The sequence below is a fragment of the Mustela nigripes genome, chromosome 13 (assembly GCF_022355385.1).
Source record: "Mustela nigripes isolate SB6536 chromosome 13, MUSNIG.SB6536, whole genome shotgun sequence".
In the NCBI taxonomy this organism is placed as follows: Eukaryota; Metazoa; Chordata; class Mammalia; order Carnivora; family Mustelidae; genus Mustela; species Mustela nigripes.
Window position 1 is genome coordinate 131,713,050 of NC_081569.1, and position 241,906 is coordinate 131,954,955.

At 43.1% G+C, this 241,906-nt stretch overlaps 4 protein-coding genes and 1 pseudogene across 15 annotated transcripts in view; 1 reads left to right on the forward strand and 4 right to left on the reverse strand.

The window, feature by feature from the left end:
* The window catches only part of NUMB (NUMB endocytic adaptor protein), a 189,381-nt gene extending 149,566 nt beyond the window's left edge, over positions 1-39,815 (forward strand). For 4 of the 8 annotated variants that reach the window (XM_059373800.1, XM_059373804.1, XM_059373805.1 and 1 more), the window contains 8 exons: positions 1,238-1,270; positions 21,559-21,633; positions 23,517-23,657; positions 28,874-29,078; positions 31,321-31,614; positions 33,584-33,733; positions 36,697-36,843; positions 37,735-39,815. In XM_059373800.1, coding sequence (XP_059229783.1) covers positions 1,238-1,270; positions 21,559-21,633; positions 23,517-23,657; positions 28,874-29,078; positions 31,321-31,614; positions 33,584-33,733; positions 36,697-36,843; positions 37,735-38,450 — 1,761 coding nt within the window. In that variant the 3' untranslated portion in view covers positions 38,451-39,815. The remainder of the gene's footprint in view (positions 1-1,237; positions 1,271-21,558; positions 21,634-23,516; positions 23,658-28,873; positions 29,079-31,320; positions 31,615-33,583; positions 33,734-36,696; positions 36,844-37,734) is intronic. The other 4 variants (XM_059373803.1, XM_059373807.1, XM_059373806.1 and 1 more) reach the window with 4 other exon arrangements.
* LOC131998904 (centrosomal protein 15 kDa-like) lies at positions 16,566-17,317 on the reverse strand (annotated as a pseudogene).
* PAPLN (papilin, proteoglycan like sulfated glycoprotein) lies at positions 39,025-72,626 on the reverse strand. Of its 3 annotated transcripts, XM_059373797.1 has the most exons (28): positions 72,512-72,620; positions 69,365-69,424; positions 67,665-67,780; positions 66,605-66,665; positions 66,185-66,287; positions 64,265-64,395; positions 63,380-63,503; positions 62,928-63,008; positions 62,670-62,842; positions 62,421-62,544; positions 61,895-62,021; positions 61,445-61,510; positions 60,751-60,958; positions 60,014-60,196; positions 59,657-59,798; positions 54,525-54,605; positions 54,123-54,372; positions 53,212-53,332; positions 52,713-52,851; positions 51,244-51,685; positions 50,415-50,555; positions 50,142-50,266; positions 49,779-49,932; positions 49,131-49,268; positions 48,297-48,424; positions 48,074-48,182; positions 45,320-45,486; positions 39,025-42,026 (listed from the first exon to the last, which is right to left on the reverse strand). In XM_059373797.1, exons 2-28 carry the CDS (start codon positions 69,416-69,418, stop codon positions 41,851-41,853), a joined length of 3,864 nt encoding a protein of 1,287 aa, XP_059229780.1. In that variant the 5' UTR covers positions 69,419-69,424; positions 72,512-72,620; the 3' UTR covers positions 39,025-41,850. The 3 variants fall into 3 exon arrangements, with proteins under 3 accessions (XP_059229780.1, XP_059229781.1, XP_059229782.1); XM_059373798.1 differs by lacking the exon at positions 61,445-61,510; XM_059373799.1 differs by lacking the exons at positions 39,025-42,026; positions 45,320-45,486 and adding an exon at positions 46,091-46,180 and having other exon boundaries at positions 72,512-72,626.
* Positions 72,627-84,668: 12,042 nt separating this feature from the next.
* PSEN1 (presenilin 1) lies at positions 84,669-161,108 on the reverse strand. 3 transcript variants are annotated; one of them, XM_059373811.1, is made up of 12 exons: positions 160,971-161,107; positions 150,601-150,679; positions 150,381-150,508; positions 125,291-125,544; positions 122,838-122,979; positions 115,876-115,943; positions 114,862-115,082; positions 110,329-110,427; positions 102,992-103,078; positions 99,484-99,657; positions 90,554-90,672; positions 84,669-88,949 (listed from the first exon to the last, which is right to left on the reverse strand). In XM_059373811.1, exons 3-12 carry the CDS (start codon positions 150,453-150,455, stop codon positions 88,794-88,796), a joined length of 1,395 nt encoding a protein of 464 aa, XP_059229794.1. In that variant the 5' UTR covers positions 150,456-150,508; positions 150,601-150,679; positions 160,971-161,107; the 3' UTR covers positions 84,669-88,793. The 3 variants fall into 3 exon arrangements, with proteins under 3 accessions (XP_059229794.1, XP_059229792.1, XP_059229793.1); XM_059373809.1 differs by having other exon boundaries at positions 150,369-150,508; XM_059373810.1 differs by lacking the exon at positions 150,601-150,679 and having other exon boundaries at positions 150,369-150,508; positions 160,971-161,108.
* Positions 161,109-169,697: 8,589 nt separating this feature from the next.
* RBM25 (RNA binding motif protein 25) lies at positions 169,698-226,897 on the reverse strand. The gene is made up of 19 exons (XM_059373813.1): positions 226,709-226,897; positions 218,619-218,739; positions 213,849-213,898; positions 210,559-210,726; positions 203,413-203,470; positions 198,805-198,965; positions 192,691-192,876; positions 190,639-190,692; positions 190,332-190,415; positions 186,548-186,834; positions 185,060-185,282; positions 184,449-184,538; positions 181,803-181,876; positions 180,405-180,555; positions 177,674-177,998; positions 177,024-177,298; positions 176,594-176,692; positions 175,489-175,536; positions 169,698-171,303 (listed from the first exon to the last, which is right to left on the reverse strand). The coding sequence occupies exons 2-19, from the start codon at positions 218,722-218,724 to the stop codon at positions 171,211-171,213; spliced, it is 2,532 nt and encodes an 843-aa protein (XP_059229796.1). The 5' UTR covers positions 218,725-218,739; positions 226,709-226,897; the 3' UTR covers positions 169,698-171,210.
* Between the last annotated feature and the right edge of the window lie 15,009 nt (positions 226,898-241,906).

Genomic DNA, 241,906 nt, shown 5'->3' on the forward strand with positions numbered 1-241,906 from the left:
CAGCAACTTCCCCAATTTATTGTTTTTCCAGTTTAAGTTCACAACATTTTTTGGAAATATTTGATGCTGTTTCTAACTTAGGTATAGGAAACAAACTCTTCAGTGTTTGAGAGTAGTGAATGAGTTTATAAATTGTCCGAGAGAGTAAAATTTCAGTTCATTTGTCTTTTTCTGGGCATTTATCCAATATTAAAAACTGATTATAAAAACTAAAGGCTTAAATAGTTCAACCAAAGTTAGGAAATATAAAGTTAAGATAGCTTGGTTAGAACCCCTCTACTTCATATAAGTTCTTCTGATCTTACATGATGGCCAGCTTTCAAAATTTCTATAAGCTTAAAAATTGGTACTGGAACCAGAGATGATGTCTCTCTTATCTACATAGTTTCAGAGTTATATACTTATAATTGTCAATGCAAATTTCATTATTCTAAAACAGTATCATTTGAAAAGAAAACAAAAGCCTGTTTTAAAATTTCAGTTGTGATCCACAGATTTTTTTTTCCACCTGTAGTGAAAGCATTAGCTTTGTGTTCTTTAAAGATAATTTATTCTCTGTTTAGAATAGAACATATCTGTTATTTCCTCATGATTGTTGTGGCATTGATCAGCCCACACATATACATACTTACAAATTGATCCCAATGGATGAGTAAAGATTCTCTAAGTGACATCTTGAACTTGGTAAGAAAAAGTCTGACAGAGATTCTTGCTGCACATTCATAATTTAATTTTATGTATTGCAGTTTTATGTGATTATGCTGTTATCCAAATGTAGACTTTTTTTTTAAGTTGATGACTTCCATATAGTAGACCACTGATTTTTTAAATTGAAAAATGGAAATTGAAAAATGTACTACTACTCACTATTAGGAAATTTAAAATACAAATCTCACCAAACCAGTATGTCTTAATCTTTTTCTCTGCTGCCAGATTTGGATAATCTCTGTTTCAGAAGTAAATAGAGAATACTAAACTAACTAGTTGCTCTGCATGGATACAGGTTCTGATTTCTTCTCTTCCTATGGATTCTTAGGCCATACAGTATGTCTCCCTGCATTTTCATGCACCCTTCCTTTTTCCCTGTCACTCCTGGTATGGATAACTCTTTAAAACTCTCACTCCCCTTCTCCTACTTTACCCTTTACCCAACTTCTGTATGTGCTTATTGGTGTGAAACCCTGGGACATTTAGCCCATACAATAATAGCGCTCGACTTGTCCCCCTGTTCCTCCAGGAAAGGAAGTTCTTCAAAGGCTTCTTTGGAAAAGTAAGTTTAATGCCACATTCATGCTTGCTTTATAAGGAGTTACACCCCCAGTATAGCACTGACATTTGTTTCTTTATAATACAGGAATTGATTTGACTATATATGGAAATTAATTGGAAAGTTGCTATCTATGATATTAATTGTGTGTCTGTTTATACTAAAGTCCAGTAAAGAAAGCAAATAGGTTGAAAAAGTATTATTTCCACAAGGCTAGGTGTTTAATTTGATCTTGCAAAGCTGTTCATATTAGCATATTAGCTGGAAGTGGGAATATTTTTTAAGAAGTGGGTTTTACTTAGTGCTCAATATTGACAGAAATGGGAAGATATATTAATAAGTTCAAGTGGAAATTGAATGTACATCAAATTTTACATTCATTGCAAATGCTTTTTTCAGTCTAAATTAAATTTCGAGTGAAGTGAGTGAAAGTACATATATTTATCTTTGGGGATTCTGTCATTTCTAGTCTGGGCTGCTAATCTAAAAAAAACTATCTTAATTAGTTGTCTACCAAATAATCTGTCATCATATGGGATATTCCTTCTGTACATGCTTTTCAAGTATTTGTTATTTAATGTTCCTATTTCCTTAGAATTAAGAATAGATATATAAATAGGTAAACACATTTCTAACATTTTTGTCAGAATTTATCATTGTTTAAGTAAGTGCTAGGAAATAATTCAGATTTAACAGTATAAGAAAACACTATTGTCATTGGGTATAAGTTACTAAGAGTTAATGTGAATATAAAAATGCCATCATTTTTTGTTTTTCTGTTTTTTTTGTTTTCTTACTGGGTGGTTTTGATACTTTGAAATTTTGTTTTAAAGCTCAAATGGGGGCGCCTGGGTGGCTCAGTGGGTTAAGCCTCTGCCTTCGGCTCAGGTCATGGTCCCAGAGTCCTGGGATCGAGCTCCACATCGGGCTCTCTGCTGAGCAGGAGGCCTGCTTCCCCCTCTCTCTCTGCCTGCCTCTCTGCCTACTTGTGATCTCTGTCTGTTAAATAAATAAAATAATTAAAAAAAAATAATAAAGATCAAATGGTTTCCATTTTATTCTCAAGTAAATATTTTAGTTGTGACTGGTTTTTATGTGTTTATATAGCCCACCTGATTTGTTTATGAATAAATTTGAAGAGACTTTAGATTGAGAAGCTTGATTCAGGTACTGCTGTCAATCTGAAATAGAAAGTCATATAATTTACCCACATGTCACAATAAAATTTCTAGTAGACATTTGAGTTTGAGTTAAATTAACAGGTCCATATCTAGAAAAAATTAATCCTATAGACATTTGCATCATTACAGTTAACCCTGAATAGTGCCTGGGGTCAGGGCCTCCAACCCTCTCTGCAGTCAAAAAGTGCTGTATGATTTTTTTTACTCCCTAGGAACTTAACTCTAATAGCCTACTGTTGACCTTACCAATAATGTAAACAGTTGATCAACACATATTTTGTATGTTATATGTTTTACATACTGTATTTTTATCCAGAGAAAGGAAAATGTTATTAAGAAAATCTTAAGAAAAAAATAAATTTACAGTTCCATACTGTAGTTATTAAAAAAATAACATACATGTAGATTTGCACAGGGCAGTGTGTTTAAGGGTCAGTTGTATAAATACTCAAAAGAATTGTTGAGGAAGTTTCTTTGGTAGCTATATATTCTTTCCCAAATAGAATTTCTTTTTTTTTTTTTAAAGATTTATTATTTATTTGACAGATCACAAGTAGGCAGAGAGGCAGGCAGAGAGAGAAGAGGAAGCAGGCTCCCCGCAGAGCAGAGAGCCCGATGCGGGGCTCAATCCCAGGACCCTGGGATCACAACCTGAGCCAAAGGCAGAGGCTTTAACCCACTGAGCCACCCAGGCGCCCCTATTTTTTTTTTTTAAGATTTTTTATAAAAAGTTTTTATTTATTTGTCAGAGAGAGAGAGATCACAAGTAGGCAGAGAGGCAGCCAAAGAGAGAGGGGGAAGCAGGCTCCCCACCAAGCAAAGAGCCCAGTAACGGGGCTCAATCCCAGGACCCTGAGATCATGACTTGAGCCAAAGGCAGAGGCTTAACCCACTGAGCCACCCAGGTGCCCCCCAAATAGAATTTCTCAAAGTGATTTCACATCACTAATTATTATACAGTTTAAAGTAGATTCCAAGTGATCAGTTTTTAACATCTCTACTTTAGTAAAAACAACCTTGTGTAGACCTCGTATAGAAGACTAGATTATAGAAAATATTGATATAATTTATAGAAAAAACATACCAAAAGAAGACTTATTAAGAAGTTATAATATGGTGTTAGGGAACAAAGGTAGCTCTCATTTTGAAATCAACCCCAAAGTGGCAATATTTATTACTATACAGAGTGGAGTCATGGTTCACCTACAGCATGGCCGAACTGGGTCACGCTGTGCTTCTTAGTTGTTTCACTGTATTTTGCAACATAAATTTATGTGGCCTAAGAAAGAAAATCAGGAATCCTCTCACTTAATCCTTAAAATAATGCTGAAATAATTATTCTCCCTGTTTTACAATGAGGAAACTAAAGTTTATGGAAGTGACCTGCCCAAGTTCACAGAGTAAGTTAAGAAGCTAAAATTTCGACCCAGATAATTGGACTCCAGAGCTCACATTCTTAATCACTGTTCTATATAATTACTCTGTTTTCATATTAGTTACAACCGAAGTTTAAAAGATTTAACCTTGGGACGCCTGGGTGGCTCAGTTGGTTAAGCAGCTGCCTTCGGCTCAGGTCATGATCCCAGCGTTCTGGGATCGAGTCCCACATCAGGCTCCTTGCTCGGCAGGGAGCCTGCTTCTCCCTCTGCCTCTGCCTGCCATTCTGTCTGCCTGTGCTTGCTCTCTCGCCCTCTCTCTCTGATAAATAAATAAAATCTAAAAAATAAAATAAAATAAAATAAAAAAAGAAAAGATTTAACCTTGCTTGGGTGCCTGGCTGGTTCTGTCAGTGGAGTATGTGACTCTTGATCTTGGGTTATGGATTAAGCCCGTCACTGGGTATATAGAATACTTGGGGAAAAAAATGTTTTTTTTTTAAATAAAATAAAAGATTTAACCTTAGAAGATGTTAATAAATAACTTCCTATAAACTCATTTTACTTTCTTCTTTGAGGGTAATAATTCAATTTCGGATTTTATCTCTAGTCAACTTACTTCTTTATTAAGGTTTTAAAGAGTCTTTTTCAGTAGTTCAAACTAGCATTTTATTAATTTTCAGATATCTAAATCATACTACTGAGTTTTACTCTCATAAAAGATGCTAAGCGGATGAGCACGGGGTGTCATATGGAGGTGTTGAGTCACTAAATTGTACACCTGAAACTAATATTACACTGTATGTTAACTAACTGGAATTTAAATAAAAACTTTTAAAAAGGTGTGCGGGGAGTGGCGCCTGGGTGGCTCAGTCGATTAAGCGTCTGCCTTTGGCTCAGGTCCGATTCGGTCCTGGAATCAGCGAGCCCTGTGTCAGTCTCCTTGCTTAGCAAGGGACTGCTTCTCCCTCTCCCCTGCCTGCTGCTCCCCCTGCTTGTGTGTGTGTGCGTTCTCTGTCACATAAATAACTAAAATCTTAAAAAAAGACCAAACTTTAAAGAAAGGGGGGAAATGATGCCTAACAATCTCATTATAACATCTATGAGCAAATGTGACTGTCAGAATTCTTTTGTTATTGGGAGGAGAATTCTTTTTATGGCAGGTTTATTCTAACATAAATTTTCTTTTTAAAGATTTTATTTATCTGACAGAGATCACAAGTAGGCAGAGAAGCAGGCAGAAAGAGAGGAAGGGAAACAGGCTCCCTGCCAAGCAGAGAGCCCAATGTGGGGCTTGATCCCAAGTCCCTGGAATCACGACCCAAGCTGAAAGCAGAGGCTTTAACCCACTGAGCCACCCAGGCGCCCCCTAACATAAAATTTTTTTAAATTATAGTAACTCATTTTAAGAGTTTGGAAAACCAGCAGGAAAAGAGCATTACCCATAATCTTACCAGAAATGTGCTTTTATTTTTTTTATTTTTTATTTTTTTATTTATTTGACAGAGATCACAAGTAGGCAGAGAAGCAGGCAGAGAGAGAGGAGGAAGCAGGTTCCCCGCCGAGCAGAGAGCCCGATGCGGGGCTCGATCCCAGGACCCTGAGATCATGACCCGAGCTGAAGGCAGAGGCTTTAACCCACTGAGCCACCTTTATTTATTTTTAAAGCTTTTTAAAATGGAGCCTTTTAAATCTTTCAAGTTGCCATAGTTCAGTTCATTTCCACACTAAGCTACAGGAAATAGGCTGGTCAAAGAGACTTGGTTTGTCAAACTTGCCAGGCCAGTTGTGGTTTAACGAAAGCTGAAAATGAAGAATCTCATAGAACAGTATATGGTAGGAAGTTTTTTTTTTTTTTTTTAATTAAAATACAGTTGACGTGTATTTGTTTCAAAAGTACAAGATAGTGATTTTATAATTAATTACATTATGAGACATTCACTATTGATAAGTGTACTTACCATCTATAACCATACAAAGTTACTACAATATGATTATAGAGAGTTTTTAACCAGTATAGTTTCCCATAAATTTTGAGACTTTCTTAGCCTTCCCCTCATGTATCGTTTAATGGTCCGGGATAAAAAGAATAGCAGTTATCAAGAGGTGTTTCCATTAAACATATTTGTACAAAAGTAGGTAGATGGAAGGATTTTTAGCTCTGAATTTGAATTTATAAATCATGGCTAGGAGGACTGCTTCCTCACTTTCCTACGTTGTTTCCTGAACCCGACCAGCCGGTCACTTCTCTATTTCTGCGTCACCATTTAATGAGAGGAGTGTCTGCACAAGTGTTCACAATAGGGAACGGATAAACCCGAGTCTGTTACAGAACTGTTACTGTTTAGCCCATTGTAAGCTTTTCCCCTTAAAGCAGGGAAAAACCCTGAAAACCTGAAACAACTTTTTCCAAGCTAGCTCCGTTAAATTGCTCACCATTGTTTGGAGAGCCAAGAAGGTACTCAGCTTTTTAGGAAGTACTATATACAGGTTCATTAGTGCATTTGGCCATACCAAACAAATACTTGATTAACCAAGTAATTACACAGCACTTAACACTTGAAAAAGATGTTATAATTTTAATATATTTGAAAACTCCATGAGCTAAGTGATCTGTATTTACATTTTATGAGGAACTGATCGAATACAGAGATACGAAATGTTCTTAGGCTACCCTATTAGGTCTCTTTAAAGCCAACATACTGGAAAAATTCAATTCAGTCTACCTCCTGTAAGTGTTTCTCCTGTGTGTTTACAACTCCTACAAAACACTTCATTTGTGGTCTCCAGATATGTAGAGCTTTTTTTTTTTTTCCTGATACCAAGCAATTTTTTGTGACATCAGCTAGTTTTCCCACAATTTAACTCTGTTCTGACACTGTCTTCCTAGAGAGAGTCTGAGCCCATGGGTTAAAGGCTCAGTCCCATAAGACTGCTCTCACCCTACTTTAGATGCCAGTCAGAAGTTATAGGTCCCCAGGTTACCTACAGCTTCTGTCCAGTTTGGCTACAAATTGGAGGCCCCCACAACCTCTTCTTCAGGTTTAATTTGCTAGAGCAGTTCACAAAACTTAGGGAAATACTTATGTTTACTAGTTTATTTAAAATATGTGATAACAGAAACAGAACAGCCAGAGCAAGAGCTACATAGGGTGAGGTCTGGGAGGATTCCAAGCACAGGAGTTTCTGTCCCTGTGGAGAGGGAGTATGACACTCTCCTGGTACGATGTGTTTGCCAACTTGGAAGCTCTCTGAACCTTGTACTGTTGGGGTTTTGTTGAGGCTTCCTCACATAGGCATGGCCAATTATAAATTCCATTTCTAGCCCCTCTCCCTCTCTGAAGGCTGGAGTATGAGGTGGGGCCAAAAAACCCAAGCCTTTAATCATGGCTTGTTCTGTTCTGATGACCAGTGCTTATCTAGGAGCCTACCCAGAGTGGTCTCATCCAACAAAAGATGTTCCTAGTGCTCTTATCACTTGGGAATTTACAAGGGTTTTAGGAGCTCTGTGTCAGGAATGGAGTCAAAGGCCAAATATTAGAACAAGGGAGGCTCACAGTGCTCTTCTCACTTGGGAAATTAGGAAATTATAAGGTTTTCAGAAGCTTTGTGCCCAGAACCAGGGGCAGAGACCAAGATATATTTCCCACTATCTCACAGCTGTTCGCTTATATGTACACAGAGCTTTATGATATGCTTTGATCTACTTTGTAATCTTGCCACTCATAACCACTCAATGAATTAAACAGGAGAGTTCATGAAACTACATTTTACAAATGAATAAACAGGCTCCGAGAGGTCACCCAGTTAGTAGTAACGGGCAGCGTCTACCCCGAAACCAAGTTTTTGGTTTTTTGGTGCCGTTTTTCACCTACTCCATATTGATGTTCTATCATTCAGAAGTACACCCAGTAGCTCAAGGACCTGAATGCTTCCCACAAACATGTTTTGTATGCCCTGAGCACAGTTTATAAATTTGAATTAGTTGCCAAAATTTCAAATACTAGGTCTGCGTTGGTGGTATAGTGGTGAGCATAGCTGCCTTCCAAAATTTCAAATACTGAAAGTTTTCACATAAAAGTAGAATATCTATCTTAAGAATTAGAAGACCTGGCAAAATGGAATGCTTTCTATGTGGCAACAGTGGCTTCCGCTGAGTAGCCACTGTACCCTTCAGTTGCCTGTTTGCCACAGTCCCTCCAACCCCCTGTTGTCCTTACCTCAGCCTGATTCACTCATTTTGTTACCGGCTCTTAATCCTGTAGGCATTGGAGTTTGTGAATTCTTCTCTGAGCTATTATGTCACGTAGAGGAGGGGGGCACTTTAACTCTAAAAAAATCACTAGGGGCACCTGGGTGGCTCAGTGGGTTGAGGCCTCTGCCTTCCGCTCAGGTCATGATCTCAGGGTCCCGGGATCGAGCCCCACATCGGACTCTCTGCTCAGCAGGGAGCCTGCTTCCCTTCCTCTCTTTCAGCCTGCCTCTCTCCCTGCTTGTGATCTCTCTCTGTCAAATAAATAAATAAAATATTAAAAATAAATAAATAAATAAATAAATAAATAAATCACTAAAAATATATCTGTCCTAGCAGATCCTGTTAATGTACTGCCAAATATATTTTTCTCATGTTCTTACACTTTTTCAGTTGTCAAATGGCATAATTAGAAATGGTTGTGTTTTACAGGATGCATGGTTGAAAAGTAATGTGTGGTTATAGTGTTTTTACCTAATTCTAAAGAGTAAACATTGTGTGATATTTAGGACTGCTCTTAAATACGCGTACTCACATCTACGTTCTGTTTTATATGTCCCAGATTTTCTTCTCTGTAACAAATCATACTTTGTGCTTACCTTCATTCTGGATCCTTTTCTTTAAAGTGAGGGAATGGGGCACCAGGATGGTTCAGTCACTTAAGCATCTGACTCTTGAACTCAGCTCAGATCTTGATCTCAGGATTGTGAGCTTGAGCTCCACATTAGGCTCCTTGTTTAGCACAGAGTCCGCTTGAGATTCTCTCTCTCTTCCCCATACCCTCCCACTCATGTGCTCTCTTGGGCAATCTCTCAAATAAATAAATCTTTTAAAACCTGAAAAATAAAAAACAGTGGTTCTCAAGCTCAAGTCATAGTGTCTCAAGCAAACTAGGGACTGTGCTAGGCTATCCAGATATAAGGAGGAGCAAGGCAATCTTCATTTTTTTTTAAAAAACTCATTTACTGTCCCATTTTTAGATAAACTGTTTGACACTTCCTCCTTTTTCCTTAAGTTTCCAGAATTTTTTTACTCTGTTCTCTCTTTTGGCTGACGACCTTGCTTCCTACTTCACTGAAAAAATAGAATCAATCAGAAGAAAACTCTTGCATGTGCTGCCACCACATCTGTCTATATCCATGCCCGTATGCTCTGTTTTCCCTCGTGTGCAAGGGATGAACTGTCTGTGCTCCCAGCCGAGGCCAACTTCTCCACTAGACTCTTCTTATTCCAGCTCCTCCTCACTCCAGCAATGCCCCGTACACACTTTTTCCATTTCAGTTTTTCTTTTTATGGTGAATCAAAACAGATCCTCTTTAAAAAAAAAAAAAAGTTTCTTGGTGCCTCAGTTTCTGCCCTCCCTTCCCTGTTAAACCTATTTAATCAGGCTTTTACCTGCACCACTCCACCAAAGCTATTCTTACTAAGTTTTCTTCTGTATCATTATTCTAGGGATCCTACTGCCTCCTTACCTGACCTGTTCACAGATTTGTAATAGTCCATTCCTCTCCTGCTATGAAACACTGTTCATTTGGAGTTCAGAGATCATGGTCTTGGTTTTCCCTCATACTGCTGCCTACTTCCCAGTCTGTGGACTCTTCTCTACCTACATGTCTCCCTTGATGATGTCATCCAGTGTCATGGATTTAAATCCCATCGCTATACTGATAACTGAAACTTCATCAGGCATCTTCTCTGACCTCCATCGTGGTATTTCCGTCACAGAAGCAGTATAGCATAGGTGTTAGGGGCTTAGACTCTAGGGAGTCAGGTGCTTGCATTTATTTAATCTTGGCTCAGCTACCTACTTTTCCCCACCTATTAAAAAAAGGATAATAGCTTAAAAAAAGGATAATACTAATACCAACTGCATGTGATTATTGTGAATATTAAATAAGTAAATATAAGCAAAGTGTGCAAAGTAGCCTGTCATAGCGGCTCAGTGTTAGGTATTGTTATCGTCATCATCATTAAACACTTTACATCGGGCAACTCACACTCACATGTCAAAAAACAAATTCCTAATCTGTCCCTTCCAAACTACTCTCCCCAGTCTTCCCCATCTCAGTATAGAGCAACTCTGTACCTGTGCTCTAGCCGAAAATCCTGGATCTAATTTTGACTCCTTTGTGTTATACCCTGTATCCAAATCCCATCAATAGCTCCTGTCTCACTGCTGCCACACTGTTGCCCTGGTCCAAGCCAGCTTCTCCTCTCATCTGAGTCACTGCAGTGGTGTTCTACTTCCCCTGCTTTCATTGTTGTCCCCCTACCATCTGTTCTCAAGATATCAGCCCGAGTGATCTTTTTAAGACAGAGGGCTGATTATATTGCTCCACTGCCCCAGATCCTCCATTAGCTTCCTGCCCTACTCAGAATAAAAGCCAGAGCCGTTGGATCCTATAGACCATTGCACATGAATTCCCTCTGTCTCTTTTCCTAGCTTCTGCTCTCACTTCGTCAGTTGCAGCCACACTAGCCTCCTTGCTATTCCTTGAGCACACTAAGTATGCTTCTGCTCTTTGCACTTGCTGTAACCAGTAGTCTGGAGCACACGTCATCCAGTTACATGCCCAGCTCACTTCATCTCTTTCCATTCTTTGTTCAAAAGCCCCATTCTCAGTGGGGCATTCACTGAGAATGAAACATTCACTGAGAACCCTATTTTAAATTCCAAATACCACCTTCCTCCATATATACACACTCAGTATTCCTCTTCTCTGCCTTATTTTTCTCTGATAGGGCTTATCAATATTTGTCATACCATACAGTTTACTTACTCATCTCTTTCTTTACTGAAACATAGGCTCTCTTAAGATTGAAATCTTCAAAACAAACAAACGAACAAATACATATTTTTTAAAAAAATTGAAATCTTCACCTGTTTTCACTGCTGAATCTTCAGTGCCTAAAATGATATGAGTTTCATAGTAGCTACTCCAAAATATTTGGGTTAGGGGATCAACAAATGAATGAATGACAGATGCACTGCTTTCAAGTTCACCCGGTAGTGGGAGGAACCAGACAGGTAAAGAAATGCTTATCAAATCATGTGACAAGAACAGGTATTACCGAAGCAGCGAAGAATGAATGTGAGAGGTTATGATGAAGGCTTCTAGGAGGAGGTAACACCTAAGGCTGAGACACAAAGCAGTGACTTCTAGTTAAACTAAATTAGAGGAGACCTGCATTTTAGGCAAAGGAACAGCATTCACAGGACCACTGGGATGAGAGAAAAATATGCGCCTACTCATTCATTCATTCAGACTAGGGATACATAGAAAAAAATCAGAAGATATGACCTCTAACTTTTGGGTATGATTGACCAAGAGGTTCGGGGAACCCTTCATTGTGAGGAGGGGTATGACAAATTTGGTTGTGGACAGGTTGAACTTGAGAAACCTGTGGAATTTTCATGTCTACTATTATGTAAATTTGAAATACGAACTTTATATTAGAATAATCCCTGGGTTCCCCTCTCCCCTCAATTAGAAGTGATGCAGCAAATTGGAAGAGCTGGATTACCTCCAGAAATCATTCCTTTGCTGTTTGCTTAATCTTTCATGCCATTTGCTACCATCCTTATTTTCTTCCTGAAAGCCTTTCAAGTCTCCTCTTACTTAGAGTGCAGGAAATATAGTGTATCTTAGTGTCCCAGATTAAAGGGTTACTGTAGTGTTAACGAAGCGGCCGCTAGAGATAATGCCAGTTGCAAATACTGGCGAATTTGTGTTTCTTTCCCTTTGCTGCTTTGTTCTTTAGGGAGTATTCACTGTATCTGGGAATTATAAAACAAAATTTGTTCCTTACACGATTCTGCTCAGAAATTCAAATATCAACTGATAGACTTTAAGGTCCTGTTGAGATTAAAAAAGAAAGGAAGGCAAATTTCCTGTGAAAGAAAAGAAGCTTCTGTTCATTTATTATGGGGCACACCGTCTCATGTTGCCTGTTAGTGTGTTGTTATCTCTTTACTCTGTAGTGACTGGGTTATCTCTGTGTGTGGGTGTGACAGAAAGACCAGTGATTCTTTACACATTGGGTACACTTGAAAATCATTTTGGTTTGTACAGAAAGAACTTTGCACCATAGAATGGCAGATCACTATTGCTCAGAAAGAGCAACTTGCTTGCCTCTCCTGCCCATATTGGTCTGTTTGCTGCAGTTGCTTCTTAACATTTCAGAGTTATGCCATTCTATGCTTCCTATGTGTCTTTATAGCATTTCTTGCTTAGGTTTAAGCATTAGAACAGCTGCTTAACCTTTTGCTCTTATCTATCTTATGCCCAGCAGAATTATCTTGCCCTCAAATATCACTTCTATTTATGTTAATTGCACATTCGTATCTCATTGGTGATCTTGGGACTTACAGAACTTTGGAGTTGAAAAGCACTGAGATCTAGTTGTGGTTTATTTATTTTTTTTATTTATTTTCATAAATTAAAGGAGGGGAGGAGGAGGGGCAAAGGGAGGGAGAGAGAGAAAGAAGCTTAAGCAGACTCCATGCCCAGCACAGAGCTGAGGCAGGGCTCCATCTCACAACCCTGAGATGATGACCTGAGCTGAAATCAAGGAGGCACCTAACCAACTGAGCCACCCAGGAGCCCCCTGAGTTGCAGTTTAAAACATTAGATAGCATATAAGCACATTTGTTTAAAGAAAGGAGGAGGAGAAGGAGAAGGGTAAAGAGGAAGAAAAACACAAGAGACGGAAAGAAGAAGGACCGAGGGAAGGAAGAAAAAGAATAATTCAGGGGCATAATTCCAAATGGGTCTGTTGTTTCAATATAATAAATTGTCTTTCCAAAAAAATTTAATTAATATTCACTTTCCAGGGATTTGAAGATTTACGTCTAAGATTGGCAAACTATGGCCCACTGTTTTTGTAACTAAAGCTTTACTGGAACAAAGCTATTTCCATTTGTTTATATATTGTCTGTCTGCTTTTGTGCTACAATGGCAGAGTTGAGTAGTTGTAACATAGACTTATAACTTGCAAATGTTTGACATCTGGTCCCTCATAGAAAAAGCTCTTCCAATTTCTGATTTAAGCAGGATCTACTTTAAAAAACAAAAACAAAACTCTGGGGATAGGTAGGTAGATTAGATTCTTTATTGTAATTAATTATTTCAATTGCCTTTTATTGTGAATACCTTTTATACTTAAGGGAAAGTGATCTTTCAGTGTACTGAGCTAAAGTTACTGTTCCTGTGTCATTTTTGCAACCATTTTGTGTTCTTCACTGGTGTGTTCATTTGAAGATTAGCTGTGCATTTCTCTTACTTGCAAGTACAAATTTACTAATTCAGCAATTTGTAATAGATCCACTACCTGCTATCATTTTCTCCAGAGTCAGAGCCTGATTGAATTCTATATTAGTTTTTGTCTGCCCAAAATAAAAGATGTTTATGGAAGATGTTAATTTTAAAATTCTAAGTTGGATATATAGAAAGTTGAGTGGTTACTAGCTCAGTTATATTGGACATTTATCCTCTTTCACTCATAGGTTAGCCTGATCCTTTTCAGATTCTACCAGTTTAAATTCGAAGTTACTGAAGTTCTGTCCATGTTAAATCTGTCTTCTTTCCTTGAAGAATAAGTGGTTTCCTTTTTGTTGTAAAACTGTGTTTTTCATAATTAACTAGGACTAGTGTGAATTCTACCTATAACCGAAAAATTACTTTCTTTTTTTAAAGATTTTATTTATTTATTTTACAGTGAGAGAGATCACAAGTAGGCAGAGGCAGGTAGAGATGGGGGGGAAGCAGGCTTCTTGCTGAGCAGAGAGCCCGCTGAGGGGCTCGATCCAAGGACCCTGAGATCATGACCTGAGCAGAAGGCAGAGGCTTAACCTACTGAGCCACCCACACACCCCAACCATGAAATTACTTCTAAAATACAAAGTGTTGGCGCAGCCATTAAGCGTCTGCCTTTGGCTCAGGGGAGGATCCCAGGGTCCTGGGATCAAGCCCCCCATTGGGCTCCCTGCTTCTCTCTCTCACAATCCCCTTGGATGTGTTCCCTCTCTTGCTGTCTCTCTGTCAAATAAATCTTTTTTTTTTTTTAAAGTGTTGGAACAAGTGATGAAATAATTCTTCACGTCTCACATCTACATTACCCTAGCTACTACATTTCATTAGTTTCTGAAGTATTATGTAGTCTTTTTTTGTAAAGAGGTATTTGTGTCACTAATATGTACCTAAATCCTATATTTCATACTTACTCTGGGTTAGCTTTATATTTCAGTCTTTTTGTTAGCTTCAACTTATTTCCTAAGATATTGGCTTAAATAGACAGTTCTAAGGTAAACAAAGGCAAAAACTTTCATCTTCTATGACTTATCATTTTCTGAAAAGTGTTTAAGAACCTCAGTTGATGTGATTGGAATGAAAAACTGTAAAGGGCACAAACAGGAAGGGGCATTGCTACTGTAGAATTTGTATGATGAAGTCTGAATTGAATTTAACTGCAGGTATCTTTGAGTGTTAATATCTCAATACCTGTTGGAAGTAAGTGTATTGTGGCCAACTATTGTGACATCTAAGAATCAGCCCCCAAAGTGGGAACAAAAGCAAGAAGAATTCACATTATCTGTTTTCTTCCCCCAGTTAGAAAATCAAAGGCCATGAAATATGACAAATACAATGCCTCAGTGGTACATTAGTACAACACCATAAAATTTATTATGTAGATATACCTCAAAAAGCAAAGATGTTTTCATAACTATATAATTGGACCAAGAAGATGTCCGTTTGGCTATATATGGTAAGGAGACTGAATGAGGAACACTGCCATTCAGAAATGACCTTTGAAGTGCACTTGGCTGGCTCAGTCAGGTGAGCCTGCAACTCTTGATCTTGGGGTCATGAGTTGAGCCCCACATTAGATGTAGACATTACTAAATAAAAGCTTTTAAAATGAATCAATAATCAAATAACTCCCCCCCCCCAATTTTCATTCTCCCAATCTGGAATTAGTTCTGTCCATTCCCTCAGATGCTGAACTCTGCAGGCAGCAATTGCACAATGAATAGATTGATGAAGTTGCGAATTTCAGTTCCTTACCAGGATTTTCAGTGCTATTTGGCAGTCTTCTGTGTCACTGATCAACTGTCCTGTATCCCCTACAATAGATATTTGGCAAATATATTCCTTCAAGAAATATTTCTTAAACTCCTGTGCTGTGCAGGCATTGTTCTAAGCTCCGAGGATCCAGCAGTGAACAATAAAGGTGGAAAACCCGGCCATCATGGAGGTTCCCTTGTAGCAAAATACTCAGTGCTGCATAGGAGTTGGTTAAATATGGGCAGTTGCTCTTGGCGGTGGGGTAACTACGGCCCCAATTTGTCTGAAACAGTATAACACCTGTTTCTGGGTTTTAATAGTACCCCCTTTCACTTCCAGAGGGTCCAGTTTGGACAGGACATTATATGACACCCCGGTTCTAAACCTTTTACTTGTATCAACTTCTTTTATTCTCATAATAATCCCATGAGGTATGTGAAATTAACATCATTACATAGGTGTTGAAATTGAAGCTTAGAGAAGTAATGTGCCCATGGTCATACTAGTAAGTGGCTGAACCAGAATTCAAACCGAGACAACAGTCTGGTTCCAGAATTGATGCTCTGAGTTACTATGCTCTGCTGCCTCTATACTGCTCTCATAGTGTCGACCATCTCACTGTGCCTGTCGACCGTCCTCTCCCCAGTGGGGTAAAGCAGGTAATCTCTCCTTTGCAGATGAATTTATGTCTCCAGAGTGAACTTCCTCAACTTCCACTCCTGTACAAATCTGTGTCATTTTACTCAGCATCACTCTCTATCACTCCGTTTCACAGAAGGGACGTCCCTCTTCCTGTCTGAAGCGTGGAGTCTAGCCCCATCCCGTCCCGTCCCGCCTCCTAGAGGACTTGCTCCTTCTCAGACCTGCAGTCTCCCTTCTCTACTGGCTTTTCTCACTCATCCTGTAAGCATGAGCTGTTCTTACTCAAAGTGTGTCTTTCAAGAAGCTTCACTTTGTTGGGAGAAGTTTTTAAAAGTTTTTTAAAGTTACTATTGATGATAAATGGCTACCAGTTCCTTATTGCCCTCTTTCAATTTCAAGTACTGAATGTATCTCTGATCCTTTTACCAGTCCTACAGATACTTTACAGATGAAGCAATGGAAGCCCAGAGGGCCCCACAACTTGCTTAGCTTATGAACAGTGGCACCGAATTCAGACTGCTTATCTTACACCAAAGCCCATTCTGTCTCTAGTATATCATGCTAGTTTATCATAATTCTTAAAGATCTCCCTTGATCCTCTGTCTCCCATTGCCCTATGGCTCTTCTTTTTGTAGAAAAACTTATTTTTTATCGTAATTTTTTTCACTTAGTGACTTATTTAATAAATAGTCCACCTTTCAATATTCGCTCTTAACACTTCCATAGGTTTGGAAGAAAGCAAATTCATGCCCGTGAAGTAGTAGTGAGTCTCAAAGTGATAACCTAAGACTTGTCAGTAGCTTCTCCTATCTTCATTGTCCTTGAGGAGGTAATGGGACAATATGAGCCTTTTGATTCTTAAAGTTCCTGAAATGACCTGCATATTCTTTAATATTCAACTGTACTAAATAGGTTTTTTGAAGGAGTGTGTGAAGAAGTTACCGCCGCGCCTCATCTTGAATAGTACTTCCTATGTCATTTTCATTTTCAACACCAGTAGGATATGGTGCTCTTCCTAAAAGAAACTGATCCCATTTGAGAATATACTCTTTTGATGCCCAGTGAAGAGTCTCAAGAGAAACCACCTCTGGTGGTGGAATCGGGTCAGTCTGGGTCTGGAAACACTTCTCTCCTGCTTCTATATCCTTTAAAAGACTAAGGTACCTTTTAATCTAGTCTCAGATGTTTGCATCTGAGATGCCTTTTCCTTGTTTTCATCTACAGATTTATTCTCCGTTTGTCAAAGTAATAATCTTTATGATACTGTTTCTTCATGTCTTTTTGAAAGGAGAATTTCTGAACCAAATAAGGAAGTCATCTTCAGTCAAAGCTGCCTTAAAAGCTTTCTTGACTCAGAACCCTGGACCATTACAGATAAAGATCAAGGGAAATGTGGCACACCTGGCTGGCTCTGTCGGTGGAGGATGCAACTCTTGATCTCGGGGTTGTGGGTTTTGAGCCCCACATTGGGTATAGAGATTACTTAAAAATAAAATCTTAAAAGAAAATCAAGTGAAGTGCTTTGAAGGCTCAGAGTCTGAAGGCAAATCATCTGGTTGGGTGCAAAAGCCAAAGGTGACTGTCCTAGCCCCACTTGGACCTGTTCTGTAAAGGTACCCACTACTATGTGGCTGCTGGGTCCCAGCACCTTTTTATAACTTTTTTTTTCAACTTTTAAATTATGTTTCGTTGAAGTATAGCGGACACACAGTGTTAATGAGTTTCAGGTATGCATCACAGCAGTTCAGCGAATCTCTACGTTAAGCTGCACTCACCACAGGCACAGCTACAGTCTGTTACTGCGCTGTTACAGTACCACTGACTGTATTCCCTGCGCTGCACCTTTTATCCTGTGACTCATTCCATAACCAAAGCCTGTATCTCCCACTTCTGTTTACCCGTTTTGTCCAGGCCCTCCTCCTCTTCCCCTCTGTTGATCATCATTTGTTTTCTGTATTTATGGATCTGTTTCTGCCATTTGTTTTGTTTTTGAAATTCCACATACAAGGAAATCATATAGTATTTGTCTTTATCTGACTTATTTCACTTAGCAGAATACCCTGTAGGTCTATCCATGTTGTCACAAATAACAAGACCTTGTTTTTTGTGGCAAAGTAACATTCCATTGTGTGTGTGTATCTTACCTCTTCTTTATCCATTCATCTGTTGATGGACACGGGCTGCTTCCATGTCATGGCTATTACATATAATGCTGTAATAAACATGGGGGTACATGTATCTTTTCAAATTAGTGTTTTCATTTTCTTTGGGTAAATACCCTGTATGGAATTGCTGGATCTTACAATAGTTCTATTCTTAATTTTTTTAAATTAATTAATTTATTTATTTGACAGAGATCACTAGCAGGCAGAGAGGCAGGCAGAGGGGTGGGAGGGAGGCAGGCAGAGGGGTGGGAGGGAAGCAGGCTCCCTGCCGAGCAGAGAACCCGATGAAGGGCTCGATCCCAGGACCCTGGGATCATGACCTGAGCTGAACACAGGCTTTAACCCACTGAGCCACTCAGGCGGCCCTATTCTTAATTTTTTGAGGAACTGCTGTGCTACTTTTCACAGTGGCTGCACCAGTTTACATTCCCACCAACAGAGCATGAGCGTTCCTTTTTCTCTACCTCCTCTGCAACACTTGTTACTTTTTGTCTTTTTGATTCTAGCCATTTTGACAGGTCTAAGGTGATATCTCATTGTGGTTTTGATTTGCATCTCCCTGATAATTAGTGATGTGGATCATCTTTTTATGTCTTTTGGCCATCTGTACGTCTTCTTTAGAAAAGTGTCTTTTCAAGTCCTCAGCTCATTTCTAATCAGATTATTTGTTTTTTTTCGTGTTGAGTTGTATAAATTCTTTTCATGTATTTTGGATATTAACCCCTTATCAGATATATCATTTGCACATATCTTCTCCCATTCAGTAGGTTGCCCTTTCATTATGTTGATGGTTTCTTTTGCTGCCCAAAAGCTTAGGAAAGCTTTTTTAAAGAGAGTAATATTTACAGACACTTTTTGCCTTTTAGTTTTCAACTTATCCTAGTCTGACTTACACTTCTGTTTTAGTCTGGATCTCCAGAGAAACAGAACCACCGTTTCTCTCTTTGTGCGCGCATGCGTGTATGTGTGTGTGTATACACATACACACATATGTATATGTATACATTTAGGTATCTGTCTATACATATAGAGAGAGGGAGGGACTTAAGAATTGGCTCATGCAATTATTGGGGCTGGCAAGTCTGAAATCTGTAAGGCCAGCCAGCAGTCTAGAAGCTCAGGCAAAATTTCTATGTCAGAGACTTGAGGCAGAATTTCTTCTTAGGAAAACCTGCTTTTAACCCTTAAAGTCTTCAACAGATTGGACAAAGCGCACCCATGATATCATGGGTAATCTCCTTGATCTAAAGTCAACTGATTGTAAATGTTAATCACATCTACAAAATATATTCAAAGCAACAGCTAGACTGCTGTTTGACAAAAATAAGCAAAAACCTGTGCAATCATAGCCTAGCCAATTTGACACATAAAATTAACCATTACAAGCTTTATCACTCTACCACATCTTCATTGTTAAATCCAGTGAGCACATTGTACATCTTTTCTTGCTTGATCGCTTTGAAACATTTGACATTTTGGACCCCCACTACTTCTTGAAACCCTTCTCCCTTAGTTTCAATAACCCTAGTCTCTCCATTCTCCTGTCTTTCTGGTTTTTCCTTTTCTAATATTTCAAAGACTCGTCTTCTTTGTTATTTGTTGATAATCTCTCCTGCCCTTGGTCTTCTTACTACTCCCATGATTGGTGTTTCCCAAAACTAAAATTCCATCTGAGAATTCTCTGCTGAACTTCGGATCTATGTATCCAATTACTTGTTACACATCTCTGCCTGGATATTGCATAGGCATTCCAAACTTTGCTTATCTAAAACCGAACTCTTATTCATCCCCCCTCAAACCTACTTTTGCATTTCTTCTGTTCTCTTAGTTGTAGTGCTTTCTTTACCTAATTACCCAAGCCAGGAATCGGAGAGGCATTTTCTGACTTCTCCCTTGTGTTTTCCATTTAAAACTCTCTCATATCTATCCTTTTCTCAATGAAGAGAGCTTAACCCTCATTTTCTATCATCTCAAACCATATTGTGGGCGTTCTGCCTCCTGTCAGTCTTTTTCCAGTCCATCTACACTGCTGCCACAGTGATATGCATTTAAAAATTCGTTTAGTAGCTCCTAATTGCCAAAAAAATTTAGAATTCTTCAGTAAGCATACATAGCCTCCGTGACTAGCCTTTCCTACTCTTTATCTGCCACTGCTCCTTATTCACCCATCCTACTCTCGAGTCATAGTGAAGTATTATGGGGTGCAGATTTGCCACGTTGCTTGCTTCCATGTCCTATGCTGCTGCCGCTGCTGCTGCCTATCATATCCTCTACCTGTCACTTCCCTACCCCCCCACTCCTACCTTGGGCATCTAGAAAAATTATTTCAGTACTTACTTTGATCTTCTCCTTTGAATAACCTTCCTGATTCCACAGTTAGATTTGACCATGCCTCCTTTCTGACATCATACATTGTTTGCAGCTCTACTATAACACTTACTACTGTATTGTTTATTTTTTGTTTATGAAAGTGTTGCCTTTCAGTGGACAGTTTTCACTGCTTGGCATGTAATAGGCTCTTATCAAATGCCTGGTGATGGTGGAGATGATGAGCCTGGAGGGGAGTACACAGTTCATTTAAACAAATATGGAGGAATGCTGGGCTTGGACACATGCAGAGGAAAGTGGTAGATACTTCTTTATCCCCTTCTGTCCCTTCTACAGGCTGCTGCTGCAGTTTTACTACCAGATTCCTTTTGATTTATATTTTTTATAATCTGATACCTATTCTTAGCCTTTATTTTGCTTTCGTTTTATTTTGCTTGTATCCTTAAAGCAGTTGAAGAGACAGGAAGCTGTTAAATTACTATTACGAAGTCCCACTCTCCCATTTTCATTCCATCACAGGAGAAAGCGTACATCTTACTCTCACATGATTCTTGCGTGCCAAAAGAAGTTTTTTCTCAGCCAGTAAGAATTCATGTAATAATATTAGTATTTTTTAAAGTTTTTTAATCCTTCTATGTCCCCAAAATGTCTCCATGCATTTAATATCAAATTAAAAAGTAAATGAGTTCTGTGTTAATCCTGACGGAAGAAATAATGGTCTTTAAAGATTGTTAAAGGAATAATGAAGACTTCTTGGGTGTTTAACATGAAAATTTCAGATGACCGCGGGTTCTGCTGTATACATTATGAGTCAAAGGATAGGTCAGCATCTCAGTTTAGACCTGTGTATTACTTTTTACAGTAAATACGTTTGTAGAAGCTACTTGTGGTGTAACTCCTTATGTATTTAATATTTATCTGACTCTTGGTTTTCTTGGTTGACTTTTTAAAGGGGTGAAGAATCTACTTATGAATTCTTTGCCCTTTATGGAATGTGATATCTTGGTTTTGAGTCCACCTGTCTTTCCCCTTTACTTAATTTTATCTTATTGTTTTGCTTTGTGTTTCTAAAATAATGGCTTTAGCTTGTTTTTTCCTGAATGTTTCTGCAGTTTGGTTTGAGTATCTGGCTTTGGGCACCCCTCCTGAACTTGGACTCCATCTGTACTTGTGACTTTTGGAAGGCAGAAGTCAATGTTTTCTATGGAAGATGACCTTTTTTTTTTAATGTTACGTATGTTTGTGTCTCCCCCCACCCTTCCTTTTTGCTTTCTCTTTAAAAGACTGGAAAGAAAGCAGTTAAGGCAGTCCTGTGGGTATCAGCAGATGGACTGAGAGTTGTGGATGAGAAAACTAAGGTAAACATTTTATAAGTGTGAATGTTACTGTCCATTTTTTTTAATCCCTAATGATCAAATATAATGCTGTTAAGCTGCTATAGTCACTCTGTATCCTTCCACTTTGTCCAGAGTCTTTGGAGATACTAGTGTTCAGAAAACAAATTCAGTTATTCATTTAACCTTATGAAAAACAGAATTCTCACAACATTTTGCTCTACGTAACAGCATGTTTAGTGTAGTAAACATTTGCATTTAATGTTAGGATTTTGTTCTTATACATTTGAAGAAAATGTTTACTCCCACAAATTTGATGTAAAATATAATGGACCTTTTACCAAAGTTTTAAAAAAAGACCACATCTGAAATTTCTTCTTGTTCCTTAATAGAGGGAACTATATTCTTAGAAAGTGATATTTGAAATGATTAACCTACTGTTTAACTTAAAAAAGCCAATTTAAGCAAAATCTTAAGGACTAGTAAATGGCTCATTTGGTTAACACTTACTTAGAATCTACACAATATCTTATATTAGAGATGGCATTTTGCATTTGAAAGAAAGTGATCTTACATGCCTGAAGAAGAACGGAGACATAGACTCTAACATTAGAGAACATTAAGTCTTATATAAGCACATTTAATCATTAATTTAAATTTCCTAAGAGACCTAAAGTCTGGAGAAATTTTAACAAGAAGGCAGTTTTTCAAAAAACTTCACATGTCACTGAAAGGGAGACAGTCTGGCAGCTAAAGAGCAGTTTTGATGGATAACTTACCTGATACATTTTAGGTATAACTATTAATACAGTTGCAGTAGTTCTTTTGCCCTTCATCTGAGCCCCCCCCCTTTTTAAGTTCAGAAGAAGTGATAGTCTTAAATGTACATTATTACTATTATTAGAAACCATGATCATCTTAATTAGCGTATTGTTAAGAACTTGTATAGTTTTCTTTAGTGTTTTGGATGAAAGGTGTTGTACATGGAGGCAGTTTTTGTTTTATACCAGTTCATAGGTGATATTGCCCCCTGGTGGCTACGTGTAGCACTGGCATTAATTAGTTTGGTTCTTTCCACTTTAGTGATAATAGTAATTGGTGGTTTTTCACCCTTGGACCCATCATGAATGGAAAAGAAGTTTTGCAGTGTGTACAATCTATAAAGGGCTCATACTTAGAATATATAAATAACTCGTACATGTCAATAAGAAAAATGACAGACAATCCAAAAGACTTGAAGAATTACATTGCTAAAGAGGAAATTCATAATAATCAAGGTTATGAAAAATAAAACCATAATGAGCCACCAGAGTTGCAGAATTTTAAAAAATTGGCTGGCAAGTTTGTGGGGCAACATAAATGCTCATAGTGATGCTTTATAAAAGCCATTTTTAAAAAATCATTTGTTTTAGCATTTGTAGCCCCACCTCAGCATCTAGGCATTCTGGGCTATGGGAGTATCACAAAGAAGAGCCTCAAGATTTTAAAAAACATTTTGTGTAATGTTTATACTGTGTAGATACAATGCCATTCAGCAAGTATACAAAGTCATACTCAAAATCAAATGATCACTAAGTTAATATAAACTATATGGGAATTGGATGGAGTTTATTGATTTACATATATTATCAAATTGAACATACAATGTACGTGATAAAACTAAAATCAGCAAGCATCTGTTTTAGAACATAAAGATGAAGTGAGAAAGGCATCTGGGCAGAGTGCCTCTTGGGATCTCTTCTTCATCAAATTCTTAGTATTCAGACTGCTGGCCTCAGAGCACTATTTCATAGTTTTGATACTTTAGTTTTAGAGACTCTGCATTGTGAAATGACCATCCGTGTTTATTCTGAGAACCTTGAATAACCTGGTAAATCCTCTGTTTCTTTGTGTTTCCCTTTTTCCAGGACCTCATAGTTGACCAGACAATAGAAAAAGTTTCTTTCTGTGCCCCAGATAGGAACTTTGATAGAGCATTCTCTTACATATGCCGTGACGGCACCACTCGGCGCTGGATCTGTCATTGCTTCATGGCTGTCAAGGACACGGTGAGTCCAGCAGTGTAGACTTCATCATGACTAGCCTCGGCTAGCCAAACTCACTCTGGGATGGCTCAGCTAAGCAATTCCCACTACGTTTTTTTATAAGTACTTGCTCTTACAGCACTTGGAAGTGCCTAAACGAGCCTGTTTTCATTCAGCTCACAGAGCAAGATGATTAGCTGAGAGCCAAGGTCATTAAAGGAAAGTAAAAGTGCTTCGGTGATGGTGGCTGCTAAACTTTACTTGAAATTTTTAATTATTAGAACTGGGGTGATGGGTATTAAGGTGGGCATGTGTTGTGATGAGCACTGGGTGTTATACGCAACTAATGAATTGTTGAACACTACATCGAAAACTAATGATGTACTATATTCTGGCTAACAATAAAAAAAAGAACTATTTTCAAGATTCTTACATGTTTTTGTTTGCTAATACATCTAGGTAGAAGATATTGGCATTAGGGATGCCTAGGTGGCTCAGTCGGTTCGACATCTGCCTTCGGCTCAGGTCATGATCGCAGAATCCTGAGATTGAGCCCCGCTTTGGGCTTCCTGCTCAGTAGGAAGTCTGCTTCTCCCTCCGTCCCTCGCCCCATTCTCTCTCCTCACTTTCTCTGTCTCTCAAATTTTTTTAATAGTTTGATTTACTTTTGTCAGAGAGAGACAGCACAAGCAGGGGGAGCTGCAGGCAGAGGGAGAAGCAGACTCCCCACTGAGCAAGAAGCCTGATGCCAGATTCGATCCCAGGATTCCAGGATCATGGCCTGAGCTGAAGCAGACACTTAACTGACTGAGCCACCCAGGCATCTCTCGAAAAATTTTTTTCAATCTAACAAAACAAAAACAAACAAGACATTGGCATTAAGGTGCTTATAAATTTGTTCGCAGAGGAATTCTACTAAAATGAATGAACTGAGTTGAGATATATTTTCAGTTAATTAAAAAAGAGAAATACTTGGGTGCCTAGCTGGCTCAGTTTGCAGCATATGTGACTCTTGATCTCAGGGTCATGAGTTCAAGCCCCATGTTGGGTAGAGATTATTTAAAAAAAAAAAAAAAGGATATACTGAAATTACGGTGTGGCGAACTTTGCAGAAATTGTTGCATAGTAGAAACTTTTAGTTTTGATTAAAAATAGGGGGAAATTGAGGGTGCCTAGGTGGCTCAGTTGGTTAAGCATCTGCTTTCACCTCAGGTCATGATAGCCCATCGTCGGGCTCCCTGTTCAGTGGAGAGTCTGCTTCTCTCTCTCTCTCCTTCTGTTGCCCTCCCCCTCAAATAAATAAAGTCTTCTTAAAAAAAGAATAATTAGGGGTGCCTGGGTGGTTCAGATGGTTAAGCATCTGCCTTCGGCTCAGGTCATGATCCGAAGGTCCTGGGATCAAGCCCTGCATTGGTTTCCCTACTCAGTGGGGAGCCTGCTTCTCCCTCTCCTGCTGCTGCTGCCCCTGCTTGTGCCCTCTCACTCTCTCTGTCAAATAAATAAAATCTTAAAAAAAAAAAAAAAAAAAGAATTAACCTATCATCTTTCACATAAAGTACCCAAAAGTCTGACAAAAGACAAATCTCTTAGATAATGATGATCTTAACTAGAGTAGAGCATTGAGTTTATCATTGTAATTACTGAGTTTTTTAAAGTCCAGACAGAATAAGGCAGTATAGCCATTCCTGAAGCATACAGCTCAGTAAATCCTTTCCAGGGTTTATCTGAAAGGAAAGCAGTGGCCATACTGTAAAATTCACCGAGATGTTTTTCTTTTATTTATTTATTTATTTGACAGAGAGAGAGATCACAAACAGGCAAGGGGCGGGGGCAGGGAAGCAGGCTCCCTGCTGAGCAGAGAGCCCAATGCACCCCTCCAAAATGTTTTTCAAAGCTCTTGGAGAGGGCCACCTGATTGACTCAGTTGATTAAGCATCTGATATTCAGCTCAAGTCATGATCTCAGGGTCCTGTGTTGGAGCCCTGCATCAGGCTTCCTGCTCGCCCAGGAGTCTGCTTCTCTCTCTTACTGCCCTTTCCCCTGCTCATGCGGCTTGCTTGCATGTGAACGCTCTCGCTCTCTCTCTCTCTCTCTCAAGTAAATAAAATTAAAAAAAAAAAAAAAAAAGAAAAAGAAAAAGCTCTTGGAGACAGTGATATAAACTATTAAGAGTCCAGGCTCTGACTCAGATCTGGGTTTCAGGTCTAGTTCTGGTTCTTAGTAACTGTGGGATTTGTGGCAAGTCATTTAACATTCTTTAAGCTTTACTTTCCACTTTCATAAAATGGAGATAACAGTTGTGAAGACTAAGTTAATAAAAGTACTTTTAGTATAGAGTTTTTCACAGGGTCACTGCCCTAAAAGTGGTGGCTAAGATTGTCAGATGTTCCTCCTTTGTTTGACACAGTGCTTTGAGAATGAGTTGAAATAAACTACCCTTTTTTCTTCTGTGACTTCAGTAAGTCACATAGCAATGTATTTTGCTATTACTACATAAAATCCAAAGAGTTCCCTTACATTAATTAAAACACTTTTATCATCAAATCCTGGTCCTTCAGGCTGTTTGAATCTCCTTGGCCGGTGGTTATCCTGTATCAGGATCACCTGGAGGGCTTGTTAAAACAGTGTTTTCAGGGCGCCTGGGTGGCTCAGTGGGTTAAAAGCCTCTGCCTTCAGCTCGGGTCATGATCTCAGGGTCCTGGGATCGAGCCCCGCATCGGGCTCTCTGCTCAACAGGGAGTCTGTTTCTCCCTCTTTGTCTCTGCTTGCTCTCTGCCTGCTTGTGATCTCTGTCTAATAAATAAAATCTTAAAAAAATAAAATAAAATAAACAAAAAACAAAAACAACCAGTTTTATTGTCCAATCCTGGTCCTTCAGGCTGTTTGAATCTCCCTTGGCCGGTGGTTATCCTGTATCAGGATCACCTGGAGGGCTTGTTAAAACAGTGTTTTCGGGGCGCCTGGGTGGCTCAGTGGGTTAAAGCCTCTGCCTTTGGCTCAGGTCATGATCCCAGGATCCTGGGATCGAGCCCCGCATTGGGCTCCCTGCTCAGCGGGGAGCCTGCTTCCTCGTGTCTCTCTCTGCCTGCCTCTGCCTACTTGTGATCTCTGTCTGCCAAATAAATAAATAAAATCTTAAACAAAACAAAACAGTCTGTTAGCTGGGATGTCTGGGTGCCTGGTGGTTCAGTCGGTTATACATCTGCCTTCAGCTCGGGTCATGATCCCAGGGCCCTGGGATTGAATCCCACACTGGGCTCCTTGCTCAACTGGGAGCCTGCTTCTCTCTCTGCCCTGCCACTCGCCCTGCTTGTGTGTGCGCTTGCTCTCTGTCTCTCTCTCTCTCTGACAAATAAATAATATCTTCCAAAAAATAGTTTGTTAGGCCCCACCTTCAGAGTTTTTCAAAATTCAGTGGATCACAGATGGAGGGGCTTGGAGAGGGTCTCTGTTCAAGAACTTCTGTCCTAGGCCTAGGAGAAATAAGCTTTGGGCTGTAGCTCTATTCTTTTTTTTTTTTTTTTTAAGATTTTATTTATTTATTTGACAGACAAAGATCACAAGCAGGCAGAGAAGCAGGCAGAGAGAGAGGAGGAAGCAGGCTCCCTGCTGAGCAGAGAGCCCGATGTGGGGCTCGATCCCAGGACTCTGGGATCATGACCTGAGCCGAAGGCAGAGGCTTTAACCCACTGAGCCACCCAGGCGCCCCTGTAGCTCTATTCTTAAAATAGAGCTGTTCAGATGCAGACAGGTTCTGGAATTTTTTCAGTGCTCTCTCCTATTTCATGCTTCAGTGTTGTACTCTTAATATCATCCCCCTAGGGCTTAAGTGGGTAGGAGAAGAATAAATGAAACAAGATGGGATTGGGAGGGAGACAAACCATAAGTGACTCTTAATCTCACAAACAAACTGAGGGTTGCGGGGGGGGGGGGGTGTTGGGAGAAGAGGGGTGGGGTTATGGACGTTGGGGAGGGTATGTGCTTTGGTGAGTGCTGTGAAGTGTGTAAACCTGGCGATTCACAGATCTGTACCCCTGGGGATAAAAATATAAAAAATTTAAAAATATATATATATCATCCCCCTAAGAAGTTAGATGGAAACTCATGTGGATGAATAAAAAGTAACTGTCAGTTCTTAGTCGGCAGTTAAGTGAACTCTTACAGTTTATAATCGTGTGACAAAAGGCATTTCATACATGACTTGTAAAAGTGTTGTATCTGATACTGGCATATAAAATGCAGGAAGTTGCTCAGAACCAAATGTAGGAGAAGCTGCCTATACTGTGTGATTTTGAAAATTCCACAGAGGGTTCCCTGTTCTCAAATACCTTTTTTCACTGTTAGTGATACCAGCAGTTACTGTATCATCTCTATTTTTTTATTCCACAATTAGATATGTGGTTTAAAATACAGATAACCCTGATAAAAATAATCCATTGCACTTATTAAATTTACTCTAGGTTATCCAGTTTATCTTTAAAACAATATTTAGTTTGTATAAGCTCTCCTCTCTTCCCACACACAAATCAATTTTATTTATTTAATTCCTTTATAAGTAGGTAGTGTGGACGAAATCCTCCTTTAACTTCTGCCTGTGTGTGGGTGGGAGGGAGAGTTGAGGTAAGAGAGAGCCGGAAGATAGGGAAGGTAAGGGGGAAAGCATCCAAGTGATAAGGGCCTAGAATGGGGAAGGGTGCTTAGGGAGGGAGCATTTGGAAAGGGAAAACTGAGAAAGCTAAGCTTTCCTTTTCATAATTCCTGAGTCATCTCTGGAGTTGTATTTAGTTAGCCAAAGTTTTAAGTTTCCATCCTGTTGACAGTCTGTTTAGCATCCTGAAACTTACCCTGCCTTTCCAGTAGTTTCTTAGAAATGCTTGGTACCTATTACCACTGTTCCCCTAAATGGCAAATGCAGGATTTGTGTCAGGACTTAGGGCTTTAGACCTTAAGTAGTGTCTCCTAAGCTGATGGCCAGAGCTAACATGAGTGACAGAGGGGGCCTGACTGATAAGGAGGTCCCTGGGGCAACACACAAAAGCACAGTGCCCACCACAGTAAAGTATCATAAACATGACCTGAGATGATTTATTCATTTAATTTGCCATATTGGTATGTTAATAAGCTGGAGTTTCCAATATTTTGCCATGTGTGAAAAGTAGACTTATTTGTGGTCCAGGCTAATTTGTAGTTGTTGGTACTGTAACTCTAAAAAAGTTTTTTAAACCTTCTGTTACGTACAGGGTGAAAGATTGAGTCATGCAGTAGGCTGTGCTTTCGCGGCCTGTTTAGAACGGAAGCAGAAGCGGGAGAAGGAATGTGGAGTGACTGCTACTTTTGATGCCAGTCGGACCACTTTTACAAGAGAAGGATCATTCCGCGTTACAACAGCCACCGAACAAGCAGAAAGAGAGGAGATTATGAAACAAATCCAAGACGCCAAGAAAGGTACAGCCAGTTCTGCTACAATTTGCATTTATACAAGTTAACATTTGGAAGCTCGCAGGGGTAAGCTTTCTCACAGTCAGCGAGAACTCTTAGTAATATATGAAAACCTTCAGAACAAAGCTGAAAACAAAGGCCTTTCCATTAGAGTGGCTTGTTTTGTGGCTTCTGAGGTGTTTACTGTTTCCATTACCGGAAGCTGGGGAGGAGGCTGAGAGGACATTTGAAGAAGCTACATTGAGGGAGCCTGGCCGATAAGGAGGTCTCAGGGGCTGCTCACAGAAGCACAGTGCCCACTACAATGAAGTATCATAAGCATTACTTAGGATGATTATTCATTTAATTTGCCACAGTGATACATTAAATTATATATTAAATTATAATTTTAAGCTGGAGTCCCTAACATTTTGCCTTGTGTACAAACAGACTTATTTGTGGTTCAGGCTAATTTGTAGTTATCAGTACTATAACTCTAAAAAAGTTTTTTAAACCTTCTGTTACCCCCGCTGTTTAAAAACAAAATTGGGGAAATCCACATCCTAGAACAGACTTCTTATTCTGATGCATCTGATCTCTCTGAGAAGCAAATGCTACCAACGACCTACATCTTGAAGGAGGAAGTGCAGTTTCCAGGTTCAGGCTGCAAGAGGCCTGCCGATGGTGATGCTGGGTGCAGGGCGGGCAGAGAGTTCACAGCCGTGCATTTCGTATTAGATGATAGCCATGTTTTAGAACTTTAGTGAAAAAAGTCCATAGATTTTGAGAAGCTAACTTATCTTCTTCCGAAAGCCTCTGTTAACTTTAGTGTGTGATTTTTGCAGAGTTGGTGAATTCTTTTCAGGTACACATGGCAGCATAGCAGAAATGCCTGTGCAAGTTATTCAGGAGTCTGTTGTCCAAAGTCGGGTTTGAGTGTATTGTAGAACTAAATGATAGGGCTTAGGAAAAATGCTGCGCATTCTTGTGTACAGCTAGAGTTGAAACCGACGAGGAATGTTTTGGAATTAAACCATTCAGTTTAAATATTACATTAATATAAACTTGCTCATTTTTTACTCTATCCTTTTAGTTCTAAACCAGCCATTTTAGAGAATATCATTAGTCTACTACTGACTCAAACAACTCTAATTCTTAAGCCAGAAAATATATATATATTTTATTTGAAATTCTTGATTATGATTTTTAAAAATGTCTTATAAACATTACATTTGCACCAGATACCAAAGAATAAAAAACACCATGCTATTCTTAACAGAAAATTTAGTATGTATAGTTATTATTTAGTGGGCTTCAGTGGTTTTTCAGACTGGGAGCATATTCTTTAATAACACCAAATACTCCTCCTCAGTACACGTAGCACCTGCTGAAGTGGTTGAGTCGTAGCATCTAGAGGATTACGGGCAGAGGCGGACAGAGATTTACCACCACCAGAATGGGACTCAGCTGGTGCTCACGTAGAGATGGTTATGTATTTAGGTGTAATCCAGTTTAAAATTTTACTCCTGTATGCTTTTATTCTGATGAGCCACAGATGCACATTATTTATGATTTTAAAAAGACTGCTTTATGACATTCTTTAATATCTAATCTAACTAACACTTGCTTGGACCTTTCTGTCCCTGGCACTCCCAGCGTCCTCTCTCCCCCAAAAAGCAAGTGAACAAGCATTGAAAACTATGAATCATCATTCTTTAAAGGACCTCACATAGGAGTTCACAGGTGTTAGGTTGTTTTGTTTTGTTTTGTTTTAAATCTTGGTCAGTCTTCAAGTCTTTTTTGTTTTTTTTTTTTTTTAAGGTTTTGTTTATTTATTTGACAGAGATCATAAGTAGGCAGAGAGGCAGGCAGAGAGAGAGGAGGAAGCAGGCTCCCCAATGAGCAGAGAGCCCTACGTGGGGCTCGATCCCAGGACCCTGGGATCATGACCTGAGCCGAAGGCAGAGGCCTTAACCCACTGAGCCACCCAGGTGCCCCAGTCTTCAAGTCTTAAGTTATGAATCCCTGCATGAGAATCAAAGATCTAATATTTGTGTCTTAGTAGGTATGCCATGACGTGTAGTAGGATATTAAACCTTTTATTTGTCTGAGCTGTAGGAGATCTGAGCGCTGCTTTTAACCTGTCCTTTAAGAGACACATTGGGAAGGAGTTGGGTAAAAGGACCTAGGAGGGTTTGGAGTTCCTCCACTGTATAAGCTGGAATTATTGGAAGACTGCTAAGGTCCTCTTTCTCTTGACTTTCTTGAGCTGAAACAGATAAGACAGTTGCTGGCTCGTCAGTGGCCCCTGGCAATGCTGCCCCGTCCCCGTCCTCTCCCGCCTCTCCCACTTCAGATGCCACAGCCTCCCTGGAGACGAACAATCCTCATGCCATCCCGCGCCGGCACGCACCCATTGAACAACTTGCTCGCCAAGGCTCTTTCCGAGGATTTCCTGCTCTTAGCCAGAAGATGTCACCCTTTAAACGCCAGCTCTCCCTGCGCATCAACGAGTTGCCTTCCACTATGCAGAGGAAGACTGATTTCCCCATAAAAAATGCAGGTAATGCAGCATCTGCCTGACTCACGGGTGCTCCAGCACAGAAGCGTTCTCATCACTTCCGGCGGAGACACTAATCCTGTCGGGCTAGCCACCCCTCTCACTCTGAGGCTGGTTGCTGGTTATATGTATCTTGTGTCGTTACCCCTAGGAGACTACTAAGGTTCATGCAGGGGAACGTGAATTGTTCATTTCTCTTCAACAAATAGGTGACAGAGCCATGATGGGAGTTCGTGGACCGAGCTGCAAGGCTTGCAGTTTGTCCTGGTGGAAGCACACTGCCTCTCAGCCAGCCTACTTCCAAACATCAAGGGTCTCAAGTTTCCGTTCTTATTCTACCATTTGGGACCCAACAGAGAGTTAATTTAAAAGGCTTTGGAAACACATCTCTTCAAATGGTATTACTGTCAGATGTACCAGGAGAAATGGATAAGTGCTCATTGTCTTTGTGGCTCATTGGCTCCATACAGAAGAAACTCTAAACGGGTTTCCTGTTTAAATCGAAAATCTGTTGTTCATCAGAGACAGTGGGCTTGCTCACACATATCCATTACCTTTCAGAACTGCCACACAGGCCTTTGTGTGGCCCCTGTACAGCTGAGCCAGCCCTGGTAGCTCTATCCTCATCATAAGATCCGGAGCTAAAGTGTCAGATCTGGTCAGTGCTTTTTTGGGCTCTTTCTAACTTTGCTCTGAGACATGTTGAGCCAGTGCCATAACAGGACATAAGGAAGGTGTGTTTCCCTGGGACACTCCCGCTGGTGATATGTAGAAGTTCAGAGAGTTCAGTTTTTTGACTGTTAAAACTAGACCTACCCAGCAGTTGGACTAGATGATTACTGAGGGTCTTTCCAGCTCTCAGCTTCTGTAAACACAGAAACTCCAGATGCTTTCAGGACCTCGTCTTCAGTTCTCCTCTGGAGCAGATGGGAAACAAAAACCATTCTTCTTTTTCATAGCTGAGTGAAAGAAAGGTTCACATACTATCAGCTTCCCCAGTGATGCAGAAGTATCCCAGAGTCATTATTAAGAACAAAGCCTCTGGAGTCCTGGACCCCAGTTTGCTTTTTCATGTTATCACAGCTCATATACTTGCTACTTTGGTGTTTTTTGTTTTTGTTTTTAGAGCAGGGGGTGGGGAGGTGGGAGAAGGGGTTAAAGAGAGAAGGAGAGAGAGAATCTTAAGCAGGTTCCACGCCCAGCATGGAGCCTGATGCAGGGCTCAGTCTCACATCCCTGAGATCATGAGCTGAAACCAAGAGTTGGACATTTAACCGACTGAGCCAGCCAGGTGCCCTTATACTTGCAACTTTGGAGAAAAGTGTGATGACATGGTCGTAGCTTCTTAAAGAGAAAAAGAGCTGCACTGCTGCCCCTGACTTTAACCCATTTCCTGATAAAGTTTCTAAGTGGCTCCAGAACTATACCCAGACTTTGGGAACTAGTTGGGAGACAAACAGGTTAGAGATGTCTTCCAGAAAGATCTAACCGGCAGAAAAAGAGAACACCAAGTTCTAAGTAGTTTCACACGGGAAAGGATATAAAGAAGTCTGGGGATTGGCAGGGAGGGGGGTAGTCCTTAGTACATGAATGGTTGACATTTCAGATCACATTTTTTGAAGATTTTATTTATTTATTTGACAGACAAAGATCACAAGTAGGCAGAGAGGCAGGCAGAGAAGCGGGGGAAGCAGGCTCCCCGCCAAGCAGAGAGCAGAGAGCCCGATGCGGAACTCGATTCCCCGACCCTGAGACCATGACCCGAGCCGAAGGCAGAGGCTTTAACCCACTGAGCCACCCAGGCGCCCCTTGTCATCACTTTTTAAAGCTGTTTTTATAGTCCCACTTGACAGTTGAGATTTTTCTTTCACAAATAAGGGATGCGTTATAAAAATGCCACCTAGTATCATACTGTTTTATTTTAGAATTATTCAGTTTTCCTGTCTGGAGCCATTTTTTGTTTGCCTTGCAGTGCCAGAAGTAGAAGGAGAGGCAGAGAGTATCAGCTCCCTGTGCTCACAGATCACCAATGCCTTCAGCACACCCTCCGAGGATCCCTTCTCATCTGCCCCAATGACCAAACCAGGGACCGGGATAGCACCGCAGTCTCCTGCCTTTCAAGGTTGGTACCCTCTTGGCCCGCTCATTTCTCCTTGAAGCTTGTACTTCTATGGCACAGCTCACTGACTGTTGGTTGGCACCCTGAGCTTCCCAAGAGCTGGTCAGACCCATTAATTTCCCTGTCTGATGATGGCTCAGATGCCTTAATTTCCCTGTTCCACAATGTCTTTGTTCTCTGTCCCAGTCCTGTTTCCTAAAATGTCTGCATTCATCATTCTGCATGTACCTATCATCTTTGATCCCCTTCTGTTACAAGCTTTTGTAGTCCCCCACACCCTGCTTTATTTGCCACTTAACCATTAAGAGAGTTTCCAGCTAGCTCTAGAAGCAGCAGTCATCAGAGTTGGTTCCAGTGTATACCTTTTTTTCAAAAAATTTTTTTTAAGATTTTATTTATTTGTCAGAGAGCACAAGCAGGGGGAGTGGCAGCAGATGGAGAAGCAGGCTCCCTGCTGAGCAAGAAGCCTGATGCGGGGCTCAGTCCCAGAACCCCGGGATCTTGAGCCGAGCAGAAGGCAGACGTTTAACCAACTGAGCCACTCAGGCGCCGCACAGCGAATGTGTTCTTAGCAGAGTAGTTCTCAACCTGGGGCGAACTTACTCCCTTCAGGGAAGATTTGGCATTCACTGGGGACATTTTGGGGTGTGACAGCCTGGAAGGGGTGGTTGCTACTGTCATCTGCACAGAGGCTGAGGATGGTACTAAACATCCTTCAGTGCGCCCGATAGCTGCCCTCGTGACAAGGAATCAGTCATCTGGCCCAAATGGTCAGTGGTGCCAAGGCTGAGAAGCCCTGGACTAACCTCATCTTCCTCCTGTCACAAGAGGCTGTTAAAGAAAAAGGCACTTCTTCTGGCTCTTTAGTTCATCTTCTATAACAAGTGTCCTAAAATTTGCCTTTGTAAAGGCATTGAAGAGTTACTAAAAGTTGTTTTCATAGATGCCGAGTTAATAGCTGGTTTTGACTCTGAAGTCCACAGAGAGTCTATATATAATTTAAATTACAGACTTTTAGAATTTGAGCTCTTATAATCACCATTTCTTTATTTCTTTTGAGAAAGAGCTCAGAAGTTTTTTTTGTTTGTTTGTTTGTTTTAAGATTTCATTTATTTATTTGACAGATCACAAGTAGGCAGAGAGGCAGGCAAAGAGAGAGAGGGAGAAGCAGGCTCCCTGCTGAGCAGAGAACCCTACGCAGGCCTCAATCCCAGGACCCTGAGACCATGACCCTCTGCTGAAGGCAGAGGCTTTAACCCACAGAGCCACCCAGGTGCCCCCAGAAGTTTTGCTGTTGGAGACAGTACCCTGTTCCTACCAGAGGAAGCTACTACATGCTTTCCTTCAGAGTCTCTTTTTAATAACAAAAAGAAAGAAAAAAGTTCATTATAGTCATGCACACCAAATGGCTTTTCATTTCATATAACAAATATTTATAATACCTATAGTAGGCACAATTTGTTGAGCGCTTATTAGCACTGTGGCTGCCACATCTTGGTAAGGACTCATGCATTTTCTCACCTCATTTAATCTCCACAACAACCCTTTGAGGTAAGCATTACAGATAAGGAAAATGAGGCTCAGAGAGATTGTGTAAATTGCCCAGATTGCAAAGCCAGGATTCAAACCAAGGTCTCTGAATATCCTACCTGTTACATTCTGCTGCCTCTGTGCCTGTTTACAGTGGGATATACAGAACTGAATAGAACATAGTCCTTTCCCTTTCAGAAACTACCGGTCTATGTATGGATGAGCTAGTCTTTCAGACAAGCCCTGGGGTAAATAGTACCAGTGCTGTAAGCATGGTTGCCTGGTCTTAAAGAGGAAGTGATTAAAAGCAAAGAGCAGGGAACAGTGCCTGCTTGTCTGCTCTGTACTAAATACGATAGCTGGGTTAAGGAACAGACACTCTTGGAAAAGATATCTGGAGTAAAGGAGCAAAGGTTAAGAGATTTTAATAAAGAGAGAGGAAAGAATAATAGTACTTTGAAAATTATTATATTCAATAAATTGCTGTCATACACACACACAAAAAAAAGAATAATAGTACTTTGAGAAATTATGAACATTACTGAGGGGGAAAATCTTCAAAAAAGAGAGATGAGATTAATTCTGTAGAGAATTACAAATTTATTAACCAAATGAAAACATATACCAAGTTTGATTTCTCGTTTATAGTGTGAGTATACGAGACTTAGGGGGTTTTTGAGAGAATTAGATAGGATGATGCATTCTCAAGTAATGTTAATGAAGTATATTAATGATCATAAGGGATCATTATATTTAACCCATTGTTATTGTTGGCATCATTTGAACTTTTGGAAGAGTGGTAGGAGAAGGAAATGCTTTATCTACATCATTATACCAAAGGCCAAGCTATATCTGGAATAGATTTTTGCTGCTTGTTAGACAAAGCAGCTTTGTTCAGCTTAATTGGAAATTGTTTTTCTAGGTTTCATTTCCTCTCCCCTGTACACATATTTTCCTAGAACGGTCATTTGACTTCTTTTTCTTTTTCTTTCTTTCTTTTTTTTTTTTTAATCAGTGTAGCTATTTTATTTTATTTTTATTTTTTTTAAAGATTTTATTTATTTATTTGACAGAGATCACAAGTAGGCAGAGAGGCAGGCAGAGGGGAGGGGAAGCAGGCCCCCTCCTGAGCAGAGAGCCCAATGCGGGACTCGATCCCAGGACCCTGAGATCATGACCTGAGCGGAAGGCAGAGGCTTAGCCCACTGAGCCACCCAGGTGCTCCCAGTGCAGCTATCTTAATTACAACTTCTAATTCCCTCTTCGCCAAAAGGTTTGTGTATCCATTGCAAGATGGCATGGTTATCGCAACATCAACATTTCTGTCTTGTCTGTTCCATCAGTATTGCACATTGGCCTGACTGACCCAGCTCCCGGGGGTCGCCCATCCACCCTGCATGAATTAACTCCATCGATGTTGTCTGCTCCCATTGTAGCTAATGGCACTGACTCAGCCTTCCATGTGCTTGCTGCTAAGCCAGCCCATACCGCTCTAGCACCCGTAGCAATGCCTGTGCGTGAAACCAACCCTTGGGCCCATGCCCCTGATGCTGCTAACAAGGGAATTGCAGCCACACATTCGGGTAAGGTGGCCATGGGTGGTGGTGAGGATTCTGGGATCAGATGAGTGACGCCTATTCAGGAATCAGCTACTTACCTGAGTGGGAACCAGGGCAGAATCCTTTAAGGAACAGTATGATCCCTCCAGAAATAGATGGCGAAGGAGATAAACTCAAGAGATTAGATTCAGTAGTTCTTAGGGCTACGAAATAGAGCCAACCCCTAGAGCTTTCATAAAATACAGATTCCTGTGCCCTACCCCGAGGCAGCCACTGAATTTGGGTATGTGTGGACATGCTGTAGCAGTTGGGAACCCCACTTCCTAAGGTGGCAGGCCTACAGAAAGGGCTGCCAAAAGTACTTCATTTTTGCTTTTCTGTACTTCCCAGTTTTCCTATAGTGAACATTTGTTAACTGTAAAATCAGAACAATTTTTTTTTTTAAGAACAATTTTTAAATAGTAATGAAGGCAGTTCACCTGAAGGATAACATGTGTCTGGAAGTGAGACAGGGGCCATGAGGCATATGGCCAAGTCCCTGGTTATTTTTATTCTGTTAGAGCAGAAGATGAATCACCTTGGGCCCTGTAGAGCATCTGCAAGCTGGTCTCTGTACCATGCAGTACAGTACAGCAGTAGGAAAGGGTTTCTGATGCCGGCCGGTTGCCTTCGTCGCATGCAGTCGAGCCCCATCTAGACAGCTCCTCCGCATGGCTGAGACAGCAGCATGGTCTGACACGTTCCCTTTGTCCTAAAACAATACCTCCTCAGCTGGTTGAAGAGACTTTTCTCCCGCGGGCCAGAACCACGAAGTGTCCACATGTTAGGATTAGTCAAGTAACCAAGGTTACCAGGTAAGGAAAGAAGCCCCTAAAGATTGATTCTTTTGTCTCTCTCCATCGTGTTTGTTCCCAGGGACCGAGTGGGGTCAATCTTCTGGTGCTGCATCTCCAGGTCTCTTCCAGGCTGGTCACAGACGCACACCCTCTGAAGCTGACCGCTGGCTAGAAGAGGTGTCCAAGAGCGTCCGGGCTCAGCAGCCCCAGGCCTCCGCCGCTGCGCTGCAGCCAGTTCTCCAGCCTCCTCCACCCACTGCCATGACCCAGCCGGCGCCGCCTTTCCAAGGGCATGCATTCCTGGCCTCTCAGCCCGTGCCAGTGGGTGTGGTCCCACCCCTGCAGCCAGCCTTTATCCCTGCCCAGTCCTATCCTGTGGCCAATGGGATGCCCTATCCAGCCCCTAATGTGCCTGTGGTGGGCATCACTCCCTCCCAGATGGTAGCCAACGTGTTTGGCACTGCAGGCCACCCTCAGGCTACCCACCCCCATCAGTCTCCCAGTCTGGTCAAGCAGCAGACATTCCCTCAGTATGAGACGAGCGGTGCTACTGCCAGTCCCTTCTTTAAGCCGCCTGCTCAGCATCTCAACGGTTCTGCAGCTTTCAATGGTGTAGACGATGGCAGGTTGGCCTCGGGAGATAAGCACACAGAGGTTCCTGCGGGCACCTGCCCAGTGGATCCTTTCGAAGCCCAGTGGGCTGCATTAGAAAGCAAGTCCAAGCAGCGTACTAACCCCTCTCCTACCAATCCTTTCTCCAGCGATTTACAGAAGACGTTTGAAATTGAACTTTAAGCTGTCTCTATGGCTTACGTATTTTGTCTGTACTTAGGCAAGGGCAGGGGCAGAGGTCAAAGGAGCAAAGGGAACTTTGTGTTCCCAATCAGTATACTTTTCACTAATCCCAAAGGTCCCAAGGAGCATGTCCAGGCAGAGTGTGCTAGGAAAGGTGATTTTTTTAAAAAATGGAAAAAACATTCCTAGAGAAGAGTTGTCTTGCAGTTAGGCTAAAGAAGTCAAAGAAATGTTGCCCTCTGTCCCCTTCTTTCTCCCTCAGCCCCTTATAAATCTCTGGCAACAGAGAGGCAGAAGTATCTGAACAGGAATTTGTATTCAAAGCACATTTACTGGAATATAAAACACAACGGGAAGCAAAACAGTCTCCCTTTGTTTTTCAGGCCATTCACGTGCCGCCTCTCAGTGCTGGCCTGTCAGGTCAAGAACATGGTGGCCTGTGCTTGGGCTGGGGATGAGAGGCAGGCTGTGCCGCCAGAATTCCCAGGAGGGCACATCAGCAGCTGCCCAACAGAGCTATATTTTAGGGGCAAAGTTGAGCTTCCACTTTGAATAAGAATAAATATTATAAATATATATCAAAAAAAGCCAAAATCTTTATTTTTATGCATTTAGAATATTTTAAATAGTTCTCAATATTAAAAAGTTGTATGAGTTGTAAGTAATCTTGCCAAAGGTAAAAGGGTTAGCTGTAAGAAATTGTACATAAGATTGATTTATCAGTGATGCCTATCGAAGCGGAGAGAGGAAAGGTTGGGAGGTACAGATGGGATCCTAGCTTACTTGGTATCATTCATTGTAAGTAGCACATTGCAGCAACAATCATGCATATGACCAATACAGTCACTAGGTTGTAGTTTTAAAGAAATGAAAGAGCAGTATTGTCCTGGTTTTGAACCTGTGATGAAATTCTAATGTCATTATTTTAATGGACTCAATCTAAGTACACTCTATAGAGAATATGTCTTTTCTTTTCCATACTGCTGCAGTTTATGTTAGTCCTCTACTTAACACTAAGGTGACAATGACATAATCACGTCCATTGACGGGAGCGCAGGTTACTGTGTTCGTTTGTCATGTGGGTCTTGGTGGGTTTTGTTTTGTCCTTTACGTTTTGTCCCCAGGAGTTCCGTGGGGACGGAGATTGTAGTTTCATTAGCCGCGCGTCTGTCCCCCACCCCCCCAAACCTGTGGTGAGCAGAGCATCCGTTGCCAGCTGCGGCCTCTTGACCTCTGGTAACAACATGAGATCCCATCTCATTTTTACTTTTGAACGTTGGCCTTACAATCAAATGTAAGTTATATATATTTGTACTGATGAGAATTTATAATCTGCTTTAACAAAAATAAATGTTCGTGGTAGAAGCTTTTGCCCATGATGGGCTGGTCTTTCCCCTTTTCTTTATCAGCAAATATGTTGCCTTTTATTTCTTTTTGGTCTGTTCTGCTGTTCGGCGGCTGCTACAGAACTCTGGTTTCATAGCTGGAAGATCTTGTATTGGGACTAGTGTACTTGTTTTATTGAAGAGTAATTGGCACACAGTGTTAGTTTCAGGTGTACAACATACCAATCCAACAGTCCGTACATTGCACAGTGCTAAGTGGTCACCATCTGTCACCACACATGCTGTTACAGTATTGACCATATTCCCTGCGCTAGACTTTTCCTCTCCGTGACTCCTAACTGGAAGATTGTACCTCTAGATTAATCCCCTTCATCTGTTTTGCCCATCAGGACTGGAATATTCTTAAAATTCACTTTTGTGTTTATACTTTAGGCTTTGGTTGATCTAAGCATATCTCTGATGTCAGACTCTTGCTGCTCAGATTGTGGTCTGAAACAGGAGCATGGACTGAACCTAGGAGCTGAGTAGAGGTACAGAATCTCAGCCCCACCCTCCCCACCCCCAGCCTAGTCGTCAGAAAATACCCTGGAACAAGGTTCACCTGAAAGGCCCTGCTGGAGTGGTGAACCTTGGATACATACTATAATCACCTGAGGAGCTTTTAAAATCCTCACCCTGGCCCCTACTCCAGGCTAATAAATCAGAGTGGTGGTGGGGGGACCCCCAAGTTCAGTGTTGTTGTTTTTTTTTTAACCAAAAATAAAAGCTCCCAATGTGGAAGAGGGTTGAGAACCACTGGTCCAGCTTGTTAGTGTTACTCTTTGCTATAACCTTAGCCCAGTACTCTGACTAGTTCTGAGAAGAGCTACCCTCGAACTTCCCTTCTGAATGATGTTGCCAGTTGGGGAGAACTGGGGAGTCCAAGAAAGTAGCCCTCAGTTTCCAGTTTGTATAGCAAAACTAGCCATGGTAAATGAAAGGGGATCCTCCTCTGTATTTTTTTAAGTGGGAAGGAAAAAAATGCCTCTGCCCCTAATCCACGTTTCCTGTATTAACTGAGAGGTAGACCAAGAAGTGTCACTCCCCCATAATGCAGTTTCTCTTTTCCAGCCAGTGTGGTGGTAATAAGTCAGCTTTCCCCGTAATGCCTGCCTATCCTATGTCCCAGAATAACCTGTCAGGTTCAGCTGGTCCTCTGGAGGATGTGTAGAATGCAGGCCTCTTGTCTAGCAGCAGCGAGGAACGGGAGGTTCTGAGATGGAGGCGACTTCTGCCCCCTGCAGCCATTTCTGAAACTACTTCATTGTTCATACGTGGCCTTCCCCTTCTTCTCTCCCCTGTCCTGCCGGTGCCAGTTTTGAATGGTCTGATTCTGCCTCACAGATTCCTGCTGCGGGAGGAGAGGCTCCCCGCTGGTCACTGTGCAGAGCGGGTCAGCTCGATGCAGGGTGAGGGGACCCTCACAGCCAGGCTCTGCGCGTCAGCCTCCGGAGGAAAGGAAGGCGCTGCTCCCCCAGTTCGGCCATGCTGACGGCACCAGCTGCTGCTCCTTCACCCCATCCCCGTGCCGTGCTGCACTCGGCAGGAGCGCTCACGGGCGTGCCACTGACTGTCCTCATGGGAGGTTGAAGCTGCCCGCCTGGAAGGGTGAGCGCGACCAGAGCAGTGGACCCGCTGTCTGACCCGACGTGCGAGGGCGTTCTAGCAAAGGGAAATGGCCTGACCCGGCAGGACTTAGTGTGCCCGGGAGATACATGGTAACTTCGAAACCCTTCCACACCTCCCCACCCAGCTTTCAATGAATTGAGAACCCTGGTAACTTGCTTTAGAACCCAGTGAACGGATCCTGCGTAACAGAAATGAGGGAGGAGGCCGGAAAGGGTGGCCTTCTCCAAGCAGATGCCTCTTGACAGCTGCCTGTGGTGGCGGAGGGCGAGGTGGGTGCTAGCCCCGCGGGGCGGCCTGAAAGGGCCCCTTCTCTAAAAGACAGATCCCTTTGCCAGCCGGAGGCCACAGGCCGAGAGTTGCTTCGGGACCGGGCCCGCGGCCAGCCTTCATCCCTGCTGCCAGACAGGCTGAGCGGGAGGCTGGGAGCGGGAGCAGCTGGCGCAGCAGAAGCTGGAGTAATACTCGTTGCCGCAGAGCTGGGCCTTCAGGATCAGATCACAGTTGGCGAGCTCGGGCTGGTCCACACACTCCCTGCCGAGGGCCCCGGACTGGCCGGGCAGCGCTGCGGAAGGAAGCAACGGGGGAGAACGGGGTAAGGAAGCTGTGGAGGCTGAAAGTTCCCACCTGCCCTTTCTTTGCCTTAAAAGGAAAGCAACAGTAGGAGCGCCGGGTTTCCAAAAAGCACAGTGGCTCTGTACTCTTTAACACCTCCGTGCAGCCCCCGGCCGTCGGCCTCACGGGACAGGCCGGGGTCCTGCAGCCTCAGCCCAGGACAGACTCTCAAACCTTGACTCCACGTGATGACTCATCCCTCGAAGTTAACTCCCTGCCCTTGAGCTTGCGACCTGCAGAGCTGGATGACGATTGCCTTCACTCTTGGATTGGCAAGGAAAGGAGGGGCACCCGACCTAAGTAGAACTGAGTTGGACTAGAGCTGTCTCCTTTCTCTCGTTGCTGATTCCTTCTAACCTCAAAAGGGTTTGTGGCTTCTGCAGCCCGTTTATCTCCCCTCGTTCCCCATCTTCCCAGTTCTCCCACTTCCCCCAGAGAGAGCCAGCGAGCTCTTAGGCAAGGTGATGAAGAGAACAGCCTTAGGAGCCTTGGCTCTAACATTGCCGCCCCCTCCGAATGTGCTAGGAGCTTCGGTGTCTTAAAAACCCTCGGGAGAGAGGCACCTGGCAAGCTAGGGCTGTAGAGCAAGGGACTCTTGATCTCAGAGTAAGTGAAAGAAAAAAAAAAAATTCTGAGTTTTATCCCACTGCTTCATCTTGGGACCAAAGTGGCCTCATCTGGTTAATTTCCCTTTTCTTTCTGGAAGGGGCTCTTCTGACTCAGCTGGGTTAGGCCTGAATAGCACCTTCCCTAAAGTCAGACCTCACGGGCTGATCTTCATCTCCTCTCCCCCTCCTTTCTCCCGAAATACAAGAAGATCATGCCTGGGTGGTCTCAGTACCTGATTCTAGACAGATCTGGGCTATCAGTATAATGAGAGCACTAAGCCCGCCTTTAAACAACGGGTTTGAATTGTGCGGATCCATGGTTTTTTTCCCCACTAAATACTGTACAATACTGTAAGTGTATTTTCCTTAGGATTTTCTTAACATTCGTCTAGCTTACTTTGCTGGGGATACAGTATGTAATACAGATACAGTCTGTACTAACTTACCAATAGGGCTTTAGTCAACAGGCTGTTAGTAAAGTTTTGGGGGGTCGAAGTTCTACGTGGATTTGACTGCACAGACGTTCCTCAGGAGTCAGTCGTACCCACGTTAATATAAATATCAAGCCATTTATACATTAAAAAAAAAAAATCAGTAACTTTGGTATCGACTTGCTCTCAGCAGTTGCAGCCCTGGGGCCTGTCAAGGGCCCGAGGGTCGGCGCCCAGCATGGTGAGGAAACACACCAGCTCTGGAGCCAGACCGCTGAGCTCCGTCCTGGCTTTCCTGCTTCCCAGCGGGTGACTTTGGGCTAGTGACTCCAGTTCTCTGCCTGAGTGGAGACGGGAACAGCTCCTTGGGCACACAGTGACTGTGGCTAGAATTTGAGTGCTGAACTGTGCTGTGCTAGCCCCACTCCCTCTCCTTCAGAAAAGGAGGGAGCCTCTACGTTTTATCCCTCTGGTGTTTTCTGTTTCTCACTCCCATCTTTTAGGCAAGAAGGTTGAGAAATCCTCAACAGAAGCGTGTCCCTTAACCAGAGCGTGACTAACGTGACTAACTCAAGGCCCGCTCACACTAATTCCAGAATGCCACCAGACCACGGATCAGGCACAGGGAGGCGGCGTCAAGCAGTGAGACCCTACAGAAAGCATAATCAACAAGATGAATACAGAGAGAGGGGCAAGACAGCTTCTAGTCAAGAAAGGTGCCCGCAAAATAGAGGAGCAACACTCCCCCAGCAGAGGGCAGGAGAACGATGTCGTGTCCAGGAGGCGGCCCAAGCCGGACACTGCGGCGTGTGACCACACATCAGCAGGCGCCCACCAGACTTTGCTGTCAGATGGGTTTCTGATGATAATTTCCCATGTAGACGTGTCTGCAGTGAGTCACAAACACGAACACTTGGGTCCTCGGACAGCTCTTTCTCACACTAGTCTGCATTCCAGCTCGTCTCAGGTCTCGTTAGGTCTGGTTGGTTTGTAGACAAGAGATCAATCTGCTGGGCAGGGAGGAGAGAAAACCGGCCCCGGCGGTCTAGCACTTTAGTGAATGTCAGGCCTTCCTGCGCCCCTGCACTCCGTCACCAAACCTGAGCACCTAGCGCTGTCCCAGGGGCTGTCCTAAGCAGCTCAGACACTGGAAGCCTGCATGTCAGTCTGATTCACTGAGCAACGTTTCTACCGCGGACTTTCAGCCTCTAGCACTGGCCACTCCCCACCTGTAGCACAGCAGCCTCAGAAAGGGGGGGGGGGGGGGGCTCCTGAAAAGTCCGCTTCAGGCCTCATGAGAGCTGGCGGCTCAGCCTGGGGCTCTGCCCTGCTGGTCCGTCCGTGGGTCCAGACCAAGGACCCATGAAGGGCAGGCTAGGCAGAGGGCAGGCCTTCCCCTGGCCCTCTGACTTAACTTTACAGCCCTTGTGAATCCAACATTAAGCCACAGTCTACTGTACTGATTTTGAGATGTGCTGATTTCCCATTTAACACCTCTCAAACTGGACTGCATCTGCATTGATGGTGTCTCAGCACTGTGTGTCATTGTACAGGTGGAGCAGCATTTTTTTCTTAGTGGTGTGATACCACTTTACAACATGGGCCTTAGGTTCACTAATATGCAACTCTGAGCAAGAGCTGGAGAACACAAACTGCTGAATAATGCAAGTAAAATTCTGCCAGTTACTGGTATAATCATTTAAGGAAACGAATATTAAATATGAGGACTAGGGTCTAGTCCCAGCTTAGCCCCTCATAGGCTCTATGGCTTACAGAAACGCCACATACGGTCTCTGGATATCTGCCTCATTTGTAAGATGGGGACACTAATCCCTGCCCTTTCTGGGTTACATGGTCAGAGACCCATAAAGGCACTTTTCAATCTTAGGACCATTTTTTGCCGCGCTGATTAGAATGGACGCATTTAACAGCCTCTCTGCCTTAAGTACTATAATGAAATTCCAGTCAATCCTATGTTCTCGGAATCAGTAAGTCTAAGTGATATTTGACATCACCTGTTGTTACCAGATGCCTCCCTCTGCACTATCTCCTTCCCCCTTGCCACAGGTGACGCTCCCAGGAACTGGCAGAGTGAGCCAGGACCCTTGCTAGGGTCCCCCAGGCCGCAGAGCCTGCCCTCCCCGCCCCGTGCAGCACAAACCCAGCTCTCAGGAACGAGCAAGTCCCTGGGGTAAGCCCCTTACCCGGCGGGACCACCCTCACATCCGTGCTGCGGCTCACTGCCTGGCTTCCGCGGTAGGCGCTGCACGTGTACGAGCCCTCGTCTCTGGCCTGCAGGTTGTGGATCAGCAGGGTCCCATCTGGGGACTGGTAGACGCGATGCCCGTCGGCCCTCACCGGCAGTCCATTCCTGGGGGGGAGAGGACGCGGAAGAGCCGGCCAGGGCCCAGGAGGGGACAAAGGGAGGAGGTAGTCGTTGTGGACAGATGACCCTCACCTCAAGAAACCGATGGGTCAGGGTGCCAAAAAGAACATTCTCAAAGCAAAGTCACTCAAAAGTGAGGTGAACTCACTCTAACGGAGCATGCTGATCTAAGTTACTGTGAACCTGCCTCTTGATCCACAAAGGAACCCTGCTCTCTCTTTTCATCAGCAAAGGTCTTTTAAGGGGCATGTGGGTGGCCCAGTTAGCTTAAGCCTCTGCCTTCGGCTCAGGTCATGGTCTCAGGGTCCTGGGATCGGGCTTTCTGCTCAGCAGGAAACCTGCTTCCTCCTCTCTCCCTGCCTGCCTCTCTGCCTCCTTGTGATCTTTCTCTCTCTCTCAAATAATTTTTTTTTTTTTAAAGTTCTTTTAAGCAGCCATGAGGCCAGGCCCTGTGCTCAGTGAGGGACATAAGCACTCCCTGTCTTGAGGGCACTGCACTAGGGTACAGGTGTTTAGGGGGTCTTCCCTGAGGATGACCCAGCCGAACCCTGACCTGAGGAGGAGGAGGAGCAGCGGGCTGGTGAAAGGGAGAACAAGGGGACTCACGAGCTCAAGGGGCGGCCATGGTCAGAGCAGGGAGGGAGGTGGGCACAGCCTAGACCGGACTTTGGCCTGGACCCTGCGGGGAATGGGTGGGTGTGAGCTAAGCAGGAGGGACCAAGTATCTGTCCTTGGAAAGGCTGCTTCCTGGGTCAAGGACAAACCTGAAAGCAGAGAGCCGGGAAGTGGCCACAGCAGACGTGCACACATGGGGGAGGGTCTGATTTGTGAGGTGGGGGGCAAAGAGATGAAGGAAGACAGATTCGGGGCTTGGGTTACTGGGTATAGCGGCGTCTCTCCACCACGGGGAGATCCGGAGTGGGGAAGAGGGCTGAATGGTGAAGGCTCTTTTCCACTATTTTGCATTTCGGGTGCCTGTGAGATAACCAGGAGGCGATGGATTTGGGGTCTAGACCCAGAAAGCCACGTGCCAAAAAGTTTATCCAAGGTGAAGTTAGATCAAGAACCATGGACAGCCCCTGAGGTGCACCAGCCTCTGAGGGATTGGTGTGAGATGAGCCAGCCAGGAAAATGGAAGCAGCAACCAAAGACAGAGGACGAAGGCCAGAGGACAGGAGTTTCCTGGAGCTGAGGAGAGGGAGCAAGTCGGAAAGTGCACGTGGTCGGCGGAAGAGCAGGTCACGTGGAGGCTGAGATTCGTCCAGAGGATGTAGGGACAGGGCAGTGTCCCTGAAGCCGGGGTGATGTGAGCCGCTGGGAGTCGGGAGGTGAGCAGGTGGAGAGCTGTGCTGTGATGGGGAGACTCCAGAAGAGGCCAGAGTCTGCGGGGACATGGGGGTCAGAGCAGGGTATCTTTCATTTTGCTCTGAAGAGGGGAATCCTGGACATGTTTGCTGCTAGGAAGACCAAACAGAAGCAAAGAAGAAGATACAGGCCTGCTAGAATCAGCGGAGGCCAGACCCGGTCAGGGCAGGCTTGCATGGAGCACAGCTTCTCGAAGCCTACAGAGGCTCCCGGCCGCACAGGCCCCTTCCGAGCCTGACATCATCTCCAACACCCACGTCTGAGGCTTGTTCAGGAACAGCCTTCCCCTCCTCTGCCTTCAGGGCCCAGACAAAGTCACGTGTGTGACCCCCTCTTCCTTGATGGCTCCAGAGAGGAGGCAGCCCCGTCCTCCGGGCACAGATGGCACTGAGGGCCGATCTCTGGAGCTCAGCGGGCCCTGGGCCCTCTCCTTCCTGGGGGTGTCTGGGGGGCTCAGAGCACACCAAGAGCCCCAGAGCCTGGGCGATTCCTGACACATGGCGAGGAGGAGGGGGGCAAAAAAAAGTTTGCTGAGGGAATGAATAAAAGAGAAACTAACGTGGAGTAAAACACCCCTGAAGTCTCCAAAACTGAGTCTAGCCCAGGGTACTCAACCCCAGGGGGAGAGTGCGCCACCCGGAGGACATCAGACGTCTCTAGACCTCGTCCTTTGTCATGACGGGAGGGAGTCCTGCTGGCATCTAGTGGGTAGATGGCCTGGATGGGGCCAAACACCTCACAATCAACACACAGCCCTGACAATCAGGAATTATCCAGTCGGGGCACCGGGGTGCCTCGTGGGTTAAGCAGCCGCCTTTGGCTTAGGTCATGATCCCGGGCTCCTGGGACTGAGCCCCACACCCAGCTTCCTGCTCAGCGGGGAGTCTGCTTCTCCCTCTCCTCCTCCACCCCAAAGACTCAGATACCCGCTCACTCGCTCTCAAATAAAATCTTAGAGAAAAAATCATCCAGCCTGAAATATCAATAGTGCCGAGGTTGAGAAACCCTGGTATAGCCCAACCAAGAGAGACCGGTCCTACGGGGCCTCGCTGTCAGGAAGAGGGTGCTGCGGCCCCCCCCACCGGAGGCAGGAGTTGAAGAATGAGGGTGGGAACCGCACTATCCCTGCAGAAAGCTGGGCCACCTCCCAGGCTGGACAGCCTCGGTGCGGGTCTGAGGGCCAGGCCGGCGTGGACTAGAGCCTTACCTGGACCATCTGATGTTCACACTTTCTCCTGTCACCACACACAGCAGCCTGGCCGTGTCCCCCTCTGGCACCATCATAGTGGAGGGCAGCTCTTCGATGGTCAGCTCCCCTAGGCCCAAGAAGGAAGCATGGTCAGCCACTCGCTAATCCTGGCCCACCTGCGCCGCCTGACCTCAGAGGTCACTAGCCCCACTCACCCTTCCCCCCAGGACTGCCACCTTACCCAGAACTCTGAGCTGGACCCATCTCTGGTCTCGGTCCTGCCCGTTGAAAGCAACACAGGCATAGAAGCCACCATCTTCCATAGCCACGTGGCTGATGACCAGAGAGCCATCAGGCTGTAACTGGTGTCTAGGGACAAAGCATAGTCAGGTGGCTCCATCCCGAGGGGACTGGCAGGGTCTTCCTTTCCCTGCAGAAGGCCGAGTGGACCCTACTATTCTGTGGGGTCTGAGCAAAGGGCCATCTGACCTTGGGCCCTGAGGTCCTCCAGCTGCTGGCACTCTCATGCACTTGGAGGTGCCCGACTTTGAAGCCTGGCAATAGAAAAACCCATTCAAGCTTCTGGATACAAAATAATTCCGGTGTGGGTTTGTGGTTCTCGCTGTACTCATTCCGTAGGCCCAAATCTTGGTTCTGCCCCTTAGAGGAGCTTTGTGGTGGCAAGTGCCCGTGTGTAAAACAGGGACAGGAGTGCACCTACGTCAGGGTGGCTCTTGGGCAGAGGGGACCATGGAGAACAAGCCTCATGCTCATAACAGGTACATGTCAGCTGTTGTGATTACAGCCAGAAATGGGTCTGTCTCCGTTTTGTCCCTCAGCCATCACCCCTCCTTAGCTGGCCCATTACTCCTGCCCACTCACCCCTGGAAAGACCCAGAAACCGAAATGTCAGTTGGCCCCAGGAGCACTGCGGCCCCGCAGCATCTCTCATGAGCCACTGGGTCCTGCTCAGGACTGACAGAGGTGGCGCCTGGCAACTCCGTCCCCCACAGTCTGCACGGGGTCAGGGGCTGGCGGTGGGACAGGAGGACTAAGAGTGGAGCTGAACACAAACCTGGGGGAAGAGAGGGGCTGCCCATCTCTCTGCCACTCAATGGTGGGGGGCGGGAAGCCCTCAGCACGGCAGGTCAGCCGGGCCCGCTGGCCTGGTTGGGCTTCCACCACCCTGGGCTGGTTCCTATCCAGAAGCAGCCTGCAGAACACAGCCCCCCCCCACACAGCCATCAGGGGGACCCCTTGCACAAGCCCGAGGCCCCCTTCTCTCCTTCCAGATTCAGCTTCCTGACAGCTGCCTCATTCGGGTCAGGACGCCACCACAACCGCCTGGGACTCTCCCGCCTTCCCTGCCACCTGCCCCCACCCCTGCCCCAGAATCTTGACTGTCCCCTCCCTGCCCTGCACCTCGGCTACTCAGTCCTTGACTTGGGCCTTCCAGCCCTCTGCAACCCTTCCACAAACGTCCTTCAAGGCCTTGCAGACTCTCTAGTTCCTGGTGCACTTCCCCTCCCTCAGCCCCTGGGTCCTGGGCCTTGGATCCCCCTCACCTGCTTGGGGAGGGGCGGAGGGCTCCCCCTCTTTCTCCCATCCTCACCGAGCAGACCCCGGTGCCCCACCCCGCCCCCTCCTTTCACCACGAAGACCCCCATCACCCCGGGCCTCCAGCTGGGGTATACCCAGAGCAGGACGGCACTGCGGGAGTTACCTGGCCGTGGGCCGAGGCCGCGAGGAGGAGACGGCCCCGGGGCCCCGTCTGTCCCCCACTAGGCTGGAGTCCCAAGGACTGTGGCCCTGAGCTGGGTCCCTGGTCCGAGGGAAGTGCCTCGGCTCAGCCTCAGACAGCACGGCCACATCACCCCCTGTCAGGAGGCCAGAGGAGGTGAGCTACGCGGAGAATGTGGCGGAAGGAAGGGGGAGGGCCATGAAGCTGGCCGGGGACATGTGGAAAAAAGAGCGCCCCGAAGGGCGAGACCTCCACCTGGGCCCAACTGGAGCACAGGGTCCCTCCCGGCCACAGCCTCCCGCCTGGGGCCCATGGAAATCCCCTGCGCAGGGACACAGGACCGACCTATGACACGAAGCTGGATCTTCGGAGAGTCACCATCCTGCCTGCTGCCACCACAGCTGTAGATGCCAGCGTCCTCTGCCCGCAGGGGACGGATGACCAGGGAGCCATCAGGCTGCAGCTTGTGCCTGAGTGAGGAGGCGGGGGTCTGAGCTCTGGCTTCTGACGACAACGAGCCCGGCCTGCCTGAGGCCCCCCGCGCTCCTCCCGGAGGGGACTGGAGCCCTGCTTGCCCCCTCCTGCCCCAGGGGACATCGGGGGCTGCCACACACACACCTGTCGGAGGAGACGGGCTGCCCGTCTTTCTGCCACTGGCCATGGGGCTCCAGGGAGGCGTCGTCATCTTGGCAGACGAGCTGCACCAACTGCCCCGGGGACACCTGTACCAGGGATGGCTCCTGGCCGGCCAAGCTGACCCTGGGGAGGGCGGAGGGGAGGACCCGTGCTGCTGGCCTCAGTGCGGGACCGGGGGCTCCCCTCCATCAGTTCCCACCCCAGAGACTTGGCATCCATCCTGTCTCCAGCACTGTCGGGGTCAGGGGATCTCCCGGGAGGCCAAGCTCCAGAAGCCAGTGGCCTCGGGAATGTCCCCTCTCCATCCCCCCACATGCCCTTGGACGTTGCTACCTCAGCCTGGTCCTGTGACCGCTGCAGGGTGGGCGCAAAGCCCAGGGCATGGAGGAGCCCGGAGAGATCCCTCACGCCAGGTCCGGGTGGGGAACTAAACGACATGCTTGACCCCTTTGGGATGTAAAGTTTTACTTATTTGGTTTTTACTCTCCCCAGAGCTCTCATGACACAGTCCCAAGACTGGAACCCACAGTAAACCTGAGAGAACATCGCCATTTCACACGTCAGGAAGCGGGGGGCTTAGAGAAGTTGGAGGACTCGCTGGAGGTCATGAACCTGCAAGCTTTTCCGACCACACAGGCCTGGGGTGTAGGAGCGAGGTCTGACCGAGATGGCACCACCATCTGCGGGCAGGTCTCCTGTCTCCCAAGGCAGCTTCCCCGTGTGTGCAACGACAGGACCGCAGGGCTGTCTGGAGGACTGGGGGGGGGGGGGGGGCGGCGGACCTCGGGGGGAGGGGGTTGGGGGGGCTCACCTGTAGGAAGAGCTGCGGGAAGGCGGCGCTGGTCGCCCCGCATCTCCGCCCAGGCCAGGGGCGCTGGGCCCCAGCTCCCCGCGCCAGGGCCGCTCTCCAAAGGCCTGCGCGTGGGACTCCTCCCTCGGCCCAGGCTCTCGGTCTCGCCACAAGACGCCACCGGAAGGCAAGGGCTTCGTCTGGACCGTGGCCCCCGTCCTCTGCCATCTGGCTTCGTGCTGGCCCCCGGGACCGCTGCCAGCACCATGTCCGCGGGCCCCGGCGGGAGGCCCCCGGCAGCGGCTCATGCACTCCTCCTCGGAGGCGAAGTTATTGCCGTTGCCGTGGCACCCGCCGTACCAGAACCGGTTACACCGGCCCACAGAGGGGACGAAGTACCAGCGGGCCGCCCAGTCCACGCAGGAGCCGTGCGCGCTGGGCAGCAGGCACCGCACAGGGTAGGCTGAGGGGCCAGAAGGGTGAGCGTCACCAAGCCGCGGACGCGGCCCAGCAGAGCCCCGCCGACAACGGCCCCCCATCCCCTCTGCCTTGGACTTTGGAGCCAGGCCCTTCCCAGCTCATGGAACATGTCTACACCCTCACCTGGCCCTGGGGGCAGAGACTGCTCAAGGCCCAGACCTACTAGGCTCCACCCACAAAACTAGAGCCCTCCAGAAGGTCAGGGCCGTGAACAACCTGGACTGGCCCCCTCGTGCCCCTCACCTCCCCATGCCTGACCCGGGGCACCAGAGCGCAGGCACCGAGCAGCCCAAGGGCTTGGCCTTGACGTGCTGAGCTCACGAGAAGAACCCAGCCCTCAGCTCCCAGGAGCACCTGTGAAGACGCCCAGTGCGGGCGCACCTCTGCTCCTGGACCCCTCACTGGCCTCGAACCCACCGCAGCTGCCCCCACCTGCCTGCTTCACCCGCCCACCTCCCCAGCAGAGCCCGTTCCACTTCTCTGCGTGACCATGGCTGGCTCCTGCTTGAAGCCCACCCAGGGGCCCAGCCTCTTGCAGACCCTGACCACCAGCCCATCTGGCTTTTGAAGTCCCCGTGACAGTCCCTGGCAGTGCCGCCCACATAGTCTGTGGTCCAGCCTCAGTGACCTCCCTCCAGGGCTCATCCCAGGCCGGGTGGGGACACCCCCGTCCCTCCTGGCACTGACCAACATTCCACCTCTGCTTCTAGAGGAGGCAGAGCCCCACGGGGCAGGGGCGGGGAGAGGATGAGCCTCCTTCTCTGTGGGGGCCCTGCCTACAGCTCTCCCCGACTCTCACAAGCCCGCAGGTGGTCTCAAGGGCAAACTGTGGGAAACAGGAACAACGTGGCACTGTTCTCTGACCCGGCACCTAGTAAGTGATCAGCAAATATCTGAAGAAATGAATGAATCACTGAGCTAGGAGGAAGCTCCAGGTGGGGCTCTGCGGAGGTGTGGGGCTGAGGGGGACGGAGCCTATCACCAGGAAGGATGGAGGGACACCCACTCACCGTAGCTGGGCTGGCCCAGGCAACCTTCCCCAAGAGGACCAGCAGCAGAGGCCACGTTGTCATAGCAACAGCCAAACTGGGAGCCCCGGCACTCACTGGGCTCATTCTGCTGAGCCCGGGGCTGGTGGGTCTTGGGGGCCTGGGGAGGAAGCCTAGAGTTGGGATGTTGGGGATAGGTCTGGCTCTTGCTAGGGACTCTAGGCTGCCTGGGGAAGGAGGACAGGAAGAGAGAGGGACAGAATTCTGAGCCCTTGATGCAGAGCCTCAAGGGAGATGAGAGGCCAGGGGAAGGTCAAATAAAGGCACATGCGCACACACATACACACACTCACACACACACACACACTCCAGCCCAGGCCCATCTCAGAGGCCCTGTCGGCCAGCAGCCTTCAGGGACTTCCTTTCTCCAAAGCCCAAGTTACAGAGAGCCTGGATCACAGTGGCCCTGAGCAGACTTGGGGGCTGGATGCCAGCCCCCTTGTGTGAACCAGACACTTACCGAGGAAGCCACAGCTCTTGACCCCGGCCTTCTCCTGGTGTTGTCACTGCTGTAAGACCCTGCGCAGCCCGCGTGCTGGGGCCCCTCGGCCACAGACACCCCATCAGGGCAGCACCCGTACCTAGACGGCATCACACAGTTGTCTCCTCACCACCCACCCCTGGTCCCCAACCCCTCCAGGGCCGTAAGCGACCAGCGTCCCAGGACCCAGGCTCTGGGGCTGAGCAGTCAAGGACCCGAGCGGGAGACAGCGTGTCCCCACACACGGGGCAGACCATTCTGCCTGCCGAGGCTCTGCCACGTCCGCCAACCACCCGGCGGCTGCCTGGGAGGCGGCAGGAACCGAGCAGGCAGAGCCGTCACCCTGATACCTCGACTCCAGCCTTGCCCCCAAACACAGAGGCAGAAACTCGATAAGCCTGCCCACAGAGCAAGTCCCCGAGTGGGAACGGAAGGTGAAGGAAGCACGTATCAGGGCACCTTCCAGGCTCAGGACCCTAGCCGGTGGCTGTCATTGTCCCCACCTCTCAGCAGAGGAAGCCAAGATCAGAGAAGTTAAGGAACTTGCCCCCATCACCAGAACACGGCTGGTAAGGGGCTGAGCCGGGGATCCCACCCTGGCCCCAGGCTGCTGGCCCCAAAGTCTGGGCTCTCAGTACCCCACCCCTCCGAGAGACTGGTAGACTGGTTTGGATCTGAACGCTAGAATTCTATCCCAAGGGTCTCCCCAGAGCTCAGGCCAACTTCTGTAGGGAGAGCAGAGATTTTTACCCCCACTCTGCGCATTAGGAAGATCAGCCACAGAAAGCTGAGTCACCAAGAGGCACAGCAGGGCAGCAGGGAGACACCTGCAGAGTCCCGTTCGGAGCTCTGCAAACCGCCTCCCCAGCCGACTAGGAAGAGGTCCCTACCTGCTCTGCTGACATGAGGCTCCCGGGCAGCCCTGCCACTGTGGCCCAAGAGACGCGGTGTGGCCATCAGGACAGCACCCATAGGGGCTATGTCTGCAGTCCTGGGGTGCCAAGCCAGGCCGCAATGGCTGCTGGTGCGGGGACTGTGGCAGAGAAGGAGCTAGGCCTGGCAGGTGGAGGCCCTGGGCTCCGCTGGGATTACCCGGCACTAAGGTTTGCTCCTGGGGGAGCCACCACTGGCCTCTGGAATCTAGAAGGAAGAAGGAAAAGACCCATGAGGTCTCCACCTGGCTGTTCACTGTCCACACCTGACCTGCCTTCTCCATCCCCCCTAACCACCTGCTCTATCTTCAACCTCCAGCTCCGGGGCTCTGGGCTGGGGGCGTCCACTGAGCGGCTCACCTGGGTTGGCGGCCACCTGAGGGCCCAAAGACATCCGGGGATCCCTGGGGCCAGCGAGCACGTCCTCCACGCTGGGGACTTCTGCAGGGAGCAGGCAATCAGGCCTGAGCAGTGGCCACCTCATCCTCCACGTGCCCCCACCCCACTGCTCAGGCAGGGCCTGGGACCCCAGGACAGCGGAAGTGAGAATGAGCAGACCTGTGAGTCCATAACACACCCTTCCCAAGTTTCAAGAGTCTTTAGTTATTTAAAAAAGCTAAAAGAAAATTCTGCAAAAAGAAAAGCCAGATATAAAATTCGTATCTATGCTTGATCCCAACTACATAAAACAAAAAAATGATATGTATAGATTGAACTGATGAAAAGACAAGCCATCCAATTAAGGAAATGGGCAAAGTGGAGAGCCTGGCTGGCTTAGTCAGGAAAGCACGTGACTCTTGATCTTGGGGTCATGAGTTTGAGCCCCACGCTGGGTGTAGAGATTACTTAAAAATCTTTTAAAAAATAAAATAAAGGGGGGACGCCTGGGTGGCTCAGTTGGTTGGACGACTGCCTTCGGCTCAGGTTATGATCCTGGAGTCCTGGGATCGAGTCCCACATTGGGTTCCCAGCTCCACGGGGAGCCTGCTTCTCTCTCTGACCTTCTCCTCGCTCATGCTCTCTCTCACTGTCTCTCTCAAATAAATAAATAAAATCTAAAAATAAATAAATAAATAAATAAAAATAAAATAAAGGGGCACCTGGGTGGCTCAGTGGGTTAAAGCCTCTGCCTTCGGCTCAGGTCTTGATCCCAGGGTCCTGAGATCAAGCCCCGCATCGGGCTCTCTGCTCAGCAGGCAGCCTGCGTCCCCCTCTCTCTCGTCCTGCCTCTCTGCCTACTTGTGATCTCTCTCTCTCTCTCTCTCTCTGTCAAATAAATAAATAAATAAAAACTTTTAAAAACTACTAACTTTTAAAAAAAAGCACATATAACAAAACAGTCATTGTAGAATTTAGGTGTGGATACGTGGTTGCTTACTACGCAGTTCTTCAACTATTCTGTATGTTCTAGATTTTTCACTATCCTGCCTCAAAATATTAAAAGTAGCATTACCATGTAACACCATGATTCCACTACTATTTACCTGAAGAATACGAAAACACTAATTCAAGAAAATATGTGCACCTCTATGTCCCTAGCAGCTTTATGTACAATAGGCAAGATATGGAAGCAGCCTAAGTGTCTATCTATAGATGAATGGATAAAGTGGTGTGTATACACACACACACACACATACACACACACACACACACACACACACACACACACACACACACCCCACAGAGGAATATTACTCAGCCATGAAAAAGAATGAAATCTTGCCATTTGCAACACAGACAGATCTAGAGGGTTTCATGCCAAGCAAACTGAGTCAAAGACAAACACCGAATGAGTTCAGTCATATGTGGAATATAAGAAACAAACCCGGGGCTCAGGTCATGGTCTCAGGGTCCTGGGATTGAGCCCCACACCAGGCTCTCTGCTCAGCAGGGAGCTTGCCTCCCCCTCTCTCTCTGCCTGCCTCTCTGCCTACTTGTGATCTCTGTCTGTCAAATAAATAAATAAAATCTTTAAAAAAAAAAAAAGAAAGAAAGAAAGAAAAGAAACAAACCCAACAGAGAAAAAACAGAAACAAAAACCAGACTCTCACAGACTCTCAGCTAGAGAGAACACGCTGGTGGTTACCAGAGGGGCGGTGGGTGTGAGGATGCATAAAGGGGATTAAGTTGCGCTTGTCATGATGAGCGCTGAGCATAGCATAGCATCGCTGAGTCACTATAATGTCATCTGCCATTAATGTGACACTCTGTTTAATTCCAGTGCAGTTCACACAAACGAACAGGCCTGTCTTCCCAGTTTGGGGAATCAGATTAGGGGCTGCTCAGAAATGTGGAAAAAAAAAATTTTTTTCGCCATCGTATTGTCCAACTTGGTAAGCTTACTAAAAATCATGAGTTACCATTAGAATAGGTGAATTTTATGGTCTATGGTATTTAACCACTTCAAAGTTACTAAATAGATTCATCATAAAATGGAGAAAAAAACGCAAAAAACTAAATACGGACGACAGGAATTTTTATAATGATGTATAACAGGCCATGCCCCAAAACGCTCATTGTTCCGCACCGGGGGGTGGGGGAGGGGGAGCGATGGGGAAGGCAGCGGGTGGCAGGGGCGTCCCTTCCTTCCATTTGTTAACGCATGTCAAATTTTCCACAGCGAGCACACTGCTACATAACGGAGGAAATTCATGTAAAAGAAGTGAAGGGGCGCCTGGGTGGCTCCGTGGGTTAAGTGTCTGCCTTCGGCTCGGGTCATGATCTCCGGGTCCCGAGATCGAGTCCCGCTTCGGGCTCCTTGCTCAGCGGGGAGCCTGCTTCTCCCTCTGCCTACCCCCCACTGATGTTTTCTCATGCGCTCTCTCAAATAGATTAAAAAATTCCATCCCCCTCTGGACTATATCTTGCCAGTCCCCAGGGAATATTTTTAAAATAATTTAGGGTTGGAAAAGTCTAGTAGATAAACGGTAAAATCTGTTTTCATTTCACTGCCTCTCCGGCCCAGGCCAAACCCTGGGACAAGGCGGAGGCCCCTTCCCTCCCCTGTCCCGCCACCCCCTGCCCCACGGCCCCCATCCAGCGCTGCAGTCCCAGGCCCCAGCAGCCTGGCAATAGGCTCCTAGTGTCCCCTCCTGGGACTCTTCCCTTCCACCTTCTTGGGCTTTCAGTCCTGCTCCGCTTCCCACACACTCTCTGGGCACCAGGGTCTGCTGGGCGAGTGCCTGACCCTTTGTTTTCATGGCTTTTGGGGGCCCTTGGATTTCTGCAGCCCTGCTCCCCAGCAGGCTCCCGCTCCAACTGCTTCCCCTTCAGTCTGGCCCTCAGGCAGGTGCCTGTCTGTCCTCCTCAAGATCTTTTTCACCCTGTCACTGTTGAACTCCAAAGCTTTCAGGGGCTCCCCTGGGCCTATCAGACAATTTGATCTGCAGCCCAGCCTGAGGTCCCCAGCCCTAAGAGCACCAGCCCCTGGACAGAACTCCGGCCACCATCCCTATATCCTGGCTGAGGGCGGGTTCGGGGGTCCCTGCTGGCCTCAGTCAGAGCAACTGAGTACTTGGAATGTGACCAGAGTGACTGAGAAACCACGTTTTACATTTATTCTCATTAGAATTAATTTAATTTTAAACTTAAAAACTGACAATTCATTTACTAGAAAATACTTCAGTTGTTGGGAAGATGTCCTAAGTGGTTGGGAACAACTTGGGTGTGTGAATCTACTTTTCCAACTGTACATCCTATAAAATCTAAATATAGATCAAGTATGCCACTGAAATTCTGCATCTGAATTAAGAAATGCTCTGAACATCGACGTGGATGGAATTAGAGGGTATCATGCCTAGCGAAATAAGTCAAGCAGAGAAAGACAACTATCATATGATCTCCCTGATATGAGGAAGTGGAGATGCAACATAGGGGGTTTGGGGGTAGGAGAAGAATAAATGAAACAAGATGGGAGCGGGGGGGAGACAAGCCAAAGGGGTCTATCAGTCCAAAAAAAAAGCGGGGGGGTGGGGGGGGGGGGGGGGGTGGGGAGAAGCGGGGTGGGGTTATGGACATTGGGGAGGGTATGTGCTTTGGTGAGTGCTGTGAAGTGTGTAGACCTGGCGATTCACAGACCTGTAACCCCTGGGGATAAAAAATATGTTTATTAAAAAAAATAAAAAATTGGGACGCCTGGGTGGCTCAGAGGGTTAAGCCGCTGTCTTCGGCTCGGGTCATGATCCCGGGGTCCTGGGATAGAGCCCCAAATCGGGCTGTCTGCTCAGCAGGGAGCCTGCTTCCTCCTCTCTCTCTGCCTGCCTCTCTGCCTGCTTGTCATCTCTCTCTGTCAAATAAATACATAAAATCTTAAAAAATAAAATAAAATAAAAAATTATAAATAAAAGAAAGAAATGCTCTGAACAATAAATATATTCAATTCAGAAGATCTTTTAATCTTGTGAAAAAAGAATATAAAATAGCCTATTCAATAGTTTTTATACTAATTACATGTTAAAAATATTTAAGGTTAAATAAAACATTATTTAAATTTAAAAAACATTTTTAAGCAATCTCTACACGTGACATGGGGCTCAAACTCACCACCCCAAGTTCAAGAGTTGCACGCTCTTCTGACTGAGCCCCTTAAATGTAATTCTTTTCTTTTTTTCTTTCTTTTTAAAAGTAGGCTCCACACGGAGCTTGAACTCAGGACCCTGAAATCAAGACCCGAGCTAAGATCAAGAGTCAGATGCCTCACCAACTGAGCCACCCAGGAACCCTAGAAACAGCCTTGTCTCTATGCTGCTTTCCTAATTCCTCCAAATTTTCCACAATAAACCTAGACTATTTTATTAAAAATAGCCATTAAGTTTATTTTACAATTCAGTCTGGCCTGAAAAGCACTATTAACCCCATTGTACAGATGGGCAAACCGACAATCAGGGAGGAGAGGCGCTTGCCGCGGGGCCACACCGCGGGGCCACACCGCGGGGCCACACCGCTGGTCAGCGATGGAGCAGAGATTGAAACTTAGGCTCGCTGTCAAGTCCAGGCCCCTGGTTCTTGGCCACCGTGCCCTGTGCTTCCCTTGGAGCGTCACCAGCTCGGCTCACAGGGGGCCCCCAGCAGGAGCACATCCGGGCCAGACACACCTCCCTGTGGTAGCAGGAGGCCACCATCCCCACTCGCTCCCCCAGCTGAGCCGCATCCCATGTTTTTCCTCAATAGCACAACCTCACACCAAGCAAGTACTGGCCTCTGGGCCCTTCCCCTGCAGCTCCCCGGGCCTGGGGCATCTTCCTGCCAGCGGGGATGGGGGTGAGGAGAAGGGGAAGACAAGGGTAGCAGCGGGGCGTACTCACTCACTCAGTCATTTGGTGAACGTTTACTGAATACCCGACTCGTGCTAAGCTCTGGGGCCCGGGGGCGTGTCAATAGCAAGGAGGAAGTCAAGGATCTGAGCCTCCAGGAGCCGCTAGCTAGGAAGCCAGACAAGCCAGGCACGATGATGGCCGGGGCATGGGGAGCCTGGCCGGCGCCCCTGCTCTTACCTGGAGGCAGATGGCAGGGCTGCGTGTTACAGGGCTCGGCCTCCCTGGGCTTGGAGAGCTGCAGGCTCCCACAGAGGCCGGGAGACCCGAGGGCACAGATGACCTGGCGTCTCCGGGTCCCCGCGCCGCAGCTCTTGGAACACTGGGGCCCACGGGGTAGGCGTGGGAAGAAAGGAGAGGCTCAGAAAAGGAGCAAGACCCTGGGGCTGGGGGTCCCCACAAGGAAAAGAGGGAGGGGGAAAATGCCTGGGAGGCAGGCCAGACCCAGGGAAGGTCACGTGTCCAGCGGCCTGTCAGAGACCCAAGGGACCAGGCCTGGGTGGCAGGAAGGAGACGGGGGAAGAGGCAAGCACTCACCAGACCCCAGGCGCCGACACGCCAGGCCTGCTCATGCGTTGGGGGACAGTCTTCACGCACACAGGGCTCCGTGATGGGGGGACGGTCCTCCGCGGGGCAGGCTGCGGCGTGGAGCGGAGACCCCTCATCACTGCGGCAGGTGACGCTCCGCCTCCGGACCCCGGCACCGCAGCTGACAGAGCACTGCAAGGACCAGGCTGTCGGCGGGAGCTTGCTTGTCCTCCCCCGCGCAGAGGGGCCATGCCAGGTCAGACAGCCAGACCCCCACCCACCCACCCCCGGCCCACATCCAGCTCCTAGGCTCAGAGAAGCTGAACCCCTCTTCTGAGGTCACATAGCCTACACCACGCCTGCTGTCACCAAGCTTAGGGACATTTTCCACATTTCCCTGTTCGAGACTTGAACATATGTGGGTGCTGGAAGCAGAGACCAGCAGCACCAGTCAGTGCCAGCTCCTCCTCGCCCCCCCCCCCCCCCGCAAGGTCCCCGGCTGCTTCTTCATGGCAAGACAAAGTCTGTCCCACCCCGCCCGGGATCCTGGAGAAGGAGGGAGAGTCCAAACACCTGCTCCTAGTCCCAGCCCTGGCAACAGCTTCCAAGACCATCTAGCAGGTCACTTTACCTCCCAGGATCTACCTCCCTAGCGGAGGCCAAGCCTCCCTGCCCAGCTCTGCTGCGGCCCCAGCCCATAGACCCGGGGCCCGATTCGGTCCCTACCCCGCCCGGCAGAGGCTCACCTCCCCCCAGGGCTCCGCTCTCCAGGCTGCGCAGCGCTGCAGGTTGCAGGCCCGGGTGGCAGGGGGCTTCCCAGGCTGGCCTGCGCACTCCGCCTCCCCGGTGGCCTCCTGGCTGCCTGCCCCATCGGATGAGACGCAGTAGACAGAGCGGGACTGGGAGCCGCCGCCACAGGAGGCCGAGCAGGGTGACCAGGGCCCCGTCTTCCAGCTGCGGGGAGAGGAATCCAGTAACGCTGGCCCAGCGGCAGGGGCTGGAGTCCAGGCCCAAGGGAGTCCCAGCTGTCACACACAGGAGTGCGCTGGGGATCCCCCAAGCCTGGCCCATGCTAACATCTGGGCCTGCACAGGTGTGGGGGTAGAAAGTTCTGCATAAAAGGCCAAGCGCCCGCTCTGCCTGCCATCTCTCGCCACCGAGCTCTGGTCCCTACAACACAGAGCCTGGCTGCTCCCCTCTTAGCTTTCCTGTCTTCCTCACCAGGGTCCCTGTCATCCCCAGCCAGACTCCACTGCCTCTGTGTCTGCCCTTGTTGGGAGCATCTCCTAGAGCGGCCCTGGGGCACGGGAGGAAAGGGCAGCCCCAGCAGCGCCGTGCGAAGCCAAGCCCACCACCATCCTGCAAGGCCAGCTGCCACCGAAGCCAGGAGGGCAGAAGGACTGCGCCGGCCCCGCAGGGAACCTGCGGCCTGCAGATTACCTGTTCCTGCGTGCACGCTGGGCCCCAGCAAGGGGCCACGCTCTGGGCCGGTGCAGGTAAGAGGTCCTTCGTGCATGAACAAAGGCATTACTGATGCCCAAAGGCCCCCTGGCCCACTTCCTGGTATCTGTCGAGCCAAGTCCCCTGCCGGCTCGGACAGGGCTTCCAGTACCTTCCCCCCGCTTGCCCACCACCAGCCTGGACACTCTGGGCCCTGTGTGGGCACACACGGGTGGACAGAATAGCCCCGGATCTCACGCTCATGCACACACACACACACACACACACACCCCTGCTGCTTCCCGCAGTGACAGCTGCCTCCTCTCCACTCTGCCCCAGCTGTAGGAACAACCCACCTGTTTGCTCAACACCTGGAGTTGCCTAGAGACCCCAGTGCCTTCCCACCCAAGTGCTTGGGCCCCACCGTGGGGGCACTGGCAAGGGCCTCACCGCTTGGTCTGCGGGCAGGGGTGAGTGCTACAGGGGCGGCGGTCGGCCGGCCGCAGCTGATGCTGGCACATGCGGTCAGGGTAGACCTCGTTGTCAGTGGTGCAGAACACCGGGCGGGACTGGTGACCTGCAGAGGCCCGGCCATCACGGGCAGGTGATCAGTCAACAGTCACCAAAGGCGAACTCTGGGCTGGGCACCGTTCTGCATGCATTCCAAGCGTCATCTTGATCAAGCCTCAGATGACCTCCTGGGATAAATGCCATCATTATCCCCAATTTACAGAGGAGGAAACTGAGGCTTGAGAGGTGTTATGTGCAGGTGCTGGTGCCCTGCTCTAACCTCTGGTCACCCATTCAGGGCTGAGCCTCTGCTGCCCAGGGAATACAGTGTCCTCTGAGATGCCACCACCTCCGGGAAGCCTTCTCTGGTTCTCTGAGCTTGGAGGGTGGGTAGGGGGGGACCCTTTGTGGATTCCCTGAGCCCTGGGTGCCCCCACGTGGCTCCTAGGACATGCAGACGGCTCACCTCCCCCGCACTCGGCACTGCAGTCACTCCATGAGCCGTGGCTCCAGTGGAAGCCAGACGGGGAGCTGCCCAGGGGCAGGTGGTACTCGTAGCGCACACCGGGGTTGGGCTCCTGGCTGAGGAGCTGTGCGGGAGGGTCCTCGCTGAGGCAGGCCCGCCCCCCCCCCCCCCCCCCCCCCCCCCCCCCCCGGGACCCGCCCCCCTTGGCCTGGCCTCCCCGAGTGCCCCCGCCACCCGCCAGCCCCTCACCTCGATGACCAGGGGCTCGGAGGTGGGGCCGCGAGCATAGAGCCGCTCAGGGGCCAGGTCCCCCTCGGCCCCGCGCTCGTAGTGCAGGACGGTGCTGGCTGCGGGCAGGGCCCAGGCGTCCCCGATGGTCCAGTGCCCGTTGAGGTAGTATTCTCCCCGCACGCTCTTCACCGCTGCACACGCGTGAGCCCCAGGTCAGCTGCCGCGGAGGGACCCGCCGCACGGCCACCGCCCAGACTCACCCCAGCCCGCACTCACCCAGGAAATTCCTGCTGGCTGCCACCTCCTCCACGCGGATGCTGGTGGCCCCCGCGGGAATGATGAGCATCTGGTTGTAGCCTGCGGGGGCAGAGACACACTCTGGGACCACCCACGCCCCTGGCAGCACGGCCAGGGTCAGGGACAGTGGCAGGCCTGACTGGGAAGGGGGAGGGGACAGCTGAGGGCCAGGGAGAAGGGGTGAGGAGGGGTACCCAGCCGTTGGCCGTGGGAGCCTGCACTGGGTCAGGAGGCAGAGATCCTTACCAGCCCAAGCCCACAGGCTCCAGTGAGAGCCTTGGACCTCCACCCTAAGGCCTGACCTGAGGGCCAGATCAGACGCCTGCAGGGCCACCAGGGTGACTCAGCTGGAGCGGAAGTCAGGCAAGGAAGGGACAGGCGACAGACCCTCGCCTCAACTGCCTGCGGGCCCCGCCCCCGACAACCCTCACCTCTGCTGAGGTCATTGGCATCAAAGGTGCCTGTGACGGGGTAGCAGGTCCTGCCGTCACCCCCACACTGCAGACACTTGTCCTCCTCCTCTGCGGAGTCGAGGTTGTAGTCACAGCCCACGACCTACCAGGCAGAGATGAATGAAGAGGAGAAGAAAGACCCCAGAGGTCACGGACACAGGAGGATTTGAACCCAAATCACTGCTCAGATCAGGGGGGGCAGTAGTTATTCATCGCCCACTAAGGCCGAGTGATCTGGCCTGTGGCTGACAGTTGACCCCTTTCCCCCGGCTCAGCACCCGTCTCCCCTTCTCTGGCAACAATACGTTTTCGTTTGGGGCCCGGGAGGGGGACCTCCCAGGTTGCACAAACTCCCCAACAGTGAATGTGGGGCAAGTCAGTGGGTTCCACGCCATGCTCCAAGTACGTCGTTCACAGGGCTCCCCCAGCCCAGACAAACCTGGGGCAACTCTGGGTCGCTGGGGCCCCTAAGAAGTAGACGCCCTTTCCAGCCAGAGCTGGGAGCTGCTGCTGGCCCTCTGCATACCTCCCAGGATCCCAGCGTGGACCCAGAGGAGAGAAAAGCCCAGAGGCGAGGAGACATTTCCAGCCCCTGCAGCCAGCCAGACCAGCCCTGGAGGGCTTTCTTCCCCTTTGTCAGTTTTCATGGGGTTTCTATAACTTGCCACCCAGACGGGTGCTCCTGTTGGGGTGCTTGGTTGCAAAGGGCAAAGGGGTCACAGGGCATCTGTGATGCAAAGACACCTCAAAGCTGCCCATGAGAAGACATTAAGCTCCTGAGAGCCTCTGGTGCAGGGCAGGGAGACATCCCACCATACGCCCCAGGCCAGCCCGCATGGGAGAGGGGGCAGGAGCACCACGTACCCGGCAGCTGCCATCCACACAGACGTCCCGTGTGCCAGGCTCACAGGGTGTCCCATCCACAACAGCCTCCCTGTGCTTGAAGTAGAAGTTCTCCCCCTTGGGAATGCAGTTCAGCTCACACTTGTCCGGGGCTGAGGCAGACAGAGGGGGAAACTGAGATCCCAAGCAAGCAGCAAGTCCTCTCCTGGGTACAGTGAAGGGAGGGCGGGGCCAGAAGCACACGCGTGGGGTCGGGGTTGCGGAGAGAAAGCCCTTGCCTAGGCTCTCCCAGGGCGAGAGAATCCCACTCCACCCTGCCCCCGCTGGAAACAACGTTCACAAAACCGCAGCCTCCCTGGGGATCAAGTGGAAGAAAAATCCCAGGATCGGGAAAAAGCTAGCCCCCTTGGAGAGGTCTGTCACAGCCTTATAATCAGCCCATGTGTTAACAATCCGCTCCTCAAAGTCAGTTACTAATAGACCAGAAGGCAGGTGGGCTGTGCTGTAACGTACTGGACCATACGGTTACGTGGGGAGACGCATCTCCCACACAATGCAGAATGGGGCTACATAATAATTACAAATATGTATGTGTTTATAGAGACAAAAATGTGAAGAGGGCTAGATGGAATGTGAGGGCAAATCCAAGGAGAGGCGTGGGGTCAAGGTCACTTAGGAGTTTTCATTTTTATAGCCACCTAAATATTATATACACGTTGTTTAAACAGCCAAAAGTCCTACTAGGAATGCAGTCACCTGCACCACAGAGAAGGCATCCCTCCGTGACCCTTTCTTCTGTGTTCTGGTTTTTCTACATGGGTGTATTTAGGGCACCTGGGGGGTGTAGTCGGTTGAGCATCTGACTCCATTTCAGCTCAGATGATGATCTCAGGTTGTGGGGTCGAGCCCCGAGGAGGGCTCCACACGGGGCATAGCGTCTGCTTAGAATTCTCTCTCCCTCCCTCTTCTTGCATGATGGCTCCCTCTCAAGTAAATAAATCTTTTATAAAACATGGATGGCAGTGCCTGGGTGGCTCAGTGGGTTAAGCCTCTGCCTTCAGCTCAGGTCATGATCTCAGGGTCTTGGGATCGAGCCCCGCATCGGGCTCTCTGCTCAGTGGGGAGCCGCTTCCTCCTCTCTCTCTCTCTCTGCCTGCCTCTCGGCCTACTTGTGATCTGTCTGTCTGTCAAATACATAAATTTTTTTTAATATGGATACATTCAAATATATCCATACACTGAGGAGCAGTGAATGCCACAGACCCTAGGGCCACCCCTCCAGCCAAGACCCCGCTCCCCGTGCAGCAGCACACACAGAATATAAATGGTCACGCAGCCAGATGTCATACTCCTCAGGAGTCGGTGGCAATGAGCCGTGACCAGTAATACTCAGAAGGAGGAGCCCAAGGGATCTTCTGACACATCTGAAGTGCTTTAGTCACATACACGGGTTTTTTTCTTAACTATATTGCTCTAAAAATTAACCACCCTCCTCAGAGCCACGCAGAGCAAGCCCATGCGCCCCAGGGATCCTGAATAAATGGGCTCTTGCCGTACCAAGCCCCCTGCAGCCCTGACCTTCAGTTGGCCCCCACCTGGCCTGCCCTGACCAGTACCCTAATTCCCCATGGCCTGCAGCACGAGGAACGAGGAACGCCTCCGGAGCAGGCCAGAGAGAGCAGGTCTCCAAGTGGCACAGACACGGCCTAGTGGCCTTGTTTGAAAATGTATAGGATGGAGAAGACTCAAAATGACACCGGCCCCGACCCCGTTGTGTTGCGATGAGCACCGGCTGGGGGTCCTGTGAGTTTTCTAAAATGCATCCGACAGAGCGTCTGTAATACGGCGGTAAGCACCGCGCCGTGCACAGTCAGTGGGCACAAGAGATCTGGAGCAGCTGGGCGTGGCAGCAGGGGTGCGGGTGCCGGGACGTCCACTCACCTCCGTAGTACGGCAGCCACTTGTACCATCTTCCCTGGAAGTCCTGGCTGTCGAACTGGGAGCACTGCTCCGCCCGGAAGTCCCTGGCACCCTCTGGGCAGCTCTGCAGGGGAGGGACGTGTGGGGCCTCCCCAGGGGTCCGCCCACCCCACTGCACCTGGGGTGGTGGGACTCGTCGCCACCAACCACTCCCTTTACCCCAGCAGCTCGGGACTGGGAGGTGTGGGCCCCCAGGCCTCCTGAATGCTCCCCTGCTGGGGCTTCGGGCTGCTGGAGAGGACGCTGTCATTTTGGGTGGGAAGGGGAGCAAGGGGCTTCCCGCAGCCCAGACTGTGCACCTGCGGGAGGATGCCCCGGGAACTGGGAGGAAAGGAGGGGAGGGGCCCCAGAAGCTGGGGTTCCCACTCCTGCAGGCTTTACCTCGGTGTGGCAAGAGCGGTGGCTCCGGGCCGAGCCCACGCAGCTGGAGCCCCCATCTCTCCTGAAGACGAGAACACCAGGAAGACTTGAACCCCGTGAACCAACACCCCTTCCTCCTCCTCGGGCTCTCCTGCAGGCCACTCGGGGCAGAGGAGGGGGACCTGCACACACAGATCCCCTCAGGCAGACGCGGTGAGCCCTGTGTCTATACTAGACTCAGAAGCGTATCCCGGAGGTCCTCAACTTGGGGCTACCTGCCTCTTAGAGCAAATTTCCAGAGAAGACCCAACTTTGACCTTTGGAGAGAAAGTAAGATGTAATATATACCCACCCCCCTCCTCCAAGGTCATTCTGCAGTTTAGGGAGCACATGATGCCTGGAGTAAGAGCTCGAGGCTCGGGGTGCCTGGGTGGCTCAGTGGGTTAAAGCCTCTGCCTTCGGCTCAGGTCATGATCCCAGGGTCCTGGGATCGAGTCCCGCATCGGGCTCTCTGCTCAGCGGGGAGCCTGCTTCCCCCTCTCTCTCTGCCTGCCTCTCTGCCTACTTGTGATCTCTGTCAAATAAATAAATAAAAATCTTCCCAAAAAAAAAAAAAAAAAAAAAGCTCGAGGCTCGTCCTCTTCCCACGAGGAGGTGCTCAGGAAGACTGAGTTCAACCCACCAACAAAGGTCACCCCCACATTGCTTGTGCCCCAGCGTTCACTAGCACGCATCGGAGCGCAGGGCACATAGCAGGGGCTTAAAACCTCCCTTGAAGTGGGAGACGGCTATACTCAACAGAGACCGAAGGTGGAGGAACTCTGCACGTTAGGAATTGAAGATTGTTCGTTGGTTTGCCAAGAATTTGCTGCACCTGCCACATGCCAGACATAGCACTGGGAGCTAGGGACTCGGGACTGGGGGCACAGCTCTAGCTCCCCTGAAACAAGGCTGACTGTCAGAATCAGAGTGTACTCGATTTCAATACTCCAGGCACGCTGCTCCCACAGCAAACCCACGGCTCCATGGGTTCTGCCAGTGCCGTGGCAGGACCCACCTGACCCCTGAGCAGCCCCCCTACCTCTGGGAGAAACAGGGGCGCTCCCTGACGCTGATGCCCACTCCGCAGGTCCGGCTGCAGGAGCTCCAGGGACCCCAGGGTCCCCAGGTGTCACTCTGCCGTCTCACCTTGGGAGCCTGCAGGAAAAGACACCCTCGGAGGTGTGAGTTGGTCTCAGAGGACCCCTACCTAAAAACATCCCCCATCTCCGCTTGGGAGCCCGGATTCTCTCTCCCAGAGCAAACACCAGGCGCCCCAAACACTCAGCACAAGGAGCCAAGGGCCTTACAAACCGCGCTGGCCTCCTGCACCCAGCACCCCTGAGGCAGCTAGCCACTTGTTTGCGGGGAGGGGTACCCGCGGTCAGGAGGGAGGGAGCGAGCCAGCCAGCCAGATGCCCTCCACAAGGGCTGTCTGAGGAAAGAAAGCACAGTTCGCATCAGGCATGTTTTGTTTCCCCATAATTACCCCAACCATGAGCTGCCAGTGGGGGGACGGAATAAGCTCATCCAGGCCTCGCTCCACTGGCCAGTCAAGGTCCTCACCTGCCCCTGATGTTCCCCGAACAAGCCCCTCCCTGCCCAGCCCGCCGCACCGCAAGGCAACTCAGGGACCCTCTTTCTTGCTGTGCTGTTCCCAGGGCTGCCCTGCGCAGGGGTGCGAGAGGGGGCGTGAGGGGGTGGGAGCAGAGGCAGAGGAAACCAACCCTGACCAGCCTGGGTTTGCATTTGCACTTTATGCCTCCCCCACAACTGTCGGCACCCAGAAGGGACCCCCCCGGGAGGGGGGGGCTCTGCCCCCACCCCAGCCAGAGCCAGCGACAGGAGGCTGCAGAGCTGCGGAGGAGAGCTCAGCATCCCCCCCACCCCCCAGCTCTCATGCTGTGAGCAGGAAGAGGTGGGAGGGGGGTCACTCAGGTGTTTTAAGGCAGAAAGCCCCTAAGAGGACTCAGGGCATTTTATACCCCTGGACTCATTTCACCTGCAGAGTAACGCAGGTCGGTATTACAACCCCCCCACCACGTGGCTACTTAGGTTCATTAAAATCAAACTAAATCAAACCACTTAATTCTTCAGTTGAAATAGCCACGATTCCCGGGCTCAGTGGCCATGGAACCAAGTGTCTATAAGGACAGCAGTTTCAGAACATTTTTTATCATCTCAGAAAGTTCTCTAGGCCATCCCTGCTCTCTCTAGAGCTAAATCCCTAGTGGGGTGGGGGGACCCGCAAGCAAACAGAGTCAAGCTCAGGACAGCCCAGTTCGGCCCCAGGCAGATGATGGGAAGGGCCATGTAGCCCTGCACCTTGGCTGGAGCCAGCACTGCCCCCTCCCCTTCCTTCCACCTTGGAAGCCAACACCGGGAGTGGGGAGTCCCGGCATTAGGGTGCACCCAGCACCTTCTGAAGGAGGTCGGTGGGGGGAAGTTGCCAGTGCTGCGCCGGCAGCCGGGAGGGCTGCTCTGGGCCCCTTGGTCAGACAGCTTCAGGTTGCACCCCTTTTTGAAAGAGCTGGGGGGTCCCAGGACTTGGCTTTACCCCAGCTTCCCACAGGAGGTCGCGAACCTTCCGGGCTGGGAGAGGGGGCTCCAAGCCGTGGCGTCCTAAACCCCAGGGCGTCCTCCCAGCTGAGGGTCTGCGCCCCGCCACCCATATGCCCCCCCACCCCCGCCTTGCACTGCAGCTGGGGGCCTAGGCGGAGCTGTGAGCAGGGCGGCACTCACCCAGGACCTGGGCGCCGGGGCCAGCAGCAGGGGCACGAGCAGGAGCAGCCGCATCTCTGCCTGCGGAAGAGGGCGGGATTGGAGCGGGAGGGGCAGGGCCGGGTCCGCGGGTCTCCGGCAGGGGCGGGTCCGCGGGTCTCCGGCAGGGGCGCGCCCCTTCCTCCCGGTGGCCCACAGGAGACTGCAGGGCCACAGAGGACGGACGGGAGGCCATGGCACTCAGGTGCGGGAGAAGAGGCCGGTCTACCACCGGCTTCTAAATGTTCAAGAGTACCTTCTTTCAGGATTTCAAAGGGGAAAGAAAGAGGGCCGTTAAAAACACTTGTTGAAGGACAGGTTGAGAATCAAAGCAATCAGTCTCAAGGGTTTTAATTTAGCAAGAGGTTCCCTTTTTTAAAAGCCATTATACCTGTTGTTTTTAAGCACAATTTGTGTGGTTTTTTTTTAAAGATTTTATTTATTTATTTGACAGGCAGAGATTACAAGTAGGCTGAGAGGCAGGCAGAGAGAGAGAGTGGGGGAGGAAGCAGGCTCCCTGCCGAGCAGAGAGCCCGATGCGGGACTCGATCCCAGGACCCTGGGATCATGACCTGAGCCGAAGGCAGAGGCTTTAACCCACTGAGCCACCCAGGCGCCCCACAATTTGTGTTTTTTAAGTTTTTTTTTTTTAATTTGTTATTTTTTAGAAGATTTTATTTAGGGGCGACTGGGTTAGTCGCCCTGGCTCAGTCCTTAAGCGTCTGCCTTCGGTTCAAGTCATGATCGCAGGATCCTGGGATCCACCTCCGCACTGGGCTCCCTGCTCAGCGGGAAGCCTGCTTTCCCTCTCCGACTCCTTCTGCTCTTTCTTTCTGCCTGTCTGTCTGTCTCTCTCTCTCTCTCTCTCTCTCTCTCGCTGTCAAATAAATAAAATATTTTTTAAAATTTTTATTTATTTGAGCACAAGCATGGGGAGGGGCAGGGAGAGGGAGCAGATGACTTGCTAAGCAGGGAGTCCTGACTGGGGCTCCATCCCAGGACTCCAGGATCATGACCTGAGCTGAGGACAGCCGCTTAACCCATGCGCCCGTTAATATATATTTTTTAAAAGAAACTCTCCCAAGATGCCTTTAAAACTCAAAAGCTTTAAAGACGTCAACTGTGGGCACCTGGGTGGCTCAGTGGGTTAAAGCCTCTGCCTTCGGCTCAGGTCATGATCCCAGGGTCTTGGGATGGAGCCCCGCATCCGGCTCTCTGCTCAGTGGGGAGCCTGCTTCCTCCTCTCTCTCTGCCTGCCTCCCTGCCTCTCTGCCTACTTGCAATCTCTGTCAAATAAATAAATAAAATAAAATAAAAAAGACGTTAACTGTATCCTACCTTAAGCCCAAGCCAGCATTTCTCTGCACAACAAAAGCTCCACAAGCCAGTTCTGTAACGTGTGTGTGTGTGTGTGCACTCCTGTGTGCGTTGTGGTTTCTGAGTGTGCAGGCTGTGGGTGACTCTGGAGGACACGGGTGACAGGAAGTGTGTGTAGCATGTGCGTGTGCACAATGTATGTGTGCAGTGTGGCGTGAGTGTGCAAGGAGTGTGTGTATGTGTGCAGTGCCCTGGGTTCTGTCTGCACAGTATGTACCTACATGTGCGTACATGTCACTATTGGAGAATGACATAAGTAATATGTTCCTTCAGTACAAAACATTAAACAAGTACTGACTTGTATGTTAAAATTTTAAAATCTGTAATTCTACCAATGTTATTCATTATTCAAGTATAAAATCACTTCATTTTACAAGGACAAAGTAACATACCTAAGCCAAGTTCAGCAAAATTTAATCTGGCACATTTAGCGACGAACATGCTTCGTTAATTTAGCACAAACAGTGATTCATTTAGCCATTACTTTCACAGTCAAACAAATCAGAGGTTCCTGGGGCTAGCGGGGGTGGGGGGGGGTGGGAGGGGGGAAGCGGGCGGCTGACAGGGGTGCCGCCTGCGCCCGCAGCTCCTGTAAGAAGAGCAGCGCGCGGGAGGGGAGGCCTGCGTGGCTCTGAGTGTCTTGTTCTAGAACAAGATGAACGACAAGGGATGCTTCTCTAGAGGAGACCGCGGTTAGGGCGGGAGGTGAGCAGAGCCAAGGGAGAGACTTAAGACAGAAGAGAAGCTTGTGATTGCTGCCCAGTTCTACCACCGCGGCTGTAACCGCACCAGATCGAGACCCACAGCTGCAATCTCAAGGTCGCGAAAGCCAGAAGGTTATTTCAATTCGCTTGGGAAAAAAACAGAAACAAGACCTCGTGCGACACGAGGGCCAGCCCTGCGGCTCGGACATCGGACCACTCCCGGGGGCTCCCACGGCTTCCTGAGGGCCCGGCCCGCTGCGCCCCCCACTCCCCGGCCCGCAGGGTGGGCTCCTCTCACGTTGTGTCCCCGAGGAACACGGCGCGGCCTGACCAGGGCTTCGCGGCCGGGCGGGTCTGCGCCTCCTCGCGGGGAGGTCAGCCCAGGACCCGCGCCCGGGGACCCTGCGCAGCCCCCCACCGCTCCCCGCGGACACCCGGCCGCCCGAGGCCCGCGCGACGCCCTTCTCCGGCCGCCCCCTACTCAGGAACCTTCCCGGCTTCAGTCGCGAGGAGGCGCCCGCGACCCGCGCTCCTCGCTCGGGGTCCGGCCCACCCGCGCCCCGCCCCCCGCCCCCCGCCCGGGAACGCGGCCGGTGCAGCCCCGGAAGGCGGAAGGTGCGCTTCCCACGCGAGGCGCCGGGGCGACCCGGCACGTGCTGGCCCTGGCGGAACCTCGCGGAGGGGCGCGCTCGGCCTGCGAGCCCCGTGCCTGGGCGGCGCGGGAACCGCGTCCCGCGGACGCAACGGCCGAGGGGGCGGGCGGCGTGGGCGCGGGGCCCGGGGTCGCGCCCCGCTGCCCAGCACGAGGCCCCGGGGCTCCCCGCTCTCCTGCCGGCCGGTGACCTCCCAGCCCCGCCCGAGGGCGCGCCGTGCGATGCGGTGCGATGACCCGGGCGACAGCCGGAGGCGGGGTCTCCTCGGGGTGGGAGGGTGGCGTCCCTTCCTCCGACGCGGCGCTGCCCGCGGGCCGGGCGCGGCGCGTTCCTGCAGCAGCAGCCCCGGGCCGAGCCGCCCCTGCCGCCGGGTCCCTGTCCCTCCGCTCTCGTACCTGTCTCGGAGCGCGCAGGGCCCGCAGTGCCGCTCCGTCCGTGCCGCCCCGGGAATGGGAGGTTGGCCCGACGGCGAGGAACGCCTGCGGAGGCTGGACTTTCCCTGCCGCGGGCTGGCCGCCTCCCCGCCCCATCTCCCCCCGCCCGGCCCTGCAGACGCGCATCCCCAGTCCCGGCGGAGGGGCCCCCCCAGGGACCGGTGCCGCATCCCCTTGGGTCGGTGCCAGGGCTTGGCTTGCCCTCCACTCTGTTTCTGCTCTTGGGCGGGCAGCAGTCGCCCACCCGGCCCGTAACCTCTGTGCTAATCCCCCACCTCTGGATCGTCCCCCTCCACGCCCGTCTGCCTCACAACACACCTCCGCGTCCTGCCCTCTGCTCTCCTCCAACCTCGGATTCCGTGCGGGCAGACCTCACTCTATTCTGCCTTCCTGGGGTTCTTTGTTTTGGGACTTGGGGGCTTTTTTTTGCCATTTGCTTTATTCCGCTTTGCAGATAAATCGCATTTTCTTTTTTACACACTGAAGGTTTGTGGCGACCCCGCCTGGAGCAAGTCTGTGGGCATCCATTCTTCCAAAAGCATTTGTTCGCTTCGTGTCTCTGTGTTGTATATTGGTAATTCTTGCAATATTTCAAAATTTTTCATGGTGATTAGTGATTATGATGTCCTGAAAGCTCAGATAAGGGTAAGCATTTTTCAGCGATAAGGTACTTTTTTTTTAATTCGAAAAACTGGTTTTTTAGGGTCACCTGGCTGGCTCAGAGGGTTCAGCATTGATCTCAGAGGTTGTGAGTTTGAGCCCCATCCTGGGCATACAGTTTACCCCAAAATAAATAAATAAATAAATAAATTTTAAAAATTGGTTTTTTAGTCATGCTATCACACACTTAATAGACTACAGTATAGTGTAAACATAAGTTTTATATGCAGCGAGGAACCAAAAATTCGACTCACTTTATTGCAATATTCACTTTATTGTGGCAGTTTGGAGCCACACCTGCAGTATCTTCAAGGTCAGCCTGGATTTTAGGCACGGCTGAGTTTCTCCACGCATGCACTGCTGCATCCTACCCTCCTAGCCAGCTTTCCCCACTGCGGAGAACGCACTCTGGAAGCCCGTTCTCCCTTGCAGACTCCTACTCACCCCTCAAGACCCTGGCCAAACGTCAGCTCTTCTAGAAGCCTTCCCCGCACCATGGCAGGCAAAGCTGGTGCCCAGCTGGCTCCCTCAGTCTCTGTCCCTGTCTGCACTGGTTTATCGAGGTGCCATGCCCCGTGGGAATCCGAGTCTCTAGACTCAGCTGTCGGCAGAAGATAAATCTTGCCTCCCCGTCACCTGTGCCCAGGGTGCTAGGGAAGATCAAGGTAGGGGCTCAAGAAATGTGATAAATTTAATTTCCTTTCCCAGTTGTCCTATTTCTCAACAAAGGCATTTCTTGCCTGCCACCCCTCTTTTGAAATTGAAAATCACCTACCTTTCAATTTTTTTTGAAATTGAAAATAGCAATGGCCCTGGGCCACATGGGAGGTGGGAAGTTCACAAGGCGGGTCCCTTTCCCTTACCCTCTTAAACCTTCAGGCCTTTGCTTAGCCCGGCCCCTGGTCATTTCTTCCCCGAGGCCTCCACTGGGGACAGAGATAAGTCACGAGTGAGAGGCCCAACCCTTGTTCAGACCCCCCAGCTCCTGTCAGTCATTTCTCTAGGCTGTCCCTGATATTCAGACAAACACTTATTAAACCATAAACATTTTAATCTGTCCCATTTCTTACCCATCGATGAAGAGAGAAGCGGGAGCAGCTGTGTAAGCCGGGGGCCCCTGGGGAGTGGTGTGAATTCTTAGGCAAAGATAAGCTTGGCAGAGAAAAGGAATGGAATTACCCAAAGCCTGTCTAGAAGAGGAAAACAGTTTCTTCCATTCAAGAAGCCCCACTCCCTGCCCCCATCAGCCAGGAATTTTCTGAGCTTGGTCAAAGGTCCCTGTAAAGGAGGAGGAAGCCGCTTCTCCAGCCCTGGGCTGAGTAGCTGAGACACCACCTTCCTTCCTGGCCTCTTCGTGATTTTCCTCAGTGAGCCCTTCTCAGACACCCAAGCCCGTGATTGCTTCTCCCCACCCTGGCTGCAAAGGAGACCCTGAGTGTGGGGAGGCAGAGCCCACACACAGTGCTTGGACCCGCTAGCAAGGCCCCAACGGTTACTGGCTTGGGCAAGTAGTCCCCGTCTCCAAGCCTCAGTTCCGCTCCCCGAGAGGGACATGGTGAGTTCAGGGCCCAGCACATAATGGTTCATCAAAAACTGGTGGGCAAAGGGGCACCTGGGTGGCTCAGTGGGTTAAGCCTCTGCCTTCAGCTCAGGTCATGATCCCAAGGTCCTGGGATCGAGTCCCACATCGGGCTCTCTGCTCAGCAGGGAGCCCGCTTCTCCCTCTCTCTCTGCCTGCTTCTCTGCCTACTTGTGCTCTCTGTCAAATAAATGAATAAAAACTTAAAAAAAAAAAAAGAACACTTCCCATTTGAGGATTTCTCCATTTTTCTCTCTACTTTTTCCTCACCCCCCACACATACATCCATTTCCCTTGATAGCATCAAAGTTGGGGGAAGGTGGGGGGTGCTGAAGTCTCCTGCCCAGTCTGCCCCTGCACTTGACGCTGTGCTTCCAGCTCCCACACTAATCTCTTCCCCTGCCTCTCTCGCCACCATATCCAAGTCAGGACCTTGCAACACCACGCAAGACCGCCAGAGTGAGAAGTCCAATGCTCAGTATGTCTGACGAGGCTGTCGTAAGATACGCTAGCTGGCCTTTGGAGGGGAGGTTTATCCTCAAAGCTGGGACAGAATTAGAACCCCCCCCAACCCCGACCCTTCCTGCAGACATGAGGGCTGTCCAAAAAGAACAGGTCCTGGGATGTCCTTCAGTGCCATCAGGCCTGACATGGACCCACCTTATCTGCCCCATTCTCAATCCAGATCCTGGGACAGGGCATCAGGAGGGAGGGGGAGCCCAGGTGAGGAAACTGGAGATGGGGAGGGGGGGAATCCGAGTCCAGACAGCAGGTACACGGATGCAAGAAGGGGGCTTTCCAGAAAACCTGTCCTGATTGCCTCCCGCCCAGCAGCTCCACCCTGAGAGCTCATCCCTTTCCTTCCACCCAGGAACACACACACACACACACACACACACACGTACATGCACACACATGCACATACACTGTAGGGATCGGGCTACATTACCCTTTGCAGAAATTAACTGCATGGGCTCCTGAAGACATTGGGGGGCAGGTATGAGGAGCGCCCCCTCTCCCACCCTCTGCTTCCTGAGAGGGAGAAGGATTTGGGGCTCAGGCCCCCACAAAGCTCAGTGTGGTCTATGGGACCAGCCTAGAGGGTCCCTCTCAGCTCAGGGTGGGGGCCCCGGCCCCCAGAGTAGCTAAGTGCGGGTGGCCTGGGGGCCCCCGTCAATGATCGAGAGCAACAGAGGGCAAGCAGACAGAGGTCTGCTCTTGTTGCAGATCCTGCCCACCTGGCTCAGCATCTCCTGCTCTGTGGCTGCTGTCCCCGCCAGCTGCCAGGGAGGGGCCCTGGATGGGGACCCCCACCGACCAACTGCCAAGCTGTGGGGCCCTTCCTCTTGGTCTCTCTCCGCCACTCTCCCAGGGCGCTGCTTATCTCCTCTGCTGCTTCAGCCTGTGGATGTGGATAATTCTCAGCTGGGAAACCGAGGAGAGTCTGTGCCTTTCGCCGAAAGCCTAGAAACATCACCCAGAAAGTCAGAGGACCAGCATCTCTCAATTCAGAAATGGACTCCCCAATGCTCAAGTTAAACAAAGAGGGATATTCTACTAACTTTGGGGGTGGGGGGGAGGCTTCTCTAAATTCTGTAATCCGTGGACCTGTTATCCTGACCCTATTTTCAAGTATAACACCACTGACCGGAGGTCCCTGGCACAGACCCCATGCAACGGGAGCACATAAAACCAGGTCTAGGCTTTTTATTTTTATAGACTTTATATAACTATAATCCTATGATACATATCTAGGTCCCAATTCCTTATTAGAAACTCTTGGAGCTCAATCCTCTTGAAGGATTGAACATTTTTCAGCTCTTAGAAGTTCCTAAACAGCATGTGATACCATGACCTCCAGGATGTCTGGAAGCCCTTTTTTTTTTTTTTTAATTTAAAAATTTTTCTTATAAACATATAATGTATTATTAGCCCCAGGGGTACAGGTCTGTGAATCTCCAGGTTGACACACTTCACAGCACTCACCATAGCACATACCCTCCTCCCCAATGTCCATAACCTCACCCCCCTCTTCCTCCCCCCCTCCCCCCAGCACCCCTCAGTTTGTTTTGTAAGATTAAGAGTCTCTTATGGTTTGTCTCCCTCCCGATCCAATCTTGGTTCATTTATTCTTTTCCTCCCCCCAAACCTCCCACCGTGCATCTCCACTTCCTCATATCAGGGAGATCATAGGACAGTTGTCTTTCTCCAATTGACTTATTTCGCTAAGTACAATACCCTCTAGTTCCATCTACTTCGCCGCAAATGGCAGGATTTCATTTCTTTTGATGGCTGCAGAGTATTCCAATGTGTATATATACCACATCTTCTTTATCCATTCATCTGTTGATGGACATCTAGGTTCTCTCCATAGTTTGGCTATTGTGGACATTGCTGCTATAAACATTCGGGTTGGAAGCCCTCTTTAATCAAACCTAACGATGGACCGAAAGCAACAACAAAACCACACCCACTTAGAGCTCTACAGCCAAACACACAAATATTCACCTAAACAGGCTAAATTAAGACTCTACATAGCCTCACGCCAGTTCAGGCCAGGACTTAAAAACTTAGGAGAGACCTTTCAGTTTTCCGAGCCCTCTGAATTTGATAATTTCACGTGATGGATTGTAGACCCGTGAAAATGAAACATGATGTAACTACCAATGGGGTTCCAACATTAACACAATGGTAATGGCAGTGACAGATGCCTGCTGAATTCCGTGGGATGGGGGGCATGGGTGTGGGAGCATGGGAGACGGATGATGGGGCTGGAGAAGGTGTGAGTCTGTGAGTCCAAGCCCCGGACTGGAGTCTGGCATCTCCATTCACTGGCTGGGACAGGTCTGGAAGTTAACTTGCCTGCATGGCTGTTTCTTCCTTTTTAAAAGGAAGAAAATGGACTAATGTAAATTTTTTAAAAAATACTAAAATGGAAGATTTCCAAGAATCAACAGCCCTAGGGGCTGAGAACAAAGGACAGCAGAGAGACGAGGGGTGGTGTGCTTGTGTGTACACACACACACACACACACACACACACACACAGACCTCCACTCAGCATAGACCCTCAAGCCCAGCAGCAAGGAGACCACACAGGTGGCCTGAGTGGGGAAGGAAGTGTTTCTCAGAGTGGGGCATGTGGTCTTGGGGACACTGAGAGACACAGAATACACAAGGCACAGATTTGGGGAACATCCACTTTGAAATCAGGAGTATGCTGTGTTGGGGGTTGGGGTGAAATGTATTTCGTATTGGTTTATGATGGTGCTGTGGTTATTTTTATCATAAAACAAACCTAGAACAGCATGGATGAACCCTGAGAACATTGTGCTCAGAGAAATAAACCAGACACAGACAGACGTATTTTGCATGATTCCACTGATCAGAGGTCCCCGGGACAGTCTAATACATAGAGACAGGAGGGGAGTGGGGGTTATCGGGGCACGGGGAGGCAGGAGTGGGGAGTCAGTCCTGAAGATCTGTGCTGGTGAGAGCCGCACGTTATAAATGTGTTGAACACCAGTGCATCGTACATGTAAAAGTGGTTCAGATGATGGTGGGGACACGCGGGTGGCTCAGTAGGTCAGGTGTCTGGCTTCAGCTCAGGTCATGATCCCAGAGTCTTGGGATGGAGTCCCACGTCTGGCTCCCACTTCGGTGGACCCTGCTTCTACCTCTGCTCCTCCCTCTTCTCAGGCTCTCTTTCTCTCAATTGAGTAAAATCTTCCTTAAGATTTTATTTATTGAGAGAGACACAGATAGCAACAGAGATAACAAGAGAGATCATGAACAGGAGGAGAGGGAGAAGCAGACTCCCGGCTGAGCAGGGAGCCCGATGCGGGACTCAGTCCTAGGACCCTGAGATCATGACCTGAGCTGAAGGCAGAGGCTTAACCCACTGAGACATTCAGGCATCCTAAAATTAAATGTTTTCTCTTTCTCTCTCTCTCTGTTTTTTCCAACTCCAAACATTTCTGCCTGGGACAGCCACCGTGGGACGGGTCCTAGGCTTTCAGGGTCTCGTGTTCCCCTGTCCAGTTTTAGTTAGAAAATGTGAGGAACATTATCAGACTCTGCATATTACAGGGGAGAAAACAGAGGCCCAGAGAGGTGACCCAGTTTGACAGAAACAGTTCTGCAAGGTGCCTCCATCCTCGAGGTGAGAAGTGGAGGCTCTGGGCTGGGCACGTCTCCTGCTTTCTGGTGGGTGAGTGTGGGGCTGCTACTCGTGGTCTCCAAGCTTGCACTTTCTCACCTTGAAAGGAGGTGGCATGAGGGTGACTGGGGGACAGTGCTTGTGACAGGCTCAGTATAGCGTGGAAGGTGCATTGTTAGTAAGTGCCCAATGGTATTGGCTATATGGGGCACGAAGTTTTCTTGGGGACTTTTCTTGGTTACATGACAGTTCATCATATATGGAATATAAGAAAGAGCGCAGAGGACCACAGGGAAAACTGAATGGGAAGAAATCGGAGAGGGAGACAAACCAGGAGAGACTTGACTCTGGGAAGGAGACTGAGGGCTGCGGGAGGGGGCTGGGGGCCATGAGGTCACTGGTGATGGGGTGGGCACCGGGTGTGTGGAACTGATGAGTCATTGAACACTACGTCTGAAACTAGTGAGGTACTGTATGTTGGTTAATTGAATTTAAATTTTAAAAAAATGAGGGTTAAGGAAACGTATTAAGAACCGTACTATCCTTTCATTCCTTCCGCATTCAACGTGGCGACACTGACCCGGGACAAACCCGGGATATTTCTCAAGGTCACAAGCGTGCAGTGTGGAGGAATTCTGTTTGGATTCCACTCTGACCACCTATTTATAAATACGGGATCTCTAAGCAGATAAGGCCAAGTAAGTGGTCTTCCCCAGCACAGCCTTGTAAACAAAGGCAACACTGGTCAATGTTTGCTCTTAGTTAAAACATGCCCCCACCCGGGCCTGTTGACGTGGTCCTGCGTGGAAATCCCCTCCTGCGGACCCCTAATCCGCCAGTTACATCACTTACTTACTCACCCAACACTGGTTGAGCAACTCCCTCCCAGGGGACCCAGGACTGGGCGGTGATCGCATGCACCGTGCCCCCCCCCCGGGGGGGCTCACTAGAGGGTGTGGGGGTCCGGGGGCCAGCTGGGAGGCACACCCCCACGGCCTGCGTGCACTTGCCCGCATCGGTCCGCCTCACCCTGCTCAGAGGCATGGGGGTGAGCGAGGACTCTTCTGTGCCCCGGGGGCTGCGGGAGCCGCAGGAGCGTCCGACCCCAGGGGCGTTGAAGGAAGCCCGCCCCCCCCGCCCCCCCGCACCCGGGGCGGCGGGGAGGCGGGGCCTGGGGCGAGTCGGGGCGTGTCTGCGGGAGCAGCTGGGCCGGCTGGGCCCCGTAGCGGGTGGGGAACGGGGCCAGGCTCCGTCTCCAGCGCCCAGGGCGGAGCAAGGGCCCAGTACCGGGGCGGGCAGGCCTACCCCCTCTCCTCCCCTGCCAGGCGGCTGGAGCAGGGCCAGGGGAGATGAGATGGACGGCCTTCCGAGCAGCGGGGGCCGGTGGGCCGGGAGCCCGGATACCCCAGGGGCCCCCGCCTGCTCACCCGTGATCCCCTACTGGGACTGGCCTCTGGGGTCATATCACCTGCTCACAAAAACGTGTACCAGTGCATTTGACTTAAAAACGAGAATCAGTTCATGCCACAATTATCACAGGCTTGGAGTGCGTTCCTGAGTCACATCTTTAATGACCAAAGTTGCGTAATCACTTGGAACAAGGCTGGGACTTACCTCACCAAGTTCTGCACGGCACAAGAGGGAGAGGAGAGAATCTGGTCCTTGCTGCCTGCAAGGAGTCCCTCAGCGGGTGACCTGCTCCACGAGGACAGGGGAGGGGAGAACACCCGGTCCTTTGTCTCCCTAGGGCGGGCTGTGCTGGGGCCATTGCCTTGGGCCCCACTGACACAAAGGGGGCGCCCCTGGCTCAGAGGACAGGATCCTACATGACCAGAGTCAACAGGGTCAATAGCACATTCACCCAGGGGCAGGCCAGCTGAGCTGTGGGGTTCCCCGAACAAACCCTCCCGGAATTCCCTTCTGGATGGCCCGCGGAGCCACGGGAAGAACAGATGGAGTCTGGCCCTCCTCTCCCGCAGGCCCAGGCCGGGAGAGCACAGGCTGGAAAGAGACCTGAGTGAAGGCAGAGGTCAGCGGGGATAGAAGAGTCTTTCCCCTTCCAGGGGCACTTTACAGTCCTCGAGCCTGAGGATGGGTTTGAACTGATGACCTCCTGGCTGGCTGGGTTATTCCAGAGAACAGCCCTGAACTAGGACGGAAAGGGGCAGGGGAAGCGTGGAAAACCCACCAGGGCAGGATAGCAGAGAGGTCGTTCTCAGCGTTTGAGAAAATCTGAAGAAATCATACATTAGCTTCTCTCTGGTCACCTAAATAAAACCCAGTCACCTCACTAAACAAGCCTAACACTATTTTATGGCATATGTAGGTAAATCCAATTAGTAAATAGAAAAACAGATTACCGCCTAATGAGTTACAGTACTTGGCAGACAAGATCTTCGAAAATCTAGAAGCGGGGTCGTCACTGAGATCTCGCCTCAGTCTGTCTAGGTATTTGAGTGACAACTCCAGCCTGTCCCTGTTGACAGCCCTAGCCAGAGGGGATGCACCGGCCTTTAAAGAACTCGCTTAAATCCAGGTTATTTAATCCTAGTGTAAATGAGCAATCTAGCTCCCAGTGTTTTTTCTACTTTCATATCTTCCATGTGCATATTGCTGAGTTTTTGTTTTTGTTTTTTTTAAGATGTTATTATTTATTTATTTGACAGAGCACAGGCTCCAGCACACAAGCAGGAGGAGTGGCAGGCAGAGGGAGAGGGAAAGGGAGCAGCAGACTCCCTGCCAAGCGGGGAGCTGGATGCGGGGCTTGATCCCAGGACTCTGGGATCATGACCACAGCCAAAGGCAGAGGCTTAACCGACGAGCCACCCAGGTGCCCTGATATTGCTGAGTATAGTGGCACCTCACTAGATCTGCTACCCAAGAAAACTAATCACAGTCTTACAAGTCGTCAACCTCAAATTATGCTCTTGGTAGAGGGGTAACAAAATCCTTTCCTCTTTTGCATGAGGAGTTGGCCTTTGGTTACCACATAATTAAAACAATTTTAGGGGAAAAGAAGGACAAACAGCAGCAGCAAGTGTATGTCAACCCTTGTCCAAAGAATTAGGACTCCACTGGGGCCCTTGGCTGGCTCAGCTGGTAGAACGCGCAACTCTTGGTCTCAGGGTTGTGAGTTTGAGCCCCATGTTGGCTGTAGAGATTACTTAAAAGTAAAATCTTAAAAAAAAAAAAGGACTCCAGCAAACTTGGCTTGAGGCTCTTCCATTTTTCCCCTTTACAGGGCATGGCATATGGGGTACAGAAGGGCCAGCCCCTGTAAGACAATCCATCTTGGTCAAGAGTAAGACCAAGGGCTGAAAGACCCCTGTGGCAGACTGGAACACATCCTCCATGGTTTCTACAAGTCATCTGATGAAGAAGGTATATTCTCAGTAAATACAGAAACAGATTTTGTTAGCTAATAGGGCTTTCCTCTGGATACATCATCTAATTCAAAAACCAATTATCCTTGGGTGTATCTCACATACGACTTCCTTCCTGATTTTTTTGGTGAAGGTCCTTCATCTTCATGCCAATTCAGAATCTCCCCTTTTTCTCAAACTTGGTTCCAACGTTGTTTCTGGAAAACAATCTGATCTTAACCCTGTGTTCTGTGGGTCCCTCTGCTGCTCTGCACTTCCATTCAAATGATGTAATGAGTCAGCACTGTACTTGCTTGAACTCATGTATGCTATCATTTCTCTTTTAACCAGATCCTAAGCTATTGGTGGGCAAGGATTCTCCCCACCACACACATACAGAGCACACAGAAGAGTCCCCAGAGAGAATGGCTGGGCCACAGAAAACTGTGGTACTTACCTAGTGATGCTAGGAAATCCACCCTCATTATGCTTGCTTCTCAACTCTGCCTGAGGACATTCTTCATTCTCATGAAGAACGTCATTGTCAAAGCCCCTAAAAATCAGAAACCTCGGGATGCCTGGGTGGCTCAGTTGGTTGAGCAGCTGCCTTCGGCTCGGGTCATGATCCCAGCGTCCTGGGATGGAGTCCCACATCAGGCTCCTTGCTCAGCGGGGAGCCTGCTTCTCCCTCTGCCTCTGCCTGCCACTCTGTCTGCCTGTGCTCGCTCTCCCCCCCACCCCCGATAAATAAATAAAATCTAAAAAAAAAAAAATCAGAAACCTCTCCCAGCTAATGAGAACAAATCATGGTATTTCTGTGGCCGACTCTAGTGGCCCTGCCTGCAAGATTCGTAAAAGCAAAATGGTGTCTGTGATTCCCAAAGGATGAAATGAACACCTTCCCTGCTTGTTGATGCTCTTAGCCACTGTAGCCAGGAATGCACCTGTCCCTTAATATGCTCCTTCTGAAGACAATAGCCAACTCTGGTTTTCCTGCCATGACTTTTTTTTTTTTTAAGATTTTATTTGGGGCGCCTGGGTTGTTCAGTGGGTTAAGCCTCTGCCTTCAGCTCAGGTCATGTTCTCAGGGTCCTGGGATCAAGTCCTACATCAGGCTCCTTGCCCAGCGGGGAGCCTGCTTCTCACTCACTCTCTCTGCCTGCCGCTCCCCCTGCTTGTGCTGCCAAATAAATAAAATCTTAAAAAAAATAAAAAAGATAAACATTTTATTTCTTTACTTGAGAGACAGCAGGGGGCAGGGGGAAGGAAGGGCAGAGGCAGAGGGAGAAGCAGTCTCTCCACTGACAAGTGAGCTCGACACAGGGCTTGACCCGAGGACCCTGAGACCATGACCTGAGCCAAAGGCGCACACTTAACCGACTGAGCCACCCAGGTGTGCTGCCCACATCTTATTTCTGGTCAATAATTCCCAATATTTTATGTTATTCACTGTTTAGAAACAAAAGGTTTTGCAGAGTTTTAGCAAAGTGACAGGACTAGCAATAAAAGTAATGTTGCTTTTTTCTACCAATGTGACCTACATTAATTTTTTTTTCCTCTAAGGATTTTATTTATTTGACAGAGACAAAGAGAACACAAGCAGGGAAAGTAACAGTTAGAGGGAGAAGCAGGCTCCCTACTAAGGAGCCTGATGCAGGGCTCGACCCCAGGACCCTTGGATCATGACCTGAGTGGAAGGCACACGCTTAACCAACTGAGCAACCCAGGTGAACTTTTTTTTTTTTTTTAAAGTAGGCTCCAGGGGCGCCTGGGTGGTTCAGCTGTTAAGTGTCTGCCTTCAGCTCAGGTCAAAATCCCAGGGTCCTGGGATCAAGCCCCGTATCTGGCTCCCCGCCCAGTGTGAAGCCTGCTTCTCCCTCTCTCTCTCCCCCTGCTTGTGTTCCCTCTCTCACTGTGTCTCTGTCAATAAATAAAATCTTACAAAAAAATAATAAAGTATGCTCCACACCTGACATGGGCACTTGAACTCACAACCCTGAGATCAAGAATTGTATGCTCTACCAACAGAGCCAGCCAGCCACCCCTGTAATAATTTTGAAAAGATAATCCTCCAGCACATAAAATATCTACATTTTACTACAGCATACACGTCCCATAAGTTCCTGACAGCTTTTACATCAATTTGAGTTAGATATTTCCTAGGAAAAAAATTTCAGAAACTATTAAGAATAGGTGTTTTGGGACTTTCAATTCTGTGCCCTACTATGATCCACACCCCTCCACTATGAGTGAACAACAGAAACAATGCATTTGTGTTTCTTAACTGCTTCCTGATGACGGCTCGACAGTTCTCCCAGTAATACATTCTAATGCTTTCATGGAAGAAAATCAGCACAGCTGGATTCATGCAGTCTTTATTAATTTGACAAATACAGGAAAATCTGCAATCATCTATCAAAATTATATCTTACCAAGAATCTGAAAGGTATTTAAAAAAGATGGATCACAGTCTGTTTGAATCCTGTACAAAGTAATGTCTGTAGAAGCCAAAGCCAGACGCCGAGCATGGACAACGATCCCGCTGAACCCTGCAGCCCGCACCTCTGGTCGCCCGTAAACAGACAGTCCTGTACTCACTATGCGCTATGGTTGATTTTGAAGCTGCCCTTTTACAATAATTATTTAGTTTCAAAGGAAAATTGCTCCCTGGGAAATCGCTCCTGCTACACACCCCGGCTGCAGTGCTACACCAGCTCCAGGGCCCAGGGTGGATCCCGCTACTTCCTTAGGGCAACGTAGCAGCTGTCCAAGGCCCCCGCAAACAGTCAGGGAAAAGGGTTCATTTCAGCACTTGGCTGATTTTTTAATACGCGCATCTGAGGCTTTTCCTACCAGAGGAGAGGACTGTTGGAGGACGCCGTCCGGGTGATTCGGGGGTGAGCGTGACGACAGCCTGGTCAGGATCTTCCGCCCAGCAACTTCACCAGGGGCCGTGAAGAGCTGAAACCACGGTTTTTAATCTCCCGTGTTTGGGGGATTTAAAGAGAAGCCAAGACGATCACAAGGATCTCTTCAGGGCCGAAACTCATGACGATGATATGGTTTCATCCCAGGGCAAGAACCATTGTCCGGTTTGCAAGCTGCCCCACCCCCCAACCTCCGCCCTGAGTCAGCTTTGTGGTTACTCCAGAAGTGAGGTTCTAGAATGGCAGGTGAGACGGTTACAGACCATCCAAAAGCAAGGAGAGAGAAGAGTATTTTACTGAAAGGAGTAGCTCCTGGGAGAATCAGGTCACCTTAATAACACCAAAGGGTAACCACGAAAAGGGGTTCCTGACAAGTACCCGATATTGCAGAGAACTTAAAGAAGGCATCTGTCAGCCAACAGGAAACTCTAGCTGCGTTCTCAGGATGGGTCTTACTCATCTTCATGTCTTCGGATTCCAGCACCACGCCAGGAACATGGAAGACGCCGAATCAATCTCTTCAGAGTGGTTTCTGGGCTCTTTTTCTTCCAGGGCTAGATCATGAATGGGCGATTATGCAAGGCCAGACCCTGGGGGTCAGGACCAGAGACTTCCTTGAGACCCGGACCCTGAAAGATCTTATGTGGGAGCTTAACTCTCGTCTCACGTTCTACAAATGATGACCAAGACTACCATATACATTTTGAGCCCAAGTAAAGGACAAGCACTAAACTTACTGCATGGACATCGGTTATGGAAGGAGAGATTTTTAAGATCAAGGGACTTTAAAAAAACTGGGGATCCAGGAGTTTACAAGTGAGAAGACTACCTCTCTAGTTGTTGCTTCTGCAGTGAAATCAGTAAATCATTCACTTACGGTTTTCTTCCAGGTTGCTTAGAAAGCTTTGTTCTCATCAAGAAATTTAATCATTTACAGTGAGAGCTGTGATCCTAGCACCACATGCTAACCTAGTGAGAATCAAAACAGGAAAAGCAAGCTCTTCCTCTTTGAAAAAAGGTCCACAGATCTTCCAAATATGGTAGGTATGCCCACAGGCCCGTTTGTAGCAATGTTCCATGTATAAACACTGTGTTCTGTGAGCCAGTCAGGCCCAGACATCAGTGGCCACTCTTCTTCCTCCTCTTCCTTAAGCGGGCGCCTGGGCCCGGCCCACAGCCACCCCTGCCCTGTGTGAGGGCACATCTGCCATGGACTTGTTTCAGTGTTCCCTGGTGACAATCTACTTTTCACGGGGGGAGACCAGCATTTTGATATTTCAGAAACAGCTGAACTGACCCTAAGAAGAAAGTTCCGAGGCAAAGTTCTGCATCTGAGATGGGGGAGGGGGGTTTCAGGAAAGAAGGGGTGACCTCCCTGTGCTGAGATGTGGTTCCGTCTTGGAGAAAGTGAGTTTTATTGCAATCTTTCTACACAGAACAGTGATAGCAAGGATGGACTGAGTCACTCTCACAGCACATACCCTCTTCCAGGAGGAACCTTTCATGAAAGATACGGTATTTCTGGGACCTTTGCACAAATCAACCACTCCAGAGGAGGGGTCCCTCAGAAATCCCACAAATCACAAACACATTCAGGTGTCCTTCCAGAAGAGAAAACCCACACTGCTACATATCTGAGGAAGAAGACTCTTGGAAAGGAGGGGCTAAGCAAAGAGACGAGAGAACCTACAACTTTACGCCCCGCCCTTCCTGTGCACTTGTTTTCGGTTGTGCCTGCAGTTCTCAACTGCCTACCGTGAGCCAGTTTTTACCTACGCGGTTATGATCCGCACACTACTGCTCAAGTTAGTTTGTGATATTCCGGGACAGAAAACAGACATTCTAAACTGCAAGAACCACCCACCAGACCACATGACAGGCTGGAGAGAAAGCAGGAACAGGAAGAAAAGCTGGTCTTTCAGTTCCGCCGCAAGGACACACTAAGCTTCTCACAAATGCTTCGGGTCTGATGCCACGGCTACGGGCTGTCGGTGGCAAACGGCTGTGCCCGCAGAGCTTCACTTAGAGGAGCCGTGTGCCCGCAGGCCGGTGCTCTGCTTCTGTCCCCAGCGGCGCCGCGCCGGGCCTCTGCCCCACAGCCCCGATCAAAGGTTTACTGAAAGGAAACGTAAGGCAGAAGGGAAAGCGCCGGACACCCATTGTGAGGTTCTCGAGGAATAACTTGGTTCTCCTTAGCATCTGCCCGCGGGCCGTTAGCTCACTTTGTCCCACCGGCTGAGAGGCCCCTTGTTTCTGTTCGCAGCAGCTGCTTCTCCTCCTGACCCTCCGTCCTCCCACGCGCGGCTCGCCGAGTAGAGCCACGGCCTTCTCCGAACTCTTACTTTGTACTGATACGACTGACTCTATAGACCGCCAGCCTTTGGCTGTTGGTCCAAATTCCAACGCACGGTCAGAGACCATGGATTGTAGTTAAAAAAGAAAAACCAGGACAGAAAGTGCTTCACCAGCCATTTTACTCTTCTTTAATTTCACTGTCTTTGGGCACACATTGTATTTGCTACTGAAGAAATTATGGCCGCGAGGCTGACAGCACTGATTCGTAACACATTCTTTGCATCACACAGGGTAAAATCCTAGAGTACCAGAGCTGTCTCATTTGCTGTGTGTCTAAGACAATGCTTATGGGGGAGTCAGGGAGAGACAGGAAGAATGGAAGCATCCAGGGGGGGCACGAGAACCGGTAAGTATGTCTAAAAACAAAGAGTTTGGTGGAAAAGTCCAGAACACAACTAAGGCTGATAGGTAACCGTTTGGATATAATTCCATTCTTTCCAGAAATGACTGAATTTGGAACCTGAGGTTAAGACTTTTAGGAAAAAGCAACCTCGTATTAGTTCAGACTGTCCCTGGGAAGAAATGGTAACCGTTGATGGTACTGAGTTTCAGTGCTTGAAAATGAGACTTTTCAAAATCAACCTACACACCTGACTTGACTCAAGGTGAAAAAAAAAAGTCTTATTTAAAAATGGTAAGTCTGCAGCAAAAAGGTCTGAAAGTGGAAGTTGGAGTCCCGTTTCAAAAACCTTTTCGTTTTGCTGCTGGTGCCCGCTCTCCTTACAGGACCTCCCGCAAAGGTTCAGAATTCAAGACAGGTTCGTTAGGTTGATCTTCAACATGTAGTTTAAGATGAAGAGTCCTGTTTGGTTTACACCATGCCGTTTAATTTCTTGGTAATGGTAGTCCTGAGAGTCTGCAGTGTTGGTAAAATCTACCTGTGACCAAGGGTTACCCTGCTGGGGGGAGCACAGCAACTTCGTGGTCCGTCCCTTTTCCTCAGCCTTGTCCCTCAAACCTGGTAGTTTCTGCACCGAGGGACTCAGTCCATCACAATGATGTATGTTCGAACCATTTTCTGGAGACACCTCCTTCCAGCGCCCAATGGTACAGGTGGTTAGGAAGACTTGGAAGGAAGCTGCAAAGAGTCCAGCTGGGAATCTTGCCTTTGTTAGATGTGGACACAGGAAAATCATCTTTTCCTCCCCAGATTTTATTATAGTCAAAGGAGAAAAATCCATGGGATTCTAACTGCAAATATGCTAAATATAAAATTGATGGAATGCTAATTGGTCCATAAAGGGCTGTACCAGATAATCTGTGGCGAAGTAGAAAACAAGCCCGAAAGTGATAGAGATCGGAAGAGCTGGCAACGCTTTCTTGAAAATGGCGAGGAGTAATAATGTAAGGCACAAACCCTGTGGAGAGGAGGGGAAAAGACACAAACTGAGACAAAATTTGGAAGTATATCATGCAAGAACAACCGAATCGCAAGTCCTAGTCTTAATTCAGTTCACTGAATACTATCCTTTGAGGTTAAATTTTAGGACAATTTTTTAATCTAAATTTTGAAACATTTATTTTCCTTTGCAGCACAGAGTTCATGAGGCACACACTGTTAAATTTTACCCCTTAATCCTAGGTAAGAAATAGAATCCAAAAATAAGTAAAACTATTTTAAGTTAAATAATACTGAAATTTCTATCTAAAATATTGAATCGGCTACTGCGAGTTCAGTGTGGCTGGCTAAAATCCCAGAGGTGAAAAGCATGCTCTGTGTTGTACGGGGGCCAAGAGGTGCTCACGGAACAAACCAGTCAAGGTTTATGAAGCATACACAGGCTTCTCTCGCTATCTGAAAGTAGCGCTTTCCTATGAACTTTTTGTAAGCCAAAATGGCATAAAGTGAAGTGTATCCCCATTTTCTCATAAGCCACTTCACTTTTAGGAAAGACCTTCAGTACGGGAACATTTTATTTTTGTATATGCAAAAATCCTCTCCGATTTCTTTTGGTTAGCAAAAATAGCTAAGCGAACTTTCAGAAAGTGGAGGAAGATCCGTAAACACAGAGCAGTCAAGTCATATATACGGTCCATGTTTTTACCCTAGCTATTGAGACAATGTCTGAAAACTGAGCATCATTTCGGCTTTATCCAGAATAAATCACTTCCTTCTTAAAAGATCACACATGCAGAAAACTAACCTCCAAAGAAAAATAAAACACGTAAAAATTTGAATTGGTTTTGTTATCGTGACAAACCACAGACGAAATCATAAATGTGGAAGTCAAGGCTCTCCTCTAACTTCACTCATGTATACCGAAGACATCCCATTAGCAAAAATACCAGTAAGAGACGTCTGATGACTTGATGGTTTTGAAAGCTGCAGGGTTCATGTTGTGACACTCAAAGCAAGACCTACATGGCATCATGCACTGTGTTAGCTCTTCTTGCCTCAAACTTGCTGCCCAAGGAGCACCGTCTGCTGCAGGTTGCAGCACTGAAGGCAAAATCACCACAGACTCAGGGCCTAAATAAGGACCCAAGTACCCCTTTCAGACTGACTAGCACGCCTAACTTCTACATGTCTACGCTGCCAGGCTTAAAGTAGCAGTTCCTAACCAGAGGTGCCTATCAGAACTCTCCGGGGCACTTAAAAACAACAACAATGACACACAATTATAACTTTAAATATCTCAGGGCAGGGGTCCTCTTGATCTAAGGGTTGGGAGTTCAAACCCCACACTGGGTGGAGAGTACTTAAATAAATAAAACTTTAAAAAAAAAACAAAACCTCTCAGGGGAGGGATGAAGCATTCTAAAAGCACACATGTGATTTTAATGGATGGCCAGGTGGCAACACATTCAAGTAAGTTTCTTTTCTTTTTCTTTTTTTTTTTAAAAGCTCTCCAGGTGACTGGCACACTCAGCCCAGCCGGGATGAAAATGAACCACCTTAAAGGGACAACATAAGCAGAGTTTTGAGATGAGCTAAGACAGGTTTTTATTAATGTGTACTTACAATTAATATGGCTACAAAACAGGCTATGGTTGTGTTCCAGTCTCCACTGGCTGTTGCAGAAGCTTTACCAACCAGAACACTGTAGAAAATGAAATCTCCTAATCCAAGTTTTACTCCCCCTAAAAAAGAAGAATTATGAAGTTTGTTACTCTTTGCTATCAATTCAAAAATGTAGGGGCCCCTGGGTGGCTCAGGGTTAAGTGTCTGCCTTTGGCTCAGGTCATGATCTCAGGGTCCTGGGATCCAGCCTCGTGTTGGGCTCTCTGCTCAGCAGGGAGCCTGCTTCCCCCCCCTCTCTCTGCTTGCCTCTTTGCTTACTTGTGAACGGTCAAATAAATAAAATCTTAAAAAAAAAAAAAAATCTAACTGCCCCCCCCCCCCAAGTCACTGCTGCATTCCATCCTGTACTGAATGAGAAAGCAGTAGATGATACATAAAATTCGGCTTTAGCTAGCTTTTCTTTTTTGGCTCCTCCATTATGAGTTTCAGATTCTAGATAACTAACTCTGGGGTCTTCAACAGTAGATGCTGTTGTTATATATAAAAAGAACAATAACTGTCCTCTACAGAATGGTTCGTTTACACACAGCATTTGCTCTCATAAATCCTCACGAGAACCCCTATGAGATAGGTATAATGTATTTCATAAAATAAACCCACTGTAACTGTACAGTTCAATCATTATAAAAACTTACAGAGCTGTCCGACCGCCACCGCAACCCACATTTCCACCGCCCCAGGCCTCACTCAACCCCTGAGTGAACAGTCTCGCTATATGACTCTTCCAGACGTCTCATGGAAATGGGACTCATAACAGCATGTCGTCTTTGTGACTCACTTCTTGCAATGAACGTATTTTTGAGGTTTATCCATGATATTACATGTGTCTGTACTGTTTCTTTTTACTGACGAATAGTTTTCCATTGTATGGAAATACTGTATTTTGCCAGTTGACAGACATCTGGCTTGTTTGCAGTTTGGGGTTATTACGAATAATGGTGCTATGAACATTATGCTGTGACCAAGGGTACACATCTCCGTGTGGACAGTTTTCACTTCCACTGGGTAGATTCCTACAAGTGGAATTGCTAGGTTATACGGTAAGCTTATCTTGAGTTTTATAAAAACCTGCCAAATTGTTTTCCATACTGGTTCTACCAGTCTACATGGCCAGCAGCAATTCGAGAGCATTCTAGTTCCTTCACATCCCTCACCAGCGCTTGGTTCTGCTAGTCTGTTTGATTATAGGTTTTTTTTTTTTTTTTAAAGATTTTAGTTATTTATTTGAGAGAGCGGGGGCGGAGAGCGCACACGCAGGGGAAGAGGCAGAAGCAGGCTCCCCACTGGGGAGCCTGACGTGGGGTACCCCAGGATCATGACCTCAGCTAAAGGCAGACACTTAACCAACTGAGCCACCCAAGGGTCCCATGATTATAGGCATTCTGATTAATGATGTTGAGTAACTTCTCATGGGCTTATTAGCTCTTATATTTCTCTGCTGGTGAAATATTTAGCCAAACCATTTCCCTATTTTTTATTAGGGTTATCTTTTTAAAAAATTTTATTTAAATGTGAACCAGAAATGTTTATTGCAGAAATTTAATCAAAGTTCTCATCTGGTGGCCCCTGTTAAGGTTGGACTGGGCTCCTCTGTCCAGGGCTGGGCATATCTGAACTTTTTTTTTTTTTAAGATTTTATTTATTTGAGAGTGAGAGAGAGAGAGAGAGAAAGCATGAGTGGGGATTGAGGGACAGGGAAGGAAGAGGGAGAAGCAGACTCGCTGCTGAGCAGGGGGCTCAACAAGGGGCCAATCCCAAGACCCGGGGATCACGACCTGAGCCGAAGCCAGACGCTTAACCCATGGAGCCACCCAGGTGCCCCCGAGCATTTTTTGTAGATCCTCAACACAAGTTCTTCAACAGGACTTGAAATATGACTTGTAAATATTTTCTTAGTTTGTGTCTTCTCTTTCCTAATAGTATCTTTTCTAAAACAAGTTTTTTAATTGTGGTAAAATACACAATTCAACGGCATTAAATAAACTCACACTAGTGTGCTCCATTCACAGAACTCCCTGCATCTTGCAAAACGAATGCTCTACACCCATTAAACACAAATGCCTCCTCCTCTCCCTCCAGCCTCTGGCAACCATCATTCTGTTTTCTGTTTCTGAGTTTGGCTGCTCTTAGTACCTCATGGAATCATACAGTATTTGTTTTTGTGACTGGCTTATTTCACTTAGTATAATGTCAAGTTGTTATAGCATCTGTTAGAATTTCCTTCCTTGGGGCACCTGGGTGGCTCAGTCAGGTCAGTGTCTGCCTTAGGCTCAGGTCATGATCATCGGGGTTCTGGGACTGAGCCCCACGGTAGACTCCCTGCTCTGTAGGCCATCTGCGTCTCCCTCCGCTGCCTGCCACTGCTCTCTCTCTCAAAAACAAAACAAAGAATGTCCTTCCTTGTCATGGCTGAACAACATTCCATGTATGTACACACATTTTATTTATACATTCATCCATTAGCGGACACTTGGGCTGTTTCTACCACATTGCCACTGTGGATAATGTGAAGAAGTTGGGTGTACAAACATCTCTTCTTCTTATTTATTTAAAAATTTTTTTAAAAGATTTTATTTATTTATTTGACAGAGATCACAAGTAGGCAGAGAGGCAGGCAGAGGAGAGGGGAAGCAGACTCCTCGCTGAGCAGAGAGCCCGATGCAGGGCTCAATCCCAGGACGCTGGGATCATGACCTGAGCTGAAGGCAGAGGCTTTAACCCACTGAGCCACCTAGGCGCACCCCCCCCCCCCTTTTTAAACAACTCTTCTCTTAATAGCATCTTTTGAAGTGCAAAAGTTTTTAATTTTGGTGAAGTCCAGTCTACCAATTTTTTCTTCCATGTACTAGTGTTGTATTGAAGAACTCTGCCCAGCCCAAAGTCATAATGTTTTTCTTCTGTTTTCCTCTAGAAGTTTTAGTTTTACCACTTACATTTCAGTTTATGATCCATTTTGAGTTCATTTTCGATTGTGTGCCTGATGGATGGAGAGGGTGAGGCAGGGGTTTCCATTCATTCTTTTGCATGAGGACAGCTAATTGTCCCCGCACAATTTGTGGAAAAGATTATATTCTTTTCCTGTTGAATTATTTCAGCACCTTTGTAAAAGCTACTGACCATAAATGTAAGGGTTTTGTAATTCTGTTCCACTGATTCATATGCCTGCCCTTGTGCCTGAATTGATTACTATCCCCTTAGAGTAAGTTTTGATGTCAAATAGTGTTAAGTCCACCAATAAAATAAATGTTTATTTATTTGAGAGAGCTAAGAAAGAGAGCACAACTAGGCAGAGCAGTAGGCAGAGGAAGTGGGAGAAGCTCTCTGCTGAGCGGGGAGCCCCGTGTAGGGCTCGATCCCCTGGGATCATGACCTGAGTCAAAGGCAGCCGCTTAACTGACTGGGCCACCCAGGCGTCCCTTCTCTTTCAAAATGGTCTTGGATATTCAAAATTCCTTATATTTCCATCGACTTACAGACACTGACAAGCTGATCCTAAAACTTGCAAGAAATGCAAAGGCCTTAGGTTTTCTGTTATCAAACATTTTTTCCCTTCAAATTCTTTTCAAAGTAATAAGGAAAGGCTAAACAATGGATTCAAAAGATATGTTTTAACTTTGGGGCCCACTACTAATCCATAAAGCTTTACAACTGCCTTTTACCTTTCCGTTAAGTAACTATTCCCAACTGAAGTTTGAGCCTGGTCTTAGAAGGTTAGAGAAGCACTCCCAGGAGATAGGTGGAGGGCCCGGAGAGGTATGGTCCATTCCACATGTGGGGGAGAAAGAAGCAGAGTGCTGGTTATTAAGATATTACTGAGAAATCAGTGTTCTTCTTGAGTTGTGGGAGCCAGGGTGAGCGCCTCCTTAGTGGAAAAGATAAACATGTGACCCATGAAATCTGAAGCTGTGAACCACCCTGTAACTTGCTAACATTCCCAGACTGATGAATACACTCTCCAGTTTCATGTGTACAGAACAGGCCAGCTCTACTACTGAAGTACTTGAATGATCCGGAGCAAGTTGATTCAATTTCTCTAATCCTCAAATCCCTCAGCCCTAAGATGGGGATTACAAACAGGCCATTTCATAGAGCTGTTATCAAGAGTTAAAAAATAATACAGAAGGGGCGCCTGGATGGCTCAGTGGGTTAAAGCCTCTGCCTTCTGCTTGGGTGATGAACCCAGGGTCCTGGAGTCGAGCTCCACGTCGGGCTCTCTGCTCAGCAGGGAGCCTGCTTCCCTTCCTTTTTCTCTGCCTGCTTGTGATCTCTGTCTGTCAAATAAATAAATAAAATCTTAAAAAAAAAAAAGTTGTTTATAAAAGACAGATAAGTGTTGGTGAGGATGTGGAAAAATTGGAGCATTCACACACTGCTGGTGGGAATGTAAAGCAGGATGGCTGCTTCGGAAAACAGTCTGGCAGTTCCTCAAAAGGTTAAACAGAATTACCATATGACCTAGCAATTCCACTCCTGGGTATACACCCAAGAGAAATAAAAACATGTCCACACAAAAGCCTGTACATGAATATGGACAGCAACATTAGGCATAACAGCCCAAAATGAAAACAGCCTCGATGTCTGTTAATTGATGAATGCGTAATAAATGTGAGATATATGTGAAATGTAATATAACTTGGCTATAAAAAGAAATGGAAGTACTGACACATACTACAACAGAGATGAACTTTGAAAACATTACCCTAAGGGAAAGAGACCAGTACAAAGGACCATATATTGTAGGATTCCATCTATATGAAATGTCCAGGATAGGCAACTCTATTAAGAGAGTACATTTGTAGGGGCGCCTGGGTGGCTCAGTCGTTAAGCCTCTGCCTTCAGCTCAGGTCATGATCCCAGGGGCCTGGGACTGAGCCCCGCATCTGGGTCCCCTGATCGGCGGGAAGCCTGCCTCCCTTCCTCCTCTCCCCCTCCTCCTGCTTGGGTTCCTTCTCTGTCAAATAAATAAATAAATGTTTAAAAAAAAAAGTATATTTGTTGGTGTTGGTGGGACATGGGGGCTAAGGAGTTCAGGGTTTCTTTCTGAGGTGATGAAAATGTTCTAAAATTCACTTGTGGGGCGGCTGCACAACTCTGAATATAATAAAAATCACTGCATTATGTGTTTTAAATGGGGGGGTGGGAGGGACTAGAGAGCTGGACAGCTAAGGAGTGTGGGTTCTTTTTGGGGTAATGAGATAGATCCGGTATTAACTGTGGAGACGGCTGAACAATTCGGTGAATATACTAAAGTTATCAAAAAGTAAACAAAAATGGAGCGCCTGGGTGGCTCAGTCAGTTGAGCGTCTGCCTTCAGCTCAGGTCATGATCTCGGGGTCCTGGGATAGAGCCCCACATGAGGCTTTCTGCAAGGCAGGAAGCCTGCTTCTCTCTCTTCCTCTGCTGCTCCCCCTGCTTATGTACTCTCTCTGTCAAATAAATGGGTAAAATCTTAAAAAAAAAAAAAAAAAGGTACATGAAAATAATGTATTAAATCAAAGCTTTTAAAATCACAGCCTCGGGATGCCTGGGTGGCTCAGTGGGTTAGGCTGCTGCCTTCGGCTCGGGTCAGGATCCCAGGGTCCTGGGATCGAGTCTCGCATCGGGCTCCTTGCTTGGCAAAGGAGACTGCTTCTCTTTCCGCCTCTGCTTGCCTCTCTGCCTGCTTGTGTGTTCTCTCTCTCTTTCTGACATATAAATAAATAAATAAATAAATAAATAAATAAAATCTTAAAAAAAAAAGGTAAAAATAAAATCACAGCCCCACTTTTTCATTCAAAGGCTTATGTTTAGGGGTGCCTCGCTGGCTCAGTTGGAAGAGTGCCCAACTCTTGATCTTGGGGTCAAGAGTTCAAGTTCCACACTGGACGTAGAGATTACTTAAATAAATATTTAAAAATTTAAAATTAGGCTTACATTTACGGAACATAATGAAAATAAATTAAAAAAATAGGCTTCCATTTAACAGCAATGTTATGGCAAATACTATAGTTATACTTCACAGAATTCATTTTAATGGAGAGAAAGATATACATTATCTATTAGCAAAATTAGAGTAAGGAAACAAGTAACCATCAGTTTTTTTCTTTAGGCATTTACTGAAATGTCAAGTTTTATTCACCTACAAGCCCACGAAATTGAAGCAGAATAAAAATCTAAGAAATAGCATATTGCTCAGGAATTTTTCTTTAAATAGGTCCTTTTGATTTATTCAATCAAAATGTGCCATAACCAAATAACTAAAACCACAGCAAAGGAAACTGCTTAAGTTAGTAAAAATGAATGAGCAGTATTCTACCAGCAAGTGTTAATGCTAGGACTGGTTGCTAGTATTTTACTGCTATTTGCTAATAGTAGTCTAGGCCTTCTATTGTGTTGTTTTGTTTTTATTAACTCTGAAAAATAATTTCAAGTAATACGGTGTTCCTTGAATATTAAAAGGAGCATCTGTTGGTCTACCAAACATAAGACATAGTAAAGACAATAAATGATGATGACTATTTACTTTAATTGTAAGATTTCTCTAAACAACCTCTAGCTGTGTAATATTTGCCTAGCTTAAATGTAACATAAAAAATACTTCCTATTAACTTTTAAATAAATGTAAACATCTTAAAAACTGCCTGAAGGGTACCTGACCCAGCTGGTGGAGCGTGCGACTCTTGATCTCTGGACTGTGAGTTCTCGAGTCCCACGCTGGGTGTAGAGATTACTTAAAATCTTAAAAAAAGTGGGGCTTTGAGGGGCTCCTAGGTGGCTTAGTCGGTGAAGCATCTGACTCATAGTTTCAGCTCAGGTCACAGTCTTAGGGTTGTAAGATCGAGCCCCACGTGAGGCTCTGTGTGCCGCAGGGAGTCTGCCTGAGATTCTCTCTCACCCTCTTTCTCTCCCTTTCCCTCTGTTCCTCCTCCCTCTCTCAAGCGCTCTCTAAAATAAATGAGTAAATCTTACGAAAAATAAAACAAAACAAAATACTAAATACTGCCCGATGCTGCACCTGGGTGGCTCAGTCAGTTAAGTGTCCAACTTGGTTTTGGCTCAGGTCATGAACGCTGGGTGCTGGAATGCAGCAGCTCTTTGAGCTCTACATTCAGCACGAAGTCTGCCTGAAGATTCCCTCTCGTGCCCTCTGCTGCTCACTCACTCATGCTCTCTTACTTTTTCTAAATAAATAAATAAAATCTTAAAAAAGAGAGTTCCTGAAAGGTGTTATTTCAGGAAATAATACATTTACTACTACTAAAATCTCTTCTTCCGGAGCACCTGGGTGGCTCAATGGGTTGAAGCCTCTGCCTTCGGCTCAGGTCATGATTCCAGGGTCCTGGGATCAAGTCCCGCATCGGGCTCTCTGCTTAGCGGGGAGCCTGCTTCCCCTCCACCTCCCTGCCTGCCTCTCTGCCTACTTGTGATCTCTGTCTGTCAAATGAATAAATAAAATCTTTAAAAAAACAAAACAAAACACACACACACACACACACACACACACACAGACATAAAAGACAAAGAGCACACGAGGAAATGATCAGGAGTGAGCACTCAAGTAGCAAGGACAATCATGAAACAGTCAGGCTGCTGCTATGGTCAACAGCTATATATTCTTTCCTTCCTTTGGCTGCAGGCACCCTTGAGAAATGAGAGGAAGAGAAGAGGCAACCTGACTACAGCAGTAACTTTGCAGGCAGAGAATACACCAGCAAAGACAAGATCAAGCCTGGCTGTAAGCCAAGGCAACCGTGTCTAGTCTCCCTGGAGTATGAAAGTCACAGGGTGTAGCTGGCTCTAACATCTGGAAAATTCAGCCAAGCACCAAAGTCAAGGATACGCCCAGGTTTTGACCAAGTTAAAAGAGTAAGGCTGAGCTGTAAGAAGTGTTCTGCTTAAGCTGAAGGATAATGTCCAGATCATAATAATCAATGATCAGTAAATAAAGAAGCTAAGAAATCTAGGTGTTTCTTTCTCTAAAATTACTTAATATTTTTACTATAATGTTTTAATCCAGAGCTTCACTTTTGTAAGAAGAAAAAAAAAACCCACCAAGAATAATTTAGTTGGAAACTGTATTAATCTGTTAATAAATCACATCTTGGGGCACCTGGGTGGCTCAGTGGGTTAAAGCCTGCCTTTGGCTCAGGTCATGATCTCAAGGTCCCAGGATCAAGCCCCGCATCAGTGGGGGGTGGGGGGGTGTCTCTGCTCAGCAGGGAGCCTGCTTCCTCTCTCTTTGCCTGCCTCTCTGCCTACCTGTGAACTCTGTCTCTCAAATAAATGAACAAAATCTTTAAAAAAAAAAAAAATCACATCTTTAAGACTAACTGAAGAGATGACTGAGCCCGAACCAAAGGGGCTCTTGATCATGTTCCCAAGAAGCCCCAAGTGCTAAAGGAAATCCAAGTGCCAACATATCTTAGACATTGAACAAATGTTTGCATTTCTCCCCATAACCTAAATCCCTTTTCTTTAAAATTCATAAAATACAGTGCTTGCTAGCAAAGGGAATATGTAAAAGGCTGAAACACTCAAGTCCACAGTCTCTGCACAGGAAAAGGAAATGTACTAATGAAATTTTTGTACACAAATATTGCAGTCATGAAGCCTTACTGCAATAATAATTCTGAAAAAAATCTACCTTATAAAACAAATGCCTAATGTTCAGGCTATAAACGGCCATTTCCAAAAATCTAAGGAGCAGAATTTGGCCCATTGACAAACTGAACTATAAGAAAAGCAGTAATTATGAGCATGTCGCACTAAAAGCTTCAATCTGTTATTCAGAAGTAGACCATAACACTCTCTATTCATTTTATTTTTGAGGAGTTTGGTAACGTAGCACGTAAAAGAACCCACGACTATTCAACACAGAGAAATGCACGTACTTTCTTCTGGGTCCTCACTGGTGAGGATGTTGCTGGAAAGTTCCTGCACAGCAGCTCGTGTCTCAGTTGTAGAATGATGAGGCCCTAGGCGACTGTCCCTCTGGGCTTCCCACTCTTCACTGAAGCCACCATCGTCGCTCTCTGTCACAGGGTCTTGGGACTCACTTTCAGTGCCTTCAAGAGAAAGTGGAAATTACAGCTAACATTTTAGAAAAATTGCTCAATATCTTTAATAAAACTACATGGGAACAATAACTACCCACCTGTCATGTAACTAGCTTAGTTGGCTCTTAAACCACAAATCATAAGCTGTAAAAGTGCCTGGAAGTTGCTTGACCAATAACCATTTCCCTTGTTTCCTGAGGGCAGAGTCCTGATTGGGTTTCTGCCTCTCATGCACATGACTCTGGGGGTAAATCATGATGAAGCCAAGCCAAGCCAAGCATGGTAATCTCATTCCTCTTTCCAATAAAATCTCTAAAGGTAGGTGTGGTACTAGCCAATGTGTGGGGAGGCAAAGACTGCTCTGAATTTGGGGGATATTTTTCTCACTCTTTGAGAGAATCAAGGAAGAAACAAAACCGCCCCTTTCTAAGCCTGGATGATGTCTCATCTGGATATGATGTCTGGAACAACAGTTGTCATCTTCTGATCATGAGAAGCAGTGGGCTGAGGACCAAACCTGTATCTAAGAATGGCAGAGCAGGAAGATGGAAGGACCCTGGGCCCTCGATGACATCACTGGATCATAAAACCGACCAGCCCTACAAAGGCCTACACCTCAGGACTGCTGGTCACACGGGAGAACCTAACTCTTCTTTGTTTAAAGCAAATGACTTGGGTTTTCTGATCTTGGCAGCTGAAAGCCCAACCATGGCTTTAGTGACTAAGAAAAAAGCAGACCATTATGGGGGAGGTGGGGCAGGAGAGGGGGGAGAATTTTTTTATGGACCAGCCATTGTGTCATAATGACTATCAGACTCAAAATTCTAAGCAGAACATCAAAGTCCTGAGAAACACCCATACATCAAAGATAATTAAAATACAGAAGTGAAGTTGATAAACTTTTTTTCCTCCTTTATTATTATTATTTAATAAAGTAAAACATGTTCATAGAGGTGGATCTACCATGAAGACCGCAAGCCTCAGGCCTCTCACTTACATGGAATACTTCAGAGAGGCCACAGCAACTCTGTATTCATAACTTACATTCTTTTTCTTAACCAAGTCCTCACAAATCCTGAATCATCCATGGTTTGGAGTTTACAAAATCATATAAGCATAAGATTTATAAATAAAAACAGCAGTCCCTGCTCTGCCCCATCCCTCCTCACTCCTACCTTTCAAGCCACCCCTTTCGGAGCCCTGTGTTTTTCTGTTCCAATCTAACTTCTAGTTCTCCTAACACAGTCATTTTTAGCCAGTAAGTAGCACCTCCCCTTCCAGGGGGTGTTTGGAAATATCTAGGATGGAGGGCTTTCTGCCTACCGTAATACTGCGAAACCAAAATTAACATTTAGAGTGAGAGGCCAGAAAAGCTAATAACCTGCAAAGAGTGAAGCCCCACACAATGAAGAACTGCCCACCCAAAATACCACAGCACTCCCACTGAGGAACTCTGTAAGTTCACCTAGCTCCTTCTAACTTCAAGGCTCTTCCCCATTGTTTCCTCTTCTGGAAAGTTCTTCTACTTGTCAGTTGGTTGTCACCTATTATCACTTCCTCAGGGAAGCCTTCCTGACTTTCCAGAGTAAATGAAATTCCTCTACCATAAACTTTCATAGCAACCATACTTCTCCTTTGTAGTGCGTATCACAACTGTATGAATTGTTTATAAAATTATTTGTTGAACATTTGTGTCTGTCCAAATAGGTCATGAGCTCTGAAGGGACAGGATATCTTGTTCAGTGCTGCATTCTCAGTGCCTAGTTAAAATATGAGGCACAGAGTTAGGCACCCAATCAATATTTGTCATGGGGCACCTGGGTGGCTCAGATGGTTAAGCATCTGCCTTTGGCTCAGGTCATGATCTCCAGGGTTGAGGGATCAAGCCCCATGTTGGGCTCCCTGCTCAGCGGGGAGTCAGGTTCTCCCTCTCCTCCTGCACATGTTCTCTCTCTGTCTCAAATGAATAAATAAAAATCTTTTTTTTTTTAAAGATTATTTATTTATTTATTTGAGAGAGAGACAGTGAGAGAGATCATGAGTGAGGAGAAGGTCAGAGAGAGAAGCAGACTCCCCGTGGAGCTGGGAGCCCGATTTGGGACTTGATCCCCGGACTCCAGGATCATTGACCTGAGCCGAAGGCAGTCGTCCAACCAACTGAGCCACCCAGGCGTCCCTAAATAAAAATCTTTAAAAAAATTTTTGTCTAAAAAATAAAATGTTTTTCACTTACACTCACATATATACTCATAGACAACTCATATTTTAATTGTCTTCCCGCTTAACACAGATCAACACAATAGCCAGACTTGTAGCAATCATTTCCAATATATTTCCTTCTTCTCCATCAGGTCTCCTATTGGTTCTGCTGCAAGATTCCCAGTTGAAAATGCGCTCTTGCTGTTACTCAAATTCTAACTCAGCAGATCTCATGGGTTTTAAACCTTTACTTTTCTTTTCCCATTAAGGCCCTTTTTTCTTCTCTCGCCACTGCTCTGCCTATTTCCCAGCTTGTTTTTCTTATAAAGTTACTTTTCTTCTTGACTATTTTTAGTGTGCCACTATTCCAATTCTTCCTAACAACTCCTAACTTACACCTGCCCGGACATCTCTGTATCCACAGGGGCCTTTCCATCTCCCAGCCTGATCCTCCGGCATCATCTACCCTCCTCCAGAACGTCATGTCCACCGGGAATATTTTATCTTCTTGGGATAAACATGATCGCATCTTAAGTCAAATCATATTTAAGTTACCCTGCCCATATCAGGTAAGAGGCTCTCATTTTTACATGTTTGGAGAGCAAGATTACTGTTTCTTTTTTTTTTTTTTAAACCAGAAAGTGGCCTTTTTTTTTTTTTTTTTTAAAGATTTTATTTATTTATTTGACAGAGAGAAATTACAAGTACACTGAGAGGCAGGCAGAGAGAGAGAGAAGGAAGCAGGCTCCCTGCTGAGCAGAGAGCCCGATGCGGGACTCGATCCCAGGACCCTGCATGACCTGAGCTGAAGGCAGCGGCTTAACCCACTGAGCCACCCAGGCGCCCTACTGTTTCTTTTTTAAATCACAGCCTCAACTTGAACCTTTCCATAATGGTATTAATGGCATTTAATGGCAGAAATTCTTTACCTAGGGTCCCTTGGCTGTATGGTTGGGTTTAGAGCACCTGAACTTCTTAAATATTTATCTATATTTCCTGGGTATTACCACAGCTTCCAGGAGATTCTCAAGAGTCCATGACCAAAGACAGAGGTTAAAATCATTGCTTCACAGCTGTTAGCCAATATAACAGGACAATGACCCGGAAAAACCAGGCAGGAAATTACCAAATAAAAGACACCTACTTTGTGCATTATAATTGGAGTTTTTGGATACCTTCCTTTGGGCTTCTGGATCTCCCTCTGCCATATTCACCAACCACACCATTGTTGCTGTTGAGAAAGACAAAAGTCCAGTTAAGAACTTGAAACCCAGAAAGTACATGAATAGAGAACAGGCCATTATCTTTCTACAGAAATCACCAATCTTCTTAATGTTATCTTAAGAATCCTTAACAAGCAGAAGCAAATGCATTATTAAAAACCACACAAGATTTTCCCTGATTTTGGCAGATTAAAAAAAAAAAATTCTAAAACTGAGCATTCACTCTAGCTTTCAAACTACAGTTGCTACTGTAAAAACCATAATTTCATTGTTTCCAGTCCCTGAAAAGTAATCAGAGAAAAACTGTTCAGGCCAGCAAGATCTATTAAAAAACAGCTGGAGGGCCGAACATTCTAAAATAATGTGATGAAAATTACTTATTGGAACTAAATCAGAGAACAAACTGGGACTCACAAAAGCATCACACAGCCATTATGATTCTAAGGATGCCTGACCTCTGGGATTTTCCATAATGCTAAACTGTGATATACAAGGAATAAAAAAAAGTTAAAAGCAGTAAACATAAAGGGGATTGTCAACTGGCTTATTCTATGTCCCTTTCACAAAAATACATACATATCCATATAGATCTAAGTATATACACACACCCCTCTCACATTTTAAAGGACAACATGAAAACATTAAAATAGTACTTCTAATATATTACAAGTGGAATGAAAAATGGAATAGCCCCTATACAGCCCCTATTGAAGGGAATTTGGTAACATCTAACAAAACTACGTATGCCATTACTCAGTCGTAAGAATGAAATTGGGGCACCTGGGTGGTTCAGTCGGTTAAGCGTTCAACTCTTGATTTAGGCTCAGGGCCTGACTTTGGGATTGTGGGATCCAGCCCCACAGGGGCTCTGCACTCAGAGTCAGCTTGTCCCTCCCTGCGCCGCTGCCCCCCCCCCCCGCTGCTCATTCTCTAGCTCTAAAATAAATAACACCTTTTAAAAAAACACAATGAGATCTTGCCATTTTTATACTATCATGCTAAAACAAATAAATAAGACAAACAACACAGAAGCAAACTCAGAAATACAGGGAACAAATGTCTGGTGGTTGCCAGAGGGGAGGGGGGATGGGCAAACTAGGTGAAGGGGATTAAGAGCTACAAACTTCCAGTTTTTTGTTTTGATTTTTAAAAGATTTTATTTATTTATTTGACAGAGAGAGAGAGGGAACAAGCAGGGAGAACAGCAGAGGGAGAGGGAGAAGCAGGCTCCCCACCGAGCAAGCAGCCCAATATGGGGCTCGATCCCAGGACCCTGGCACCATGACCAGAGCCAAAGGCAGATGCTTAATCAACTGAGCCACGCAAGGGCCTCAAACTTCCATTTATAAAATAAATCATGGATATAAAATATAGCAAGGGAATATAGTCAATAATAATATAATAGTTTCGTAAGGTAACAGGTTACCATGGTGCACATTTCATAATGTATATAAATATCGAATCACTATGCTGTACATCTGAAACTACTATAATACTGTATGTCAACTACACTTCAATTAAAAATAAAAAACTACCTGTGCCTTAGCTCTTTGACCCAGGAATTCCACTTTTGGGAATTTATCCTGAAAATACTCCAATGATAATATAAAAATACATATAAACATGTACATACAGGGCTGTGGCAGGAACCAAATGCCAGCAAAAACCTGAGTCCAATCTGTTGTCATTGGTACCCCCAAAGGACTGCATTTTTTTAAAAAACAAATAGTCAAGAATATTGATTTAAAAGTTTTTAATATTTGTGTTTATTTCCATGTCAGGAGAAAAGTACTGATTACTAATACTGCTGCTTTAAAAAAATAAATGGGGAGGCCTGGGTGGCTCAGTAAGTTAAGCGCCTGCCTTTGGCTCGGGTCATGATCCTAGGGTCCTAGGACGGAGCCCCACATCTGGCTCTGTGCTCAGCAGGGAGCCTGCTTCTCCCTCTGCCTGCCATTCCCCCTGCTTGTACAGGGTTTAAAACAGGGTTAATAACATATATGCAAAATTCACTTAAAATTGGGAGCTTAAGAGGCGCCTGGGTGGGTCAGTGGGTTAAAGCCTCTGCCTTCGGCTCTGGTCGTGGTCTCAGGGTCCTGGGATCGAGCCCCACATCGGGCTCTCTGCTCAGCAGGGAGCCTGCTTTCCCCTCTCTCTCTGCCTGCCTCTCTGCCTACTTGTCATCTCTGTCAGTCAAAGGAATAAATGAAATCTTAAAAAATAAATAAAAATAAAATAAAAAATCAAAATCCCTCCATTTTGACACCCACCATTAGGTTTTTAAATAACACAAAGTACAGGGACACCTGGGTGGCTCAGTCAGTCAAAAGCCTGCCTTCGGCTCGGCATGATCTCAGGTCCGGGATCGAGCCCCCGCACTGGGCTCCTTTCAGCACGGAGCCCGCTTCCCCCTCTGCTTCCCCACTTGTGCTCTAATTAAAAAAACTTTAAAAAATAAACATAAATAAATAAAAATTTAAAAAACACACAAAGTACAATTAAAAACTCTACAAGTAGAAAAAGGTATAAAGAAAAATGTAAAAGTTACTTCCATCTCTAAATCCCACTTCCCAGAGGTAAACACTATTAACCTTTTGTCAGTTATTTATTTATTTAAAGATTTTATTTATTTATTTGACAGACAGAGATCACAAGTAGACAGAGAGGCCCAGGTGCCCCTTGTCAGTTTTTTAAATGTATCACTGTATATGCACAGACACCAAACATAACTCCCTTCCTCCCATACAATATTGCATTATTGCTTTAAATCTCGCTTTCTTCTTCTTTTTAAAAAGATTTTGTTTATATATTTGAGAGAGTGAGAGCACACACCCAGGGGTGGGGGGCAGAGCAGGGGCAGAGGGAAAGGGAGAAGCGTACTCCCTTCTCAGCGGGGAAACCGATGCAGGGCTTGATCCCAGGACCCTGAGATCATGAGCCAAAGGCAGATGCTTAACCAACTGAACCACCTAGGCGCCCCTAAATCTGCTGTTTTTAGTATATAATCTTTAACATTAAAAATACAATTGGACAGGGGCACCTGGGTGACTCAGTGGGTTAAAGCCTCTGCCTTTGGCTCAGGTCATGATCCCAGAGTCCTGGGATAGAGCCCCGAATCGGGCTCTCTGCTCAGCAGGGAGCCTGCTTCCCTTCCTCTCTCTGCCTGCCTCTCTGCCTACTTAATGATCTCTGTCAAATAAATAAATAAAAATTAAAAACAAAAAACCCAAGAAACAACTGGACATATACAGGGCTACCTCATTCTTTCTAATGGCTGCACAACTGTCTACTGTATGAATGTACCGTAATTATTTGTAAGTATTCCCACTGATGGATACTTAAGTTACTTCCACTGAGTATTTACTATCAACATTTGGTGGAACATTCTGTATGCACAAATATAAAATATGTAGTCAATTTTAATTTCCAGGAATAACACATAAGAAGCTCACACCCAAATGCTGATTAAGAGGAAAATGTTGATGTTCAAAACTTCACCTTTTTTCTGCCAAAAAACACAGGAAGCACATGATAATAAATTTATATTGGAAAAAGAGCAAAACAAGATCCTTGCATTCCAGACAATGAGTTTTCTAACATTTGACCAGACTTCTCCACAGACAAGCACAGCCCTTGCCTCTCCACTTCCCCACAATGATCTCACACTGAGTCCACAAGAAAACAAGGTCAACTACCTCGTGCTCCGAACTTTCCCTCTCTCTTTCATTAAGTCTCACTACCTTCTGCTGTGGTCTTCCTCTTCCCTCCTTCCAAGTCTTTCCTGTTCTCTTTTAATTCCTCTTCCTGAACTCTCAAGGCAAATTTTTTGGAAAGATTTTTATTTATTGAGCACCTGGGTGGCTTAGTCGTTAAGCGTCTGCCTTTGGCTCAGGTCATGATCCCAGAGGCCTGGGATCGGCCCCTCATCGGGCTCCCAGCTCTGCGGGAAGCCTGCTTCTCCCCCTCTCCTCCCCCTGCCTGATCTCCCCTCTCGATGTCTCTTTCCCTCTGTCCAATAAATAAAGAGAACCTTTTAAAAAAAAGATTTTTATTTATTTGACACAGAGCCCACGCGTGCGAGAGAGTGTGAGCGCACAAGTACAGGGAATGGAAGGCAGGCACAGGAACCCCATGTGGGGCTTGATCCCAGGACCCTGGGATCATGACCTGAGCTGAAAGCAGCCGCTTAACTGACTGAGCCACCCAGGCACCCCAGAGAGCAATGTCTACTTGCTTTGTTGTTAACCTTGGTCCATGAACTATTCCTTCTTGCTGGTCTCATCAAAGGCTTTCTCCACTGGCTCCTTCCCCTCAGCCTTAGAGACACAGTTACATCTTCTGTCTCCTGGAAACACCTTTCCTCAGGCCTGCTCTCCCCTCAGGTCACCACTGCCCTGTGTGTGTGACAATCATCTCGGTAGTAGGGGATGTTTACTGAACCTCCCCTCCTTCACCACCCATTCTCTGGCTATACCATAACTTCCACTGCCAGCAACAGCAAAACACAGACACACTGCCTTCCCTTTGCAGCACTGCTTCTAGTCCTACCACTCTACTGAAATTGTTCTCTTGGATGTCACCGAAGACATCCAAGGCACTAAATTCTCTATGGTTTACTTAGTCCTCATCTTTGGCTTCTTCTAGAGCATTTGATGTTCTTCTTGAAACTCTATTTTTCCAATAACCCAACAGGAGATTAGGCAAAAAAAAAAAAAAAAAAAAAAAAAAAGCCTACAAAGATACATCAAACTAGTAACAGGGTAACTGCTTGGTAAGGTATTAAGATTAGAGATGACAGTTACAGTGAAATTCAGCTTTCTTTACAATATTTAATTTTCTTCCAGCATAACAAATTAATGCATTACTTATGCAATCATAAATTTTGAAAATATAGAAAAGATTATACCCAGTAACAAAACAAGAAATATATGTAGCTTTTTAAAAAAAAATGAAAAAAGTCCAAATACCCATTAATAATTATTAGTTAATAAGCCAAAATTAAAATAAAACAAGAGGGGTTTTTTTGCCTCTTAGTTTCACACACACATAATACTGAAGGTATAAGGAAAGTGGTACCTTACACTATTAAAGGAAAAGCCTTTTTAGGAGGCAATTTGGATCCATCAAAATTTACATACATGCTTTGACTTAGCGATTTCATTTTTAAAAACGTATCATGCCAAAAACTTCACGAAGACGGATGATCTCTGCAAGCACTGTTCGTGACAGAAGAAGACCAACAAGGACACCCTTTCCTGAGTACCTAGAGAATACTGTGTAGCCTCTTCCCGTGCTGACATGGAAAACATGTCCTGATACTGTTAAGTGAAAAATCCTAGCTACCCCAATTTTCTTTTCTTCCCTTTGCTGTTGTTGTCTGTTCATTTTCTCCCTCTTTAAGCACAGGAGCTGACTAAGTTCCCTCCTTGACATCTTCGCATCCACTTCTGCTGCACCGCTCATCCACTCCCGAAGCTTCGACGGCCTCTGCTACGCTGTCAATTCTGTACCTCTGGTCAACCTTTCCCCAGGCACTAGAACTTCACTTCTAAATGCACGCTGGGCATTTCTACCTGGTTCACACGTCCCACCAACTAAGGAAGATATGGGCCACAGGCAAAACGAAACGTTCCTGAACCAAGAACAACACCCCTCTTCATCACTTTTCCTTCAGGCCTGAAACTTCTCTCGTCAGTTGCTAAGAACTACTGATTCTACCTGTACAACCTCTCATCAATCAGTCCTCTTCCTGGATCTGCCATTAACAATACCACAGTTCAGACCCTCATTATTTCCCTCCTAGATTACTACAGTATGTGCTTAGTTATTAGACATTACTTTGGTTCTCACCAGCCATAAATCAGTCTGCATAATGCTGCAAGCCTGCGGAGCCACAGCTCTGATCACGTAACTCTTATGCTCAAGAACCTCTGATTCCCCAGCGATCAGCGAATAGCATAGAGATATCTACACCAGCCCCTCAAAGCTATCCCTGATCTTGCCCTAATCTGCCTTTCCAAATCCATCCTCCTAGAACTCTCCCCCATTTTTACTCCATGTTCTAGTCAATCTAAACACCTGAAACTTGATAAAGACTCCCTACACTTCTGTCTCAAAGCCATTCTTTGCAACAAGCCCACTTATGGAATCAACTCCTCCATCTGTGTTTGCTGAAATCCCATTTTTTTTTTTTTTTAAGATTTTATTTATTTGACAGAGAGAGAGATCACAAGTAAGCAGACAGGCAGGCAGAGAGAGAGGGGCAAGCAGGCTCCCTGGTGAGTAGAGAGCCCGATACAGGGCTCGATCCCAGGACCCTGAGACAATGACCTGAGCCAAAGGCAGAGGCTTGAACCCACTGAGCCACTCAGGCGCCCCAAATTCCACCATCCTTAAAAGGTTTAATACAAATGCTATCTCATCCACTAAGCCTTCTTTGTTTCCCCAGCCAGGTTTTCCTTCTTCTCAACTCTCTTTACACTTCAATTGTGCCCCCTCTGAATCTGGAAACAATGCTGGGTGTTGCTTATTTATACATTTGCCTTATCTCACCTCTAAACTATAAGCAAAGGAGTTCTGGGTAAGGCAGAGCATCTTAAACATCTTTATGTCCCCCACAGTGCTCTGTGGCAGGTCAATGCCCAAATGCATATGTACTGAATGATTAGGAAGAACAGCATCCCAAAATAACCAAAAGAGGCACATTGTGAAGGAACAGTACAATTTTTTTGGTAAGCTAGGGCAAGATTCCTCTGTAGTAAATGGCTCAATAACTCTTGACTAATTAGATTTTATTTTATTTATTCTTTAAGATTTTATTTATTTGTCAAAAAGAGACAGAGAGAGAGAGATGGCATAAGCAGGGGGAGCAGCAGGCAGAGGGAGAAGCAGGCTTCCTGCTGAGCAAGGAGCCTGATGTGGGACTCGATCCCCAGACTCTGGGATCATGACCTGAGCTGAAGGGAGATGCCCAACCGATTTAGCCACCCAGGCACCTAGTAACTAATAAGATTTTAGTTGAGAGAAATGGCTCCCCACTCTCTAAACATTTCTTCTATTTCTACATCTACTGAAAACTCTCTTGAACCAGCGTCAGGTGGAAGACAATAGTTTGCAAGGAAACAGGGATATGTAGACGTTCTTTTAATGTTATGCATTTAAGATGAAAGAAAGTATAATAATGACTATAATTACATCTGTTTGAGTTCCTATAAATTATAAGCTGAGTAGTAAGTTAACATCATTCCAAAATACTTACAGGAGTAAATAAGAGCCGGAAAGAGAGTTTCATTCCTCTCCTGAGCTGTTTCAACCAGCATACGAAGTGGGCCTTTTGGACACAAAACAGCCACTAAATCTAGAAAGAGAAAATTTAAAAAAAAAAAAAAAAGAAGAAGAAGTCTGCAAAAATGCATTGGCCAAGTTTACAAATGGGTGTGTCAGGGAGGAATTAACCAAGGGAAAAGGGTTAATGTCTTCTTTACACAGGAAGATGCTGAACCATATGAAATAAACAGGAGGTACACTGGTGGGGGAAAAAACAACCTACACAAAACCACACAGAGGATCCGTGTAAATTTTGTTTTGGTTTTTGCCCATTTGGTTAGTTTACAGTGTATCATCACAGAGTTCCAGGAACAAGTCTTCTCTGAGTTTGAAAAAAAAGGGCAGATATAATGACAAGACAGAACTACTCTAGAGCAGCTGTCAACTTCCAATAAGCAAAAACAAAGAGAAGCTATTTCTGAACAAATCATATCTATGGGCCACAGATGGAAGCTTTACAACAAGAGAAATTTAATAGAGGGGATGACTGAATTTCTCAAAATATGAAGAGCAGAGTAACAGAGACTCATTCCCTCTCCTTTTTAAAAATAGTGTATGTACTACTTAGGGAAACCTGAATTAAAGGGCAGTAAGTTTAAATAAAACAAAATAAATCTTTGCATGAAATCCTTTTAGTATTTCTTTGTACCTCTGTCAAAAGCACTTCACAGTATCAGATCCTAAATGCATGTGGTACTGGAAAGTGGCTTATTTTACAAACACAGCAACTCAGAATAGGAGCAATCTGCCTAAACTATTCTTGATTCTACCACATTCTCTTTCCACCAACGGTGATTTTTCTTACATTTTCTGTGCCATAAAAATTCACAATATAGAAGTACAGAAAATCTCAAACATTTAAAAATATTAAAACAGGTGTAGATAAATTTGTGAAGGAAGACTTCACAGCTAACGCTGCCATCCCCATCATTCAGATGCATTTAAGTTAAAAAAAACCCCTCATAACTGCAAGTGGTCACGTCTCCTTGAATATTACATCGACTACCTCTAATATAATAAAACACACACACACACACACAGAGAAATCTCTGATCTCACTGCTTCCACTTTGATTTGTTTGGGATGAGAAAGGAGAGATTTGCCATGCTCTGAAATAAGGAGCTTTTCAACCTGTTTGAAGCTGCATGTCCTGTAACTATCTTGGCTTTATGACATGCTGCCCCTAACAGAAGTGCTAAATGATAAATGACCTTATTTTTAGAGCAATTAAAGTGAATTTTGTTTCAAAAATTTTAGAACCTGTGGGACAAATTTAAAAATCTTCAGATGTTGTAAAAAGGGACTTGAGAATCACTCCTCTAAATCATGGACACAAAAGTCTCTTACTTTAAAGGAACTCAAAGGTCTGGAGAAATGATCATTTGTATCACGTATGGAAGAAGTGCTGATGGGAGAAATACTGTAATGCAGTACAAAGAATGCTGGACCTGGGATTCAGATTCTAGATCCAATGCTGTAAGCTTGGGCAAACACCTGATCTCTCTAAATCTCAAGTCTGTTAGCAGTAACACAGGAAGTACTGCCTTGACTACTTTACAGGATTATATATGTTATTTTTAAAAATAACAGCTAACATTTACTGATACTGTTCTAAGTGTATTATAGGTATTTTTTCTCATTTAATCTTCACTTAAATGTTGATCACTGTGCTAGTCACACAGCCAAAACATGAAAGGAGAGGAGCCTGGATTGAGCCAGACATGGCTGCCTCCAGAACAGGCACTGTTTTTGTTTTTGAACATACAAAAATAGAACCAGACTCTTTATGTCTGATGTCTGACTGATGATAGATAGATGTCATGTTTCATTTAATTAAATTTTAACTTGCTTGAGTATGTCACAATGGTGCTCTGTGAGGTCTGTAGCCCAAGGCTGGTGGGAACGGTGAAAGTCCCACTGAAATTCTTGGTCAGGAGCCCAGCATTGTATACTTCTACAGGTGAGATGGGCACTATTAACAATGTCTGGAAGTCCACAATGGAGAAAGTGAGGCTTGTACTGTGGCTTTAATATACACAGAGACATTTGTAACCTTGATATATATTTTGAGCATCTGTGAAGCCAGAGGTTCTCATAGCCATTTTCCTCAAAGAGGAAAACCTTGGGTAAATAATTGCTGTTGCTGTCATTGGTGGAACCAGATGACTAAACCATGGCAATGGCTCCAGAGTCTATAAAAATGCACAGATGGAGCCAACTGTAGGCTAGGATAAGATGACCCGCTGAAGTTCATCTAATTTTGCTGAGCCCTGGACCCCACTCTCTGATCAAGGATGTCTGGATTAGGCAATGAAAAGGAGGAGCCCTTCAGGAAGTAAGCTTCATCACATGTAATTCTGATGTTGTGCATGAGGGGTACAAACTCCCACTGCTGTTCACTTGATCCTGAAGGGCTCCCCAAGTAGCCACAGGTCCAAGAAAGCGGTGAGCTCCTCTAGCACTTTGTCAACTAGTAAGGGACTGAGGACAGAAGAGGCCACCTTTCTTTTAGGTGTGATACTCCAGAAGGGCCAGACTTAGCTCTATCTTGTAGCAGGGAGGCCCTGGTAGCTGGCCTGGGCTTATAGAATGCTGCCTCCATGACCCAAAGAACGACGTGGAACTTCACAGGTTCAGGACCTGTGAGAACCTATTTCTAGGAGAGCTCAGTATGCACTCTGCAACCGCTTCTCTAACTGTGTACAGCATGGGACTGAGGAGGGCAGTTTCTCCCACCAGAATCCACGGGCAACTTCTGACCATCACAAGCGGTCTAGGGATTGAAGGTGTGAGAGGAGGCTGCTAAAGCTTCTACAGTGAGTGATTCTCTGGAGGGGACACTGACAGAAGTGACTGTTCGCTTACATCTGGACAGATTCTAGAGCCATTTATTGAAGGGGGCCCCAATTCAAGACGGGCCAATTTGTAACAGTATACATAGGCTTAAGTGAAATTTGTAAATGAGGAATATGCTGCCTCCAGATCCCAAAAAGGCCTAAAAGATACTGGGCTTGTTTTAACATTGTGGGTATAGGGAGGCTCTGTTGCTATTTCCTCACAGCGTCAGAGATACAGAAGCCCTCAGCTTACCAAGTAATTCTCAGGAATTCAACTGGGGTGGCAAAGCCTTGAACAATGTACAGGTATATGCCCACCCCCTTTTTTTTGAGCTCCTGTGTGAATATTTGTATGTCTTCAATGAATATGTGAAATGAATCTCTTCAGAGGTAAATATCATCGATGTGATGTTCCAACTGTGCTCCTGGAAAAAGTTGGATGTGGTTAAGATATAGCCAACAAAAACTGTATGCAGTGGTAGGGCTGCGGAAGAATTCCACCAGCAGCCACAGGTAGAGAGACAGCGCGTCCCAGGTAGAGAGACAGCGCGTCCCAGGTAGAGAGACAGCGCGTCCCTCTGAAGGGGAAGGCGAACTGTAGCTGTTGAAAAAGGCACTGAACGGAAGAACCTATTAGTAATGTTCTGACTGCAAAGTATTTATCAGTTGCTGACCGGCTGGGCGCCAGAGTTGGCCAAGCAAAGCAGCGCAGTGACAGACGAGGGCTCTGAAAACCATCAAATGCCCAATCACCTAAGGTCTCTAGGAACAGAGTACATGGCTATAGTTCTAGGACTGACTGCTCAAATACAAGAACAGAACCAATTTAATTCTATTTCCATGGACTTTTTCTTCATCAAATAAATGGGCATGGTGAGGATTCTACTCCAGGGCATCTGACATTTTAGTAAGCATTTGAATAGGGATAAAATTGTATCTGGAGAACACATACTGACCTCTGACCACTGAAAGTGGATCCCTTTCTGGCTTTCATGCTGGGTGACAGCCACAGAGCTCACACCTGGCTTTTGTCCTTCATGTCAAGGATATTCTGGGACTGTTTGGAACCCATGTGACACTGGTTGTTAATGAATTTAAATCTCACACGGCCCAAATAAGTTTTATTTTTCAAAGATAATTCTACCCAAGTTGCCTTATAAAAAGTGGAAGTCCTAATTTTGATTTAAAAACTAACTGAGCATTTTAAGTGTGTGAAGTACTCTGCTAGTGCTTTCAACATAGGTTCTAACACCTCTGGGAAGCACTGTGCCCATTTTCTACATGAGGAAACTGAAGCTCAAGGAGTCTGACACTCTTTCTTAGCATCACAAAGACTGCTGGTGGTGGAGACAGGATTTAAACCTCAGTCTTCTAAGAAGTCTGGATCCTTCCACTAATCCCTCACTGGCTTAAAATGTGGGCAGTAAGAAAACATTCTTAAAGAACTCAACCTCAAAAAGAAAGGAAATCTTTATAAGAAAAAGATACTCTAGCTAATTAATTATTTTCTGAAAAGCTATGGGATGTTAACTGTTACCACTTTCCTAAGTCAAGATAACTGGAAAAGGAAGGGAAACACACCAGTGAGGTACTTCTGTGATGAACAAAATGTCAGTCTTGAGTTTTACCATATACTGAAATCACAGCCAAGATGAGCCACGCTGTCCATTCTGGAAGGTACTTGATAAATACCAGGGCCATGAGGGCACTGATCATGATAAGATATGCCTGCTGGAGTCGCAGAGGCCCTTTCCAGTGAATGGCAATCATTCCCACCACACCAAAATTCCAGATCAGGAGTGCAACAGTAACGTAGTCCATGGCAACATTGTAGGTTTTAAACACTTCCCTGAAAAAAATTAAACAGAAATCTAAAAATATTTATGTACACTAATTTTCATCAAAACATTATTCAGAATTATGATTCCCTCAGATTAGATATTCATAGCCTATCTTCATATTTTTACCATATCTTTTATCAACCTGTGCTATTTAACAGTTTTCTTTAAATTCACTTTTTCTCTCAAGTTGAGCTTTCTTTAGCAGAAAACTCTGTATCATTCATATAAATAGGAAACCAGTATCACAGGTCATAGCTGTAAAAGTACAAAAACTAAAAAAAAGGCCACATGTCACTTAAAATGCCATAATGGGTGGGGTGCCTGGGTGGCTCAGTTGGTTAAGCCCTCTGCCTTAGCCTTGGGTCCTGATTCCAGTCCCAGGATCAAGCCCCATGTCCAGCTCCCTGCTCAGCAGGAAGTCTGCTTCTCCCTCTGTCTCTCCCCACCTATTGCGTTCACACTGTCTCTCTCAGATGAATAAAACCTTTAAAAATAAAATGCCACAACAGAAAGAAACCCTAGTTTTAAAATACCTGAAATTAGAAAAATTAAACATCCACAATACATTTCATATGGCTAGGACACAGGATGTTATTTTTGTAAAATGAAATTTAGTGCAGCCATGAAAAAAAATATATATATTTTATAATACTAACCAGTCTTAAGCATACCAAGTACAAACTATGTATGGAAATGATCATAATTTAAGAGTATTTCATCAACAAAGTCCATGGGTTTAAGTGACAGTTATATAGCTCAGAGTTAATTCCTGAAAACCAGATTAAGTATTTCACCACTTACCCCAAGTAAATGAATGAGAAAAAGAACAGCAACAACAGAGATGAAATAATAAGCCAGGCATGAATGACCTAGAAAAGAAAGCATTTCAATATAACTAACAGATCCCATATCCTAAAGGAAGGCAAGTTTCTTACTTCAAAAATAATATATTATTTCTGTGAATGTTACTCTTTTCAAATGGCAGAACTCAAACTGACTTTGGGATCAGTGCATACTTATACTGAAACTCTTTGCTACCGAACTACTCAGAATAGAAAATAGAAAATTCAGCAAGACATATACACACATATTCCTTTAGAAACGTGAAAGTTTTTAAGAATTTTTTTTTAAGATTCTATTTATTTATTTGACAGAGAGAAATCAAAAGTAGTCAGAGAGAGAGAGAGGGAAGCAGGCTCCCCGCTGAGCAGAGAGCCCGACGCGAGACTCGATCCCAGGACCCTGAGATCATGACCCGAGCCAAAGGCAGCGGCTTAACCCACTGAGCCACCCAGGCGCCCTAGAAACGTGAAAGTTTTTAAATAATGCATTCTAAAATAAAGTATCAACAGAGCCAATAGTCAACATTTAAAGCTTAAAGCAGCAATAGTTTCAATGGAAAAATTCTGTTGTATTTTGGAAATAAACAGAAATAAATTGAATAAAATAAAATTCAATGAAACTGAAAATCACAGTCCATTAAATGACTTACATATATATACATTAAATGTATTTTAAAAAGTAGGCCTTTTAGGTTATATAGCCATTTTAATTTTTTTTTAATTTTTTTTTTTTTAAGATTTTATTTATGTATTTGTGAAGTGTACAAAGCAGGGGGCGTGACAAGCAGAGGAATAAGTAAGCTCTCAGCTGAGCAAGGAGCCTGATGTGGGACTCAATCCCAGGGTCCTGAGCCCAAGGCAGATGCTTAACTGACTGAGCCACCCAGGCACCCCCCAAAAATCATCTCTAAACTGGAATATTATTTTGTCATTAAAAAAAAAAAAAATCATCCACACCCATCTCCCAGATCCAGTTGTTCCAATAATCAGGCTCTAACCTATCAAAATCTAGTTATGATCAAAATACATGTTAATTTTCTCTTTGGTTTTCTTCTGGTCACCCAAGGTGATCTGTAATTATTAATTCCTTTAAAAGAAAAGATTTCTTAAAAATTCTTGCTGTCTCTTTTTCTTTAAAACAATTTCAGGGGCACCTGGGTAGCCCAGTCATTAAGCGTCTGCCTTCAGCTCAGGTCATGATCCCAGGGTCCTGGACTGACTCCTGTATCTGGCTCCCTGCTCCATAGGAAGCCTGCTTCTCCCTCTCCCACTCCCCCTGCTTGTGTTCTCTAGCTGTATCTCTGCCAAAACAAAACAAAACAAAACAAAAACAAAGCAAAAACTTAAGAAAGAAAGAAAGGGAGAGAAAGAAAGACAGACAGAAAGAAAGACAACTTCTTAAGTGGTACAATTAGGGAAAAAGTTAAAAGAATGCCTTTACACAGAAGTTGGTATTCTTTGGACATATGAATATTCTAAACTGACTATCTGAATGAACAAAGTTAATTTCTGGTGTTCTTTCACAAAAATCTCCCCTAATTTATTATAAAAAATTTCAAGTGGTGCCTCAGTCAGTTAAGTGTCTGCCTTCAGCTAAGGTCATGATCTCAGGGTCCTGGGATCAAGGTCCGCATCTCCTTTTCCCTCTGCCCCTCCCCCTGCCCCAACTCCCCACTTGTGCGCGCGTGCGCGCTCTCTCTTTCTCTTTCTCAAATAAATGAAAATCTTCAAACAAAAAAATTTTTTCAAACACACATCAAAGTTTAAAGAATTTTACAGCCACCATTCACATTTTGATATACTCACTTTGTAGCATTTCTATCCATTTCTCCTTTTTATTTTTAATACATATCAAAGTAAACTGAAGACACCTGCACATTTCCCTCTCAAAATATTCAACTTTAGCAAAATATTCTATAGGGAGCCCTTACTTTATTTTATCAGCAGAAAACCCAATAAAGCTTAAGCAGAAAGGAATCTCCCTGCATGCTCCCCACCCCGCTGTGCTTACAAGACTCAGCTTCAGAGATAATCCAGGTTATAAAACTCAAAAGTAGATGAAATATTACAAAACAGAAAAGCTTTACAAAGTGGAAGATGTACATTGGTACTCCGTATTAAGCTCGACTTAAAGGTCAGAGTAAATACTGAGTATTAGAAATTCTCATTTTTCTTTTTAATTTTTAAAATTTAAAAAATTTTTTTTTTAAAGATTTTATTTATTTATTTGACACACACAGAGAGAAATCGCAAGTAGGCAGAGAAGCAGGCAGAGAGAGACGGGGAAGCAGGCTCTCCGCTGAGCAGAGAGCTGGATTCGGGACTCGATCCCAGGACCCTGAGATCATGACCTGGGCTGAAGGCAGAGGCTTAACCCACTGAGCCACACAGGTGCCCTAGAAATTCTCATTTTTCTTGAGAAATGCTTGTTACCTTATTTTTTTCAGCAAGAGAGCATGGGGATTGTGTTTATTTTAAGAAAGCACTTTTCTGAATACAAAAGTAACATACATGTATAACACTGAGAAGCTAAAGAAACACTAAAGGAAGAAAACCATTCCCACTGACCAGTGACAACCAATTAACGTATTTTTTCAGGCATTCTTTTATTACAGACACATTCTCATGCCACCAAATACTTTTTGAAAATACTGATTTTTATAAAATGAGAGTCCTTAGTCTTTTGTGTGGGGCCTCCCAGCTGTCTAATGCTATTGATGGGTGAAAATACAATTTCTAAATGACTAAATTATAATATTCTACGTATATGGATGAACCCACAATTTTACCTTTTCTTATTTATTTAGCTTTTTTCTTATTTATTTAACCTTTTCTTATTCCGTATTTCTTATGGAACTTATGGTTTTCTACTTTATTCTAATTATAATTTATGCTAGGATTTTTATCCTAGCATACAAATATTTTTCTGCATTTCAGATTCTTTCTCTCAGATACATCATGAAAGCAAAATTATGGAATCAAAAAGTGTACATTTTTTCTAATTACTATTGATACATATTGGCTTAGTGACTTCACAAAAAAAACCCTATATTAATCTTCACCAAGTCAATAGATGAAATATCTTAATTTATTATTTTAATATGTTTCTGTTTTTACCATTGAGGAAACATATATACACACATCTATCTCTCTCTCCTGGCCATCTATATTTCTTCTTTTTTTTTTTTTTTTAAAGATTTATTTATTTATTTATTTATTTGACAGACAGAGATCACAAGTAGGCAGAGAGGCAGGCAGAGAGAGAGAGGAGGAAGAAGGCTCCCTGCTGAGCAGAGAGCCCGACGCGGGGCTCGATCCCAGGACCCTGAGATCATGACCTGAGCTGAAGGCAGAGTCCTTAACCCACTGAGCCACCCAGGTGCCACCTGGCCATCTATATTTCCTTTGTAATTCTTCTGGCTTGGGTTTTAAAAAATTTCTTAGAATGTTCATAATATTTTTTATGATGTTTTAAAGTAATCTCTACACCTAAGGTGGGGCTCAAACTTACAACCCCGAGATCAAGAGCTACATGCTCTAATGTCCTATAATGTCCGTGTTCATAATTTTCTGAATGATTTATAAATGCTCTTCATATTACAAAGATATTAAATGCCCTCTGTCTGTAATAATGGCTTTTGGTCACCGATGTTGTGATTTTCTGAATTATTACCTGAATTCAAAGCCTCTTCTGATGATGACTAAATAGCACTTCCCCTTTTTCTAGAACATCAGGTGGTAAAACAGACTTTTCCCTCATCTTGCAAAAATCCCTAGTTCAGCTTTCTTGTGCTAAAAGCTCTGAAAGCAAAGAGCCCTGCTTCAGTACAGAACAGCAAGCATCTCCTCTAAACCCTGAACTGTCAAGGCCAGAAATCGCATGGCTTTAATAAGTTACATAGTTCTGTCTCTAACCGTGATATGTAAATAAGCCTTTTCAGTTCTACCTTTTTCAAGTTTGTTCGGTCTTTCAACTTCTTGTGCTTCTCACAGACATTGCACAACCAACCACTGACAATAAATCCTTCAGGTTTATTTCCAAACAGGTCCTGGCAAGTTTCTGAATTTCTGACTCAAAAGCTCCTTTTATTTTGGAGTAGAAATCAAAGTAAACAACTTGTTCCTATAGAATTGGCTGTGCCTGCTAAGACTTGAACTTAATGTTAACAAAACAATATGAACAAACAAATGTGGAAATGTGGCTGAAAATAAACCCTTTTTAGACGATCTAAAATGAGACGTAACTAAAAGATGCATAAAACTGACCAAAATATATCAAGACAGGTTTGAGGCGCCGTGGAGCGAGTACACATCTCCCCTCTCTCTTGCCGAATGCAACCATGAGAGCTGGCCAGAATTCGTGCAGCCGCTAGGTGAGGACTCTGACAAGTGAAGAGTCAGCTGGGCTGGGGAACTGGAAGTGAGTTTAGCACGTTTTTCCTCCAGTTCTAGCCTCCTCCATCAAACTCACTGCAACCCCAAATGGGCATTGGCAAGATGGTGGGAGCTCTAGGAGAAGTCTACTTCTGGATAAGCAACAGGAAAGAGGTCTCCTAACACCAAAAAAGAATGCAAAAACCTCACTTCACCATCTTCTCACATCCAGCCATCAAACAGTCCTGCGGGGGTGGTACTGAGGGTTGCAGGAGCCTAAAATTCTGAGGGAGGGGAAGCTTTCTCTCTAACTGGAGGAACGGTAGTTCCCCCAAAGTGGGGCAGATGGCACTTGCTTTATTTTTCTCTCTGCCCTACCACTTCTTGGCACTGTCGTTGGTAAAATAAAACCAGCTCTCTGGCTGGAGGAACGGAACAGGGACATCCAAAAGAACCAAAAAGTACCAGGGAAATCACAGAAAGGAAGGCTCAAGAAAGCAAACTTATAACTGGTATGAATTTATGGGCTCATCCTTAAGGGGTGCAGGTGTGGGTATGACTCTAAACAGAATACAGACTCCCCATAAAATGCGAAGAACGAAAGTAGCATATAATCCAGATAAGAGTCACAAAGTGAAGGGCACCCAGGTGGCTCAGTCGGTTAAGTGTCTGCCTTGAGCTTAGGTCATGATCCCAGGGTCCTGGAATCGAGCCCCACATTGAGCTCCCTCCCCAGTGGGAAGTCTGCTTCTCTAACCCTCTCCCCACTTGTACTCTCTAATAAACAAATAAAATATTAAAAAGAAAAGTTACAAAATGAGTCTAATAAAGCAGAGAAGCAGAACTAGCAGGTAAACACATATATGCAGAAAAAGTAACTGCCATGAGGATATTTCAACAGAGGTAGGAGGATGCTCTGCAGCAGGGTTTACAGCATCTGCTCTTCGGTTTTCTAAGTATTGATGACTACCTCCCATGATCATAGACACCTTTGTCTTCAATCTTTTCCACTTGCTAATGTCAGACTGCAGATGGTCATCACTTGGGTTAACACTTCCACCCACTCAAACGTTCAACAAGCGGTTAAATTGTGTGTAATTTTAAAGTTTGTCCACACTGGAACGGTATTTGATCTTACTGGTAATTAACCAAATGCAAATGAAGGCATTTTGTTTAGCTTATAAAAATTAGCACAGAACTTAAAAAATTCAGTGCTGTGAAAGGTTAAGGTAAGACAGTCTCATTCACTACTAATGTTAAGTACAAATTGATCCTATCATTTTGAAAAAAGGAATTTTGCACACCATGATAATTAAAAAAAATATAGATGGGGCACTTGGGTGGCTCAGTCAGTTAAGCATCTTTGGTTTGGGGCTTGATCCCAGGGTCCTGGGATCAAGTCCCATGGCGGGCTCCCTGCTTAGCAGGGAGTCTGCTTTTCCCTCTCCCTCTGCCCCTCCCCACCATGGCTGATCTCTCTTGTTTTCTTGCATTCTCTCTCAAATAAATAAAATAAAAATTTAAAAATGTAGATAATTTGCTCCATAAATTCTGTGTTGAGGATTTTACCCTAAGGAAATAATGTGAAAAATTAAAAAGGCTCCATAAAGGCATTCATTGTTTTTTAGAGTAGTAAAAAAATGGATATGACTTAAATGTCCAACATCAGGGAAAATAGGGTAAGTAAATTAAAATACACTCATTGAGTCAAATGTTACATAGCCTTTAGACACATTTTCTGAGGATTTAAATATGGAAAAATGCTTATGCCAAAGTAAAAGTTAAGAAAGGACACATATTTATTAAACATTTTATTTTAACTATGTTAAACATATACAGACATAAGTACTAGAGGGGAAAAGAGTAGACTTCAATATCTAGAAAGTTATCATTTATTTCTTTTATTTGAGAAAGACTTGTAATAATTTGTGATTTCTGAGGCATGCACCTGAAATATGGCAGGTGGCTAAAATTTAAGAGTGAATCCCTTAGTGAGAGGGTGAGCTAAGGGAGCAGAGGCCGGGAGGGTTGGCCCTGTGTCTTTGCTATACAATCTCCCCCGCCCTCATTTCCCAAGGAAAGAGCTAGTGCTACTGAAGGAGAGACAGTGAGGGAATGCATGGCTCCCAGTGTAGAAATGGGAATATAACCAGTCACCAATGAGTTTAACATCAGTGTCTGAAGGAAGCTCTAGTGGTCTGCACTCAGGAAAATCTGAAATTTTTAAGTTATATTACTTTATGGGGACAATTATATCCTACAGTACTATTTGCGAATGAGGGAATTCACAAAGGTCTTAGGACTTAATCTGGAATGTCCTAAGCGTACTGCAAATCAAAATGTTAAAAACATTTAGAATATGATAAGAAAAAAAATTTTCCCCCATAATGTCTTTTTGTGTTTTTAAATGTTCTACAATAAGGGGGAAAAGTAAAAATCAGTTCTAGAATATAAAATTCTTTTCTCTACTGGACCAAGTACGGTGACGGGAAAACCCAGTCACAAAAAGAACATGCTGGAAAGCAAAGTTCCATGTCTCATGCTCACCTTATAGCACCTGTATTTATAGAGAACCACCAGGAGAATAGTCATGACAACAATGACGCTGATCATGATAGCAGCATTCAGAATTGAGTGCAGGGCTCTCTGCCCCACGGTTTCTGTATCTTCCGTGAATGGGGTATAGATTCTGTAATAAAATACAAAAGTGCGAAGTAAGTGTTAATGGGTATCTCAAACCACAACCCTCTCCAACACCAGTTTTAGTTCCTTGATTCAACTGATATCTTGTGACTTTTCTCCATCTCAGCAATCTCGCCAAGAATTTCAGCTAAGAAAGGTAGCTATACTCAAGTTCTTATATACAAGTTGTTCAAAACAAAAGGAGAGATCTCAAATGTGGAGAGGTGGACTTTTGTGAGCCAGACACTGGCTCCATCTAGTGGATGCTTTACACTGAAATCATTACTTACCAAATGTTCTCTCTCCACAGCTTATTAGTGATTTGTTTAGAGAACTGGATTCTACCACAGGAACTACCTAAGCTATAAGTACTTGTCAAAGGAAGGTGGCTTATATAATAATGGCTTACAATTATTTTTTTCACTCACAGGGTAACTACAATTGGAGTTGTTTTAACATAATGTCACATACCCATCTTCCCCTTGGTTTCTCATTCACATAAACACACTTTTATTTCAGGTTCCAGCGTTCCCAGCTAAGAGACTTTATTTCTGACTCCCTTACAGTTAGGTGTGACCATGACACAAAGTATGGCCTATGAGTTAAAAGCGGATGTGTTGTGTAGAACTTCTAAGAAAGGCATTAATTCTGCTGGGAGATATGTCTTAGGTCCTTTTCTCCCTCACCACTTCCTGCTTCCTGTTGTCTGAATTGAACAGGAAGTTCAGCACCAATAAGGAACTGGGGCTCCAGTACCAATAAGGAACCTTGAATAGCCTAAAGGATAGAAGCCAAAGGAAAAGGAAAGAAGAAGCCCGAGTCCTTGAGGAATGTGAAGACATACTATTAATCTGGACTGACCACCCTGTACCACTCTCGGGGAGAAAGATAAGATACGTATACCATTTAAACCAGTTGTTTTGATTTCCCATAACAGAGTCAGGAAACTTTCTGTTAAGGACTAAAGAGGACATATTTTAAATTTTGTGGTCTATATGGCCTCTGTTGCAACCACTGAACCCTTGCCACTGTAGTATGAAGGCGGCTATAGACAATATATAAATGAACAATATATATGAATGAACATGATTATGATCCAGTAAAACTTTATTTACAAAAATAGGTGGTGGCAGGCAGATCTGTCCTGTGGGCACTATGGCTTACTAACCCTGTTCTATAATATACAGCCAAAACTAACTCTAAGCTATACAGATAGTACTTCCCAGTCTCTTTTGACCGTGGTCTCTAATTCCTGCCCTTTACTCCTGTCTTAGCCTTTCTCCCAAAGGGCTAATACCTTGGCTTTTAGAACGCCACAGTTTGCTAATTCAAATTTCAAAATTCATTTAAAGCTTTGTTTGAGCCCTTAGGGGCCCTACAGAGTTCTAGAGACAAAATTAGGTGAATCTGAATCAAAGTATTTTCCTTGAAGGCAAAGGGCTCCTACCAACAGCAGGACAGAACCTATACAACAACCCCCCCCCCCCCAGGAGTCTAGAGAACAGGAGCATGCACTAACTCTTCATCCTTTCATTTAGCAACTTTTTTTTTGTTGTTGAGCACTTGTTACATAACTAGTTGTAGAAACAATTTGCCCTCATAGGCCTTACCTTACAGAAAGAAACCAGGCTTAAATAATGTAAATAAATATTTGCATATTGTGACAAGTGAAAAAGAACAGGCTGCTATAAGAAAGAGTATCCAAAAGGACCTAATTCTGTTACAAGGATCAGGGAAATCACCTTTGAGGACATAACACTTAAGCAAAGATGAAAACGATGATAAGAATTCATCCATCAAATCTAGAAAAGGGAAGAATGTTCTAGCAGAAGAACAATGGGACCACTGGCCCTGAGGTGGAAAAGATTTAATATTCAACTCTTTACCTGTTCAGTTTCAAATAAATTCAGCATCGCCCAGTGACACCACACATGAAACAGAACTCTGTAGCTCTCATTTTCTCTGCTTAAAGCAACAAATAATAACCCCTGACAGCCAGAGCAGTCAGAGAGGACTTCGTGCTCCCTCAGAGCAGAGCCTCCAAGGTGATGACGACGCACTAAAAAGGAAAGCCAGGGGCGCCTGGGTGGCTCAGTGGGTTAAGCCACTGCCTTCGGCTCGGGTCATGATCTCGGGGTCCTGGGATCGAGTCCCACATCGGGCTCTCTGCTCAGCGGGGAGCCTGCTTCCCTCTCTCTCTGCCTGCCTCTCTGACTACTTGTGATTTCTCTCTATCAAATAAATAAATAAAATCTTTAAAAAAAAAAAAAAAAGGAAAGCCAGACCAGTCTTGGGAATAATTAAACACTCATACATACAGCTGTCCATCCTTCCGGGTATAGAAGCTGACTGATTTGATGGTAGCCACGACCACCACCATACAGAGAGTCACGGGGACAAAAAGCATGATCACATGTTTGGCGCCGTATTTCAACGTCAGCTCTTCATCTTCCTCTTCTTCTTGTTCCACCACCTGCCGTGAGTTACCCTGGGGTCGTCCATTAGATAACGGCCCAGGGTTGCCACGTCTCCGCCTTTCACTGCTGTGCTCGTGCCGTTCTCTGCTGTCATTCTAAAAGCACAAGAGAAACTTTTTTCAAGAAGTCAGACTCTCAGTAGAATCAAGGTATTTTATAAAAACGGAAAACGGAGTAATTAGACCTGAGATTAAGGAGAGGCCCATCATTACTTGAGTTCTAAAAACTCAAAGCAAGAAAGAATCAATTCACAAAAGGCGTGCAATTTAAAAGTCTAGATGAGGGGCGCCTGGGTGGCTCAGTGGGTTAAGCCGCTGCCTTCGGCTCAGGTCATGATCTCAGGGTCCTGGGATCGAGTCCCGCATCGGGCTGCCTGCTCAGCAGGGAGCCTGCTTCCTCTCTCTCTCTCTGCCTGCCTCTCAGTGTACTTGTGGTTTCTCTCTGTCAGATAAATAAATAAAATCTTAAAAAAAAATAAAATAAAATAAAAGTCTAGATGAGGCGCCTCTGGGTGGTTCAGTAGGTTAAGCGTCTGCCTTCAGCTCAGGTCATGATCCCAGGATCCTCAGTTGAGTCCCACATGGGGCTCCCTGTTCAGCAGGAAGTCTGCTTCTCCCTCTGCCTGCAGCTCCCCTTCTTGTGCGCTCTCTGACAAATAAATAAATGTTTGTATGTAGGTATGTCTGTCTGTCTAGATGATTTGCCGCTCTTTGGTGCAGGAACCCGGTCCTCCCTCTCATCCGGCTCTTTCTGGGTTTTACCTCTTTCTCCTCTTCCATTCTCAACCTAATACAACTGTAATCCTCTGAGGTTTGGCTTAAAAACTGATACCTGCATGAAACCTTATTTATTACAGCTGCAAGTGTAGTAATCTCACCTTTTTCAAAATTAAGAACTGCTTTCCACCTGCAGTTTCATACCAGTTATACAAGGAACTATCTCCCTTTCATAATTTTTTTTAACTAGGCTCTACAACCAGTGTGGGGCTTGAACTCATGACCCTGAGATTAAGAGTTGCCTGCTCCACCAAATGAGTCAGCCAGGCGCCACAACCTTCATTATTATTATTATTATTTTTTTTAATTTTATTTATTTGACAGACAGAGATCACAAGTAGGCAGAGAGAGAGAGGAGGAAGCGGGCTCCCTACGGGGCTCGATCCCAGGACCCTGGGATCATGACCTGAGCCAAAGGCAGAGAGAGGCTTTAACCCACTCAGCCACCCAGGTGCCCCCCAACCTTCATTATTAATAAGACTTAAAATCCTTACAGTGATATACAAGGGATCTATTATTTCTTAAAATTGCATGTAAATCTACAATTATTTCAAAAATTTATTTGAAAGATTTAAAAAAATCTTTACAGAGAGAAATTAGGCCTTAAACAATTCTGATGCTCCTCCAGCCAGAGGCGTCCTCACCTTGCCTTGTATAGAATGAAGGAGCAACAAATATTTGACAAATGACCGAATGAAACTAGAACCTTTCTTAGATTCTACTTTCCTCGGTTTCTTAATCCAAACACCACTTTTATCCTTATGCTGGGTTTACCCTTTCTTATCTTTCAAGTTCAACTTCCTTTCTGGTATCACTGTTCATATCTAAAACTCAACTTTTTGTAAAGGAGAGAGTGAATATGAAGAGCATTAATAAGAATAATAAAAATAACAGATAAAAGGAGGAAAAGAACAGCACTCCTCCTAGGTAAGTACAGAATAGGAGAGGAAAGCAGACTGACAGCCATTGTTGCTGGTAAAATGTAACCAGCTTAGTTAAGATAAGAACAGGTTCTCTTATGAAGATCTTGTGAGAACATGCCACTCTTTTACCTCATTTTTGACTACAGAGTGTAACTATTACTGTTAGTCATTAAAAATACATTACACTCTTAATAATAACTTAAAATTATTAGGATGTACTGGACTGTGATACGTGCTTTACATTAAATTCTCACAGCCACCCCGTCATCACCACTTTGTAGGTGGGGAAATGGCCACAGCTAGGAAGCATTACAGAGAGAGTTTGAACCCAGGCATGACCGACCAGAAATCAAGCTCTTAACCACCTTTCAATGAGCTGTTCACAAGACAACACAGGAACTCAGCAGACTCAGTGTCTGCACTGAGAACTGGCTGAGTTCTTTTTCACTTTACTTTGAAAATATTCATCCTGTAAGTAATTATTAAAATTCTATATTCCAGGTACTGTGCTATGGCAATACTGAAATTAAAAAGATCCTTCAGATCATAAGTTTGCTTTAATACAGGATAAATATAAAGTGCTGCAGGACTGATAATTCTATGTGGTCCAAAAAGGCAGCATAAAGATATGATCCTTTAAAAAAAAAAAAGATTTTATTTAATTATTTGATATAGACAGAGAGAGAGAGAGAGATACCAAGAGAGAGAACATAAGCAGGGGGAGTGGGAGAAGCAAGCTTCCCGCTAAGCAGGGAGCTCAATGCAGGGCTCAATCCCAGGACCCTGGGATCATGACCTGAGCCAAAGCCAGACTCTTAATGACTGAGCCATCCAGGCACCCCAAAGATACGATTCCTGAGAAAAGTGAGTGGAAGGTGAATGGTCTCCAAGCAGAGACGTGACAGTGGTGTAAAGGTGTGAAACTGAAAAATAAAACCTATACAGAAAACCAGTGCGAGGGGCACCTGGGTGGCTCAGTCATTAAGCGTCTGCCTTTGGCTCGGGTCACGATCCCAGGGTCCTGGGACTGAGTCCCGCATCGGGGTCCCTGCTCAGCAGGAAGCCTGCTTCTCCCTCTCCCACTCCCCCTGCTTGTGTTCCCTCTCTCACTGTCAAATAAATAATAGCTTGGAAAACAAAACAAAACAGTGAGGACTCCTAGGCTGGCTGGGGAACACAGTTTGTCAGGACTGGTGGCAGGAAAAGGTTAGGAACATGTTGTAAAAAATCTCATTTGCCATGCCCAAGGGCTTTAGACTTTGTCCTATAGGCAATAAAAAGTCATAAAAATTAGTAAGGTTGAGGTGGTGACACATTAAATTATGTTTCATTTTAAAGAAACCTGACTGTGTGGCGATGAAAACAGGGAGATGTATGCAAAAGGTATGTCAGAAGCAGAACTGACAGGGCATTGTGGCAAATTACATGTGAATGGCAAATTACATATGAAGGAGTCAGGGATAATTCTGGAGGTTTCTGGCATAAGGGACGGGAAGGTGATGATGGCATTGATACAGCAGGGGACACAAGAAGATGAGCAGGTAGGAGGAGAGGAGAAGTATTTAATTAGGGAGATAGGTGAATGTGAGGTACCGGCAACAAGGCAGCGAAGTCCAAGGGTACAGTCCGGCATTCATTAGTTTCTACAGTTATGGAAATGGATGAAATCTCAGGGAGTACAGATTGAAAGCGGAACAGTATGGACTTGGTTATTACGTAATCCAATAACTGTGGAAAGAAAAGCAGAGTGGATGACGACCAAGGAGAGAAGTGGATAACGCCTAAGCTTTAGCAGCAGGTTGTAAGAGAAAAACCAGCCAAAGAGATTAAGAGAAAAATAGGGGAGAGGGAAGAAATCCCAGGAAGAATACATGACAGCAGCCAAAGGAGTACATGTCAGACGTGTCATCAACAGTCAGGCCGTAGGAGAGCTGAAAAGCCACTGAATTTAGCAGGGGAAAGTTGGGCCAGTGTTTTTACAAAAGTAAAAGAGTTAAGAGGGTAACAAGATCATAAATCATAGTGAACTGGGGAATGAATGGAAGTTGAAGAGTTAAAGGCAATCATTCTTTGAAGCAAAAAAATACAAGATGTGACAACAGAAGGGATTCACATTTGAAAACATTTCGGGAGTGTTAGACCTGAGCATACTTACCGGGTCAAAGCACAGAGTTAGGACTAGCAGAAGAGATTGAGGAAACCAGACTGGGAGATGAAAACTCATGGAACAGGGTAGGGGACACATGGAGGGGAACAGAAGAGAGAAAAGTTGGCTTCACAAAGGAACTGGAGCCCCTCTACCTCAGTCTGGAGGTCAGGAAGTAGCAACTCTCTGACCTCACACAGAAAATATTTATGAAGATTTAAACCCTATGAGGAACAGAAAGGAAACTTCCAAAGCACAAAAGGCAGAGATATATACACCACTCAGTAAGAAAGGTAATTTTTCCTGATCACAAGTCTTTGGAGTGACCAAAGTCCAGTAGGAAGGCAATGCAGGCTCTGGAGGCCAGGGACACAGTGTGACAGACGGCTGAAGAAAGTTGAGGAAATCCATACTTCTATTTTTTTTGAAGGAGGTAACTAAGTCATATGCTAAGAATGTTTTGTTTGCGACTAATGTTCAGCAATACAATTATGACCAACTGAATGGGTTGATTACTATGCAATATAAACCAAAATGCACATAACAACAGCTCTTTTTATATGGTATTTGATAATTTACAAAGCATGCTTGCATTATTTCATTTATTCTTTGTATATATAGAGAGGTTTTGGTAGATTGATGTTAAAATAATTTGTTTAAAATCTCAAGGCCAGAAAACGGTAGACACAGGAATCAAATTCAAGTTTCTTGCTTCAAAATCTTTGTTCTTTCTATGGCACCACAGCTGTCCTATTAGGCTCCATGAACAGCTCAGTTGGGTAAGTCCAGCATGAAAGAAGCAATCATAATATGTTCATTCACAGTACTCAACTGGATATTCTGGTTTCTAATGAACAAGAGCCAAACCCACCCTGCCCCACCCTTGAAGCTGATATGGGATGGAGAGCACGGTTTAGTGCACCCTTTCTCTTTACAGTACCTTTGATACTGTTTTTAAAATTGACTACATGTTTCCAAAAAAAACAAAAATAAAATTGTATGTTTCAATTTCTTTAAAATAAAGTTTATTTAAACAGGTAAAATTTTCACACGATTCTAAAGTCAAAGAATGTAACAAGGAATAACATAAAAAAAATCTCCCACATAACTATTTAATTATATAATGCTCCAGGTCGCCACTGTCATTATTCTCTGCAGTTTCTTGATGTATATGCAAATACAAATATATATTCTCATTCCCACTTTTTACACAAATTATTTTAGTATAATAAATGTACTATCCTGCACTTTGCTTTCTTTACTTAACTATGTATCTTAGAGATTTTTTTACATATCAGTACATAAGTACATCCTTATTCTTTGAAAAACTTTTTATTTTTAAACATCATTTTTTAAAAAAGATCTTATTTATTTATTTGATAGAGCGAGCAGGAGCAGGGGAGCAACAGGCAGAGGGAAAGGGAGAATTAGGCTCCCCGCTGAGCAAGGAGCCCTCAGGGCTCCATTCCAGGACCCTGGGATCATGACCTGAGCCAAAGGCAGTGCTCCACGACTGAGCTACCCAGCACCCCCCCGCAAAACCTTTTTAAATCAGCTACATAACCAGTGTCTGAACCTATCATAATGTATTAGGCCAATCTCCTAAAGACAAACATTTATCTTGCTTCCATCTCTTTTTCTTTTTTTAAATTCAATTCAATTTAGTTAACATATACTGCATTATTTTAGTTTCAGGGACAGAATTTAGTGATTTATCAGTTGCATATCACTCCCAGTGCTCTTTACATCAAGTGCCCTCCTTAATGCCCATCACCCAATAATCCTATCTCCCTACCCACCTCCCCTCCAGCAAGGATGTTTGCTTCCCTGAGTTAAGCATCTCTTATGGTTTGCCTCCCTCTCCATTTTCATCTTATTTTTCCTTCACTTTCCCTATGGTCAACAGTTTTGTTTCTTAAATATTTGTCTTTCTGTGACTTATTTCATTTAGCCTAATACCCCCTAGTTCCAACCACATGGTTGCAAATGGCAAAATTTCATTCTTTTTGATGGCTGAGTAATAATTCCATTACACACACATACACACACACACACACACACACACACACACACACACACACACACCGTCTTCTTTATTCATTCATCTGATCTCTCAATGGACATCTGGGTCTTTCCATATTTTGGCTATTGTGGACACTGCTGCTGTAACTATGCTTCCAACTTTTTGCCATTTACAAACACTGCTCCAGTGAATGCCCCCTACAAGTTATTTCTCATGTGCAAAGCATATCTATAGGGTAAGTTTCCTGAAGTGAAACTACTGGGTCAAAGTACATATGCATTTAAAATTCTGGTATGTATTGCCAAATCACCCTTCCTATGGGTTCTATCAATTTAAAGACCCAAGCAGTACAGAACAGTTCCTATTTCAACAAGCCCTTATTAACAAAGCAAGCTATGAAATGCTTGGATTTTTACCAACCTAATAGGTTAAATATGCGAACATGGTGTAGCTTCTTTTAGTATTAGAAAAGATGAGCTTTTTTTTTTCTACGAGCTTTTTTCATATCCTTTGCCCCTAGCTCATGGTACTCAGGACCATATTTGGCTTATTGTACTGTTTTAGTTTCTAGGTTTAATCATTACGCTTACTAATTTTTTAAAAAGCGAATGCCAGGGATATAGCAGTCAAAAAGATAGATGAGGTCTCTGCTCTCATGAACGGATTTCAAGCAGGGGATAATAAACAAGCTCACGGGAGCTGGACAGTACTGCTAACAGGGTGATGTGACTTTTTAAAAAATGGGGGATGGGACGACTTTTAGATAATGTGGCCAGAGCATATCTCTTTGAGGAAGTGCTGTGTGAGCTAAGACCTAAAGAATGAAAAAATGTGAAAGGCCTGCAGTGTAGTAAGGGATTAACTCAGTAGGTCAGGGGGTGCCCAAATCCTGCACAGGACAGGAGATAACCTCTAAGCCCTTGGAATATCCCGCCTGTTAAGAGTGTTTTTATTTACATGAGGCTTTGGGCCACACTGCTAACAATGTCATCTATGGTGAAGGTCTTGGGCCACAAATATCTGCTTGACCTTGGGAGGGGCTAGAGAATTGTGGTCAGTCATGACCAGCCCCCAGTAAAATTCCTGGACCCAAAGCTCAAGTAAGCTTCCCAGTCAGCATGTTCCTGGGAGAATTAAACACTCACTGCTCCTATGACTGCCAGGAGGAAAAAACTGGAAGCTCATGCCTGGTATCTCTTGGACTCTGCCCTTCAATGTGTTTATTTGTATTCTTCTGCTGTAATAAGCTATAGCCAGTGAGTGTAACAGCCTTTCTGCGTTCTGTCAGTTCTTCTAGCTATTCACTGAACATAAGCATGATCCTGGGGAGACCCTAGTATACTTATACACTGAAAACTACAAAATATTTCCTAAGAGAAATTAAAGAACAAAAGCAGACATAGACAAATAAGACACTATCAGATTTTAAAACTTCTTTGTTACAGGGTGCCTGGGTGGCTCAGTGGGTTGGGCCTCTGCCTTCAGGTTGGGTCATGATCCCAGGGTCCTGGGATTGAGCCCCGCATAAGGCTCTCTGCTCAGCAGGGAGCCCGCTCCCCCCCCCTCCCCGCCTGCATGTGATCTCTCTCTCTCTGTCAAATAAATTAACAAAATCTTTAAAACACAAAACAACAAAAAAAACTTCTTTATATCAAAGAAACAACCAGGGACGCCTGGGTGGCTCAGTTGGTTGGACGACTGCCTTCGGCTCAGGTCATGATCCCGGAGTCCCGGGATTGAGTCCCACATCAGGCTCCCAGCTCCATGGGGAGTCTGCTACGCTCTCTGACCTCCTCCTCGCTCATGCTCTCTCTCACTGTCTCTCTCTCAAATAAATAAATAAAATCTTAAAAAAAAAAAAAAAGAAACAATCAACAGAATAAAAGGGAAACCCACAGAATGGGAGAAATATCTGCAGATCATGTATCTGATAGATGGTAAATATCCAGAATATATAAAGAACTCCTACAACTCAAAAACAAAAAATAATCTAATTTTATTTTATTTCACTTTTTAATTTTATTTATTTGACATAGAGAACAAGACAGCACAAGCTGGGGGAGCAGCAGAGGGAGAGGGAGAAGGAAGTTTCCTGCTGAGCAGAGAGCCCGATGAAGGGCTCCATCCCAGGACCCTGAGACCACGACTTGGGCCAAAGACAGACGCCCAACCCACTGAGCCACCCAGGCGCCCCAGGCAGATTTCTTAGATGACACACAAAAAAAGAGCCACAGAAGAAAAAACTAATGAAAGAGACTTCCATCAATATCTAAACTAACCTATTTCCCTTCTCAAAAAACAGTTATGAAAATAAAAAGACAAGCCATAGACTAGGAAAACATGTTGCCAAGCATACATATTATAGAGAATTTGTATCCACAATATATAAAGAACTCTCAAAACTCACAAAGAAAGCAAACTACCGAATTTAAAAATTGGGAAAGAGACTGGAACAGACACTTCCCCCAAGATATGAGGATGACCAATAAGCACATGAAAAGATACTTGCCATCATTATTCAGAAAAATATAAATTAAAACCACAATGAGATATTACTACATACCCTCTTGAATGGCTAAAATATTAAAAAGACTGACTACACCAAGTATACCAAGGGGAAGAACTAGAACTCTTATACAATGCTGTTGTAAAAATCTACAACCAATTTGGAAAACTGGCAGTATCTTAAAAAGTTAAATATATACCTATTACATTGGATCATATTCTACTCTTACTTACTCAAAATAAATGAAAGTGTATGTTTGTTCAATTATTTGTACATGAATATCCATAACAGCCTTACTGATAACCCCAAACTGGAAACAACACAAATATCCATTAACAAGTATGGATAAAAAACTGTGATCTATCCATATAATGGAATACAACTCAGGAGTAAAAAAGAATAAATAATTGATACATGCCATGCCATAGATGAACTTCAAAATTCTCAAAACTGAATCAAAGAAGCCAGGCAAAAGAGTATATAACACATGAACTCATCTGTGCAAATGTCTAGAAAATGAAAACTAGAGTGTAAGGACAAAAACTTGATCGGTAGTTGCCTGGGGATGAGGAGTAAGCTAGGGAGAGCCAAAAGGGACAGACTGCAAAGGAACATGGGGAAAATTTGGGGGGTGATTAAGTTCATTATCTTGACAGTGGTGGTGGTTTCAAGCATACGCTTGAATTGAATTTGGTATACAAATACCCAAACTTATCAAATCGTATACTTTATTTTTATTTATTTTCTATTTTTTTTAAGATTTTATTTATCTATTTGACAGACAGAGATCACAAGTAGGCAGAGAGGCAGGTGGGGTTGGGGGGAAGCAGGCTCCCCATGGAACAGAGAGCCCAATGTGGGGCTCGAACGCAGGACCTTGGGATCATGACCTGAGCCGAAGACAGAGGCTCTAACCCACTGAGCCACCCAAGTGCCCTATTTTTTTTTTTAAATCAGATTTGAAGATGTTTATTGCATTCTGTTTGGTGAAAAATAAACAATGTATTTAGCGTAAGAAATCATATACTTTAAATATGGGTACTTTACTGTATGCTAATTACAACAACAACCACCAAAAAAACCTGAAGTGTCTTTCTCAAAAGGGGTGTGTAGGTGCTTTGAAACTGTTAAAAAAAGGAGGATGACACTAGGCCACCAGGGTGGCTCAGTCGGTTAAACATCTGCCTTTGGCTCAGGTCATGATCCCAGGCTCCTGAAATCAAGTCCCTCAGGGCTCCGTGCTTAGCAGGAAACCTGCTTCTCCCACTCTCTCTGCAGCTCCCCCCAACCCCCGCTGTGCTCTCTCTCTCTCAAATAAATAAAATGTTAAAAAAAAAAAAGGTTAAATATTAAGATGATAAATTAGCATTATTTTTAAGACTAATTTAAAAAACATTTATTATGGGAAAAGTTCAGACAAATACCGTCAGAAGTGTAAAATGAAGTCCCATGTACAGTTTACTCAGCTTTAATTACTACCAACTCACGGCTAATCTTACTCCATCTATTTTCCCATACACCTTACCCGTCTAGCATTGAGATAAATTCAGACAGATCATTTCCTTTGTAAATATTTTAGCATATACCTCTAAAAGATTAAAAATATAAAGACATTCTGTGTGTGTAGCTTGGTAGGTCATTGCTAAAAAGACAGACTTTACTTTTTATAAGCAGTTTTGGGTTCACAGCAAAACTGAGCAGAAAGTACAGATTCCACATGCCCTTGCTTCCCAGCCTTCACCAACGACCCCCCACCCCCGCCATCAACATCCTATACCGGAGTGGTACATTTCTAATCAATGAATCTATATTAACATGCCATTATCACCCAAAGTCCATAGTTTACACTAAGGCTCATTCTTGATGTTACACATTCCATGAGTTTTAAAAAATGTATAATATGTATCCATCACAGTACCATATACAATAGTTCTACTGTCCTAAAAATCCTCTGTATTCTGCCTATTTATATCTCTCGCTCTCCACTACAACTCTGGGCAACCACTGGTCTTATTATTGCCTCCACAGTTTTGCCTTTAAAAGCTATTTTTAAGGTTTAGAAAAACAAGTGCTGTAGCCATTATAAATGATTTCATTTCAGTGGCAGAAGGAAGGATTACTCACTATATAAATGTTGTAAGCGTCAGGGAGGGTGGAGTCCTAGGGGAAGTGGTAAGTATGTGGGAAGTGAATTCCTATGAAGCCAGATTCTCTGGGACTCCTACACCATTAAGTCAGAGTCTTCGTTTTAATTCTTTCTCCCTTTTTCTTACTTCAAAACGTGATGCAAGTACAACTCTGGCCACCAAAAGCATGCGACCCTCAAGCAAGGGAGAGTATTTCTCAAGCAGCAAAAATTGTGGAGGTATTTTTAATACAGTGTAGTGCCTGTTTTTTTTTTTTTTTTAAGCCTTGTTTTCTGCCTGCCCCCGCTTTTTTTTTTTTTAAGTTTTATTTTTGTAATTAAAATACTATAAACAGGGGTACCTGGGCGGCTCAGTCGGCTAAGTGTCTGCCTTCAACTCAGGTCACGATCCCACGGTCCTCAGATCAAGCCCCAAGTAGGGATTCCTGTTCAGCGAGTCTGCTTCTCCCTCTGCCTCTGATCCTCCCCCTGCTTATGCTCTCCCTCAAATAAATAAAATCTTGGGGAAAAAAACCAAAAGACTATACATAAACAAAAATGTTGATAAAGAGAAGTTTATAAACATTTTTACAAGTTTTAAAAAGTGTTACAAACTTTTGTTTCTAACATAGAAAACTGTCCTCCCTAATCTTTGCCCCACAATATGAACATGGTGAACAATCTTAAGTACCTTTAGATGTTTTAATTTTAATTTTTTTAAGTAAGCCCTACACTCATCATGGGGCTTGAAGTCACAATAGGAGGTCAACATGAGTCAGATACTCTACTGACTGAGCCAGCCAGGCACCCCATACTTCGAGATTTCTCTTTTTAAAGCCATAGTCTCTATTTGCTTTTGTCACCTATAGTGTATCAGATACCTTTCTATGACAGCAGATTACACCTGTCCTCACAAAAACAGCATAGTAACGACACTTATGATAATAATTGCTAAGATTTAATGACCACATATGTGTGGGACACTATGCTAAGCACTACAGGTGAGTAATAAACTCTGAGTTTATTAATACTATAAACTTCATTATTTAACAGAAAAAGAAACTGAAGCTTCAAGGCCAGAAAATTTACCAAAAAATCAGTGCTAAGGAGGTCTAGAGCAGGGATTCTAGACAGTTTAGTCATCCTATTATTAACCACTGTTTTATAGTACTGATTGGATAAACCATAAGGAACACAGAATTAAAATTATCTTAAAATTCCCATTGTTACACATAATGTCTCATCAAATGTCTACATTTCTTGGCACACTTGTGCTAATATTTTTATAGGATAAATTTCTAGAAGTGGAAATTGTTAAGTCAAAAAGTATGTGCATTTTTAGGGGCACCTGGGTGGCTCAGTTGGTTAAGCGTCTGCCTTTGGTGATCCTAGAGTTCTGGGATCGAAACCTGCATCGGGCTCTGTGCTCAGTGCAGAGCCTGTTTCTCCCTCTTCCTCTACCTGCTGCTCCCCTTGCTTGTGCTTGTTCTCTATGTCAAATAAATAAATATATACATATATGGAAAAAAAAAAGGTGTGTATTTTTAGATTTAATTGTCAAATTATTTCCAAAAGACTTCCACATTTGCAGACTTGACAACTTACCTCCAAATAAACACAAATTAAACTCCCATGAGCAGCACATGGGAATGCCTATTTCCCCATACCTTAAGTAGCATTGGGTGGTGTTTTTTTGCATTTTTCTTTTTAATAAATCTTTTTTGGAATGATTTTATTTGACAGAGAGATCACAAGTAGGCAGAGCAGGAGACAAGAGTTGGGGGGGCGGACTACCCCCTGAGTGGAGAGCCCGACACGGGGCTTGATCCCAGGACCCTGAGATCACGACCTGAGCCGAAGGCAGGGGCTTAAGCCACTGAACCACCCAGGTGCCCTGCATTTTTCTTTTTAAGATTTAATTTTTTTTTAAAGATTTTATTTATTTATTTGACAGAGAGAAATCACAAGTAGATGGAGAGGCAGGCAGAGAGAGAGAGAGGGAAGCAGGCTCCCTTGCTGAGCAGAGAGCCCAATGCGGGCCTCGATCCCAGGACCCTGAGATCATGACCTGAGCCGAAGGCAGCGGCTTAACCCACTGAGCCACCCAGGCGCCCTAAGATTTTATTTAATTGATTTAAGTAATCTCTACATCCAACATGAGGCTTGAACTGAAACCCAGATATCCAGAGGCAAATGATCTATTGACTGAGCCAGCCACAATGGGTTTCAATCCTTGCTCACTGATAAGTTAAAAAAATGTTTTCATTTCTGTTTCTTATTATTAGAGAGGTTGATCAACTAGCCTTTTCATGTATTTATTGACATTTATATTTCTTCTTCCTCCCTATATACTGCTCATATCCTTTGGCAATGCTCTTACTGAGTTATGTTCCTTTTGACTTCATAGGAATTCCTTATGTGTTAAGATCCACCTGTCATTATCATTACAAGCCTCTGACAATTTATTTTTTTACTTTATTCATGGCAGTTACTGCCACATTTAAGTTTATAATTTTATATTGCTGCATATGAATGTAAATGATTTTATGAGGAAAACAACTTATTCTTACTACACTCCAAAATCTGTTTTTCAACATACATACATATTTACAGTTATAATGAATGTTCAAAAATATTGTGTCCTGCTTTTTTAATCTAATATTTTTCACATATGCATTTTCATGTAATAACAATCAGCATGTCTAAAAAATTACAATGTATTTCATTATGTTGATGTGTTTACAGTCTGCATATTATTTACTTAAAAGTCAGTATTCATTGGGACGCCTGGGTGGCTCAGTTGGTTGGACGTCTGCCTTCGGCTCGGGTCATGATCCTGGAGTCCCGGGATCGAGTCCCACATCGGACTCCCAGCTCCATGGGGAGTCTGCTTCTCTCTCTGACCCTCTCCTCATTCATGCTCTCTCTCACTGTCTCTCTCTCAAGTAAATAAATAAAATCTTTAAAAAAAAAAAAAAGTCAGTATTCATTTATAGCAAAAAGTAACATTCCTGTAAGACTTTATGGAAACTGTCTGGATTTCTAGAGTGAGAAATGTGCAGCTCCTGAGACCGCAATATAGGAAAAACTAGAAGAGTGGCTTAATTGAAGAACAGTCAAGTTATGTGGAACACTTGAAAATATTTATTAATCATAGGCAACATGTTTCCAACAGCACACAGAATTCCATCCAGCATCTGGCCAAGATTCATGATTCCCTGAAGTCAGAGCTTTAAGCATTACTCTAACGTGAAGGAAGGCTGTCATTTCCCTGAACAGTTGACGTAACTGGTTAAAGATAACATTTAATATTTATGGGGCTGTTGTGTTAGGCTTGAATCTAGAGGGGTTTTTTTGGTTTTGTTTTGTTTTTAACAAACTCTTAAGATCTGTAGCAAAGATCTCTGACTACTCTCATGCAGAAGGAAGCACGTTCCTCTGGAGGTCATCAAGACTGTTTTCTTTCTCCTTACTTCATTTTGACATAACTGGGAAAATTCATTACTATTCATTACTATACACTGTAACAACACTGTCAAAGGCTTATTGGGCCCGGTTCAGTTTAAATTTAGATCACTCCTTTCCTTTATTTTCTCAAGGTCCCAAGTACTTAAACACTAAATAGCTTATAGATCTGTCTGCTGTTTAATTTTATAGAATTTCTCACACTCAAAAAAAAAGTGACCCATCATCATTTAGAAAACAAAGTTAGTTCTGCCAGTCTATGATTTCCTAACAACTTAATAAAGTTCTTTCCATTTAATGTTTTGAATTCAAAAAAAGATAATGCAGATAACCTTAGTTTATAAAGACTAAACATGCCTTTTTTACATACTTTTCTTTTTTTATTTTTTAAAGTGGGCTCCATGCACAAGCATGAAGCCCAGTGCAGGGCTCGAACTCATGACCCTGAGATCAAGACCTGAGCTGGAATCAAGAGTCGGAGGCATATTAGCCCACCGAGCCATCCAGACAACCCAAGACTAAATATACTTTAATGTAAAGTTAGCCGTTGAAGGTAGCAGACTTGTGTAAGTGTTCTTCAGCAACCGCTTTATATAGAGAATCCTTAGTGATCTCTCAAGGGATTACTACTTTAAGGCTTCTTTTTTAGTAAAAATGACTGATTTTTTTTTCTACTATAAATCAAAAAGGCTGTTGACAATTTCTTTCTTTAAAGTCTAGAAAATTTGGGTCAGAATAAACTAATATGAATAAAAATACTGAATATCCTATTTTTTAATCTATTTTTCTCTGATATCACTCTCCTTTTATTTCTTTTTTTTTTTTTTTAAGATTTTATTTATTTATTTGACAGACAGAGACCACAAGTAGGCAGAGAGAGAGAGAGAGAGGGAAGCAGATTCCCTGCTGAGCAGAGAGCCCGACGCGGGGCTCGATCCCAGGACCCTGAGATCATGACCTGAGCCGAAGGCAGAGGCTTTAACCCACTGAGCCACCCAAGCGCCCCTCCCTTTATTTCTTCACCTAATAAATTAGTTCCTAAACCGTAAACCAAAAGTACCAACAAGATCTGGGAATGGGTCAGAAATGCAAATTCTGTGGTCTCATCTCAGACTTACAGAATCAGTAACTTTGGGCTCGGGGGGCCAGAGAATTTTTATTAACAGTTCTTCCAGGGGATTCCAATGTACACAAAGGTTTAAAAAAATCATTGCTCTTGGGATGCCTGGGTGGCTCAGTTGGTTGGATGACTGCCTTTGGCTCAGGTCATGATCCCGGAGTCCTGGGATCGAGTCCCACATCGGGCTCCCAACTCCATGCGGAGTCTGCATCTCCCTCTGACCTCCTTGCTCATGCTCTCTCTCACTGTCTCTCTCTCAAATAAATAAATAAGTAAATCTTAAAAAAAAAATCATTGCTCTAGTACACATTTAAAAAGGGTTGATAAACAATATAAGCAAATCTTAGACTTACTTAATAAAGAAATCCACAGGTTTCTTAGGAAACTAAGGTGTGTGCTAATCCTCATTAAAGATGCAAGTCCACATTAAATCAAAACATGAATTTTTACTCTTCTGAAGTTTGTATTTTCAATTTCCTCTAGTTTTAGTATATCCCGGTCATGTCAGCTGACAAGGAGGCTGATTTCTGGCAAAGAATAGTGACTGGTCAAGGAAAGAGAGCTCTACCAATTAAAATTTTGCACCAAAATCAAAATAAAACCATACAAACTATTTTAATAGGTACAGTAAAAGTAAACCTAAGGATTATGATGGATCACAAACCACAGAAAAAGGCCCAGACAATGTTCTTGTTAGAGCTACTTTAATAACCGACCTACACAATACATTTTAAGCTTTTTTTTTTTTTAAAGATTTTATTTATTTATTTGACAGACAGAGATCACAAGTAGGCAGAGAGGCAGGCAGAGAGAGAGGAGGAAGCAGGCTCCCTGCTGAGCAGTGAGCCCGATGCGGGGCTCAATCCCAGGACCCTGGGATCATGACCTGAGCCAAAGGCATAGGCTTAACCCACTGAGCCACCCAGGTGCCCCCCAACCTACACAATACATTTAGGAAACCAAGAACTTCGACTATTTCACAACTTGTAAGCTTTGTGGCCTTTGTCAGAAATAGTTGTCATTAGTTTACCTTCTAGACTCCAGTCCCTACAGACATAGCCAACTAACAACAAAACCAAACATGAAGTCCATGCTAGCTTCCAGGTGAGGTGATGAGTCAACTAATGGAAAGAAGTAAAATTTTTGACTGAATGCCATCTCTAAGGAAGCAGAGACAATTTGTTGAGGGAAAAAGAATAGAATGAAGACTCAGCTTAGTTCTTGTGACATATTGAAATACTGTTTGAGCCGTTCTACATAAAACTGGAGCTCTGCCCCACAAGGTGACAGCAGCGCAGACGTAACATGGCATCAACAGTCTAGATGTTAAGATGGCTAAGGGAAGTGTGTCCAGAGACCACGAAGCCCAGAGAAGCCTCTCACACAAAAGGTGAGCTAGTAAGATTCACCTCAGATTTTTATTCACAGATACAAAACTTAAAAGTGTTCTTGCTAATGTGAGAAAAACCTGGGAGACTTGTAGGGAACTGGTTTAGAGATACTGGGTGATCAATAAACTCCAAAGGCAGAAACATGAACAAAGTTCTGCTTTTAGGGACTTTACAGACTAGATGGGGTCAATAAGCATCTGTTATCAGTAGCAATTAAGATGTTTTATATGGGTTGGTTTTGCGATAATCAAAGTTTAAAGGTTAAATCCAAAAACTTTTATTATTGTTGAGGAAAATACTCTAAAATGCATTATAAACATTTCAGTCTTAAGCTGGAGAATGGCTTAGCGGGAAGCCTGCTTCTCCCTCTCCCACTCCCCCTGCTTGTGTTGCCTCTCTCGCTGTGTCTCTCTCTGTTAAATAAATAAAATCTTAAAAGTAAAATAAAATAAAAGTTATCTTTTAAGGGGTGCTTGGATGACATAGTTGGTTATGCATCCGACTCTGGGTTTTAGCTCAGTTCATGATCTCAGGATTGTGGGATCAAGGTTCTGCACTCAGCAGGGAGACTGCTTGAGATTCTCACTCTGCCTTTGCCCCCTCCTCCCATCAAGCTGTTCCTCTAATATAAATAAATATTTAAAAGAAAAAAAAAATTCCTCTGCCCTTCCCCCCAGCTTGCTCTCTAAAATAAGTAAATTTTTTTTTTTTTAAAGATTTTATTTATTTATTTGACAGAGAGAAATCACAAGTAGGTGGAGAGGCAGGCAGAGAGAGAGAGAGGGAAGCAGGCTCCCTGCTGAGCAGAGAGCCCGATGCGGGACTCGATCCCAGGACCCTGAGATCATGACCTGAGCCGAAGGCAGCGGCTTAACCCACTGAGCCACCCAGGCGCCCCAAATAAGTAAATTTTTAAAAAATAATAAAAATTTAAAAACATAAAGATTTCTTTTAAAATTATGAGATAAATATATTAGAGAACATCCAGAAAAATAAAAGGTAAAAATCACCAACATCACCAATATTCTATTTTTATTTTTCTGATGCAGATGTAAGACAACGAATGGAACAGCTAAACTAGTTGGACAACACTGCAGTGTTCTCTATGCTAGTTTAGTTCAGTCTTCCTTTATAAGAGATGGAAAAGCTTTTATCATATTCAGGACTTATAATCTACACTGCAAATTTTTCTCATACAATTTCTTTTTTTAAAGTTTATTTATTTGAGAGAGAGAGAAAGACCACAAGTTGGGGGAGTGGCAGGCAGTGAAAGAGCCCCTGGCTGGGATCATGACCTAAGCCTAAGGCAGACACTTAACCAACTGAGCCACCAGGTGCCCCTCTTAAACTATTTCTAATTGAAAAAATACAAATAAATTTCACTTTTAAAAGGAAAGACTAATTCACCAACTTAAAACATTTCAACTATGCACCATAAACAAACTGAAGCTGCAAACCTAGAGAAAATATTTCAGAAGTATAAAACCAACATGAGATTAGCATCCCTCCTCCCCACCAAAATAGATGTTTCCAAAAAATCAGTAAGAAAAAGACAACCAAAAAAGAAAAGAAAAAAAAAAGGACAAAAGAGAAATGGGCAAAGAACATAAACAGGCAATTCACAGAAAAGGAAATGTAAATGGGCAATAAGCATAAGGAAAAAAGCTCCACCAACCTTATTAGAAATTAGGGAAATACAATTTAAAATAACATGGTGGGGCAGGAAGAGGGGGCTCCTGGGTGGCTCAGTTGTTAAGTGTCTGCCTTTGGCTCAGGTCATGATCCCTGGGCCCTGGAATTGAGTCCTGCTCGCAGAAATCCTGCTTCTCCCTCTCCCCCACTCCCCCTACTTATATTCCCTCTCTCACTGTGTCTCTATCAAATTAAACAAATAAAATCTTTAAAAGATAATAAAGTAAAATAACATGAGGAATCATTTCAAACCCATCCAACTAATACACACTAAGTCAGACAATACCAAGAACTAGCCAAGATGTAGAGAAATGAAAACTGCTGTACGCTCTTGATATACAACCACTTTGGAAAGCATACTGGCAATCTCTAATGTAGTTTAAGATCTATATACCCAATGGCAGCAATTATCACTGAGAAACTCACACACATGCAGATTTAATAAATTAGAATGTCATTGAAACACTGTTGGTTACTGTAAAAAACTGGAAACTACTAAATACCTACAAACAAAAAAATACATTTTTATATATTCACAAAATAAAGAAAAAACAAAAAAACTAAAGCTATATGCATCTATCAATATATCAATTCCAAAGACATTTTTTCTGTAACATGTACCTACACATTTCAAAAATGTGGTAAATTTTCTTCTACAACTTTCACACACAAATACATATACTTTCAAAACATGCAAAGTGATATATTAAATATCATGTTCATAAATATAGTATGGTAAATACTAAATTCAGGATAGTAACTACTATTCAGGGAAAAGAAGGTGAATGTGGGAGAGGTGCTTCAATTTTATCTGTAATTTCTTTTTGTTACAGAACTAGACAATCTGTTCAAAATAATTTGCAAAATTTTGTTTTGTTTGGTTTGGATTTTGTTTCTGTAGATCAATATATAACAGAAACAGAAAAAGGTTAGTGAAAATAATCTTCAAAAATAAAACATACACAGCCTAAAAGACAAGATGTTAAAGTTTAATAAAGTTGGGTGGTAGGTACATGGGTGCTTATTATATTATTTGTCATACTTTCTCTATATCCTCAAAATATTTCACAATAAAAAGTTCAACATTTTTTAAATTTAAAAATTTAGACTTTTTTTTTTTTAAAGATTTTATTTATTTACTTGACAGATTTTATTTATTTACTTGACAGAGAGAGATCACAAGAAAGCAGAGAGGCAGGCAGAGAGAGAGAGGAGAAAGCAGGCTCTCCACTGAGCAGAGAACCCTAAGTGGGGCTCGATCCCAGGACCCTGAGATCACGACCTGAGCTGAAGGCAGAGGCTTAACCCACTGAGCCACCCAGGCGCCCCAAAATTTAGACTTCTAAATTAAAAAAAAAAAAACACTATTTTTCAGCTCTCTAATCTCATGAAACTTCAACTCCCTTAACTGTGAATAGGATTACCCATAAGAGCTTACAAAAGGAAAACATCTTTTCTGGGCTAAGGCAGCCTATCACGCATCTGCTAAGGATAGAAGAATGAAGCCATGGGCAACATTTCACTTCTGGAAAGAGAAAAATGTTTTATCTGTGTGAACACTAACACTATATCACTGCAATAATGCTTGAAGTTATACAACAGAGTCATCTAATTAATTGAGTTAAACTGGATTGATCAGATCCAAAATGATTTCATTATGCTTCTGATAGGGTAATCAACTTGATCCTATTTCTCAGGACTGTTCCTGTTTTAACATTTTATTTATTTATTTGACAGAGAGAGAGATCACAAGTAAGCAGAGAGGCAGGCAGAGAGAGAGGGGAAAGCAGGCTCCCCGCTGAGCAGAGCGCCCGATGTGGGGCTCAACCCCAAAACCCCGGACTCGTGACCTGAGCCGAAGGCAGAGGCTTTAACTCACTGAGCCACCCAGGCGCCCAGGACTGTCCCAGTTTTAAACTGAAAGTCTTATGTTCCAGGGACCTGTCAGTCTCGGGCATACCAGGACAGTTGGCAACTCTAACTCCTGGTCACAACAAAACTCCTGAAAGAGAATCTATGTAGTAAACTATCTTAATTTTACAGATGGGAAAAATGAAGTACTGAAACTACACACAGCTGTTTCAAAGTACAAGTGGATCAAAGTTAGTTCTTTCCTGTGAGGGATCTATTTGCACATCACTCAGCCATAACCCCTAAATGCCAATTCACTGGTGTTGAACAGTTTTCAGTATCTGGTTATCCTCAGATATCTTTCCCAAACTCAAAGGACTGCCTCATAAAAGAATTCAAGACTAGGGATGCTCCTGACCTTGGAGGAAGATACTGAGTAGAGGAAAAGAAGAGTACATCCATTTCTTGACACTGATACTTGAATAAATTCTGAAGGAAAGTTACTTTCTTTTCAGTTTCAGCAATATTTTTAAGTGAATGCTCATTTCTTTTTGTAATATTTAATGTAAAATAGCCTATTTGTATACTCTAGAGGATATATTCATATAGAGATGCACCTTATTAGACCTTAATAGCACTTTAATTCAACAAAGGGGTGACTGAAGGAAAATCTGCTCGCTTATGGTGAATGTCCCCAAAATGTAAGGCCCTAGAACTAAGGTTTGTAACAGTACCTTGCAGAGAGTCCAACATACTGAAGACAATCAAGATGCTAGTTTCCTTTCCTGAGCAGTGTGGAAAGATTGCAACTTTCTCTATCTCCCAATTTCCTGGATTCCTCTTAACTAGCCACTGTGCAAATGAAGAAGAAATAAGCCTCATAAGGCTTTTTTATGCCTGCAGAGGCTTGTCTTCATGTGCTTGCATTTAACAAATCCAGGATCCAAGAGGAGAAATAAAAGAGCTGCTTTCAATTAATCCACAAAAACAGGCATCTACATTCAATTTAAATTTGGACTTGCCCCCAGTTTTTCCTAACACTGAAGCATATACACAATGGCTTCTTTATAGCCATAAAAGCTAACAATGAGATTCTTTTCCTTTTTCTTTCTTTCTTTTTTTAAGTACACTGGTACAAAATGAATATACACTTAGTGCTTTCTTTCCCCAGAATTTTTTTCATCCAGTATCTCCTTTCAGTTTTCTAACATTTTTCTGGGGTAAGAGATAGTTGGGAGAACAGAAGGAACACTGGAGGAAGTTTGACATGAGAAACTACAGTTTTATGTTCCAGGTCTGTCATTTAACTTTCTATGTGATCCTGGACAAGCATTTAAACTATCAAAGGGGAATAGGGCACCTGGCTGGCTCAGTTGGTTAAGTGCCTGACTCTCGATTTCAGCTCAGGTCATGATCTCAGGGTCCTGGGACCGAGCCCTGCCTCAGCCTCTGTGCTCAGGCTCGGCAGCTAGCCTGCTTGAGGATTCTCTCTTTCTCCGCCCTGTCCTCTGCTCTCTCTCCACCAGCCCCCTCAAGTAAACAGATCTCTCTTTCTTAGTATTTTATTTATTTATTTGAGAGAGAGAAGTGAGAGCGAGCACGAGCGTGTGAGCATGCACAAGCTGGAGAAGAGGCAGAGAGAGGGAGAGGCGGACTCTCCACTGAGCAGGGAGCTTGACGTGGGGCTCAGGGGCTCAATCCCAGGACCCTGGGGTCATGACCTGAGCCGAAGGCAGATGCTTAAGCAACTGAGCCCCCCAGGTGCTCCATAAATAAATAAATCAAAATAAAATAAAACAGGACTAATACCTATCCAACGGTAACTGGAAAGTATGAGAATGTATACAGAAGATCTTTTAAGTTGTAGAAGACTTTTTTTTTTTTTTTTTTTTTTTTTTTTTTTTAAGTTTGAGAGAGTGAGCAGAGCATTCAAGAAAGAATATGAGTTGGGGTGGGAAGGGCCAGAGGGAGAAGGAGAAGCAGACTCCTCAGTAAGCAGGAGGCCTGATACAGGGCTTGATCCCAGGACCCTGGATCACGACCCAAGTCAAAGGCAGACTCTTAACTATTGGAGCCACTCAGACGCCCCTGTAGAAGATATTTTTGAGAAAATAAATAAAAGATAAATCTATTTAATGTCACATTATCAAATGGCAGGGTTAAAATTAAATAAATCAGGCATGATATTCTGAGCAGTGGTGCCCTAAGAGATCTGGAAGGTACCACTGAGAACATTAGAACTAAGACTAACTAATATTACCTAAGTATATGTAATTATCAATAAAAATCCTGTGTCAACTGTACTTCCCCCAGAGCACCCTTTATTTTAATATGTTAGTCACTAAGGTGTTTAAAAAAAAAAAGAGCAATCCAAAAAATTACCATGAAAGCCCCACAAAACCTGAGGGTGAGGGATATAAGTAACACTGCATTAATAATGGAGAGCTCACTACATACCAAGCAGTGCTCTTGGAGCTGGGGATTCAGGTTTACACGGCAGAGGGAGGCAGGCAAACACAAGAAGGCAGTAGACAGCAAGCTAGAAATACTAGATAAGCGCTATACACAAGGAAAGCAGAGACAGGGTGTAAGGGGCGGCAGGGAAGGGCGCTGAGGAAGGCAAGGCCTCACTGATAAGGTGACTCAGGAGGTCACCTCAATAAATCAAGTAAGGGAGACATCTGAGAAGACTGGGAGAATAATCTAGGACCCAGAGACAGAACTGAGGAAGCAGTCAGGGAGAGAGAGGGTGCTGAGAGATAAGATAAGAGATAAGATAAGACATGAGAGCACAGGATGGGGAGCTTAAAATAAGACCTCAGGCACGTCTGGGTGGCTCACTGGGTTAAAGCCTCTGCCTTTGGCTTGGGTCATGATCCCAGGGTTATGATCTGCATCCCACTCTCTGCTCAGCAGGAAGCCTGCTTCCTCCTCTCTCTCTGCCTACTTATGATCTCTCTCTGTCAAATAAATAAATAAAATCCTTAAAAAAAAAATTAGATCTCAGACCAGATTTTATGCTGAGATGAGACTCCTGTGAGAGGTTTGGGACACATAAGTGACATATACCTGTTTGGGGGGGGGGGGTTGTTTTTGTTTTTTTTTTCCCCAAAATATGTTAGTTGTGGAATCTTTTGTTCAAATGGATCCACAAGATAAAAGATAAAACAGCTAAGGAAGGGGTACCCAGAGACTAAGTTGGGGCTGTCCCCACTTTCCCTCTCTCAAGTAACAGTTTAAAGATGATTACAAAGTCTGTAGTATCCAAACTACCAAAAACTTCATGATCTGGCCTCATCCTAACTTCTCAAAAAGCTATTCCTAGGAAATAGCAAAAAGGAGCAAATCCAGCAACTGTTGCAAACGTGTTGCCACAAAAACCAGTCTTTGTTAACACCCACTGTCCCCCAGGAACCAAGAAAGCAGCAGCTCCTCTGCTCTCCCTTCCCCCACACACCCCTCAGGCTACACACTACCCTTTACAGCTTGTGTTCCCTTTCAGGGCTTCCCCCAGAATCATTTTATCTTGATTTCACTTGATTAAAAATGTTTTGGCAGTACAGTGTGATCTGCCTCTGATGACATAGCTCTGGATACTGCCTCCCTGTCTATTTATATTTTAGGAAAATTCTCCCTGCACTAGTGGGATTTCTTCCACCAGTGATGACACCCCGGTTTGCTCTATTCTAATCTTACCCATCCATCAAAGTCTACTTTGTGAAGTCTCTTCCTCACATGTTGACCCTTGACTGGAATCCTAAATATGAGTCTGAAGGGAACTTCCAGGCTATCCAGTTGCTGCTCTCGCTCACTGCTCATTCCACAGACTAACCAGACTAATCCTTTGCAGATCTGGTTGGCAGTCTTCCAGCTTCTGTGACTGCTTTTAGTGACAAGATAACACTACACCACACCCTTGCAGCTGTACGGTAAATTGTGAGACAACTCTTTTTTTATTGACCCAGAACCGGTTTCCTTCCACCACTGGTTCTGCTCACTGGTTCTCATAAAGGGAAGGGTGACCCCACCCCACCCAACCTGACCCCTCGCAGCCTGCATAGTTTATAGTTGGCCTTGTTGTTTTCCCCAATTCCAGATCGACCTCTAAAAATCCTACCCATTTGCCAGCCATCTCACAGGCCATTTGTGGGGTCTAAATTCAATCTGTAAATGACTAGCTAGCTATCAGAGTTGCAGGTTGATTTGATGTCTGTGTCCCATGCCACTGCTTACACCACCCCTTTTTTTTAAGATTTATTTATTTATTTGACAGAGAGATCACAAGTAGGCAGAGAGGCAGGCAGAGAGAGAGGGGGAAGCAGACTCCTTACTGAGCAGAGAGCCCGATGCCGGGCTCGATCCCAGGCCCCTGGACTCACGACCTGAGCCAAAGGCAGAGGCTTTAACCCACTGAGTCACCCAGGCGCCCCTACACCCCTTTCTTGATTCTCTCCCTTGAACTCTCTTAGGATTTCTACACTTAGCCTTGCACTCATCACGTGCATTCCGTCAGTGAGCATTTACTGGGCATTGTGTCAGGAACCACGATAGGCACTGAAAAAGTAAGAACCATGAAAGGCACTGAAAAAATAAAAGCAAATAAAATGTCCTCAACCCATGGTAGAGTAAGAGCAATACAGGTGAAAGAATAAACAGCTGGGGAAGCTGAAGGCTTTAATGCAGGAGGCAATATCCGAGGCAGGGAGGAACTGTCTCACACAGCCTTGTGTCCCCAGCACTAAATGATGCAATACTTTACCATCACTTTAAGTTCAGCAAATAGGGAAACTCGGAAAAGGAGAGAAAGTCTGCTCAGCCCCCTCAGCCTCTCTTGGACATGTGGGAAGGTGGTCACTAAGTCCATAGTCTGGCAAGGGCAATTTCAGAGGCTGACACTGTACCTGGCTACGTACAGTATTGCTCGGGTGGTTGTCCTCGGACATCTGTGCATTCTGGAAGTAGGACAAGGGTGCAGGTAACTCTGTCATTGGAGCAACCGTATAGAAATACTTTTTCACAGAAAACAAAGCCTCTTGGGGTTCTGAAAAGGGAAAAAGAAAATAATCCTTTGTGCATTACAATTATACTTTCATTTTTAAACACTTTTGTAAATTGCATTCAACAAAAACAAACCTTTCTTTCATGTGTTCTTCTCCAGGCCAAGCTTTCTAAGGACCTCGAAGGCTGTCACTTGTGGGCTTCCGGATTACGTCTGAAATAGGATTTTACCAGGTCACCCAGAGTAAATCTATTCACACCAATCAAGTACTTAGAATATTTCTGTATCCGTAATTTGTAAGCCAGAAATGTATTCATCTGCCATCAATTTCAAGTGACAAACTTTTGTTAGCTCAAGATATCTCTTCAGTAATTAATAGATCTACTTGAGAAACCAAATACTTTTAATCAAAAAATATCTGATTTCAGATTTAGAGCAAATGGAGCTAAATGATATTAAAGAATGTTCTCATCAACATTCCTTTTTCTATGCTGACTAATTCGACCCTAAGCTTTCTATCTCCATAAAATTGTCTAGTGCTTTTACTTTGGCAAAATTTTGTCATCTCATTTTATCCTTACCAAAATGCCCAAGCCCGGGTAAACAGGTAACATACCTGTTTTATAAAAGCAGAAGAGAACCTAAGTTCACTGACTTGCTTAAAAATCACACAACTGGGCAGACCAGGACAAAAATCACAGACTCCTAACTCCGAGCCTTAGGTCTCTCTCTCCCTGGCATCTTGGCACAGCCTTCTTTCCACACATCATTTGGTCTCCCAGAGTTCGCTCTCCTGGTGGGTGGGAGATGGGGGCGGGGGGGAACGACACACATTCCCATTTGCTGTCTGTCTGCCTTAATTTCCATCAGCCAATTCTTTATGATTTCAACTTTGCTTTTCTTATTTTTAAATTCGTTTTAGAGGTAGAAGGTAGTGATTCATCAGTTGCATACAACACCTAGTGCTCATTACATCACGTGTCCTCCTTAATGTCCATCACCCAGTTACCCCTTCCGTCCAACCCCCACCTCTCTTCCAATGATCGTGTTTGTTTCCCAGAGTTCAGAGACTTTTATGGTTTGCCTCTCCCTCAATTTTCATCTTATTTTATCTTTCCTTCCCTTCCCCTATGTTCATCTGTTTTGTTTCTTAAATTCTACACATTAGTGAAATCATATGGTATTTGTCTTTCTGTGACTGACTTACGTCACTTAGCATAATACCCTCTAGTTCCATTCAATTTTCCTTTCCACAGAAAGTTTTCAGAAATACAGAAAGAAATCTGTTCGTGTATCTAAGCAGTATTCTCATTCATAGTGACTAAAACATCACCATGTACACACGTGAAAATATCTTGTCAAACTCCTATTTCATTTTCATTCTCAACTTCAGGATCCTTGATCCTCTAAATACTGTTTTTATATTCTAGTGATTTTTTTCATCAAAAACACAGAAAGCAGGTTAAAAAACAAACAAAGAAAGTAACTTTTTCTCTAGTACTGAGTTCAAATTAACTCTTAATTACACATGTATCTAGATCACTTAAACCATGACAAATTTTTAATCAAGGTATGCTTCCCTTCTACCCCACATAGTTTTATATACCATGCCAACCTTTCTCTTCCCTTCCAGCTTCAGCCCACGATTAACTGACATGGATCAAGGGATTGCAAATTAATACTAACTAAGACACAATTAATGTAAGTTTGTTTTAAAATAAAGTGAATTAAAAATACAAATAGAGAACACTTACTTTTATGGTGGTTGTTTGCTCAAAGGGGGATGTGGGAAGCTTTGTGGGGGGGTACTGGTAATGTTTTGTTTCTCAATCTGAGTGCTAGCTACACAGGAATTTCAGTCTGTGAAGATGCACTGAGCTGTACCCCCACGATGCGTACCTTGCTATATACTTCAATTTTATACTCAGAGATTTCTGTAGACATAAACCTCTATTTAAAGTTATTCATACCATTGGTCCTAACTTTTTTTTCTCTTAAGATTTTATTTCTTTATATGTCAGAGCAAGAGAGAGAGAGAGACTGAGCACAAGCAGGGGGAGCGGCACGCGGAGAGAGAAGCAGTCTTCCAACTGACCAAGAAGCTGGACACAGGACTCGATCCCAGTACCCTGGGATCATGACCTGAACTGAAGGCGACACGTAACCAACTGAACCACGCAGGTTTCCCTAGTCCTAACTTTTAAAATGAATAATATTGAGTCTTGGCAGCATGTATATTACCTTACCCAAAAGACAGGTGGAATGCCAATAGAACCAATATATTTTCTAAGTACAATAGTACTGAGTGAGAGTAAATGTTCTGACTTATGCTTCTAATTTTTTTTTTAAAGATTTCTTTATTTGACAGAGAGAGACACAGCAAGTGAGGGAACACAAGCAGGCGGAGTGGGAGGGAGAAGCGGGCTTCCTGTAGAGCAGGGAGCCTGATGCAGGGCTCCCTGAGCTGGAAGGCAGATGCTTAACAACTGAGCCACCGAGGTGCCCTCCCCGCCCCCGCTTTTAAAAACATTTTATTTATGCTTCTAAGATTTTTAATTTAATTTTTTAAGATTTTATTTATTTACTTGACAGACAGAGATCACAAGCAGGCAGAGAGGCAGGCAGAGAGACAAGAGGAAGCAGGCTCCCCACTGAGCAGAGAGCTCGATGTAGGGCTCCATCCCAGGACCCAGGGACCATGACCTGAGCCAAAAGCAGAGGCTTCAACCCACCGAGCCACCCAGGCGCCCTTATGCTTCTAAGACTTATAAAAGTTGATGATCTAATTGAAGTTTTGATATTGATGTAGCATTAATGGATAGCAAACAGAACACATATTATTCCTTCTTTACCATAAAAATATTTAGTACAGTACCTACTACTGCAGCTAACCCAGAAATGCCATAGGATGGCAAACAGAAAAAGCTGCACTTGGTTCCTCCTACTGGCTGCCCTGAAGACTATACCGTATCATTTGAACTACACCTCTATTACAGAAAAACCCTTAGAAATCTGTCATTAATATTCGCATTTGATCCCTTAGAAACAAAATAACAAATAAGATAGTGTTAGCCAACTGAAACAAGCAAAGGAAGCAAGAAAGGGCCATGCAAGTAAAAATAAAAAGTAAATAAAGAAAAAAAAAGTAAATACAGTATATTACATTTACAGATAAAATAGAAGAAAAGTGACTGTCCATTGACTAAGGAGGAGTTTACTGGATGTCTATTTATATCAAAACGCAGAGACAGACACTGAGAGGATTTACCTAATTATATTCTATATAACTAATTATATTCACTTCACCCACTTTACATATGAAAACAATGTGGCCCATAGAAGCTACTCGCTTGCCCAAGGTCACATCCAGTGAGCAAAGGAGCGAAGAGTAAAGCCTCACATAATATGCTATGTTGCCTCTGTGTAAAACCATCCCTGCTCTTAGTTTACAGTGAGCATTAAGTTAAATTGAGCTGGGAAGGGAAAAAAAAGTACTTACAGACAGAGAGCAAGAAGATTTTTACTACTACTAAAATTGCTGCTTAGAAGTAAACATCTTTGAAAAAGTAGTAAATGAGATCTTAAACTTCAATGACTGGTCTAACTATAAATTAAAAACTGAAGTGTCAAAAGCATTCCCAATATATAGTCCTAGTATTTATTTATTTATAGGATTTTATTTATCTGTTTGATGGAGAGAGAGAGAACAAGTAGGGGGAGCAGCAGGCAGGGGCAGAGGGAAAAGCAGGCTCCCTGCTGAACAGGGCTCGATCCCAGGACCCTGGAATCCTGACCTGAGTTGAGGGCAGATGCTTAACCGACTGAGCCACCCAGGCTCCCCAACTAGTATTTATTTAAAAAAATAAGTTGTAATGAGAATCTGGTCATTTTAATTTGGTTTCCATTATTAGGCCTTATGTTTACAGGATCTGTTCAGCTATTACAAGAAACCACACAAACTGGTTATCAAACTGAAGTTTTCTCAAATTTTGGAAGAAATCAATAATACCGTGGTCACTTTAGCATATCCTGATAGCATTTTCAAAGGCACATCTCTATTTACACGTGAAAACTGCGGGTCAGGAAAGGTGACCGAATCTGGCAGTGCTTGACTATGAGGCAAATGACATCTGTTCCAGAACCCAGGTGTTCTGATGCCCAGCCCACGTCTTTTCCAGTTCAATTAGAGAAAGCTCGTGCTTTCCACTAACCCTTTGAAGATCATAACACTACAGGGTGATCCTTTCCTTCCCCTCCAGGGAGGGAAGAGCTGCTCTTTACATGGAGCTTCGTAGGAAGCAGAGGCAAGTAACAGGGGCTAGGTCTTCAGTCAGGCCTGGAACAAACAAACACTGTCGGTACAAAGAAAGGCACAGGCCAAGCCCGATTTGATTCTGGTCCAGTAACAGCTGAAAACAATTGATGACTGCATGAAGGAGGCCAGAAGGCTGTGTGTCCAGGCAGCACGGCAAGGCAAGACACTCGTTGATTTTATAACATTCTTAGCATTCTTGCCCTGAAAACAAAAAAAAGATAGCTGCTGGGAAGTGAGGATCTTGTGACCTGGCCTGCAAAGGGGGGAGGGAAAGAACCAGAGTTGGCTGTTTTCTCTCTCTGGCCACCTGCTAAAGATTTTCTGAGACTGACAGAGCATAACCCTTGAATTCACTGCCATCTATTTCCTTTTTGTCAAGACACTTGCTAAATCTTTATAAAAGATAAAAGATCTTTATAAAATCTTTATAAAAGATAAAAGGAAAAAGAAATCTTTCTCTGATGGGCAACTACAATTTCTATTATACACAAAGAAACTAAAAACAAACAAACAAAAAACCCAGGAGAATATGAATAATCTCAAGGCTTCGATGTGCTGAATTTGCAAAACCTATCCATCAGCACTTCAAAAAGTATCAAAGGAGCAAAGCTCTCCCTCTGCCTACCACTCCCCCCCCCACCTTGTGCTCAAGCATGCCTACTCTCTCTCTGACACATAGATAAAAATTAAAAAGAAAACCATGAAAAGTATGTTTAAGTATCTTTGTATTGTGATGCTAAGAGTTTCTTAGGTTTCAAATGAACTTGTGATTTATTCTTTTTCCATGAAAGTTGATTTAATCAGCCTTAGTGTTACCTTGACAGCTTCTTCCTGCACAGACAGCCAAGTTCTGACTGCACGAATGGGCTGGGAGAGCCTCTATTTGAGTTTTCAAAAGCTCACATCCAATAATAAATGTAACCAATCCCCAAACTGCATTCATAGTTAGTTAAATAAAAATAATTTGAAATTAACTTACAACTTCCAGAATATATGCTGGAAAGACTCTGAATTTCAAGAGACTGGGGAGCAAGTAAGTTCCCCAGTCCTACAAGAGGCTCTGTGAAGGTGGCAGACTCTAAAAAGAGCAAGGGTAGTGATCCATCTATTTGGCGATTTTTTTCTTTCTTCCATCCCACTCTACTTCTGTGAGCCATCTGTGGGAGATTAGACTATTATTCAGCAAATATTCACTCCCTCCCCAGGCATCCCTGATGGAGAAATATATTTCTCCACTCCAGTGATGTTGGGCTTGGCTCTGAGACTTGCTTTGGCTTCAAGGTGGGTGCAGTCTACTAGCCACCCATGCCTTTCGGCACAATCATCTGACTTGCTTTGGTCCAAGGGATCTTGGATGTAGCACACCCAGACACCTGAACTGTGCTTCTTAACACTTTTTTTTTTTTTTTGAAGATTTTAATTATTTATTTGACAGACAGAGATCACAAGTAGGTAGAGAGGCAGGCAGAGAGAGAGAGAGGAAGAGAAGCAGGCTTCCCGCAGAGTAGAGAGCCTGATTCGGGGCTCAATCACAAGACCCTGGGATCACGACCTGAGCTGAAGACAGAGGCCTCAACCCACTGAGCCACCCAGGTGCCCCCTGAACTGTGCTTTTACAGTTGGACTTAACTTCTTTTAGTTCAGCTGTCGCCTTGAGAAGAGCTTACCATGGGTAGTCACTGCCCCTTCAACCTGGGCCCCAGAATAAAAGATGCAAAACAGAACTGTCCTAGCTGATCCATAGTCCTATACCTTGAAGCAAAGCCCCGAGTCAAAACAAACACTCTTTAAGGCACTGGGTTTGGGGGAGGTCGGCTACCTGGAATTACTGTAACTGTTTTAAAATAATAATGGTTACATGAGCTCAGAGGATGCAATGAAAATGAAGAAAGACATACAAATCCAAAATTCTTTATCTGAAATCTTCAGGACTGTTTTTAGAATTCCTATTTTTCTCAGATTTTATAAAGGTATAAATACTATGTTTTAAAATGCCCTCTCAAGGTCATAGATAGAACTACAAAATCAAACACCTTAATAAGTATACAGTGAAACATATAAATAATCTTAAATTGCAATAATAGGTTCAGGTTAGAGTTTTCTGTCAAATGAATTACAAAAAGCCTTTCAGTTTTTTCAGCTGCTTTTGGACTTCATGATTATAAATATGAGACTATGGTCTTGTCCTATCAATATTTATAGTAATTATAAAGAATCTTTCCCCAAGATACCTTTACTTTTTTTGTTTTTTAGGATTTTACTTATTTATTTGACAGACAGAGATCGCAAGTAGGCAGAGAGGCAGGCAGAGAGAGAGGAGGAAGCAGGCTCCCCGCCGAGCAGAGAGCCTGATGTGGGACTCCATCCCAGGACCCTGGGATCATGACCTGAGCCGAAGGCAGAGGCTTTAACGCACTGAGCCACCCAAGCACCCCAAGAAACCTTTACTTTCAATAAGCCTACATGAAAAGTATGATCACTCCCAGTTTGTCTCAAATTTGCTGTGGAAATGGATCGAATACAACTAATCTTTAAAGAAAACATGACTACTCACACCTAATTAATTTATAAATCATTGGTTATACTCAGCAATGCTTGCATTTGTGTGCTTTAGATCAGTTTAAGGAACTGTACAAGGCACTATAAAAAACAAATATTAACACACTTTAAAAAACCAACACTTACTGGGTTTTTTCTACAAAACCAGACATTGTGATAGGTGCTGGGGATGCTAATAGCAGGTAATACTTTTGTTTACTTAAGAAGCTTACTATCTAGAGGAGGAGTCAGACAAGTATATATTTATATTAATTACATGTTGAAATGAAAATATTTTAGATGGGAGTGCCTGGGTGTTAAGTACCTAGCTTTGGCTCAGGTCATGATCCCAGGGTCCTGGGATGGAGTCCCACATTGGGCTTCCTGCTCAGCGAAAAGTCTGCTTCTCTATCTCACTCTCTCTCTCTGTGCTCTTTCTCTCTCAAATAAATAAAATCTTTAAAAAAAAAAAAAAAGTAAAAGAAATATTTTAGATGTAGGGTGCCTGGGTGGCTCGGTCAATCGAGCTCTGAACTCCTGATTTCAGCTGTCATGATCTCAGGATTGTGAGATCGTGCCCCACAGCTGGGCTCCCCACTTAGCGAGGAGTCTGCACATCCTTCTTCCTCTGCTCCTCCCCTTGCCCGTGCGCTTTCACTCTTGCTCTCTCAAAAATCAATCAATTAATTAATTAATTTTAAAATATTTTATACGTACTGGGCTACATAAATTATATTATTCAAATTAATTTTATCTATTTCCTACCTTCATAAAACTTTTTTATGAAAAAGTTTTAAATTAACATTTGTAGCTCACACAGTTTTATTTATTTATTTTTTTAAGACTTTATTTATTTTTGAGAGAGAGAAAGCAAGCATGAACCGAGGGAGGGGGGAATAGATGGAGAAGCAGACTCCTCGTTGAGCAGGGGGAGCCTAATGCAGAGCTTGATCCCAGGACCCTGAGATCATGACCTGGGCCCAACGCAGATGCTTAACCAACTGAGCTATCCAGGTGGCCCACTGACACAGTTTCTACCAGACAGTGCTGCTCTAAATCGTCAACTCTTTCAGCTATACCCACCCAGATACTAAAACTCCCTGACAGTCTTTTCCCAAAGCTTCCCTTCCTTCCTGAGCCTCTGACACTGCACTATGGAGGTTTTCTTCCCATCACTAATTCTCCTTAGCCAGTCCCTCTCACCCTTCTCCCACTCCGTCTCTGTACGTGGTCTGCCTGGGCCTCTTTATTTCCTTCCTTTCAGTAGGCATCTCCTCCACTGCTCCAACATCAACTAGTAAGTCTATTTAAATTACTTATTTACAGTTCCAGGCCTGTCCATAAGACAGCTTCACATGCTGGCAATTCAAAAGTGATACTTCCAAACCACTTCATCATCTTCCTTTCTAGACTTAGTTCTTTGCTTCTAACTTCCTTATTTCTACAATCATCTCTACCATTCCTCAAACTTAAAGCCTTCTAGCCAGCTCTACAGTTTAGCCCTTGCTTTTCAATTAGCTGCCATGTCCTGTTCCTGGTTTTCCTGTTTTTATTAAGATTTTATTTATTTATTTATTTATTTATGGGGGGAAGGGGAGAGAGAGAGAGAGAGCATGAGCAGGGGTGGGGGAGCTTGGAAGAGGAAAAAGCAGACTCCCCATTAAGTAGGGAGCCTGGCTATAGGGCTCAATCCCAGGACCCGGGATCATGACCTGAACGGAAGGCAGACACTTAACCAACTGAGCCACCCAGGTACCTCGTTTTTTTCTCCTAAGCCTCTGTCATCACCAAAGAACAAACTCTCATCTTATTTCACCTGCATTATGTAAAAGTCACCTCAATTCTCTCATCCATTCTAGCCCCCACTATCAGATTAATGTGCCTAAAGTTCTGAGCACAACAGCCCCACTCTTAACACACCTTCCGTATCTGCCTAACATCTATCACATGAAGGAGAAGTAAGATTAGAGGGTTTTTTTTTTTAAAGGATTTTATTTATTTGACAGAGAGAGATCACTAGTAGGCAGAGAGGCAGGCAGAGAGAGACGAAGGGAAGCAGGCTCCCTGCTGAGCAGAGAGCCCCGATGTGGGACTCGATCCCATGACCCTGAGATCATGACCTGAGCCGAAGGCAGCGGCTTAACCCACTGAGCCACCCAGGCGCCCTGGATTAGAGTTTTTTTAAAGATTTTTCAGAATATGTTGTAAAAAGGCTCCCCTATGATATGCAGTATTTGTGGGAAAGCAGGAGCAGAGAGAGCCTGCATCTGAGAGAAGAGGACCACATATGCTATGGCAACAGAAAAATGCTATATTTTCCTGCTAGGGTGGTTTTCAGAGATCAACTTCACTCCTCCGGTTCCCCCGACATGGGAACTCATGCAGCAGTCTACAACTAGTTGCAGCCATTTACTTAAAATTCGGCAATAAATCACATCCATTCAGTACAAAGTATACCCAGAATTGTGGGAACTGTCTACCTAAGGACCAGGAACAGAATGGAAAACCAGAGGACAGAAGCCACTTCTGTTACCTACTGGGAGGAGGGGAGATGGGGCGGGAAGGAATCCATACACTCAGTAAGTAGGATCCTTTTCTTGTAGTTGAGCATTTATTAGATGGCGCAGGGAGGAACCTTAAGTTGGCTGAACTCTGCAAATGAATTAAGAAGTAAAATAGGCTTTTGCAGGTGACTGAAATTAGTCAAATGCAACTAGCTCCAATCTACTACTGGACGCTTGTGATTCAGAGGGTCCCTGTTTGTAATACATCCTCTGATTATGATGCCCTATCCACTTCCACGCCAGGGGTGAAAACCTTTCCACTGTAAAAGATAATTCCAATAAGATTCCCTGACCAGGTGTGATCTCTACCTGCCTTAAACGTCAAAAAATGTTGCGAGCTTTACAGTCTGCTCTGTCATATTGTCATTATACATACATAGTTTTTTGCACCCTATTCTTATCTCCCAGAGTAAACCCCGAATACTATATCCAGCTTGTCCAAAGCAGGCAGCAAATGCTTTTAAATTTATTAAATTAGTCTCCTACAATAGAAGATTATTTATTTGAAAAGAACCTGAGCGGGAAGAAAACGCAAATATCTAAGACACATGCAAAGCACTGAACATCATGCCTCGCGACAGTCCCAACCAAGGCAAAAGCATCAGACCCTGTTCTCCGCCGCGAACATAAGCCATAAGGGACTTAGCCCTGAGCGCCACTCACTTCCTCGGACAAGGACACACTCAGGGCAAGAGGCGCGGAGTTTCACCAGTTGCTCAACCAGACCCAGGGCAAGGCGCTTCCTCTTTCTCCGGCTCCGCTCCAGTCAAGACAGTCAGTCCCGGCCCCCGGCACCTGCGTCCTGAAACGTCTTCGGGAAACCAGCACTTCCGGACGCAGCCTCCGGAGAGGAATCGCTCTCTAACCTGATCGCGCGCGGCGCCCGGAGCCGGAGAAACGGGCCGCCCCTGCTCGTTCCCCACACGGGGTTCCTCCGTGTCCGCCCGGCCGCGCCCCGCTCCTCATCCTCGAGGACACCAGCTGCGCGGCCCGGGCGGCGACAAAGGGCCGGGCCCTACCCGCGACCGCGCGTGTACACACCGAGTGAGGGACGCCTTCCCCTCTCCCCCAACTCCCCATTACGCACCTACTCCTCCCTTGCCGCCGCCACCCGCCGCTCGCAGAGAAACCTCCTTCCCGAGCAGCCGCTGTTTTGTTTCCGATGTGAAATCGCGGCCTCTAAAGCTGCCCGGCCCAGGCCCCGCCCAAAAAGCTTCGCTGATGTCGTCATTTCCGGCTCTGGCGTCGTTGGCGGTCGGCCGGGGGAGGGGCGGGACACACTGGCGTAGGGGGCTGGACCTCGGTAAAGAGGGTGGAGCTTCCGGTGGCGCGCGCAGATTGAGGAGCAAACGCTGTCGAGCGGCCCCGGGACCTAGACGAACTTGCCCAGAGTGCTAGTGTGAGTTTGAAATCGCCTGGGATTCGAGACTGCTCTCGAGCTGAGGACCAAAGTTTCTACGTCACCTAGGCCCTGCGTTGCTTCTTGCGGCCTACAAGTGATGACATCTCAAATCTAACATTTATCTATTACTACCTATTTGTAATGTTTATCACTGCAAATCAGCTGCACGACAGTCATGAGGACTGATTTAAAATTACCAATACCTGTGCTCTTCACATCCTACCCAATGAATCAAAACTTATGGCGGGGGGGCAGGAACCTGAGAAACTGCATTTGAAACAAGCATAGCCCAGGATTCTTAGGCTCCAGGTTTAAGATCTTAGATGATACGCTTCCAGAGAGCATATGTGTCTTATTTTTGAAATCCCCAAACCAGAGTAACTGGTACACAGTGAATTACACTCAACGATCACTTAATTTCCGCACCTGCCAGCTTTCCGTCCAAATTGCGGTAAAGACAGTACCAGTAACTAACTTAAGATAGCACACTCATCAGAAAGCTAAAAGTAAACAATTAATACAATCATGTAAAACCAAAGCTGAAGAATGGAGAAATGTTCAAATTCACAGGTAACAGAAAACTGACAATGAAATCAATGATGGATGGCATCTGGCCAAATGATCTTTTTCTTTTAAATCCCTCCGCCAAGATAGCCAGCCTCTCATATTCCTGCAGCACCAGTCCCCAGTCCTTCCCTCCTCTCCTAACCCAGTACATGAACAGATTTAAACAGGTTTTACATGCTTCATATTTAAGAACATCAGTAGTTTTTTCCATTAACAGGGAAAAGATAAGTTGGGGGAATAGAAATGTTGACAGCCCACTGTGAAGATATTTTTTTAAAGTGCTCATTTCCCCTTCCCTCCTTAAATTTCACAGGGGTAAGATTTTATTTTCCCTATTTGTTCACTTCTATATTACAAGTGCTGCGAAGTGTCTAGCACATGAAACAGTTAAATACATTCGTCAAACATGCATAGCTAAATCCCATCTATTTGTGAACTGACTCAATCTCTTTGAATACAACCCGGTAACGGCAGCAGAGTCTTAAAAATTCTGGTGAACTATTTCTAGATACAATCTCAATACAAAATATTTGTGCAAAGATATTCATAAAGTATTTATAACAAAAATTGGAAAGCTAAACATCCTACAATAAATTATTCATCCACTTCACAGAATGTTATTAAAATTATGAAGGTTGTAACATTCTTATTCTGTTAGGTTAAAAAGACACAAGATGTATGTATATGTATAAATACAACTATGTCAGAACACATTCCTGCAAAAAGTAAACAAAGGTGATTAAAAAAAGCAACCAGTGACTTTAAGTCACTGCACTACAGATAACTTTTCCACCAGTTTTTGCTTTGTCTTCTCTTCTTAGAAATTCAAACACCTTTGGGGCATCTGTGGAGCAGGTGACTCTCTTGATCTCCAGGTCATGGGTTTGAGCCCCATGTTGGGTGTAGAGATTACTTGAATAGATTTTTTTTTTTGAAGGGCGCCTGGGTGGCTCAGTGGGTTAAGCCACTGCCTTCGGCTCAGGTCATGATCTCAGGGTCCTGGGATCGAGTCCCGCATCGGGCTCTCTGCTCGGCGGGGAGCCTGTTTCCTCCTCCTCTCTCTCTCTCTGACTGCCTCTCTACCTACTTGTGATCTCCCTCTGTCAAATAAATAAATAAAATCTTTAAAAAAAAAAAAAGATTTTTTTTTTGAAGATTTTATTTATTTATTTGAGAAAGGGTGGGGAGGAGCAGAGGGAGTCTCAAAGCAAAATCTCAAGCAGAAATTGGAATCTGGACTCTAGAGCAGGATTGATCTCAGGACCCTGAGATCATGACCTGAGCCAAAATCATTAGTCAGTTACATAACCAACTGAGCCACCTAGGTACCCAGGCATAAATAAATCTTAAAAGAAAAAAATTAAAAATTTTCTAATTAAAATAAATGCAAATACTCAGGATTTGCTGAGGAAGAGCCAGCAAAGACACTGGGAGAGACACAGATTTAAGACCAGGACAAAAGTAATATCCTAGACACCAAACAGCAAATGTCCATGGTGGACCCTTAAGCTAGGGTTGAACCTCTCACAAGGTCACAGCATCTACTTTAGGCCCTCACCAGTCATCAGTGGAATGGTCATACAAACATTTGAGACTAGAGGCATTTGGAAGGCACATGTAACTATAAGCTACTCGTTGTGGAATCTCAATAAAGTAGTGGAAAGCAGATAGGATCCAAGGCTGTTTTTGTGTTCTTTAGTCCCGACTGAAGAATGAAGATAAGAGGGGCGCCTGGGTGGCTCAGTGGGTTAAGCCGCTGCCTTCGGCTCAGGTCATGATCTCAGGGTCCTGGGATCGAGGCCCGCATCGGGCTCTCTGCTCAGCAGGGGGCCTGCTTCCTCCTCTCTCTCTCTGCCTGCCTCTCTGCCTACTTGTGATCTCTGTCAAATAAATAAATAAAATCTTAAAAAAAAAAAAAAGAATGAAGATAAGAAAATACTTGAGCAAGGATCAAGAAACTGAAAGTTAGAAACCAGAGCCAGTGGAATGGGGAGGTCTTCTGGATAGGATGGATGGAGTTAGCTATCATTAACTATAGAAAGCAAAGTTTTAAGAGGCATGTCACCATAAAGTGGAAAGCTAGGACTGGAGAGTATGCCTAATGACATTATTTTTTTTTTTTTTTAAAGAATTTATCCATTTGTCAGAAAGAAAGCATGAATAGGCGGAGGAGCAGAGGGAAAAAGCAGGCCCCCCAAGCAAGGAGCCTGATGTGGGACCCGATTCCAGGACCCAAGTGGAAGGCAGACACCCAACCTACTGAGCCACCCAGGCATTTCACCTAATGACATTTTTAAAGTAAGGTTGTTAAACTTGAGACTTACTTGCTGGGGGTAGGGAGAATCAAAGGACTTTTACTCATTCAGTGAATATTTTTTCTACAACCACTATATAGCTCTGGAGGTTCAAAGATAAAAGCTAGAATGTGTGGAAAGGAGCTGGGGTTCAGTAAAAGAATGCAAAGTACACCACTCAAGAACAGCACTCAAGGTCCAAAATACGTGTAGTGGTGCATTTTTATCTTCCCAAAAGTGTTTGTGACTTGGGAGCAGGAATGGAGAAACAAAACAAAATAAATGGTGGCAGAAGCCAATACTAAGTGGTGATAGATGAAGCAGATGGGAAATCCAGAGTGCCAGACCTGTTAGAACCACTTGGTGGGGGGAGAGAGGCTGTCAGAGACTAAGGCTAACTCAGTCACTAGTCACTAGTATGTGAAGTTGAGACCTGGTCAATCAGAGAACCAAGGCCAGTTATTTACACTTGATTCCAAATCAGTGCAACTCAACACTTCCCACGTAAAAGCAGTCTACCTTCTTTTAAACTCTGCTACCTTCGGGCTTGAACTCACGACCCTGAGACCAAGAGTCACAAGCTCTACCAACCGATACCCCTGCCCTTATTTATACATGATGTCACTGCCCTGTTTCTTACAGGAATAAAGAATTGAACGAAGACAATAAATACTGTCATCAGAGTTTGGTGCTTGGCCACTATCTTATCATTTTTCACTTCGTTCTTATTCTTTGCAAGGATTCTCTTAGACTTGGACTTAAGGGTTAGCTATCTTATATTTTTAGCTTTCAGTTCTGCTTGTCAGTGTTTTATTAAATTCTAATTTCCTCCTTAACCAAGAACTTGTGCCCTCCTTTCTAAAAAAAAGTGCCTCAATAAAATACTTGAAAATGAAACTTTTATAGCTTTCTATAGTAACAATTAGTAACAATGCGATCTCTACAGTAACAATCCAATCTATTTGGTACAGTGTACTTCCTAGTATGACAGTAAAGAAATGAACCTTCGGTTTTTGGATTCTACAATGTAAAGTGTTCACTGGTTTTTCTTTTTGTTATTAAAAAAAAAAACAGGAAAAATAGTTGTTTAGCCCTATTTTTAAATTCACACCTAATTATTTTTGCTTCAATGAAGATTTACTAAAAGTGCTTCCCATGAGATTTTATAAACAAGCACTTCCTCTCCCCTTGGGTTGATATCAACATCTAGACCAGACCTGTCCAATAACAGCTTTCTGAAACCATAATAATTTTTTCTTAAGATTTTTAAGTAATCTCTATACCCAATGTGGGATTTGAACTCACGACCCTGAAGTAGATGAAGAGTCACATGCTCTACCAACTGTGCCAGCCAGGCGCCCCAAACACAATTATGTTCTATAATTTGCAATGTCCATATAGTATTGCTAGGCACTGGCTATATTTGGCTGTAGAGCACCTCAACTTTATTGCAATTAAAAAAAAAAAAAACTGGATTTTCTTAGTCACATGACATCTAAACATTTGAAATATGCTTATGTGTGTTTGAAGAACTGAATTTCAAAATTATTTAACAAACTTAAAACCAGGGGCGCCTGGGTGGCTCAGTGGGTTAAGCCGCTGCCTTCGGCTCAGGTCATGATCTCGGGGTCCTGGGATCGAGTCCCGCATCAGGCTCTCTGCTCAGCAGGGAGCCTGCTTCCTCCTCTCTCTCTCTCTCTCTGCCTGCCTCTCTGCCTATTTGTGATCTCTGTCAAATAAATAAATAAAATCTTTAAAAAAAAAAAACAAAAAAACTTAAAACCTTGAGGAGCACAGAGCTAGACCATGAATTAGAATCCAATGTATGTATAGGCCTCCAGACACCCACCTGTCAAGAACACTATAGTAGTGTTGCTTTGGGTAGATAAATGTGACCTCTAAGTTCCCTTCTAGGTATTACTGCCTCTGCTGAGAATCTTCCTACTGTCCCTTCCTGCTTGACTATCAAATTAGCACAATCAAGTTTGACAGTTGGTATAGTACTTTATGTCTATTAGTATTCCTATCATGATTCCTCCACCATTATTAGACTATCAGAGCTATTAGAGGAATCTTGTCTTATGTCTATCCCTCTACCTAGCATTTAAGATGAATGCCGCATATGAAGTGCTTCAATGGCTAAAAAAAATTACACAAAAAAACAGAGGGGCTACCTGTTAACAATTCAGCTGCCACTCTGGGCATGAGAAGCTAGATCATAAATCCAACTCCTATGGGAAGGGGCACAGCAGGCATACTTGGGAGTGTCATTTAATGAAAACAACATGGCTTGCAAAGAACTTTTACTTACTTTTGCTTATAGAAATTTTTCATTCCTGGGGATTTTAGATTGCTATTCCTAATTTGGCCTTCATACAAGACAAGTGGTAAAATCAAAGGCAAAAATCTTATCAAATAAAGATGAAAATGTAAGCACTCGTGCAAACAAATCATTTCAATAATTCAACATAATCAGGGGTGCCTGGGTATAGCTCAGTCATTAAGTGTCTGCCTTCGGCTCAGGTCATGATCCCAGGGTCGATCAAACCCCGCATCGGGCTCCCTGCTCAGCGGGAAGCCGTCTTCTTGCTCTCCCATTGACCTTGCTTGCATTCCCTCTCTTGCTGTCTCTGTGTCAAGTAAATAAATAAAACCTAAAAAATAAAATAATTCAACATAATCACAGTTCAAAAGAATCTACCATTTATCAAAAAATTATAAGCTTACTTTGGTCTATAGTATAAATGCTATAGTAATAGTTCCTGGGTTTGAAATATATGAATTTCCCAGTTTTCTTCCTGACACCCAGACTAAGTGTTCCTTTGCCTATTCAGGATTCTTTCTCATAGCCTTATATCCGGGACATTCAGACATCAATTTCATCATCTTTTGCTGAGCAATATAGGACTTCTTAATATTGGACTGTTAAAAGGCAGCTGAAATATGTCCTGAAAATATCTGTAACCATTTTGACATAAAACCTTTCAGCACTTTTTGCGTTAAAAGTGGAAACATTTATAGAGCTCATCAGAAAAAGGGTAAATAGGCCTCATATACATACTACTTATTAACAATATCACTTCTTTACTTCATATAAAAGAAAATGTGCTTAGTTCAATTTGACTTCCACGCAGTTTCTCCACTTGTCCACTGTATCTAGCATTTGTGCCTGATTAGTACCTGAAACAGCACTCCACAAAATCATCACTAGCCTCCACCTCATAGAGAAGTGCTATGGTAAGATCCAGAATAAGTAAAAACAGAGTTCTCTAAGGAGAAAATGGCTCTGGTACTGGCTGGGAATAAAGCCTAGAACATTAAGAGTTGTTCTTAAGCACTTTTTTCGAAGACTGCCGTATATTCCTGAACATACATATTATGCATCTATTTGTCTCAAAAAGTGCTCTCTTTGGGAAGCCTGGGTGGCTCAGTTGGTTAAGCAGCTGCCTTCGGCTCAGGTCATGATCCCAGTGTCCTGGGATCAAGTCCCACATCGGGCTCCTTACTCGGCAGGGAGCCTGCTTCTCCCTCTGTCTCTGCCTGCCACTCTGTCTGCCTGTGCTCGCTCTCGCTCCCTCTCTCTCTCTCTGACAAATAAATAAAATCTTTAAAAAAAAAAATGCTCCCTTTATAATCTACTTAAAAAGAAAACTGAGCCGCATTTGTGTAGTATGTTAGGATAAAATACTAATATGGGATTCCCTGGCTTTTCAGAAGTCAAGTTACTTCACTTTTATGAAAAACCTACAGTAGCACCTGGTTTTGCTAACCAAAAGAAAATCTGAAGAGGAATTTCACTTTTACGAAAAGGAAAGGAAAATATAGCGAAAACGGCTTGTCTTGCAATAAGCCCTTATAAAAGCAGCACACAGCCCATGCATGCATCTAGGGGTGCCAGCAAGTCCCTTCCCGGGGACTGTATTCAGCATCAAGCAACCACAGCTTTGAACTAGGTCTGTGAGCATCTGTGCTTTATCTCGATTTATTTTGTGCACCTGTTAGCAAGATGTATTCTAAGGTACCAGGTAAACCTGGGAGAGATTATTTTTTGGTGAGGGAGAACTCAAACAAAATTCCCATATAAATTAATGGTTATTGTTGCTTTGCTTTATGCCATTTTAGCTTTCAAAACGTTTCACAGGGACACTCAACTTTTGGGATAGCAGAGGAAACCTGCACTGGGTACATACGTTCAACTGCTAATCAAAGTGTAGTCAGTGCTTGGATCAGCTAGCAACTGGCTTCGCCTGGAAGCTGGTGAGCAATGCAAAACGTCCAGCCCCACTGTATTTACCCCTCCCGCATCAGTCTACATTTAAGGAGATCCCCAGGTGATTCAGGTGTATGAGGTTTGAAAGGAACTTCAACTTATCCTTCTTCCTGTCAACAAATGTACATATTTAAAATTATAAGGTGAAATGAGGAAAAGGTGTATTCATTTTCTAACTGCCAGATCAAGGATGATTCTCAAGGGCCACCTGACTGGCTCAGTTGGTTAACTGGGCTCATGTCCTGATCTCAGCGTCCTGAGATCAAGTCCCATGCTCAGCAGGGTATCTGCTTCTCCCTCTTCTTCAACCCCTCCCTCTGCTCCTGCGCTCAAATAAATAAAACTTTAGAGGGGGGAAAAAAAAGGCAATGATTCTCAAGACTTGCATACAGTTTTTTAACAATTGGAATGGGCAATATAGATGAAGATTTCCAAACTGAAATTAATCTATGGGCAAACAGTAAGGACAACCCAGAAAGCTCAAGCCATTTATTGTAAATTTCTGATGTGTATTATCCCAGGCGTTAGAATATGCCAGTTTATGTATGTCCAGTTCATTATATGCAAATCTGAAAACAAGAAAGTTGAAAACCTTAGAACTTTAAGCTTGGTAGCAAAACAGGTCTTGAGCAGATGTGAAACTATTATAAATGGTCTTTAACCCAAGGGCTCTGAGAATTCCTGTTCTGATGCAGAAATGTTAAGGCAGGAGTTTGGGATCTAGACACAAATCTCACTGGAGGTGTGATGCCCTATATGTTATGTGCCCTCAAGACTTCCAGATAAGGGTCCCTTAAAATACATTCAGGAAAGAGCTGGAGAAGACGAAACCAAGTACCTGAATAAATCTTCATGCTAATGTTGGTTAAAAAAACAAAAACAAAAAACCCAATATGATGCCTTAGAAGCAGTAATATAGTTAGATGGGAGTAATAAATTGCCTGAACTTGAATTGTGAAGCTCAGTGGGGGGAGGAGGTGTCAATTTGTGAAAAGGCTAGTAAATGAATTTACAGATGGCAAGGAGCATGAGCTTTCTGAAAATTTTCCCAGACCAGAACTTAAAAATGATAGAATACTAAAAGGGGGTATTCTCCACAAATGTATGATCAACCCGAAGTAAGGTAAATGGCACGTTTTGACCTTCGTTACTAATAATCATAAATATCAACTCCATCAAAAATTAAGCCCACATCTTCAAGTTATGTTTCTAGTATGCACTGCACAATTACAACATGTTGCCATTTATTTAACAAGACTCTGAAAGAATGGGTCCCCAAGATCAAATATATACAGTTTTAATATTGGATATATTTACATAATGGAACCACCTCATGGTCCAATGTTAAGAACAGTGTTTCAAATTCCTTTTAAAGATGTAAAAAAAAATCTGGTAACTCAAGCTCAATTATGCTTTTTAACAATTCCACTCCCCGTCCCCAATTTTGTCTTTCTTTTAAATAAATACTCAGACCTGGGCACAACTGCACCTAATTTATGTTAAGAACTGCTTTTTGGGTAATTTTGCTCCCTGGTGAAGTCCTGTTCTACAATAAAGAAAGCCCTATGTATGTCTCTAAGACATTTTTAAACATTGATGAGCAGAGGTAAAAGGTTGTGTGCGTGCATTTATATCACTTATACTCATGAGATATAAACCCTTTATAAACAAAAAATTACTGGTAACTGCCTTAAGTGATTTACTTTATCCTTAAAAATAAGATGTAAACTTTGCAAATTGCCATTCTGAATTCCTATTGTATTTTTTCATACTTTCCTGGTCTGTACTGCCTAACTTTACCTTTTGTTTTTTAAAAATGAGTTTTTTCATTTATGCTTTTCAGATTAGGGTGGGGTTTTTTTTGTTTTTGTTTTTAAACAAAGGAGTACACCAAAATAAAGCTAAGGACCAATTAGTGCAAAAATGCATCTAATAAGGCTCTCCAGAATCTAAGGATCTGCCTCATTTCTGAACAATGAAATTAAGGGGAAAATCATTATGATTCACATTCCCTTAAAAAAGAGAGGCTGAAGCAGCCAGCTATCAACAGGAAAGCTTCGTTCCATTCACCACACTATTGCTTGCCACAAGAGAATACCATGCTCTGGGAGATTAATAACCTAATTATCCCAGACATTTGGGTTGGCACAACACCACGTTTCCTTTACGATTCTACTCTTCAATAAGGAAATGTTAAAAGGAGCCCTCCAAAGAAAACTAGGGAAAAGACATTTATACATACATTCACACGAACACATTCATACAGAGATACTGTGGGAATGGATTGTCTGCTAAGCTTAGCATTCTAATTTTAAATTCCATGCCTTCAAGGAGGGCTTGCCATTTTTGATCAAGGGATGGGAAGGGTAATAGGTTATGATCGATATTCTTTCAATAAAAATTATTCATATAGGTTCCTATACAGTACAGTTCAACATTAAGTGCAATTCTGCAAAAGAATTGGGGAGTCATTTTAATATTTACAAGAAATAAATCAGCAGAACAAGATTATATCAGATAGGCTGTGTACAGTAGCTGCGGCTTATAAAACATACCAGTAATTTGTACCTGGTGAGTATAAAGAAAACCAAGGCAGGATTCAGATGTCTTTACAACCAAGGGAGTACACAGGGCATCAACAAATTAGAGGACAAAAAAATTCACATTTTCTACATTAAAAAAAAAAAAATTACAGATCTCACAAATGTCTTTGAAGACAAAGAAAAGGCCAAGTCCTCTGAAGGGTGGGAAAGAAGAAGAAATCTGAAACGGAACTCTAAATGTAAAAAGAGTTTTACTTCACAAGACCAATTTTCTTGGCTTCTGTTTCATATATCAATAATCTCCACATTTTGACTATAAAAACTTCTGCTTCTTCATCAAGTACCTAGAAAAGAAAAAGAAAAAACTCAAAAAACCAGTAACACATGTAAGATAAGCAATCATCAGCATCTCCCAATAGTGGCTGGTATTTTATCACTTTCTGTCGTTGTTCAAGATTTTATTTATTTGTCAGAGACAGAGACCGAACCCAAGCAAGGGGAGTGGCAGGCAGAGGGAGAAGCAGGCTCCCCACTGAATGAGCACTGATGCAGGAGGATCATGACCTGAGCCAAAGGTCACGCTTAACCCACTGCGCCACCCCGACATCTTGTAACTGGTATTTTAAAAGGCTTTATACATTGACAATCATTTACTTTCAATAAAATGACATGAAAGGAATTGGTCTAGTGTGAAAAATGTTATTTAGTAAATAAAAATTACAAAAAAGGATTGTGGGATGGGGGAGAATGCATTCAGCCAAATTCCATGGCTTACTAAATACTGACACCAAAGTATTTTATACAACTTTCATTCTTTCAATTTTACAAATACATATATACATATATAGAAAAACTATTTCCTAAAGAAAGCATTTTTTTAAAGATTTTATTTATTTATTTGACAGATGGAGATCACAAGCAGGCAGAGAGGCAGGCGGAGAGACAGAGAGAGAAGCAGGCTCCCTGCTGAGCAGAAAGCCTGATGCGGGACTCGATCCCAGGACCCTGGGATCATGACCTGAGCCGAAAGCAGAGGCCTTAACCCACTGAGCCACCCAGGCGCCCAAGAAAGCACATGTTATAAAAAAAATACTAATTTAGGCAGAAGTAGTTATACAACTGCATAATTATTTAAGAGTACCTTATCTACCCCCAAAACAGCCTTAAAATTGTGACTTATTAAGTCCTTATTACGTATATGACACTGAATTAAATATTAAGTGAGAATATATGTAAAGCATTTAACATTGCTTCTGGGATACAGTAAAAAACAGTATGTGAATACTATCATCACCAAAAAAAACATGAGGCTACTGAATAAATATATGGTCTTCTCCCCTTGGGAAATTGCTAAATCATCTTCCTATCTATTTATGAGGTAGGGGAATTGTATTGTCCCCTACTCCTGCCCTCACACAACATGTAGATTTGGGCCTCTATACCAGAGTTACACTGAGGTAAAATGAACAGCATGTTTCTTTCTACAGGTGGCAGCTACGACTGAGCTCCAGGGTATCGCTGCTATGATGGAATATGGCCTAGTGTTGCCAGGTCTCTGGAGCAGCAGATTAAGTTAGCAGGTAAGCAAATGGGGGGGCTGCCTGGGTGGCTCAATCAGTTGGTTAAGCATCTGCCTTGGGCTCAGGTCATGATCCCAGGGTCCTGGGATTGAGCTCTGCATCAGGCTTGCTGTTCAGCAGGGAGCCTGATTCTTCCTCTTCCTCTGCTGCACCCCCCCACTTGTGCTCCCTCTCTCTCAAATGAATAAATAAAATCTTAAAAAAAAAAAAAAGTTAAGCAAACCAGATCTTGGGCAGACTACATGGGTTCAAATGGCACTTCTACCTCCTATTAGATATGTGTCCTTGGCTAAGTCACTTAGCCACAATGAACCTCAGTTCTCTCACCTATAGAATTGAGCAAACATTATCTACATGATATTGTCCTACTGTGGGAGTTAAGAGTTAATAGGTACAAAGTGTTTTGGAGAGTTGTACCTAAGTGATCAGAAAGTACCTAAAAGAAGCCAGAAATATTTTTTTGTTTTGTTTTGTTTTTTGAAAAATTTCCCCAAATTTCTAAACAATGACAAGTAATTAAAGAACTTTAACTCAGAATTCTATGAGCCAGACTTGAGCAGCAATTTGAGAGAACTACACTGCAACCTTGGAAATAATACAGACCTAGGCACAAAAAATCACCAGCTAATAAAATGAGGAAACGTACAGTTTGAAAAAATCAGACTTTTTTTTAGAAGAAAAAGTCAGATTTTTAACAAGAGCAAAGTACTACTTGAACTAAATTTATCCAAATAAAGAAATATCTAGAAGGTGAGCTTTTGTCAGAACTGGTTGACAAAACTAGCCAACTGTCTGGTTTCTTCCCACTCTGATCAACAATGAGCCAGAAAATTAAAACAATGTAAGTAATTAACCAGTAAAGAATCTAATTATACTCCAAATATCATAATATTTCCACAGATCAAAATGGATTAACAATAACAAGTGACATCTTCACTGACAGAAACTGCAACTCAGCCAAAGCCAAATACTAGAACACTGAGGGTTTCTTTCTTTTTTGTTTTAAATTCCTTAACTCAAGCCCAACTATAAAACACTCTCTTGACCCAGGGATACTTTCCTAAAAAGAGATGGGAAGGCCAGGGAAGTGCAAATTCTACCCCCAAGGACCAGGATCTATTCATGTTTCTCCTTTCATCTGAGGCTCAGCAGTATGAAGTCAACAAACTTTTCACAAATTATCAGAAATTCTAAAAAAAAAAAAAGAGCTGCATCAGCCCGGCTGAGCAGCAGAAAACTAATGTCACCTGGCTTTAGACATCATATAGTGCCTGGACACATCATATAGTGCCTTGACCTTGTTGCTCCCTTTGGTTAGGCCCCCGCACTATACCCCTCCCTGACAGGTCTGCAGTGGAGAATGCAAGCTCTCGCAGGCACCTGTCATCTTATGACATGCTTGCTATTTCTTCTGACTCATCTGCCCTCTGCTGCCTTCCCACTCTGCCCTCCATTACTTTTTTTTTTTTTTTTTAAAGATTTTACTTATTTGACAGACAGAGATCACAAGTAGGCAGAGAGGCAGGCAGAGAGAGGCCAGCTCGGTGGGGGGTGGGGGGAGAGCAGGTTCCCCGCTGAGCGGAAAACCTGACGCAGGGCTCCATCCCAGCACCCTGGGATCATGACCTGAGCCGAAAGTAGCAGCTTTATCCCACTGAGCCACCCAGGCGCCCCTCTCCATTACTCTTTCCACTAACCACCCTCAACTTCCTTAATCATTTTTTTTATCTATTTACCTGGAAACTTGCTGTGCCCCTGAAAGACCCTGAGACACTGCAGCCTACTCAGGAAGTTCCATACTTTCAAAGCCTTCATCTCACAGGAGAGGGGAAACTGCTGGATCCTTCCTATTTCTGTGAACCGTATCTTCATCAAGATTCATGAGATCTCATGACACTCCCTTTCCACTCCAACAGCAGCTATCTAGCAAATACCTAGTCTTTCACCCACAACAGATGAGCACTTTGGCTGTTGGTTCCCGTATTTCTCTTCAATCCCTGTCCCAACACACAGAAGTTTCCATTTCTATGTGCATGACCCAGGCAGAAAGTTTATTATAGTCTTATTGACATCAGCTCTATCCCAGAAACTTTCTCCCATGGCCAAAGATGCATCCCACCTTCGTCAGGACGAATCCACCACTTGTTCTTAAACATTCTACTCTCTCACTATATCCACTCTTTCCAACACACCTCCCACAGCATCACTGGAACCACCACCCCGATTCACGTAACCGCTGGCTCTATGCCGACCTTACTGCCTTCTTTTCCTAACTTGGAGCTCACGGTACATTCAACCACTCTCACCTCTACAGTCAATTCTCTTCCTTCTTCCTTTCCTCACAAAGTCACATTAGACAAATGCAACCACTGACACAACTCTAATATCCAAATTAAATGCAAGTGGGGATTTGATGTTTACTCAATGGATACCTGTCCAACTGACAAAAGTTACACAAGTCTCTTTAAGTCTCAGTTTAGATGGTAATTCCTGTGATGCTTTTCCTAACTGCCCTCCCTACCATCAGATACTCCATCTCCTCTGCCTTCTACATTTTTTTACATTTACATATGACTGCAAGTATATTACAATACCAGTATTAGTGTATCTGCCTCCCTCCTACTTCTTTAAGAGCAGATGTTCCACCTTTTCATGCTTCTAGCACATTGTTCAACCCAGTAAGCACTTAATTAATGTTTTCTAAATGTGTGAGTAGATCCAGGATTTGTATTTATACATACAAACACGAAAGGCAGAATGAGAGTGTTAATGTAGTCTAAGGACATCCTAATGTGAGTGGTTTTAAACTCTTTTAGTGCAGATTCATATCTTAATTGGGGCTTCTAAAAAGAAAAGATTCTGGAACCAACATGGGTAAAAAATTAACCAAATACAGATTAGTTTGTTTACAGATATTAGAATATTAGTAACAGTAAATTTCTGACTTACCATGGCAACATCATCTAAAATGCTCTGAGGTGAACTATGAGCCATAACCTAAAAGAAACAAGTTAACTGTCATTTTCAAAATTAAAAAAAAATTAGCAATATAGCCAAGAAAGTTTAATGTACCCTCATACTAATATGGGAACTTCTTGTGGCTGAAAAAACCTTCTGTAAATTTCTTAATCTTCAGAATCCTACTCTCTTCAATGGAAGTTTAGACAACCTGGGATCTTAATCACTATACTATGTGCTCTAATTCAAATACAGAGTTACAAATTTCAATGCTACAATGATTACAAGTAGAAAGGGCAGACCAGATTTGCTATTCCTAATATTAAAAGAGCAGTAGTGGTGGAAAAATAAGCATTTCCTTAAAATGCAATTCGTTATTCCTTTACAGATATACAGTGCTTCTACTATTCTGTCTCTAAGTCTTATCTTTCAGATAGACTTATCTTCAGAAGACAATGGAAGGATGTGGTATACCTCAGTGATTAAGAGCACAGACTTAGCTCTTACTTATTATAGGACTATGGTCGAGACCTAACCTCCCCCTAGGCCGCAATTACTACATGTGTAAATGGGGATAATAATAGTAATTTACACTTGCTATGGTTGTTGGGAGGTTTAAAGGACATAAGATTCTATAAAATGCTTAACACAGTACCTCCCAAGAAGAGAGTCTGGGTCACAGCAAATTAACCAATAAAAATGACTGTTATTATGCTGTGAAGGAAACTATTCTGCTCCTCTTCCAAAGGATAGATGACTGAGAAATTCATGGGACAGGCTATCAGCTGTCTCCACAAAAACCCCTTCAACTGTATTTCAGCAGCATTCTAACCATTAAGACATGGGGTGGCAATGCATTCTCTGAGGCAGGGAGAGAGCAAAATTGGCAGCAGGGAGCAAATCTGTCCTCCTTGACCCTCTGAAATGAAAGCATGTGGCGCAGGGGTCTTAAAGTGGAGGAGTTAAGTAGCCATGAAATCTCTTAAAAAGTGAGAGTAAACCATCATAGACTTGGCTTTGCAAGATCTTTTAGAGAGTGTCTAATATTTTAAAAATATAAAACAAATGTTGGAAATGAAGGGAGATCAAGACTAACCTTAGAACAAACAAAATCAACTAATGTAGCTTCTTCTTCACCTATGTATTCTATAATTTTCTTATTAATCCACGGTCTAATCCGTCGTTCCATCAATATCTGCAAAGTAATGCATGGTTATTAAATTAAGGAATTTTTATTATATTTACTACTACGTCTATAGCCTCATGATTTTTCTTAAAACTAAAATACACCATGTTCTCATTCACGAGTTGAACTAACACAGGTATGTATCAAGATACAATCACTTGCTTCTATCTGATGAAGACTTCAAAGTACCACCAAGAATTTCCTCAATCATCGACGTAAATTCCCTGGCAGGCTAAGACCCCAGCCACATTAGCATCTCTACTAACAGAATCAGCAGACTTTATATGCTATGTTCAAAACCACTTCCAATAAAAATGATGAAATACAATTTGCTACTCACAGAATCCACAATAGACCAATCCAGGGGATAAGCAAAGAGCTCAGGTTTGGCTGTAGGAATTTTCTCAATGAGACTCTTAATGTGTTTACGCTTTTCTTCAGTGTTTACAGTGCCTTTGGCAGCATTTTTATCATCTTCACCATAATCCAAGGGAACCAGTTTCCTTTTTCGGGGTACATCATCACTGTCTTCGTCCTCAAATTTGTTAAAGACACTATCTACGGGGAGTTTCTTTCTCTTCACAGAATTAGGCTGACCAGGACTATTGGAAGCACCTATAGTAAAAATACCATATTAGCATGATGACTTAATTTTCAAATGTTAATTACGTTTTACAACCCACCATCCCTCAAGACCAGTGCATAATATACTTTCACAAATCTCAGAGAAAGATCCCAACTGTAAAAAATGACTCACTACTCACAAGTGCTAGAAAATTTAACTTTTCACTTCTTCTCAGAACTTGAAGCAGCTGCAGATATAGGAGCACTAGTAGAACTACGAAAACAATCATGAGCTAGAAAGGCATTTTTGAGTATTTTTCTATCTACCTACCAAGCAGCACGTATTTATTTTTTTCCTTAAGGCAAAATTTAAGTATATGTAGGGGATTAAAATAAAAGAAAGAAGGAAGAAAAATGCTAACGTACCCAGTTTAAGACTTAGTCCTATTTTTGGCCTATGTTCCTCAGGCTGTTGTTGATCTGGTGAATTTTCGTGAGGAATAATAATACCACATGGAGACTCATCCCCAGGAGTGTTGGGGGTTGCATTGCCACTGGCAGAGGAAACGGATGGGGCAGAACTGATGGGCCTCAGAGTTGGCTTGAGACAGGGCTTTTGCTCCGGCTCTTCTTCCTCTTCCATGGGCTCCTCTCGTTTTTCTTCTTTTTCTTGCTTTTCTTCTTCTTCTTCCTCTGATTCAGGTTCTTGCTTTATTTGTGGCTGTCTGCGCCTTTCAGCCTCTTGTTCCATCTAAAATAGAAAAATAACATGACTAACAGACCACAACCATACTCCACTCAACCAGCTTTCTGTTTTCCATTATCTTTCATAAAACCTTTACTTTTCATTAGGAATAATGAAATACTCCTTGCTTCTATCATCAGAAAGCTGAGCAGGCCTATACAGTATCTTAGGTACTCTGCAAAATGTTTTCTTATACTTTTAACATTTAAATATAAAATGCATTAAGCTCTTCAGCTATAACAAAGGCAAATACATAATAACAGTAGCTAATTTAAAAGGAAAAGGTATGTTTTTATATTTTTATTGAAATTTTATCCCAAAGTTTCAATTTATCTTTAAAGATTGTATTTATTTGAGAGAGAAGGAAGGAGAAAGGGAGTGTGAGCGGTAGGGGAGTGGGGGTAAGGGCAGAGAGAAAGGGAGAAGCAGGCTCCCCAAACAGCTGCAGGGCTCAATCCCAGAACTCCGTAATCATGGCCTCAGCTGAAGGCAGATGATTAACTGACTGAACCACCCAGGAGCCCCCCGAAATTTTATTTTAGAACAGATAGACAATCACAAAAGAGGCAACTCAAATCCTCAGCTTGGTCATCAACAATAATTTGTTCTATAGTAGCTGGCTCGCTCAGCCAGGCGAGCATGCAACCCTCAATCTCAGGGCTGTGAATTTCAGCCCAATGTGAGTGCAGCAATTACTTAAAAATAAAATCTTTAAAATGAAATTATTTGGTCTTTCTAGGTCTCGCCTAAGGATGGTAGTCACTTTTGTATTCATGAACAGGAAGAAAGAACTAGAAGGGAAACAATTTTCGGAGTCAAAAGCCTATACCAAAATGAACACTCTCCCTGAAATCATGAAAGATTAAAAAACAACAACAAAATGACCAAAAAGAGCATTATAAAAACTTGAGTAAATTCATCAATAACTTTTCTGAGCATGAAACAAAGAATGGAACAAAAAAACCCCAGGGATGCCTGGTTGGCTCAATCGGTTACACGTCTGACTTAGGCTCGGGTCCTGACCTCAGGATCCTGGGACTGAGTCCATTCTCAGTAGGGAGTCTGCTTCTCCCTCTCCCTCTGCCTCTGCCCCTCCATCCTGCTCATGCTCGCTCTCTCAAAGAAATAAAATGTTAAAAAAAAAAAATCCAGAACTATGTACCAATTAAAAATTGGTGCATGACATGACTTAACCCCATCTACAAACTCACAAAGCAGTACAATCTGTGAGGCCTTCAAACCAACTAGTAGAGAATTAAAACAAAAACACACCCAACCTAAATGTTACAATGGTAAGGATTTAAAAGACCAACCATATACCATGATAGTCAAGGAATGAAAAAAGACATAAAGTTATAAACTGGCCATATTCTGAGTGAAAGATTATACCCAAGTTAAAAGCACATCAGAAAAGAGTGTGTAAATTATAATCCCACTTACAAAATTCATGTGAGGGTATACATATGCCTGTGTGATGAGATTTTAAAAATCACAAATCTCTAATGATTGTACCAGGCTGAAAAGAAAACAGATAGTTTTTAATTTCTTCACTATTGTGCTACATATTGTCTGACTCTTCTATTTTCTCATGTAAGTACTTTATCAGAAGGAAAAAGAACACAACTTCATTTTGAAAAATAAAAGGGGCATATAAGAAAACATGGCTTCTGTTGACAAATAGGATATAACAGATTTTTTCAAGTTGATATATAAGAACTTACAATATTATTAGATTCACGATACTTTTTTTTATTAAAAAAAAATTTTTTTTTTAAATTTATTTATCAGAGAGAGGGGGGGGGAGAGAGCGAGCACAAGCAGACAGAATGGCAGGCAGAGGCAGAGGGAGAAGCAGGCTCCCTGCTGAGCAAGGAGCCCGATGTGGGACGCTGGGATCATGACCTGAGCCGAAGGCAGCTGCTTAACCAACTGAGCCACCAGGCATCCCAGATTCACGATATTTTAAGAACTAAAAACTTTTCTCAAATGACACACTACTCTTTTATGATAGACTCTTAAAAAAAGAATGGAGTATGCTATGTCCTATGCCAAAGTCCTTCCCTTTTTTAAAATGGCATGTTGCTCATGAAAACACCTTTATTTAGGAAATAAAAAAAGTTTAAGGTGGCCCCAAAAGTCCTGAAATGTCAGAACACCTTATAGGAAGAACAGGTTTCTAGGTAAGTTTTATTAGATGACATTCATTTAACATAGGTAGTATTTCACAGAAATAAAGGAATAAGACACAGAAGGATGTTTAGAATAATTAAAGCTGTAAATCAAATAACACTGACGATCTGTATAATAAAATAAAGAAAAACCATTAATATCCTCCCCCAAAACCGCAAGATCCATGGAGCATAAACTGCATTTCCCTTATGAGAGCACTGTTGTGGACTTGGGGTAACTCACCCTCTGGAGCTCTGCATCTGGATCCGGATGCCCTTCAGCCAGAAGGCGCTGCCTGATTTCCTCTAGCTCTTCCTTCTCTCTCTTCCTATCCCGTTCATCTGCTTCCATTTCCTTTTCCCTATCACGCAACCTTTTCTGAAGAGCGCTTCCTCTGAAAAAGTAAATCGTAACAGGCTTTGATACTCAAGGCAACTATTACAACAGCTAGTATCTCCAAAAGTACCTTCTTTCAAAACTGAAAGCTGCACACTGAGGGAAAGAAAAATGTCTTACTGTTCTGTATCTGAGAACACCCAAGACAGTGTGCTCTCTACACACACATGTTTAATAAGGAAGCAAGGTCTTGTCATTTACCACCATGCCTCATTCTCAAGTCATTCTCTAAGTATCTAACACAAGGAGAAAACCATTTTCTGAAGAAAGCAAGCTCTCATTCCACAGGGAAAGCCCAACACACACACTGTGTTTTCTTGAATGTCAAGTTGTGAAAAACTACTACAAGAAGGAATAATACCACTAAGAACAGTTCTCTATCTTCAATTCAAAGCAATTCTTTCCCTTATAGAAAAAAATCCTTGAAAGAAGTAGTGTATTATCAATAGAAAGCAGAGCTGCTCTCTAGCCAGCAGTACATCTCAGAATGCTGAAATTATATACTACTACTGATTTTATGATTCAGTAATTTTACTTTTTTTTTTTTCATTTTCTACAAACCCAAAGCGTTGGTATGCTTTCGAAGTGGCTAATTCCGATGTTTTGATTATGTGGGAGTACAGTGTATTAAAATTATATACTAAATTCCTTCACTACATGCCCTGGCTCATGTCAGATACATAAGGTTAAAAAGAGAAATCAAAATATTGTCCATATCCTTCCAAAAATTAGTTTGGAATGGAGGAAGCAGAACAGAGCCAACAATTTTACCAGACTGCCAAGGTGCTAGAATAAGAGTAGCTTAGAAATGCCATGGGAACAAAGACATGAGGGAAGGCAAGCTTCACAACTCTCACTTTACAATAATATATCAGTAGGGCAGGAGATGAGATGGCAAGGAGTTTGCTTTGCAACATTCTTGAATGCAAAAAATTTTAGACCACCTTGAATAGTTACCAACACTAGTTATAACTTGCTATAAAAATTGGACCTCTAGAAAACACATGAAAAAAATTAATTTGTTTTAATATTATTATATGGACCCCCACCCCACCAAAGATAGAATTGTTGATCCCTTTCCAACAGTTCTCCCCCACACTCCCAAAACAACATATCAAATATGGAGGTAATTACAAGGTAGAATATTAAGATTTTCTTCCTTACTCCAAACTTGCACCCTCTGGTAGAGAAAATACACCTAGTAAAACACTCAAAGTATGAGCTCATGAAGCAAGGGTTCTTTACCTGTAATATTTGGGATCATCTCGATCATCATCATAATCTTCTAAGAATTCTTTCAGTCTTTTAGCTTCTTTTGCCTTTCAGAAAATAAAAGACAAAGTGTGCAAAATTAACATGAAAATCATACAGACTACCCTCTCCTTCTTGGAGATAGATGTTTCTTACCCATACTACTGGAATTTTATAATTCTCATGTGCATTGAATATTAAATAGCATTAGAGATATTTTATCTTTTAGTCATAAATAACAAGCCAGATTTAGAACTTATCTCTGCAAAAAACAAAAAAATGCATATAGTATTTCCTCTCTGGATATAATCTTCAAAGTACAGTAATGAAAACAGAGCATACCAAGAAACAAAACTGAAAGTTATTTTATTGAATCTATTATTAACTCAACAAAAATATTTTACATTGGTTGATAGATAATGCTAGAGAAAGTTTTTACAAAACGCAGGACTGAAAAGTCAGGTCACAATCATCATTCTAACTTTGAGTACACAAAACATGAAAGTATAGGACTCTCTCTTATTTTCGGAATTTCAAATAACTCTTGTACTTAATACCACTTATAGCTAACAATTACATACAAATATGCAATACATAAAAATATTATACTCTATATCCTTATCTATTCTACCAACTATTCTAGCTATTATACCTATATATAAAAGGAGATAAGTTTCTGAATATAGTAAAAATTTAGACTACAGTAAGATTTTAATATATTGCAAAGTTCAAATATTACCTCTTTGTAGAGACTCCCCTAATCTAACCATCTATCCATCACCAATTCCCATCCCCAGAGTTTTCTCTGCACTCCCAAAATACTGTGAACAGACCTTTTCATATCTTAAAACACTCATACATAGTAACTACCTACCTCTCTGACAATACCACCCATTTGTTTCAAAGTGAGCAGCATTTAGTTACTCCTGTATACCCAGTACCTAGCACAAGCACCAAGGCTAGGATATAACTTACACTCAAAATGCGTCAAATTAACGAGCGCAGATTTGTTAAGTAGGAATGACAAGACTTACAAATATTTAAATAAAACACTGGAAGGTCCATGAGATACATACTAAAATTTAAACATAAATTACCAGTCTTGAGGAGTAGAAACCTTTACTTTTTACATCATTTACTTCTGTTACTTGAGTAGTTTTATAAAATAAGCAAGTTTAACTTCTTCGGTAATGTATTTTAAAGCTCTCAAACACAAAATAATAGGAAAATTCAGATTTGCATGTAAAAAGCAGCATCACTTCAAATCTATCCCACTATGCTGTTCACGGCAAACAACTCTTCAAATAATCATTTCTCATCATATTATTCTCTTCCTATTTTCTAACCTAGGGATAAAAAAGAAATTCTACAATGGGGGCGCCTGGGTGGCTCAGTGGTCTTCGGCTGGGGTCAGGATCCTGGAGTTCCAGGCCTGAGTCCCACATCGGGCTCCCTGCTCAGCTGGAAGTCTTCTTCTCCCACTGACCTCTCTCCTCTCATTCTCTCTCTCAAGTAAAGGAATAAAGTCTTTAAAAAGAAGAAAATGGGAGCTACAATTCAGGGGAGTTGAAATTACTGTCAATAATTCTGTGGCATTATAGATCTACTATACAGAAAACCCATACTATCTATCCAGCTGCTGCATGCACCCTCTTTTGGCTACTTAAAAAACTCCCACTACGTCTTATGTTCAAAAGCTATATGAAGATTTCCAACATCAGTGAATTTTTAGGAAGAATAACCTCCAAACTGGAGATAAAGAAACTTTCATGAAATTCTGGCAAAGAGAGAACACATGGAACATACTACTCAAGCAAACACTATGCTAAAATCTTTCTGTCATTCTTGTTAGTAACAACCTGTGCCAACGTTTCACTATTATTACAATTTATCAAACAATGTAAACGCATTGTTTACAAGTTTCACTTTTATGACTGTCATGTAGTTAACAGGTAGCATAAGGAAAAACTATAATTCATAAATGTTATATACAAGACAAGAACTGTCATTTACAAAAACAGTTCTTTACACGGTTTGTTATGTGGATTTAAATAAAAACATGAAAAACAAGAGGTCTTCTCATGACACTATTCCCATCATCCCCATGTGCCACACTAGTACAGAACAGAATCTATTCATGCTTTCTCAAATTCAAAATGCTACAGACTCTTAATCAAAGAACGTTTTATAAATTCTCATTTTATATATGACTCTAGGGCAGACCTATTTTAACTTCAAAGGTACGCCAAGAGATAATTTTGTTTATAGCTAGCAAAAATGTGAAAATTAAGCGTAAAAAAAAGAGTCTGGTGTACTGGAATTGTCTGAAGATTACTTGAAATATATAAAAATTAAATTATGTAGGGCTGCCTGGGTGGCTTAGCCAGCCAGGCGTCCAGACGCTTGATTTCAACTCGAGTGGCAATCTCCAGATCATGAAATGCAGCCTCACTGGGTGTGGAGCCTGCCTGGGATTTCTCTCTCTACCCTGCCTTTGTCCCTCTGCCAACAAATTAAATTGTCTTGAGAACTTACACATTTTAATGACACCTCTAATCTAGTTAATGGTCAAGAATTTGACCTGATTTTTATCTTAAAAAAAAAAAAAAAAAATCACTGATTCATAATCTAGACTATTACCATTTCTCTTCTTCTTTCTTCTTCTCTTTCAGCCTCTTTCTCATATTCCCGAGTTTTCTTCCGTTCTCTGATTTCCCAATTCTTAAGGCGCTAAAAAAGAAATTGTCAAATTTAATAATACAAATGTATGCAAAGGGCTCCGAAATTTTTGACTAACCTGAGTAGCAAGTTTTAATAAAAGCATTTCCTAGGGCATCTGGGTAGCTCACTTGCCCAGCTTAGTTAAGTGCACAGCTCTTGGTTTTGGCTCAAGTCATGATCTCAGAGTTGTGAGATGGAGCCTGATGTGCTCCATGACCAGTCTGCTGGAAATTCTCTCCCTCACCCTCTCCCTCTGTGCATATGGCTGCATGCTTTCTCAAATAAATAAAATCTTAAAAAAAAAAAAAAAAAAAAATAGGGGTGCCTGGATAGCTCAGCTGGTTAGGTCATTGCCTCCAGCTCAGGTGATGATCCCGGAGTCCCAGGATCAAATCCCACATCGGGTCCCCTACCCAGCAAGAATTCTGCTTCTCTGACCCTCCCCTCTCTGATGCTCTCTCTCTTACTCTCTCAAAGAAATAAAATCTTTAAAAATAATAATAAAGAATAAAAGCATTTCCTCAATTTACCTCTTGGTAAGCAGCTTCTTTCTCTCGGAGTTTTCTTTCAAGTTTTCTCCGTTCGTAAGCATCTTCCTCATCCTCTTCTCGGTCACGCTTCTTGTCTTTCTCTCTCTCTCGTTCCCGTTCTCTTTCTCGTTCTCTCTCTCGCTCTCGTTCTCTCTCTCGCTCCCGTTCTCTCTCTCTCTCTCTTTCTCGCTCCCGTTCCCTTTCACGATCTCTGCTCTTTTCTCTATATAAACCAAAGATTTTAAAAATCTGTCAGTCTTTCAGTTTTCCTTTATAAACCAAGGGAAAGGAAGGCAACATATATTACAAAATAATACAGAAACTCATAGGCCAGAATTTAGCACCTGATTTCTGCAGAACTGTAAACTTCTCTGTATTTATCAGGATGATACACTGTAACTCTAATCTCAAATTCTGAATTGCATTTTAAATTCCATGTTAATGCTAATCAGTATCTCAGAAAACAAACACAGCTGGACATAAGAAATATAAAGGGCTGACAAACATGTTAAAAGACAGCCTTCGTCATTAGGGATCAAGGAATAAAGGTGTTGGCAAAGGTGTGGAGAAAGAGCATTTTGGCATATTGCATGGATAAATTAGACCTATACTACTGGCAACGAAAAGTTTTCAAATATTTGAGAGTGGTAAAACCAAACTGCAGAATATATATAGTATGATGCCATGGATCTAATTAAATATAATACAGTGTTTATGGATTCACATCCATGGTAAAAGTATGTATACACTGATTGTATATATGTCAAATTCTTGATAATGGTTACTCAAGAGGACAATAGCTATTCCAGAAGAGGAAGAAAGGGAAGGATTTTAAAGCCCAATAAAGATTAAGGACACCGGATTTCTAGTTCCAGCAACTGATGGGACTGCCTAAAAGTGGACTTCCTTTCAGCTACAAACAGGTAAAAATCTGCAACACAGAAACCTATTATCTGAAAACCAGCCTGGGAGAAAAAGGTGAGCTTTTCTTCTTTCCCCACTTTCTTCCTTTGTTCATTTCTGCTTTACTCCTTCCTGAGGAATTTGAGGTGATTCATCCAACAAAGTCAATTTAAGAAAGAAAAAAACTTAAAAGCAATGTAAAATTACAAGGAGTCCTAAACTGAGAGCTAGGTGAGTTGTGGCCATATGGGCTATAGGACCAAGGAAAGACAACTGGCTCAACGCAGGGGTGCTAGTGATCATCTCCCAGGACGCAGGACCTCAATGAAATGGTAAACAGAAAAGATGCCCCAACAACCCAGGGAGAAAAGAGGGACTCATGTCTGCGCACAACACTGGATGGACAGTGGCTGTGCTCTGGGTCTGTGTATAAACTAGCTTCAGCTAGAAATTAACCCTGAAGTTGAACACTATTACTCGCCTGGGCTGAGGAAGTCCTCCCCCGGCGAATATAAACCGTGTAGAGACTGCCCACCCACAGTTCTACTAAAGCATCAGTGAACGGTAACTTCCACCAAGCCTTACCTCGATCGACTCCGATCCTTGTTCCGATCCGAGCTCCGTTCCCGATCGCGGTCTCGGTCTCTCTCACGGTCCCGGTCCCGGTCTCTCTCTTTTGTCCGGTCACGATCCCTATCTCGTTCTCGTTCCCGCTCCCGTTCCTTCTCTTTTTCTCGTTCACGTTCTCTTTCCCTTTCTCGTTCCCGTTCTCGCCTTTCTCGTTCCCTTTCACGCTCCCTCTCTCTTTCTCTCCGTTCTTTCTCAATTTCCTGTCTTTCTTTCTCCTTTTTGCCTTTCTCTTCTTCCAGTTTCTAGAAACCAATAAAAGTACTTTTAGAGTTAACTCTGTAGCTCCAGTATTCAGATATTTCCCGGCGCAATGCCCAACATAAGGAACAAAAACAACCAAACCACTGGCACTTTAATATTAAGTACTTGTGGTTTTACTGAACAAATTAAGCTGAAGCAATCACAACACTAAATAGATTGCGTGCAAACCCATATACTCTACACAGACCAGGAATCTCCAATCTTGGATGCTGGGAGATTGTGTCAAGTGTGGTTGGCCACTCAATGATTATTTACTAACTAAATGACCATGAGGAATGTGTTGATTTGTAGTAATTTCTAGAAATATAATCCCTTAGCTAAAATGTAATTCCCCTCATTATGAAATTTTCTGTAAATCAGTGTGACTACTGATTTACTATTGATACTAAATATAACCCCAGACTTCCCATTACCTACAGGTTACTACTTAAAGATTTCCAAGGGGAGGTGGGGGAGGAAGAGTCAGGTTGCTGTAATACAACTAATCTTCTACCCACTGGTTTGCCCACCCTCCAAAAGATAAGCTGAATTCAGCCAATAGTTGCCCTATTATCTAAATGGAAACGTTTACTCCCACCATTACAAGATGGATAGCCCACCAAATACAAAAAGTCTGAAAATCACTCACTTCAAGCAAAAATGTACATAACTGTAATATTCTCATTTCATTTAATTTTAAAAGCAACATATTTATGCCCATTATGCCTATAAGACAATAAAATATATCAACAGTGATAAATCCATCCTTGGAAGGAACGATTGCATATGAACTTACAGATGCTGTGCTAGGACATGGATCGCCAACACTGGATTAACCTTGCCTACAAGCTATGTTTCTGGGAGGAAGAGCAAGTACATGGTTCACAAATAAACCAAATAACAAAGTCAGACCAAGTTTGTACCCTGACAAGATTACCAGTGTACCACACGGTTTCTACACAAACTCAGGAAAAAAAAACAAAACAAAAACAAAAACAAACAAAACAAAACAAAAAAAAAACCCAAACAGGAAAAACAAAACAAAAACAAAATACATTTATCCCTTTGGTTCCATGTTTAGTGTCACCGAAATGAAATTTAAACTGCAACAATAAAATGTGCATTCTTTTGTCTTTTCTCAGTCATGTAAAGCATTTAAAACAACTTTAAAAAGTAATCTTACCTGTTATACTTTTTCTCTTGTTCATGGCTCAGAGAACTGATAGAGGATTATGAGAGAAAAACTAATGCATGAGAAATCAATATATTCAGCTGCTGTGCCAGTCTATATCAAAGGAGAATGTAGGCAAAGCCAATACTGAATACACTGAAGTTACAAAGAGAAGAGAAAAGAAACGACAGGAAGAGGACAGAAACTGAAAGCTATTTAAAGGGGCGAATTCTAATTTCTGAAACAGTTCTAAAGAACTATAAAAATTTATATTATAAAATGAGGCTAACTACGTAAAACTTACCTCAGTGTCATACACTTATAAAGAAATATTTATTTCTGAGATAATACTTACAGATTTATTTTAGCTGTTCCAATAATAATTGGCTTTATAGAATTTAATTTTTACTTTTGCTTATTCACTGTATTACTTATTTCTTAGTAGTGTATACTTCCACTTATGTAAATAATAATTTGTTTCAGAACTCATTTCTAAAGTTTTGTTCTAAGTAAATGAACAAGTGAGTGAATCTGGACCACACTGAATGCATTTCTAAAAAAGACTATGTATGCGGTTAAGTAGATGCACACATACGTACGTATATATATTTTAAGACAAAGACTAAAGAAAGAGAAAATAAAAGTGAGTCTAAAAAGATGTAAGGAAGTAATGAAATCATGAAGAGGAAAGGAGAGAAAAAAAAATCATAAATCTTACCTTATTCTCTCTTCAGACTCGTCCGTGCTGTAAATGGACGCCCCCTGCCACGCTGATACCCTGACAGTCCGTGGTTATTTAATAAACTCATACCAAAACATGCAAAGGTTCACTGAGCTCATTTTTTGTTACTGGAGTTTCAAATGTTCCCTTTAACCATACCACCCAACAAGAAGAACTGTTTTTCATTTTCATCTTTTTTTTAAAGTACATTTTGGAAAAAACATCCTCCCCGCCCCCATAGTGAAGTAAGTCTAAGGCAGTCAAATGCCTGGCAGCTTCTCAAACTCTGAAGCAATCATCTTTTGAATTATATTCTTAAAAACACAATTTTCTCATATACTGTACCAATGACATGACAGGGTTTAACAAATAACAACAAGGGGGTAAACCACACACACAACTGTATACCATTTTCAAGCTTACTCAGACCCTGAATTTGAGTACTGGAACCTAACCAAAAGTATTCCTCGAAAATTACTTCCCACGGACTACCTTTTAAACTCAAAATTAATTTGGGAAAATTTTATTTGTGCTTTTAGACATACTTAATTCCTGAAAAAGCACTGTGTATGTGAGCTAGGGCTGGGCATCGGGATAATAAGTGTTCAGCAGCACTGATTCAATGACACTGTCAACATGGGATTTTGAAAGCAGTAAGAAAAAGTTTAAGGTTAAATAAAGAAAAGATGAACACTTAACATTTCACTGAGTTAAAGATCACTCAGTCTTTAGAGTAAAAACCAGTAACATCTTATTATCTCTAACAACAAAATACATTACATGCCGTGTTTGCATTTTACCGTTCATAAGCATCACCTTCAACACCAGCGAACATTCACAGATGCACTGTCATTGAGAGAAGCTTTCAATAGGCAAAACTCGTGAGTGGGATTTACTATGCACAAATACCCATTTCCAAGCCAGTTACCCCTTTGCATATTTTTCTGAGGGGGCATCCATAAATATAATAAAAAACAGAAGCTCATACTTACATCCTATTCCTTGTTACTTTCCAAGCTGAGAGTTTCATCTTGCATTAGTCACCATATGATCTCTATCATAATGGTGGGGGTCAATGAATAGATTAGCTTTATGGGAATTTACAGTTCTTCCATGCATCTAAAATTTGGTAAGTCTGGTAACCACTGACCTACTTTTTAAAATCTCCCCCTCTCAACTTAAATCTACACAAATATATATCTTAAATTTTAATCTCAGCTCTAAAGAAAAGATTTTCCTAAGATTAAGTTAAATAACTGCCCCAGAAATAAACTACAGTGTAGGTTATCCTGCTGCCCCACTGAATCTAATGTAAATCTGACCTTGATGTTTATGTTAAAATCTAAAAATAAAATTAACTTTTATTCATATTAAAGTGAGATGACTGCAGAGTAGTCAGTAACTGAAAAAACTAAGTACAATATGTCCAGGACCACTTTAATATGGTATTGTTCTTCTGTTTCTTTGTCTCTAAATATTAATTAACCTATAAAAAGCACTTAAATTATATTCTAATGTAAGGTTGATTTTTTTTTCTTTTTGTCTGTTTGCTTTGGGTTCTGTAAAAAGTCTAGATTGGTATCAAGTAAAAAAACCAAGAATACTACCTTGTGTGTGTCTCTGAATTTGCTGATCTCTCTGGATATCAGGTCTCTTTTGTCTTCTTCCATTTCTATAGCATTTATATCCTCCTAAAAAAGACAGAAGGGATAGGAGAGAATACATTAAAGATTAATCCACATCAAAACAGATACTAAAAGATATTTTGTACCATCTTACAAAAAAGACAATAATTTATATAGTATAAAAAACTAGTGATCTAAGTCAAATAGTGAGAAATCAGATGAAAAAGAATCACAAGTCTGGCCAATAGCAATAAACATTTATTGTCAGTGTCTTGTAATGTAAACGAACCTTAGTGATGAGTGGGTAGGGGATCAGTGGGGCCACTGGAAATCTGCGGAAAATCTGCGGAAAAATCCACAAAGATTTAAAAAAAGAGCAAGAGTTTTCATTATTCTGCACAACAATTCACTGTATGTTTATAATGTAAGCAAAGTAAGATTTCTGTGACATTTCTTGATTTCAAATTACTTAATAAAGAAGATTTCACTTACTCTCTTTAACACCTCTTGTCACCTACCTCCTCACCCTCCAACCACCTCAGGCAAGGGAATAAGGAAAGTCTCACACTAGCTAGACTTTTTCCTTCATCCGCTGGAAATAATCATACCAACAAAATTTACCCATAATTCCTGCCATTGAGCAGGAGCTCTTTGAGCCTCTCCTCCAAACACCTATCAAACAAATACTCTAGCTACTTTCTCCTTTCTTGGTAATGCCGGGGAGGAAGAACGAGCTCTACAAACCTCAATTACTCTATACCTAATGGACTACCAATTCCCATTCCCAATGACTGGCATTTTACTAGACAGGTTTTTATTACCACATGAGGAAAAACAAGCCAAGTAATAAAAATATATTTGGCCACAAAGCAAACTGAAGATAACCTAATAAGGGACTCAAATTCAAAATAAAATGAACCATAACCACCCAATACTAAAAACCATACTATATGATTCATGGTACTTTTCATGGCACATAAAATCCATGCACACAACACACTCCCAATATTTTTAAAGAATACTCCCCACAATTTCTCTAAATTTACCCAAAAGAAATGAATGTTAAAAACAAAACAAAACAAACAAACAAACAAAAACATTTTTGGGGTACCTGGGTAGCACAGTCAGTTAAGGTTCAACTCATGGTTTCAGCTTAGGCAAGCCCTGCTTGGGGCTCCAAGCTAGGGACGGAATCTGCTTGAAATTCTCCCTCTGCCTGTGCCCCTCCCCCTCAAGCTCGCTCACACTCTCTCTCAAACAAATAAATCTTTTTTTTTTTTAAGATTTTACTTATTTATTTGACAGAGATCACAAGTAGGCAGAGAGGCAGGCAGAGAGAGAGAAGAAGGAAAGCAGGCTCCCTACCGAGCAGAGATCCCCATGTGGGGCTCCATCCCAGACCCCTGGGATCATGACCTGAGGCAGAGGCTTTAACCCACTGAGCCACCCAAGTGCCCCTCAAACAAATAAATCTTTAAAAAATTTTTTTTTCCTTTAACCTTGACTCCCTACTATTCAATTAGCTTAGGCTGGCAAAAAGTAATAAAATATAATACACTGGGGAGGAGTGTTTCATCTTACCCTACTCTTCAACTGCCCTCCAATTAGAAGTTCAACTGCAGGGGTGCCTAGGTGGCTCAGTGGGTTAAAGCCTCTGCCTTTGGCTCAGGTCATGATCCTGGGGTCCTGGGATCGAGCCCCGCATCGGGCTCTCTGCTCTGCAAGGAGCGTGTTTCCTCTTCTCTCTCTGCTTACCTCTATAGATGCCTACTTGTGATCTCTCTGTCAAATAAATAAAATCTTAAAAAAGAAGAAGAAGAAGAAGAAAAAGTTGTTGTTCAACCGCAGTACTGTCCATAGAGGGAATGCGATGTGGTTTAGAACAAAAGATGGCAAGATTTAAAGAATGGGTAAAAATCTTCAGTGAAGGGTATCTGGTGTGTTGCTTGAAGCAGAGATAGAACAATATCCAGGAGTAAGGCAAAACAAAGCCAGCCCCTTACAGCCAAAAAAACAAAACAAAACTGAACAAAACAAAACTTCCTTTGTCCCTTAATATCAGCATCTACTTCGTGAGTCAAGGGCTTTTTCCTTATGTAATTTGAATCCACAGATAAACATAAGCATCCATGCCAGTATATTTCAAACATATAAAACATAAACATGTTGGTGAAAAGAGTGAGTTACTTGATAAAACATGGTCAAATTAGGTTTAACAGTATATTGTGTTAAATCTTAAGTCATTTTCTCCTTGAAAGTTGCAATGCAATGAAAGCATAAGCGTGACACCACAGAAAGTAAACCACAGAAAGGACTATTGCCAGAAATCAGTAACACATACGTCCTCCTTCTTCTCCTTCTTCTTCTTCCTGGGGTGAGAGTCAGATTCCTGGGAGGGGGCATTGAGCTCACTGGAGTATTCTCGAATTAAAACTTCAATGGCCCCTTTGATCATCTGATCTCTTCTCTTTGTTTCTTCATCTAGGGCTTCTTCATCATCATTAGTGACAGTTTCTGGCCTCGCAGTCTTTAAACAAAAACAAAAAAACAAAGCAAGTTCAGGGGAGTGAAGAGGAAAAAGAAATCCAAAAAAAAAAAAAAAAGAAAGAAAAAATAAAATCATTCTAAAATAAGTCAGTACACAAAGCAAACATTTTTTCTCTAAAACATCTGTGTCGTCCTATTAAATGCAGACTTGGCTCTGTTCTTAACTTCAAAAAACTACATTTCATTTACTGATTTTTCTTAGATACTGATACTTCATCATTTTCTTTTCCTTTTTTCCTTTAATAGCTAATATTCTATCCTCTGACCAGTTACAGGGAGATCAAACCACAATACAAACACACTACACAACATACCTGCCAAGCTTTCAGTTTTTCAGATTCTTTCTCAAATACTTCCACAAACTAATGACGGTTACTAAATTAACCAAAATACAGTTGAAAATTTCATTATGTGAAAAAAGCAGAAATACGGTTCTATGTACACTGTAACAGCCACCATTTAAAATTTTTAAAATGTATGTGTAGGTTAACAAATGTAAAATACCAGGCAGCTATATACAACAAAACGCAAGCATCAAAAAAACACAAACAAAAAGGCGAGCATCTGACCTGCCAAGGGCTGAACACAATGTCATCTTTTCCTGCTCTGTGGGAATGTGGGTATACCACTTACAAAAACCATATACTTATATACTTAGAAGAAACCAACTCTAAATACTGCCCAAGTATTTCTCCCATGACCTGCACATGTAATGTTATAAAAAATAACACGAAATTCATGTGGTAATGCTTCTCACAAGTAAGTGACTATTTGTAGGACTTTGTTTTTTTAAAAGACTAACGTAACTGTATTGCTGTGAAAAAAAAATTACTGACTTTCGACATACTATACGATTCTCCTTCCTTTTATCTTAGATTTATTTTAAGGCCCCTGGTTAAGGAATTAATTCAGTTCAAACTACACAACTTAGAGAATAACCTCAAAACTCTGGATAATTTCATTACTCTCAACCAGTCTTTTTTTAAAATTAGGAAAGATGGGCAAGTATTACAAGCAACAAGATAAAGACATGTACAAAACTTTTTGTAATTTTAAACTATACACATATACATCTTAAGGTACTTATCAGTTTAGTTGGTAAACATATGCCATGTGCATTTTCAGATACAAATAAGACAATGCTCTTCTGCATAAATACTGGCTCTTGCATGGCACAATGTATGCAGCTATATGAGATAGTTGCATGCATTGTGGCTCCTGAATACAACTTAGCAGTGATTTCATAATTTCATAAGTCTGAAAGCTATCTCTAACAGATACTAATTCAATAGGTATTTATTTCTTGATTTGCTGAACAAAAATTTTTTATTTAAAAATATTTTCTTGGGGCGCCTGGATAGCTCAGTGGGTTAAAGCCTCTGCCTTCAGCTCAGGGTCATGATCCCAGGGTCCTAGGATTGAGCCCCACATCAGGCTCTCTGCTCAGCAGGGACCCTGCTTATTACCCCTCTCTCTGTCTGCCTCTCTGCCTACTTGTGATCTCTCTCTCTGTCAAATAAATGAATAAAATCTTTAAAAGTATCTTCTTGAGTTGCCTTGGTGGCTCAATCAGTTAAGTGTCTGCCTTCAGCTCAGGTCATAATCTCAGGGTCCTGGGACTGAGCCCAGCATCTGGCTTCCTGCTCAGCGGGGAGTCTGTTCTCCCTCTCCCTCTGTTCCACTCCTGCACTCTCTCTGTCAAATAAGTAAGTAAAAGTAATTGCTACACCCAGCATGGGGCTCAAACTTACAACCCTGAGATCAAGAGCTTCATGTTCTACTGAGCCAGCCATGCACCCCTGGTTCAACAAATTCTTAAGAGCCTACTGTGTGTGCAAGATACTATGCTAGAAGCCAAAAATAATTCGATATTGGAAAAAGAAATCACCTTGCCCCGAAGCATTTAGCAAATATAAGCAGTTAACTTCAAGTCAAGTCATAATGTGCAGTATTTTAAAACTACTCTGAGTTCCTTACTCTTCATCTAATCTTTCTTTTTTTAAAGTTAGCTCCACGCTGGGCATGGAGCCCACAGAGGTGAACTTATATCCCTGAAAACAAGAGTCGGACACTTAACCAACTGACCCATCCAGGCACCCCTTTATCCAATCTTCTTCTGCCAACTTACTACTTGGTATGTTGGATAAAAATGAGCAGCTTCACCCAAGGATTGTAAATATTTGTTAAAATTATTTACCAAAAACATTGTAAACTATAATCGTGGTGATAAGTTTTTATTTTAAACCAATAATATATCCCAAGAAGGTCTTTGTGCAGCTTTTACAAAAATCCCCTCAATAATACTATGCTTCTCCACAGGTTTTAAATGAAAAAATTAACCCAACACTAACTTGCACTGAAACTTAGGTCCTAAGACACACATGGGCCAATTCAACCCAAACCCTCAGCTACTGATACCTAAATTCTTTATTATGGAAATATACTGTATGAGAGAGCATCAAGTCTGTCATCAGCATTTTCCCCACATGCTAAATTCCTATCCATGAACCCTCAACATCTCCATGCTTCTCAAAGCATAAAGGCAGAAATCGGGTGGGGTGCCTGGGTGGTTCAGTCAGTTAAGTGCCTGCCTTCAGCTCAAGTCATGATTCCAGGGTCCTGGGATGGAGTCCCAGCCTTGCATTCCTGCTCAGCGGGGAGTCGGCCTCTCCTTCTGCCCCTCCCCCAGCACTTGTGCATACACATGCTCTCTCAAATAAATAGAACTGTTAAAAACAAAGAAAAAGATAAAAGTGGGATTATATGAATCTGAAGGCCTAGTCATTTAAAAATACTCATAAGCCCCCAAATTCCCCACCACCACCATCTTAAATCAAATATAAGTATCAGTACAGCTAGTCTTACCTAAATTAGAAATAAAGCAGTTGGAATGAAGGAATTCACATCACCTTCTGAATAACTACTGCTCCTTGATCCATAGGGGAAATGTACATTTTTAGAAGGAGAGCTTATTAGCTGAAGTCTCTTACCCAATTGTTAATGTAAGAAAACCAAAAATAATCAGATATATCACAGAAGGAAAAGTTTGTGTTTCTTTTTTAGTCCAAGAGAACTACACAACTACTTGTGTTCTGTGTTCTGACTGACAGGAAAATGCCTGACTCAAGCACCACCACACAAGCCCCTCGAGGTCTCTGCTCACATCATCCATCTTAGGTCACTGTTTTCCAGACTTCTCCCAACAATCAACAATCAAGAAGAAAGAACAATACCCTCTCATATTTTATCTTGAAAAATCATGACAAATTTGTCATCTAGTTCCACAACAGTTATACATGCTTAAGTTATTTGAAAACAAATTTTTATCTGACACAACAGCTAAACTTTTTCTTTTTACCAATATCGTTAAGTTAAATGGACATACCAGCAGATTACATCATGTCTGCTTGTGGCTTCAAGTATCTCTGGGCACCATGCCATGCACACCCAGAAGTCATGTCTGTTAATGTTTTAAATTTCATCTGTTTTGAAATAATTGTTCTATTTTTACTGGAGGTAGCTCCAATTCCATTTTTTCCCCCATGCCATTTTTGAAGATATAAACAGATTTAAATCATGGTTCCTCTCACTAACAGTGATTACAAATTAAAGTTACACAATTGTGCATTTCCTTATTTACATATACAGTGAAAGTCATTTACTTCATGTTCAGAGTACATTATTTGCAATGTTACAAATCAAACCACCTCACCAGTTGATTAAACAACAGAGGGGGAAAAAAAGACCCTCAGGGAATTACATAAAAACTGTGAAGACATTAATTTCATTTAATTCCAGCCTTTATTTTAAATAATTCGGCTACCACTACAAGGAAAATCTGGAAAAGGCTTATTTCAGACAGTTGTTTTTTTGATGTGACAGGCTACACTGCTCATCTGCGATCTAATTGATATTATACAGAAACTGCATATTATTATTTCTTTGTAAAGCTAGATAAAGACAGAATGATCATCAGGTGAACAATGTAACTGCAACTGATACTCAATGAAGGATCATTCCATTCTTACTACGGGCAAGACACTGTCTTAGGTTCTGTGCAAGTTCAAGAGGAAGACACACAGTCTGTGAACTTACTTGCCGTTTCTATCTTATAATCAGATATGGAAATAAAGCAGGATATAAGGGGTGTGAGAGACAGAGATACCAACAAGGTATGTTATAAAGCACTGACCTAACAGCAGTAAAAACCTGGGAACAAAGTGGGAAGAGGAATTAATTCTGCCTGAGAGAAATCGAAGGTAGGACTGACGCCGGCTATCCGAATTAAATAGCATTGTAATTAGAACTATATAGACAGAATTGCAACGGGGAGCTTGAATGGGCACCAAGGACATGAGATGTCAGCGAAGAACCAAAGAAGTTTGTAGGGATACATGACGGACACATGCAGAATGACTAATAAGAAAAAGCAGAACGGAAGACTGAATAAGCCTTGAATGCCATACTAAGAATATGGACTTTATACTCTAAGAAATTCAAAATCATTAAGGATGCATGAAAAGCGGGTTGATATAATTAGTTTTAGAAATAAAGGCAGTGGGGCGCCTGGGTGGCTTAGTTGTTAAGCATCTGCCTTCAGCTCAGGTCATGATCCCAGAGTCCTGGGATCGAGCCTTGTATCAGGATTCCTGCTTGGGCTTCCAACTAGGCGGGAAGCCTGCTTCCCTGCTTCCCGCCTAGTTGGAAGCCTGCTTCCCTCTCTCCACCTCCCCTCTCTGTGTTCCCTCTCTCTGTGTCTCTGTCAAATTAATAAGTAAAACCTAAAAAAGAAATGTAAGCAATGCTTTAATAGATGAGAGAAAACAAAATGCAGAGAATCAGTTAAAATATTATTAGAAGTACAAAAAAAGATACAATTTAAAAAAGCTAATTATAGAATACTTAGAACTCAATCCTGTATTAATAAAAGAAAAACAAATTCATATATTCCAATTAAAAACTATATTCATACACAGAAAACTCTGGAAGAATATGCAACAAAAATGTCTGCAGTGGTTCCTAATGGTGATGGGATTACAGTGGTACCTAATTCCTTCTTTATAGCTTGCTTTATGAATTTTTTACAAAGAATATACAATGTTATTTGGAAAGGAGGGAGGGTTAATACCAAGAAAGCTGTTTCTATTTCCAATGAGAATGAAAACCTTAAAACAGCAAAAAGGATTTTTTGTAGAAACAATAAAGTAACAATAAACCTACTTTAAATCCATCACGATCGAAATTCCAAAAGGTAATAGGAAATACACCAGGTTTTTGTTATTTTTTGTTTTGTTGAAAAACAGTAATGATATATACAACACAACATGTGAAAATTTCTTTTACTTTATCTTCGTTTAATATGGCCGCCAATCTGAGGTAAGTAAAAAGACTTATTTTCATTTATTTTAGAACTTTTTTTTTCAAGGCTCCACGCCCAGCACTGAGCCCAACACAGAGCTTGAACTCATGACCCTGAGCTCAAGACCTAACCTGAGATCAAGAGTCAGATGTGTTAACTTGTGTACTTCTAAACAGAAGGCAACTAATTAAAATTAATGTGTAGGTTGAAATATATTTTGTTGTACTTACTTACAAAGCTGCCTTAATGAATTAGCTCTGTTTGGAATAGTCTGTACCAGTGTGTTCTCTGGCAAGTTAACCTTGTCCAGCCTCCCTCACTACCTTCATACCAACCTGGAACAAGCAAACCAACAGTCATCCACCCATTATGGGTAGATAAAAAGTTGAAAGTAACTATAAGCTATAAAAATACCCTCCTGCATTTTAGCCACAAGGACATATTATGATGAGGATGATCCTGGGAAGCCCCATAGCAGATTCACTTATAAGAAGTATTTACACTGGAAGAACACAGTTGGCCTAGAAAGATAACACTGTAGAAACATACCCCATTAGAAGCTTTCTTCTTTGCTTTCCATTCATCTAGTTGTGCCTTTGTCTTTGCATCAACTTTAACAAGGAGCTTCTTTTCTCCAATCTGCAGGTCATGCAATAACCTGAGCGCGCGGAGGGTAGACTCGGGTTCCTTATACTCACAGAAGCCAAAGGCTAAAAACGGATGTAAAGAATTACTGAAATATCAATACAGTTGTGAAAACAAAATATTTATGGACAATTAAAATCATCAGAGACCAAATGTTCTACTAGCAGAATTACTCATGTTGTCACTCCTCCCTTTCCTTCAATTACCCTTGATCATTTTATCTTTAGCACCCTCAAATCATGACAAGAAAAAAAGAAAACAAAAACAGGGGAAAGAAAGAAAAATTCTAATCAAGCAAACTGCTACCTATTAGAAGTGCTAATATTTACCAGAACAACAGATTTCATAACTGAGTCTTTTATTTCCTGAATCCATTCCATCAGATCTCCTGAGCTAGTGACAACAGCCTCCTTAAACCTATCATAAGAACTTCCTTTTTTTTAAATAGGATACTTCTGTTTTTTAAGATTTATCTACTTATTTTAGAGACAGTGTGGGAGAATGGTGCACGCCTGTGAGCACAGGAGGAGGGGAAGAGGAAAAGAGGAAAGAATCTCAGGCAAACCACCCCCACCCCCCCACCCCCGCCGTGAGGAGGCAGACACAGATGGAAGCCTTACCAACTGAGCCACCAAGGCACCCCACAAGCACTTTTCAATTCTGAGAAGTTAAACTACAAATGTACTGACCTTTCATCCTCACAGTAAGTTTAATCTTTCTCTTTTTTAATTTTAGTAACTAGTCTCACCATTATTACCATGCCTTTAAACCAGAGATATTAGAACAAACACTTTAAAGGAGTAATCTAGGGGCACCTGGATGGCTCAGTGGGTTGAGCCTCTGCCTTCGGCTCAGGTCATGATCTCAGGATCCTGGGATCGAGCCCCGCAAGGGGAGCTTGCTTTCCCCTTTCTCTCTGCCTGCCTCTCTGCCTACTTGTGATCTCTCACTCTCTGTTAAATAAAATTTAAAAAAAATTTTTAAATTAAAAAAAAAAAAAAAGAGTAACCTAAAAATTGAAAATAAAACAAACGAATCAAAATATGTAGAGTTAAGGACGCAAACACACAGAGATGAACTATTCAGAGTGATTTTAAAACAACAAATTTGACCACAGGTTTTTTTGAGTGATGTATCTTAAGACAAAAGACTTGCCAATTAAAAAGAAAATTTCTATAATCATATTGTTGATGATTAACAGTCTTAAACCTTTGTACATGAAATATGAGATGAAGCAAACCCATAATTAATTTAATAGTCTATCATCCCAATGTCCTTGAAACTAAGGATTTTCAGTATGGCGGGGGGGAGAAGATACATTACAGAAAAGGTTAAATAAAAACCTTTAAGTCCTGAATGTAAGCTAATGTGCACTGGAAAAACATAAAGGCAAAGACTAAACAAGTGTTTGTTTGTTTTTTAATATTTAAGTACTTGCTAAACCACCGTGAGGCTCGAACTCATAGCCCCAAGATCAAGAGTTTCACTGCCCAAGATCAAGAGCTACACGCTCCTTAACTGAGCCAGCGTGGCTCGCCAAGACTGAACAAGTCTTATGAGGATACCTAATTTTAGTTGGTGGTTTTTTAAAGCATTTCCCAGTAAACAGAACCAGAGTTCCTTAAAGAAATGGCTAATCCTAAGCATGGGACAGAAAAACTTCTTTGGGTGCCTGAGTGGCTCAGTCCTCATGGTTCTGCCTTCAGCACAGGTCATGATTCTAGTCTTCTGGGATCAAGCCCCAAATCAGGCTCCCTGTCCTATGGGAGGCCTGCTTCTCCCTCTCCCATTACTTTTGTTCCCTCTCTAGCTGTCTCTCTTTCAAATAAATAAATAAATAAATAAAATCTTCAATAAAAAGAAAACAGGGAAAAAAAAAACTTCTAGATGACTTTATAGAGCTAACTTAAAACAATTTAAGCTTCACTAGCGAGAATGACAATTCTTATTAAATGTAAGAAACTGAATATGCTTCAATCCTTAAGTTCAAATGCTTCTTAAAAAATGTCATTGCTGGGCACCTGGGTGGCTCAGAGGGTTAAAGCCTCTGCCTTCGGCTCGGGTCATGATCTCAGGGCTCTGGGATTGAGGCCCGCATCGGGCTCCCTGCTCAGCAAGGAGCCTGCTTCCCCCACTCTCTCTATCTGCCTCTCTGCCTACTTGTGATTTCTGTCTATCAAATAAATAAATAAATGATCTTTAAAAAGAAAAAAAAAAGTCATTGCTGGGGTGCCCGGGTGGCTCAGTGGGTTAAGCCTCTGCCTTTGGCTCAGGTCATGATTTCAGGGTCCTGGGATCGAGTTCTGCATCAGGCACTCTGCTCAGCAAGAAGCCTGCTTCCTCCTCTCTCTCCACCTGCTGCTCTGCCTACTTGTGATCTCTCTATATCCGATAAATATAATCTTTTAAAAAAAAAAGTCACTGCTGAGGCACCTGGGTGGCACAGTCGGTGGAACATCTGACTCTTGATCTCAGCTCAGTCTTGATTTCAGGGTCATGAATTCATGCCCTGCACTGGGTTCCACACTGGGCGCGGAGCCTACTTTAAAAAAATAAGTTACTGCTTGGGGTGCCTGGGTGGCTCAGAGGGTTAAAGCCTCTGCCTTTGGCTCAGGTCATGATCCCAAGGTCCTGGGATCGAGCCTCGCATCGGGCTCTCTGCTCAGCAGGAAGCCTGCGTCCCCCTCTCTCTCTGCTTGCCTCTTTGCCTACTTGTGATCTCAGTCTGTCAAATAAATAAATAATATCTTAAAAATTAAAAAAAAAAAAAGTCACTGCTAAATGATGCTAAGGGCATCAATTCATTCTTTTGAAAAATGAAAGAACCACAGCATTTACCCTGTTTTCCTTATATAAATTAATTCTGATAAGGAAGATTTGTACTTCAATGAAGGAAGTATTCTTCAAAATAGACTAGTTCATTTTGCAGCCCTCCAATGAATGAACCAATCCAGGAATAGACAACAGCTGCTACAACAAAAATTTTAAAAAATTAAAAAAACAGTGTCTCATGATGAAGAACATTGCCCTTAAAATATTCTTACAAATGAAAAACAAAAACACATGCAAACTCAAATCTGATGGAGTCTCAAGATACAAGCAGTTTACATAAAATAAAGAGGACAGAAAAGCACTGGCACATTATTCTATTAGACCTGCAATCAGCAAATCCACACTCCAGAAATGCTACTGAGCAAATGAACCACTTTCTTCCACAAAGATTTCCAAACAAAGAGAGAACTTAAAATATTAAGAGAGACTCAAAAATATGCCAACCAATTGCAATGTGCGGACTATATATGGATCCTCTATCAACTATTAAAAAAGACTTGATATTTCCAACAACTGGACATCAGAAAACGGACTCAGGATATTAAGAAAAAAAGTTAGTTTTTGAAAGTCTTATAATAGCATTTTTTAATGCTATTGTTTAATGCTATTGCTAATGTTTTTAAAAAACTCTTATGTCTTAGGCACACATGCCAAGATACTTATAGGCATAATGATGAACGCTTGGGATTTCTTAAAAAGAATATAAGGAGGAAAGGACAGAGTACAGATTAAGCACAACTGGGCATCAGTTGATAAATGTTAAAGCCAGGTGATAAGTATATAGAAATTTATTGTGTTTTAATTTTATATATGAATTTTCCCATAATAAATACTGTTTAAAGAATGCACTGTTTAAAGAATACTGAGCACCTGGGGCTCCTGGGTGGCTCAGTGGGTTAAAGCCTCTGCCTTCCGCTCAGGTCATGATCCCGGGGTACTGGGATCGAGCCCCACATCGGTCTCTCTGCTCAGCGGGGAGCCTGCTTCCCCGTTGTCTCTCTCTGCCTGCCTCTCTGCCTACACATGGTCTCTGTCAAATAAATAAATAAAATCTTAAAAAAAAAAAAAAAAGAATACTGAACACCTGGGTAGCTCAGTGGGTTAAGTCTCTGCCTTCAGCTCAGATCATGATCTCAGGGTCCTGGGATCGAGCCCCGAGTCGGACTCTCTGCTCAGCAGGGAGTCTGCTTCCCCCCCACCCCGCTGCCTCTCTGCCTGCTTGTGATCTCGCTCTCTGTGTCAAATAAATAAATAAAATATTTAAAAAAACAAAAAAAGAAAGCACATCAAACAGGTGCTTTTATGAACAAGTATAAAAAGAACAATTTGCATCTAAGACTAACAGGTCATCTCACCACCTGTTCTGCTTTCTTCCTAAGTCATAATTGTTGAATGTTGATCATATACTCCTGCTCTGAGAAAAAGGACTTTTCAAAATAACATTGTAAAAAAACAGTCTGAGTAATTTTTCCTCTCCTACCTCTTTCCTGTTAATACATTTCCACTTTCTAATCTCAATTCAGCTAAATCTTCCAAATGCCTTTAATCCTATTCCAGTAAGGAGGAAGACAAGAAGTGCTGACAGAATACTCCCATGGTTAAGGGCAATGAGAGCAAAACATGCAACAAGTGACTTAAGCACACAAGTTAAAATGATCTCAGTAAGAAAAAATTACCTACCTTGAAGTTTTCCAGATGCACCTTGTACTCTCTTCCAGCTCAAAACCAAGCCACATTTCTTAAAGAGAAAAATAAAACAAAAAATGATCATCACCATTTGACAAATCAACTAATCATTAATGAATGTAAGAACACAGCTGGTATTTCCACCAGGAGAAAAATACAAGCAAAAATTTGAAAAAATCGTAACACCTATTAATTTTTTAAAAATTCCCTCAATTCCGGGACGCCTGGGTGGCTCAGTTGGTTAAGCAGCTGCCTTTGGCTCAGGTCATGATCCCAGCGTCCTGGGATCGAGTCCCACATCGGGATCCTTGCTCAGCAGGGAGCCTGCTTCTCCCTCTGCCTCTGCCTGCCATTCTATCTGCCTGTGCTCGCTCTCATCCCCTCTCTCTCTCTGACAAATAAATAAAAAAAAAAATTCCCTCAATTCCCACATATCTATTATATGAAAGAAATATATAATACATCATTTAAAAGAAAAATACAAATTCTTATCTGCAGAAAATTGACTACCTTTTAGATTTTATTTATTTTGGGGGTGGGGAGAGAGTGAAAAAGAATGGGAAGAAGAGCAGAGAGGAAGGGGTAGGGAGAGAATCCCAAGCTGACTCCGAGATGGGCGAGGAGTCCGACTCCGAGATGGGCGAGGACTCCAACTTGGGGATCCATCTCACTGAGATTACAACTTAAGCAGAAAACAAGAGTCAGAAACTCAACCAACTTAACTATCCAGGCACCCCTTGACTACCTTTTAATAAATTAGAAATTTTAGAGCATTATTTATCCTACCCAAAATGTATACATTAAAAAACCAAAATTACCAGTATTATAATATTTACTAAAAAACTACAGTCAATTCAAGTAAATACTGAGTCCCTAAAGATTATGTTTCAAAACATACATCTGTATTATAAAGAACTTTTCAAAAATATTTTTTCTTTTTTTGGGGCACCTGGGTGGCTGGCTCAGTGGGTTCAGCCTCTGCCTTTGGCTCAGGTCATGATCTCAGGGTCCTGGGATCGAGCCCCGCGGGCTCTCTGCTCAGCAGGGGGTCTGCTTCCCTTCCCTCCCCCATCTCTCTGCCTACTTGTGATCTCTCTGTCAAATAAATAAATAAAATCTTTTTTAAGAACAGATTTTAAGATCTTATTTATTTGAGAGTGAGAGAGAGAGAGAGAGACAGAGCAAGCATGAACAGGGGGAATGGCAGGAATGGGAGAAGCAGGCTCCACACTGAGCAAGGAGCCCGATGTGAAGCTCCATCCCAGGACCCTAGCATCATAACGCAAGCCAAAGGCAGCCGCTTAACCGACTAAGCCACCCAGGTACCCCTAAAGATCTTTAAGTTTTCATTTATTTATTTGAGAGAGAAAGATCACAAGTAGGCCGGGGGGGGGGGGAGTAGTGTGGCTCCCTGTTGAGCACAGAGCTGGATACGGGTCCAATCCCAGGACCCTATCCCAGGACCCTGAGATCATGACCCGAGCCAGAGGCTTAACCCACTGAGCCACGTAGGTGTCCCACCCCTAAAGATTTATTTTGCCCCTAAAGATTTTTTTTTTTTTTTTTAAGATTTTATTCATTTGTCAGAGAGAGAGAGGGAGCGAGAGCAAGCACAGGCAGACAGAATGGCAGGCAGAGACAGAGGGAGAAGCAGGCTCCCTGCTGAGCAAGGAGCCCGATGTGGGACTCGAACCCAGGACGCCGGGATCATGACCTGAGCCGAAGGCAGCTGCTTAACCAACTGAGCCATCCAGGCGTCCCAGCCTAAAGATTTTTTTTTAAAGTAATCTCTATACCCAACGTGGGGCTCAGACTCACAACTCTGAGATCAGGAGTCGCATGTTCTACTGACTGAGCCAGCCAGGCGCCCCTTTAAACATGGAAAATTGCTTGACATGGGATGCAAAAATAACATGGGACACAGAATTCCAGACAATATAGTAAGACTTTATGTAAAGAAAAAAATTTCCATAAATCAGAAATATTAATAGGGCAGGTTGTCTGAAGAGTAAAACATTACATTTTGTTTACTTTCGAAGTTTTTAAACAATATTTCTTTGTTTTACTGAAGATATATTTATTTGAGAGAGAATGCACAAGCAGGGAGGGGGGACGAGGGAGAGGGAAAGAATCTCAAGCAGACTCCTCTGAACAGGGAGACCAACACAGGGCTTGATCCTAGAACCCGGAGATCATGACCTGGGCTGAAACCAAGAGTTGGACACTCAACCGACTACACCACCGAGGCGCCCCAAACATTATTTCTAATTATTAAAGTAAAAACTAGAAGGTTAGGGAAAAAAGTTATTTGTGGGAAATGGTAACTGAAGATTGCCTGTCAAAGCTTAGAGAATGTATGAATTTTTCACATTTCCCTTCAGAGAAACCAATAAAATGATGATTATCTAGGAATATAAAAGATAAAAATCCGTGAGGTCAAACATAAAATGGGTAAACCGCAGCAGCAGTCAACAAAATTTTGAAAAGAAAAAACACAAATGCAAGGATGGGAACTCATTCAGTAGAGCAAAGAAGGCTAGAACTCCCAAGTACCTACAGATGAAGGTACTCATAAGAATTAGGCTAACTGATTCCACAACCCCAAGACATCTGGACTGGAGGTAAAATGTACACACAGCAGAGAATGGGGCTGAAGCACGAGGCTGAAAAAAAACAGGTGCTTGTGGGGTGCCTGGGAGGCTCAGTCAGTTCAGTGTCTGCCCTTGGCTCAGGTCATGGTCTCAGGGTCTGGGGATCAAGAGATCCCCAGGTTTCCTGCCCAGTGGGGAGTCTGCTTTTCCCTCTACCCCCATCCCTTGTGCTCTCTTTCCCAAATAAAATCTTAAAAACAAACAAACAAAACCAGGCGATTGCCTGACAATATGAATATAGAATAATCAAAGCCTCGAGTTCTTTTCAAGCCAACAACTTTACTCCTCACCCCTTGAGAAGACAGCCTGCAGGCTTTACAGGCAACTTAATCTCCATCCTTAGAGAAGACAGAATGAAGTTGTGTGAAGAAAGTGAAAAGAACAGGCTTCGGATCCAGAGCAGCAGATAGCTATGAAAGATCAGGATGGGACACAGAACGGGTAACGAAGAAAGTAAAAGTAGACATACACTTCAATGCAGCCCATATAGGCAGCCAATCATATACTCACTAGGCAAGAAACTGGAAGTTTTCTAGAGAAACCAATCAGCCCTCGGGAAAAGAACTCCGTATACTAACATTCAAAACCTCTAGCTGCTGGCTAGATTACCCTACAATGATGCTCAGTATTTTAAAAACCCACCTTATACATACAAAACCTTTTCTTTTAAATTTTAATAAATCTCTACACCCAAAATGGGTCTCAAACTCAACCCCAAATCAAGAGACGTGCGCTCCACTCACTAAGCCAGCCAAGTACCCCCCAAAAACTTCAATTCCTAACTCAAATCTGAAGACAATCCTTGATCAGACATTCAAGGAATGCCTTAAATGAGAAATGAAGGGAAGCGATAAATTCAGGAATAAAGCTGAAAAACAAAACACACTGTGCTGCAGATATGTCAGGAACAGGTTTAAAAAGCGGCTCTGCAGCACCTGGCTGGCTCAGCTGGTTAAGGGTCTGGTTCTTGAGTTCAGCTCAGGTCGTTATCACAGGGTTGTGTGTTCAGGCCCAGCTGGGCATGGACCCTACTTAAAACAAACAAACAAAAAAAAAGAAAACAAAAAAAGGGGGGGGGGGGACAGAGAGGTTTCAACTAGGAAATATAAATGTATATATATCTCCTCCACACACCTGCACACAAATATTCGTGATACCCAAGAAGTGGAAACAACTCAATTATCCATCAACTGATGAATGGATAAATAAAACGTGGTATATCCATTAGAGAGACTATTTGGTCATAAAAAAGGAATGAGATACTGATATATGCTACAATATAGATGAAGCCTGAAAACAATATATTAAATGAAAAAAGACAAAACACGAAAAACTATATATTCTGTGATTTTGTTTATACCAGATGCCCAGAATAGGCAAATCTACACCAACAGAAAGAGTGGTTGCCATATGCAATGGGAAATGACTTATAGAATACAGGGTTTCTACTTGGGGCGATGAAAATGTTCTGGAATTTAATACAGGGTGAAGTTTGTACAAGTTTCTGAATATACTAAAACCCACTGAATTATACATTATAAAAGGATGAATCTAAAGGTCTATGAATTACATCACATAAAGATGGGTTTTTTAAAAATAATTTATTTCTTCATGAGAGACAGCGAAAGAGAGGCAAAGGGAGAAGCAGGCTCTCCGCTGAGAAGGGAGCCTGATGTAGGACTCCATCCCAGGAACCTGGGATCATGGCTGAGTTGAAAGCAGGTGCTAAACCATCTGAGCTACCCAGGTGCCCCACAATAAAGATGGTTTTTTAAAAATGTCCTCCCAATGTTTCACCTCAGGAAATAATTGGCATAATCTTGTGAAATTGAAGAAAACATGCCCTAAGACTCAGAAATTCCACTTCGAAAAGAATACATAATAGAATTTTTTTTATGTGACTGAGGAAGACAATCACCAATAATAACACAACAAAACATAGTATCAAGATATAGAAACAGTCCATATAACCATCATTGGAAAACTGACAACCAAAGGTAAATTTCTACAATGCAACGTTATACAGCAGGAATAAATAAGTGGAGTTATATATATGTTAGGTGAAAAAAGCAATTGTGGAGTACAGAATAAAAACCTGTGAATTGTAGATTTTTATGAATACATAAATATGTAATTAAAGTAAAAAAACCGGGCCACCTGGGTGTAAGCATCCACCTTCAGCTCACGTATTGATCCCAGGGTCCTAGCATCAAGCCCCGTGTCAGGCTCCCTGCTCAGCGGAGAGCTTGTTTCTCCCTCTGCCTCTGCTGCTCCCCCTGCTGGTGCTCTCTCACTCACTCTCTCTCAAGTAAATAAAATCTTTAAAAAAATAAAAATAAAGTAAAAAATACACAAAGGAATGATAAACACCAAATTTAGGATAGTGGATGACCCTGATGATTACCTCTGTGGAAGAAAGAAGTAGGCCTGAGGGCCAACTGTAATGATTTATTTCTTTGGGAAAAACATCTGAAGCTAGTATCACAATACTGAATGCGACAAAGCTAGGTTTTGTGGTGTTTATTTTCTAAACTTTTTTTTTTTAAAGATTTTATTTACTTGAGAGAGAGAGAATGAGAGAGAGAGAATGAGAAGGGGGAAGGTTCGAGGAAGAAGGAGATTCCCTGCCAAGCAGGGGAGGGGGCCCAATGTGGAACTCAATTCTGGGACTCCAGGATCATGACCTGAGCCACCCAGGCGCGCCTAAACATGTTTTAACACAAGGTTCATACAGCTTACAAACAGAAACAGCAAGAAAATCAAGAAGGAAAAGATTTAAAAATAACTTCTCTAAAAAATAGTGGAGGGCGCCTGGGTGACTCAGCGGGTTAAGCCTCTGCCTTCGGCTCAGGTCATGATCCCGGTATACTGGGATCGAGCCCCACATTGGGTTCTCTGCTCTGCAGGGAGCCCGCTTCCCCCTCTCTCTCCACCTGCCTCTCTGCCTACGTGTGATCTCTGTCTGTCAAGTAAATAAATAAATAAAATCTTAAAAAAAAAAAATAGTGGAGATTATGGAACGGAGAGGGAGTACCAGTACTCGTTTTTCATTATAAAATCATTCAGTGTTATTTCAGTTAATGCTCATTTGTCACCAAGGTAACAATTTTTCAATGAAGACAAAAAGGAAAACCACTGACTTCATGAACACAAAAGAACTTACTGTTTATCCTCAGAATAAAAACCTTAAAATTAATTAAAAGTAATTAATTCCCCACTAAATGCCAAAATCATTGTTTTAAAGGCTGCCAGGGAGAGACCTGCAACAGGACACAACTCAAATGATCTCAAAACATTAACCCAGAGGTTACTTATTAATGACAAAAGGAAACAAGGTAACCTCACAACAGAGAGATGGGACCACCATGTATCTAAACTGAGCATTACCAAACGCAGGACCAAGAGACACCATATACCACTAATTATGCTGCACTGAGGACATCACCCATGAACCATTCGTACAAAAAATGCTTACTCTGAATCTATGAGCAAATAGTCAAATTCAAATCGGGACACACTGCAAAAGATCTGGACTCTTCAAAAAATGTTAATGTCATGAAAGTCATAAACAAAAAAAGCAAAAAAAAAAAAAAAAAAAAGACAGGGAGCACCTGGCTGGCTCAGTCATTAAGCCTCTGCCTTTGGCTCATGTCATGATCCTGGGGTCCTGGGCTTGAGCCCCACATCAGGCTCCCTATTCTGCTAGAAGTCTGCTTCTCCCTCTCTCACTCACCCCGCTTGTGTTCCCTCTCTTGCTATTTCTCTGTCAAATAAATAAATAAAACATTAAAAAAAAAAAAAGACAAAGGTATTCTGTATTACAGAAGTTGTCTAAAGAGGTATGACAATTCAACGCAATGTATGATTCTTGAATGAATCATAGAAAATAGGTATATTTAGTTAACAATACTATATTGGGGGAAAAAGAGCAATACTGTATCAGCCTTAAATTTAAATGTGATGATGGTTTTATGATCATATAGGAGAATGTCCTTGGTCTTAGGAGACACGAGAAGTACTCAGAGATGGAAATGTCATGTCACAACTTACTCTCCAATTACTGAGGAAAAAAAGTTTGTGTGTGTGCGTGCATGCGTGTGTGTGTGTGGGTATGTGTGTGTAGAAAGCATGTGGCAAAAATGTGTTATAAGAATGTTCATTTTAGGGGCGCCTGGGTGGCTCAGTGGATTAAATCCTCTGCCTTCGGCTTGGGTCATGATCCTAGGGTCCTGGGATCGAGCCCCACATCGGGCTCTCTGCTCAGCAGCAAGCCCGCTTCCCCCCTCTCATCTGCCTGCCTATTTGTGATCTCTCTCTCTGTCAAATAAATAAATAAATCTTAAAAAAAAAAAAATTCATTTTATTATTCATTCAACTTTTTTGCAGAACTGAATTTTTTCAAAATAAATATCAGAATCCTCTTCCTGCTTTTCCATAAATTTGAAATCTGTAACAATAAAATTTAAAAGTGAGAAACCGTTTAACTTACAGCAAGGAGCTGTCTTATAAGCATGTCTGAGGCTTTCTCAGAAATGTTGCCAACAAAAACTGTAGTAGTGGGACCACAATTTTCATCATTTTCTTTAGCCTTTAAGCCTGGGTGATCCTTTCTTGCTCCCAAATGCTTTCCGACCATGGACACAGTGGGTACTAAAACCTAGAATGAAAAAAAGCAATAAAATTGGAACTGGCATTAAATTTCCTATCATGTTTAAAGTAACATGTTTTTAGTCTAAAAACAATTTTAAAGTACTAAATATATAGCACATTATTAAAAGTTCTACATATTTAATCTAAAGCTTCTATCATTTTTCATTAATGCAAATTTATTCATGACAAGTTTCACTATTAGATTACCTTTTTTTCTTTTTCTTTCTTTCTTTTTTTTTTTGCAACAAGATTTGAGAGCACACACACACAAGAGGGGGAGTGACAAACAGAGAGGGAGAGAGAATCTCAAACAGACTCCCTCTGGAGCCCCAATGTGGAGCTAGCGACCCGTGAGATCCAACAACACTGAGATCATGATCTGAGTCAAAATCAAGTCAAATAAATAAATAAAATATTAAAAAAAAAAAAAGATCAATATATCCAGGAGCTTCTTCACAACTTTACTCTGTACTAATATAAAAGCAAATTTCCAGGGTACCTGGCTGGCTCAGTCAGTTAAGTGTCTTTTTTTTTTCCTTATTTATTTATTTGACAGACAGAGATCACAAGTAGGCAGAGAGGCAGGCAGAGAGAGAGGAGGAAGCAGGCTCCCTGCTGAGCAGAGAGCCCAATGAGGGGCTCGATCCCAGGAATCTGGGGTCATGACCTGAGCCGAAGGCAGAGGCTTAACCCACTGAGCCACCCAGGCGCCCCATAAGTGTCTGACTTTGATTTCAGCTCAGGTCGTGACTTCAGGGTCCTGGGATACAGCCCGCATCAGGCTCCGCGATGAGCAGTCAGTCTACTTCTCCCCGCCCCCATCTCCTTCTGCCCCTCCCCCACTTGTGCTTGCTCTAAAATAAATAAACCTCCCCAAATTTTTTTTTTTAAATACTTTTTTTTTTTTTTAAAGATTTTATTTATTTATTTGACAGACAGAGATCACAAGTAGGCAGAGAGGCAGGCAGAGAGAGAGGAGGAAGCAGGCTCCCTGCTGAGCAGAGAGCCCGACGTGGGACTCGATCCCAGGACCCTGAGATCATGACCTGAGCCGAAGGCAGCGGCTTAATCCACTGAGCCACCCAGGCGCCCCTCCCCAAATTTTTTTAAGTAAGCACAAATTTTAATTATCCCCACTAATCCTCTGACAGAGCATCTGAATACTCATAGTACTCTCCAACACTTAAATTTATTTTTATCCGTTAATTACATTTTTATTTTCCCTTTATAACTTTCAACTTCCCAGAGGAAGGAATAATCCTACTCATTTTTTTTTTATATTTTATTTATGTATTTGACAGACAGAGATCACAAGTAGGCAGAAAGAGAGGGAGAAGCAGGCTCCCTGCCGAGCAGAGAGCCTGATGCGGGGCTCGATCTCAGGACCCTTGAGATCATGACCTGAGCAGAAGGCAGAGGCTTAACCCACTGAGCCACCCAGGCGCCCCAATCCTACTCATTTTTGTATCTGGAACTGAATTTAGCAAAACATGAACAGTAGGCACTGAATAAATAACGGTTAACTGAGGGAGCTCTTCCAAACCCCAAGTTCCACCTTTTCCTATACTGAAATGCAAGAGAGTAAGAGTACCTGCCATGTAGAGGTTTTCCAAAATGGCCAAACAGTGGGTATCCAATGCAAGAAAAATTGGACTTCCCCTTGGTCTGCAGAACCATATCTACTCAGTGGTCTGCCTCACAGCAGATTCCTGTTTGCCAGTGTTACCATCTCCTTTTTAAAAGTAACACTCCCTTTCCTCCCTTTTCAAAACCCACTGATAGAAAAACAATTAAAGTAATGAAATCCACAGGCCGCCCCCCCATGGTGGAATTCCAGAAGTTTGATACTCTACCACTTAACTCAAAGAAAAATCCTGGTTAAACAATAGTCAAGAGGGTTATTATTCATTCATGTGTTACAGCTTAAAGTATACAAAAGCTTTGATGAATGTAAAGAATTAAGACTTAAGAAGACTGAATAATAGGGACACCTGGGTGGCTCAATTAGGAAGCTGCACATCGGGCTCCTTGCTCATCACAGAGCCTACTTCTCCCTCTGCCTGCTTTCCCCCACCCCATTAAAATCTTAAAAAAAAAAAAAAAAAAGAGAGACTGAATAATAAAACACTTCAGCAGAGTAAAGACTTCAAGAAAACTTTACAAAGCTTAAAGATATCATACCAGAGGACAGAAAAAAAATAGTTTGGAAGGGGCTAAAAATTTAGGTAGACGAGAGAAAAGAATGGAATACATTCAACACAAATTTCACTTCAAAATTTAAGTTTCTATAAGGATCATTTCTAGTTTTTTCTTTTTTTTATTTATGAGATTAAACGTGCCTTGATCATTCTATCTCCCAGGACCAAGACAAGAATAGGGAATGATAAAAGACCCAATGAACTAAATCTAATATAACAAGTATAAGAAGAGTCTAGAGAATCTAAGGTAAATCATAAACTGTTTAGGGACCTTATTTTATTTTTTTTAAGGACCCTATTTTAAAGGCAATTGTATAATATGCATAGCTGAGTGAAAATGATACTCAAGTAATACGATATACATGCTCTCCCTATTATTCTTCTAAATACTAAAAATAATGTATTAGGTTTTTTTTTTGTTTTGTTTTTTGTTTTGTTTTTAAAGCTTTAAATGCACTAAACATGCGGCACATGGGTGGCTTAAGCCTTAAGCATCTGCCTTCAGCTCAGGTCATGATCCCAGGGTCCTGGGACTGGACCCCACATCAGGCTCCTTGCTTGGCGGGAAGCCCGCTCCTCCCTCTCCCACTCCCCCTGCTTCTGTTCCCTCTCTTGCTGTGTCTCTGTCAAATAAATAAATAAAGGGCGCCTGGGTGGCTCAGTGGGTTAAGCCGCTGCCTTCGGCTCAGGTCATGATCTCAGGGTCCTGGGATTGAGTCCCACATGGGCCTCTCTGCTCACCAGGGAGCCTGCTTCCCTCTCTCTCTCTCTGCCTGCCTCCCCATCTACTTGTGATTTCTCTCTGTCAAGTAAATAAATAAAATCTTTATAATAAATAAATAAATAAATAAATAAAATCTTTGAATAAATAAATAAATAAATAAATGTAGTAGCGCTACGGTATCTCCTTCTTCCTTATAATTATACTTACAGTTGGAGCAGGAGCCATAATGCTCATTGGTACAGGAATCATTGGGGTCCCTAAGAAAAAAGCACATTAAATCTTATGAATATAAGTAAATATGACTATATTCTATATTACATGGTACATAAAGAGGTATCCTCACTCACAGTTAATTTAAGTAGAAACATATGACTAATGAAAATTAGATTATTGATGAATGCCCTATTTTCAAAAGCAATGTGGTACAGGCTGGTCTATGTAAACTTACACAACAAAAAACTATTCTAAAAGCAAGAAGACTACCACTACAGCATACTTCTGTCTCAGGAGTTTAAAAATCTGGACAGATACTGATTCCTGTTCATCTGATTCAGTACATCCTGAAAACCAGTAATTTATGCAAATACAGATTCACTAATGAGAAAACACTGTATTAATGAATCCTTTAAAAGTTAAAAAAAAAGTATCCAATGAGAAATTAATCTAGAAACCTTAAAAGAATCTTGTTATTGCTGTTTCTTTAATAAAAACAAAAATCAGGGTGCCTGGGTGACTCAGCTGGTTAAGCAATTGCCTTCAGCTCAAGTTATGATCCTGGACTCCTGGGATCAAGTCCCTCATCAGGGTCCCTGCTCAGCATGGGATCTGCTTCTCCCTCTGACACTCTTCCCTCTCATGCTCTCGCTCTCAAATAAATAAAATCTTTTTTAAAAAATTTTAAAATTTGGGACGCCTGGGTGGCTCAGTTGGTTAAGCAGCTGCCTTCGGCTCGGGTCATGATCCTAGCGTCCTGGGATCGAGTCCCACGTCGGGCTCCTTGCTTGGCGGGGAGCCTGCCTCTCCCTCTGCCTCTGCCTGCCATTCTGTCTGCCTGTGCTCGCTCTCCCCCCACCATGATAAATAAATAAAATCTTTAATAAAAAAAAAATTTTTAATTCAAAAAAAATTTTTTTAAATGCAAAAAATATGACCAGTAATCTCAGTGTCAAAGAAAATCTGTAAGACAATCATCTGTTGGATGCACTGAGGGTTTTAAGAGGTGTCAATGGGGGACACCTGGGTGACTCAATCGGTAAATGGCTGCCTTCAGCTCAGGTCGTGGTCCTGGAATCCAGCCCCACATCGGGATCCTTGCTCATCGAGGAGCCTGCTTCTCTCTGCTTCTGCCTGCCACTCTACCTGCTTCTGCTCTCTCTCCGACAAAGAAATAAATATTTAAAATAAAACAAAAATAGAGGGGTCAATGGGTTAGTAATATCTACATTTTTGTTTTCAACTACACTGTTTACCAACCAGGGTCCACTGTATTGAGTGTTCTTGTGTATATAACTAACAAAATCATCTTGCCATCTGAGCACTAAGAAGAACGCAATAAGGGCAAAAATCAGTGAAAGATTTGTCTAACTTTTCTAATATAAATTTTAAAATGCTTTCTTAAAAGTATATCTCAAGAAGTTCTGAAATTTCTCTTCAGTTCAAATTTAACATCAATTTAAGAGAATTCTCCAGCTAAGACTGATAATAAATTCTTAAACATTTAACATTATCCATTTATTTTCCAATAAAACTTTAATTAACTTGGGCGCCTGGGTGGCTCAGTGGGTTAAAGCCTCTGCCTTCCACTCAGGTCATGATCTCAGGCTCAGGGTCCAGGGATCCTGCCCCGCATCGGGCTCTCTGCTTCCCTTCCTCTCTCTCTGCCTGCCTGCCTGCCTATTTGTGATCTCTGTCTGTCAAATAAAGAAAATCTTATAAAAACACAAATTCAAAAGCCTTCAAAATCTTTTCTATAAAACCAACCAATCAGGAAGGAACTTAAGGCACTGCTTTTTCACGGTCACCTTTCCTGATTCTGAATAAGTGATTAAGTTCATTCCCAATCCCTTAAATTTCTTCACAAAGAAATAAAAAGTAAACTATTCTTCCCTATGAAACCATAACATAAGGGTTCTGTTTAAAAAAAAAAAAAAAGTATCATGGTTACCAGCTAAGGGCCCATAGATCTTCTTACGAGACTAAAAATCTATGAACAAAATCAGGGTATATGAACCGCCCCAAAATTGTTACCTAAATGAAAATGGCTCTGGACACTATTGTTCCTATGTTACTAATCTGTTAGATGGTTGACAGCTTTATTCAGTTTCTTGTTAACATTATTCTCTCAATCACCCTATTCACCAGAAATTCCTTTATATAGTACATTACAGTAAAGCTAAATTACGACTAAAATTCAGCAACTGGTCCACGAAATACGAAACTGGTTTTAATTTAAAATTTTATCTTTTATTTTATTTAAATTTAAATACATATTTCAACCTATACTCCTGGTAGCAGGTGGAAACAAATACACATCCATAATTACCAAAGATATACAACGAGTTGCTACAAGCATAAATGTCTTAAAAATTTGTACAAATATTGCATTCTATTCCATATATATGCGTAAGTATTTGTTCCAACTTTTAAAAGTATGATTTACCCCCGAATTCCTGAAGTGTTAAATAATACTCCAGAAACACTGCCATGTTTATCTTGTGGCTTTTCGCACCTACTCCAACACTGCCATACACTTGACCTAGGAGTAGGAGGGCCCCAAAGCTGAGCCTCTAGAATATATGTGTTATGAATTAATAATCCATCTTAAGAGTCAACTTCAAAGTACTGTTGATTTCTCAAGAATCAAGCTCTTTAGAAAAACACTGTAATTTCAAATAGATCATCCAAAGGTTAAAAATAAGTCTCTGATGTACAGCTTTCCCCAAAGTATTTCTGGATGATTTACAGGAGCATTAACTGATTTCAGCCTGAATTACACAGGTTCTACATGGGGGAGGAGCTTAACATACAAATTAAGAACAGCTCTTAAATGTGGTCTTTTGGAAGGGAAATTGATTTTGTATCAAATGTTTTCAGTCCCACTAAAATATAAAAATATCTAACTACCACCCATAAACCTAAGGAAAAACCTTTGTTCTCCTAAGCCAAGCAATGTTAATTATGTACCTTAAGATAATGGTTCTCATATGTGGGTCCTCTGAGCTATGCTTAAATAGATCTTTAGGAATCCCCTGTTAAAAACTGTTAACTTCTAAAAATAAAAATTCCTGGGATGCCTGGGTGGCTCAGTCGGTTAAGCTAATGCCTTTGGTTCAGGTCATGATCCCAGCGTCCTGGGATGGAGTCCCGCATCGGGCTCCTTGCTCAGCAGGGAGTCTGCTTCTCTCTCTACCCCTCCCCAACGCTCATGATCTCTATCTCTCTCCCACCTAAATTAAATAAAATCTTAAAAAAAAAAAAAATTCCTGGGCTCCAATATCTGAGGATCTGAATCTGTGAATGGGAGTGGAACCTAAATTTTTTTTTTCCTGAGAGTTCGGGAGAGAGGAATTTTTTATATGGTAATTTGGAAAACTCTCCAAGATGTATTGTCAAACATAAAAAAGCAAGAGGCAGGGCACCTGGGTGGCTCAGTCAGTTAAGTGTCTAGCTTCAGCTCTGGTCATGATCCCAGGGTCCTGGGATTGAGCCCCACATCGAGCTCCCTGCTCAGTGGGAAGTCTGCTTCTCTCTCTACCCCTCCCCACTGCTCATGATCTCTCTCCCACATAAATTAAATAAAATCTTAAAAAAAAAAAAAAAAAAAAAAAGCAAGAAGCAAATAGTGTGTGTGTGTAACGTGTGTGTATAGATAGATAAATAAATGGATAGATATATACACATAGATAGATGCTGCTATACATCTGCATTAAAAGAAAATTGGGGGTTCCTGGGTAGCACAGTCCTTAAGCATCTGCCTTCAGCTCAGGTCATGATCCCAGAGTCCCGGACTTGAGCCTCACATTGGGCTCCCTACTCTGCCGGACGTCTGCTTCTCCCTCCCCACTCCCCCTTTCTCGCTGTATCGTCAAATAAACTTTTTTTTTTTTAATATTTTCTTTATTTATTTGACAGAGATCACAAGTAGGCAGAGAGGCAAGCAGAGAGAGAGGAAGGGAAGCAGGCTCCCTGCTGAGCAGATAGGCAGATGTGGGGCTCGATCCCAGGACCCTGGGATCATGACCTGAGCCGAAGGTAGAGGTTTTAACCTACTGAGCCACCCAGGTGCCCCTAAATAAATAAAATCTTGGAAAGAAAAAAAGTAAAACAGTGGATGAAAGTGTACTTAGGGGCAGCCTGGGTGGCTCAGTAAGTTAAGCATCCAACTCTTAATTTCAGCTCAGGTTGTGATCTGAGGGTCATATAATCAAGCGCTGTGTGAGATTCTGCACTGGGTGTGGAACCTACTTAGGATTCTCTCTCCCTCTGCCCCTCCCTCCCGGCTCACCTGCTCACATTCGTGCATGCTCTCCATCTTTCTTTATGAGGGAGACAAAAAACACACACACACATACTTACAGCAGCTTGTAATGTACATTAAAAACTATCTGAAAGGATAAAGAAACCAACCTGTTTTGTTTCCCTCCTTTGTAAGGGAATAGTAACAATGGTTATGTGGAAATATGAGCAAAATCTTTCACTGTATGTATACCTTTTTAACTACTGAATCATACAAATTAGTATGTATTTATTGGAATACGCATTTCCTTTTTAAATAAAGGTCTTTTTGAAAAATCTTCACAGATGAATTTGATACTCAGCCAGATATGAAAAGTACTGTCACAGGAAAATAAGGTATCACATTTACAGAAGTGTGCCAACATCTTTACTCTAAAACACAGTCACGTACATACCATTTTCCTAAAGTTACCAGTATAATGACAAAAGTACAGTTAAAAATAACAGTATCCACAAACTTACCTGGAGGTACAGGTGGAGGAAAACCAGGAAACTGTGGGGGTGGGATCCCTGGTGGAAGCGCTGGGATTCCCATAGGAGGGCGATTCAAATGAGGGGGGAAAGACATTCTTACTGCAGCGGTCTAAAGAAAAAAATCATGACAAATCATTTTATTTGAAAACTTTGCAATTTGATATGCCTGGTTTGTTGGCCTTCATTTTTAGAGTATCTGCAAAATTCTAAAGTTTTCTTACCCAGAGGAGTTGGCAAAGACCCTCTTTTCTCTGTCTGTCCATTGAGAATTTTTTAAAACTTAGATCTTTTCTAAAATAAGTTCCCAAAATGTACACGATCTAAATTCAGGATAGACTCCTACAATCATATGGGAATACATATAAAGGAAGAAAAAAATTTTGAGGTTCAGTTAATATCCAAAAACTAAATACCAAACATCAATGATTTTTTTTTTTTTTAAACCAAACTCAGAATCCAGGAAAATTATCTAACAGTTTTTTGCTTTAAATGTTCTGAGGCATTCATTTTTGTTACATACATCAGCACCTTGAAAATTAAATGTACAAAGTTACACAGTATCTGTTGATTCAGTGTTGGCCAGTTCCTCAAGGACAAATGAATGTCTCAGTGAACTATAAACCTGAGAGAGAAGAAACCTCCTGAAAGAAGGTCACATACTAATCTGTACTAACCACTCAGATATAGAGAGAACATACAAATTGTGACAGTAAGAAAAATGTCCTAGTTTGTGGTAAACTTAAAAGCAAACCTCTTAACCATTCTTGAATGATATTCAATGAATGAATGGAATTCAAGAATCAGAAGCTAACTTTCTTTTTTAGAAGCTAATTTTTTTTAATACACGAATACAGTGAACTGTTTTATTTGGTTTGTGATATTACTACTCAAAATAAATTTAATTTTGTCCTTTAAACAAATATTTTAAGACTCCCTTACCACCAAATTTTATAGTTTCATCAACATACCTGAGTGTCCAAAACTATTAGAAAAAGTAAAAAAAAAAACTACATTAGGATGTCCTGGGAAGATTCCATGCACCAACTTTAAAAAGGAGCCAAAATAAGTGATCTCATACCAGTGATGGCACTAAATAGCAGTGATTTGATCAACAGGAGATATATCTGTCAGACACTAGGAAAAACTCCCCCCATACTCTTTGTAACTGAAGGAGTCTAGAGTTGTTTGAAGCTTTTAAAGAACATCTGTCTCTACTATTTTTTGTGTTTCATACATTGATTTACTCACCCTTCAGAAGAGAGAAGATAAAAAGTGCATGTCTTCCACTTCCTCGCCCCCTAATCCCAACAGTTTGGTATATATCGTTGTATTCTTCTAAATACCTTTCTATACACAAACTAATATATAATTATTTGTGTTTTTCTGCAAACAATATAATCATACTATATTGTTAGGTGCATTTCTCCCTCAATTATCATTAACATCTCTTCGTATCAGTTCATTAACTTCTATTCCAATCTTTATAATGCAGTAAATTACTATAATACAGGCATACAATAATTATTTATTCAATATGGATGGTTGATTCAACATTTTGCCTCTTATAATGCTAAACATTCTTGGACATATAAACCTATGCACTGTGCAAGAAATTCTATTGTTAGTACTACATGTATCTACACTTTACCTCCAAGTCGTCCTCCAAAGCTAGTGTACAAATCTGTATCCCCACCACCAATGTATGGGAATGCCCTTTGCTCAGATCCCCACCATTGCCAGAATCAATCAGTGTTTAAATTATAACAACCTAACAGGTTAAAAAAAAAAAAAAAAATGCTCACGTCGATGAACATTTCCTTAATCACTACGGAGATTGAGTATCTTTTTACCTGTTTATTAGACATTTCTTTAAAATGGTCTTAGAAAAGCATGTCCTTCAGACTCAGAGCTGTTCTTCCTCAGTGTTCTTTTGACTTAATTAGTTAGGATAATACAATAGTCTGTAAAATCTAAACTTCAATTTCAGAAAACACAGTACACTTAAAATACAAAGAAAGCTTTACAAATAAAATAAATTCCTAGGATTTCATACACTTAGAAAATAAGTTATTGCAAATACTTTAAAATATTAAGTATCAGCATAAATTAAAAAGGAAAAATGCATAAATTAAAAAGGAAAAATGCAAATAATTAATGACTGTAGAAGTGTTGAATTTTTAAATAATCTTTTTATAAAACTTTTTGCCCAAAAACAAAAACAAATATTCTATATAAAAGGGGCAGGAGTGTATCTCCTTTTAACAGAGGGCTACTGTCCTACTTACAGAAACTCTTCTATTATCATTATAATACTCTATCTCAGCACTTTCTTAGGAGGGCAGTTGATATTAATACCTGTTGAATAAATAAATGAATGAATGAATCAGTAAACCGATTTATTAAGAAGCTCCCATGTGCCAATACTATGCTAGCAATGACCCAGTGCCTAGCCTCAAAATGTTTACAAAGATTGGAGCATGAATTCATCTCCAGAATCATTTATTGTCAAATATTAGCTGTAAGTATTATTTTTTAAGACCTATACTCTTGGTGTTTAAATTCTATTTCATGACTTTTAAATGTATAATTCATTCTGTACAAATTAACCAGATTATGTCTTAGTTTATGCCAATGTATCCATTCCACTCACTTCTAATTTTTGTGTTCTATGGCCCTTTCATTTAGCACCATTCACAACTTGCTTATTCACAGGCGAGCTTCAAAAAGTGAAGGTATTCTTAGTAAGATAATGGTCCCTCCAGTAGCCAGAAAACTACAATTCTGGTGATCACTGATAAATATTAATGTTCATTTTAAGCATCCTAAAATGAGAGTATCAATACTTTTTACAAAATGAACTTCTGTTTTCACATGTGAAAATGAGAATAAACTTTTATAACCAAAAGCAAAGTTTATCAGTTTTTATCTACGGTTGATAAACGGTAATACTCTCACTACAAATTATACAGAGATTCAAAGTTGGTAAGTACTTTGCAGAATAAAGTAGGGAAAAGACTAGGAACTACTACAATATGGTGGTCAGGCCTCACCAAGACAGTAGGCAAATTGAACAAAAAAGACTCCAAAGGGGCCTAGGCAGAAGCACAGTGAACAGCAAATACAAAGAGCCTGAGGTGGGCATGGAGTGTTTATGGGAGGAAAGCAAGGCCAAGAGCTGGAACAGAGTACTTCTGAGGAACGTCAAAGATAAATGCCAACCAAGGATTACTTGGGGGAGGGGATTCAGAGACTACAGTACTTTGTAGGCCACTGTAAAGGTTTTGATTTTTACTATGAATGAGATGGAAAACATCTGAAAGACTTCTGACCTGACTCAGTTTAACAGTGTCACTGGCCACTGTGTTAAGACTGGAAAACAAGGGTAGAAGCAGGAGACCACTGCCAGTAACAGTCCAGAGAGGGTGGCCTGAAATAGGTGGAAGTGGCTAAAGTGTTAGATCCTGGATGCAGTACTTTGAAGGTAGCCAACTGCTGCGGAGGGGTCATGTGTGAGGTTTAAGAAAAGAAATGCAAAGGTTATTCTATTAGCACTGAAATGACTTAAATAACTTTAAAAATACTTGTATTTTTTCACTTTGGAGTTGATTTCACTTTTAGAACGCTCAAAGCATTTTTACCCAGTAGGCATGAAACCTTTTGGCCCAAAGTAACAAAAACAAGCACCTATGATGCAAGTGCTCCTTATCTCTAGCGTGGCAGTGGTCATACAGGTTTATTATGCATTTGTCAAAATTAACTGAAATTACAATGGTTAAAATGGGTTCATTATATTGCATGCAAATTTTATCTCAATAAATCTAGTCTCCTCCATCTAAAAAAACTTAAAAAAAAAAACCTTGCAAATAAGATTTATCTTTATCACTCAAAATATGCATGCATTCTGCATTTCTTCTTTTTTTTTCTTCTTTACACTTTTAAAATCACTCTTTTTTTCCTACACTGCTTACTGCTTACAACCATTCCTCCATTGCAAATTTATCCCAACAGAAAACAAATTATTTCACCAGGAATAGATACAGTGGCTAACCCCATCACAACACTGTGCCAAATTTCAAATGGTAAGAGGTAAATGAACCAACAGATTCTCCTTAGTAAATGAGTATGCAACTCATTCACTCACTCAACAAATATCTATCTCCAATTTTATGTCAGGTTCTATGTATTGGTTTTATTAGCTCTGAAAGAACAAATTTAGGATATTATATAGTTACACAGCCAGCCAGCTCAATGGCTCTACACTGAATATAAATGATCATGACTATAGAATGCATTGTACACTTGTTTACAGCCTGCAGGGTACAATGGCCTCACATACCTGCCCCAGCCTAAGCAAAACAAACCCTTCAAAACATCATTTCTCAAACTGAATTTCTACAGAAGTCAAGTCTTCAGGAAGTATTCCTAAGAAAAAGTGTTCCATGTCTCAAGAATGGAAAATGCTTGATCAACAAAAAATTTCTTCTGCAGGAAAACTTTTCAGAGATATGAAAATGAGTCAAGTCTCCAAAAAGGGAACTGATCTTTTTCTGAGATTTGCACTTAGCTGTTTTACCAATTTCAATGATTAAAAAGCAATACTACCTACAGAGAAAAATTAGTGATAGACTGGAGCTGAGGTGGGAACAAGGAGTGGCATGCAACAAGGAAGAGAGGAATCCTTTTTGGGGTAACAGATGCACAACTCGAAACATTTACCAAAAAAAATCATCAAATTACATGTTACAAAGAGTGTATTTTGTGTGTTAACTACACCTTAATAAAGTTGCTTTAAAAAGGGGGGGGGGGCGCACCTGGGTGGCTCAGTGGATTAAGCCTCTGCCTTCAGCTCAGGTCATGATCTCAGGGTCCTGGCATCAGCTCCCTGCTCAGCAGGGAGCCTGCTTCCCCACCCCACCTCTCTGCCTGCCTCTCCAGCCTACGTGTGATCTCTGTCAAACAAATAAATAAAATCATTTAAAAAAAAGAAAAGAAAAGCAATACCAACTCAGGGCAATTTCAGGCTAAATCCAATTAAGACTTGTAGATCAGACAATATTGAATCAGTATTAATTTCCTAATTTTGTTCACTCTACTGTTGTTAAAAATGAAAATGTCTTTATTCTAGGAAATATACCTGAAGTGTTTAAGGACTAAGGGACACCTCATCTGCAGCTTACTGGTAAAACACTTCAGAAGAAAACTATGAAGAAAAAGGAGAGGATAAAGCAAATCTGTGAAATGTTATCATTTGGGGAATCTGGGTAAAAGGTATTTGAGAATTCTTTCTACTGTTCTTGAAACTTTTTTGAAGTCTGAAATCATACTAGGTTTTAAAAAGTAGTATCAACAATTCTGGTGGTGAAAATACTGTTCTTTTCTGGAGTTTTAAAACTCAAAAAAAGGGTCAGAAAAAAGCTATTCAAAAACGTTAAGGGGGACTCAATCGAAACTTTTAGGAATGGCAGTGGTAGTTGTCAGAAAAGACTATCAAAATTAAAATACACAGAATGTTTTTGTAAGATACTGAATGACTCAATGACTACTTTTGCTTCCAAAGCTACAAAATAGTCAATATAATTTTTCTTTAAACCATACGTAAATGAGAGAACTATATAGCTAATCTGTGATCCAAAAAGTTACTTGAAAATTCTAAACTTGTAATAGGTCTGAAATTGTTACCAATGTTAGAATGAACTCATCCTATTTTAAAAACATATTTAAGGGGCACCTGGGTGGCTCAGTGGGTTAAAGCCTCTGCCTTCCGCTCAGGTCATGATCCCAGGATCCTGGGATCACGCTCCACATCCGGCTCTCTGCTCAGCAGGGAACCTACTTCCCTTCCTCTCTCTCTGCCTGCCTCTCTGCCTACTTGTGATCTGTCTGTCAAACAAATAAATAAAATCTTTAAAATATATATATATATATACACACATATATATTTAAAAGCCTTACCACAGTGGAATAAAAAGATACTAAACCATAAAATAAAAACACTTAACTCAAACTATTATTAATATAAAGTGCCTCTTTTTTAACATTGGAAAAATAAAAACACTTTCTTCCTAGAAGTAGTTTGGAACCATACCTAAATAAATAAATAAGGGGAAAACTACTCTGGGAATCCCAAATGGAAATCTGGTAACCCCGAGGAGATGATTTTTTTTAAAGTAGGCTCCACCAAGGGTGGAAAACAAGTTGAACTCACAACCCTGTGATCAAGACCTGAGCTGAGATCAAGAACTGGATGGCTCAGGGAACCTGAGTGGCTCAGTCGGATAAGCATCTGGCTTTTGATTTGGCTCAGGTCCTGATCTCAGGTCTTGAGACTCGGCCCCGAGGCGGGTTCCCTGCTCAGCAGAAGTCTCCCCAAGGAGTCTGCTTGAGAGTTTCTCTCTCTCATAAATAAATAAATCTTAAAAAAAAAATAAAAAAAGAGTTGGGACACAACTGACTGAGCCACCCAGGTGCCCCAAAAAGAGCAATTATTTAATGAAAATATTACCTAACATTTCAATTTATTTGTTTACAAAAGCCTTCGACATATGTTATCCCACGGAATCTCCCAAATTACTTGGCACAGATACATTATTCATTTACAGATGAAGATGCTACCCTGCCCAACGGAAAACAGTAAGTGGCCGGGGACTCCAAAGTCCCCACTATCCTGAAATTACCCATCCAAAGGCTGTTTTCACTGTATCACAATGCCTCTCTCCAGTAACAACATACCAAGAAGAAACTTCTCATTAAGGGTTAACTTTGATTTTATTTATAAAAACTTATTCAGAATACAGCAGAAGAAATGTTGAGTCCCCGCTTAGGCTCTTAAATAACAGTATCAGTTAACTTGGACTGAACACTATGTTACTTAGCCATTGCTCTAAGGATTTGGGGTATGTTTTTCTCAGTCCCCAAACACAATAACCGATGAAGCGGATACTACTCTAATCCTCAATTTACAGATGAAGAAAACCAAGACTTTAAGAAAAGTTAAGTTAATTAGAACTGCATACTATCTGTTTGAATCATGAGGAAGCAATGACCAACTGGATGCCTTTCAAGGCCTCTGAAGGTTTTTGGATATCCTCTAAAAATCAGAGTCCCCGAAACAACAAAAAAATTGTCTACTGCCAACTACCTAATTCAGGATACTTCATACTACAGCAGTCCGCGACTAGATTAGTCCAATCTCTACCCTCCTGTCGGTCGGCTCCACTCTGCCCGGTACCAAAATGGCTCTTCCATGGCCAAACAAATCCACATTACATAACTTCCAAAATAATCTTCATATTCCGAGATCTACTTCGAAAAACGTATTTAAAAAGTACGGAAGACCACAGAAGAGTAAGAAACAAGGAACACCTTTTAATGTGGCACTTGGTCACAGCCTAGAATGAATGGGGAATATAGTTCACTATATTAAAGCTGGAGGAGGAAGGGGGCAGGACCACCATCCTCATGACAATCTCGAGAGAGCCGGGGGGCTGCTAAAAAAGGTGGGCATTAGGGGAATTCGGGTTGGGGGAGTGAGGGAGTCCACTCGGTGGCGGGCTCTGGATGACGGAAGAGGAGAGGAAAGGAATCCGTTGGTGACCCGGCACCTCGCTAAAAAGGGTGGGTGCTCGAGGGCTCGTAAGCAGAGCCTGGGGCAAGAGTGTCCTAGGCCCGGAAAATCTACAGGAGGGCTCCGCAAGCTCGGGTTAGAAAGGGGCCTCAGAGAAGGGCTCCGAAGGGGCCGACGGATCATTTTGTGGCAAACGTGGAGCCCCGAATGGGCCAAGGCGATTCACTCTGGGGCGGACCGTGGAGGGGAAAAGGAAAAGTGGGCGACAATGCAAGGAGGAAAGCTCTGGCAGTAGGTCCGGCCTCCACCGGCTCCAGATGGGCCCACTGGTATTCCAGGCCTTAGAGAAGTGAAGAAACCCAAGCCTCGTGCCCGTCCCCTCCCCCACCCCAACCCCCCCTTTACCCCCCAAATCCCACCCCGGCCCTTTCGCAGCCTCCCCGGCTTCCCCTCCTCCCGCAACCGAGGTACCCGGTTTCCCGGTTCCCACACGCGTCCAGAGGCGTGAACTCACCCGCCGCTGAGGAAACGGTGCGGTCTTCGCGGTGTTCCGGGCTCCAGGTTACCAGCGGGCTCCACCGGTTCGAGGTCTCTGCGCGCCGCTCGCCGGGAGTCTGGTTCCGAAGCGCCTACTCGCACAGGCCGCAAACACAGCCGCGCTGCGCGGGGAGCTTCTGGAGGTCTTCCTCTTGCCCGGCGTGCACTGCGGCCGGGGAGAGTGAAGAGGCGGATCATAGAGAAGAACGCGTATAGATAGTCCTCTCTTTTGGCTCTGAATCACCACGCAGCGGCGCATAACCATAGAGAAGGAGCGCCTCGTGGGGGCTAGAAAGGCTCGAGCTGTAAATTACGACCCACCCTGCCATTTTTGATTGGAGCTGATTAAATCTTAAGACTACGAGACGCCATCTTGAGGTCAAGGTTCTGCTGCGCACGGCGCAAAGGCTGTTAGAAATGTCTTACCTTTTGTAGTGTGGGTCTCGGGGTTTACAGCCTTCCTCTGTGGCTCGTTGAGGGTCGGCGTCCTGCAGACCGGGCCTTACCCAACACCGCAGCGGAAACGGCGAGTGCTGACCTTTCCCTGGAAAACAGCTACCCTTGATACCAAGAACTAACCGGCAAAGGGCGTGGTAGTTTCCAGTGCACGCGCCCACCCCTTGTGCGCGCTGGTAGGGCCCAAGAGGTGGCCGAGGATGCTTGAAATACCTAAAACGGCCTTAAAAACGTCTCATATAACTTTCATTCTGTAATGTAAAGGTGCCGAAAAGGTCACTTACTAGATGAACGGAAATAAAACGAGATTAATGGAAATAAACTAATCACAAATGGTTCTTCAATTTATGAACATTTAGGGGCATTATCTTTTCCCAGGCCTTTGTTTCCCAACTCTCGCTTCTTGAAAGGCTTATCACTTTTTCAATATAAATGTATTGTTTCCCGGTGCCTGGGTGGCTCAGTGGGTTGAAGCTTCTGCCTTCGGCTCAGGTCACCATTTCCGAGTCCTGAGATCGAGCCCCGCATCGGGCTCTCTGCTCAGCCAGGATCCTGCTTCCCTTCCCCTCTGCCTGCCTCTCTGCCTACTTGTGATCTCTGTCTGTCAAATAAATAAAATCTTTTTTTAAAAAAATAATAAAAATAAAATACTGTTTCCCTGAGTGCCTGGTGCTAAGTGCTGGGAGTATGAAGGTAAATGCAAGTGAGATTTTACTGTTGTTTGGGAAGAGCTGCAAACAGCGCGGAGCAGATGACAAACACACCATCGTGTATAAAATTGAAACATACACCCTTTCCTTATCTGCTTTTCCTACCGAATTTTACTCTATAGCACTTATCACTACTTACTGTACTATGTACTTTTTTTATTTTTTAAAAGATTTTATTTATTTATTTGACAGAGATCACAAGTAGGCAGAGAGAGGAAGAGAAGCAGGCTCCCTGCTGAGCAAAAAAGCCCTATGCAGCACTTGATCTCAGGACCCTGAGATCATGACCTGAGCAGAAGGCAGAGGCTTTAACCGCTGAACCACCCAGGCACCCCTTATGTATTTTTCTTATTCTATGGTTTGTCTTTCCCTACTCCACTAGAATGTAAATTTTTAGGGATTGTCGTTCTTGTTCACTGCCGTATGGTAGTGCCTAGGACAAGGTCTGGTACATAGCAAATGCTCAATAAATAATTGTTGAATTAAAGAAATCATTATATGTGAGTACCAACAGAACACAAAATGCTGTGGGAGAATAATGGGAAAGGCTCTAACATTACTATCATTTGTAAAATTTACATCTACCTGTATTTCTTATTAGGTTTCCTTACCATTAAGTAGGGCTAATAATAGCTATTCCCAAGAGCTATTGCAAGAATTAAATTAACTGGGTGCCTGGGTGGCTCAGTTGGTTAAGCGACTGCCTTCAGCTCAGGTCATGATCCCAGAGTCCTGGGATCGAGTCCCAGATCAAGTCCCGCACGTGTCCCACATTGAGTCCCACATCAGGCTCCATGCTGCATGGGGAGTCTGCTCCCTCTGACCCTTTCCCCTCTCATGCTCTCTCTTACTGTCTCTCTCTCAAATAAATAAATAAATATCTTAAAAAAAAAAGATGTGATATATTAAAAAAATGAATTAACTAATGCATGTGAAAGTACTTTGTTCAGTAAAGTGCTAGTCAAATGCTAGTTACATTTTTCAAATCACCGATTATGAGGGCATCTGGATGGCTCAGTTGGTTATGCAGCTGCCTTCTGTTCAGGTCATGATCCCAGGGTCCTAGGGTTGAGCCCCCACATTGGACTCCCTGCTCAGTGGGGAGCCTGGTTCTCCCTCTGCCTCTGCCACTCCCCCTGCTTGTGTTCTCTCTCTTGCTCTCTGTCAAATAAATAAAATCTTTAGGGAAAAAAACAGATTGTGCCTATTTTTTACAACTACCAACATGAACACAGAAATCTTTTCAAATTACTCTGTATCCCTTTCCTTTTTAGAAACATTGTATAGAAATTCATGTATTACTTTTATAAAAACAACAACAACAACAAAAAGAGTTGTCTTAAGTTTGCTAGCTTTTTTTAGTAGGCATTTGTTGCTTACATTGACCCTGCATCCATTCCCCTGCCTTTAGTAATGGTACTCCAAATTTCCTGAATGATCCTTCCACTACTCTAGATCTTTGTAGTTTGGGTGTAAACTCCTAACCCTAGCCAGACCCTTTAGAACACAGGGATAAAATTAGAATCTAATCAGAGCCTGGTAATTGAGTATTTATGTTGTACCAGGTACTATTTTAAGTATCTTATAAATATCAGCAACTTTTTTTTTTATTTTATTTATTTATCTGACAGACAGAGATCACAAGTAGGCAGAGAGGCAGAGAGAAAGGAGGAAGCAGGCTCCCTGCTGAGCAGAGAGCCCAATGTGGGGCTCGATCCTAGGACCTTGGGATCATGACCTGAGCTGAAGGCAGAGGCTTTAACCCACTGAACCACCCAGGCGCCCCAAATATCAGTAACTTTAAACTTCACAGCAACCAAAGTAGGAACAGTTGTGGTTTAGAAACTAAGGCTTAGAAAGGTTAAATAAGGGACACCTGGGTGGCTCAGTTGGTTAAGCATCTGCTTTCCTGCATCTGGGCTTATAGCTAGCGGGGAGTTCCCTCTGCCATTCCCCCTGCTTGTGCTCTCTCCCTGTGTCCAACAAATAAATAAAAATCTTAAATTAAAAAAAGAAGAAGAAGGGGCGCCTGGGTGGCTCAGTGGGTTGAGCCTCTGCCTTCGGCTCAGGTCATGATCTCAGGGTCCTGGGATCGAGCCCCGCATCGGGCTCTCTGCTCGTCGGGGAGCCTGCTTCCTCCTCTCTCTCTGCCTGCCTCTCTGACTGCCTCTCTGCCTGCTTGTCATCTCTGTCTGTCAAATAAATAAATAAAAATTAAAAAAAAAAAAGAAGAAGAAGGTTGGATAAGTTGCCCAAAGTTATAAGAACAGTAAGTGTTGGAGCCAATCTAGTTCCTAATTCCATGGTCTCAACCATTACACTCTGCTGCTGCATCTAGCAAGAATAATGCTAAAAGAGGTTGAGGGAGGGGACTCTTATTCACTTAACTTAAAAATGGAAGGATTTAAACTTAGTAGTAGGGATAAGAATGAAACAATCACAGAAGAAACCTGAGCTAAGAGAAGGTGAGAGATTTTTGACAATATCATTTGAGAACACATTCAGTCATTCCTACTTATTTATTTATTTATTTATTTTTAAGATTTACAGGGGTGTCTGGGTGGCTCAGATGGTTAGACATCAGCTTTCAGCTCAGGTCCTGATTCCAGGACCCCGGGATGGAGCCCCTCATTGAGGGGCTCCCAGCTTGACGGAAGCCTACTTCTCCTTCTTGCTCTACACTGTTTCCCCTGCTTATACTCGCTCTCTGTCACATAAATAAATAACATCTTTTAAAAAGAAATAAATAAAAATAAAATGAAATAATTAAAAATAATAAATTAAAGAAAGATTTACAGAGAGAGCACAAGTGCCTGTCGGATGATCAGTGGGGGAGGGGCTGAGGGACAGAATCTCCCAGCAGATGACCCCCTGCTGAGTGCATAGCCCAAATCCACCCCACCCCCTACCCCCCCACCCCACCCCCACCCCTGGGAACTACCTAAGCCAAAACCAAGAGTTGGAGGCTTAACCAACTGAGCCACCCAGGCACCCTAAGATTTGGCCATTCTTTTTCTTTTTTCTTAAGATTTTATTTATTTATTTGACAGACACAGCGAGAGAGGGAACACAAACAGAGGAAGTGAAGGAGCTTCCTGCCAAGGCGGGAGCCGGATGCGGGGCTCAATTCCAGGACCCTGGGACCACACCCTGAGCCAAAGGCAGACACCCAATGACTGAGCCACCCAGGCCCCCCAATTTGCCATTCTTGAAGCCATCATGTTTCTAGACTTCTCAGGATGTAAGCAAATATATTCTTTTTCCTAAATCAGTATGAATTTTCTATCCCTTCAACAGAAAGAGTTCTGAACGATACACCTGTATGTTACTTGTAGAGATAGGTTAAGCCATTCCCCTGCAGTAACAGGCATCCCCCTTCTTAGGAGTTTTTCCTCACAGGCCCTTACTGAGGAAAGCAACTGTTGATAATGAATTTTGAAACTGGTGACCACATTATGTGGATTCTGACCCTATTCCTATGGCCAAATCTGGTCAGCAACATAGCATGTGACCTGTGTGAAAAACATTGGTCAGTTGACCCATGAAGATCCTGTCAAGAACTTAAACCAGAGATGTAGAGGATTCAGTTAATAGACAGCAAAAGAGAAACGCAGTGATGGGGGATAATGTGGGTGAGTCATCTGAAAAACAGAAGGTCGCTAGAATAGGCACCTTTGTTCCCTAGATCGGGAGGAGGAAATTGTTGGAATTCTTATCAAGCACCTGAGCTGTCATCAGAACTGCTGGATTTAAGGCAAAATCCTGATGAATATCTAGTCTACCTGAGACCCAGCCATGTAGCCTCGGTTCCTGCTTCATCATTCCAGGACATATGCCACTGTATCATAGTCTTTTTCTCACATAGTCTCCCTACTAGACATTGAGTTTTATTCCAAGGAAGGGAGCACGTGTTTACTCATCTTTATTTTTATTTCTTTAATTCACCTTTATTTATTTATTTATTTATTTATTTTGACAGAGAGAGAGAGAGAGCGAGCGCACAAGCAAGAGGAGTAGCAGAAGGAGAGGGAGAAGCAGGCTCCCCACTGGGCAGAGACCCAGATGCGGGGCTCGATCCCAAGACCTTGGGATCATGATGTGAGCCGAAGGCAGACCCTTAACCAATTGAGTCACCCAGGTGACCCCTTAATTCACCTTTAAATGCGCAAATTTGTGAACACATAGTGTTCACAGTGTTTGGTTGTGTTTTTTTTTTTTTAAATCACAGCATATCTTTAAAATGTAGCAAAATAATTTTAAACAGCCAGATATGAATCAGCTTTTCTCTACGTCACTGCCTAAAGCTCCAAAGTAGGCTACTTTGTTATGAAGATTCATGCTTTATGTGAATTAAAAGGGCTGCCACTTGGCATTATTAAAATATTTGTGTAGGGACGCCTGGTGGTTCATTCAGTTGAGCATCCAATTCTTGGTTTCGACTCAGGTCAATATCTTACGGTCGTGAGATGGAGCCTTGCATCAGGCTCCGTGCTCACTGGGGAGCCTGCTTAAGAGTCTCTCCCTCCACCCCTCACTCTGCTCATGCTGTCACTTTCTCTCTAAAATAAATAAATAAAATATTTTTAAAAAGCATTTGTGTCGTTACAGAACACAGATACATTGTGTTAGACCTTCTAAAGTTACCAGAAAACAAGTAATAATATCAGGTCAAAAAAGAGATGGGTGTAAAGGGCAATTTTCCATGGACTCTGTTTTGGCCTGTAAAGAAGAGATCCTCATATATCCTTGAAAAATGACGGCTTGTTAAAATGTTATGGTAGGGGCGCTGGGGTGGCTCAATCGTTTGAAGCCTCTGCCTTCAGCTCAGGTTATGATCCCTGGGATCAAGCCCTGCATCGGGCTCTCTACTCAGCAGGGAGCCTGTTTCCCCCTTTCTCTCTGCCTGCCTCTCTGCCTCCTTGTGATCTCTGTCTGTCAAATAAATAAATAAAATATTTATACAAAAATGTTTAAAAAATAAAAAAAATTATAAAAAATAAAATGTTATGATAGGAATTTGTAAAGTATCAGTAGCAGCACTTTCTGTAGCCAGCAGATCAAAAATCAGGAGAAAGTATTATTCTTAGCCATGTTTTAACCAGTCCTGTAAAGGGAGGACAAATGATGAAGAAGATATGAAAAATTCTCCCCTTTATTAGTAATCACAGAAATGCTAATACCATAGTGAGATAATCACTTTAAAGTTCTTTCATTTGGGGGCACCTGGATCGCTCAGCTGGTTAGGCAACTGCCTCCGGCTGGGGTATAATCCCGGGATCCCAAGGAGTGAGTTCCATATCAGGCTCCCTGCTCAGTGGGGAGTCTGCTTCTCCCTCTGACCCTCTCCCATCTTATGCTCTCTCACTCTCTCTCTATGTCAAATAAATAAATAAAATCTTTAAAAAATAAAATAAAATTTAAGAAGTCTGGTAATACAAGGATGTAGAATAAGAGGAACATGTAGGAATTTCTGGTAGAAGTGTGTATTGGCACAACTACTTTGGCATAACCTAGAAAAATAAAGCATGTGTTTTCCCTATGACCCAGCAGCCCACTCCTACTATTGTTTGAGAACTCTTGCATGCCTTCACCAGGACTATCCTCAAGAATGTTTATAAGGGGCGCTTGGGCGCCTCAGTGGATTAAGCCTCTGCCTTGGGCTCAGGTCACGATCTCAGGATCCTGGGATCGAGCCCCACATCGGGCTCTCTGCACAGCGGGGAGCCTGCCACCCCCGCCCCGGCCCGCTGGCTGCCTCTCTGCCTACTTGTGATCTCTTGTCTGTCAAATAAATAAATAAATTCTTAAAAAATAAAAAGAATGTTTATAACACTGTGGTTCATAAAAGAAAAAAAATATTGGAAATTACTCAAAAGTCTGGCAAGATGATAAACATATTTTCAATGAGTCACATAATGAGCATTATATAAAAATACAATGAATAATTCAATTTTACAATTACACACATGAGATGCTGAACAACAGCAAAAAGAAACAGGCCAGAAGTCTATATTGTATGACATCATTGTTGTAAAGATTAAAAATTGGCATAAACTAAAAAAAATTTAAAAACTGGCATAAGTGATAATCTATTGTATAAAGAAATAAATGTGTGGTAGGCTCAGTGGCTTAAAGCCCCTGCCTTTGGCTCAGGTCATGATTCTAGGGTCAGGAGATTGAGACCCGCATCAGGCTCTCTGCTCAGCAGGGAGCCTGCTTCCTCCTCTCTCTCTCTGCCTCTCTGCCTACTTGTGAGCTCTGTCTGTCAAGTAAATAAAATCTTAAAAAAACAAAAAACAAAGGAATTGAGGAGCCTGGTGGCTCAGTCAGTTAAGCATCTGCCTCTTGTTTTCCACGCAGGTCATGATCTCAGGATCCTGGGATCGACCCTCTCACATCAGGTTCCCTGCTCAGCAGTGAGACGGCTTGTGGATCTCTCCTTCTCCCTCTGCTCCTCCCCCACTCCCATGCCAGCACTCTCTCTGTCTCTTCCTAAAAAATAAATTAATTAATTAAAAAAAAAGGAATTATCAATTGAAAATTCGGGGTAGCAAGTTACACCCGAGAGTTATCACACCCCTTTGGAGGGAGGAATGGTGATGAGAAACAACATACATGTAGCCTCAGTCATTTTGGTAATGTTCTGGTAAACAAACACAGTGGTGGGTTTACTAGTTTTCATGTTATTGTGTTTCACAATTTTTTTAAAGGATTTTATTTATTCATTTGAGAAAGAGAGCATAAGCGGGGGAGAGGCAGAGGGAGAGAGAGAAGCAGATTCTCTGCTGATTTGGGAGCCAAGGGGCTAGATCCCAGGACCAGGAGGTCATGACCTGAGCAGAAAGCAGATGCCCAACCATCTGAGCCACCCAGGCGCCCCTATGCTTCATAATTTACATATGCATTACATATATTTTCAATGCAGTAAATATTACAAAATTTTAAATTAAAAATAAATTATGCAATGACATCTGTATATACTTACAGAACCATTTTAATTTGCTTTTTAGAACTTTACGTAAATGGAATCATAGTTATTCAATTTTCTTTTTCTTTTTTAAGATTTATTTTTTTTTAGAACATGATTCCTTTTTTTTTTTTTTTTAAGATTTTTTGAAATTTATTTATTTGTCAGAGAGAGAGAAGAGCCCAAGCGGGCCAAGCGACAGACAGACAGGGAGGGAGAAGCAGGTTCCCCACTGAGAGGGAGCCTGATGTGGGACTTGATCTCAGGACCCCAGGATCATGACCTGAGCTAAAGGCAGACTCTCAGCAGACTGAGCCACCTAGGCGTCCCATCTTTTTTTTTTTAAGATTTATTTTTTTATTTGGGGGAGAAAGGATGAAGGAGAAGGAGAGGGAGAGAGAGAATCTTCAGCAGACTCCCAGCTGAGCAAGGAGCCCGACAGGGCTTGACCCCACGATTTGGAGACTATGACCTGAGCCACAATCAAGAGTTGACATTCAACTGACTGATTCACTCAGGTGCCCCTAGAGTTATTCAATTTTCTTTCCTTTTTTTTTTTTTTTTTTTTTAAAGATTTTATTTCTTGGGCGCCTGGGTGGCTCAGTTGGTTAAGCGACTGCCTTCAGCTCAGGTCATGATCTCGGAGTCCTGGGATCAAGTCCTGCATTGGGCTCTGGGCTCCATGGGAAGTCTGCTTCTCCCTCTGACCTTCTCCCCCCTCTCTCTCTCAAATAAATAAATAAAATATATTTTTAAAAATCCTTTAAAAAGAGAAGATTTTATTTCTTTATTTGAGAGAGAGCACAAGCCGGGGGAGGGTCAGAGGGAGAGGGAGAAGCAGACTGCCCACTGAGTGGGGACCCTGATGCAACACTTGACCCCAGGATTCTGAGATCATGATCTGAACCCAAAGCAGATGCTTAACCGGCTGAGCCACCCAGGCGCTCCAGAGTTATTCAATTTTCACTTATGAATAAGGCGAGGGTAGTTTTTTTTTTTTTTTGTACATTAAAGAAGTATGTAGAAATGTACTTAATTTTAAAGACTGAGCTACCTCATTTTTTTTTTAAGTTTTTTTTTTTTTTTTTTTCAGTCATCTCTATACCCAACAGGGGGCTCAAACTCACAACCAGGAGAGGAAGAGCCCACCGAGCCAGCCAGGTGTCCCCGAGCTACCTCATTTTTTAAATTGCTACATTGTATTTCATAATATGGTTGTGTCATAGTGTATGGGACCAGAAAGTTTTCAGAAGCAGGTAACAGAGCACCCATCTCAAACTGGCTTAAACACTCAGGGAATGTTTTGGGAGACTACATAGGATGTTCTTCAGGGCTGGGTGATCTAGAAGCTCGGTAATTTTATCAAGAACAAGGTTCCTCCTGAGGCACCTGGGTGGCTCAGTGCTTGAGTGTGGGACTTCGACTCAGTGTCCTGGGATTGGCAGGGAGCCCCATGCAGGGCCTGCACTCAGGCAAGAGTTGGTTTCTGCTTCTCCCTCTCCCTCTCCCTCTGACCCTCCCCCTGCTCATATGCACTCTCCTTCTCTCTCTCTCTCACACACATATAAATAAATAAAATCCTAAAAAAAGAAGAAGAAGAAGAAGAAGAGGCGGGGGGGGGCGGGGGCGGCTAAGTGGCTCATTCAGTTAAGCATCTGCCTTTGGCTTGAGTCATGGTCCTAGGGTCCTGGGATCCAGCCCCATATCTGGCTCCCTGCGTAGCAGAAGACCTGTTTCTCCCTCTCCCTCTGACTGTCACTTTCTCTGCTTATGCTCTTGCCCTCTCTGTCAAATAAAATAAAATAAAATAAAGTAAAATAAATGAAAAGAAAAGAACAAGGTTCTTCCTTCCTTGCTTTTTCCCTCTTTGCTCTACCATCTACAATATGGGCCTTCTTTTTCTTTTTTTTTTTTAAAGATTTTATTTATTTATTTGACAGAGAGAAATCACAAGTAGATGGAGAGGCAGGCAGAGAGAGAGAGGGAAGCAGGCTCCCTGCTGAGCAGAGAGCCCGATGCGGGACTCGATCCCAGGACCCTGAGATCACGACCTGAGCCGAAGGCAGCGGCTTAACCCACTGAGCCACCCAGGCACCCTCTTTTTCTTTTTTTTAAAGATTTTATTTATTTATTTGACAGAGATCACAAGTAGGCAGAGAGGCAGGCAGGGTGGGGGTGGCCTTGGGGGAAGCGGGCTCCCTGCTGAGCAGAGAGTCTGATGTGGGGCTCCATCCCAGGACTGCGGGATCATGACCTGAGCTGAAGGCAGAGGCTTTAACCCTCTGAGCCACCAGGCGCCCCAATATGGACCTTCTTCGTTTATTTTTTCCTCTTTATTTTCTTTTAGTAATTTCTACACCCAATGTGGGACTCAAACCTACGACCCCAAGATCAAGAGTCATACACTCTTCTAACTGATCCAGTTAGACACCCCAATGTGGGCCTCATTCTAAGGCCAGCTCCCCTCGTGGTCATAGGGTGGGTACATTGAGCCCACATACTTTTTGATTCAGGAGAAAGACTGAGTGGATTTCAGAAGCTCTCCCAGAAGATCAAGGAAGAATTTCCCACAAGCTCCAGGAATCTGAATTAAATCACATCCTAAACTGAGTTTCCTGCTCTTGCCTGAAACAATCTTTGGTAAGATAGATGCAATTACCCTTGGAAAAGCAGGCTTTTCCCTTGAGTTGAGAGTCATGTCAGCTTTCTCTGAAACCCAAGGTCTTGTGCTGGGTAAAGGTGAAACAAAATTATAATTCTGTTAGAAAAAAAGAAAAGGGAAACAGATACCGAGAAGGCAACCATCGTCCACTGTACAGTTTATTTATGAATTTCCTTATTTAAATTTTATTTATTTATTTTAAGTAGGTGAGCCCAGGGTGGAGCTGTGTGGGGCTCGAACTCAGGACCCTGAGATCAGGACCTGAGCTGAGATCAAAAGTCCTATGCCTAGGGGCACCTGGGTGGCTCAGTGGGTTAAAGCCTTTGCCTTCAGCTCAGGTCATGATCCCAGGGTCCTGGGATCGAGCCCCACATCGGGCTCTCTGCTCAGCAGGGAGCCTGCTTCCTCCTCTCTCTCCCTCTCCTCTCTGCCTACTTGTGATCTCTGTCAAATAAATAAATAAAAAGAATTCTGGAATCTTCAAGCAATACCTACTCGTAGTAGCAAATCAGGAGAACAGAATAAAGTACAAAGCAGAACACGGATGTTTAAAAAAAAAAAAAAGTCCAATGCTTAACCATCTGAGCCACCCAGGCACCACTTGATTTTATATACGTTTAAACAATTATTTTAAAAGATTTTAAAAAAAATTATTTTACAGAGAGAAACACAGCAAGAGAGTAACATAAGCAGGGGGAGTGGGAGAGGGAGAAGCAGGCTCCCCACCAAGCAGGGAGCCCCATGCAGGGCTTGATCACAGGACCCTGGGATCATGACCTGAGCTGAAGGCAGATGCTTAGCAGCTAAGCCGCCCAGGAGCTTCACATTTAAACAATTTTACAGTCACCATCTTCATACATGTTTTCTTCAAAATACATGAAATATGTGTCTGTAATTCTCTAGAACTAGTATCAAGACAAGGTAGAAGGCTATGCTAATTTCTAAAATTGAACAGGTGCTACCAAACAGCTCTTCAAAAAGGCTATACAAATTACATTTCTACAAATAACTTAAACTCAATAAATAGATGTATATGTATATAACATTCTGATGGGAGATATTCTAATATCATTCTAATGATATTTAACTTAGTTTAACTATCATTTCTCTTCCTTGTTCTAGTAAAAGCATCTTTTTCTACAACTGTTACCTGAAGCTGGTTTCCACCAATCCAATGAAACTATGTCTATCTTTTTTTTTTTTTTAAGGATTTATTTATTGGGATGCCTGGGTGGCTCAGTCAGTTAGGCATCTGCCTTAGGCTCAGGTCATGATCCCAGTGTTGGGCTCTCTGGTCATCAAGGAGTCTGCTTCTCTGTCTGTCTGCTCCTCCCCCTGCTTGAGCTCACTCCCTTTCTCTCTCTCTGTGGCAAATAAATAAAATAAAATCTCTCTCTCCCTTTATAAAAATATTTTATTTATTTATTTGACAGACAGAGATCACAAGTAGGCAGAGAGGCAGGCAGAGAGAGAGAGGAAGGGAAGCAGGCTCCCTGCTGAGCAGAGAGCCCAAGGCGGGGCTTGATCCCAGGACTCTGGGATCATGACCTGAGCTGAAGGCAGAGGCTTTAACCCACTGAGCCACCCAGGCACCCCAAAATAAAATCTTTTTAAAAAAATATTTATTTATTCATTTGAGGGAGAGAGAGAGAGCATGAGTGAGGGGGGGCGGAGCAGAGGGAGAGGGAGAGAAGTGGGCTCCCCACTGAGTCCAGAGCCCTGACACGGGCCTTGATATTATGACCCTGAGATTATGACCTGAGCCAAAACCAAGAGTGGGCTGCTCAACTGACTGAGCACAAGGCGCCCCACTACATCTACTGTTTTGCTAAGTCCACTAGACATTTCTTAGCCTTTATTTTATTTTAGTCTTCTAGCATTTAATGCTTCTGAGCTCTGCACTTTGACAAATCTTTCCTTGGCTTGTGTGTCCCATAGTCTTCCTCCTACTACTCTGCTTCCTCTTGTTTAATCTCCTTAGGAGGGTCCTTTTCTTACACTTATGTTTTAAAATGTTGGTTTTCCACCGACCTTCTTCTCCTTACTCTAAGTGATTCCACAGCTGGCTCATCTACACTTAGGGCTTCAACAATCATCTATTCCCAGATCTACACCTGTAGCCTAGACCACCTTAGTTCTCTTCCATTATTGGCCAGTTTCCCACAAAGTACCTGCACTGGGATATTCCCTTGGCACTTCTTCTTCTTCTTCTTTTTTAAAGATTTTATTTATTTATTTGACAGAGAGAGAGACAGTGACAGAAGGAACACAAGCAGGGGGAGCGGGAAAGGGAGAAGCAGGCTTCCCCGTCAAGCCAGGCGCCCGATGCGGAACTCAATCTCAGGACCCGGGGATCATGACCTGAGTTGAAGGCAGACGCTTAACAACTGAGCCACACATGTGCCCCCTCCCTGGCCACTTCAAATCCAACATGGACAAAACTACACTTATTACTGTCAACCATTTTTTATTTGTTTAAGTAAAAGTCACATAGAAGTCACCATTTTAAATATAAAAGTGTACAGTTTGGTGGCTCTCAGTATATGAACAGTGTTGTGCAACAATCGCCACCATCCAGGACATTTTCACCATCCCAGATGGAAATTTCATACATATTGGGCGGTCACCCTTATGACCCACTGGCAACCACAAAATAGCTTTCTGTCTCCATAGATTTGCTTTTTCAGGGCACTTCTTATACATGGAATCACAGAATATGTGGTCATTGGTGTCTGGTTCTTTTGTTTAGCATATTTTCAAGATTCATCCATTTGATATCACATAACAGTACTTCATTCCTTTTTAAGCTGAATAAAATGCTGTTGTATGAATATGCTACATTTTCTTGATCCATTCATCAATGGATGGACATTTGGGTTGTATCCACCATGAATAGTGGTACTACATACATGTGTATATAAGATTTTCTTTTTTTTTTAAGATTTTATTTATTTATTCGACAGACAGAGATCACAAGTAGGCAGAGAGGCAGGCAGAGAGAGAGAGGAGGAGGAAGCAAGCTCCCTCCCAAGCAGAGAGCCCGATGTGGGGCTCGATCCCAGGACCCTGGGATCATGACCTGAGCCAAAGGCAGAGGCTTTAACCCACTGAGCCACCCAGGTGCCCCTGTATAAGGTTTTCTTTTAGAGTTTATTTATTAATTGGGGAGAGAGAGAGAGAGAGCATGCTTGAGAGAGACCATGAGCCAGGGGAGGGGAGAGGACCAGAGGGAGGGGGAGAAGCAGGCGCCCTGGGGTCATGACCTGAGCTGAAGGCAGTCGCTTAGCCATCTGAGCCACCCAGGCGCCCCCATGTACAAGTTTTTGTTCGAACGTGTTCTCAATTCTCTTGCCTATATCACTAGAAATAGAACTGTGGGATCATATGGTAGTTCTATGTTTAACTTTTTAAGGAAATGCCAAACTGTTTTCCATAGCAGCTGCACCATTTTACATTCCCACCAGCAAAGTCTAAGGATTCTACTTGTGCATATCATTGCCAACACTTGTTATTCCTTGGGGTTTTTTGCTAATTATACCTTTCTGAGTGGGTGTGAAGTGATATCTCATTAGGGTTTTGATTAATATTTCTCTAATGACTAATGATTTTGAGCATCTTTTCATGTGTTTGCTGGCCATTTGTAAATCCCCTTTGGAGAAATATTTATTCAAATTCCTGTTTTTAATTGGATTATTTGATTTTCATTATTGTGCTTTAAGAATATTTTATATATTCTGAATATTACCTCTGATCAGATATATGTTTTATAAATTTTTTTTTCCATCCTGTGGGTTGCTTTTCCCCTCTTTTTATAGTGTCTTGATTCACAGAAGTTCTTAATTTTGATGAAGTCCAATCTACCTACTTTTTTAATTTGCTTGTGATTTTGATGTCATATTTAAGAAACTGTAAAAAGCAAACCAAAACAACTGTTGCCTAATTTAAGGTATCTTTGTCTGTTCAAACTGTATGGAGTTTCTCCCTAAAATTAAAAATAGAACTACTGGCGGGCCTGGGTGGCTCAGTCAGTTAAATGTCTGATTCTTGATTTTGGGTCAGGTCATGATCTCAGGGTCATGAGATCCAGCCCCGTGTAGGGCTCCATGCTCGGCACAGAGTCGGCTTGAAATTCCCTCTGCCTGTCCCTCTGCCTGTCCCCTGGCTCATGTTCTTTCTCTAAATAAATAAGTAAAGAAATGAATGCATGAATAAATAAATCATAGCATAGAACTCTCATACAATACAAAATTCTACTTCTGGATATTTATCTGAAGAAAATGAAAAAAACTAACTTGAAAAGATATATGTACCCCTATGTTCACTGTAACATTATTTATAATAGCCAAGATACGGAAATAACCTACATAACATTAATAGATG

Excerpts from the sequence above, each read along its gene's own strand:
- PAPLN (XM_059373797.1), bottom strand. The coding sequence starts at position 69,418 with ATGCGGCTGCTCCTGCTCGTGCCCCTGCTGCTGGCCCCGGCGCCCAGG. Across the intron at positions 54,373-54,524 it reads TCAGGTGGCCGCCAACCCAG|ATTCCAGAGGCCAGTGGTGG; the intron begins GTGAGCCGCTCA and ends TCTTCCTTCTAG. Across the intron at positions 51,686-52,712 it reads CCTGGGCCAGCCCAGCTACG|CCTACCCTGTGCGGTGCCTG; the intron begins GTGAGTGGGTGT and ends CTGGCCCCTCAG.
- PSEN1 (XM_059373810.1), bottom strand. The coding sequence starts at position 150,455 with ATGACAGAGTTACCTGCACCCTTGTCCTACTTCCAGAATGCACAGATG. Across the intron at positions 115,944-122,837 it reads ATAAATACAGGTGCTATAAG|GTCATTCATGCCTGGCTTAT; the intron begins GTGAGCATGAGA and ends TTTCTTTTCTAG. Across the intron at positions 103,079-110,328 it reads TCCGGCTCTTATTTACTCCT|CAACAATGGTGTGGTTGGTG; the intron begins GTAAGTATTTTG and ends CTTTCTCAACAG.
- RBM25 (XM_059373813.1), bottom strand. The coding sequence starts at position 218,724 with ATGTCTTTCCCCCCTCATTTGAATCGCCCTCCTATGGGAATCCCAGCG. Across the intron at positions 198,966-203,412 it reads TGCATCTGGAAAACTTCAAG|CCTTTGGCTTCTGTGAGTAT; the intron begins GTAGGTAATTTT and ends ATCCGTTTTTAG. Across the intron at positions 190,693-192,690 it reads AGAAGGAGAAGAAGGAGGAC|ATTTTCCGCAGATTTCCAGT; the intron begins GTATGTGTTACT and ends ATTTTTCCGCAG.